Source organism: Acyrthosiphon pisum, chromosome A1 (assembly GCF_005508785.2).
Source record: "Acyrthosiphon pisum isolate AL4f chromosome A1, pea_aphid_22Mar2018_4r6ur, whole genome shotgun sequence".
Lineage (NCBI taxonomy): Eukaryota > Metazoa > Arthropoda > Insecta > Hemiptera > Aphididae > Acyrthosiphon > Acyrthosiphon pisum.
In genome coordinates this window covers 79,065,170-79,334,056 of record NC_042494.1, presented here as the reverse complement: position 1 = coordinate 79,334,056, position 268,887 = coordinate 79,065,170, and the positions used below count along the sequence as shown (strand labels likewise).

The 268,887-nt window shown below is 29.2% G+C and overlaps 3 protein-coding genes across 3 annotated transcripts; 1 reads left to right on the top strand and 2 right to left on the bottom strand.

Annotated features, from left to right (window-relative positions):
* Positions 1-58,345: 58,345 nt before the first annotated feature.
* Positions 58,346-215,316, top strand: LOC100163336. The gene is made up of 6 exons (XM_001951968.5): positions 58,346-59,458; positions 170,120-170,328; positions 171,752-171,887; positions 173,437-173,570; positions 211,017-211,257; positions 214,493-215,316. Exons 1-6 carry the CDS (start codon positions 59,386-59,388, stop codon positions 214,564-214,566), a joined length of 867 nt encoding a protein of 288 aa, XP_001952003.2. The 5' UTR covers positions 58,346-59,385; the 3' UTR covers positions 214,567-215,316.
* LOC100167427 (uncharacterized) lies at positions 69,398-71,014 on the bottom strand. Its single transcript, NM_001162275.2, is given in 2 exon segments — positions 69,398-70,336; positions 70,922-71,014. Coding segments are annotated over 2 exon segments (465 nt in total). The 5' UTR covers positions 70,961-71,014; the 3' UTR covers positions 69,398-69,910.
* Positions 75,128-76,432, bottom strand: LOC100165393 (uncharacterized). The gene is given in 2 exon segments (NM_001162187.2): positions 75,128-75,913; positions 76,342-76,432. Coding segments are annotated over 2 exon segments (426 nt in total). The 5' UTR covers positions 76,378-76,432; the 3' UTR covers positions 75,128-75,523.
* Positions 215,317-268,887: the final 53,571 nt, after the last annotated feature.

Below are 268,887 nucleotides of genomic sequence, written 5' to 3'. Positions count from 1 at the left end.
CGATGCCCGGTCACCTGTGTGAAACTGCAGGATACAATAATGGCTGCAGTAATGACTGCAATAATGGACCGGGTGGTAACCATGGTCAAACCATGAATATAAGAAACGATAATTTTGGAAACGTACTAAAAAAATTCTTCTGGCGATTATTGTGCTGCGCGTAGTTCCGAACAATTGCTGTTGTGCCATTGTAGATTCTGCTATATGTATAGTTTATATACCGTATAGGTACAATCTACAATAATTATTTCTATGTATGATATGTATGATATGTATAAAATGTATACAATTTTTAAAATAATTGTAAACAATTTCGAAGTAAAATTAAATATTCAAATAATAATTTGTATCACCTACACATTATTAATGTTAGAGGTATATTATTATGTATAAGTTACACTTTTGAAAAATATTTCTGCATATGTAAAAATATTTGAAATAATTATAAGTACCTACTGTAAATTTTATTAATTTAGCACAAATATATATTTTCGTTGAATAATTCAATTGGTTTCTTTTTTATATATATTATAAGTATATGCCAAAACGCTATGCAAAATTAATTTATTGATATAAGATATTGTTGAAGAAAATCCAAGCACTTTTACTGTCCTAAAAGGTGATGACAGACACAAAAAAAAACACACATCATTGTAAAATCAATGCATTCATCGTTCCACTCAGAATCTAAAATCGAACCGGTTCCGAGAAAACATATTCCTGTAACTTTAACTAGGTACACAATAACAAGTAAAAAACATAGCTAAAATTGTGTCACATCATGCGTTGTGGTTTGAGACTTCAATGATGAATATAACGTAGGTAGGTACTTCACGTTTCACCATAGAAAAAATAAAATCAAGACAAATTTATTTTTTATTTTTTAAATAATATGTAGGTATCAGATAAAACAGCCATTGAACCCAAATGCATAGTTACTTCATATCTTATGGCATTGATTGACATTTTATTAGTTTTCTCTAATTTTATTATTTGGCTAAGTTGATAAATAAAAAAGTAAGTGAACTTCTTTGAGATTTTTATCTTATACAAATAAATCACATATAAAACGTTAAAATGTACCACTGTCTATTAATTTCTATACTTCTATATGTTTACATAAGTAATGACAAATGTTTTCTAATTAAAATACGATGATCCATAAAATATGGAAAAGTGTACCTACTTCATTTTGGATATCAAGATATTAATTTTAAATTATTATTTAATAATTATTTGTTAATTTATTCATTTTGTCAAAAATTACTGAAATATGATGTTGACATATTGACATATAATGTAAATAAATTAACGAATACAGGTTATTTATAAAAAAAAAATAATAATATAGAAATAAAATAAAATAAAATAGAAGTAGAACCACAAATTAAAAACACGAAAAAAATAGATACATTTTATTAAATTATTATTTGGTTTTCTGCATGTCAGTTAGCACTTTTCAATATAAATATACACATTTAATAATAATGATATTAAATTTGTTCCTTTTGACTATTCAAAAGTACTAAAGATTTAAATATAAAATACAAACTGTAATATTATATCAACGTGATTCTTGTAACTCTTAATGTGTATAATATTATGTGATGTAAAAGATACTTTTAAAAAGTAAATATTCAATAGTTAAAAATAAATTATTTAAGAGTTATTGTAAAATGCATTAAGTACACAAGTTTGATTTTTTTTCCAAATGTTGATTTTTCGTTACATTTTATGAACTAAATTTTTTAAATGTACATCCATAAGACCAGTTCTGTTATTGTCATAAGCCCCATCCTCGCCTTTGCATTACAAATACGTTCAATGGAAACACTTCATGGTGACTGAGTGTTAAACATTATAATTAACTATGAAAATATAAATATTTATCATCGGTTTTTTTATTATATTATTCATTTTCAACTAATTCTTCTTGAAATACTATTTCACAATTTCTGATTCAAAGAATTGCTGTACAATCAACTGATTTTTTTATTTTTTTTATCAATATCTTTCTTAAGTCTACGCAGTTTTGAATATTGGGTTACTAATAAATGCAATACTTTAGCAATATTATTAGATTTCATTTTATACAATAATGTCTCGACTATAGTATAAGTTATATTATATTATATGGAAAAAAATATGATAAAATTAAAAGTTTTTAATACAAACAAAGTATTTTAATAAATATTCAATATGATAAAAAAAAAAACTTAATATCGATACTCAAATACGTATATTAAAGACTCTACAAAACTAGATATTAATACTTTAACAAAAATATAGTATTATAAATTTTATTATGTGTAATGAAAAATATCAAACAAATTTAATAATAGTAATTATATTATGTTATTGCAATAAGTCATACTATATTCTTGTTTTTAGATGATATACGTACAACGCAATGACGACGCAATGATGACTCAATTGTACCCTCCCATTAATTATATAAAGACAGTTTATTTTTTCTTTCAATTCACCCTTCAAATACTCTTTATTATTATTATTAAAATGCACTTATAACCCGTGCTTCTCTTAGAACAAAAGTAAATTAAATGGCTTTTAAAATAATATTTACAATTTAACAAATGTTCGAGTCCAATAACAGAATTTTACAACTGAAAAACGTATATATTTAATACTGTTAAATTAAGTTGATAAAAATCATTATAATATTATATTTTATTACATATTCTAATAATAACTGTACTTATTTTGATAGATTCCCCGTAATTATAATTTATGTCGGAATTGTAAACTGTTTTTATTATTTTGTGAAACAATTAAAGATAATTGCTTGTGCCTTATAGTACAGAGCTTGAAGATAGTAAATTGTTATTATACTATAGTATTATAATGACCAAAATGAGTCGAGTGACAAACTACACAATCATTGTGATTTTTGTAATTTGGGCGTATTAACTTAAACATTTAACTATATTATAAAAAAACACAGAGATTTGGAAAAATAAATACTAAAACGAAAATAGAATTTAATGAAATTATATTTAAAATACACAGTATTCATAACAGTCGAATAAATAATTAAATACTTGTATTGAATACATTAAGTGTGTATTTTATTAAAATACAAATAATAGGGCTAAAAGTTACTTGATTGTAAATATTTTTTCTAAATAACGGTCAATATTATTGAAATTAATTAAAGTTTTTGAGATGGCCTCTTAGTAGAAAGTGTTCATCGTTCTCACCGGTGGTTAAAGTTTTAAGTACCTAGTGTACTAGTAGATACTTCAACATCCACTGTATTTCGCCTCGACCATTGAATAATAATTCAGGGGTTCAATACTTTGAACTAAATAAAATAATATATACTGAATATTGATAACAGCTTGCACAATTATAAGCAATAATATTATTGACAAATGAAGTACGACAAGAACATACCACTGAATAGGTTTCGACATAATTACAATATTATTTAATTCAATGTAGAAACATTGTATTTCGAATATACCTATATATAATAGGTATATTGTTAGCAACATAATAATATTACCGTACTTAGAACATCAAAAATAAAAACACAGACTGAAATAAAATGTATGATTACATATTATTATACTTTCAAAATAGCATAGTTTAACAATATTATATATTTCAAATAAATTATTTGGGTTTCGATTAAAACTCTCAATATTTTTTTTTTACCAATTCAGTAAAAACGTACGTACATATATTTCATGTAACCTGCTAATTTTAGTGATCAAGGCTTTTCGTATTTATTACGTGGAACGTGGTGTGGTTTTTTGTTTTAGGTTCTGTGGAAATGGGAGTTGTAGAACGTTGGGAGTTAGTAAATTACTCAGAGTGACTATTATACGTCTAGACTCAATGAAGGAGATCACTTGAAAAACCATCTCGAATCGTCTAGCGATTCTTGTTATAAATGATGAGTGGAAAATTAACTGTTTACGATGATTAAACATAAAGTTTTCAACAATCAATCTGCTGCTGATTGTTCATTGTAAAACTTTCAAAAATATTCTATTTCTCAGAAGTTTACGGGTTTAAAGCGTTCTGTTTTTTTTTTTTTTTACTAAACTTTTACAATATCAATTACTTAGATATTAGCCCCTTGTATACAATCGTGGTCAGTCGTAATTATTTGTGGTCATCGATCAAACGCTGGATGTAAACTTTGGTCTAGAATTTTACATGCAAATAATATCATCTCATCGCATCGTATCAATACAATACATATTGTGACTATTTTTCCCGCGAATACTATTGTACAATATTATTATAACACTTTCAATAATCTATAATATCAATTAATCTCGAAACAATTAAATCGTATTCGACAATAAGTATAAGATGATATTACAATATTATTATTTAAACTTTATTATACCAATATAATAAAGTGCTATACATTAAAATAGCTCATCTGTATAATATTTTTTCAGTGAAATACAATTTTAATGTATTTGAAATACTGCAAAATCATTAATATTCATAAGACTCAACATAAATATTAAAGAATATTATTTACAGTTTATTTTGCTGGCTAACTTCATGCTGTTTATTTTACTACAATAATATACATATAATAGTGTATTTATATAATGATACAAATATACAATAGAATTTTTTTTATACTAAAATTATGTTATTGTTTCATATTAATATATTATATTTGGCAGAGCAATAAAATTCCATAGAAATAAATTGTATCAAACAATTATACCTGTTGAACTGATGTTTGACCTTTTTATGTAGACGACGGAGTATAAAATATTGATTATTGTTATTATTTGCTTATAATTTTTAAGTTATTAAACTATTTTAATTAATTACTTTCTTAATTATGTTCTTCTTGAAATCCGTGAAACATCTCAGTCTCACAATATCAGACCGTTGTTTCTATTCAATGGTTCTCTGGAAAAGACGTATTCCGTGAATGCATCAGAATAAAAGGTATTAGGTATATGAAATTATATTTAAGATTTTCAATGAAGGAAGGAATATCTCGGTTTTATGATGATATTTACTATTTAGCAATATATTTTTTATAATATGTTTTTATAGTCTACTCGACTACTCTATACACTTTTTAGTAAGACACCATTCTTCAAAAGTTTCAAGTAGCGCTAAATTTCGATTTTGAATCTCGTTGGAACTTTCCAAGGCTGATATTTAAAATATAACCTCTGTATCTTGGCTCTTAGCATACTAAAAACAAAATTACAAAAATTGTTAAGCAGATGAACTTGTTTCGTTCATGTTCAATGAGTTATTCAACGCGAAATATGTTCAAGTTTTGTATTTAACAAATCACTGCAGTATCTAAATATGTATTTGAATTTGTGTGTAATTTTTTTTATGATATTAACATTTATAGTTTCACCACCAAATGATTTCAGTATGTAATTAAAAATTCTAGTGATTTTTGTTCATTCTACCTTTTTGTTTTCTATCTTTACGTCATTAATTTATTATGATTTTGTTTCATTACTTCGTGCACACATGAATTTGCGGAATAATTTAACTCGATAATTTGTTCATTGAAATACATTTCTCTTGTTTTCTAAACTCATTGTTATTTATAACATGACTCGCACACGTACAGGCTACAGAACAATCAACAGGTAACCCCGAACGAATAACAATACAGTGTTAATGCGTTATCTCTTTGACCGGTTTCATAATAAGGTTTAATTATGGTTTTTATTACCTAAGTATTCGTTTTGTTTTTTTATTTTTGAACAAAAATTAACTTTGTCAAAAATATTTATGAATGTCACATTTCATATGAACCGCAAAGCATACCTGACAAGGCACACGTACCTTCTCGGACACTGAGACACAGAACAGATTTTGGTTAAAAGTCAATTTATTGTTGTTATTGCACGCACATTGAACTCAATGTTCAATTTTCACACGGCACACTATTGGTATTGTTCAATACAGTTATTATAATACAGTGTCAAAGAGAATCACATGAACTCAATATACCTATCATAGAATTTCGAACTTTTTCAAAATGCACTGTGAACTTTGCAAATTTAAAAAGTATACATACCATAAATTTCCAGTTTCCCAGATTTATGCAAACTTATATTGTGTTAGCTTATTACTTACAACGCATTATACCGTATTAAATTATTATTAAAATGTTAGTTACTTGTTTAATTTAATTCTATGGATTCAGATTGCAGTACAATATCTTGATATTACATAATCCAAGCTCAGAAAAAAAGAACTCACTAATGATCTCGATGCGCAGTGCCTAACATATGGTATTTATATTTAGTCAGTGTCAACGAATATATAATACTTTATGGCAATAAATTCAAATAGTATGCGATAAATAATATGATTACCGGGTAGGTAAAGTAAATATTATGAAAAAAATTGCTTGTGTGTTTATTATTAATATTATAGTGTGTACCAAATACAAATACCTGTATAATAAAATAAATACAAAATATTTTATACATTTATCATTATTTTACTGTTGAAACTTCAAATACATAAGCGAATGTTGTTACATCTTTATAATTTTTAATGAATATTTGTATGGATGTATCATGTACATAATATAATTATACCTATACATTTTAATGGTTAGTAAATGAGTTGTAGGAGATACTCCCCTTTTTGGAACACTCTTCCTTATTTATCAAGTCATTTTAAATAATAATTGGCTATTGGCAGTCTTGGATGATGTGTCGGAGGGTTAAATCTTATTTGTATTTATTGCACATGGGTGTTGGATCTTTACTAGGTAATTAAGAATCCGAGGATTAGAAAAAAATATCCGATTCTCGCTATGGTTACAGTGAATTCTTACTGTCTGCTTAAGTTTTGAAGAATGTACCACTTTTTGGTGAATTTTTTAATTTTTTTTTTTTTTAATTTGTTGGAAGGTGATACAGAATCCAAATAATTCTGCCATGCTATGTTTTATAGATAATTTAATATAAAACACGGGGTTATTTCTTCAAGTATACTAGTGAACGTTCTCAGTTTGCTTGGTACCAAACCAGGTGTATTGTCTTAAATATTTTAAACGGAAAATATTTGATGTCGGATAATATAGGTATGCCGTATATGAGTGGCTTGTTTTTAACTTTTCCCATTATGCTGTTGGTATTGCTTTATCCCCACATATCAGATGGTGCAATGTTTTAAAGCACTAGTAATCGCTGAATTTGAGTTCCTTGTAAGGTCGCTGATTTATTTTGGATCGTTTTATGAACTCGATATAGTTTTTACAGTGAGCACTTCAAGCTTAGATCAGTAGTATTCAGCAGCACTATACACAAGAGTCGAAGCAGAGGTGTGGTGTGTGGCCAGCCAGTTCGTCTATTATATTGTTTCTAGTATTAATTTAGTTCTTAACGTCTTCAGTATGTTTCTTGAAGGTTAAGGGCCCAAATTATTTAATCCTGGGTTACTGGGCACCTTGCCGTTACGTACCTATGTACGTGCAATGTTTACCTACAGGTTTCTCTTGGTTTCCTTACTGTTAAAGTTAAAATCATTATCCATGAACTCATTATTTAGTGTTAAGTACCAATTTGTGAAGTATCTGACAAGACATGAAAAATCCTCATGACCTCAGCATGGTATCTATAATAGAGTGAGATATCTGCTTGTGCCACAGGCCTATATCATCAGAGTACATATACTTAATAGATTTCATCAGTCTGTGATGTCAGAAGTGTAGATTTCAAAAAAGACTGGCAAATAATTATACATATAATATACTAGAGGTGGCAAAACCACGTCTTAACATTTTTATTAATTTAATAATAGGTATTATTCCTTTTCCTGATCTCCATATCATTTACCATAATATTGTGCGGCTCGCGACTCTTTTGGCCAACCTTGTAATACACCATTAACATATTAATTTGATGTTTAATACTAGTTTACCTAATATTTGATATTTTGATAAATATATCTATATACTATACCATAATTCATACATAATATTATATGTATTAACAATTATTTGTAATTTATGTAACTATTGTAACTTACAGTATAATTTTAAATATCATTAAATAATTATCATTGATGGTGTAATAACTTAATTCTCAACAACTTTAATATTATAAAAAGTTTTTTTTAAGTTTATATTTTATAGTAAGTTTTAAAGTTGTTCAATTATTCAAATTTATATTGTTTCTTGGTTTATTTGAGACGACATTCCAAGTTCAGTTTATATAAAATAGGAAGTATTATAATATTATAAAAAATAAGAAATAATACGAATTATGGTCTAGATACAATACATGAGAAATAAATTTGAATAAGTGATCCGATTTCATTAATGACTCGTACAGTCGTACCTATTATTTGCTTTTACTTAAAATACCAAATAAATTAAACAAATATTTTATTATTTGTTAGCAAATAAAATAATACTAGAGAGTAAAATAAAAATAATAAAAATAGACTAAAAATAATCATTATAGGTATTAGTATGTTTTTATATAATATCATTGATTTTCATTGATCGTAGATAATTATAATTAAATTATTTAAAAACTAATATTATTATTGTTGTTGATATTATAAAATTAAAAAATAGCAGTTTGTGGCTTAAAAAATAAAAATTGTTATAGGTAGGTACGTATTTAAAATAAATTGAGTTCGCCAATAAGTGGGATGCTCTTATATTATAATTTAACGTAAAAATATGGTAATATGGTCTTAGTTTTTATTGCTTATTTATTTACATTGGTTATAGGGACATTAAAAAAACGCTTTATCACCTACCTAGCTAGGTACAGACGTACCTACAGCACTACAGGGTCTGAACATGGAAACAAAATTGAAACGTTATCGAAGCATTGTTTTATTTTTGTGGAATATTTTCACATGTTTACTATCGTAATATGATGAAAGGTTAGTTTTTTCTAGTATTGAACCAAATATTGTTTAATTTATTTGTCTCTATTCAAAACGATAATATTATTAAATCATCTGTGCAAACGAATTACTTTATATTCAAATTAATATATCCATTATTTTCATATGTTCTGATATACCTGTACTTACAGTATGTGTTTATAAATCTAGTTTAAATTTTTGAGAATGTATATATGTATTTAGTAAAATGTTCTGTGACGTTTTTAATTTTAAATTTGAGTCGTATTTTTTTGGCGCCTTTATACTAGAATTTGCTAATAAATTTCGAAAACTATGAAGCTGCAAAGACGATAATATAATGTATATTCTGAAGTGCACTATTAACTTCCACCGTGTGAAATATGAAACCCTAAGTACCTACAATATTATTGGTGTTGTTTTACTCGTCACCAAAAACTCCGGCTTGAATCGTACACAAAATATATGAGATTATACAACGATATCGTATGATACCATACCATACCATAAGAGTTTTCTGGCTTATATAGTTCCCGGAGCAGTTAATTGTCACTAAATCTTTGAAATATACTCCCACAGACCTTTAATTAAGAAATTAGCTGTGGTTGGAAGATATTCATACAATTTCTTGAGGCTTCTCTAGTTTTGACAAAACCACAAGGTACTGCAACAGTCTAAGCCTCGGTAAAACATATTTTGTTCTAGGAGGATCAAAAAACCCCACCGGCAATGTATAAAATATGTATTGTTATTTATACATGGAATAATTATTTATAAACTTATTTTACGTTTTTCACGTATTAAAATATAGGTAGGTAGGTATATTATTATATTATGTTAAATTACATTTCTATTAATAATCATACTTGGTATAATATTATAATAATAGGTATATTATGTTGTTATAATAGTAATTGAGAAATAATAATAATAAAAAAAAATGTCTCATAAATTATTATACGAAAGTTATTATCTAATATATATATCATACGTAAAACTATTTAAGTTTAAGGTATTATTTTAATTGCATTTAAAAATAAGTAAATAAAAGTTTTAATTTTCAAATCTAATAAAAAGAAAAGAAAAATTGCCATTCCGTTGTTTAATTGAGTGGAAAATGGAAATGATTTTATTATATAATTTATTTATGTAGGTACAATAATTAAATCATGAATAAATTATGATTTTTCACTATACATATATTATATAAAAAAAATTTAGTATGCCATGCTTTTAAATGGGATTACAAGGAAAAATTATATTGTACTATAATATAATTACAAATTGTATAATATATTTCACAAATGATTTGTTGATATTTTTTCAATGTTGCAACTCTTAATATTATTTTATTCTAAAAGGTTGCATACCTCGTCGGCTTAATAATCAGTATTATGTCTATTATATTATATGGCATAAACACAATTCATCACTGTGCTACCAACATTTCTAGTTTGTGTGTGTGTGTGTGTGTGTGTGTGTGTGTGTGTGTGTGTGTGTGTGTGTGTGTGTATGTGATCCGAGGGGAAGGGAAATTACATTTATTCCTTGTATTAATTATACTACTTATATTGTATTATTTAAAAACGTGTTAATTGTCAAATATTATTATACTATTATTTTTATCGTTATTCTATATTGTAAATTGAGCATTGTCCGTATAAATATTAATAAACAAATAAATAAATATCAGTTGGTAAAATAAAAACAACAGAGTACCTACAATGCTGCGATGGCTAACCTAACCACTTCTGGACCTGGACTCCAACTCACTTTGCTTTAAGTGCGACATTTGTGCGTATCATACAGCAAAATAATCGATTGTTCATAATTATCAACATGTTCCATACAATATAGGTACTTATTAATGAATTATCTCCACAGAATTCCATAAAATGTGTAATGTTTTGATTAGACAAGAACTCTTGAGTGTTATTGGGTTCAAAACGTCTTACCATAATATTAATCTCAGTTTAAGAGATACAGTAGTATAAATTATTTTTATTTTTATATTTTTATTGAGGTTAAGGCTTCGAAAACTGAGGCCATTAGCCTAGGATTCTGTGTGGGAGGGTACTGTAGTTTTTTAACACGTGTGTGTATGTGTGGATTTGTCACTAAAAATCCCGGGCGGTCACCCATCCGGGAGCTAGTGACACCGGCCAGTGCATACACTCAGAACGGGTTTCGTATCTGAATGCACACACTGCGCCACACCGAGTCACTTAAATTATTTTGAAAGCATTTTGTATAACATAAATACGATATTATATAATAAACAATATTATTATTTTTTTTTTTATTAATTGTTTATGGCATCAACTACATGGTTATTAGCCGGCATTACATATTTAAATTAACATTAATTACTTACATACTAGCTTAATTTCTACTTGTTAACCTATATTTACAATTTATTTTAACTGGAGTACAAAACAATATTATTATAACTACCTAAACGTAATTATTAACACGTGTCTTTGTATGATTCCCCTACTTCAATAATTACTACAATTATACGTCAATAACAAAATGTAAAATAATCATCAAATTTTTTCTTGTTTTGACTTAGAACATCGTCTAATCGTATTAAAAATCATTAAATACTGCACTTCAAATTTTTAATTAACTTTGTATTTCAATAAAATATTTTTAAGTATAATATATTCGAGAGGCACTTAAGCCCGTAGTCGTATAACACAAGAATATTATTTTAGTTATTTATAAAATTCTTTACGATTTTGTTTGAGTATACTGATGCCTTCGCGTCTGCAACCCTTAAAATGTGATATAGCAAAAACATATTTGAACGATACTTCAGTCTGTGTTTTCTTTGCAAGCACTTATATTGAATTGAGTATAATACAAAATCAAGGCTTACTCGTATATATAAAAAAAGAATCATGGAGGAAATGTAGAAAAATATAACTTTAATAATTATTATTATTTACTACCTAGTAGAAAATATGATATTTCTCTTGATGTTGAAATTATGTGATTTGTATTTACTATAATATATATTATACTATTATCATACATCGTTGGCCTAAATCGCAAAGGGCGTATGTCAAAAATTACAAATTTTTCATGAGTTGGTACATAAACGCTTCGAACATATTTCGTCGGTCTAATTCCATAATTCGCAAAATTCGTATCTCCATCATTTTTACAATGATAATATGGAGATACGACTTTTTTTGGGTCTAAAATCATTACTTCGGAGATACGACGATTTCTAACCATCAATTTCATGGAGGATAAAATTATACAATTTCAAAAACGGCCTTATCAAATGATGTGGTTTTTTTTCTTAATTTTAATCACTAATAATCCTAAAATCCAAAAAAATGGAGTTACGACCTTTGCGATTTAGGCCGACGACATGCATAAAAAAAACCAAATTATTTTTGACCGAACTAGCTCAGTTTTTAACTTTTATAATACAGCACCGTATTAATTGAAAATGGAAAACCATATTTTTACTTCTACAAATTAATTTGCATTATTCCTATTCATATTTGTATTTTTCCGTAAATTAAAATATTAAAATAATACTATATTATGTTGTAATATATAATATTAGACATTTCGACTGAAGAGTGAAAAATAATGTGCAGATAATATTGTGCAAGGTAAATATTATGTGATATTTTTGTCTAGAGGTTTTTTTTTTACAAGCACTATTTTCTTTCTTGTTTTTATATGCTTAGAATTCTTTTCGCCATAGTTGACAATTCGGTTCCTTAACCTATTATCTACATGCTTTTTACAGTAAGTCGAGTGAAATTTTCTGTTTGTGACGTGATCACACGCAACCCTAATATTCTTTGAATGTTATTATGTCGACAATGTTCAACAATTATTGTTAAGGACCAAAACTCACTGCACACATCCAACAACGACTGGGCCTCCATTATCCACCTGAAAAACACATTATTAGAATAATTTTTAGCCATGCGTAATTTTTTGCATTCAAGTCAAACGTTTTAAATTATATTTTTATATTTTTACCGACGTTTATAAGGAAGTACAAGTGATATTTTCATCACACCGAAAATTATGTTAAAAAGCTGATGCACTGTTTTGTAAAAAGACTTTCCGTCCATTTTAAATAAGAAAATTGTATACAATGTTCTTTAAACTTTTCTGTGTACCCAACTAACGAGTATAATATATTATTAACTTTGATGTATTTTTTTATTTTTATTGCGTCGAAAAGTGTTCTAATTTCCACCAGAGCGTTTTTGTTTGTGTCGTTCCTTTTGCTGATTATAACCGGAAGTCTTAAAAACCAATGAGAACCATTTATACCTATATATCTATAATGTTATTCTAGACTCTTTGGAGCATTTTGCTTATCGTAAACAAAAAAAAAAAACAAACAAAAACGGAAGTGCGGTTTCTCGACTTTCATCATTTTTGAAGATAGTATAAATCTATTAACTTGTTTATTTCACGTCGCCATTTGTTGTTTTTTACATTGGTTTTCTTTGTGTTAGGTATAAAGTAACTTACAAACAGTACTCAAAAAAGGCTTTGATGTTGTGAAAAATTATGTTGCTTGAGACATTTAGTATAGAATATGCGGCTAAATTATCATCTGTTTGTGTGTGTTGGAGATATAAATTTATTAAAATGCCAGTTAAAGTTAGACATATTTTTTAAAATTTGAGAATACATTTTGTTATTTTTTTAATTTCCAGTCATACGTTTATAAGCCTATGCATATACGTGGGGTTGCTAATAAAAGGGTTATTTCGTAGTGGTTCTAATATTCTGTATATTGCTTACATAATTACGAGACGAATCACGTTCACAAGGGACCAGTGTTGGGAATAGATAAATAAAAAATTATCTAGATAAGATAATTTTAAGTTGTAACAAAATATTATCTAGATGAAAATAAAGATAACATAATTGGAATTCATCTAGATAAAGATAAATATAACAATGTTGAGTTACCCGCCATAGCGCCATCGGTCGCGCACTTGGTCAACGCTTTGCCGTCATCAGGCTCAGTGTGGACAGTATTATAATAATATTACAACTGGATTCAAGACTATCACATAAAATCACACTGACTTAAAAACGTATTTTTTAAATTGTAATACCGACCAAAATTGAGCGTATGCAAATACTAAAAATATAAACAAAACATTTCGTTTTGTTTTTGATTTTAATATGATGCGTTTGCATTCATTTTACCTATGTACTCGCGGCTTACGATCAGTGTTCGGATTAGATAAGTATTTTTTTTTATCTAGAAAAAGATAAAGATAAAAAGTTTTTTATCCAGATAAAAAAGATACAATTTTTTTTTTTATTTAAGTATATTTTAGTTGGGCACTTGGTACATAATAATAATAATGATATAAATAAAAATAACTGCATTATTTATAAACCATAAACTTGGTTTGAGAGTCTGCATAAATATTTAAAATGCGTTTGTACAATTTTTATCAACAAAAAATGTATCTAGATGAATTTATTTAGATTAGTAAAAAAATTATCTAAGATAAACGTTTAGATACCTCGTAACTATTTATCTAGATAAAATAAAAGATGAAAAAATAATTATCTAGATAAGTCCGAACACTGCTTACAATATCACATTAACATATTTGGTGGAGTCGTAGGTTCTACGAGTCATTTGACATAATATATGACATACGCGCCAAAGGTATAAAAATTACATATTAATTACGCCAAAATATGTAGGACTTAAGCACCAATCTAATATTATATACTTGTTATACCCAAAATATGACAGAATCGCCAAAGGTGCAAAAATTACATATAATTTGTGCCAAAATTAATATTTTATATAAGTAAGTAGGTTGTTATTTAAAAACGTCGATATTATAAAAAATGTTCAAGAAATATTATAGAAATTAATCATTATTATTAAATTATAATTTTAATAAAACGGTTGAACTTTACGATCTTATAAAAAATTTTCAATAATAAATTGTTAAAATACAATAATATATAGTTCTAAATTTAATATCCATTAACAGTGGCACACGTGTGTCTAGGATTTTGGCTTTTTCTTATACGATACGATTTTGGTGCTTTCATACGATACAACTTTTTCTTTTCTGATCTCAATTTGGCGCGCTTATGTCTTCCACCGGAACGAACGAGCGTTGTCTTAGCGTTATGAGTTTATAATATGACCAACGGAATGTTTTAATAATAATATTATAATAAACGTTTTGGTCGGGAATGGCTCTTTACACACCCGCCATCTGTCATCGTGGTCGACGTCGCGGCAATAAAATAAAATGCATACCGCGTATAATATACCACTAAACGAAACGCATATGCGATGTGCTCTACAACATATAATAGTAATGCAATATTCTGTATCGTTCGTGCGTCGTAATTGTTTACAACACGTCGTATCGATTCGGTCAGATCTAATGTAATTGAGTCATTATAATACTATTATTATTATTATCATTGTGTATTGCAGTGTATTGTGCTATAATATTATATAGTGTCGTTCGTATTATATATAGACGCCCCCGAGTATAATAATGTACATCATAAACTCGTCTGTTGACTATATTCAGTATATTATATTATTATTATTATTATTATTATTATTATTATTATTATACAGCGGAATATTGCGTTATTAACTTAATGACTGTGTAACTACCACTAAACCGTGGTAGACGGTACCGCGACATTACGAGCCGTAAAAATCGCGAGGCCCTCGTACACAATCTTCGATCTACCGGTGCCCGTTTAATGCGTACGATATTATATTATTATTGTGGCAGACGGCACGCCCAGCACTCAAAAGGGTCGTCGATTACATAATTATTTAATAAGCAGATAAAAAAAAAAAATACGCCAACGACGCCACACGATATTTTCAGACGTACATCTCGGGACATAACGTCAAATGAGTGGACATTAAATATTAGGACTCCGTTTAATTTCCATAATGTGTTATTATATTTTTTATTCCCGTTTCCATTGTGCCATCACATATTGCCGCAAGAATGAAATAATTATTATTCCGGTAGTCCCGAAAATTACTTACCGAGCAGTTTTTTATTATTATTATTTATTTTTTTAATGTTTACGATTTTAAGTACTACTATAGGAAAGACGCGTGTAACTTTTCCTCCGACAACTATTTTTTCGGTATCGTACAAATGGCTGATGTCATGTGGAACTTACACTATAGCCGTATAACCGTATTACGCGTCATCTGTGCAGGTCACGGGTCATCAATCCGAGGATTATGATAATGAGGATGTTTTTTTTTCTTATGACGAACATTTTGACTTCATACTTAAGGCCTATTCGTCCTACGCGGATGTGAAGTGGGGTGGTTGTTCTCTCGGAAATGGCAATTTTTCAACCCTCCCCGCACCGTTTGATTGTTCGAGGTTTTTATCTGCTACGATTGACTGAGAGCTGTTTTGATTCGAATATATTTCTTCGTCAGAAACACGCAAGACGTTTACGAATCACTAATACGGTTTCAGTATCGAAATAAATTTCTTTCGGGCGACTTTCTCGTACAGTCATAGTTTTTCTCCGGTTTTGTTTTTTTTTTCTCGCTGAATTGTGTCTCGATAATGATTAAGTGGCTAAACCATGTTTTCCCATTTCTGCTAAATCCTACACGATTTGATTTTTTTTTTTTTTATTCAGAACAATAATGCCAACTACTTATTTCTTTGCTCGGGAACGCGTTCACTGCCATTCGACAGGAACAATGTAAAACATTCATCGGCTTATACTCAACAATTGCTTCTTATTTGTTAAGTTTGAAAAATAAATACAAAAACATTTTTTCCCGTCGATCAGAATAAAACCTATCGAATATTTTAAACTATGCAGAGTGGCACAAAATCAAACGTATTCGAAGTGTGTAATGTTAAAAGCCGTTCTCACAGTTGTCGTATGCAATTATTTATATCCCTAAAAGGATTTACTGATTTAATTGAAGAAAATTGATTGTTTTATGGACTAAAATGTTTTTAGAATCGTACTTCACAGCTTTGATAACAGTAGTAAGTTGTAAGCTACGAATAACATTATAGTCTATATTATAGATTTATTTTTGTAAATTTTTAATTAAAAGTAGTTGTATTAATTTATTTATGAGTAGGTATTTTATTTTGAGGACCAGCCAAATATAATACAACTATATAAACCGACAATTTTATATTTTTATAAAAAATTCCACTTTAATTGTTAGACTATATAGCATAATTTTATTCCATCATTATTTTATTTCTCATATATATTATTTAAAATTAAATTATTTTGTAATACACATAATGGTAGTTCGATAAGTACATATTGGCTAAATGCCAAAAGTTTACCTATGTCGGAACATGTATTGTTTCATATGCTACAAACACGTATTTATTGTATAAATTATAAAACGATTTTTACTTTATTTTATACTCAACAGACAACAAGTCATGTTAAAGTTACAACATACTTCGTCAATGTTATTTATACATTATGTTTGGGACGTTTTGATACCTCAAGGAAAACCCTCAAATTGGTTATTTGGTTTTACAGATATACACTGTTCTACTCTTAGTAAATAATTTAGTAGCAACATTTCCACCATACACTTTTTTCAGGAATCACGACTTTCTATTCTGAATACTACATTTTGATCTGATTAATGGATACCTATAATTAATTATAAATTCTATATTCTATAATTGCATACTATATTTTCCAGGAATATCATATTATCTCAAATTGAGTTCATATACCATCACCACACTTGAATATTATCTTACATTAAAAAAAAAGTAAAGTACCAAAGTGAAAAGTTATATAACCAGAAAGCTATCTCATTTGTATCAGATTAGTATTATTTATTTATCATACAATATTTAAGCTTAGAACAAAAAAATAAAAATACATTAATTATATCATATTTGTGATATCTATTTTCTTAAAGCGCAAGCTTGTGGCCAAAAAAACATAGGAACCTTATTTTACTTTTTTTCAAAATTTAGTGCAGCTGCCATAATAATATGTTGTTTTCAAATTAGTTAGTTTTATGCATGAGTAAGTAATTATTAATACATTAAACGAAAATAAATTATATGTTGTCTTTTTTTCGGAGGACAATATACATCCTTATAATATTATGTACACAATATATTAATATAATATTAGTATTATGTATAATAGGTAATAACTAATAACAAATGAAAAAAATATTTAAATAATTTATTAGTTATTTATAATATAATATCTATTAAAAACATAGCTTTAAAAAAACAGCATATTTTACTAATTTACAAATAATAAAGTATCTTGATATAGTCAAATTCGGATTTGTAATTGAGTCTATTGCATAACATTAAAAACTAAACATAAAACACTAGGTATACAAAGTAAACTTAACAACATAATAATTTTCAGTAACTTAAATAACATAAGACTATACTGCGATTTTACTATTACTGATTTAATTAATAGTACAACAATCATTATCTTCGGCATAAAAAGAATCTTCAGTTGATTATTTTTTGAATTTTCAACAATACTTCTTTTTTCATTTTTCATAAAATTATTTAGCCTAATCGGAAATTTGAAAACAGTTTAAAGATTTTTACATGGGTTTGTGGCAATATTTCAAGATAATTTCTTTAACATTTCAAATTGACTTCGTATAGGTACCATACGTTTTTAAATTCCTAATGCAGTTTCTTACATGGCATTTGACATAATATGTGAAATAGACTCATCTTTACTAGAACTTATGCCTACACTCAGAAAATATATTAACATGGCCCTCCTATATACAATGTCGGTTCATTTGATATGAACGGCGCGTGGACTTGCAGGTGTCTTTGGGTGTCTTTGGATCGTTTGAAAGTGGTTGTTTTCGTAGAGATGAAATCAATTTAGCTACTGTCGCTTTTTATGATAATTTTTTTATGTTCGCCGTATTATTAGAAGGGAAACTGGTTTGCCAAAATGTCAACTATGAATGGGATTACAGTTTATACATTGTGCAAGGTCTGTATAGACGTATAGTATCCATTACTGCCTTTAGTGGTTCGTTACAAGGTTAAATTAGAGTGGTCTAGTTAGTCTATAAATTATAATATAATATTAGTCCGTAGAGTCATGACACTCTATAATACACCAGTAAAATAAATACCTAGTTAATATAATTTAATTTTGAAGTTAACATTAATGTTTTTTTTGTTATGTTGCATATTTTCCAGGGCTTGAAACCGATTTCAAAACCAAAACTGTAATCAAAAACGAAACCGAAAAAAATTGGATACCTGTATTAAAGTCAAAACCAAAACCGAAAAAAAGGATACCGGTATTAAATTCAAAATCGAAACCGTAAAAAATTGGAAACCGGTATTAAATTCAAAACCAAAATCTAAAAAAATTGGAAACCGTTATTTTTTTTTTATTAATGTACATGTTTTTAAATACGTAAATTCCATTAATACGCATAATTAATACGCATAATAAAATTGAGATCATGATTAAAATGTTGATAACCATTTCATTATTCGCAAAATTATTAGTTGCTTTATTAATAGTAATGATATAAATTATAGTTACTACAAATACTATATATTATGACAATACGGCCAATATGGGACAAACAATGATAATTTATAGACGACATATACCCCTGAAAATACTTTAGAAACTGGTATAGGTACAAAACCGAAACCGAAACCGAAATTTCCTAATACCGGTATCGCTAAGTTGAAACCGAAAAATTTAGAAATCGGTATTCAAAACCGAAACCGAAACCAAAATATCTTAATACCGGTATTTCTAAGTTGAAAACAAAATCGTAAAATTTCAAAACTGGTTAAAAAATTGAAACCGAAACCGAAATTTCCTAATATCTGTATTGAAAAATTGAAACTGAAATCGAAAAAATTAAAACCGGTATACAAAATCGAAACCAAAACCGAAATTATTTCAATCGGTTTCAAGCCCTGATAATTTCATTGATAGAATAACCTATATTCGTCAATATGATATTGGATCAACCATCTTTAATTTTAGTGACATTTTTCAACATAAATAAAACTTTTTTCATTACATATGTAAATTGTAATTTACAAATTATACCTTTAGCCATTCCGTTATAATTCTACATGATTTGTCAATCCTTTTATCATCCATTTGATTACCTAGCTATAATAGTAGTAATAGTTATAATAATAGTCTGTATGATATTTTGTTTGTTCGAGGTTATCAAGTGTATATTATTTTTGTACCTACCTAATAAAAATTTCACAATATCGATAAAATAACATAAAATACTGTGACTTGATATGGCGCAGTGCGTGTACTCAACTGTAGAGTGAGTGTACGTAACGGCCGGTGTTGCTAGTTCTCGGATGGGTGACCACCCGAGATTTTTAGTTACGTATCCTTGCCACACTTACAAAAACGTGTTTTCAACCGTTCCTCCTCATACTAACAACCTACAAACAAACAAAAAACAGCTAATGACCTAAGTTTCCGGGCACAATCTCAATAAAATAAAAGTATTATTAACCTTTAACGCAAAATCTATACTTTACTAAAGAATATACTCAATATTGAATATAGTACCTGTTTTAATACTTATAATACATTATGCAAACATTATGATGTATTAACAAAATAATAACATTTATGTTTACATTTAAAATTACTATATTTAAACGATTGTAGATACTTATTTCCTGTTTTGCTTGACGCACAAGGCTTGAGTTCTAGTTTTATACATGTTTAAGTTTTACCGTATACATTTTTCAAAGGTTTTCGAGATAAATAATATTAGTATAATACGTGATATCACTGCGACCATACACTTTTTGTGAAATTTACTATCAGTAACCAGAATGCTGTGTAGGTATAATAATTACGTTTTTATTCTTCAGTAAAAAAAAATATACGTAAATAAATCATACAAAATAATTTGCTCGGTTAATTTGTATAAATTAATTAATTATTAAAAATATACAAAAAAGTTTATGTCTAAATCACTGGAAATATTACATTTTTCGTTAACTTTAATTTAGTTTACCATGCTTATTATATTTTATATAACATAATAAGTTTTGAAGTGATATTGAAATAGTTCGTAGCCACAATTAAAAATATCTATTTATCACGGGAAATACAACTTTTGATGAAATTTGTAAACTATAGTTAATTTTGGCCTAATAATGGACACGAAACAAGTGCGTTATGTCACAATAACCGATTATTAAATTCAACTTAACATGGTAAATAGTACATTTTGACTCAACTAGACCACGTTCTCCAATACTCATCGTCTATTTTTTCATAAGAAATGATTTACAACTCGATTTATAATATTTTGGAATTAGTACTAATTTGAAATGTCGCCTTTATTATTTCTGGTCTAGTGTAGGCATTGTTTCATGATACTATTATTATATAACAAGCATAGTACAAGCTTTGTTCATTAAATGCCACCTCAATACTTTGAGTTGTTGAAACAGTTTTAAGGTCTTAAACAAATCATCTTATTGGTATATACTATATACGGTATGGTGTTTAAATTATGTATTTGAACATTTTAAAACAATTCTGCACAAAACTGTCCAAGCGAGCGTATCAACGAATAGACCCATACCGGTCTTTAGGCTCCAACAAAACAATTGATTTTCTACCAAATTACTAACCCAAGATGGTTTTGCATAACAAGTCGAAAGATGTTTTCGATTTAAACGAAGTTATACGTAAGTTTCTGAAAAAAATGATAGAAGAAAACATTTATGGGGGTGCTGTACTGGATTTGTTTCCAGAGTGTCTCGCAAAAAATAATTATAACATTTATAATATTATTTAAGACAAGTAAAAGTGTCGGTTGGTTCATCAAAAAAAGAAAAATGTAGCGTATATGTATATTGCACCACAGAATATATTACACCAATACATTTTTATTTTTAAAATATACAAATTAACTTAATATATAGAATAAGCGTGTAATAATGTTATGTTACAATTATTTTAAAAGACTTAATTTTGACGGGGTTATTGTCGTTGGATATTCGTCTCTATACTTTTTTCTATTTCTTCATAAAAATAATTTGTGGGACGCTTTAGGGATGTCTAAGTATACTGCGTGGAATTCATCTTATCGGTAAATGTTACGATATTATAATCTTTATCACACCACTGACATTAAATAACCAAATATAATATACTGAGAGTTTTATATTTTATTTCTATAGTAAGTACCTCCTACGTGATACCTGTATTATAATATTATTAATGGTCATATTATTATAATGGTCGACTGTACAGAGTTTATTGCGGGATGCTGGTTGTCGACCACGGCTATATGAGTACCTATATTTAAAACATTTCATATGTGGTACACGCACGTTGATTATAATTATAAATGACATAGATTTTATACTAGTAAAGTTGTCTACCTACTGGTATCCCTCGGGTGTTTATGTAAACATTTTCAGACAGTTTTCAGTGTACACATTATTTTCCTCTAACTCGTGCAGAGCATGAGTACAAAGGAATGTATATAAATAATGTAATATAATACTGTTATTAAAAACAAATACATTTAACAGAAAAAAAATATAAAATCGTTCATGAAAATGAAAAAAATGTGATTTAAAAATTGTTTACAGACATTTTTTTTTAAAATAAAATATATTCTCATTTAAATTAAATTAAATTCATACTTTATATTTTTTTGATCAGTTTCTGTTTTCAACAAACGCATTTAATATTTTATGTAAAGCAGTAAAATAACAAAAACAGATGAAAATTCAAAAGACAAATGAATAAGTGCTCAAGTAAATAAAAATTAATATATTTAATTAATCGATACTTAAATGTATCATAATAATTGTAATGTATACTATATTGACAGTTGAAATGACAGTTGAGTACTACCCATAATTCTAAAGTCCTTAGTAAAGTTTTCAGTGTAAACATAATATTGAATTAAAGTGATTAAACTTACGCCATAGTCATTATAATTTACAATACAAAAACATATTATTAATTAAACTTGAAATAGGTAACTATTGTTTATATTATACGTCATATATTAATTTAAATCCAATTGAAAAAATTAACATTTCTCGTTGTAAAGTTAATTAAAACAAATATACTTTTAGATTCTGAGTTGAGCGATGAATGTATTGAAGACAATGATGTATGTATATTTTTTTTTTGTGTGTATATGTCTGAAGAAAAATTGTATACTAGAAAAAAATGCTTTAAATTTTTGTGAATGGTTTCTGGTAGAAAATTGGATTTAGTTGGTAGGGGCTTTGCAATCGAGAATAACTGATAAAATATGGAAAACCAGAAAAAATATTGATTTTTTTTTAAATTTCAAAAATGAATAAGCGCAGAATACTTGACATTTTCACCAGTTATTTATATTTACATACATACATTTTGGCACTTTCTGATGCCTATAAAATAAAAATGTTTAATTAATTAATTTTTTTTTACAAATATTGATGATTAAGTATGTTTTAAATTTAAATGTATAAGTTGTACATATAGTTATAAATATAATATCAAACATTTTTATGAAGTTCGTAAAAATCATGAAAAATTAAAAAATTATTTTAAAACAAATACTATTTTTTATAAAGTACCTACTCAACATAACCATTTATGGGCAAGTAATTTAATAGCCTTATATGATACATTAAGCATACTCACCCGCATTTTCCCTCTAATAATGATTTTTGGAAGTTTCAAGTTTAACTACTCAAAGACCATAATATTTTCAAATACCTACTTACATTTTTTTAAAATTATCTGAAGAATTTACTGAAAAGAAAACAATTTATTTTGAAAATGAGAAATACGGGCGAGACCGTTTTCGACCAAAAACGTACCCTTCCCTATTCGGCCAATTCACTTTTCGACCAAATTTAAAAAAAGGTAAAATAAATAAAATAATTGGTATATAATTTCTGTACAATTATAGCAATTATAATTTTAAAAATTATTTAAAGTATAAGTTGCATAAAATGTTGTAAAATAAAATATAAAAAAAATTTTAAATATAAGAATACCTATATATTATTAACATTAGTTTTGTGTTAATATGTCACACTGTGTATGATATTTTATAAAAAGAATGACATAATATACAATTGTTGTCAATAATTATTAAGTATAATAGTAATGTGTATAATATAATATTAAGACATAAACTAATAAGTATATAGTTGTTGTTATATAATAGCAAATATTATTGATAATAATTACTATTATATACTTTAGAGTTTAGGTTATACTTACAGAAAATTATTAAACGTATAAGTTGTATAAAATGTGTAAAATATATAAATAAATATTTATAATATTTTAATAATTTAAAGTTTTTGTCAATAATCATTAAGTACAATAGTAATATGTATAATATATATAAAATAATAAACTGTAAGGTATATTATAATTTTTGTAAAATTATGGTAATTATAATTTTAAAAATTATTTAAAGTATAAGTTTCATAAAATGTTGTAAAATAAAATATAAAAAAAATTTTAAATATAAGAATACCTATTATTATTATTAGGTTATTAACACTAGTTTTGCGTTAATATATGTCACACTGTGCATAATATTTTATAAAAAGAATAACATATTAAAATATTTTGGTATGTTATCATAATTTGGTATGTTTTTACATATCATATTACAAAACTTTTTGTTTTGGTCGAAAAGTGAATCGGCCGAAAAGGGAAGTGTACGATTTTGGTCGAAAAGGGAATCGACGTATTTTTTAAATTTGGTCGAAAAGTGAATCAGCCGAAAAGGGAAGGGTACGTTTTTGGTTGAAAACGGCTATGCCCAGAAATACCCTTTTTTTTTAAAAAAAATATTAAAGGGATGATTGTCTTGAACATTTTTTATGCATATAAATCAAAGTTGAAAAAGTTGTTTTTTAGTTATTTCATTTAAAGTACCAAAGATAAAATAATAAGGAAGGAACTAAATCTGAGTATTTAAAAATATAGTCTGTAGAGTTTAGACCTAATAGTTATAGTTACAAATTCCAAATATCGAAATTGTAATAAATAGAGGATACAAATTCAGGTAAAATTATACAATAATACCTCAGTTTGTTAACTATTTGGCGGATAATTTACTGTAAAAATGGAGGTTTTCATTTGAGAAATATAAATTTAAATCATTACAGGAGACTTCTTGAGTAGAATAGACAATTTGAAAATATGGTCTCTAAGTATATATTTAAAAATTTCAAAAATCAGAATTTTAATAAATTCATTACTAAAGGAAAACATGGGTATGAAGTAGACTGTTTCAAAATATTGCTTTAGTTATGAATGTATGTGTTCTTTCATAAATTATACCATACATTTTAAACAGAAAACAATTGATAAACGTGAAGATGAATAGAATTCGAATATAATGTAAAATAAAAAAAGTAAGTACAATAATTCTAATACCTTTCGCAGTTTTTACATTGTATTTATTTGCTAGTTATATCTAATTGTATTTTAGATAAACAAAAGATTCAATATAATAGTATTTTTAGATGAATACTACCAAAACGAGCGTGAGTGTAAAATATTCAAGAGGCGTCCCAGGAAAATTGTGATAAACTAAAGCTATATGCACGCAATCCTTAGTGTCCCGAGACACTATTTACAACGAATCAAAATAATGCCAAGTATCAGTTTATATTATTATAAACGTGTGCAGGTTTGTTCCTTGTTTGCCGTGACGATATAATGAGAAAATCGCATTTAGTGCAAGTGCGGATTCCCGGAGGAACGGAACACACAACCCGGCCGGCACGCTGCCATTGTAATACAATTTGAACGTTTTAATTTGAAAATTCTGTGTCGTTTTATCGCGTGTTTTCGTTTATCTGCGTCTGCGGTATTATTTATCAACACGACGTTGAGCGATCATCATCATCATCATCATCATCATTATCATCGTTGTCTTCGTCGTCGTTGTCGTAGTATAGTGTCGCAATGCAAATGCGAAGAGCGATGCAGGTACTTTTATACCTACCCCCCGCAAAACCAACAGCCAATAGTATACTATAGTTATCTCGATGGCGACGCATCTCGAAAAATGATAACTGAAAAAGTGGGAGGGGCAATAAACAAAACATAAGAGTATATAATGATATTATATACTCACCCTGGAGAGCTATTATATGCGTCGAGTAACCGATTTGCCACGGATGAAAGTGCAAGGGGATTATTTGTAATGGAAAATAATTTACTCCCGGTGGATAGTGACAGTGTTTGCGCAACGGCAACTGCACCAGGCCTCGATTTCGAATTCAGAACACGCGTTGTTTTTTTTTACTCGGTTTTTTTCCCCCGTGCTTTTAATCCATATAAAAAACATTCCGTCCGGGTTCAAAGTGTCAACTTTTTCTCTCGCAAACCGTGTGAAAACAACACCACCAGAAATCTACCCCCCCCCCCCCCAACCGTGCCCGCGTAAACAACAAACCGAATGCGTTATGACGGGCACAACATGAATAATACACGTAGGCGCACAGTTGAGTAAATAATAATATGTTTCCGCGTGTATTGGATTTGGTATACGATTTCAGGTTTTCGTTGATTTTCTCGTCGGCATTAATTTTGGGCGCGGGTGCCTTTGTCGCGTCCGATAAACGCTGCTGACATCCGAACACGGTACGACCGGTATTAATAATAATAATTAATCGATGGCGTTTCACTCCGCACGAATATTATTATTGTTAACGGTCGGCGTAATAATAATATTATATCAAAACATCCAAAACAATAAATAATATTATTGTTATGACGCATTTGCAGGCAATAAGGCGGCTTAACGCCATCGATCGATGCAATGCACTCGATTGTAATATTCATTCTCTTGATCTGTATAATATCTGGAAAAAAAATATTATAATTTATGTATGGGTAGCAGTATAATGTAAAATATATTATGCTAAATTTGTTTCAATTGAACAAGTTTTTTCACAGTACTTGAAAGATTAAAATGCAGAGCACAATATTACGGTATGATTATACAATATTTTACATACATGTATTCTTAATTACTATTAATTTATTATAATAGAGTAATTAATAGGTTTTGCAAGTTATGGAAGTTAGAATAAATATAATATGCAAAAAAGTTAAGGTAGGAACTCAAAATTAAAAAAATAAAATATATTTAAATATCATTAGAATTTTAATAATTAATTAATTATTAAAGTTTTCGAATACAAATTAAAAATTGTTACTATATTTAATTATTGATTAATGTATCAATAAATAATTGGCAAGGCCTAGGTATATTGTAAAAAGTTATTTTTATTGAAAATATACTAATATGATATTAATTAAATGTGATAGAAAATTGCAGTTTCACATACAAATTTATAATACGTCTTTGTGTCGTGTACCATCAAGCCATAATAAAAACATGGCACTATCAAAAAGTTTTGCTAAAGTATAATATAGTGGAAAAATTGGATTTTACCTAGTTTCCACAAATCTTTAGGAAAATAAAAAACCCAAGTTGAATAATTGGGTATAAAAGAGTAGAGAATAATATATTATATAATAATTAACAATTATGATATAAAAGGAGATAATTAATAAGACAAAAAATGTTTAAAATTAAATTAATTAAAAAAAAGTATTAATTATGTATTTAAATAAATAAAATTTAGAAATATGCAGTTTTTATCTAGAATTATTAAAATAGGTAAGGAAAATTTACATTTAAAATTAAAATGTTTAAACTTTTAAAAGAATAGAATGGATTTCTATCTTGGTCTACTATATAAATCGAAAATATGCAGCTACTAAATGTTTCTATCTCTACCTATAGTTATTATATGTTTCTAATAAAAATAATATTAGATGTCACAATTTAAAATGGTATTTCATATTGAATTACGATTAATAGCGTTAAACCAATAAATTGGTTTTTATGCATTGAAATAAATATTTTATGTCTTAGTCCGTGATTACATAAATACAATCGAGTTGTCACGATGACGAACAATAAAAACAAATTCGATTTAAAATGCATATTAATGATTTGATGTTCATTGTTCTTTAAATTACTCGTTCTACTGATTTATATTTCAAATAATAGGTATATAAAGTTTAAAAAGCTGATTAGTTATATTGAAATAAACTTTGTTTTACAATGAATGAGGAGTTTAATTTTATGGATACTATAGTTTAGTTAGAAATAATAATTAGTATTTAATATACGATTAAAAAGCTCGAATAGTGAAGTATTTAAATTATGTTTTTATATTTTAGTATTTTTTGAGTTGTTTGGAAAATAACGTGTTTCGTCACCCATATATGTACAAATATATATAACATAATATTATGTTTGATGCATAATTACTATACTACGAATAAATCGTCTGTAAAAAATAAATGTTGAAAATTTAAAATATTTTTAGATAAAGAGATGGATTCCGTTAAAAAAAAATTTACATTTCCATGTATGTATATGTAACTTTATGCAGGTGTCAGGCTAACACCAGCGCAACGCGCGTGATCGAGACGAGTACCTACTTACGACGACCCACATCGTTGTATAACTGAATTTTTGTTTCGTTTTCGGAACCGAATGCGTGGAAAAATTCTGATTTAGATTTTTGCACAAAATCCCTAATGGTCGTCGCGTTGCGCTTGTTTTTTCCGTCGTAGCAGTCTTCGTCCCTAAAACACATATCAGTTTTTATTCGCACTCCGGGGACATCGGGCGAGTGATCTATGCCACTGGGATGGTACCGGGTCACGCGGCCATTTCCCTTTCTAACAATTGTCGGGACATGGAATAAAAAACAAAAAAAACCCAAAAACGAAATGAAACGAAAAACAAAAAAATAAAAATAAAAAAAACCCTCGGTACGGAATTTGCCGTGCGACACGGCGCTGGAAATGGGTCCCACTGGGAGTATATTGACCAGCTCTTTCGCGGCGCGGTGGCATCGTCGTCGTCGTCGTAGTAGTAGTCGGAGTCCTCGTCGTTTTTATACATCCCGAAAAATCCTTGGACGACGTGATATACAGCCGTACTACTCGCGTTTTTCTGGGTTCAGTGTACCTACACGCGAGTTGTAGCTGTGATAACAATAATATATATACAATACTACCTCGCTATACCTACGCGATATAATAATAATAATAATAATAATACTGTAACATATAAGCTCACACACGTGTACCCATACAATTTGACGATAAACGTACCCCGTCGAGTCGCGCGCATTAAATATTCAAGGGCGCGTGCGAAGTCGTAATTTTTTTCAGTCCCGTGGCACGCGCGTACGGTTTAACTCGCGGAGGGTAAGTACCTACACGACGGACTACCTGCAATAGGTATATTATAATTTATACATATAATATAATATATATATATATAGACACTGTTATAAGACGCGATGAGGTTCAACGCGAGAATACGTCATTCATCCCATAAAAACGCGTACGTGTATAAATTAATATTTAGATAGGTGTATGATTTAGATACATTGTATTATGTCATACCTATTGTCTCGCCTACACGGGCGCAATAGTATATCGGTAGACTGTTTTTCCTTTTCTATTTTATTATTCAAGTCCCCCAAGGTTTCCACTATAAAATATAATATAATTATTATATTAGATGACATTTCTTGATTGGTAAATCAGCTCTTTTGTAATTTATTGATTACGTTACAGGTGAGTTTGGTAGATCGGGTCGGCGTTGCTTAAAAACATTAATACTATTATACCTATAATGTATTAGACGACGTGTTCGTCATCCACCGTGGCCGACGTCCTATGCGATCGGTGGTGGGGTAGTTTCGATCAGGTATCATCTAGTCATCTATAGAATCTAGTCTCTAGATCACCTTGGCACTCGGCAACTGTTGAAAAAATATATTCTTCGAATCACCATATAACAGTTGTTTAGTGCCAAGATTAACTGGGCAGGTCAGTTGTCATTTCAGGCGTAGGACGTTGCGCTGGACACTTCACAGTAGGTAACATATTTTATAGTACGTGATGCACATAGGTTGTAGTTCATTGTTAACACACATGTTCGTTGTTTTTTTTGCTACCGCGTTTCTGTTACCTACCTCACCGTACTCACGCCAAATGACTGCAAATCTGCAGAATGGGGTTGTTCGTTTCTCATAACCGAACAGCAACCATCCGACCGGTAACCGAAACGTCTTATCGTGTAGTACTAACGCAATACCACGATATTTTACTATATAATATAATATCGATATTGTATCATGCACAACAGCATCCGCTCGAATTGAAAATATATAATAATATATATTATATTATAGCTTATATAGGTACATGTAATAGGTAGCAATAATAATACGCATTTTATGTACTATAAATAAGAGGTGGAGTGGTTTGTGCACTGCCAAACACCGTAACCTCCGTATATAATACACCCGACGGCATATAAGTTACATTATAATAATATATGGTCTACGATATTAATAATACATACTCCCGCATTATGGTAGTACCTACTGGTGGACATATTATTATAATAGGTACCTTTGCATGTATACATTTCGGTTTTCACGTCATTATATCAATGTTATTCAACCCTATTCAAAAGTTTTTCATTACCTGCGTCTTATTTGTATTATAATGATTTTTATAATATTTACGTACCGATGTCACGACGGATATTATTTCGTTTACAAATTATTTTCTCCGATAACAACGGTCCTTCAAGGGTTATGCATTTAACGCTGTGAAGTTGTGTTTTCACCCGGACAAAAAATGTGATCCAAAATGCAGAGCACTCAGTATCGTTTGGTCGAATTGAAAATTCAACATCACATTTGCATTACGTGTTTGTCAAAATTCCTATGTATCAATCGTAGTTAAACATTCTATGGTCATTGAATTTAAATACGAATGATAGAACTTTGAATTTCTGATAATAGGATTACTGTGTAATTGGTTATCACTTATCATATTATTATATAAATATTTCATTATTTCAATGGCCATTGCTGAATGATAAAAAAAAATACTTTAACTAATTGCATTGGATTTCAAAATATATATACCAGTATTTATTAATATATCTGAGTATTTTTAAATTCAGAAAAAAACTAATTAATAATTAAAGTATTGTAAATTTTGAAAATAATCAATATTTTTGATATCTGAAATAATATTAATCGAGTAAAATATTTAAATAATTAATAAATCATTATAATATTATGTAAGTGACTAAAAATTAACATACAAAGATAGTTCTTAAAAATGTATTATGATGCACTTTACTATTATATAGTGTTTAAAAAAAAACTAAGAAAAATAGGTAAATAGTTATAAATATTAAATTAACAATTATATGAAAATATTTTCGAAATTAAAATTTCTATTTTATATACTCTTTAACTAGATTAAATATATAATAATTGATAATAGTTTTATATAGGTAATTTTATTATTATTATGAAATAGTATATGATACGCATATACGTGATGGATTATGACATAGTAGATACCTACAGATACAATTTGTATTATATTATCACCCACTAAGTTTTGCACATAACAATATTAAGAATTCTGATTGGTTTTCATGTACTGGTTATCATTCAAAAATAAAATATATTAATTTAAATAGTGAAATATTTGATAGCAAACAGTTTCTGATTAGTCATTATAATAATATTCTCACTCAAATATTTAACATTGATTGATCACTTTGAAATATTGTTTATAATAGTATAAAATAAAGTAGCACAATTTATACATTTTTGCCCCCTTGCATTAAGATATATGATATATGATATATATTATTATAATAGTCGGAAAATCTAGACTTATCGAATATCTGTTAAACGAACCAAGTATCTAAACAGAAGTATAAGAAATTGTAACATAATTATGTAATTACCTTATCCAGGAAAGTTTTTGATAATAATTTATGTATATAAATTGAGGTGAATATTTTACAATCACAGTACGAGTACTTACTTAATAACAAAAAATAAAACTTATTTTCGAATAGTCCAAGTTTACAAGTGTTTATTTGAGTTGTTCTAATAAAAAACTCAAATGTTACGTCTTTTTGTAAACAAGCTCTATTATAATAAGCTTAAGTTAGCTAACAAATCTAAGTCATCGTATAACACGACAATGATGATGACAAAATTATTGAATTACATTATTACTTATAAATTATTTAAAAATAAGTGTATTTTTAACTGAAATTTATTCCATGTTAATATAAATTTATAATTGCACATGGGTAGTTAAAAACCATCACACCTCCTGGCTACTTGTAACATGTTTAAAAAAAAACGATCTTAATTTACTTTATTTTAAAATAATTAATAATTATTATTAATTATACCTGTGACTTGTAATTATAAAAAATATAAATTATTAAATAAAAAAAAAATCCATTTTCTACCATTCAAATGTTGGTAAATTGAAGAACTGAGGGTAACAACATGACATCTCCATATTTTGGCCAAAATCAATTTTTGAATGCACATTATCAAGACAAAAAAACTGCGTCGTTTAGTGCAAGAACCAGACAAATCTGACTGTTAAATACAATGATATCATATAAATGGAGATGTCTGGTTTTATTCTGGTGCAACAACAAGACATCTCCTCATTTTCCTATTATAATGGAGAAGTCTGGTTTTGATTTTAGTCAACAAGACATCTCCAAGTATTTAATTATGATGCAACAACAAGATATGTCCAAACAAGTTTTTATTGCTTCCTTAACTTATTATTAAAATTTTAGCAGTATCTATAAGTTCATATATTGTAGGTATGTACCCTAAAACTAAATTTTAAAATTTTTCAAAAAATGTTTAGATTTTTTTTAGATTTTTTTTTGGAATTTACAATGTGTTTTGTGTCTGTTGAACAAATTTCAAAAAAAGGATATATGGGGTTGTTGCCACCAGGTCTTCAATTTAGGTTTTGCTCGTTAAATTAATTAGTTTAATAATATTGTAATCTACCCGTAGTATTATTTGTGACAGATTCACAATACATAAAATATATAACAATGTATATTATAGACCTACAAGAAAATTTTGTAGTACCTATTGTACATTTTCTTTTTTGTCGTATCTGTATTTATCGTAGATACATGAAATATTATATCAGCTCTGAAACAATCACACGGGAAACATGTCCCTCATAATAATATACGACTTGCCTACAATACCACTGAATATATTTCCACCGCGTCAATAGTAATATCATAATGTTCTATGGAGGTATCTATAAAGATACAGATATGCGCTGCAGATGCGTAAATGGTCATATGACGTATAATGTTTAATGTTTATGACGCATAACCATATTTAATCACCATAAATTCAAACATTATGCGCCGGTTAACAATGATTTTAACTACGTGTTGGCGGGTATCCCAATTAAATTTTTTTTTGTTATTCGTTATAATTAAGAACATTGCAGGAACAACGAAAAATATTATTTGCTTATTTCACTCGGGAACGAGAAATGTACTTTTTATTATGCATTTTTATCATTATTATTGTTATAGCAAGTAAATGCGGTAAGTAGGTATAGATTATTTTTTCATCGAATATTATTATCAACGACAGTTTTATATTATGTGATTTATACGTGGAAATATTTATATTTTTGAGACGGCAAAAGAAAAATAACATAAAATACTCGATATGAATATAAGAGAAGAATTATTAATATGTATAGAACCAGTAATTTTCATTCAACAAAATAAAAACATTTCAAGGGTGTATTCAATAGTATAATTTTTTATTGAAACTAAGTATATATAAGCCGACTTAAAATATATCAGAATAATAAGAAAAAATAACTAAAACTCAATTTATACATTAAAATAAAGTAATTTATATACTAGAGGTAAAAGTAGTACAATACACATTTTATATATTATTATGTATTCATGACATTTTAAATTTTGGTAATATTTTCGAAGTTTTGATGTTACCAGATTATTTATTTTTTTGTACATCTTTATCTAACGAATAATCATTATTACAATCTATTCAAAATGTAATACATTATGTAAATTAGTGAACAATATTATTATAACACAATAACGTTAGTTGTAGTGAATTGCTTGAGTGGAAAGTTGCACGATTGTGACACTATCCCCGGACCAGTTCTGTTATAATCGCCTTTCAGGATTACGAAGTAGTGCGTACTTGATACCAGTTGAGTAATGAGAAGGGTTTCGCGAGAAATTAGTTTAGAGTAGGTATAGTCTATAGACTATTGATGTAGTTTCGGCAAATGTGTTTATATTGAGCTTTGAATGAAGTTAGATGTTTGCGATATGGTATAGAGGCTTTGTAATTATTTCCATGTATTGAAACGTTTCAATGGCCTGAGATACAGAAGGTATAGACATTTGTAAAGCAGCATTTAGTCATGTATTTTTAGGAGAAGCTGTGTTTTCAACATACTTATTATGAAACTTGAGTTTTTTATGTCTGTCTTTCAAACATGTGCAGACAAAGAATGAAGACTTGAAAAAATGTTTACCAAATATAAAGCCTAAGTATTTTATTTAAAATCATTAGGAAACTTAAACATTGTTCAATGAAACAGCAGTAGATTCCTATAATATACAGATCAGAAAACAGTATAAATTTATTGTCGGATGATTTTGATTCGTTCATTTTTCGTATTAAGTAAATAAATTATATTTGTAGTATATTTTTACTGAGTGGATTTTCATAAATTGTCAGAACATAGCTTTCGTCTGCTTATATTGTAATATGAAAATCAAATATGGACAAATATATTTTGAGTTTTTAACTAGTAGGAAATTTAGACGATAAAGCAAAAAAATTAAGTTGGAAATTGCTAGTTAGTACATTAAGTGCCTACCGGCTACCTCAAATTAGATGGTTTGCTGATTTTAATATAGGAAATATATATCAAATTTCGGAGGAAATATATATTCTAGATAAGATATCTAATTAATAGTTTAACAACCGACATAACAATTATTAATATTAAAAATGGAATTGTAATTTTCAGGAAAATTTTGGAAACTTTGTGTATGAAAAATCAAAAATCAAAATGTTATTTAACAGTGATAGTGGATACAGGATATTATATAATATTGTAATTAATATTAAAACTAAAATACACCGTTTTAATAATTAATATAATATTATATAATATACATAATATATTTTTAATATATATTAATAACTTCAAATTATAATCATTTTTAAAAATAAATTATTGATTCTTTGAATACTTTTGGATACATTATTTAAAATATTCAAAATTTCTACCTTTTTTCTTTAATTTTTATATAAAAAAATTAAATCAGAAAAATATTATAATTTTCAACAAATTATTGTATTGCAAATGGTATAGGTACCTGAAAAACTACAATCTGAATATAATTATGCATCTTGTTGGATGATGTTTTAGTAATTTTGTACAATAAGTCTCGAAGAAAAAAGTTTTTTATTTAGGTTCTGTTTGAAAAGTAATTTAACTTTTGGACATTCGAAATTCATATTTTAACAAACATATTTTTTAAAACGCCCTGAGCCAGATCGTATTTCAATTCGGAAAATATTTTTCCTCTATTCTTCGAATGTCGTATTAAAAAATAATAAATAATATATATCTACCTGTACAAGTTATATTTTTTAGTTTGAATCATTGTGATATAAATTCCATTGACGTAAAACATTAAATTCACACTTCTCAAAACAATATATTTACAAGTCTTAACATAACATTATAACGACATTTCAACTGTTATAATGAACAATAAAAAAGCTTAATTTTAGTAAAATCATTGTATTTTAGCAAAACTTGAGCAAACAAATATTCGTCTTTGTAAGTATGGTTTTTAATTTTTTTTTTTTTTTACTTATGTTACTATATTATATGAAGCTTACATACTTTATCGTTAAAAAAATAACGCATTTTATTATAATTTCCTGCACGATGCTCATAACATAATTTTAACGTTACAATATCGAAACGCTATTTATCTCAAGTGCGTAAATATTTCAAATTTGCAACTATACAGAGTTGTAAAAATAAGTTTGATTTACTAATTGTAATTGTGATGTTATTATGTAATTATTATGCTAATGTCGTTGGATGTCTAAACTTAATTATTAGAGAATTTTAGATGACTTTTTTTCTGTGAGGGAGAGGGGTGGGAAAAAATTTACCACATGCGTGAAAAATAACTACTCAGTACAACGTGTGTTACCGAAGGTTAATAAGACAATGTCAACAGATTTGAACAGAAGAATATTATAACTATCCTCTATAAAGTATTATATATAATCAAAAGTACACAGAATTTTACATTTTCTCACATTATACTGCTGTAATCTCTTTGTTAAATAATATTATCTTAAAAAAGAAATTTATTAGTAAAATATTGAATGTAGTTATAGGCCACTTAAACTCTTGTATTAAAACTAAACTTGACGTCAGATTTTTTGCAGAATAATAGATTTTCCTGAACTACCCGTAAGACTCAGTCCGATTCAGTTTATACGTCGTGGGTGTGACGAACCTAACATAAAATTCCTTAATAAATCAGCTAATATCATTGAACGTAAATCTAAACTACATACATAGAGAGCCGTATACGTTTGGTTTTAGGGGTTTTTGATTTTGTCAACCGACAGAGGCGTACACGTGACTTTAAGCACCGTGACGATAATCTTGCGCGGAAATAGCAGCCCAGATACCATCGTAGACAATCGGCGACGGCAGCCGTATATATAATATTAATATAGTCTTACCGGCGGCTCGCAATAGTTTCGACGTTTTAATTTCCGATGCACACGCGTGCCCCCTCCACGGTCGGGTGCGCTTCTTTCCGATCGATTTTATGGCGTGCGCGCCAAAACCTGTCCGCTGCCACCCCCGGATTATTATCACACGTGACTGCCGTTTTTGCACACCGCTAGTCACCCCCCCCCCCCCGCTGGGGACAAAATAGCTAATTAATTCTCCCAAACGCAATGTGCCAGAGGTAGATGTGCGTGTAGACGGAAAGTGACGAGAGGCCCGCGCTTGTATCACCCCATCTGCCTACCTGCACTGACACCCACACCAACAGCCGCTGACTCCGCCAAGGATTGCGAGTTTTTACAATAAACTACTCTGAATAGAATTGTCACCGCAAGGTTGATAAATGACACCGGATGCGTCTGAGGTCCTCGCGCGTGCCTGAATGTCGTAGTCTTCCACGCGCCACCATGCAGGCGTTTATAATACGACCGCGTAAAATATCGTTTAATCGTGGTAAACAAACCTGCAGTGCTCGAGCGGGGTGTAAAGAAAAAAAACGATATTAAAAATGAATTCAACACCCCTGCAGCTTAAAAAGTTCACCATAATATAATTATTTATTATGCGTATAAACTTATATAATAATATTATGTAATTATATTATGTGGACTCGTGGGAGAAAATTAATCTCCCTCCCCAACCTATCCAATATAATATTATGCTCGGTGATAATTGGATTTCATAAAATGCATAGTGTGCGACGACCAATCCCGTATAGAATTTAGATTTTCACTTTTTGCGACGATGTCACGTTATTTTTACGCCCCGTACGACGATGAAGACGTGTATAGGGGTGTACACCGACCCGAATCTGCCGGCTCTAGAGATCGGATACAGACGACTTCGACGAGTTTTGGACGGCTGTTTTTGCGAACCGCCCTTGATCTCCTGAAGGTGGCAGGTGAATCTTAAGGAATTGCCGCAAAAACTAAATATTATCGTGTTATTGTTCCTTAGTCCACTGACTGGTGATGGATTTAAGGGTCTGTGGTCCTAACCTACCACAGCCGTCACCGTTTATGGTGAAATACATCGCATTACGACACGACGAACCGCATTAAAAAATTAGTATAGTATCAGTTTTAGCTTGTACTCAAATATTATAGAAATATTATGTTTTAAATTATCTGATGTAGGTAAGATACTAAATTACGTACATTTATGATTTATATAACCCTGTCTGCAAAGTTCGGAATTGTGTTTACTATTTATACCAAAACTATAGTAACATATTATTATTGTTATGATGTTGTACATGACGTAGTCAAGCAACAAATTAATGTGCTCTCCTATTAATTGAATAAAATGTTTACCTAGTTATACCTATCAATATTCCTAAATCCTAACGGATTATTTTATTTCTATTAATGAACAATTAATAAAAAAATAATTTAATTTAATTTATAGCGAAAATATATCTTTTATAGAAAATAAACAACGTAAGCAACAAATATAAACATACTTTAGATATTTATGTATCTCAGAATATAAGCATCCATTTTTTTTTATTATTAGTTAAATGCAAAATATTGTTTATTCTAGTCTTGTTACCAATGAAATAAAATATTAGGATAACAAGATATAACGAACTTCGGTGTATAAAGGTATACACTCAGTGTGCGTTTTTGACTTCGATTTTCCCTATTTTTTTTCCCCGAAACCTTTACCACCACCATTGGATAAATTTCCCCTGTATCTCAAAAGTTTGATATTATATTTTGTTTAGAGCATTAATTCAATAGAATAATATTATGACCACACGGCGACTTGTATAGGCAATTCAGCTACACTTGTGTTTCATGAAAAAAAAAAATAAACGCATCTGTGACCTATTATTGACGGAATACTGTGTTCATGAAACAGACGCATACAACAAATTTTGAATTCTAAAACATCAGTTCGACGCGTTGTGATGCTCTGTTCTAAATGAGCGACAGGTGGCGTTTTCGGGGTGGTTATTCTTGGTATGACATGCTATTGGCATCTCTTGTATGGTATAATATTATATCATAATAAATATTATAGTAGTTCGTCGTAAATTTACGTCGATATATTGGTCGAGTAATGGACACTTCTGGTACACCATATTATCATAGAAATTCACGTACTATCCTAAGTCCCAAGATTCGATAACGTCACGCCATTTCAACTTCAGTCGCCGGTATGAAAGTTTTAATTTTCCAAGAATACGCGACTGTTAGCGGTGGCGTTGAAGGACGAAATCATCAGCGCCGTCGGGTGAAGATTCCGACCGTAGTGATCCGTGGGTAAATATTCAGGGGAGACTAAAAATGTAAGCTCTTAATAGCCACCAAAACAAAAATATCAAACGAGAAACACCCTAATTATTTTTTATTTATTGATTAACAACAACAACTGAACTTCGAGTATACCTTTAGCAGACACTTTTGTTCGTACATAATTAATAGATTAAACTTATTTAATAATAAATAGTCAAAGACCTCATATTTTTAAAAATTTAAAAATATAATTCAATAACATATAAAGTAAATATAAAGTACCTAAATATGGTATAATACAGTGACGTGATAATGAGCTGGCACAGCGTACAGTAATCAATAAGTCCAATTTTAATACCGCCTATAATACGCGGGGCTTAGTTTCCCCGACCAGCATCGCCAAACGGCAAACTGTCCGATATATGCCCCCTCCCCCTTTAAAAGTCTGTGTCACGTATTTATTTATATAATAATTATTAATTCATATGTCTTAATATTTGTACATTTAAAATATAAATAAAATTGTTAATTTTGTTATCAAATCATATCTCTATTTTGTACTACAACTATAATAGTTGTATTTTTTCAAAAAAAAAAAAAAAATTAGGCTCTCTCAAATTTCTAAATCTATGCCTGAGCCGTTAACAAAACACGCTATGATTGAAACTGTCGAGGAATGTCAGTCAGAATAACGGTTTACAGATTCTACAGCATACAATAATGAAAAAATACACGATTCATTTTTCAATGCGGATAAAAAATATACATTTAAATTGTTATTTTTAGTATAATTATTTATTGGTATCTAGCTAATAAGATTTTTTCTTGGGAAAAATTAGTTAATGTCTTTGCTGACGTCTCACCACTACATTTCGATTGAATCCAGACAATTTTTCTGATTTCAATCACGGCCGCTATTATACCAACGGATGTCGACAGCTTGAAATGTATCCGCCATCGAGACGGTTTCTACAGAGTATCGTCAGATAACACAATCACGTCAAATTAACGAGAATGAGACTTGCCCGGCCTCGATTAATTAATTTTCCGAGTCATTATATGGTACCCCATTATGGGTTATAATATAAATGATAATATTATAACATTTGTAGGTACATATGTAAGCGGTCTTCGTATCCACGCCTCGTCGCATAAATTTAATACTTATTATTATATAGGTACCTATACTAGGTAGTATTAGTATAATAGTAATAATAGGCATATACGTATATGCTACGTGTAAACGTTAAAATCGCTAACGGCAGTGAAATTATAATACTATATAATATAATTTAGGGTTTATATTGGGTCGGTAAACCGCTTGGCCCGCAGACAAGATATACTCTCGTGATTTCCACCTGTCTACAAGCGACTATACCTATACATAATATTATAATAATATCACTCGACCGTATTGCGTTCCTTGTCAGTCATCGCAGCCACTCGATGTCTCCCGATAGGCTTACATACGATTATTATTATTACGTGCTGTCGTGCTGCAACATCACTAATATTGTTCAAATTCATCAAACAAATAATATGACAATTTTCTTGTTTTTTAAGTCAGCTGATAATATACTAACCGAAAGAATGATTTTACATATTATAAACACAATACAATGTACTGCTGTATAATATCATTGTTGCAATAATAAAAAAAAACCCGAGCATGTATATATAGGGTGGTAAAGGTAATAAAAAATTATTACGGGTTAAATTAATTTACCAACGTTATATTTTGCGAGTTTAAAAACATAGTAGGCTAGTCATATTATATTATATTTTGTGAGTATTATACGATTTACAATTGTCGAGTTATTTACTCAAAAGAAATACAACGTCATTATAATACGTACCTCCTACCTGCAATTATTGTAACTATCTGCCTCAGATAATCCACCGTGCCCCAGATCGGCGGTGTTTATGAAACAAGCTGCAAGTGTAAAATCCAACGACAGCAGCTTCAACGTTTCCGGTCAGTGTTTATTCTGGTGGTTTTTTTTTGTTTACAGTCACTGTAGAAATAAATAATTATATTATAATATAATATATATTTTTTTTCCTTTGTTAATCACTACATGGGAGCTGTACTGTTTACACATTGCTTGGCTCCCATGTAGCATCGTTTATTTAATAAAATGTACATACATCTCTGTTTTGGGCTCGCGTGGGGCGGGGTACACTTTCCTCAGCAGTTGCTGTGTGATAGTGTAGCCTCAGTCCCTTGATGCCTAATAAACATTTTTACGACACGGCCTAAGCTGCAAGGGGATAGTCGGGATGGACATTCTGTGAAGTCCCCTTCATGGACCGGTGGAAGCTTGTCGTCCTGGAACTCTCGTGATTTATCCTCCTCTTCGTGAGCTGGCTGAAGCCCGCCGCTTTTAATACTCGTTCTGTGGTTCACCCATCCTCAGCGCCATCCGCTGCTTGTCGATCCCTCTCCTCCATTTCCTTCAGTGTCAGGATGTCTTCACAAAGTTTGTCTTTGCAAAAGTCTGAAAGTCTCTTCAGCATTCTTTAGGGCAGCAGCCTTCTCCTGATGGTCCGCTAGTAGATCCTCGAAGACAGGACCACACAAGATATCCGGCGCATCAGCCGCTTCAGAAGGTCGACCAAGGCGTTCCTAGAGCTCGGCTCGGTAGCCTTCCCAGTTGACACAATGAAAGATAGTGTGCTCCACTGTGTCCGATCCGCAACATAATATGTATATTTTTTTTATTATGTACATAAACATAATATATATATTTATCTACACAATACATAACACAACTATACTGTAATATGTATTACTACTCGTACTCTGATATATTCTTTGTGCGAGCATTGCGTTTTAGATATACCTACTTAAATACCGATAACGAAAGGCGTATATAGTGGGCGGCTGGCTTAACGGTCTGATGCGTTCGACCGTTTTACGACGTCACGAAATCGATTCCGACGTACGTACACGAATTCGTATGTATGTGTGTGCGCGAGCAACGACCGTTATATTATTATTATGTGCCATTAAATGTACATATATCTAGTCATCATCGTGGAGAGCAATCAACAGACTATTTTGTATGCTGTTTAACTGCTGCAGAAGTGACCCGGGGAGGGTCTAATGAAACAGGCGACTATGATACGGATGTACCGTCCGACTATCTGTATTATTATAGTGATGGTCTTGGGGTTTTGCCGGGGAGAAGGGGGGCGTGTGTCCGACCGATCGAACGATGTAATGCCGAAAACAAAAATTTAATAATAATAATAAGGAAACATTTGAAAAAGTTCCGTTTAATTTTATTTCGTTTCATGTTTCTCCGGAGAACAATAATATAATATAACGCGAAACGCACGAAAAAAGAACACGCGCCGTAGAAACAATTATTGCATTTCCGTCTTATTATTTATATCGTGTATAATGCAAGTTGTATATCTTATATTGCTTTTCCCGTGGGACCAATTTTCTCGTTATATTTTCGAAACCCTTAACGCGTCCAATAAAAACTCGTCGCATCGTCTAACGCATTTATCTTTCGGTGAGGAAAATGTAAAAAAAAAGGGGGAAACATTTTATTGTGTCAGATTATGACGAAAAACATGTAGTGTTGACAAGCAGATATAAAATGAAAATTTTCAGGAATAATTTTAGCTGTTGAGTATTCTCAATACATCGAACTTTCACAAAAGTCAATGAATATTGACGACACCAGTTTGCAGGTTTAATACTACAATAATGCGGGAGTTATTAAACTTGTTTGGTATGTTCCTTTTTGTTGAATATAAAATTGATCAAAGCATAATTTGTTTTGTTCAAGACGCGTTTTGTCATTGTGGTCACTGCTGTTTTATATAATATTATTATATACATATATTTTTTAAGATAAATCTGCAGCCCATACTTTTTTCTTGTTGTTTTTCTGGTGTAATTATACGTAAACATATATTTATTGTTCGCTTGCATTTAATACATTTAAATGTATGCATATTTTATCAACACATTACATGGTTATATTATTTATATAGGTAAATAAAGGTAAAATAGTTTTGGCGCATCAAAGCCCAGTGGTTTTATGTATTGTTGACTATCATGGTAATCTGTGTAAAATATAAAACAATAAAATATAACGAAGACAATAAAACACAAAACGCCGTAGCCGAATAGAATTTATATTTAATATACATATTTTGACAGCAGTTGATTTAGCCTTAAATTTCATATTTAATTTGAAACCACTAAATTACTTTCATACCTGAGATCAAGTTTGTAAAAAATATAGTGAATGTGGAACTTCACATCATTATTTTCATAATGATGAATTATTTACAATTTAATTTATTGTTTTCAGCATACCATTTCGTTTTCATAATTCAATTTCAAATAAACCGATGAAAATATTAAAGTAAAAGTTTAAACCGAGAAATATATTAGTTCAAACAACTTGTATCCAAATTGAAATGGCTTATTTATGATGCGGGTTATAATAAATTATGGCGATGCAAGTAAGTAACTAATTAATGTTTGGTATAAATAACTATTTAACTCATTCGTTCATACAGCCTCATTTTGATTAATTCATCAACTTTCAGATCTTAATAATTTTCTAACGAATACCAATTAGCCAAACATATTGTATACGTGTACAACAGTTTTATTATTTACGATTATAACAATGAATTCACATCGGTGTCAAAGATTCTCTAAAAATTATGATTCGAAATTTTTAGTCTACTGGTTGGGTACATCTCCCAAGAACTGGTCAATATTTCTTAAAATGTTATGACTGATCGAATATTATAATATTATATTATATTATTAGAAATAAAGATACAATGCAATGCCCAAAACTTCTAAGGCCATGCATTCGCTGCATTGGATTATCAATAGTAAACATGTTTAATGGACTAATATTTGATTTATAATATTATTTTAATAATAACTAAACAATGAATTGGTGATAAAGCAATCGCATATAAATCATTATAAATTAAACGAGTCTTAAAAATTTGTTATTTTTTTCAATATCAGCATTTGGTTAAAAAATATAATCGATATTTCATGAAGTTCAAACAAAGAAATATTTCACAAAGTAAATGATAACTACTTTAAATACAATTTTTTTACAATTATAGAATTTTCTTGTTAAAATTATAGTGTAACAAAATTAAATTTATCCAAGAGTAAATATTATAAAATTCTCATGTACACTTATTACTGATTATTAAGTCATAATTGAAGATAATAGTACCTGACTAACAAACTGAAAAGTATAATTATTTGCGAAGCCTGAATAAAAAAGTTGGAATATATCAATACAACTTATTAAGTACGATTATTTAAAGAGTACTTAACCACTATGAAACATCGTTATTCAGTTAATTTTACTTGTTGTTATTTTTTAAGAGTTTAACTTTAACATTTTAATTATATAAATAAAAAAATATTGTAATACGATTTTCATAAAATGTCAAAACCATGATGTGTAATGTAAATGATTTTATATTCATAGTTACCTATATTTATCATGAAAAACAACATTGTTCAATACAATCCTCTAAATGACTAACTGTTTTTCTAATCATAAAGAATAAAGATACACTGAAACGTTTAAGAATGATTTAAAATAATTATACTCTATATAATATTATTCATAACAATTACTTATATATTAAAATCAATATATAAAATTTAAATAATATTTAGAAACACCTGGTTATTTTATTATTGTGTGCATGTATTAAGATAAAAAGCAAAATGGATAAAACTATAATAATGGTTCGATTTTGTGTACCTAATATTTTGTGTACTGATCTGATCTGATTAAACCATGTAATAGGCTTGATAAAGAAAAACCTGGACACATCATGAGATGTGACTACAATGCATATATATAGATGAAAACATTGTACGTGTTGGTTTACGAACGTCCTGAATGCAAGGTCTTTGGAGGATCTCTTGACACGTCACTGCAGGGCTACGCCGAGACCCCTCGATGTCAGCTTTTGTCATCCTGACAACTATAAGATATTTTTTTCAAAAATGGTAAAATGTGAATATCTAATAAGAATATTATATTTTTACTTAAATATATATTTAGATATGTATATTTTTTTGTTTATTACATAATATTATTATAATAGTTAATACATTTTATACATATTTTATAAATCAATAATAATTATTAAAACAAAATAGGTACAAAAGTGGCTTAAAAATTATGATATTTGAATTTGAATTTATTTATAAAATGATAGTATGGTGGTAATCTAATTCTTCTAGGATTTTGATAAAATGTATTTTGTATATTGTTATAAGTCAATTTTTATAGTTACGGAGGTTGTTTTGCATTCTCTTTGCAACAAATTGGCTTTGTCAAATACATTTTCTAGGCACATTTTTACATGTTATCCATATGCATGATGGATGGGCTTGGTTAGCGAGCTTAGAAATCTTATGGTTGCATCTTTCTGTTTAGTTGATTATCTGTATAATTTATGGTCGAAAAATTAACAATACTATACTAACTTATCATAGGTACATACACTACAATTTTAGGCACTAAGAATACAGTACCCACTACCTTTGCTCTAAAAATATTACTTTTTTTGATATGATTTTCCCGGGTAACATTTCCTTGTATATTTTTGATTTTCGGTAATACTTCTACAGGTAATTTTTCTTTTGGTTATTAATTCCACGGGTTTATTTTCTACCGTGTATTATTTCCGTGGGTGTTATGTTTTTTGGGCATTATTTCCAAATGTACTCTTTCTACCTGGTATTTACTCCGTGGATATTTTTCTTCGGGTATTTTTATCGGTACCCGTTTATACAAGCATACAGGGTGATACATCTAAGTGTCTGCAACTCAAAATGTTCAGACACCACTCCAGTCTACTAGACTTTAAATAGTAATAAACAATTTAATATATAATTTTGTTCGTAATTTGATATCAAAGATTGTATGTATCAAAGAACTCCAAAAAATATTCTGGATAGGAATATGTAATATTAAACGTGTATGCTGATTGCTGACAGTCAAAAATTAAAAACTTAAAATATTGTAAAAAGTTCAATTATAATCTAGAACAATGTCGTTATGGAATGACATAAAACTATGTAAAATAATATTAATAATTATCAGACTCTGGATCATTTTGTATATGTCTACGAGTATAATATTATTACTGATTCCAATATATTATGAGAATTGATCTTTAATTATTTACCCGGACATATTATGGTTTATCCAGTTGTTCGTTTGACGTACATTTCGAGTTCTGATTAATATGCTATCCCTCTCAAGTTTACGATTTACCAAGTAACTGCTGCGAATGACAGTCACCATAATAATATAATATAAATTACCCGTGTACATAAAATAATATAATAATTATATAAGTGTTACAATATTATAAATTAGCTTGAATTATGTAGTATTAGTTTACTTATATATTAATATTATAAACGCAAAGGTTGTTTATGCGCAAAACTATCTAATGCCTACGTGTCTGTTGGATGAATTGATTTTTGTTGACATGCACCTGTCAACAACAACCAAAGAAAAATACATATATAGTAGGGAATTCACGAACGGTTAATGTTAATGAATAAATTCTTATCATATTTAGGTGTTTTAAAAAAAATAGTGTTTTAGATGCAAAAATCTAATATTGATACATAATATTAATATGTTGTTGTACACGTTTTTCCACTTATATCAAATACATAATGTTGCGATGAATTTATTCTCCCTTTATTTCCTTTTAAATATAAATGATTGTGTTTATAAATTAATTTTCAATGATCATAATACTTCAGGGTCTATTGAAACATTAGTTGTGTTTTTCATTAATTTGAATAAATGTATACATGAAGTATATTATTATGATTTATGGTATACTAAACAGAAATAATACATATTTTAGGTACCTAGTGGCACACGACATCCTTAATTTAATAAATGTCTGTATATCCTCGTTTATAGAAGAAAAAAATGTTACACATTCCATCGACGAAAATAATATTTAAATTTGAAGTAATAGTAGGTACATACTATTAATTGGTATTTAATTGGTATATGATTTCATTATACAAATATATGACTTTTGTGAATATTGGACGTCTTTTATCTTTAATGTTCATCAATGATTATGCATTGAACTTTTAAGTAAATTAGATTTCTGTTTTTGTTTTTATCAACTTTTATATTGAAATTGGCAGGTATCTTATCATTTTTGCCGTTAATACTTATCGCATATGTTTTCATTGATTTAATGGTAATAAAAGTCGTGTGTAGGCTTAAGCTTTAAAAATGTATCCATTTCATTAACGGATGAAAATTTAATTTACTACCTATTCATTTGCAAATATGTTTCAGAATTGTTTTATTCAATCAATTAAAACGTGGAAACCTGTAGTTACTCTTTTTCTTAATTGACATTTTTGATACTGGACCATACAATAGATAATTGAAAGTTTAAATTTAATTCCACCTAATTGATCTAAAATGTAATGGATTCACTTTATCAATTATAATTTATAAAGAATGTAAAACGAAATGTATACATTTGAAATTTTAATCAATTTCTTTTTTTTTTTTTTTTGTGGTTATTGATCACTGATATTTTAGAACTAATAGTTATTTTTAACCCCAAATTTTTAAGCATATTATATTATGTGAATTATTTGATATAATATTATTACAATTATTATTTTATTTTCGAGAATTTAATTCTTAGAATTATTTTGTATACCTAGTATACAATACTAATACACAATACTAACAGAAAGTCGTCAGTCCGTTGTATAACGGAAAAAAAGGAATATATCCGACCAACTGTACGAAATCTATCACCAAAATAATTGAAATCAGAAACCAAAAAACTGATTTGTACAAATTAATCTAGATATTTAGAAACATTGTAAAAAAAAAATAGTAAACGTAACGGAAAACACATATGGTTTTGAACTTATAAATAATAATGAAAAAAAAAATGTATAAACGTACTTGCTAATATTTGCTATGGTGAAACAATTATATTAAGTCATCAGATACTAGAGTAATCTTATAAACAATTTGATTACGAAAAGAAAAAAATTTAACCAGATTTTGTGGATCCATGTGTATTTTAGTTACTTAGGTTAAGTAATTGTATTTATTGTCCGTTGCTTATAGCAACCTATAGGTACTTTAACGTAAAATTATATTGTTTTAACTCTATAACAAAAAAATTATCATGATTACAAAAAAAAAAAATAGACATTTAGAAGATATCCAGCTAAATAAATATTTATGTAAAAAAAAAAATTAACCAATAAAATGTAAATACCTATTAATAGGACGTGATACGGGTAAATTGTTTATACATCTTAAAATACTCATAACTCACGTTAAAATTAAAATATACTAAAAAGCATATGAGGTTACTGAGATAATAATCTTATCTTTAGATTTTATAAGAGGTCAATTCACTATAATTTTTAAATTAACGGAGCTACACGTGTTCTGCTGAGCGTAAAATTTGCTATGTTACGCACTTGTAAGACGGAGACAACACATGCGGGTATCACGTCCTCTTAAATATAACTAATAACCAATTTGTAGTTGAAGCTAAAAAAATTAATAAAACATAGAAATGAGAAAGTAGGTAACTTTTCTGCAGTTGTACAGTTGTAGGTGCCGAGTGTACCTCGCCATTGAACAAGTCACATTAATGTATGGATTTGATTTGAATTCAGTTATAAATCATATGAAGAACGGGTTGAGCGAAGACTGCAGTCTGTCAGTGTATATTACTAAGTATGTTTTAATATTTTATGATATATTTATTATTTATTTTTATATGACAGTAATTTATTTTGATATTATTCATATGATAAATTGCATTAATCTTTACTGAAAACATTACCCATTATATTATTTCAATTAAATTATTATAATTTATAGCATAATTTATTTTTATTTTATTTATAAATTATCATAAACAATTGTTAGGCGTTAGCTGGTATTAACTTTGGAATCAATACCGAGTTACCGTAGACTGTTACCTATGAATTATAGATTTGTATAAATAAGTAATAGCTTAAAAATAATCTAAATATTTTAAAAACTTGTTTCGATATTTTATATTAATATATGTAATCGTATTCAATCACAAAAAATAACTAAAACCATTATCCTTCAATTAAATATCTAATATCTTCAGGACATAAGCTTTAATTTTTTATTAAAACAATGATAATATACTTTTTAAATTTCTAGTTTTATAAACTGTTAATATGAACTGCTTATGAGAAACATTTCATTATTTTTTCAAGCTTTAGCTACCTATAAAAATTGAACATTAATTAATTTTCTTTTTTAATCCAAATAAAAAAATGTTTAAATACATTTGAAATTAAATTGCTTATAAAAAAATGCAATCTTTTTCAAAGCTTTATTAACAGCTTACGAGAAACCTTTTGTTAAATGTTCAACATATTTTTACCAGGTGAACATTTTTGAATCGGCGTTTATAGAAAAAAAGTAAATGTATAAAATATGTTTAAATAACCCAAAAAGCGTCAACATATTTTGAAAGTTAACCCATGTATAGAAAATTCTAATATAAATATTTGGTGAAATTGTATGTATATATTTATAGCTATTTGTTTTTTGAATTATAAAAATATATGAAAATCGATTTTTATTATATTTTTGACAAGAAAACTAATTTTAAGAAAAAATTTCTGTATTTATCAATTAATCTCAATTAATAAGATAATTATTGAACATTTTTTACAACACTTTAATTTTAATGGAATCACTTTCCTATTGGAAAATATGCTGAAATTGAAAATCAAAACATTTTTTCTATTGCATTATTATATCGTGGATACAGGAAAAAAAAGACGTATAATTGTATAAACAATACACATCGCTCCGTTCAGAATCTAAAAGCTTTAATAATATAATTTCTTTTTAATTTCAATAATGGTATAAATTTCTAATGTGTAATAATTATTATGTCGTGTTTAAATAATTACTAATCATTATCTTTTTATGACAATATCCATCTATAATAATATATTCTTGTTATCCAATAATGGTATTGCAGGTATATTAAAATTGTTCATAGAATATTATAGTTACACGTGTATGTATTTAAAATTAATAGTCACTTTTACATAAAAAAACAACTTTTACGGAAAAATTGTATTTGATATTATAATAAAAAAATATTCTCTCTATAAATTCAATCAACTCAAATTTTTTAAAGAAAAATATTTTTTTAGGATAAACAAACAAGATAATTTCCCCATATTATTCTATAATAATTTATATTCCTACTGATTTAGATATTCATTACATATTATATAAAATTCGAAATGACTATGGTAATAAAATGGTATCAATCATATTACCTACTATGAAGACTGACATTTTCAAATTATATTAATTACGGTATTTGTACTTGAATATTATATATATTGAATACTTACTATAATTTGACATATGGATACAGATAGTGAAATTATATAAACTTTGCACTGTAGTACTTACCTCCTTGAATTGATAAATGATAGACATTAGACATATTAATTTCAATATATCTACCATAATATATGTTATAGGTAAGTATCAGGGCACTAATATAAATTATTAGTACATTCAATTTAGTACATATAGACTATAGTTATAATTATTATATATTTCATGTCCGTAGGTTAAAGTGCGTATTATATTGTTTATCGAGGACATGCCAACTAATTGTTAGGTATTTAATAATTGTTGTTTATTAATTGTTTATTTTAGTATTTAAGTGGTTTAATATTAATTTATGTTTTGATAAGAATAAAATATAATAGGTACCTATACATACAACATATATCAAAATCATACAATAGTATAAAAACTCATACTAATCGCTCAATTATGTAATTATTATACGAGAATTAATAATGAAAACAATACTATACAATCTGTAACATATTTATTAGTTATTACTTATATTAGTACATTACTGTAAGCAAATTACGAAGAGTGTGTCATAATAAAATTATACACGCTCTTAGATCCTTTCGCCTTAATATTTGATTATCTCTTTCAAAATTAACGTAAACCTTATAATATAATACCATTATCATACTAAATTTCAAATACTATAATATAATAGCTACTCGTGAAGAGATAAACCTCGCTTGCACATAATCCTTTCTTTCTACTAAACGATTCTGTTGGTTCAACGGTGGTCCGAAACGTTAGTTTAGTAAGCGTCGGTTAAGCTTTTTATTGAAGGACAGAGGTACCTGTAACATTTCTGGAAATCCAATGGAATATCATACGATATTCAAAAGACATTATATAAGTGCATAATTTGGGTTCCATGCCAAATTTCCGTATGCAATTTTAATATATCGAACAATGTTTAAGCAAATTTTGTTTTTAAGTTTTTGTTGTTTAGCTATTGTATGTTATTATTATACCCGTTTAAGGTTTGACAATCAGTCATCCGCTGATTTATCGTGAAATTTGCTACCATTGTTACCACTTACTAATAATGTTATCATTGTAGATTTAATAAGAATATGATCCAACTATTTTTTGCCATTGATTACTTTAACATAAACTAACTATAGGCAGAACAAAATGTATAACAATTATATTTAACTTATAAATTATGTGTTTATTCTAAATCAAAGTACATGCTTAATATTATCTATGGGTGTGTATTCTATTATATAAGAATTAACTTGATTTTGGGGACGAAGGAAACCGGTTTGTTTGTTTATTTATTATTGTTATTATTATTATTATTATTATTATTATTAATTATTTATTTATTTGTTTGCACTGGCATTTTTTCATTTGAAATATATATTATTAAGTGAACAAATAATGTATTGTTACTTTTTTTTGTACCTAATCTCTATTCTATAATAAAAAGAATAAAATTTACCACTCCAGTGGTTGAATTCAAAATGTAGGATATATAATTTTCAGAAATTAGCAATAATAATAACTACAATATGTAATTATATTATATTATTTGTACAGCCAAAAAATAGTCATATGTTTTTAAATTAAATTATAAAAAAATAATTTCTTCCGGAGGAAGGTCGGGCAGCTAGTATATTATATTATATCTTGTTGTAGCGTTTAAAACAGGTATATGTTGAAAGGATGTAGTAATAAGAAATGTTAGTACATAAAAACTAGGTTAAGAAAACAACTATAGGTAATAAGTAGAATACCACAACAATTCAAATTCTATAAACATTAAACATACCTATTACATGTAACTAGGACACTAGGTTAAGACAACAATAATGTAATATAATAACTATTAAGTATGATTTAATCATAGGACAATCAATATTATTCGATAGTTATTCGATTTTAAGTTTAAGATACCTATAAGGAAAAGGGGCCAGTGAGTGGTGATCATGTGACTCAATCGCCACTGGACGTCAACGTTTTAATAAAAGTGCTTATTGTAATTAAAAGGTTCATTTATTTGTGTACGTCTGTGTTCGGCGTATACGACAATCTATACGAAATTATTTTGAGTATTATAAAATGTAAACTGTACATTTTATTTTTTTTATACCGAATAACCGCGGCTTCTATGGCTATTTTTTAGAGTTTTGATACTTTTACTGCATAACATTTTTTAAAACTATTTTTTATTAAATATAAGATAAAATTAAATATTTTCAATAAACCTACATCATATGTAATAATACTAAAATTATTGTTTAACAAGTATTATAAATGTATAGCTGATATATAACTATTTTATGCTACCATCGATATAAAAGTATTGACAACAAATACTGGAAATCGATCTGTTTTAAAAAAATAATGTAAGTAGGTACATCAAATCTATTATATACTTCTTCTATTTTTTACTCGTGGATACCGTATATTGTACATATTATAATAATGTGTTCAACGTCTATTACTCAGAAACAATAGAATACATAATTAATATTACGGTAAAAATGCATATAATAATATATTTATAGTTATAAATTATCAGACACGGATAGACAATTTATAATACATAATGATGTTTTAAATTGTGTGTAGAGCAAGAGCAACGTATTGGTCTTATAAAATACTAGCTGCCCGACCTTCCTCCGAAAGAAAGTATTTTTTTAAATTTAACTAAAAAACATATGACTATTTTTTGGCTATACAAATAATATAATAAAACTAGCTGATCCCGTGCACTTCGTTACCCATTAAATGTACAAACTGTATATGACTCAAACTTTGTTCAATGCGTTATTTAATATTTGGTGTGTGATGTTCTAGATTTATCTTAACTTTTCTGTTGCCCAGGATAAAAATTCTGATTCACAGCGGTCCTGCGGCAGATCGCGGACCCCGTGCTGTTGTACATAAGTGTATGATTTAACTCTAATAAAGTATCAAAGTTATACTAAGTTTGACATAATACGGTGGATTAATATAATCAATTAATACATAATCCTAACCTAACCGTACTAAAATCCAACGAATAAAAAAACCAAATTTTGTATTAATTTTAATTTTAATCTTGTATTTTGTTTTTTTCTAGATAAACTTGTATTACGGATCAAGTTAGCCCCTTTGCGTTTTCTTGGCATTGAAATATGTGCAAAACAAACATAAATAGGATTAATTGAATTACTATAGTGATAATGTATTTTATGTATTTTATTATGTATCTTTGATTGAATACAAATACATATACATTTAAATATTAGACTGTTTTACGAAAGCAATACATTTTATTTTTCTTAATTATATCGAAAATATATTGTTAGAAACGTGGAAAAAAAATCTGTGTAAGTTAGACCTCTTATAAGTGAAATCAAAAAAATATACTTTGTCGTAAAACGTAATTTGTAATGCAATAGACGCGCGTGCCACGGAAACAAATAACAAAAAATAACCACATAAAGTATATGTTGCTACGTGTCAACGATACACTACTGTGTGATTAGTATTGTGCACTTAAGATGCCATAACTCAGTAATTATACTTATACCACAGCATACAAACTTAGATAATAGCAGATTCTCAGACATATATATTGATAAAAATAATAATACTAATCAACAAACATGCCTAATTAACCAATAGCAACTAATATATAATACACTATTATTATTATTTTTTATATATATAGCCAATAGCAATCATTTATAAACAAATATTTCTACCGTAAATTATCAAAATCCCTGTTTGAGCACTTCTATTATTTTTTTCTGGACAACCTTTATCACTTAGGGGTATGAAAAATAGATGTTAGCCGATTCTCATACCTATTGAATATGCATAAAAAATTTCATAAAAATCGGTCAAGCCGTTTCGGAGGAGTATCGAGACTAACACTGTGACACGAGAATTTTATAAATAAGATGTATTACATATTGTAGTTATTGTTATTGCTAATTTCTGAAAATTATATATCCTACATTTTGAATTCAATCACTGGAGTGGTAAATTTTATTCTTTTTATTATATAATAGAGATAAGGTAGAAAAAAATGTAACAATAAATTATTTGTTTAATGAATAATATATATTTCAAATGGAAAAATGCAAGTGTAAACAAATAAATAAATAACAATAATAATAATAAATAAACAAACAAACCGGTTTCCTTCGTCTCCAAAATCAAGTTAGATTCTTATATGTATAGATGATGAATGATTATTTTTTGAGATCTAGCAGGGATAATCAATAACTAGCACATTTCTAAATAATTGGGTAAGACAAACGAAAACCGACAGGAAACTGGAATTTTCTCGAATCTTTAGTTTTTGAATTTAAAATCAGTTTGGTTTTCTTGTTATACTTCAATAATTAGAAATAATTTATAACCATCAATACCTACTTGAAATTACTATATTATCCAGCATTAAAATTAGCATTTTATAGAAATGGTGCAGTTTTAAAAAAGTGTTTGTCATTATCAAGCTAGTTATAAATACTTAATAATTTCGAATTTTCAAAGTTTTTTTCTAAGTTCAAAATCTTGATAGTTTAATAAAAGGTTCCTCATAAGATTTTCTTACATTCTTAATTAAAATATATCGAAAATACTCTGTCACAATTTTACTTTATAAACGTTTGAAGTTCAAAAAATGACAGCATTTGTCAAAACCATGAACATCTGGACATTATTTTGTAGTTAAAAACTAATTTTAAAACATTTTTAACTGTAATACATATTAAATTAAGTACCTTATAGTTTTCAAATTTACTCAATACAACCTATAATATAAAATAGTTATTATTTTGTATTATAAGTTTATCAAACATTGGATTAAACATTTTGTTTTAAAAAAGTTTGAATTTTAGATAAAATTGTATAATCGTATCAATTTAAATAACGTAATACTGAAAATGAAATGCAAGCTGTAGGATAATTAGTTATCTGCATGTTAAAACAGTATAACAATACAGAAACAAAATTAGTTCAAATTATTACTTATAGTGATGGAAAAATATCCTTAGAACATTTGAAACAGATATAAATTGTTTTTCGCATACAATTAATACTCATAATTGAGATCAAATATAACTAATAATTTCAAGTATCATGTGACCTACTCAATGACAAGTTTCACTTCAAACCTACACAGCAAACTAAGTATTTAATTATTTTGTATTAAATAAATTATGTTTGCAGCAGAATATTTTTTATATGTTTATATATTTAAATATACAAATGTAGGTTAAGTAAACAACAAATTATCATCAAAATATTAATATATGACGTTTAATGCATACTTTGTATTAATTTCTTTTTCTAAGAGATAAATAAATAAATTAATTAAATATATAAATTCTACATATTCTATAACCTAACCTATATTATTTTAGTATTTTTTTTTTATTTACCTATTTAAGTGAAATAATTTGTTTTTATATTAGTTATTGCTCAGATGGTATGGCAATATGTATAAAATATCTTAGAAGGCTTTAAAATAGAGTTTCGATTATTAAAAAATGGAAAAGTGTACCTACCGATTTCAAAGAAAAAATTTTATACAGCAATTTAGTCCATTTTTCCCTATTACAGTTCAACTGTTCAATTGTTCAACAGTTCAACTATTACATTGTAATTATTACTAGTCTATATAATTTATAGCCATGTCCAATACTACATTGATCTTTCATTTTATATATATACGTTGTAGGTACACTTATAGTGATGTAAATTTTCATGATTTTAAAATTTTATAATTAATCATATTAATTTCTTATCAAATAGATCTTTTGATATTATATATTTGTAGTATATTTAACCTTCATAATTATATTTAAAAATACGTACTTTTATTACCATTTACGAATTTTAATATACTGTTGGTATTATTCTAATGAACATAATATAGTAAATTCAAAATACAAATCATTAAATATATATAATATATACCTATATCAATATATAATAGGTATATAACTCGGTAATAAATTTGCATTTTTATCTTTTATTAAAAATGTTGTATTTTTACTTCAGTATTAATTATGAGTGGATAATCGTTTTGTTACAATTATTGATTTTTCAATTTTTAACGGAGGTACTTTTTTTTATTTTAAGTATTTTGTTTTACTCTGACGTTACAATGTAAATAAAAATGAAACATTCATTTTATAATGTATTTAAATATATTTAAACTTAAAAATTAATTAATTTAAGAAAAGTACAAAAAAAAAGCAAATTTTCAAAATGTTCAAGTTTTCAAAGAAAGTTGTAAATTTTCAGAAATTTTCAATGAAAAAAAAAATTTTCAAGCTTACATCTCTAGGTACACTGTATACCACCAGTCTATTTAAAACATTATTAACCATTTGATTGCGCCTCTATACCAGTGCATGTATAATAATAGTCAGTTCAAGCTCTATGGACAGGTATTACACGATTACATAATATATATTAGGTTACAATTTTAGGTATGTGATATTTATTGTTAGTGACTTTCCTTCGAATCTCTTACGTTAACTTAATTCTGAATCTGTTCCTATTTAGTAATGCATTTTTGTTCATTTCTATTATCGATCATCTAATCGTATCATCAATTCTATTATTTAACCAAGGTGGTTTACAGGGAAAAAATATCTGACTTTGCGTTCGATGTTTCTTCAACTCGGATCAGAAATAAGAGTAAACTTATATAATACCCGTTTATATTATTACAAAGTCTTCAGGTCAATATTATTTTAATTACAAATGTATAACAGAAATATTACAATCTAACATACAATATTAAAATTCATTATTTGTTATGTTTGTAAATAGCATATTAATTATATTACAGTTAACTGCACCCCATGCAAATCAGTACGTTGAAAATATCTAAATTAAATTTTCACTACCAGGACAAGAAATCTGGTTAAAACGGTATATAATACTTTCATTGAAGCGCCAATTATAGTGTGTACCTACACATATTATTATTATATTTCTCTTGTACAATTTACTTTGTAAATACTAACAGAATATTTGAATACTATACCTATTATATTATAGTAGTCTTAAGCTGAAACGAATAATACCAAATGTTTTTAATTTTTTCAAAATGATCTTTGAGTGAACACGTTTATTGTGGATAATTGATCAAATTAAGTACATTTTTTATACGTTTTTGAAAGCTTTGCCGTTTTTATCAATCATCAGTTATAGTTTATTTTACAAAGCTATTTTTACGTATTATAATATAATATATTATGTATAATATGTATAATATGATACAATGGTCCATGATACAATATTACTCTTTACAAATAAAGTAATATAATGAAAATTTACTATACTGTCTAAAATGGATTATACGGTGTTGCTACACGTTAACTAAAAAAGATAAATCAATTTTTAAAAATAAGTTTTGTGCTATCACATATATTAGGTATATAATACTATAGGTATAAAGTATTTATATAATATGCAATAGTAGTTATATCATGGTTGAAATATACAGGTTATTGCATATCGACTTGAATTGTTATCATAAGAAACAAAATGGCTGCATAACGGGATATCACAAATATCAATTTTTCTTATCATCAAAAATACGCCGAAAAAAACTAACAAATTCAAAATCCCGCGCTTACATACTTGATTATTATTGGTTCCCTTTACGGTGCCATTTTTGTTTTTATCATCAAATATTTGATTGAGGAGGGGTATGTTATATGCAATAGCCTTGTATATTTCAACCATGAGTTATACATATTATATCATATGTACGCGTGGCAGACAAGTAATGGAAGGTATAGGTATGACATAAACAAGTGTTCGATTCCAAGACTATTACTCCAAATTCCGAAGAAATCTGCAAATGTACTTCGTATTAATATAGGTATATGAAAAAGTCAAAAACTGAGAACGAAAAAGTAATCTCAGAGTCGTGTTGGAAACGAATTATTATTATACGTTTGATGGTGGCGCGGGGCGAATTAAGTTGAAGTAAAACGAAAATATCATTTTCGTTTGCTGGATCCCGAATTACTTTAATACTGCTTTGTGTGTGGGTGATATACTAATTTTTTTTAAAATTATATTGGATACAATTTGTTTTTTTCGTCATTGTCGTCGTATTCAGGTAGTTAGGTATACTATGTTTTACCGGGGAAGGGGGAGGGAATGAGGCGTCTACTGGCAGAAAATCGCATTACGTCCACCGGAGGCTAATCGATATTTTTCTTGCGCTCACGGGTCAGCTAATATTTAAGCGTAATTGATGGAAAAAAAAAATAATAATAATGACAATAACTATACATCGATAATAATTCGGTTAGGAGATGGGAAAAAAAATAAATACAAACAAAAACAAATAAAACAAACCGCGGCGCGTACAACAAGGTCGCCGCCGCACGTAACGTTCGGCCGCCGCCGGCCGTCAGATGGCGGTTTCTGCTGTCGTCGCCGGTCCCGTCGGCCGCCGTCCCTAGAAACGCGTGCGAGTTCCAAGTGCGCCGCCTTTCCGCCCGGACCCTCCGAGCACGTTTTTTTTCTCTCTCTCACTCTCTGTGTCTCTCGTCCGACCGTCCGTTTTCCGACTGGTTGACTTTTCTTCGGCGTGTGTGCGTTTCCACTAATTTTCAGCCTCTGTTTACGCGATGTGCACAACTACGCAGCGAATCGCTCACCGCCGGTGGCTGTAATAATAATATTATCGTTAATATTACCGTTTTATCGCGTACCTACGACCGCAGTAATAACTAAGATAATTGGGCTCGTCGTTTGCAAGCAGCGGAAATGAGCTTCTTTCGTGAAAACCCCGAACGATAATACGAAACGAACCACCAGAAAATATAATATAACGTTATTAACCGAACAATAGTGTTACACCACAACCGCCGTCGTTACAACGCTGTTTGGACGACGAAATTCCGTTCCAGAAGAAAACTCGTCGAATCCGCAGATATCCGCTCGATTTTCTCCGGTCCCCCATGGCGGACCAGCGAGTGACGTGGTACGTGGCCACGCTGTCAGCAATTATAATTTCCGTCGCTGCTGGAATAGGTGAGTGATAATTACTTGTGGCGTAGAGACTAGAGACCACTCGACGACGTTAGTGCAGTGTGTAGGAAAAACTAAAAAGTTAAAAACCCACCCCATATATTATAACGATAGAAAAATAAAAAATGGTCCCCACAAAGTGCACGGAAAACAACAGAGGGCACTCCTCGTCACGGAATTCGTTAAAATTAATTTCGGACGAAAAATAATAATACTTTTGTTTTATTTCCTTGGTCTGTACGAAGCACGTCTAACATAACGTGCCCGCCTAACCACGCGCGGACGTAGTTTCAAAGTTTGAATTGTATTCGAAAATTCCGTTTTAATCGTCCGGCTGTAGAACAGTTTATTTTTCGATAAGCTGAACCAATAACCATAACGATATTATGACATTTCGAACTGTTTAATAACAAACATTCGATTTATTTTAGCTGTGTTTGTACAACATACCTACCACCAATTATTTAAATTAATCATCGTTGGTAAATATGAGTCTTTATTTCGTTACATAGTTCGACTTATTAAACACGCATAATAATATAGCTTCGCGAGAAAAAGAAAGAAATATGAGTTATTGTTTAATAATGTTCTGCTATTCGGTCTCTATAAGTTCGACGCGTTATTCCATTGTGATGCCGGTAGTTGAAATATTCACAGAGTTGAAAGTTTCAATTATTCTTATGAAATATAATTTTGTTTCCACGCAGTTTTTATCTACAAAAAGAAATTCTTTGAAACTAATTTCAACTAGAATTTGAGTCAATTAGCATTTTAATTAATATTTCCTTTGTTTAATTTATTTATTCATCATAGTAATGTAATTAGTTTTCTAAATCATGATATTAGTCGACGAAAATAATAATATCATAATAATAAGTTAATGATGTGTTTATAGTTATTAACCCAGTTTTTTACGTTTATTTGCTTTTCTTTTTATTATATCAAACGATTTTGTTAATTACATGTAACTTTTTTTAACTTTTGTTTTTCTTCTGATATGTAGGAAATACGTGTCGAAACAGATAAAATTAGTTTAGTAATGATGCTTATCTGGTAAATTGTACGTAAGAAACAAATTAAAAACAATAGATTAAATTGGCATTAAACATTAAACTTTAAATCGAGAAAGAAATTGCATTCGTGTTAAATCTGATCTTATCTTTTTTTCTATTTTTCCCAAGACTCCAGGGACTATTTTCTCAACTGGAATTCAGAGATGTAAACGATTTGCGATTTAGAACCACTTTTATTTGAAATGTCTTTTATATCAATCGTTTCTTCGCACCCTTTTACTTCAAACATTCGGGTTTTACTAACCGGAATTTATTATTGGTCTAATTTAACCAAAGTACTATGGGAAATTCGGTATATAAGAAAATCAATAGCTATGGGGGTTTTTTTCTTTACATCGTACAGTTTTTTTTCATATATTATAATGTCTTAAACATGTCATAGCTACGAATAATGCTTACGATGTGACATAATATACTTATTAATTTACCGATTATTAAGAGTGAATAATTATAAAAATAATTACCGTTGCGACCTTCAACAGAATATTACAATGTTATAGCTTAATGCTACGTAGTGACAGCATTTGACAAGCCATGTAGATCGTAGAGGTTTTAATCATAACGAGTTTAGAATTGTAAAGCCGTTCAAAAAGGATTTAAGAAGAAAAACCCGATTACATCGGTCGTAAGCCCAATAAATACGGCGTATAATACATAAGTAGAAACCAACACCTACATAATATATACCTAGGTATAGATGTGACCGAGATTATTGCAGAAATCGATAGTTAGTTTTGATCGAACGAATAGGTATCTCGTGTTGCACGTTTTTCTAACTGTGCGTGGAAGGGTGTTCCTACAACTGTAAACAAATTAAAATCAAATCAAAACGAATTTGACGTACGATCCACGGTGCATATACATATACGTACGTACGAAATACATCATAATAAAACGATAACTATATTATGTTATTAAAATCTCGTGAAAATCTAATGTCCGTTAATAACTAGCTATCGTAATACTTATATAATATTATACCGCGGTATAATAACGTACACATACCGACGGCCGCAGTCCAGCACGGGGTGATATAAGGACAATGTGATCATGTGACTCGTCGGCTTGCCGAGATGGCGTATTATGAATACGTGTGCTGTGTGTCGCATGATAATAATAATATTATATTACATTGTATAGTGGTAACAATGATTAACTCCTCGGCGCGTGTACATAATATATATCTATATATATATATATATTAATTATAAAGACGAGAAACACACGTAGTATACCAGCAGAGTTTGTGAAATCCGTGAGTAGGTACACAAATACTACAACTAGTAACAGTGTATTTATTATTTTTTGCGATGTGCTTGGTGTTATATTTTATTCCGTCGAGTCCGTCTGCTGTGGATGACAAGACGTGTGTGTCAAAATGTATATGGGCCGCTGCAACGGCATAAAGCCGTCATCGCGCGAAGAGTTTCGTAGTCTCAAGAAACTTTCACGAAACATTGTTCTACGTTCGAACGAACGAACGAACGAATGAATAAACGAATGGTAATATTATAATAATGGCATCTCGTGTAATGAAAGCCTTTTGTTCTCGAGGGCCGGCTGCTGCAGTCGTCGTCACACCGTTGTCGGCAAAACTGCCGAAGAATATTATTACATAATATATAGGTATGTATAGTTATTGTGAGCACATATTTTTGTTCCGGCGTGTGATAACTTATAATATACGTTTACGTTACCTATTTAGTTCGAACATTCGTTACGGATAAATAGACGATAGGACGTTGGGAGTCCAGGACGGGTGGCGGGGGAACCGTGGGTTTACCAAGTTTTGAGATAAATATTTTTTTTTTTTTTTTTACCGACATAAATATAAAATAACGTACGATAAACATGTGCTGGGTATATGTCGTTTTCACGTGCGCGCACGGGAAACAGCCGAGTGATTTAGGAGACGCGCTCGCGCACCCCGGCTCGCACATTGGCTAGCAGTCGACGGAATCGGAAAACTTGTTACCTAGGCCACGGCCTTGTACGACGACGGCGGCGATGGCAACCGTGCACATTATAATATATCATTATAATAGTGTACGTATAAACATTGATTCAATCAATGGTATAAGGTATAAGGCACTTCGAACGGTTGTGCTACCATACGGTGTCAGTTATCACGTGTTCTATTGAGATAAAAATCCCACCCGATGTGACACGTTGTAACATTACAATCAGGTGTAATATTATTGCGTGTAGGTAATTATTATTATTCCTGTCGAAGTCAAACGGCCACAAGTCGTTTGCTAATTGAAACGATGCGTTTACGACCGTCATTGGTCCGTGGGAGGGGGGGCGGGTCGGAAATGCACGCGAATACACGACTACAATAATAATAATAACAGACGAAAAAAAACAACCTCGTATGTATAATATTATAATATGCGAACCTCGAGTGCGCACTCATTTAATCCGTCCGTCCGCGTATTATGGTGGTATAGCGATGGTGGTCGTGGCGTGACGGTGGAAGTATAGAGCTGTGCGATGGATGGAGGTGGAGGTGACGGTGGCGGTGGACATTGCCATTTCTTGTTTATAAGGGAATTATACCCGAATTATCGTGCCGGTCGATCTTTAATTACATCAACCAAAATTATTTCATTTCATTTATTTTTTTTTTATTTTTTACTGTTATTATTTTTATCTCCAACTCTGCGCTGACCCATATACGTCGGTTTTTAGTGTAAACAGCTGTCATCCGCATAATTAAAATAATTGAATGCGACGGGTTTTAAAAAAGTACGCTTTATTTTTGTTTGATGTTCAATTACAATAAATTAAAAATAACTATTTTGATAAAGTATAAAAAATATATGTATACATATTAATTATACTTAATATATTATGTACCTATGTGGTATACCGACGACGTGTACACATTTTAGTTCAACGTTTTTTTTGTCAGTCTAACATTCGCGGAATATTAAGTTAATGCGATTCGCTGGTCGGGCGTATTAAGTTAGCTCTTCTGTTCTTAGAAATCAATAAAAAAATAACTGTTTATTTTAAATTAAAACATCCATAAAAAAAATACACATGATTTCTGAAAATGTTACAAAGGTACATTGTAGGGAGTTATTTATCAAATTAAGCTAAAATATATTTATAAGTGATATAGCGAGTAATACCATTGAGTATAGATAGTGGTAATACACATAATATAACCATGGTATAGATATCTGGGAACTAGAGTTTGAACTTAATCAGTTATCACGCATGGTGAAAAAAAATATGATAAAGCGCACTGACACGTATAAATGGAGTCCCCGAGGAGCTTTAAATATTGTTGTTGTCTACATAAAATACATCTTACACGGAGAGTCGTCATTACGACGTGCGCAATACAATCGTTTCACTCCGTAATAATAATAATTTATAATAGCCAATACAATAATGCTATATAATAAAACGTGATATTCAAATGTAAATCATGACGACGAACACTGAATAATAAAGAAAACAGACAAATGAGTATTATATATCACGAAAACCATCGAAAATATTATGTCTAAATATAATATCTGCTAAGGTCGTGTTAAAATATTATGTTTATAATAATATTGTCATGACCACACGCGTGTGTGATATCTGAACGACTGTAGCTTATATTATATGTTATTTTGTATTAACACGTGGCGATAAAATGGGTCCAATGCAATATTGATAGTAATAATTACATGGGGTTCACAGAGGTCTGCCGACCGGGACTTTAAACGATAATGATTTGTCTCCTTAATAAGTATGTATGAAGAACAAGTGGTCGTAAACATAATATTAATATGAAAATGCGACCAAAATATGTCCAACACAACAAAAAACTAAAAATCCATTATCGCACAGCCGAATACGGTCGCAACGCGTTCTTTACTAATCGCTAAAAACCAAATGAAACACTCCGTATTATCATCCTATAGGTACTTAATAAATAATAGCATTATATTGAAAGTTTTACGCACGAATATTAATATAATATTATGTGCATACCTATACTTTAGTGTTTGCCAGTATATAATAATACGCTAATGAAAGATAAATTTGAAGAGACTATGCGTGCAAAATATTCTGCTAATGCGTCTCCTGCACAGTGTCAATATCATACCAAAATCAAGGACATAATAATATAATAATATAAAATTGTATCAACAGTAGGTATAATAGAATAATAGAATGTCGTGTGATAAAAATAACGCTCCAATAATGCCAATATGCCATATACGTCATATTGGTAATTTATATCACTCACGCAAAAATATTACGTTCAATTTGATCAATTACTATGAACTTATACTTACAAGTTACAACTAGTATAACTACATCATAATATTTTATATTACCTACCAATGATAGTTCCCTTTTTATTTGTGTTAAACACTTACAGAAACTCTCTCTGGTGTCTCATACTGTTGGCGTATTTGTTAAAATGACAATAGAGTTATTAAATCAATAATAATATGCATCAATATGGGAAGTTTTCTTGATTTGTTCAGTTAGCTTTTTTAATTAAGTTGTACACAGCATTAATAATCGATTTGAAAAGGCTTCATACAAAAGAATCATTATAAATTACATTGTTTCTTAAAAATAATGTTAAACTTTTGTTCGCAGAAAAATATATTTTGTTGCACATTCACTAGTACGTAGATAGTTATAATAAATTTGTCATAACCCAACTGCATTTTTACTTGTCTTATAAAACAATGGTAGGTATTTATAAATATGACGAAGATAATTACGAGAAAAAAAAACGAAGATAAAACTTGTAACAAAGAAATGTTCAAAATATGAGTATACGTGAAAAGTAACACATATTTATATTCTAGACACATTATTTACTCAGTTTGTATCACAAGTCCGGAAATTGAAGAATATTAACATATATAAGGGATGAATATATATTCTGACAACTTTTGTCGTCTCCACCGTAGACTCTACCTATGACAGTTTCTAAAATGTATCACGTGGACACTAAAAATGCGTTCAATCATTTCTACATGAAATCGGATTCAAAATAAAATACATAGTTTAATGTTTATAATATGCAACCGTGATCCTAGTATAAACTTGATATATTTTTTTAATGTTATTGCTGTATTATACCTACTTCTTTTTATTCTTTGTTATTTCTATAGCATTGTTTACCATTAATTAAAACTACGTTTTGTATATTAAGCTGTACCTTTTCATGCGTTTGTTTTTCTAACAAATAAGGAGCGTATTTATAATGCTAATTCAATATTTATACTTAGGTAGTAGAAAATATTTTAAAATTACAACAAATAGTGATAACATAACACATGTCATTAGTCTGAACATAATTTATCCAATTATCAGTTTCAATCGTAATAATATTGCAATAGCAACCGGGATTTTATCATTTGTACTAGTGCATTAACATACTTATATAATGTACTCGTTATTTATTTAGATGTATACACTGTAATTGGTTTTGAATATTAAATACTAAGCATTATTAGTACCATCTACACGTGCTCAACGGTAAAATGTTAATTGTATGCAACGTATGGCATATATACAATCCTATTGGAATTAAAATATTATGGACAAGACTAACAATTTTACTTATTGTGTTAAGAATTTCATAAAAAAAGAAAACTTTTTTTATAATAGTATAGTCATTACCATTTACACTTGACGATTATCGGTTTATATTTTTCAGACGTTTTCTCGTTTAGATAATCAAAAAGTTTGAAGTTTTCAACTAACTATAATATAAAAAAAAAGTTTTTACTGAACAATTTTAAATGTTTGAATATAATACGACTTATTATTGCGAATCAGTATCATAAAAAAAAATAATACTAATAATAGTAGGTAATTAATAATTTATTGTTACCGATAAGAAGTTAAAAATTCGAGTGATTTGTTTTATTGGATCAATCATTTCAGTCATAATTATATTGGACAATTTTCTTTTATCGTAATTTAGTCATTACTATTTGCACTTGATGATTATTAGATTACATTTTTCAAGCGTTTTTTCGTTTAGATTATCAAAAAGTTTGAAGTTTTTATGTAACTGTATAAAAAATGTTTTAAATATTTGAATATAATACGACTTATTATTGAGAATCAGTATAATAATAATAATAATATTATTAATTAATACATTTTACCGATAAAAATTTAAAAAAAAGTGATTCATATGTACAATATTTTAAAAATATGTAATTTTTAATCAAGAATATTGGTTTTTGCTCGTAAATGGGGACAGTTTTCCCCGTATGATGGCATTGGTCGCCGTCCGTCCTTAGTTGTACAAACAGTAGCTTAAATTCTGTGTGTCCAATTAGTTTTAAAATTGTTTTTAGATTCTGAGCCGAGCGATGAATGTATTAATTTTACGATGTTGTGTATCATTTAATTTAATTTTAATTTTTGTGTCTGTCATCACGGTTTGGGGCAGAAAAACTGCTTCGATTATATTCAACACCTATATTTAGTATCTTGTTCAATCGAAAAGTAAATCTAGTAGGTGCATTCGGGAGGTCAACATTTAAAATTCACAATAGTCTTTGTGCAAATTATTTTTAGCTAGAAATTCATATAAAAAAATTGTTTAAGTCTTAGATTTGAAAATGAAATATAAGATTCTTCATAAGTTTGTCTACCTTTATAAAAATAAAAATGTCTACAAAAATGTCAAATTAAATTTTTATGAACGTTTGATGTTCATATTTTTACATTCATTCGATTTCTCATGTAGCGATTTTCTTAATTTGTTGTAATTTAATAGCAAATAATTGTAAATACATGAAAGTATCACTGAATGTTTATATTTCCATTTTCTATACACTATACAATTTTGAAAAAAATTTGACTCATTTTGTGTTTACGGACAATTTCAAATTTCAATTTTATTGGTTTTTTTTTCTCTATTAATATCATCAATAAAGTTTTATTTGTGAGGCCGATAAGCGTGAAAATTTAATGCAAGGCTCTTGATATATTATTACAATATCAGTTTAAAAATATTAAAAATACAGGCTCAATTATAGTTATAAGCATTTTAAGTTTGATTTTTGACAAAATTTATCATATTTAAAATTTACTAATTATTTTGTAGTTAAACATTTATAAAATGTTCAACTTTTATAGCTAAGGATTGAAAATTTAAAACAAGGTTCCACGTAAATAGGTTATAATAATATATAAATTAATTTATTCACAATAATATCATCAAATACCTAGTTAGTAATATCATGGACTGACTGACCATTTTCGCTCTGAATCATTTTTCTTATGCAATATGATATTATATTATCATTGAATTGGAATTTAACGCCATCCATTATACCCACTTATAACTTACTGTACAACAGAGTGAAACCCACTTGGCCATTTTTTTTTTTAATTATAAATATAGCGAAATACATAGTCATTGTAGTTGTTAAGCTATGGTGTAAGGTTCTATGAAAATATTCAACAATTCGATTTCCATCACGATGTTTCTGATGCCGTTTTCGCTTATTATTTATTTATTACATTTGTGTTTTAAATTCGAATACTTAACGCCGAAATATACATTTTATATTCACAGTGCGTATAAATCGCGTCATAACGTGTGGACAAGGCGACATGTAAAAAAAAAACAACAACCATATCGAACTTTTTCAAGTCACTGTAATATGGGTACAATATCGGCGTCCGACTGCGCAGAAATACCCTTCGGCGTGCGTCCGGTATACGTGGTTATAAACGGCTACGACCTCGGTCACGCGTACACGCACACACCGCATAATATAGCATACAATACCGTACTCTCGGGTTTCGCGTATACCTAATTAAATGTAAATACGGCGGCGACAAGCAGAAAGTTAGATCGCAAACGCAAACATCTTAGCCGGATATGCTCTGGGCGAGAGACCCGCAGTCAATAGAAGTCAATTGACTGCCGACAATATAATGCCACCGCTGTATTAGAATGAATTGTGTATGACAATGCACATGTATGTTGTGCGATATATAATATTATTGTATTATTATGTCGTGTCCGGCGTGTGTGGTTTTTATTGCCCTAAAAAAATAAAAATAAAAATAAAAAACGGAAATGGGGTTGCAGGTGCCCGAAACGACGGTGGAAAATACAAGAAAAGATTATTTTGTAAACTTGTTTGTGGATGAATGTTACATAATAATAAAATATATTGCATTATAAATATAATATAAAATAATATATTATACTTATTCGCATTGTAATGTCCACATTAAATCTGCGCAGTAAATGTTATATTTTTGATATAATATGTGCCTGTTGGGTGGCTTACGATTTAGCTACAATTTGATCATTGGAACCACTGTGGTTTATGGGAACTTTCGACAAAACTCAATAGTGAATAATAATATTCATTCTCGACAATTGATTTAGATAGATTATATTTGTTAGTTTATTTAAAATTTTTTATTATATTATACATAATTTATATGTTCTGCGTTTTTATGATCACCCAATGGAAGTTAATAGCCTGTAGGTAAGTCCTTGCATTTTTCGGTGATACCCAAAAGCGCAATTTTTTTTTTTATAGCCCATTCCAAAAGTGCAAAATTAATTTGGCCTTTTGTACCTTAGTAGTGGGATAAAAGCGCAAAAATAAATTGTATTATCTGTTAACATATTGTACCAGTTGCACTGTATAAGTTTCAGTTTAACATTTTACGATCCTTGTCTAAATTTTCACTCAAATAGGTATACTGAATTTTTCTATTTCAAAAAACAACAGTGATTGAGTTCAGTTCAAATTTAATTGAAAATCATTTACGATAAATATGCAATATTGAATATAAATTATAATTTACAGTATAAACAGTATAAGCTCAAATGAAATAAGACTTTTTAAAACTATTGCTACCTAGGTATATAATTTTATTGAAAACGGCAAGAAATATTCATTACACCTCTGGGCTGAGCCACCCTCGAATGAACCAACGACTATCAAAAGCCCAGAATAATAACACCGTCACATGAAAGACTAATTTTACAATTCACACACATCAAATTTATAATATAGAAAACATATCATATAAGTATCAATAAATAATAATTTATTTTTAATATACTAAAACTTCACTAAAATATTTTATTAATGAAATAGGTTACCTATTCCTATAATAGGTATTCATTATTATACAGTTTGTTTGATCCTCTAAATTCTAAAGGAATATATAATAATCATAAAATACTTATCTTTTCTGTAGGGATTTCAAAGGAATATAATATTAATTTATAACAAAATATTTTCGGATACTTAACGATGATTCATTTGTTTTATTAAAATTGTAATCGGTTACGTTTGATTAATAGAAAAACAATAACATACATCAGAGTCAAAAATAAAACATAAAATTACAATAAGTATTATGCTCCAACGACTGTTGGTTGAAGAGTAGGGGACATTGAGTTAAGAAGATCGGCATGCATCTCATCTTTGTAATTTTCCAAGTCGTCCATGGCTTTGTAAAGCTTTTGGGGATCTGCGGTTTGATAATTGACTGTAGGCTCAAATTCATTTGTTGCCCAAATATATTTTATAAGTTTTAGGAACAGCTTATTTTTGGTCTGGTTAAGTTCATTTCTTGCTCTTTCCACGGCAGAATAATCGACTTTTCCAGCGAAATATTCCCTTTGCATGTCGTTCAATGTCTGCGAATCGTCCATCAAGTTCATCCCAATTTCTCCCAAATCATACAATGAGGCTTTTACTTTACAGTAATCTTGGTCTATTAATGGTTTTATTGATTGTGCATTGCCTTCTAGTACATTGTAACTTATAATGGTGACCACCTAAAATTATAAAAATATTTGACATTTTGTTTATACATAAAGTAATTAAGGGTACCTAGTTATAATTATTGCTAAGTGAATTATAACTAAAACGTAGTGTAAATCTCTACGATAATAATGTCAATTAAAGATTGAAAAAAAATCCCAATTAGCTAGTAAAAACACATGGGTATTTATTTGTATAGTTGATAACTATTAATTATTTATGTTGTGTTGTTGTGTAGTGGTAATGTATCTATCTAGGTGCCTAACTATTTTAAAATAATATGTGAAGCAAAATCTATTATATATTAATACTAAGATGGGCATAGATAGTAAATATCCAACGTAAAACTATAGTATTGAATTAAATTCTGTTAATTACATGGTCCCACTAAGTAAAATTGTTTTAACAATTTTAATCTATTTCATTATATAAGTGCAATAATCAAATTCAGTAAGTAGTGTTTCTTCTGGTTTTTTTTTTTAAATTTTAAAATGGTAGATTTTATTCTTATTTCTATAACTTGTAATTTAATTGTTGCCTAATTTATATTAACTAAAGGTTTGTTATTTTAATTTTTATACTCTACAAAAAATACATACCACCAAACTGGAAAACATTGCAATTTCCTTGAAAGCCATAATATTTGGTCGGAGTTTCCGCAAGCGTATGAAATATTTATGTCAATTTTAAATGAATAAAATATCTAAATTCTGACCAATATATATACGATTTGTTTTATGTTTGATCTCTTAAATTTGTTGACACAAGTGAAATTCGTGTTATTTTACGAATGAAAAAATAAAAATATTCATATTTATATAATATGTAGGTATAGTAAATATTATTATGACGTTGGTATTCATTTCATTGTTTATACAGGGCCGGTATATATCACAATAATTCAAAACGATAACATATTTTGAATGCACTTTTTACATTTTTTTATTTCGTAAAATATTTAATTGTTACCTAGAATTATTATGTTATTTTAAAATATAGAGGTAAAACCTATTACAATAAAATTACAGTACCTACCTACATCAATAGAGAGATATTGTTGTAAAATGCTTAGTTATAGTTTTAAAGTAAACATCATTTAAATATTAATAATTTGGAATAATTTTTCTAATATTATGTACTTGTGAAATTGAACATCCTATATAGTATTTTTTGATTTGAATGTAATGTAGTGACGGTTGATTGAATGTTTTTCTATGAATTTTAAAGTCTATGTTTACTAGGTAGTGACATATTTAATGTTAGTAAACAAAAACGTCAATGCAGATATTTTTTAATACACATAATAATACAATGTGAGCAATATGGTATTATAGCTATGGCATGATATTCATGATAATTGAAATTATATAAAAATGTATGACAGTTAAATCAGTTATTTATTTATATTTTAGTTTATCAGAAATTTGGATACAGTTTTACTGTATTTGAAACAAAAAACATATTTAATTTTCCAATAAGTCTTTAAATAGTTTTCAAAAAAACAAATTAAAAGTTCTTTTAAATATTCCTTTCAGCTTAGATAAATGCTTTTGAAATTAATAATAAAACGTTATGTTCAACATACATTTAGGTTGAGAGTGGCATAAACCGAGAAAGCTATTAGTTTCACGATTATGTGTTATTTGTTTCAGAGGGCACTTTTTTTTTTTTTGGAGGAGTGGAAGTGTTTAAAAAGACCAAAATCCGGCTTAAAACTGTTTTATGTCCAATTTATAATTATTATAAATTCAACTTTTGCAAATTTAAAACTTTCTAATAAAATGGGAATATTCAGTTAAACTATATACATTTTACTGACCGATTGGTCAAAATAATATTATCCCAGGAATAAATTTTTCTTTTTTTAAATATATTGTATAGCTCTAAATTATCTAACCCTTCATTAGCTTTATTGGGTTTACCCCACACGATATGGTTATTATTTATTTTTAATACGATTAGCTGATAATATGTACATAATATTATTTTGTTATATGTATTAGTCATTGGAAAAGATTACGTTGATTTATAATTTATAATTCGTTGACTGGTTATAAATTTCCGAATTCAATGTTATCGTAACTTTGCTATTTCACGCCCCAACTCACATTCCTAGATGGTTAGATTTATATTATGTATGGAACGCTTTATATGGATACAATATTATTGCAGATTGTAAATAGTACACTGGGAAATACTCTTTAAGTAAAAATGAAATAATAATAATAATAATAATAATAATAATAAGTAGGTAATAATACATTTATTTGTCTACTAGTTTGAATTATGAATTGGTTTAAACCTCAAAGTGATTTATTTTTATGTAACATGTAACAAGTCACTGGACGGTTTCTTTAAGAAAATGAAGGTTTCCTTTTATTATTCGTTTAACACTTCTGCTTATTGACTATTTTACCACCAATGTATTGGACCGAATGAATAATAAAAATGATTTAATTAAAATATACATTTTTTTTACTCAATTTTTTGTATTGAAATGTTAGATTAATTGTTTATTGATAATTATAAAGTAAACCATTCAATATGTTTTATGAATTGTGATTAACTGAGTCATCGATTGAGTCATTGGTTTTTAAATATACGACGTGCAATAAATCAATTTATCACATTAAAAACGAAAAATATACATAAATATTTGAAGTGCAGACAGTTATGAAGATCCGTTTATTTGTGTCTTTTACTAACATAACCTAAAAAAAGGTTTCAAATAAACATTTATATGGGTTATTACTTATCGAACACCAATTTCTTTTTACCCAATGGTAATTCATGTTATACCTATATCTTAAAATCAAAATTATCATCACATTTTAAAAACCGTATATGAAAAATTATGCATTGTTTAAATTTCAAAAAATAAACTCGATAATTTAATATCATTATTCAGACAATTTCTATTACATTTGGAACTCAACTCGCAGACTAAAGTTATGCATTGGACAAAATAATTTATTTTTATTTTTTATAATATTCATACAATAAATATATATGACCAATTAGAATGGAGATTTTAGGGATACGGTAACAGATTATATTTATTCATTCGTTAGAAGAAGTGATGGGAAAATATTACTTACAAGTTATAACAGTCAAATTTCATTAGGAAATATGAGTATAGGTTCTTGCAGTCGTTCTAATAAGCATTTGATTAAATACATACAATGTATATACTAAATGTTGCCCTTATGCTTCTTCTGGGTACTGTTATTAAAATCGTACGAATTAATTTACACCACCATTTGTACGTTGGAAAATATTTTAATGAAATATAATAATATTGGTTATTTTTTAGTTTATAATAGTCAATCGAGTTCTGATCGAGTTTTAATACGATGATTATTCACTAGTATCTATAACTATCAATGATGACTCGTTTAATTGTGTTGATGAAAAATAAAAAATATGAAATTATCGATGTAAATTATTAGCATTGTATTATTGAAGTAGGTATGATTATATTTTATTTTCAATCGTATTCGACAATGATTTAGATGGAACATCAAATGTACGTTCTTTACAAAACCAATTACTTACAATTATTATTTTTACACACAAATTACATTGTCACATTTGTGACGGTTCACACGTAACCCATCGTTGTTGCGTAGTATTACAATTATATTATACCATCTTGGGTCTTAAGACCTCATTATAATAATTTCCACAACGTCAGTTAAATGCTGTATTCAAATGCATGTACTACAGCGGTAACTGGCCCACTTTTAAGCGATTATAATTTTTTTCATTCGTGACTGAACGTCAACTTAATTTTTTTTGTCTGTATTGATTACACGCCACTTTGGTGCCTTATGTTTGATACATATCAATATTATAATCACGTGTTTTGGGTTTTATTTCTAACTGAGTTAATTAATATTATCTGTTACAATTATAATATATAAACGTTTACTGACATTGTTTTATAATGATAATATCGTTTGTTTCTAATATCGTTCATTACTACCTATCTGAGCAATTTACATGCTAGTTTTGAATTTATTATATCGAATATAATAAAAATAATAAAATGTATATAGATTTAATGAACAGATTGAACATATGAAACCGGAATTATCATTAGTTAGTTAAAAAAAATTCCAATTAATATTCTGGTCCTGCAGTTAATGAGTTATATGAGTAGGTATATGATTTTTGATTCATGACAGTCAGTGGTGTAGTCAGACTAGATGATATAACCTTCCAATCCAATTAAAATATTTTTTTTAAGCCCATTGATCCGGGTCGAGACTACTTCGCCAACTTTTAAGTAGTATTCAACAACTAATTTTAAATGTTTAAATATGCAGATTACGGTTAACACTTAAATGATCAATAATGTACAAAGTAAATTAGGATGGTAAAACATATTCCGAAATGCGTTTTTTTTTTTAAATAAAATAATATAGTTATATCAATTTGTCGTGAATTATTATTTTCCTTAAAACAGTAAAGTATATTTTAATATACATATTATATATATAGCGTACATAATATAGCATATTTTTATATATATTTTACAGTTGTTTATTTATTTTAAGTGAAAAAGTCAAATATCATTAAAGAAGAACTGATTTATTGAAGAAGAAAATTGAAATGATGTGGACACAAAATAAAAAATCCTTCTTTAGATTATGTTCCATCCCTCTTATTACGACGATGGTGGTAAATAAGAACGGGAAAAAAAAAATATTTGTTGCTTATTTCATTTAAATCCTTGAAATAAAGCTGAGCGACCGTCTTCTAGAAAATATCAAAATAGTTCTCTGCCACAATAATTTTAAAAATATCAACATTTGAAACATCTTTAATTATTGTAAATTATTTATCACATACATTTTATAATTCAGTATCGCTACAATAACATTAGTGTTATGCGAGTTATGACATAGGCATATTCAAACATTAAATGTTTTTAAGATAATAATAATAATTTGGTTAACTCTTAAATTATTATGTACCTAATATTTTCATAAATCTTATACAATATGTTAAAGAATAATAAGATGAATAATATGTGTATGATATGCCACGTACATTGATAAAAGTAAAGGGTTCCAAATAAGAAATTAGAAGATTATCGTTCAGGATTATTTGAAAATAAGTACAATAGTTGTTATGTTTGACAAAATGTTGTAAATTAATTTATTAACAAACTACTAAAATTATGTAATATTTAAAAGTTACAATAATTCACGATCGATGGGAATGTCGTCGTCTACTGTTATGACTGGAGAATTGTTACTATACTCTAATAACGCTTTGTAGTTGATCAACGCTTGGCGGTATTTAAGCAACTTATTTTCAAAGAAGTTTAGAGCTTTATCGAAAATTTCTTTTTTTTCATTTATTTCCATATTGAGGCCAGGCTGGTTTTTGTATAACGTATGGTAGTTGTAGACACTTCTAGCAGCGGCAATTATATTGGCTAAAGCTTGGTTCAATGTGTATACACTTTTCTTGAATTCATTGAAGGACGGACAATCGACTGGATAGTTGGGCATATACGGCATGCTCATTGATAATGTGGGCGGCGGCGGCTGGTAGAGACTAGCGCGGACACAAGTCACAATCTGCGAAATAAAATAATCAAATGTTTCAGTATTTGGTGATTGATTGGGAATGTACACACTATTATACAACAATAATGTAATATATTTCAATTTTTCAATAGACCCTTTGAAAAATGTATCTTTTATATTAATTTTTTTTACACAAAAAATATATATTAAAAACCGTATTATTATTATTTTTAAGATATATATAATATCAATATATTATACTATACAATGTTCAGGTGCAGAGTTTATTTTAGATGTTGACGTGAATGTGAACATTTTAAATATTTCAATTTTACAATTTATATTCTGAAAACAAATAACTGACTGTATTGAATTATCGTCCTTACATATTATAAAATACAATAGTAAGAACGTTAAATGATTTAATACAATATTATAAGTTATTTCGTGAACGATAGTTATTATTAAAATATACGTACCAGAACGACAGCAAAAACAGAAATTTTAACCGTCATTTTGATTGTTTGTAACAGTGTTATTTACTGCTGACAATACAGAATTTCCAAAATTGATGTCTAGCGCAGAGACTATGGGTTTTATACGATTTTTCAAACAGCGTCATTTCGATGATGTTATTTCAGGTGTTTTCCGACGTGATTGTTACCTGTCATCTGCAGAACAGTATAACAAAACAAATATGGATTATGTTACTCATTTTAAACCACTGTACAGGTTATATTTGGAAAACCTCTGTGGAACCGAGAGCAAACACGTTATTAAAACTATGACAGTCAAACATTATAGTGAATGGATATAGTCAAGATGATCTGATGACGTTACAGTGGGATTCTTTATTTATTTATCAAAAACAATTTCATACACTTGCAATACATTATGACATATAAGTTAAAAATTAGCGACCCTGTACATATTAATGCAATATATGGTTCAAATGCGGTTTGACTTAGATGACTTTGCCTTTCCGTGAAATGTAAATACATTTTGTTATTGGTATCAACATAATATGTACTCTCTTAAATAAACACACGTATTATTCTATGGGAGTTATCACACAATTATTGCGTAGAAGTAATGATGGTTATTGGTTTGATAGCTCAAATGTTTGGCGTCAATAATATTTATATCAATTAACTCCTGAATATATGAACCAAACAAAAATGAAGAAATTTAATAATTATTATAAACATAAAAAATAAAAATTATTCAGATACATTTTTATTGATATTATAATTCATCCCTAGTTACCTATAGAATTATTATTTTTAAATTAATATATCGTATTAATTTTAACATAACATACTAATAGGCAATAGATATAATAATATAATGTCATTACGAGTTGTATATTAAAATATTACAATATGCATCGACAATTATTACAGTCATCAAAATATTTTCTAAATTATAAGCGTAATGATAAAATGCATTAGATTTAAAATTCCATATGGTGTTTTTGTCTGTAATAAATAATAACGTTTTAAAACAGCAACTATACGTCTATACTGCATGTGGTTTCTGATAGAAAATAAGATCTAGTTCAAAATTTAGGGATCTATTACTATAGGTAGTTAAATTATGAGTAGTTTGAGAGAACAGGAATATTTTAGCATTACAATCCATTTTAATTTTTGCGATAGTATTTCACAAAATAATAACCATAAGGGCTGGCAATTATTATGATCACTAAATATTGACATTTAAAGTATTTTCTAAAAATGTTATAATTTTCTAAATATTTTGGCTCTTTTAGACATAGTCTATTTTCTATGTTAATAAATATTTATTTTAATTTACGTTGATATCATATCTAATAAACTAAATAAGTCAAAATGTATAAACATATAGTACCTTAATAACCTTTACGATGAGCGTGAATAATTCAAAAATAATTTATAAAAGTAATAAGATCGGGTGACCCGATTCATGGCAGCTTCTCTTTGACTTTCTCATCTCATTTTGAAGTGTGGACTTCAACATTTTCTATATATTTTATTCCTATCGCAGCTTCTACCAATGTTCTCCATCATTCACGATCTCCTAAATCTTCAGTTATCACTTCTCTTCTTAATCCTTTTAAATCGTTCGTCACTTGGTCTATCCAACGTTTGTGTTATCTTCCTACCTGTGTTTTTTTTTATTTTGTTTCCGGTAAGTACTCGTTTTATCAACTTCCTCTATGCGTGCTATATAATACGTATGTCCAACCTATTCCAATCTATTTGATTCTAGAAAATCTCGTAAGCTGTTTATAACCTATTAATGTCCACTACCTTTTTCTGCTCGTATTCATCAGTGTTAGAGCTTAGAAATGATATATTTATTTATAACTATATTATTTTCTTTTCAGAAGTCACCAGTATAGTCACCTGGCGTCATAGACCACGTAATACATGAGAACCCGTACATGAGAATTCCGCACAGATGGACTATGTCTGGTTTTTTTTAAAAATTGGTGTCTATTTAAAGAAGTTTCAATGTTTGATACCGCTATTTCCTCGGTTTGATACACTTATTTTAAGAATTGTTTTGTAACGCGTGTCGTTTTTATATTTTATATTAACACTTGGATTATTTTAAATTATCATATTTTTTAAAAACCCACCGATAATCAAGTTTTGTAACAACACAGGACGTTTACACATAGCATATCAGTATGAATTTAGTTTTATCTTAATATTTTATTTGAAAGCACATATTTTGAATTATCACGGTAAGTTTTCTTATACTACTTTCTATTTATTTTTTTATCTTCTCCAGGTAATACTATATCAGTATGTCATCCATTTAATATTCTAAAAGCGCTATATCTCCAAATACTTTCTTTTCACGAGTTTCCTGCATAAGTCTTATACATTTTTCAAGAAATTAAAATACCGAAGACAAGAGACACTGTTATTACAGTTCAGAAATAACTTTAAATTTATTTGATGTTTCTTCTGAGAAACTATCTTTACATACTGTGTTTGTATTGTACCACTTTATTAGGTTGAGTAATTTGATCCTAATTTGCAAAATGTATAGGTGGTGACATTAATTGGTTTCTATCTGATATCTTTGTTTATGTGAACTAATTTTAAGCATTTAGGTACTAGATTTACTAATCTAAACCATATTGAGATATTTCTATGTGTATTTATTTAAATCGTGCAACATTTAAAATTATACTTAAAGCTAATAATTGAGTCTTTAACACAGTACCTATTATACTAAGGTGAAGGCATTATATTTATTTCATAACTATTTTAATAGTTTTCACTATCTCAAAAGTTGAAAACTTGTGTGTGTATCTTGATTAATAAAAATATGAAGTTTTTGCATTCAATTTGAATATTTTCACATTTCTAATGTTGAAAATTACATGTAAATTCAAACATTTAGCGTTAAAATCTACGTTAATTTTGTGGTTAAATAGATTAACTATCAGGAAAATATTTTGCATTTCTTTCTTGTATGAAAATCATAATTACAATACTGAGAACTTTGAGCCTAAAACTATATATTTTATACTATTATAATTATATTTACCCTGCTTTTAATCATCGACATTATTAAAATTGCATTTATATATTATTTATACAATTTAGGTAGGTAGTTGAACCTACTAAACATGACCTACTAACACAGGCTACCTACATTAATAATAAATTAAACCCTACATTATATAGATATAGGGTGGTCCATAAAGATAAAGATAAAGATGTTTTAATCTAAACTATAGATTAATGGAATTCATATTATTATTCTACCACTTAATAGTTTAAATGTTCGTTCTTCATAATATAATTTGTAAGTATAAATATAAAATACCTATAGTAAAACTAATAATAATAATAAAAAAAAAAAGACAATATGTTATTAATATTGTCGTCATGGTTGAACTTAAAATCATGTTTATTTACGATATCACATGTATTTGAAATAAATATTACACACAATGGTCATGTGACTATTATACGAGTCAAATGTCTTAAACTATATATTATAATATCGTGCAGAAGAAGTTTGGTTTCTTTGTTTAATAATCTAAATTTATAATGATCACATATAAAAAATTTTAAATGTTCATCTATTATTTAATTGCCATTAGCCATTAATTAATGATTTTTCAATTTAAACACATAAATTAGTATTAATCCTAATCAAAATCAAACAAAGTGTGTAATATAACTTGACAATATTATATTATGAGAATGATAAGTTATATACATTTTAATTTATTCGATTAAAAATGTAAATCATTCCACATTGTAAACACAATAGGTAGGTACATTACACATTTTAATATTTTATATTGGATGTTTAATGATTAATAGGTTAATAATTTGTTAGATACTTATTTAAATACGTTATAAGTTAAGCTAAAAAAATGTTTGAACCATTTATTTTCTAATATAACATTTTGTTATAGCAAAAAAAAAGCCCCACCCATAGCTTTTGTATAATGGGTTCTAAGAAAATTATTTAGAAAGTTTTAAGTTTAAATATATAATCTTATTTTTTCTACATTTTTAATAACGTGTTTTCATATTATTATATGTAATTTTAAAGCTCAAATTAAATTATCGTTTAAAGTTGTTATGAATAACGTATTGTTTTTACCCATCTAGTTTAAAGGAAATGTCATATCACATGTCGTGTAATATTGATGTATTTAAATACGTTTCAGATATTATTTTTATTTGGTTTTCAATAACATGAAAATTCAAAATTATTATTCTTTATACAAAATCACATATTAAAAAATACTTAGTTAAATTACAAATATATACATTTATATTGTCTAGGTACATTATGTTAGTAGATTAAGATCTGATTTATAATTGGTTGGAAGAAACTTCCTATAAAAAAAAAAAAATAATTGGATTTTATTTTAGACAAATTTACAAAACTTGCACAATACACATTATACATTTTTTTTTTTTTTGATTTGAATGACAGTTAAATTTCCCTCGTTTTCCCGTATTTGTTGTATCACAAAATAACATCATTATAATTTATAATATTATACATTTGTTATCGGTTTAAAATAAGCTTTTTTTTTTGATTTTTCGTTTACCTACTTGGTATACCCATGCAATCAGTTTTATCTAATAGTAAACGTCTTTCTGCATAAATATGATTATTTCTATCCATACATAAGGTACTAGTTATTTAAATAATTAAACATCAATCACAACAATCAAAATCATACTATATGTGTAATGTAGATTACGCTATTTTGACAGCATATGTAATATACTAATATGTATATAACATTCAATCCGTTTGTGACGAATTTAGGCTTGTAAACATATAATGTATAACACATAATAATATCTAGTTCAAAAACGTTACACTTAAATTCTTTTTTATATTAATATCATTGCTGGGTTTAGTTATTATCAGAATTTTGTTTATAATAAGACGATTGTGTCACTGCAGGTATACAAAAGTCGGTGTTTGGAAATTAATTTTAAAACGGTTTTTTTTTTTTTCTAAACGCGAAATTGGTGCAATCAATCATTAAATCGGAAATAGACAAATAGTGTTATTACCGGTGTGTGTTAAGACGTTAAAGAACAAATACGATATTACGATATCCATGAAATATAACGTGGCCATTTGTGAGACAAATCGTTCTTGTGACATAAACCACCGATATCAGTATATATTCATTGCGTTCCATTGGTTTTACGTTGATATGCCCGTAAGATTGCACAATGTTTCCCAAAGTGCATAAATAACAAACCGCAGTGAGATGCTGGTTTCATCAATAATCACATAATTTAAATAATTTGTAACGACAAGTAATGTATACTCTGATTTAATTGTTTCTTTATTTTAGAGCATATTTTATTATGCACCAAATAATACGGATCGACGTAGGTGTATGCAACGATTGATTATTGTAAATTAGCTTATAATTATTTTAAGAAGCGAGCAATGTTAAGTCAATTAATTTAACATAAAATATAATCAGGGTGATTTATTCCCAGGAGGTGAGTCATAATACTGTGAAGGCAGTCTATACCAAGAGTATTATTAGGAACAATAAAACGTGTAGATCTCTTGCATGAATAATGACGACTACCTATTAAAAAGTATGCCAAAAACATAGAAATCTGTTTAGTTGGAATGCAAGTATTGAAGAAAGGATTTCGATGGTTGTCGAAAAGAGTGAACATTGGAAGAATATTTTGAACGTACGTATGCAATTCATAGATAATATAAGAATGGACAGGACTTATAAGAACTTATTATCACTAGAAAATGTAGTGATACGTTTTTAATGTTAAATAGGGCAAATATTGATACGATAATTGATAAATGATAATAAATAACATTGATGAGTAATTAGTAATAATTAACTATCTATATTATTCTATATTCTAATTACATTTAATTATGTACGCAAAGTTTAGAGTGATTTGAGTATTCCGATAGGCATGTCCTATCCATTCATATATTATCTATTATGCGATTATGTCGTTTTGCTTAAAAACAATACTGACATTTTGATAATAAGAAGGAATTATCGGGAACAAATTTAAAATACCTGCAGCTTATACAAAGAGATAAGACGTTAATGTGCATTAAATAATCGATAAGACGTGTAATGCGGAATGTAATATTACATGGCGGTGGGTACTGGTACCTACCTGCTTGAATAGAGTAGAAACGGAATTTTAAATCATTTCTGAATGCTTTTTCGTGAATGGGATTACGTAAATTACGCGAAATTATGATAATATCCCGCCATTTTGGTGATCAATGTACCTATATATATTATATTGTATACACCTAATGTATATATTATTATTATGATGTCGGTTTCATTGCTAAATACTCTGCCAACAATATTGTTGTTAAATCAATAGCGAAGGGAATTGAATACCAAACAGAGTATGTTTAATGGGATTTCATTCCAATATAGACATACCTGCGGCGGCGTGCGAGAAATCGAAAACCCTGGGGTTTCCCTGGGGTTTAACGTCGCCCACCGGTACACGTCATCGGCGTACGGTCCACGCGGGACACGTCGAAAATAAAATCATAATATTATATTTCGTTTATCGACAATATTTATATAACCATCCTCGATGGCTAGGAATAAAATCCCATGTATCATGATAACGGATTAGTCGGAGGAAACATACGACGAAACAGTTCACAGCTCACATCTGTCACGGAATTCGGGGTGAGGGGGTGAACACAAACAGTATATGATAAAATAATAAATATTATTATTATTATTATTATACGTACCTACGACAGAAAATATATTCCTCTCTGTGTACCTACGGGGACGTTTTAGGGGGCGCAAATCAAACGCACCGGCATCCGGTCTAACTGGCCGCAAACGCATTGCACTGTTTCGTAAACAAATAGGACGTGGGCGAAATAAATGTTCACGGCGTGGCGTGCGGGTGTGGTGTGCGGGAGGTGCACCGGCACGTGGAATACCGACGACCGGAAAGATCGCATTGCAGTGTAATGCAAAAAGGATTGCACGAAAAAGGGAAACCGCATTTAAAACAACAATCTCGGACGTGACGTTTTTCTGGCCGGAAAAACGGAAAAATGTTTAGTGGGTATAACGAGACTACACAAACGGCATCGCGTCGAAACAGCTATTTATACCCACCTTACACAATGGTATTCACTGCAATTTAGTTCAAGAAAGCAGATTTTCAAATTAGGATTATAGAAAAATTCCTCGCGTTCGTACGATTTTACATACTATACCTAGGTATAAAATCGAAACGATGAATTGAACAAATACATTTTTTTAACAACATTAACAACAACGCGTAAATCCGATTTGTTTATAATATTTTCATGCGTATAAATACGATACTTAATAATACCTGTACCTGTAGATATATACCATGTAAATATTATTTAATAATAGTGAAAAAATACAAATTTTAATACTTATCGAGCGAAGAGGCGGCGTTCGTTTGTAATTAATTTTAAAGCCGAGCGTGGTTTCCGATTAGTTTTAAGCTGATTTGTAGCTCGCTGCAGCTACAAAACAGTGTCACGACAAAATGTAATATTCAGCCGGTAATTATTATTATTATTGCGAATCTCAGATGTGTCATCGTCGTCTCTGAAAACAGGTATTATACTATTATTATTATTATCTTTGTGCAAGCCGCACGTGTACATTATTCGTCTACAATAACCGAAATATGCGATCGACCCCTATATTAAAATAACACACTAAAACGCAATCTAGTCACGATCTCGCTGCAGGGGTCGTGTTTGTTCGGTGTTTGCGCACTTTTACCTGGTAAAAAATACAACTCAGTTAGGTACGCACCGACCGGAAAAAAAAAGTGAGCTCACGATATTTTCCTATCCGATAATTGAAATTTGGAAAAACGTTTAACATACTAAAAATATTATCGAGCGAGTTTATTTTATAGTATATAGTACTCGCGACTACCAGATAACGAACTGTGGAGGTAAAATATGTGAAAACTATAATATCATGGTTAGGAATATATATTATGCTAAGAATAGGTACTTATTACACCTGTTATTATTTTAATAATTACGGATACAAATGTATTTGGGAGAAGATCAAATATGTTTGTCGACCATCATAAATATAATAATATTGTATATTATATTTTACCTAATATTCATAGCGCATGGAAAAAAATCTAATTTATTTTTATTATTTATATCCTAATAAGTAGCATTATTATATTTTAGTATTTACGGATTGTGATAGGACCGGGAAAAATAAATAAGAATTTTCAACTCCAAATAAAATATTTCTGTACCGGTGGAATATTCTGAATACAACACTGTTCGGTTTTGTGATTTTGTACATGTAAAAAAAGCGAAAGTGCGCGCCTGTGTGGGTTTACATGACGCATTGAGTGTTTCGACACGCATCGTTGATAAACACAGTTGTAGTCGGTCACTTCGGGATTCGAAGTATTTATTGTAATTATTCTGGTACGATGCAATTTCACACACGGACCGCCATGTTGCTGTCATCCCGGGTGAAATTATTGGGTCACGTATGCAGTAAATCCCAGTCATCAGCAGGTTGCTGCCGACAAACTAGCGCCCGGCGAGTGTCCGAAGATTGTTCCCAGAAAGTGCCAGAAGAGTGACTGTCAAATTTCCAAAGGGTGTCCAAAGAGTGTATCTGGACCACGTCTTTGTCGTCATCGATACAGCAGCGTCACGGAGGAAACATCCATACAATAATAGTTAAACTCTGGAATTATACTTTGGAGACTGGCCTCGCGGTTTTTCTCGCCGCCGCTGTGAATTTCTCCGGGCACTCGAGTAATCTTCTCGTGTTGCCACGGTAGGGCCGTTGGAATTGCTCGGCCCGAATATGCAGTCCCGCGGGATCAAGAGATTTAACGCGAAACCGCTCTCCTGCAAAACGGGTTTCGCCGGATACCGCGGTTTAAAAACCGTATCCCGACGGCACATTAAATCCAAGCTTTTCTCGGTCGAGAATCGATTTGTAGGGGAATCATTTTTTTTATTAAAAACACACATATATATAATAATAATATAATGGAATAAAATCAATGCATTTTTTCATCTTTAATATCGTTTGGATTTATAACCTGTTCACGTACCGCCGAATCCTAATACTATTATTTCGTATTTCAATAACATATATAACATGAGTGTTTGAACCGTTTAAATAATATAATAACGTCTACTCGTCGACCGAGTTATATGATGTACTTGAAAATGAACTGTTGTACGCATTCATTTGAGAGGGTTGACAAAAACCATTTTTAGTCGTAAAAACTTCTTTATACGTAGGTACATTCGGGGTAAGTCGCCGACTTTATTACTATTAAATAACGGGCTGACAATTATTTTTGGACATTTTATTAAGTTTATTAGGTTTTATTGTTCTAATCTTAATAGATTTTCTTTAATATAAAATAATTTAAAAATATTATACTCTAATAGTATATTATATTTAAAAGGCATTTGAATGATCTAAGTTTCTAAACACAGTATAATATTCAGATTTGTAAATAATTGTTGTTATATAAAATTTAAAAAAAAATCAATATGAAAATTAAATGAGCATAATACTATAAAAATGGTTAATATGGGCGATATACGCCATTGATAAATATAAATAAGTATCTATATAAATGAGATTCGCATTTAAAGAAAAACGTTCGTAAATAACTAAAACAAGAATTTTTAAAAATATCATAAAACATATTTTTAATGGTAATAAATTGTTTTCTTGTGACAATAAAGATCAAGGAATTATCGCGCAATGGACTATAAAGTGACTTATGGAGTTATAAGAAAAAGATCTAAAGTAAAAGATAGATAGGTAAAGTAGACGTGTCTCGTATGTCAAAGTTATTGTGAGCACTTTCACGTTAGTGAATTTGGATTGTGTTTTTAATTAAATTGGAATTAAATTATTTTCAGAGTATTATCAGAACTTACAAAACATTAAATCAAAACTGAAAATAAATATGATACGTCCTATTTGAAAGTAAAACCATTAAATCTGAAACTGTTCAATTGATTAATAATATATTACAGATATCCTGATAGGTATACAAAAGTTAAAAATTACTTATAAAAATACCAAACTGTAAAAAAAAAAAACGCGACACGTTCACGGTGGTGGTCAATTGATTTTGTCAAGCGAGGGATATGGCTGTTTTTTAACATGTACTATTTGATTATTAAAAACATAATTTATGGTTATTAGCTCTTAAACATTGAAAAAAGGTCACGGTGGGTGATCTATCCCTCTCATCACCCCAGTTTGATCACCACTGCGTACATTTCTAGAGTTTGTGTGTTTGTTTGTTTCTTTATTTGTTATGGCTGTCATCACGTTTTATGGTAGAAATATTCAACTTTGAGATTGGTTTCTGGTGGAAAATTCCATTTATAGTTATTTAGTACTTTGGGGGTCAAAGCAGACAATTTCTAGTATTTATCGAAATAATCCGAGAGTATAAAAATTAAATTACGGTAAAACGAATTATGTAAAACTAGTTTGTTATGATATTTTCATTTTTTGTTGTTATTCAAAAATGAATAACAGTAGAAAGAATTACATTTTAATGGAAAATATTAGCATTTTTTAACACAATATAATTTTCAAAATATTTTAGTTTTTTTTTTTTTATATAGAGTCTATATTATAGACATTTGAATTGTATGACTTTAGATGTTTGTCAATTTATATATTATAGTACATTTTTGTTTTTAAGTCAATTTAATGCAAAAGTTTTTCAAAAGTAGGTCTTACAGAATTCTAAAAACATTAGAAGTATATGGGAAACATATTTTTTTTATGTAGGTACATTAATTGAACTTTAGAGTTCTAATATTGACGAAATTGTTTTACCTATGAAAATATCAGTTTTCCTCTTGTGATTTTAACTATTATGCTGCAAAATATATTAATTCTAGGTACTTAAGACGAGAGCATTACATATATTAATATAATTTTCTACGCACAATGATATTTTTTATACAATTTATTTAGACTAATTTCAATTTACTGACATATTCACACAATAATATAATAATAAATAATGATTTAATTTACCTAATTAATAAAATAGTTATCCCTATTATGAGTTGTTTTTTTGCAAGAATTAGTTCAACATGCAGTAGGTACTTATAATAGGAAACTTAACTACTAATAACAATATTTTAATTAATTTATTATTATTAACGCCATATTGGCTCAAGAACGGTAACAAGATAATTAAAATATTTCAACAATTTAATGTTATACAACGGACATTATGTAAGATATTTTTCATAAATAGTAAAATGTATATTAAACTTAATTAGTTAAATATTAAATTTGTAACATAACCTAAAGACCGATGGTTTTTGTTAATAATCAATATCCATTATATTATAAAGTTTTTATGATAGTAAAGATATCGTAAAAATATTACATTATTTTCGATTCATACTATTTTTAATTGCAATATTTTCAGAAATAATCAAGTTTTGTGGATATTTGACGATATATCATAATATTATATGTACAGTATACCTACCCTGTACATATTATAGAAACATTTATACGACATACCTACCTGTTCTGATTTCGCTGTTAACATTTCAGTTCACACACTAAAATCTCGTACTAACAATTAATGGAATACTCAGAGAAATAATCGATTTGGTTGTTCGTCGCTCTTTTGCGTACATATTATATTGATCAATCGGGTGAATAAGGTTATATTATGGTTACACCGTAAACAGCATAACTAAAATTGTTGTATTGATAGATATGTCTGTAAACGACCCTATCGCCTGTATACAATGACCCAGAAACAAAGAAACCCTCTGGTTCGCTGTTAATCACTCTGAATTCCGGAATATCAAATGTTTCAGGGGGGTCTTAGCGACATTTTGGTTATGTCGAAACTGTCTAAATTGGAAGCACTCTGTTAAACGATTCAAGAATTATCTTATCAAGCCGGCCTAGCGAACAGTGTCTGTAAGCTCATATTATAATAGTGGCCGTCAATTAATTCAAAACAGCGGTAATAAACTCGAATTCGTCAGTTTTATCGATCAATATTATACATAATTACACCATGTCACATTTTTGTGGTGAATTATACTTAAAGTTAAAATAAATAAATGATTAATAACGTCTATGATGGAAATCAATGATATGAAGACATATACAATTTTTACCGGTGAAAACTAAGTATTTTTTTTTTTTTTTCGTATAAGTACTCCATTGAGCAGAAAGATGAATGTATTTATTTTTTTGCAACCATTTCAATCATCATTGCATTATTCTTTTTAAAAACGTAAAAACTGTTAACCTAGGACTAACGTTGACTTGGGCAATGCTTTTTATAGTATTTACAATCACTTGTACATTTGTATCTATTCATTTTTTCGGTACAAATAAAAATAAAAACATTTACACAAAGGACTTATCCAAGGTTTTAGTTGTCAAAATATTGTAAGGTATTTTTAACATATTAATATTTTTAGATCTGGCTAAGATAAATTGTAATTGTACATAAATCTAATTTTAATAATGAATTGAGACTACTGAACATTGTATAATCAAACAACATACTTAACAATAATTAAATAATGACAAAACAACATAATATTCTTATGTCTTCTGTTTATTAATTTTTCTTAAAAATTCTATAGTAAATAAAAAATTCCGTTTTCTTTAAATGTTTAACAAAACTATGAAATATCGTTCTATAATTTTATATAAATAATTTGTTTTTTAAATATAATACCATAGTTAAACAATTTCAGTAGGTACCTACCTATATAATAATTACATAATACACCAACATCAAATTATAATTAAACATAAACCATGTTTTTAATAATATGTATATCCAATACAGTGTTTACCTTACAATGCTTTTGGTAATATCAAAAACAAAAATATTTAGTCTTATAATAATAATAAAAAATAGTAACAATATATACCTACATATTATGAATAGTTTGTTTGTTATAATTTTTATTTATAACTTATAAATTATTGATTTGCTTTTTGTACATTTGTTTTAATGTTATTTGAATACAAATAAACATTTATATTTCTAAGTGTTGTCAAATTTTGCAGCTTAATGTTAATTAATACTAAACCTACTACCTACTCAATTGAATATATATTATGTTTTTCACTTTCATTTTATAAGAGTTAAATATTGATATTTCAGTCTCATTACCTACGTAACTATATTTGTTTTGAATTTTTGATATACATTTCCATACACAAAAATAATATTGGTCTACCTAAAAGTAAATGAGGGTAAATAAAATAAATATTCTAATAAATACTAGTGGTGATTGTGAATGTATGAGAAATATTGAACTCCAATAAACTCTACAGACTTGGTGATTGTGCAAGACGTAGTCTCGTTCCATTTTCCGGATGGTGACTGATTGATTGCGGCTACGCAGGCATGACCTTTTCAGTGTCCCTCTTTGCATTGATGGGGTTTATGCGACGATGAGGGGTTTCCGTTGCTAATTGTTGCCCGGTGGATTAATGGAGAAATAATACATTTCGCTCTGGCCTCAGTCTTAATAATAAATTGCCATGTTTTTGTTTTTGAAACAGAAAAAAAACGCAACTAAATAATAGTAAAAATAATAAAAACTGTACAATAGAAAAAAGGTTGTTTTTATGCTACGAATAAAAACTAAAAAAAAAAATCAGAAAGGATAAAAGAAACTTAAAGAACCTATTAACCATCCAAGTCCTTAGTGACAATTTTCTGTTCCTTTTCCGGTATTGCCCCTGGTCGCTTAATGAGTTTCAGGGCTAATTAATTTGCTGCGGTCGGGTGGAAGGGTTGTTGGTTTATTATTGTTCACTATGTACAAAGATCTATTACACATTTTTAAAAACAATTTTAAATGCTTACCTGAGGTGTTGTATTATTTTTATTCGATTGTTTTGCACTGGGATTAATTCAAAGAAATTCGCATCATTACAAAAACAAAAATAAGGCTCCCATTAACGTATTATGTTCTACTTGGCGTTTTTAACAGTATTTGGATATGTGTTGGTGTAAAATAAATCAAACACAATGCCTTTTTCTAAATACATTGCAGAGCGTATTATATCATTTATGAAAATAACGAGCTTTTAAACTATTTATATAGGTAGGTACCTAGTACAAAATATTATGTGTTTAATAAGTAGCGGTAAGAGTGAAATAAGGGTAAAAAATATGTAAGTACCAATTCAAATTTTAATTTCTAACGATTTAACTTTCTGAATACATTTTCTAAATGTGAATCTTTGCAAATGTATTTTTATTATATTTGAATTATTATACGTATTATTTTTCCCATAAGCGGTCTTGGAAAAATAGAAACTGCAATCGTTAAGTAAAGAAAATAATATCATACTAGTTTTGTTATTTTCATTAAAAGCTTCAAACAAACATAATAAGTATACGCAGTACTGTTCATGTGAATGTGCTCAATATATTCAACAGCAGTAAAGTTACATTAAGTAAGTACATGAATATGCATTAGGTATACGTGTATGAATAATAATATCCACTGTTCTGATTGAACAGAGTTAATTCCTTTTTATACATTGCAAACGCTGTTTCGTTTTCATTTTCGTAGTTACCTACTCTTATATTTCAATAATCTTGAATACGATGTATTATCCAATATGAAGAATAAGGATCTTATCTCTAAAATGTAGAGGTAAATATAGGTACTAAAGAAAAGAAGAAATACACGAATCACCACTATAAAAAAAACAACCGATACTGATATAATACAACACATGCGTCCGGTAAAAATTATTTTAGCAGATTGGGTGGGATATGTAGCCAGTGAGTGTCTGCAGTAAACGAGACGAATAAAAATGAGACGAAAAAATAAATTTGATTGCATCGCTTTCGAGCAATCACCTGAGAATTATTACGGGACAATGTGTTGAACACATTGCAACGGTGAAATACTCGTACATGACTATAGGTACGTGAGTAAAGATATTTTATATTTCTTGTAAGTGATGTGGGTCAATGAATAACACCTTAGCTCCTTATTTTTATTACACATTTTCCTCGAAAACTTCATTGTTTTGATATAGGTATACGTTTCACGGGAATGGATATTAATATTTTAAACTAAATTTTTTAAGTGTTCTACTATTACAGACATAAAAACTTATTTAGACGCTTTTAAAACGTATTTTATTTTCGTTAAAATTATTACTGTCTTAAGACATCCCAAACATTATGCGAGTATATTTTAACTTTTGATAGATATCATGTTTAAAACTCTAAATTATTTGTAAGCGCACTATTTAAATAATTCTATGATATTAACTGGTGCATTAAAATAAAAAATGAGATTAAATATGACTTTATATAATACATGCAAATATACAAAACGTATTACAATAGGCTTATTCACTGAAAAATAGTTTTATTTATGATTGCAAAAACAGTGAAACTAATATTAAAAACAAGTCCCATAGATAAAAAAAAACTTAAACAAAATATTTAAAATAACTGACATGGCAGTTATGTTGTTTTGGTTCTGCAAGAGTGGTACACTCCAGGAATTTCTACTAAACTTTTCAAACGACAGTTGTGCTGTGAATTTGAGATCCCATTAATTAATATTTTAACTTTTCACCACCTCGGATGTAACACAATTAAAATCCATGGTAGATTGAGAGGTGCTTTTTGGTATTGTTGTGCTTTTTCCATATACTTACAATCAAAAACCGTTTGAAATCTCAAATTTCTTATATTTTTTTAAAACTATTGTTTGAAATATGCTATAACCCTCTCCGTGGGTAAATTAAATTGGTCATTAAGAATATATAATAATATATTTCATAACATAATATTATAATGTAATTTGACATGCATAAAAACACGAATGGAAAATATCAAATAGTATTAAAAGTTCAGCCAACGTGTGTAATGCGTATAGGTACATTCAGACCAATTTAAACATTCATTTTTTCTGCATTTTAATATAATATAATTATAATAACGACAAATTTTTTGTCGGACTCAATTTTTTAACTGCGTGTAAGCTGCAAATAATGGTCGCAGATTTTCTTGGCAGAACCCTTATATTGGTTTTTAGGTGACGGATATTCAGCTAGAGAAGGTTGGCGTACGGGTGAGGGTAGATTTAAGTGACGGGGTTAAAGCGAAAAAAGAAAGTGGTTAATTTTTAGGGTTCACGAACGCGGAAAAACGGGAAATTGCCGTAGGACAGGATATTGGGGAGATTTTTCCGTCTTCTATCCGCTTTTCTGGGACGTAAAGCGAACGTGACGAGAATATCCAACGGACAGCTTCCTTTTACTATGAAAAACGAAGGAGAAGGGTAGTTAGGTTCAAAATAAAGGATCGTCCGGTTTGGTGGTGGTAGTGGCGTGCGGTGTGGATTGGGGTCAAATTGTCCTCCCTTCCTCACAAACTATCGCTGAATGGGTGTGTTAGTAAATAGACGTATGCCTGTGTGTGTGTGTGTGTGTGTGTGTGTGTGTGTGTGTGTGCGCGCGTGTGAATGTTGCAATTGGATTTTTGGAAATTAACATGAATAAAAATACGTGATCAATTTTCTTTGGTATGAAAACATATGTCACTGTCACAGTGTAATTGTTTGAGGCCTTGTGGTTAAAGTGCTCTATATACTTGGAAGTACTAACTATACTTATTTAATGTAATGGTTTTTTTTTTAAATTTTTAATAATATTCTTTCTTACGATTGTTGTGCACATTTATTTTACTTTATTTTACTACAACGTTTACTTCATACCTAATTTTGATAAATCAACTATTATATTAAAGTGTTAGACTAATTAAGAATTATTATAGCATTATAATTTTTATTATGTTACGAATCTGAAACGAAAGACCCTGGTATGAAATTTGAGGTATGTATTAAAGAAAAAAATTTACCCTAGTGATAATGAATATATTCAGTTATACTTAAAATATGTTTCAAATAAATATTTTTATTAAATATTAACTTAAAATAACATAATAATGATAAATTATTATCTGAGGCATAATATATTAATATACCAATTATACAGACATGTGTATTATATATTAATTAATTTTAACTTTTTAATTACTATATATTAATTATGTACCATTCACTGCTGTAAAAAAAAAAATGCTGCATAATATCTTTATTCAGATAACAAAAACAAATCAATTTTCAAATATATTTCTATAATCTGTGTTTATATTTACAAGGGTTTCGATAAAATCCGATACAACTATCTATGTTATAAAATACGATCACCAATCACCAATCACCAATCAGTTTAAAATAACTACTTCTCGTATATACATCAATAATCTCTGTCCATAAATAAAATATTCCAATATTAGTTGCACACCATAAACTGAAACAAAATATACATGTATGATAAGAAAACCATATTTTATTGCGTAATAATATTTTATAGTGATAAATTATAATTGTCGTAACAGTATTTCAAACACTTTTATTTTTTTTCTTGGACCAATTAAATACCTATTTGATAAGGTATCTCTAGAGTTTATAAAGGTATAATATGTCATTAATGTATTATTTCAATTAAATCATTATGAATATAATATTATTATATTATATGAGTACCATTTAAATAATTGTGTAAACTTATCAGTAAAAAAATATAATAACTGCTGCGGTGATAAATTACAATTTTTATTTTACTCTTTTTCAGTTGGATTCAGGTAGAACAACGCAAATTGTAACTTGAACAAAAGATTCATGTTTTATCTTATGTCTAATTTGTTTGAGGTCAAGTTTACTATTGTTTTAATTATAATACTTTTTTCAATTATTTATATATTATTATGGTGATTTTCATCTTATTAGTAAAAGTGCATATTACATTTTAAAGAAAAAACTTTTAAAATTTATATTTTGAGTTTTTATTTTGCTTGAAGGTTTTGTAACTGAAGGTACAATAATTTATTTATTATATGTGTGTAATAAACTCGTAGTGTACTCTGTGCAGTATACATTTGAACATAGTTTTTATCTGTTATAAAAATGTATTTTTGAAAATGTGTGTGTATGTATGGATATTAGTGAAAACCCGAGGAAATTATTTGATCTTGGTATCACGGAGAGTTAAAATTGTTGGTCCGTTACCACGGGCAACGTTGAAAAGTGTTTCTTTTTTGTTTTGTTGGTAAAAGAAAAATCGTTAGTGGTTATAGACTATTTCATTCCTAAATCATTAGGGTCCCTGAAGGGAAACTCTCATAATAATGTTTAAGTGCATCACAACATTATTTAGAGGTATTTCAGAAGCCATCGTACTAACTACTAATAAAAGTTTGTTTTGACTTAAGTTACGTTTTTCACAACAACGTCATCGCGGGAAATGTTATTCACTAAATAATGTTCGAAGAAACCATTCTATTCACATAGATTTTTATAATATCAATTTTTGATTAATAATTTATTGTTTTTACGGCATTTACAAAAATAATATCTTTGAATTTATATTCTATTTATTTTCGGTGTTGGCAAAAATAAAATACTTTGTATTTTATGACCATATTTTCCTAGTATTGGTTTATAAACATAAAAGTTTAGATTCTATACATAGAAGTTAAAAACAAAAGAGCTAAGATTTGGAAAAATAACTCAACACTATAGTATTATATACTAAATGGAGGCTTTTAAAATATTATATTGTGTATGTTTGATTTGTTTGTGTTTATAATATCAATAGTGCATTTTAAGTTCAATCGAACTTTAAGTAAATAACTTTTACATATTTTTTCTTAAAGTTCATAAAAGCTTGAATATGTCTGTAAATAATAAAATACTATTATTAATTAATAATTTATAATACAACAAACTATATTTAGGTACACATGAAAAAAGGTGAATTTAAATTAAGAAATTAAAATATACACACATTTGTGCATTACAAAATGTAAATAATTATTGTTCACTGAACACATAACGATAAGAAGGGTCAATGTTTTTTTTTCATATTTTGTGATATTTTTTTAGTGATTAGGCTATAAATTACATGTAATATTAAGTTACTGATTTAAATTTTGAATACAAATATATTATATACACGTATTTTAATATAATAATTAATAATTATTGGTTATTAATTATTTTTATATTTTTGTCTGTTTCAGGTAAAGTATTGTTCAATCTAGGAGATGAATTAACTTTCGACGATTATCACTAGTTATAATATACATATTATACATATATTAGTGTATTATATAATGTAGCTATAAACAATTCACAAATTATTAGATCAATTTATCATTGAAAACAATGTACTTAATTGTATTTCATGTATTGTAAATCATAAAAATAAATAAATGAACTTTTGTACAACAAACTTAAATCACAGGACCAAAAGATTTTTAGTAGGCATATACTTATAATTTTCAAATTAATACATTTATACAATTTTATATTTTATACTAGAATAGTGGAGTTCTATAATATTACGACGGATACAATGTGTTTTATGGATTATTATTGTTTGGTATAAATTGATGAGAATATTGTAAAATTCTAAAATCAACAGTTGTCAATCGTTAACTCAGAAGTTCGTACCTAATTAATCAAAAAGTGCAATACATGCAGTTATACTATGATAATATGTTATTACGCAGGTCGACCAAATTTAGATACAATATCATTATATTGTCGATGGATCGATAAATGTTTTATAATAATTATGATTTTATATTGATAGGTAGTAAATTTAGGATAGTAAAAGGTTGATGTATTATATAATATGTCAACAAACTTGAGTAATGAACTGCCGAAAGAAATTATCGTTATCGTGTGATACCGTCATAAAAATTTAAATTAACGCCAACACGCAGGTTGGGCATATTTCACTTTGACGAATGTATATTGTAAGAAAAACGACCTGGTGTAGTGTGTTCCTGTTTGCACGCGATCGGAAACCCTCGTAATAAGCTTAAGTACTGCTTTCAAATTTCCTGTTATGTACCTATAGATTTGAGTCTAGTGATGTAGGTACTACGCTGCACAATATCGATGAGAATTTCATACAAATATCAAACAAAATATATATTATTATATACGTACCTACTGATGGAAAGAAAAAGCCATTTTAGATTTACATTTCAAAAAAAAAATATATATGTTCAAAAAGTTGAAAATATAATCATTAAACGGATAAATGCTTTTACATGTCTAACTTTATACATACATATTTATGTTTGAAACTATTAGTATACTTTTTTTTTTTTCACAAAACTATCAACTAAAAAATGACAAATGTAGATGATGTTCGGAAAAGTTTTAACATATTTCAAAAAGAAAAGTTCACATATTAACGTAATCACATTTTCCTTCCTGATAAAAAAAAAAAAAAACTTGTTTGAAAGATATTTAGCGTGAAATTTAAAGCGCTGAAAATGTGTACCTTTTATGGAATACATTTCATTCAAAGTTTTAAATTTTTACCTTTCTATTAAAGTTAAAATTTAATTAATATTAATTGTATTTTAACTTTGGTCCATTGATTTAATTAAGGCATGATTATTTTGTTTTTGTGATAGAATATTTCTTCAAATAAGTATACCTTAATAATCAACAACATATTGAATTAATTGTTATTGTATCAGTACAATATTATTTATCTTAAGTAGAAAGTATTCAGTTACGTGATTTCTATGATAAGTAAACACCGTGAAATATACAAAATACATAATTAACTTGCTCATCAAATAATTCTAAATAATATTTTGTCATAGTTCTATAATCGTCATATATAACGGTTATTAATATGTTATTATATTGAAAAATCTTTATCATTGATGTTGATGTTATCATTTCAAAACGATTAATAACTATTTAAAGATAATTTTTAACAATATTTTACTACAATTTATTGTAATAAGAGATGATTAGAACTCTAATGTTATCTATCTCCCTAAATAAAAAAGGGGGAAAGTAGGTAACGGCTTCGCTATACAAATTTAACACTTTATAAATTTGAAATACAATATAATAGTTTAAAAATTTCCTGAATATCATGCTTATGTATTTCTTATGTTTTTAAATACCTATAATAATAACAACTTATATGGAACCTTGTATTACAAAGTTAACTGGAAACTTTTTGAACTAAAAATAATTAAAAATGTAAATTGTCTATAAACAGCTCAAAAAGCATCAAAATATTTTTAAAACAATACTTTATATAGATGATTCTAAAATACACATTTGGTGAAAATTAAAGTATCTACTGGTGTTGTTTTTTTAATTTCAATACATTTTATAAGAAAACTGGTTTTGCGTAAAAATTTCTGTTTTTTGATTATTTTAATTTATTTTTTTCCTAATAAATTTGAAAAGTATTGAACATTTTACTGTTGCTCCCCCCCCACCAAAGTACCAACTTTCCACCCAAAAATTATACAATTTTAAAGTTGAAAATTTAATAATTTTTGTCCACAGTAAAAAAGGTCTATAGGTAAATAAAAGAAAACATACACAACCATCAATCCGCTCAGAATCTAAAACATAATAATATATACATTTATTATTTTTACTGAATTCTATGCACTTGTGAATATTTTTAATTCGCAATATAATACGTAATTATTTTTGAGATATTATTTTATATTGTACAATATATTACCTATAGATACGGCTATAATTATATAGTTGACGATATCGTTCCTATAACGAGAATTTAAAATAGGGTTAAACGTCACTAGGATGAGCTGGTAAATAGCATAACGGACATCTGTACCATGTAAAAACCTGAGGGAATAACTTTTTGTGTGCAAGTCGGCTATTTTTCGCGGCCATTTTTATTTTCTTAAGAACTAGTCGTGAATCACTCCGCGTAATCTAGTGCATCGCATTTTACCATCTCAGATTCAGTAAAACGAACTATTATTTATGCCAGTCCCGGGCGTGTTTTTAGTATAATAAGGACGTTGTGGAAAACACAAACATTTTCGTTTTGTTTTTTTTTTTTTTTTAAGAAAAAATATTTCACATGCCATCATGACAATTTGAAATTTTTTTCGAGAAATACCTACCCGAAGAAAAAGCGACACATTTTTGCGATTAGTTAGACACTTCGGAAAGTACTCCGAAGACAACAACCTATTAAAGGAAAAAAATACCTCACGCACGTAATACCTAAGTACCTAAAGAATCTGTACCTACGTGAAGTGTACATGTCCAACGCATGGTCCACAGCCGTTAGTTATAAAGTTTAAAATACGAAATACATGTATATTATAATATAATACGTTAAGCCAATATTGTAATTTCCAGTGCACATGACAGGATGAAATAACGCGTGGTATCAGAATATTACCGAAAAATGTGGTAGGAAAAAACAAAATATTAATTTATATGCTTTTGACGTCAGAGACCTGTGCAATAGTTTTTGTCAGATATTGTTTGAATACAAAAAAAAAAGACAGGGTACGGTGTGAGACGACCGAGAGAGAAACAGTACGAACATTGTCAAACCCGAATAAAGGTTTACCAATAAAAAAAGTAATTATGTCAGGTCAGTCGCCTCGGTCATCGTCAATTCTCACATTTTGCGTTGCACGTTTTTTTCACAATTTATGGTATGCAATTATCCCTCTTCATATTATAATCTAGTCGATCTATTTTGGGGTTTTGATTTTCCTTCAAATCCTTTCACACCAATTTCCTGAATAATAATATCACCTTTTGTTTGTCTATTATATTCAAAACTCCGCCTTATAACCCATTCCAATCTATTTTATTGTTATTATCGTATATTTTTTTTCGATGACAATACTGAACTTAAATCGAAAACTTATAATATAGTTTGAAAATTGGTCGATTCATTATACATATTATTATTATTTCGTAACATAAAATATATTAAACAAAATAAATGAAATACTAGGTACAGAAACAAATTAAAAAAAAAAAACAAAAAACAAAAGTTTATAACTATATTACATTTGAATCTCTGCAGTAGTAACTCGAAACTTGATAACTCAAAAGTCTCGATGTTTTGGGGAAAACAAGATATATTTAAACTTTTTATAACAATTACGTATTTCATCAATTCGATATTATCGATAGATTGAGTTTCACCATTCCTCTAAATTTCAATCCACTGACATTATTATTGAACCAAATTCAATTAAGTCACAATCGGCTGCATAATATGTTCGCATAATGCAACTACACAATAGACTTCTTGTCAAATCATCTGATTCGACGCCCGTGTATTAATGATTATATTCATTAACTTAAAGTTTAATAACACTATAAAATTAACATAATATTTCAAAGTATTGATTCGTTACGACCGCGACGTCAGACGTAGTGTAATACGCTTGTCGTGGTATCGAACGCGTATTCGTGAACGTATCATATTATATTCCAATTCATTCACTAATAGGTCATATATTATTACCTGTGTATAATATTATCTGCATAATAAAAATAAACAAATAAATAATACAACGCTATCGGATAACGCCCCCGAGCGTGTGCATTATATATGTTTTTCATATACCTTTTTTTTTCGGTAAACTTTTTTACGCAGAACTGTTAAAATAATTTAAATCGAGGGGTATACCATAATAATACATCCCATGTGGAATATAGCATCCGAAACTGAATCACGCCCACCAATAATATCCACACACGTCTGTTTAATGGACTTCGGGTACGAAATTTATTAATTTTTGTATATTCGCTCGCAAAAACGCACAGGCTCCATCGAGCGCGATGAAATATAATATTAGGCATTTGAATAATGAATATGTGCGCCGATTGTTTTCGTTTGTTTAGTGACACGCACAAAAACGACGATACATAAAGTTCGAATGTCGTCACGTGAACAAAATATATTCGATTGCTACATTGATTTTCAAAATTGTTTTTTATTACACCTAGGGTCAGAGATCATCCGAATACTTAATATATAATATGATATTGTGGTCCTTCGTGCAATGCGTAATTTATCAGGAAATTGGAAATGGTTGTTATGATATAAAAACATATTCGATTGTGACTTACCATCGAAATTCTATTCGGTTACGTATTAAATATATGCCAAACATATATTTTATACAAATGCGATTTTTCAATGAATTTTAATATAACGAATTGTCACTTTGACATAACCTTTTTATTTCCAAAAACGACGTTCAACAAATAATACTGCAGTCTACAACGGTAAGTGCGTCTAGAAATGTGTAAAATCTTGTAACCACAAAAGCATATACATTACATTCTCATTTCCTGTTATTGTTTTTAGTTTTTTAGTTGTTTTTTTTTTTTACAGTACTCTAGAGGAGATTTTTCACTGTTCCTTTCACTGACTACTATAAACTTTTACTAGGTCCAATGAAAGCTTATACGTGCTGTTTTATTATGTGTTAAAAAATATTGCTTGTCTCATAAACGTTAAATTCTTTACAAATATGTTAATTGATTTTCAGAAGCAATCAGTTTCTTTTTTCTTTAAATTAAAAAAAAAAAAAAGTAGATAAATAAATGTAAAGGATTAATTTTGCTTAGTGTATACAACACAATAATGCATCTCGTATAAATTAAACCCATTTTGTATTGTTTGCATTCCATTTAAATCACAAACGTATTTGAACAGTATCCTATGTGAAAAATTGAAATACCACATTTTGTTCTATTTACCAGTTTGTTCGTAAACAAAACAAAATATAATTAATTCACAGTAAAATCTATTAAAATAATTACTGGATAATGGTTTCTTTAAATACGATTGAAATTTGAACATGGATTCAACTCGATTTGCATTTATAGTGGTAATTTCCAATAAAAAATTATGTCTGTGGACTGTGAATAATTTTATCATTGAAAATGTCTGAGAAACATTGTTTACATGAGAGGACAATAATATTATTTTTAATTTATAGAATACCATATAAGTTATTATAATAATATTACACCTTTAATTAATATTCAATACATTTTATGTAGGTGAACAATATTATTACCTACTAAGGGATGTATATAGTAGTTTATTTTTTAAATGGTGCCTGAATATAAATATTAAATTTTAAAATTGAATGATTCTTACTGGCATAGATTGTTAAAAAAAACAACAATCTCCACAACTATTTACCACATTTAACTTTAATTTGTGAAACAACGATAATATCTGTCAGTGTAAGACACATGAAAATTATTACTTAATTCAATTTTAAAATAAATGTCGATCAATAATAGCGAAGCAATGTAACTATAAGATTAATAAGATGTACAAAATATATAAACAATGACAGCGATTTTACTTCATTGCTAAATAGGTGTAATTTATAAAGCATTCTAGATTATTTAAATATTAATGGTTATTCTGTAAAATATGAATAATTCAAGACAATAATAAAAAAAAAAAAAATACGAAATGTTTTTATTTTTCAAATTTATAAAAGCAATGGAAATGTATATTAGTGATAAATCATTCATCCAAAAACGAATAATAAATTAAAGTTAACAATACAAAATTAAACATCTTTAATGACTGGTTTCTATTCTAACTTTATGGAAAATCATAGAAGTAATTATATACTAAAAATATCTTCAAACTAATTTCTTTCGTAAATCATAATGTTTTTAGGTAATAGGTACTTGGTTAAAATATAGTCATATTCTATCATTATCTACATTCTTACGAATTTAAAAAAAATATTGAGTTGTGGGTAATGGGTATGATGTTTATAGTAATATTATATTCAATATTATACCCATATAGTATTATCATATATGTTGTACGAAATATTTTTCACAGTTCAAAATAATATTTATAAACACTTAAAAATCATCATTATTTCTTTTTTTAATTAATAATATTGTACAACATTGTTTCACGACATATACTATATAGCAAACTATTGAACATTATTTTTAGTTTTCATTTTGTAGAATACAATTTTTTGTCATGTTAAGCCACATTTATGAAGTAAATATTTAAACGCAACTATTATAGACACAAACATAATATTTTGAATTTGTTGTAGTAATAGAAATATTTCTGGAGCTAAGACATATTTTATTTTGCCATTAAAATAAACAAAATATGTTTGATATAAATTATCAATTAAACACAGACCGCATTTTCTGACAAACTACTTTTTGAGAAATTAAATATTGCTTATAGATACGACTATTTAAAAATATTAACAGATAAAAAAAACCAAAAATGACCATTATAAAACCATTAAATTCTAATCGTTCAAACCAACATAAGTATGATGAGTTCTGTTAAAGTATCAACACATTTAGAACCTTTCAAAACCAACTTCTATTATTATTATAACATTATTATTATTATTGATGTCCGTGTTAATATCGTTGAATGGTTCAAAAATATAAAAATTATTCCTGTGTTTTTTTTTTTTAATCCGAATGAAGTACAACGGTTGAGAATACAAAAGGTTAATATGAGTTGTATTGATCTGCGAAATATTGAATTGAATACTTCTTTAAAGCTTAACTTCAGGTATGAAATTAAATCATTAAAGTTTACTATACATTATTTTTACTCAAGTAAAATGAAAAATTACACGTAATAAAAATATAGGTACTGGCAGTAATATTTTGCTAATGTTTCTGACTAGTAATTCATGCAAGTGTTTTTAATGAGATTTAATTAGTTTTAATTAATTGTTTAATGTTTATATTAATAAACCGTAATTAATTATCAAATATAAATAAGCGAGATACTTTAACTCAATTACACTTTTAATATGCAGAAAAATAATTATTATTTAATATTTTTGTACGTATATTGTATTTTATAATTTAATACATAGTTTTAGGTAATGTATTAATTGTTATTCTTAGTAATAAATATTAAAAACGAAAAAATTTTTAAAAAATAAACAAAATATAGGTACATTTTAAGTATTTATAAACCTATTAAATTCACTATTTAAAATTAAATAATTAATTATACATATAACCTCTGTAATGTAAATTAAAAACAAAAGACAATTCAACAATATTATAAATTAGCTACTTTATTTATACCAATGAAAGTAATAAACTATAAAGTGCTGTACTAGTAACTACCTACCACATTTTTTTTGCATAAAATCGATATAAATAGTTATATTATTATACATTAATTTTCAAATTTAAATACACTATTATAGTCCCGCATTGTCGGCCGGCTGCGCTTTATTATAATAATATACTGTTCTGCATATAGTACTGATTATCTTAAGTTGAACATGCTAATTTTTATTTCCATTTAAAACTAAAAAAAATTTCTAAACACCAAAAAAACTTGTCACTACAGCATCTACTAAAATCGATAAATTGACAACAATTTAATTTAATTATAATTTAGGTTGCGGAACACCTAGAGGTGCCGCTTTCTAATCATAGCTATATCTCTATTCACAAAGTTTACTCCAAAAGTCATATCGCGTCATCGCAAAGCCCCTCAACTCTTGAACAGTATTTCATCTGATTATTCAGAAAATAATGTCTTACAGAGTGGTCAAAATAGTAATAATAATTCCCCAACCAAGTGAACTAAGAAAACTAACTCTAGTACAAAAAAATAACATTCACCGTTACTATACGGTCTCTTCTATGGGTCTGCCCAAACAACAAAAACATTCTCCTTACCAATTATTATGCTATATCCAATTAGCTAACTACTGAAACAGAAACTATGGAAGGTGAACCATTATAGGAAACTAATACATTCGATCCTATCAAAGTACACAACCATCACCACCTATACCTTTACCTCTACCAACTTTTATTAATTATACATGTAACTTAAACTTTCTTTGTAAGAGATTTCAAGAAATACTTAAATGATCAATTTTATTTATCTGCAAATTCTCTTTAAATGGTATAAAGCTAACCACTAATTCGCCAAATTCCTACTGCAGACTATTTATTAAATTCTTACAATATTGTAAAGCCATATTCCATACATATTTAATTAAACAGTAAAGAGCATTTAGAGCCTTTAACAGGATCCCCCTACCACTAGCATTCTACAAATACAAAATATAAAAAATTAACTAGACAATTTCGGCATAATAACCAAGAACATAAATAATGTAAGTATATTAAAAACATACCAAACAAAAACGACCTCTCTCTTTGTATACACTGAAAGTGCCTTCAATAATCGCAATATATTAAAGATCAATTAATATTAGCTTCACAAAAATTAAAATAGAAGAATTGTATGTCCGGAGTGAATTAGTGCAATTTATATGAATGAAACAAAAAATATTACAACCATCCACCCGAATGTTTCAAATGTGGTAACAACCATTTAAGCGAAAATTGAAATAAACCTCTAACTCAACAACGTAGTTGCTTTCTCTCACACCAAAAGTTGTTCTAAACACAACTCCAGAAATAAATTATTTCCAAAAAATAAAATTCAACATTGATCCGATTTCTTTCAACAAATTAACACAATGTGTCAACAAACAATGTCTTTAGTCAAAACCTGAATTCAGGTATACCTACAATCTATTTAAATAAATCATATGCACGGACTCCTAAAAATACTTCCTAAAATATAAGCAATTTTCTACCAATATCTACAAAGCCACTTCATAAAATGTAGTTTTCTTTCTAGATGTGCTAAGTGTATAAACTCTTATTAATACATTAACCTAATTTTAACTAAGTATTTACTTATCAACAAGTTAATCCTTGAAAAACGACTATAAATATCATACCCGAGTTTCCCCATCTACTTTGCATACTTTGCAAAAACACGAAACTCATATTATAGATAAATTACTAAAATAGTAAAATTACTGTTTGTATAGTATTATACATTGTAATATTATATACTACTATTATATATTTAAAGATTAATATCAGTGAATATTTTATCTGAATATATGCACCTTAAGTTGTTTATTTTCTTCTCTGGTCATTAAGAAAATGTGATTAATATCGGTAAGCTTTTTTATACGTTATAATATATTATAACATCGTATTGTATAGACAATTTGTATTTCAATTGAATACTTTGGTAGTTAATAAAATAAAAAGATACTCGATAGTCGATATACGATGTTATAAAAACTATAACAACACAATGTTTATTCTTCTGATAAAAAATTAGTGTTCGATCAATTGTGTACCATATGGTATTTATTGCACAAAGTCTGACTTCGATTATGGTGTTCGTTTAATCTTCCTGTATATAAATATAAAAATATTTTAGGTCGTACATTATCATAAAAAAAATGGTTTGGCGTGTTTAATGTTTTTGATTGAATTACAATGGAAATTGTTATATACATTAAAAAAAAAGAATAAAACAGTGACTCACTTGATATAATGTCCGGAAAGTAATTATCTTTGCAGGTATGATTTCGTCGTGAAAATGTCTCTCTTATACAATGTATTTGTTTCTTAGTCAGTTTGTTATAGTTTATTTATATCTTTGTAAATGAAAATTTAAAGGCTAGCCATTTAATATTAAACGACAGCTTATGTTTTATTAACATTAAGAACAGATAAGACACGTTTATAATTTAGTGTTTTGTATAAACTCATTACCTAGTGGTAATATAATATATTATTTAATCAAAGCTTCTTGAACTAAAGTATATCAAGTTCATACTCAAAATGAAGTGTTGTGCTACGTTTAACGTTATATAGTCTCGTATCTCCATTATGTTTCGTTGTATCCACTGATGTCTATGGAGGGCACCACAAATATATAATTTAATTGTTTTATATTGTTTTCAACTGCATGTAAGTAAATGGGGGGGGGGGGGTTATTTTAAATAAAGATAATATAAAACTATTGTACCTACACAGTCATAATGATTACGTCACATTTCAAAATCCAATCCCATTCAATTTCAAAGATTTTAACGTGCCGGATATGTGTCTTACAATGAATTATAATTTATAACCACCACGTAATTCAATAGCATTCGGTGAAGTTCTTTGAACGTATCTTTAAAGAAAACGTTTTAATAGACCTACGAAATTGGAAAAAAATATTAGATCATACCCTAATTTCCTGTTTGATATTCTAATTAGAAATTATCGCAAATAAGAGAACTAGAAAATGTTTGTTATTTGGCATTGCTATTTGCTATTATAAAATAATATATTTTTACATTTAGAGTGTGTTTTAAATTTAAATAATGTGAAATATAATAAATAAAAAAAGTCGATCGTGTACGATATTATTATCTTCTTCTATTTTTAAAAATAGTAACACAAAATAGTAACATAAAAAAAGGTACTTACAACGTTAAATGTGTTTTTAACTAAGGTCAGAATTATGAGTTGGCAACATTTTTTGTGCCACAAAATCTATACTGGAACACCTTTTTTGTTCCGTTTATATATTTTGTATGATTGAAGATATATATAATCATAGTTTAAGAATAATTTGAAGGTTATGTTTTGGTTGTTGAACAGGCATGCGCGGTATGTATTGCCTATTCACATCGGGATGTAAAAACACTTTGGTTGCGATTTATTTTTAGTGCACCGAATCGATCGAGTCTAATGAAAACGAATAGCCTTTCGTCAGTTATTGAAATTGATAATATTATCAAATGTGCCGCATTCGGTGGCTCCAGTTTTATATTTTATTTATGGCCGTCTCGTTATTTATGCAGCGGTCGTAATAACGTCTGGGCATAAATATCTCGTTGATGGTGACGTGAGTTGTACTGCAGTCGTACACACATAATAATATTGACGCGATACAAACTTAAAATTCCACCGAATGGTGATATAAAAATTGATTCGTTACCGAAGGTACCGCCTGGGCATCATAAAGACGACACGCAAATTATTCTGGTATCGTTGGTGTAGTGAAATTGCGTACTTTGAACGCCGAGTGATCTTTTTATTTTCGTTTTTCTACCCTAATGAAATCAAACGGCCCTTAAAATGATAATAATAAAAACAAACTCACATTGTGTTTCTAAATAAATTTCAACTGCAGGATTAAATTACTTTTTTTTAGGATGGAAAACGCATTAAAAATTAAACGCAATTTAACTTCGATTTTATCCATCGTGCAAATTGTTCAGTGTATCCAGGAGATATCCACTACATAATAGAATAGGTCCACATTACCCAATCCGTAACGCTAAAAAGTCGATCAGAAAGAGTTTGATTTATCGTTTTTTACTTTTGTATTTAGTGTCTCGTCCTAATAATATTTGTAACAGCAATCCAGTTTTGATACTCTGTCCCACATACCTCAACTGTTCACACTTTCTTTATCTTTTTTTTATTTTTCCAACGATATTATGTAAAATACATTACGCGTACATTGTATACTGTGAATCGCGTATGCCGTCTGAAACTATGTTTAATTTTGTCAACTGTTAGTTTTTCTTCGTGGTTTATTGGTTAGGTGCCTGTCTCAGACGCAAAAGCAATCACCGGACGAAAATTTGACATTGAGCCGGTGCTGTGTCGTCGGAGTATCAATATTATTGACGTTCAATCAGAAATCTGTCCTGCGCGGCGACGTCCAAGTCTTCTGAAAACGGCGTATATCGTCGCAAATGTTTCGACAACATTTTGCCGTACGCAGTTTATCCAAAAAAGAACAAAACCGATATCGATCACAGTCGGACGTGTGACGTGGATGAAAAGCAGGACTGTAAAAAATAAAATAAAAATCACAACACACACCCACACACACTCACTGGCCAACTGCTGATACGATGGCGTGAAATTCTCCGCCGACGATGACGGTGACTATGACGTGGAAATAGAGGGAAAAGCGTGCGAAAAGCTGTGCGGGCAGAGTGACGATTTTACGAGCTCGGGTCGAGGCGGACGGCAGCAGTGGAACGTGTGGCCATCAATATCAGATGAAACCCGTGATATTGAACACCGCCGGAGGGCGTATGATTTGTTTTAATGACCCGGCCGGCGCGGATCGCGTTGGATACTCTGTTTTTATTATTTATTTTTTTTCCCCGACGTTTTTGTTTTATTAATAATATAATAATACAGTACAAGGGTCGTGGGGGACTGCGCGAGGGTGTGTCATCGGCGGTGTAATGAATTTCGACCGTGGCTTCCGCGTGCGGGTGGTTACACACGGCCAATATTTTTATCACCACCGACTACGATTTCGCTGTCATTTTACGCGTGGACGACGAACGGACAAAAACGATAATGTGCGCTTTCCGATCCCGATAAACTCGGGTGGGACCCGTGACGCGAGTAATAATCGTACGACGTAAAAACAAAACCGAATTATTTCGCCATAATAATGATACTTCACGCGAACAATCGGCTGCAGTGATATATGCTGTTGTTTTAGCATAGTATAGGCTTATAATTGTTGGACACGCCGTGACGGTGGAGGCCTGTCGTTGTATTATCGTATATTGGATCGTCTGGTAGAGCAACACGTTCGACGCCGCAGCGAAAAAGTAAACATTTTACAATATTATCATCGTTATTGTTCGAGTACCTACCGCCTATATACAAAAGCAGTGCCTATCCGTCGACAAAGAGCAACGCACGCGTTTTAACGGTGAGAATTAATAATATTTGCCCGAACTGAACTACAGCAGTGCTGCAGATTTGTAGTATTATACTATGGCTGGAAACGAAAATCGTGCGATAGTAAGCACCCTTAGCGAATTGAATCATGACACCGTGACATTATGGCCGCGTGCGGTATCAGAAAACTCATTACTTATTACACTTGACACTGTCTCTCGGTTCGCGTATCTGAGCGCATTATATAATACGCGGCGATGAATAATGATTTCCCAGCGTATATTCGATATTGTCAAATGCACGTTAATTAATGTCTTTTTTTTCGCTCTCTCTCCATTAATTCGTTCGTACCTACGTTATTATATTATTATACCTGCGTACCTACGATTTTTGTTGTTTCCCGTGAACGATTCATTCACCCCCTCCCCCCTCCCCGAAATCCGTGATACCGCAGCACGCCGTTCGCGATATTTTGTTTAAAACAACTCCGGTCCAAAACGAATTGATACCAGCTGAGCTACCACAGCTCCCCACGAAATCGACGATTTTATTTTCCTTTCGACGAATATTGACGAACACGCACTCAGCAATATACAACAAAGGCTGACAAATGAACGATTACGCGTATAGTATAATAATATGCGATACGCACTACTACAGAAGAGCGATACGACGGCTGTTAATGACGACATTAGTCGAAACGCGTTTACGGTGGTGGCGGAGGTGATATAACTACGGCCCTGTGAATCTTTCAGGGTGGAGAACCCACGTCCTACGTACTTGCCCCGCGTAGGGTTGTAAAAACACTTGGGCTTACAATTTATTTTTAGTTGATCGAAGAATCGATCGAGTCTAATGAAAACGAATAGCGTTTCGTCAGTTATTGAAATTGATAATATTATTATCGGATGCGCTTGCATCCCTTGGCTCGAGCTTTATTTATTTGTGCCCGTCTCGGACGCCGCCACCACGGTCGTGTATTAACAACGGGACTTTAATAATACGTTGATAGTGGCTTGAGTCAAACCACTCGTATTGCAAGTAATATCATATGTGATTACAACTAAAAACTCGGTTGAGCGATTATAATATAATAATATTGATTCATTATCCGAAGGACCGATGACACAAAATAATAAATTATTATTATTATTCTTCGACATAGGTGTAGTGAAATTGCCTACTTCGAACGCCGTGCAACCTTTTTACTCTAGTTTTTCCACCCTAATGAAATCAGATGGTTTTTAAAATGATTAGATTAAATTACTTTTTTAGATAGAAAATTTACTAAATATTCAACGTGATTCTAACTCTGATTTAATATCACCTATTTATTTCAAAGAAAAATCTGCTGATTGAATAAAATCTGTAATATCTACAAAAAATTGAAAAATTCGAACAAAAAGGTCAAGATTTTTTGCTTGGTACTATATTATTATGTTGGGGACTAGTCCTAATGAATAACATTTATCGAATTTTGTTACTCCATCTTAAATACCACGTCCGTTAACTCATTATTTATCAACTCTTTTCTCAGACCGGGAGGTTTGTTGCTTGATGATCCATATAATTAAATTAATTAATGATATTAAAATAAAAAATATACAATCCACTTAACAGTATGATAAGTTCATTATTAAAATAATTCATCAGAATAAAATATTACAACAAAATAACCATGATATTGTAATCATATAAAATTATAAAATCAAATATAAAACATTTCCTAAATCTTCAGTTTTAACGTAATGAGACCTAAAAAAACCCCAATTAAATCCCATGCGATCTATTCAATAGAACCCATTATGTAAGAAATTATAAAATAAATAACTGTGTAGGGTTTTCATCACTATTCACATCACATCTGGCCATCTGGCCATTTTTGAATAGTAGGATGGTACACAATACGCAAGCAAGTAATTTGAAAACTCGTACATATCTAAATGTAGTTGTTTTAATATTATGTACCTAAAATAATATTTTTACTGAATTTAAATTTAATGTAATTAAATAAATATTCAGTCTTGCAATGATATTTTAGAATTTCCATAACAATCGAGTTTTTAATAAATATTCAAATGTGGAGTGTATCATGCTTATAATATACAATTTATTGTATAATTATTAATTATTACTCATTTTGAGCCATAAACCATCTGAAAAAATGTCAATAAATTACCATCCCGTTATAATTTACTGGGTTTTTAATTATTATTTGTTTTAAAAAATAGCAATATATTAATTATACATTTTTATTTTAAGAAAAGTTTTATTAGAAAACAAATTGTAAACAGAAGAAAAGCAGTGCATTTTTCGAAAAGTTTTAAAGTTTTCATCTAACTTTATCGTGTTTTCTAGACAGTTCAAACCATGCTCCCTCATAGAATAATATTGAAAAAAATCATATACATTTATTTGTTACACACCGTTGGATTGTTTCACTTCTGGCCTTGAGTCAAAAACTTATGCCAAGCGTATCATAATTTTATATTTGATATTACTCATAAATACAAAGACTAGTTTATGTATCAGTTGTATGATATTAAAAGAGTGCATGTGATTATTATTTTTCTAATACTTTGCATGTCCGTAATTTATTGAAATAAATTACATAACATTTATTTGGAATGTTGATTCATTAAACTGAGAAGTTTCAATATATTTTATTATTTCACTAATACATTTTACTGAAAATGTGCAGAAACATGAAGTTTGGATACAAATAATAAATATTAATATATTCATTAAAATGTTCTTAACAACATCAATCAATGAGTCATAATTTTATTTTCAGACGGCTGACTATTTATATAGTTTATTATAAAAATTACTCAATCGATTGGTTTAATTGAATTATAATATTATGCAATTATAAAATGTCTTGATTAGATATATTGGATTTAGATAATAAAACTTAATATACAAAAGTATAAACTAATTAAGATGTAACCTAAATGTTTGTTATCAAATATGTCTTATATTAACATATGAAAACTACCTATATATTATTATTAGAAAATCTATCTACGTAAATATTATTAATTTTAACTTCCACTTTTGCCATGCCCCTGATAGTGTGGTAAAGACGTACTTAAGAATATAGTATGATTTATATTATCAATTTAAAATATAATTTCGATGTTTCATTAGTTAGCATGAATTCATTTAAATAAAACACATTTTTTGAAAACTGATTGCAAAACAAACAGTTTTATAGATATATATTAACATACTGTGTGCATAATGTTTAGTAGCTGTTCAAGTGTTGAACTAATGAATCAAACGTACCTACTTAATAAAACGCTTTGAATTCATGGAATTGTAGTAACAACAAAAAATTATTTTTCTCAAGAGTTAAAAAAAAAATCACAAACACCAATATGAACGCGGAGCTGGTGTATAGGTACCTATGTTAGTGAAATCGCTGAACTCTGTGAAATTGCCTACTGTAGTATAACGAATTGCGCTTGAAAACCGCAGTGATGTTCAAAGAGAGAGAGAATAAAAAAAAGCACGAAAAGTAGGGCACAATATTTTACTTCACGAACGAATATATTATATCGATCAACTGCTATAAGTGCGGCGTATTTCAATTTTTATTCAGAACACTTGTAATAATATTATTTAAATTTAAAAACAATTCCGATATCATGATTCCGTTGCTTTGCGCCATATCATTATGTAAAGTCAATAACGTTGCAGAAATTTAAACCGTCACGATTTGATCGTAATGTGCGTTTATATAACTAGCTACGTCCAATTGTGTTTGTTCGACAATAGCGCAGCTATATATTAAGATGTAAATACAACAAAGCTACTCTACATCGGCGTTTTAACGATTTTATCCGAGCATATCTTAATTGGGACGACTAATTGTCATCGTATTATAATAATATTATACCCAGCAGTGAATTAATTCATCCGATTTACGTGCACCGTTTGCGTGCAGTGCATCTCCTTCGACAGCGGTGCAGCTATTACAAACTATAGCTTGTAACAGGGAGACTTGAAACAAAAAAAATGATGCTACTTAAACGTATGCCAAAAATAATTGTGAAAATAATGTAGTTAGTAAATAATTTAAGAAATATTATACTGATGTCAGGTATTCCCCAAAAATAATATTTTAAAACATGTTATCACGTTCTAAATTAATATACTCGTAAAAAGATTGTTGACTTGGATAAAAGTTTTTACCATCAAAGATGTTCTTTTCATTAGATTTACAAGTTGACTATTTTGAATTTCTCCAAAAAATTTAAATCAAATTTAATAATTTTAATTTTCAGTGATAAAAAAAATTCAAAAATATTGAGTAGGTACAGCAAAACTCATCTGTCAGGTCTTCCTACATATAACCGTATTACGTCAATAATAATAATATTGTTAAAAATAAAATAACACTTTTCCAATATACCTTCCAAATGTTTAGTATGTTTTTATGTCTTCGCGGGGAAAAATTACGCTATTGGCATGTGTGGGGTGGGGGAGGCAGTGAGAGAACACCGTTCGGAAACGTAGCCATATATACACGATGATCGGTAAAATTGTGTACAGTATTCGTCGACGACCTTATACGACCTTATAGTACGACCACCGACGCAGCGTCTCGGTTGTTTTTATCGCCATTTTTCCATCATTCTTCCTCGTCGACGGACGGACGGGCGGGCGGGCGGGTGGACGACGACACAAATCATGCGCCATTCTTCTTCTCGCCATCTAGAGCGTCGGGTTAGGTTTTCTTTTTTTTTCTTCTTCTTCTTCTTCTTCTTCATGCAAAGCGATAAAACACATTTGTGCGCGGGGGAGGGTGCGCGCACGGTCATTTACCGTGTGATGTGTCTATTCGGCGGCGGGGCCACGCCGTTTGCCATGTTTTATTCATATTATAAAAGAAAAAGATAGAACGCACACGCGTGTAGGAGAATCGAACAAATATTTACCCGAGGAGGCGGCGGCTGCACACTCGCGCGTCGACCGTACAAGTGTAGAACGGCGGCAGTGGCGGTCTCGCAACAGTGGCAGTGGCAGTGGCAGACGCCGTGCTGAAAGACACCGCACACGCGAGCGTAATCCCCGCCGCCGCCGCCCGCACGTAGCGTGTCGTCTCATTTTTCCGTTGCTCTTGCACGTCCACACGCGCTTTTCCGAGTCGTACGTGTATATTGGCCGGGAAATTCGCCGGTCTTATAATAATAATATATCCACGACGCGCTTGCCCCGCAGAAGAAACACATACAATATTATATGTCACCCGTACACATATTTTATTACACATACGCCGTGCGTGTTCGGGTGGTTTGTAAGCGCGGCGCACACGCGTGCATATACATATATTATTATAATACACACCCGCACACACACACAAACAAACTTGTAGCCGACCGGCCGCGAGGCGAATGATTTATAATAATCGTATAAATATATATAAATGACGTATATACTAGCAAGAGTATATATTATAATAATATGTGATATATCCCATCGCGCGCGCTGAGCCGGGGCGGCGAGTATCGGCCGCGGGGTCCGGCGCGGAACGGTAGAATATAGTATAGTTGTACTGTATTATATATATATATACATATAAATATTGTATATGTAGTGATCGGTGTGGCGGTCGTGAGGGATCGAGGGGGGGGGGGTAAAGGATTTAAACGGTCCGGAAAAACCGACCTCCGGGCTACGATCGGAGCGGCGGCGGCGCATATTATAATAATAATATCGCGTTATACTTAGGTACGCGTGTGCGTGTGAGCGCGCACGCCGCGCGATTTTTCGGTGTCGCCAAACGGCGAAGAAAATATGTGGCTCCGAAAACAGCGGGGAGGTTTATGAAACGTTGTCGGGGCGGTGGCCGTTCGAAAGAGGGGGAAGAGGTGGCCGCGCGTAATACCACTCGTGTAGTCGTGTGTGTATATTATAAACACGCTGATAAATTTACAACTTTTGCATTCGGATCCACAGCCGTTCCCGAACCCCTCCCCCTCACACCCGCCGGCACACTCAAACTCGTGTTGTAATACAGCTGCTGCTATAGCCTCTACCGTCTCGGCCCGCACTGGGTTTCTACCTATGCCTATGCCGCCGCACTAATCCCGCACACGCGAGCGTGTTAGGTTTATTATTATAATATAAGCGCCACTGCAGACACCGGAACACGACGGGACAGGACGCGGCGAACGGTCGCAATAATATAATTTCTGGCGCACAGTGAGTTAACGGTCCGTATGAAACGAATCGGTCGGTCGGACGACGACGGAGGCGGTGAGTAATTTTTTTACGATATTTTGTTCTCTTATAAAAGCTGATACGACGGCGACAATATAATATAATAATATAATAATGGAGAAACGTCATCGGACTCGGCAACACTATACGAGTACGATTTTATTATAACGTCATTATAAAATATACGAACACCGGAACGGTGGCGGCGGCGGTCGGTGGTAGACCAAAGACCCTGCAGGCCGTTTGATTTCGGCTACAACTGCGAATTAATGTATTATATTCGAATATTACAATAATTATTATAATGCACATTATATACGCGTGTATCATCGCAACGTGCCGCTACGCATCCAACTGAAACGGATACTACATAAATTACGCAATAAAATAACAATAATTTAATTTTAATTTTACGTCGCTCATTGTTTCCGCTTTTATGACTACGGTGACGTGTATTCTCTCAAATGCGTACACATAATATAGTATAATATGATTTAATAATTTGTCGTCATTGAATATTGATGTTTCGTGTTATATTACAACTATAATTACAACATAGATATCGATATCAAACAATTACTTAAATAATCGTCAACTCGAGGTAAAAGCTTAGTAGTTATTCCTTTCAGATGTCACGGTGAAACAAACCCAATCATTTTACATTATAATAATAATATAAATAATTACAAACTTATATTTTTTTAGTGTAAACTATATTAAAATTATACATTCTTTTATTTAAATATTTACAAACTCATTTAATAGTAAGTTATATAATATCATTATAACCTCGAGTTTCTATATAATACATTAACTGTTGTTTTTACGGTATATTCTTTGTAAAGTTATAACAAATGTTCAATTTAGTTTTTACTACCTACCTACAAGATTTTAAGAATATCTATCACAATTCCTGAATAAAATTTTTAGTACTGTTAAACTTAAAATTATGTTGTCTAATATTTTATTCAAATAAGCGCAAAGTATTAAAAGTGTTATATCATTATAGCTCACATAAATCGCATGTTGTATTATAGTGATCGCTGGCGTTAAATTTGCGAATTATTTTGAATTGTAAATTATTTTAAGCGTATGGTTTATAGTATAAACTTTATACAACAATAAACCTTTTATTTCTGAATTCAAATTATCAATAAAAGGTCATCATAACAATCAACATTTAGTCTCTTAAAAATTGCGAATAAAATAAAATACAGAAGGTATTTGCTATGGTAAAAAAAAGATAAATATTCGCAACACTACAGGCTAGCCATAGAATTATTATTTCTACTGAATAATAAAACGACTTCTACTTGAATTGTTTGAGAACTAAGATTTACATTGTGATAAATACAATAAGCTATGAATTAATATATATAATATATTTCACATGCATTGAATTGTATTAATACTCTTCTTAAAGAGTATCTTAAATATGTTTACAATAACGACACAATATATGACTATGCAATGTTTTATTTCTTAGAAGGGGCTACATATTTTTTTTAATGTTTAGTTTTTTCTACAATATTTTTAGAATATAGCAATCATCACAATATTATCTCTGAATGTAATTCTTAATACAAATTTAAAACTATATAATAATATAGTCTAATATTTGATTGAAATAAGTGCAAAGTATCAAAATTATTATATCATTATTGTTACGGCATACCCAGTCTAAAATAATTTTAGCTTTTTAAAAAACTATATTTTAGAGGTGTAAAAATTGAGGTTTTCGAGTTTTAACGCATCAGGAATTTCAATATTTCCGTTAAAAAAAAAAAAAAAACTAAGAGTATCTACACTACATACAGACACATCGGTACATGTATATGTCTTGTTTCTACTGAATATAGTTGACATAAAAATTGACATTAGATACGAGGAGACGAGGATTAAACTGTAGGTAACTTTTTAATACGTGTTAAAAATAAACAAGTTTCAAAGACCACAATTATTTATTGAGTGTAAATTTTTTTAATTTTTAATTTAAACGACAGAATCGTCATTTGCAACACTTTTAGTGATGAATAATAAAGGACGGTGTGTACTGAAATATGAAACGTACTCAAGAGTTTCAAGAACTATGACCAATATACAATAAGGCACGAGACCACTTTTTTGGATAATGTGTTTTTACCGTAATATTAATCTTATAATTAGAATAACAAACAATACAAAAAAAAGGTGGGTAAGTGGATGTCGCTCTGCTGTACAGTAGGTTACAAGTGGGTCACTGTATAATGGATAGTATTAAATTTGAATTCAATGATATTATATCATTGTATAAGAAAAAAGATTCTGAGCGGAGACGGTATGTCAGTCTAGGTATAAGATATATTACATACTTATCTATGGTATTAAAAAAAGATTGACCAATAATAGATATTATGGTATCTATAATAAATTCCAAATTAATCATTTCACAATATCCATTAGGTACTTATAACGCGTTATACATCAACAACAAACCGTGATACTATCATAGATATATAATAGTATACTTTAGAAGTTTCAAGTACCCACAAATAATATTATACAATTACAACAAAATAACTAAAATAGTTATTCTAGGTTTTCAATATGTAGTTTCGTCCAAATTTGAACTTAAAATGACTACAAAAATAAACTGTGCTTATATATTTTTTAGATTTTTTGGTAACAGAATTAACTACCTACGTGGAATCTTGTTTTAAATTTTCAATTCTTAGATATAAAAGTTGAACATTTTATAAATGTTTAACTACAAAATATTTATTCAAATTTAAATTTGATAAATTTTGTCAAAATTCGATCTTTAAATGCTTATAAAAAAAAAATGTTGCCTATGTATTTTTAATATTTTTCAACTGCTATTGTAACAATATATCAGGAGCCTTTCATTAAATGTTCACGCTTTTTTACCCAACAAACAAAATCTTATTGATATTTATAGAACAAAAAACTAAAAAAATTGGAGACTGAAGATGTTCCTTAACAGCTCAAAATAAGTCAAAATATTTTATAGTGTATAGAAAAGGCAAATATAAACATTCAGTGAAATTTTCAAGTATCTACAGTTATTGGTTTTTTAATTACAACAAAATAAGAAAATCGTTATACGAGAATTCGAGTGAATATCAAATGTTGTAAAAATATGAATTTCAAACGCACATAAAAATTTAATTTTAACTTCTTGTAGATATTTTTTTTTTTTGAAAAGGGTAGACAAACATAATATGAGGAATCTTTTATTACATTTTCAAATCTTAGATTCAAAAATAAAATTTTTCATGAATTTCTAACTCAAAATAATTTGCAAATTTTCGTCATTTTTACGTATTTTGTCAATATTTGAATTTAAATGCTTATAAAAAAAAATTGTGACCATGGATTTTTAATTTTTTTCATCTGCCTTTGAAACAATATAATAGGAACCTTCTATTAAATTTTCAAGCTTTTTTAACCAACAAATAATATTTTATTGATATTTATAGAAAAAAATAAAAAAAAAATAGAAATTTAAAATGTCCGTAAACAGCTCAAAATAAATCAAAATATTTGGAAAATATTATGGTGTATAGAAAATACTGATATAAACATTCAGTAAAAATTTCATGTACCTACGGGCATTTTTATAAGAGTTGCACCAAAAACCAAAATCGATATTTTCGAATACAGATTTTGTGTAAAAATTCCCGTTTTTCCTTAATTTGTCTTTCGTTTTTCACGGCGCTTTTGAAAACTACTTGAAAATTTTCACTTTTGACTCCCCAAAGTACCAACTAGATTCACTAGATTCACTTTCCTATCAGAAAAGATACTGTTGAAGAAAATCCAAGCACTTTTACTATCCTAAAAGATGATGACAGACACAAAAAAAACAAAAAAAAAAATTAAAAATTAAAAAAAAAAATTTAAATCAATACATTCATCGTTCCGCTCAGAATCTAAAAGGGAGTGTTGTGAGTATGTACGGATAAAGTGAAACTTTTTTACAGAGGGTACGATAAAAAACCATCACGACACACGTTTCTATGACATCGTTGAACAATATTAACCAATATTAGTTATATTTATATAATTTATAATGAGTTATTTTTATTGTCAATACATTTATTATACAATGGACTACACCTAATGTTACTAATAGATCATACGCCACCGCGATTCCGATAACGTTTATTTAATCGCTAATTTCCGGGAACCGGTCGACGCACACACACACGCACACACATTACATGAAACGCTAATGACGTCATGGTAATATTATCGGTGTCGCACAAATTAACAGAATGACCCTCAGCCATAAGACATATACATGTCAAAAAAGAGAGACGGTCAAATTGGTTGAGAAACCATTAGCACTAGTATTTCACGGTAGTTTCACGCCACTTGGAGTGAGTTAGTGTAGAAGCCCATCCCATTGACTATATTCACGTTAGATCTGGGTGAAATATTGCCTGGGAAATGATTCGTAGTTGTACATTGTAGGTTATTTATAACCAAAGAAAAAGTAGAAACGAAATATCTATACGCTGTATGCACACGAATATATGTATTTATCTATAAGTATATGGATATATGTAATATATATTCATTTCTGTAACGTCCCTTTTTCCGGCCTCATACACGCACAAAAGGCAGATATTTGAGACCCGAACAAAAGCGGAACACCTCAGACGGTACACGATAATTGGAACTCGTGTCTCCTTCGGCGGAAGTTCCACCTTAACATTATCTTCTTGTTCAATAAATTTCCTTCCCGCCATGTCGGCGGTTGGTAGCTAAAAGAGGTTTTCGCCTTTTAAAACTTCTTTTACCTCCAGCTTTAAATCCGATTTTGTCGTCGTTCCATAAAGTATAATATACATATATATATTTGCATTCATCGTTGATAGTCTCGCCCCAACGCCAAACATGATAATATTTTCAGCCCTAGATCTTGCCTTTAAATTATATTAAAAACTTTCAAGTCTTCATTTCTTTTGTAGTTCATTTATTTATTACATTTGTTATTATTAGTTACTTTCAAAGATGTGCATTATTATTAGTGTATATTATTATAATTTTCTCGAAATATGAGTTTTGAGCTGGGCATCAGTTAACACTATATTAATGAGTTTTCGGAATTAAGTCTTTAATAGTACTCACGTTATGTTCTATTGTATAAGCAGAAAACTAAGTTTAAAATAATATAATAGCATCACCTATTTTACAGACATATCCATATTCATTAAAAAAAGATACATTTACAAAAAGTATCTCATTGTATATAAAAATGAATAACTTATATTTGTAATTGTTCGTATATTACGCATTCATAATATATTATATTTCCAATAATACATGAAATTTATAATCTTTCTAAATTTATTAAATATTTGAGATTATCGTTGTTTGAAAAGGATATAATATTATCATTATGATGCGTATATTATTATTGTAAAAATAATGCTAAAGAAAAGAATATACTTCTTTAAAAGATATAATTCATCATTCTGTATTATGCATAAAATAATAATATCTCATATATTCTACATTTTACACAGGTCACATCAGATGCCTGGATTTAGGTACTCGCTTCGTTTACTTTGGTACATATGTCATATGTTATAACATTTATAAGGAATGATCGCTTTTAAATAACGATATTGAGTGTAGCACAGTCAAAACAGAGCTTGTTGATTTTTCTACAAACATTTTAAAATGTTGCTGTCTGTGTTTTTTCTCATGCTTCGAGAAACTACAAAGAAAATCAGAAAATTACCTCTTCAAAGCGCCATATAGATAAGATTTACGATCTATAAAGCTCCAATGTTAAACTTTTGAAGCACTCTTTTGGCTCCAAAAAAGTGTTTGCTGTAAAAGATAAAAAATAAAACATCATTGTAAGACCTTTACATAATTCGTTTCACATAAAGAATTTAAAATGTAATAATTCTAATGCCAGTCATAACATTTATATTGTTTATCAGATAGGTATCGATAATTTGTAGTTATCAATACTGAGTCTCACAATATGATAAAAATTATACGATGCACGAACAATATCATCTCGAAATAAATAATATGTCACGTCACTCATAACGCGCGGTTAAGTATGAAAAACTCAATTTGTCTATCGGCTGTAGGACCGTTCAATTAGTGTACAACAATAATGTTTTAAAATTAATTGAATAACTTTAACAGCTTGACACTGCAGCAGCTCTTGTTACTGGATTCGATATTCAACTCGAAATCAGACCATCTAAGCGTGTCCCATTAAAATTCAAATATAACTACATCCGTGTAATATACCTTGTTAGAACGTTGTATGCAAAATAACAGAGGGTCATGCGGTGCGTTGTAGAACAATCGCTGTTAAAATGGGCGAAAACAACGGTGGGGCCAAAGGGCTGCGGAAAATAATATCGTCCTGAAAAAAGCCTTACGCCACGCTATATGATAGGAAGTGGCTAAAATTAAAATCATATTCGAGCGCCTTCGGTAGGACGGTGTAGGTATAAGAAAGAAAAAAAAATCGCGTTTCACCGTGAATCCTCGTTATCGTGGCATCTATGGGGGGAAGGGGGAGAGCAGGATGTATATGTATATAGGTGTGGTATACGCAATATGCGAACACGGCGGCGTGTGGAGGTAAAGTAGAGAAAATACGAAAAAGGTGGAAAAAAATCGAGGAATAAAAATACCAAGGCCGAGGACAAACTCGCTAGATGGATGTGATAATATTAAAACGTAATCTACGCCGTCGTGTACAGTGCAGTTTTCTTGCCAAGTGTTACACCGGTGGCGTTGGTGGCAGCACCCGCGCAGGAGGTGGGGGCGATAGATATAAGTAAATAAATATATATATTATATAATATAATATTATATATGGGATGTATCTGATGCTGAGACGGACTCTCTCCTTAACAAGTTTTTACATCGGATGGGATTATGATGTCGGGTGGTGTGTTGGCGGGGGGTGGGATGAAAACTAAAAGGAAAACGACAACAACGGGCCTGCGAGTTAACAAGGGGAATAAAAACTTAGCGCGAACATTGACCAAAGCATCTTAACTTTTTTTGACGTTTATTGTTTACTGATTCTTTAAGACCGCAATTTAAACCAAGCTAGGATTTTGGTTCTCGTCCGTCAACTTTCATTAATCGTACTAATCCACTGTACGGCAATGTATATATGAGTCATTCTTATATATATATATATATATATTATTATTATAACTTAATGTTTTTTTGTTTTTCGTCATACCAGAAACAATGTTTTTTGTTTGGCATTTTTCCTGATCTTGGACATTCAATCAGTAATAAAATAATTAAAACTTCCAATGTACCAAGTCACCCACCTAAAAATTTAATATCAACTTCGACTGCGTTATTGCGCCATTCCATTTAACAGCACATTGTAATTTTTTTTACAAGTATTCAGCACTAGAATATTATAATATGCTTCAATTTTATATTGTTTTCTCTTTGTTCTATTTTTATTTTTATTTTTACGTAACTATGCAAAGATAAACCCGAACGTAATTTAATATATCAAAATTACAAAAATAATTTGAAAGAAAGTATCAAAAAAAAAAATTGTATTTTTTAACGTTAGCTAATAGAAAAAAAATACTTTGAAGACGGTACTTATTATTTGTTTATTTCATTTATTTTTACAGAAATCCCAACGAATTTATCAACTATCTATCGTTTCGCGTTTTCTTTTTCTTAATTTTTGTTTCTTATCAGTGCATTTCACAGAACTTTCATTTCATGTTCACTTAAAATATCGCGTCATTCGTTAAATTCATAAAGTATTTATATTAATTTAATAACACAAGACGCCTGTTCGTAACACTCAATTTACCCTCCCAGGAATAAAATTGCAAATACGAACATCCAAACAGACGATTATACATATGAGGGTGTTTTTTTTTACGCGGATTATATATACAATTTTATGTACGGTTATTATGTATGATAGGGTCGTTTCCACCTACTCGAAACGCGCTATAATGTGATCCTCGAAAATTGGGTACTTTTGATCCAATACAGAGCAATATTATGTTGTATATGCATCCCTTAATGCCGATATTTCGCAGATATTACATTTTTCCTGAAGTATATAGTCGTCCCCATAGTCGTTCATTCGTTGTATTACGTATATTAGTATTATTACGCACCGGTGAGATGCTAGTGAGACCGTATACGCAATTAACCCTTGTTGAGTGTGCTTTAGTGAATTAAAAACTAAAAGACCATTCCTAGAAAATGTTTAATGTTCAGATAAAATAAGTTATTGTCTAAGTTTTGCGTGTTGTTTAATTTACCAACAACTTAATGGCCGCGTTATAAATGAAATGAACAATATTTTGCATGCGCTTTTTCCATGCGCTAATTAATACAATAACACAAGCGACTTATCCATTAAGTTAGAACACACGTTCTATGACACACCGTGTGCGTTATTATTACATTATGTGTTTGTATACGGAGAACATAATACGTTGAATGTATATTGTTTTTATAAAACAAATGACGCGTACAAAGTATTAAGCTGTACAATAAATTACATATTAAAAACGGAAGAATAATAATTAAACAAAGATTGTTTCAATATTTTTAATATGACGTTAATAAAAGAAAAAAAATACCTATTACTAATAATAATTTATCTCAAAGACTAAAAGCTTGATTTTTAGATTTTGCTTTTATTATATCGTTTTTAGATAAATTAAATAAAATGTAAAATTAATAGTTCTAGTGATAATAGTTTCTAAAAAATACTCATAATATGTAAATAGTATATTAATTAATCTCATTTTTTTTTCACAGGTAAGAATAATTATATCCATGAAGATGGATTTTGAAGAAAAGTTATTTCAAACAAATTGCAAGTAATAATTAGAAACTTTTATACTGGTACAATAATATATAATATTATTTGTATTTGATATTTAAATTCAAATTTTGTATAATATCAAAAATATAATCTATATGATTTTTTAACGTTATATAGGTTCAAATTATTTAGGAGAACTTCTAATTATTTTTGCATCGAAAATATATACTTTATATTTCGAACATGGGTATCAATTTCGTATTTGAAAAAAAGGCTTATTCTTTAAAACTTTATTGAATTGCAGCCAATATTTATTTATATATATTTCTAGTTGTGTAATTGCATGTACATTTTGATAAACATGATTATCAAATCAATAACTTATCTGATATGAGTGTCAAAAGTTTAAATTAATTGACTAGGTATTTTGCGTACGATATAGTTTGGTAGGTAATGTCATAATAATAGTAATAATAATAATAATAATAATAATAATAATAATAATATATTCTAGTGTTTTTCTTTTAAAAGACATTTCGCGTGTGTTACGGATTCGGCAAACTTTAAATCTCCTTATATACGTATAATAAGACTCGCGAGTGTGTAATAGAAGAAAACGCTCTGTAAAACTGTCCTTCGAAACTTCAGTGGATTATTTTAAGTCACCTCATAGGACGCGCATAGACAGGAAGGGACGGTGGCGAGACTATACAATATAAACTATATACTCTGCATGCAGTTGTGCACGGTTCGAAGGACTTTTTATATTTCGTTTTTCACATATTTACAAGTATATACGTACATTGTACACGTCTCCGTCGTCGTATTATGGGTAGGTTAGGTACCTCTGTATAGTGTATAGTAAGTCGTAGTCTAACGCCGCCGCCCGGGAATCTCTTCGATCGCGACCCCTCGGAGCACTGAACGCTCGCTCGACGCTGCCGCCACCGCCATCGTTAGCGGGAACCGTGTGGAATTTTGCATAGAGATTACCGCTGCAGTTCACCCGGTGACAATACGCCGTGACTAGAAGAAAAAGTTTCCACACACACACACACACACACACACACACACACACGCACGCGCACAGCCACCACTTCAGCACCCACGAGACAAACCAGTGCACATGGTCAAACGTGTTTATAACCACGTATTATAATATTATTATTATTATTATTATTATTATTATTATTATTCTTCTTCTTCTTCTTCTTCTTCTTCTTCTGGTTATTATTATTCTATATTATTATTGTAATGTCATACTATACCCTCAACACTGTATGTGCGTGGTGCATCCTCTGCAAGATATGAATATGTATATTATTATGGGGTAGGTATTGAACTTTTAAAATCCGTTTGTTAACATAATAACATCTAATATTTACATAATATTTTCAACGCACCGTAGACACACCTACCTATATATAATACGCTATATATGCACTGTATATGTTAATATATTATTTAACTGCGTATTATTGCGCACAACACGCGTTTAATGGTATATAATGTCTGCCCACGAAATTATTAACATCCCGGTTGACGTACGAATATAACATAATAATAATATATGCACTGTCGTATTCGAATAAATACGATTTCGGAGCTCCTATATATATTATCATATCATTTACAACGTTATTTCGAATTTAACGAGGTTGAAAATTGGCAATGACTTTATTTTATATTCAGAAGAACGTTAAATTCTATTTAGATCATAAAAATCCAATAAAACATTTGTCATTGAAAAAGGGGATTATTTACACCGTTACAAAAACGTGCCCGGTTTCGCTAACTACAAGCGCCTAAACAGTTGAGTTATTTTTTAAATTTCCACGAATGTATAAAGTCGGTTTAATTAAATCGAATTAAATTACAGAAAATTGCAGTCATTATTGGTATTCGATCATGTGTAATGTAAATTGTGAGCGTCGAAATGTTTAATGCAATTACGCCCATTAGTTATTTTTTTTTCGTTCTACAGCGTAATGATTTTATATTTAATATAATATAATTTTTAACAACATTTATATGCATTTGCATAGTATTATATTCTATAAAGTACGATAAAATATTTTTTACGAATTTCGTATTGAAATCTCAATTACTATGAGTACTTACGTAAAAATGCAGTTTGTACACAATGATATTAATATTATTTACATTTACTGGTACGCGTGTACATATTTATATAGTTCAACAAATACAATGTGTAGTAAATATATACTGTACAATGTTGTATAGGAAAAATTATTTGTACACGTCATATATACGAAATACTGTTACATAATTAAAATACAAAGTTATGTAGCCATTTTACTTTGTACTAAAAAATGAGTATCCAAGGAAGTTGCCCAAATTAAAATCTAAGGAATTATCTATTTTCATATTTAAAAATGCTTTTATATATTGAAAATATCTTTTATCTAATTCAAATGCTATATAAAAAAAAAAAAATATTTATTTAAAAAATCAACATTACCATTGTACCATGGCATCGAATTTTTTATAGAATAAATTCAGATATTGAAAGATATTTTTTATCAGATACTAATAATCAAAGACATTTTTCTTCACTACAGTTATTAATATATATTCTTTAAATGTTTATAAGTTATGACTACACGTTGAATAACGTAACACTCATGCAGTTATTTTATCTTTTTATTTGAAGTAATTAAACATCTTTGCGTTCAAAAAATAATTTAATACTGTCTTTCATAATTTGTACGAACATAATAAATGGGAATTTTAAAAAGTTTAAAATTATCTTTTGGAAAACGTGAACAACAATACGACGGCGCTCAATATATGCAATTTTACTACACAATTGTGTAGGTGGTCATTTTTTCATTTAATTTCACAATTAAGTATTCAACATAATTTAAAAATATCGTAAACAGTACCATGGTCATAACAATTCTAATTTGTTCGAAACTCACTAAGAAATATAAGTGTTTCAAGAAAAGAAATATTAGTTCTTCAAAAACATTGATTTCTAAATGAATATAAATTTCCGGAATAATAAATATCTTGATGAATATTTCAAATATCAAAAAAGACAAATTATTATATATAGGTACTTAGGTTTAATTTTAAATTATAATTACTATTATTTAAAAAATTATGTGGGAAATAGTGGCAATGACCGCTGTTTAGTATCAATCACGTTGCGTGATTGATTTCAGACACTGCGTGGCCCGAGCCATAATTATAATTACATAGTTTGTACTTCATTTTTAAATAAAATGTTTAAAGATATAATAGTTTCACAGAAATATTATGGTATTATAATATGATATAATAAATTATTAAAATTACTTATTTAGTAACAGGCAAAATAATGTTCTATATAATATTTTAAAAATATGGAGGTTTTACATTTGTTTATTATATCGAATAAGAAATATATGGCATTTAATAATACGCATTTTTTTTAGGTATTTGAATTTGGTATACTATTACTTGATGGAATAAATTTGTATTAGAATTTTAAATTATTAATCTTACTAACATTAAAATTGTTATACTTAACATTAACCTACCTTATGTGTACCTAATAGTGGCTATCTCGAAATGACTCGAATACTAGCATTATATTATATTAAAAATTGTGTAATTTTTGGTATTTAATCTATTATTTGATAAGAAAATCTGAGTTTTAACATTATTTTTAAATCAAAACTTTTTTTTTATTAATGCCTTTATAATACATTTCCAAATAATTTATGATGTGATCTCCATAGTTATTTTTACTGAGAAAAAAATAAATGTAAAATTACATAAATATTGATATTGTTCAGGAAATAATATTATGTAATATGCCTCATGTGATCCATAAAAGTGATATTTTATTTTACTATCAATGAATTTAACAGTCATTGTTCTTAAAACTTTTTTCCGCTTTCGAAATTGCCAGTATTTCCACCAGGTCGGACGGGTACATTCCACTTTTATGGACGTGCGACCAATGGCCCGTAACGACCGTACCCCTGTCGAAATACCCTATCCAGGAACAAATATAATCCTAGGGTAAAACGTCTCCTATGGGCCTAGTACCACTATAGTGCACCTTGAGAGTGTGAAACATTTTCGACAACAGCAAAAGGTCAGTCGATTCATACAATGAAGAATTTTCTTGACGTCAGAATCTCGATCAACGCGAGAATAAAGTCAAAAGGATAGAAAAACACACTCAAAACCTAACTTTATTGAAAAGCGTTATAAGGTTTTTGTTATTTATTTATTTTTTTTTATTTGATAAGATTATATTCATTGAAAAATCGACAGAGATTATAGATAGAAAGTTTTACGTTGACTTTTAATTAATTTCTTCGTCTGTCCCGAAGCACATTCATTGTAGTGGACAATAAGATATTTGTATTTTACATTATGACGAGTTTTAAAATATAATTCAAAGTTTTAAGTAGGTTAAATGCACAAAAATGTCTTAATATTCAATAACATAACTATGTCTATATATATAAAAATTATCTTCCCTTATTGTATTGTTTAAACTTTAGTTTAAAACCAACCAGAAAGACTTAATATTCAAATTTTCAATTAAATGATTAATCAGTACAATAAACACATTAGTTTAATACAACTATTAAATGTGATATTATACTTAATTTTATACAAAAATAAAAATGTACATTACATTATGTACATATAATGTATATAATTATATGCATTTATATTTTTTTTTATTACCTATTGAACAATTTTATTATTTATTTATATGAATAAAGTGAAGTGTAAATATTTGTATTCTTGACATTCTTAGTATATTTTATTTGAAGTTTGGTTACATAGTACAACAATATTTTTTTTATTTTGTTTTCTTCAAATTATTATGGTTTAAACATAACAACTGCTGTACATGTACAAAACAAAAAAAAACGAATAACTATTCATAGACAATATATTATTAGAATAATATATTAGATTTGTGTAACACATTTTCACATAAATACAAACAAACGATATTATTCTCCATTACACAATATGATATTAGGGCTGGGAAAAACTTTATACAATGCATACATTTTACGCGATACCAATGTCATATTGTTTTTAACTGCTATAACCCCATAATCAGTTTTATATAATTCAAAACGTTTTCTGTAATAATTTGTTTAAAATACACCTAAATAACTATTAATATTATTTTCAACGACAATAAACTGCGGACTAGGACTGTTGGTCTGTTTACTGATATCTCAACAAACTTCCTGTGATGCTGATCCGTGTACCATTGCTCGCGCCCGACAACCTTAAATTATGTGGAATCCATAATAATAAGTCGTGACGTTAGGTAGAAATTTAATAATATAATTTATTCAACTTCAAATGCATTCAAACAAACGAATTAGAGTGTAATACTAAAACGTGTGATTGGTGGATAAAAAAAAAAGAAAAAAAAATGTCAAAACTTGAAACGCGGATAGTTCCAAACCGACCTATGTATTTTATAGGGTTTGTTAGACGCAAATACATACATACTTATGCGATTGTGTGTACGTATATTATGTGTTATGATAACGATGCGATGACATAGTTTTCGGTTCATTTTGTTTTCTGACTGTATGCCACGAATACACACTACATGGTATATGGAAGTCTGCAGTCATACAATCGCCACCTATATATTATCGTTCTCTAGTAGAATATTCAATAAAATACTCCCCGAGCGATGACCAATTTATTTTTATTATATCACCTCACCTAATCTAATCTCGACTACACATCAACTCCCTCTTTGATCGAAACGTTTCTCGTGTATAAATTATCATGTATCTACGTGATCTCAAGGTTTATGCCTAGCACACTTTCGAGTCTTTGCCGTATGACCCGTTTCTTGTCCCAGAAGTCAGTCTTCGGTATAGAGTTTTTTGGTTCGACAAAGACTCTTGTGGAAACGAGAGTACCGGATGCAATTCAATTTGTGCTAATAAAAACGGCACTCAGTGACTTTTGAATGATTAATTTGGCTGTTTTCCTTCAAGGTTTTCCGACACGTTCCGATAATCATGACTTCAAAAAATTTTATTAACGTTAAATATGAGTACGCCACTTATGCGAGTTATAATATAATTACAGATTTTGCATATATGTATCATGATATATTATATATTTATCTATTATAATTAAAATCTTCAATATATGATATATAGAATTACTATGTTTAATAGATTTATCTCATTCAACGAGTTGTAGTTATTCGTAAAATATTTAAGTGATTTTTTTTTTTAATTCCAATGCATACAATCGATGTACAATGTAATCATATTATTATGCTTTTCGAGTTAATAATAATATTTTTATTTTACATCAAGTAGGTACTTGTTAATACATTTTCAACCATACAACAATGTAACAGTCAAACAATTTTAATTTTATGCCATTTTAGTATGTATAGCTATGATAATAAATTTAAGCCTATGTTATTTCTAGTTTACAGAAAATGTATACATTTTTAAATAATATATAATATATTTTTTATTTTTTTAACAAAATGTAAAATTTATGCATTGTACATAATATAAAAAATATAATAACATGTATACATATTATATTTGGTTTCATGTCATGGATTTGGAGTGTTGAATCTTTTATACAAAAACATAACTTATATTTTATTCAAAATGACCAACATTTAAATTTGGTATACAGTAGTTAAGTTGATTCTTAAAATTACTTTCATCCTGTATTATACAGTTTTGATTTATTGTAAAGTTTTTAATATGTAATATAAACTCATAATGTATTTTAAACGGTATTATATATATGACAAAGACCATTGTTAAATAAGTTAGTAAACAAAATATAATGCTCAGGTAGGTATTATTACTATTAAACAGCAAAAATTCGATTAAACATATTATAGATCTACAATTTAATAATATTTACCTTTGGTATACCATGTATCTATAGATACATTGTTTTTATAACCATTTACATTAACTATAGTTATTCACTCAATGAAATTATCATGTTTAAATTCGAACCACGTAATACGTCTTTGTTGTACATTTTAATTATTGTACCTGCAGGAAAATATTGAAAAAAATTATCCAGCAAACAATTAAAAGTAGGGCACATAGTCCACTCAAATCTTGAAATTTGATTTTATTTTTGAAACACTGCTGTTAGCATTTGTTAATTTAAACATTTAAAATAATCTACAACACTGTAATAATTACTCACACATGCAAGTGAACCCAAATTGCGTCTCTCAAACTTCGCGTTAGTTATACTTTATTTATTTCCCTTTGATCAATTAAAAATAAAATATTTATTCTTACTTTAATTAAAAACTTAAAGCTCAAAAGTTTTAGAATATAATTCAAAAATGTAAATATATTCCCTTTAAACATTTTAATAGAATTGAAATTCATTTATTCTTCAAATAAGCAAAGCAAATGTACGTCTACTTACGTACATTATCTAAATTTTGAAAAATATTTGCAATTAAATGAGATGATAATTATTGCGTATTAAGTTCATTTTATACATTCTCGAGCGTGTTTAAAACAATTTATAATACGCATAGATTTAAACTTTTTTAATTAGAGCGATTATGCGCGCGCTTTTGCTTTGATACCGTTCATTTGCATCAGCTTCGACGCATATATAGTGTTGTACATAGTGTCACTTCAGTTTTCGGCCAAAAGAATAGTAAACACTTTCAATCGACCATGCAAATCAGTAAAAGTGCAAAATAAAAATAATTTATTCCATCAAAGACAGTCAGCGGACTCTTTTTGAGTGCCGAACAGAGTGACTAAATCATATTACCGTATACTATTATCTATTATGCGAACGCGGCGTGTGTTGTCTAAATGAATTGAAAATGAAAAACTTACTGAAACTAAAACGTTTCGAAAGTCGTCTGGTGTCGGTTTCAATAATTTAATAGCTCGTTGTAGGGTTGTACCCACCCCGTAAAAGTTTATAATATGCACACGACGAAAGTGTAGTGCGTTGCGACGGGCCAAATCGAGACACACTGCGAACACACGCGAGCTCGATGACGGTAACCACGGTTAGGGGTTGCCGTTAAAAATCGTACCCCTCCCCCAGCCCCAAATGGGGAATATAGCCACGGACGTATATAGGAGCGTGCGCGATGAACCTATAATATTATAGTGGTGGCGAGGAACATACCTATGCGCGCATTGGCGTCGTGTGTGGGGAGGAGAGGACGCCCAAAGTCGTTTATTTGCCATTATAGGCATTTTCACGGTCTATGAAACGGCCGACTGGTATAATATAATATCGTTATAACACACATATAAATATACACCCACCAAGACCCACCCCGTCCGTCCCGACATTGTAATAATAATAATAATATCATACGTTATTCAGTCCGCACCCTGCAGTCGCGCGTAATCTTGTCGGGTGTAGTTTACATAGGTTTTATTTCATTGTTACACGTTGCAGTATGTGTGCGCGCGCACAGGTTTCAACGTGAAAAAAAAAACAGTATGTACCCCGCCCGTTTTACACGGTCCAACAACGATCGGCACGAGAAATTATCGCGTGCTCCGGTTATTGGTGGTACGCATCGGCTATTTGTATGGAAAAAATAAACCACCGCACATACACACACACACACAATACGTACGGTATATTGGCTTGGTGAAGACGAGACGGAGGTCCAAGGGACCGTATTATTGTTGTGTACACCGCGAAATTTGGCGGTCGACCAAGTCGAAGAGGCCGCCATGCGTGACGCTGAAACACGACGCGTGTAGTCCGTCCGCCCTCCGTCAAGCGATTTCCTCGACCCGGGGGTAGGGGGGGTGCACGTGACGGGGATGGCGGCGGACCGAGAGTTGCGCTTCTGTGGCGACTGGGTGGAATCATCGTAAGGGAGGGGAGGATTCGAAATTCGAAGTTTCCGCATCTAATGACGTGTGTATTATATAAGGTCAGAAACGCGTAACCCCTCGCCACTCGGCCAGAGTCTAGTATAGTCAATATTATTATATTATATCATCGAAACGACCGACGACGACGGCCGTTTGAGTGTGCGCGATTTGGTGACATGGTGCGACCGCAGAACTTTGTGAAATTAATACAAAAAAACCGTTCGATTTGTTGTAAATACACTCACGAAACAATAATGTACAACGACGCAGCATCATCAGCTGTAATAAAATAAAATAATATTAATATTATAAAATAATTCAGAAAGAAGATATTTTTAAATAAAATATAATACTGATCAGAAAAAATCAAATATGTATATATATTTTAATCATTCCTTATATATTTTCATGATGACATTGGTTTTGTAACGCTTATTATCAGATATCGCAATATTCGCATTGATTATAATATTTTCTTAATAAAACTAATTAGTGCGATCACGCTGAAATATTGATTCACGTGCTCCTCGTAACCAAGGTGTTACGTTTAAAATTAATTTGCACTTTGTCTTTTTTTCACTTTTCATTTCATAGTATTTTAATAAATGTTGTAATGGAAAATAATATAAAAAGGAACAACTATAGTCTTCGAGTCATCTCTTGCCTAATAATGTCTGATGTTATAATATTCAGTTCAAACCGTTGTTGTTACAAAATGTTATTATTCTTTTTTTTTTCATATTTTACTTATTCTTTTGGTTATTTTAATAAGTTTTTCCTTTTCCTTTCGGCACCGGTCTCACGGATATAATTTTTTTTGGCAACCGCAATAAAAACTGTAGGATGGAACGGCGTTGGGGGATTTATGGTCGGTTGATTGAGTTTGACGACAGAATGTACTCAAGAATTGCGCGCTTTATTACGCTATACGTTTTGTTCATCTGTCTTGTTGTTATTAAATTGGGTGGTTTTAAAGGCTACAGTTTGCGAGAATGCAATGGGACGCAGAAAAATGAACGTATACACGAGAACCGCTCTCGCACCACCACCCACCCCTCGAAGACTCGCGAATTACGTTCCTTGGTAACATTTTCCAGGAAAACATTTCGCCCGGTCCCACTCAACTGAATATCATAACTGTCGTTCACATTTCTCACGTTATGTTGACATTTTTATTGGTTTTAACGTTCCCGGAGCATCGTCTGTGTTTTGTATCAAAACGATTTTATAGAAAAAGATGAACCTGGTTTTTTTATGGTATTTAAATACATAGAACCGTGTGGAACACGTTTTATGTGTTATTAATAAAAAAAGTCACTTTTATTTTACCGGATTAAAATACGCGGTATTTTTTTAATTACATTTGTTCACTGTGCCAAGGATTAAAAAGTAAATAATTAGTTTTCAAATTTCACTTTGTACAATATTATATAACAGTCTACAAGGTTAGAGTTCGGATGTAAAATTAAAATAATACATTTCTGCTATTGGTGCACATAGTTTTTGTATGTGAATTAAAATATACAATATCGTGATTAATTAATCATTAGCTTAGTCGAGGTGGTAATGTTAATCGGATGAAAATACAAAGCCCGTCTTATCCGTGAAATAATATTGATGGTTTAAATTTTGGCCAACGTCAACGCATTGATATTTTAATTTTCCATGAGGATAACCACGATCGTTTGAGCTTAACTAATTCATTTTGCATTTATTATAAGTAAAAATAATAACATTATCAACGAAACAAAAAAAAAAAAAAAACGTTTCATACTGTAAACCGTGAATCCAAAAAATGACGATAATGTTGTCGTGTTTATTATGATTATATTATACATAACGGAAATACTGTACCTCATGAAATTTTTACACTATCATAATATTATATTACACCACGGACCACAGTGTGCGATATAATAATATGTTATGGGATTTAAAGTCTAGGTCGGCCATATTAAAAAAAATTAAAAAGGGACTAATATTTTTACCCCCCTATAACCCGAATAAAACAATACACTAAGTTTTTTATCTGGTTTTTACTATTCAACGGAATAATAAATTAGAAAATTATACTATACACTTATTAGATTTTGACTTTCGCATTACTTCAAAACATATTTTTTTAGAACACATTTTTGTTCAAACATTTTTTTTTGTTTTTTTGTGATGTTTGTGTTATATTTTGTTATCCAAACTACCACAATTATTTTGAATAGAGAATAACCATTCAGCACTGTTAAAAAATGTATTAATTTTATCTCATTTGAATCTTTTAAAATCCAAAAACTATTTTTTCAAATAGCGCTTATGAAAAACCAAAAAAAAATTAATAACTAATACATAATATTATAATAATCTGAATAGTAGGTAATTTGTTGTACATAATAACATGGTAAATTTAATTTTTCAGTGACCGTTAATTACACACAAGAATACTAGATCCTACAATTTCGTTTTGTATTAAAACGCAGCATACATAAATAATCTAATGGAACTCTACTCCTACGTGCACACAAACAAGAGTAAATGTTATGCTTGATGTGAAAATGTGAAATTATACATTTTTAGCTTACTTGCTTTAACGGTGTTATTAAAAAATAAAAACTTTTAAAACGAAGTATGAATTATATATTTTTAATCTTATAAACTACTTATTTTCCATGTTAATTTAATTTTGGAAATATACTACAAGGCACAAGCTTGAAGCTATACACTATACCTATCATTATATGTAAGTGGACCATTTCCAAATTCTAAAAAAAAAATGACATTATTAAAATATTATTTGTGTTCATATATAATAGGCTGGTCATATGACACGTAAACTATCCAACTTTTAAAAGTTTATTATAATATGACTTATCGTAAAAATGTATAAATTATTTATGATTTCAAAATTAATCATTTTAAAAATAATAATGCGTATATGACGTAAGTATAAAACGTTATTTTAACTATATTAAAATAAACATTTTTCTTAACTTTTTTATCATCTTATGAACTTGACGTTTTTATACTCAAACCTTAAAAATATATTACTGTCTAAGAATTTCAGAAACTTCACGACACCAAGCGGAGAATAGTTTACATAAAACGGGTTTGTTGTAAATTTTGTTAATTGGTTTTTAATTTTCTATGGTTTTTTTTTTAAATTTTCTCTAGAATTAATTTTCAATACAATTCCAAATAAAATTTATATAGTACACTTTAAATCTAAATCAAAAAAATAATGGGGAACTTGGTATTAAGTCTGCTGTATAACACAATTCTAGTATGCCTACGTAAATTATCAATGCCTATTATTATTTTTCTGAAACGGTATACATAAGACTCTATTTCTAAGAATATTTTATAATTTATTTTAGAGTGGAACGATGAATGTATTGATTTTACAATGATGTGTGTGTTTTTTTTTTATTTATATTTTTGTGTCTGTGTACACGATAAGTAGTCGAAATAATGCTACGATTTTCAACTTCAGTATCTTGTTCGATCAGAAAGTGAATATCGTTAGTGCATTGGGGAGGTCAAAATTTAAATTTCCCAGTAGTTTTCAAAAGCGCCGGGAAAAACAAAAGAAAAATTAAGGAAAAACGGGAATTTTTACGCAAAATCGAAATTTCACAAAATTGAATTTGGTTTTTGGTGTAACTTTTTTTTTTTTCTATAAATATCAATAAAGTTTTATCTGTTGGGCCAAAAAGTGTATAAATTTAATACAAAGCTCCTGATATATTGTTATAATATCAGTTGAAAAATATTAAAAATACATTGGCACAATTTTTTTTTATAAGCATTTAAATATTGACAAAATTTATCAAATTTTAATTTGAAAAATTATTTTGTAGTTAAAAATTTATTAAATGTTCAATTTTTTTATCTAAGAATTGAAAATTTAAAACAAGATTCCACGTAGGTAGTTAATTCTGTTACCAAAAAATCTAAAAAATATATAAGCACAGTCTATTTTTGTAGTCATTTTAAGTTCAAATTTGTACGAAATTACATATTAAAAACCTAGAATAACTATTTTAGTTATTTTGTTGTGATTGTATAATATTATTCGTGGGTACTTGAAACTTCTAAAGTATTCTATTATATATCTATGATAGTACCACGGTTTTTTGTTGATGTATAACGTGTTATAAGTACCTAATAGATATTGTGGTATGATTAATTTGGAATTTATTATAGGTACATTTTTTTTTAATACCATAGACTATATTATAATATTATGTCTTATACCTAGACTGACATAACATCTCCGCTCAGAATCGTTTTTCTTATACAATGATATTATATCATTGAATTCAAATTTAATACCATCCATTATACAGTGACCCACTTGTAACCTACTGTACAGCAGAGCGAAATCCACTTACCCACCTTTTTTTATTTTTATACAGTATTTTTTACTATTTTGTATCCGAATTTATTGTATTTTTTGCATTGTGTGTTCAATAACAATAATTATAAGACATATATTAATAATTATATATAAATTAATTTCAAGTTATAAGTAATACTGATATGGTGTGAATAGGATCGTGGTATAAATAGTTTGAAATGTACAGTCTAAAAATGTTGTACATGTTAAAATTGTTGTGTAAACATAAAAATAGTATACGTAAATCTAAAGAGTTTAAATTCCCACAAAATAAATATAAATTGTTATTTTTCGTTTAATTATCATATCGTTAATTTTATCAAAAATTGAACTTCAGACGTTTATAAAAAATAACGTTGGTCATGTACAAGAAGCCTTTTCTTAAAATTAGATGATTTTTGAACGAAAATATTTTTTTATCAAAATTTATGAATAAAATCTAAAAATGTATACATTTTAAATGTCTATTAATGTACACTAAATAATATTACATTTTTATGTAGAATTCTGTGTTACATCTTAAAGTTTTTGAAAAAAAAAATTTCATTTTATCGAAACGTCATGAAAAAAATTAAAAGTATTTAATTTCAAATGTCCATGAATGACTGAATAATAGTCTTAATAGTTTTTAATTTATTCGACGTCTAGAAAAGAGTTATATAAATATTTGGTGAAAACCCTAAGTACCTACGGACTATAGTTATTTCTTTTTGAATCATTATGAAAAATAAAATCGATTTTGGTGTTTTGTCAATATTCCTGTTATTCCAAACGTATTTTTTTTTTTAGTTAAAGTACTACTTCCAAAGGTGACGCAACAAAAAAAATAAGAATGGAAAAAAGACACATTATTGTAAAACCAATGCATTCGTTCTCCGCTTAAAATCTAAAACTACAAATGTACAAATACAATATCTTAAAGTTTATTTATTTTCAGTCTTACGTTTGAGTGAATTATGTTTGTTTTTTTCTTATATTAGTAATAGTTATTACGACGATGCCTTGATTCTATATTTATCGTATATAGGTATGTGAATATAATGTTGAAATACTTAATTATATAATACGGAAACCGGAAACATTATTTTATAAAGAGTTATCCACATATTGTTATAGGCAATAAAAATGTTTTTATCTCGAATGCATTTAATTTGTGATTGGACATTCGAAGAAACATATTTTAAAATTCTTTACATATTATATAGATATATCAAATATATATTCTCTTAAAAATCCTTATCATGTAATAAATATTACTAGGTAGTTATATTACAATACGGAATCATAGGGAAATTACATGTGCATGCGGCCTACACTTGGATTTTGGAAAACAGATGGATTTTGAAACGTCGATGAAAAATCAACATGGGTTCAGATAACTGTGTTATCGAATCCATAATATCAAGACCATACATTTGAATAATTTTACTGTCTAAATTGTCAAATTTTTATCAATAACTCATAAAAAAATTACGTTGTTTTTACTCTACCGGAATCATGCACATACACCAATCACCATCAAAGCAATATAATGTAACCCCTTTGTCATCGATTCTTCTATACCTCACCACATTCACCACTCTCGTAAAAATACGTCAACAGGTGTGACCGATGTTGTCTCTAAGACCGTAGTCATTTATATTAACCACCGTTCGTTTAGGGTGCAGTTTCAATGCCGTTTGCGTGTAGTTCTCGTGTATGTTGAAAGGAACGTGTAAAGAATGGCGTCGATGACATTATTAAATTATTTTCATCACGAAAAGTCTATTTCGATTAGAAAGTGGTAATTTCAACGGAGTTTCGGTGAAGACGCGGGCGCCGGTCAGGCTAGGTTTCAGTCGATTGACGACGTTAAATAATTAAGGTGACTTCTACCGATGGCTGTTGGTGGTGGCGTCAACCACGTCACCGGTGACGGAGTGATCATTGGCCGCAGTGCTGAGTGTAGGCGAACAGGGGAGAGGATATCCGATTATAATTCTGATGGAATCAAAATAGGTCCATCGGCAAGAGAGGACGCTCATCAATCCATCAGAGTAGCTGCTGCAAGCCACACCGTCGCTACTGCCGGAGAGTATCAAGGCCGCTTCCTTCCGCCAGCGGTGACGTCGGCAGCCAATCATCAATCTTCTTCGCTTTCGGCTCCGACTTTGGCGGCGGCGATGGCACATTTATACCCGTCAGCGAAGTTTTCCACCCTCTTTCCGCCACCCACACCTACACCCCACCACCGCTGTCGATGACGTCGTCGCCGTCGCCGTCGTCGTCGTCTTCGTCAATGTATCCGTTGACGGCGGTCGAAAGCACTGTAGAAGACTGAACGGGTGGGGGGTGGCAGCTCTCCGACGAGGACGGTGGCGACGGCCCAAAGTTAAAATATCGGAAATATCAATCGTCCGGTCGTACGATTTTGTTTTTTCCAACACATGCACGCACGCACGCACGTCGATTACAGCCGAAATACCATGTGTGTGTGTGTGTGTGTGTGTGTGTGTATGTGTGTGTATATATATATATATATTTGTACATTATATAAGCGTATTACACGTGCACAGGCGGTTATTGCGCCGTATTTAATCAATCTACGAGAAGCTGATAACTTTTAGATACGGCGCCCACGCGAGAATGCATATGTGTCCTTGACGGGAAATGTGGGTGGCGGGTCTGTCATGTCTGGTATGGTGTGCGGGTCATATTTCAAAACGAAAGCCGTTAACCAGGTCTCCGTATATACTGCCGCCACGTTCCCTTAAAATTAGCTATGGTCAGGAGGAACGGGGCAGGGAAAAAAGGATCGACGATTAACATCGGGTCGTAACTGCCCACCCCCGATTCCTCCCCTGCCCTGTCACCGCGCTCTTGACGTCGTTTTCTCTGCCAAAATTATTACACCTCGGGAAATCGTTTTCGTTTAAACGGAAATCGACTACAATTTATGCGGCTAACGGTTCGGCATTACAATTTTAAATCAATTCCCAGGGAAAATTTAAAAATAAAAATGCATTATACTACAGTCATAATTTAAGTTTTAAATGCATATTGAAATTAATTATTGTTATTAAATTTAAAAATTAAAATTGTTTCATGTAATAAATGCAATTATAATAAATAAATGTATTTTAAAAGAAACTGTCTGCAACAAATTATTAGTTACCTATAATCTATACATACAATACAAATACACACAATTAAAAATTACTTATATGTTATTAATATGAAAATCTATTTTATTGACGACACAATAGAACCAAATTTACTAAAGATTAGATAATATTAATGTAATTTAAGAGTTTTATACTTAACGACATTACAATACACCTCTTATTTTGTACTGTTCAATGAAATTGTTGGCTATTAAATGTTTAATTTTTAAGTTATATAATAGGGATATCTACAAGGAAACTGAAAACTTCTAAACCAGAATATTATTTTAAAAATACGTAGGAGAACCGTATTATTTATGCTGGGAAATGAAAATTATCTTAGAGCAGAGGGAAGAAACAATTTTGAACTTGTAATATTCACAAACATATTATTTTAAAGCAATGATGAATGTAAGCTTATAAATGGCTTTGATAAAATTTTAATAAGCCATTTCTCATGAATACAAAAGAGTTATTCAGCATGTTTAATGGTAATCCTATTGTTTATACTTTATAGTTTATAGTATAGAAACTAAATTAAAAAACTTTGTTGTATAAAATAGTAACACAATAGAATCATTAGGATATAAAAGTAGCCAATGAAAATACTTAAGGAGCAGATTGAAAATTATATAAAATAAATAAATGCAGAAACACTTTCATATCTGCAAGTCGAAAAACCATACTAGTTGAACCTAAAAAGTGGAAGAATGACTGAAAGAGATAAACATTTGTAAAATACTGAGATTATGAACCTTATATCTGGTATGTATATCAATTAAATAGTCAATAATCTTAATATATTATGTTGAACAAACTTAAGTTTTTTTAATACCTAAATAACTAATGGCATTCCCTTATTTACTATGATTTGAAAAAAATCTTGTTTAATCCGTCAATTAAATCTAATATAGATACATTTTCAATAAATTAATACACTGTATATTATAGAATAATATACAGTGTATTAATTACAAGCTTATGGGTTAAAGTTACCCATTGGAAATAAAAACACAACTGTTGAAACGGAATTCAAATTAAAACTACTAGGTACCTATACCTGCGCGTAATTTCAAAAACAAACAAATCGTTATACAACTATCCCAGCAGCTGTAGTAAAAAAAAAAAAAATTATAAAATTGCCATATATCAAGACATTAAAAACGCATAAACGATTATTAGATAGGTACTGTCATATTTTACTCGTTAGAACAGTACACTGACTTAATAATAATGTGTTTCCTTATGTTCAATATTATTCAATGTTTGTGTATTTTTACCTCGATGTGTAAAATACGTACACAAAGAGCAATATATTTTGTATTACCTACGGCTGTATGATTTATATAATAATAAAACATCGTTACGGAATAATGTTAAAAAATATTTAAATTATTAAAATATTCGATCTTTTAATGTTATTCAAATGGCTATTCAAATAGGTTCTATATTAATTAATTGAAATGCAGACTTTTTTTTATGTGATAATAATAATAAATCTAAAATATAATATTATAATATACGTTTTTCAAAAAACATTTGAAATCAAAATCATGAAATCACACCATGAAACAATCGTTTTTTACCTGATTTTGTTTTATAAATGTCTGTGTTGGAATTTTTGTATTCCTAAAAAAAACCAAAAAGTATTTACCGTAGAAGTGGGCCTCAATAAATTAAAATTAAAATTTTAAATTAAGTTTTTTAATTATCTATAATCTCTCGATTGAATAACTGTACCTACTTTTGGGTTTATTCTTTTATTTATCTAGCTTTAAATTAAGACATAAATCAGTTTAAAATAATAAAAAAAAATATCGCATAAATAATTATTTACCTATCTTGTATAACTTTTTGTATTATTTTTTTTTTAATGTATAAACATTTATCGGCTGACATGATAAAAATGTTGAAAATACCTCATCCTAAAAAACCAACCATGCGCCAACAATTCTATGCAAACATTTATGGTAAGGTAAGAAAAAACTACAGAAACGACAGCTTTTTGTAAAACTTGTAGTCGCTTAAATGAAAACGTTCGATAGGTATTTCACACCCTTTTTTTCACTCCAATCTAGTTCGGCCAACCTATATTGGACGTCCAAAAGTTTTTATGCAGCCAGGAAATTCATTAAACTTTTACGGTCAGTGAATCTTGAAGTTGGAATTTCAACCTCGTTCTACTGTATTTTATTTATAGTATTTTTTTTTCGTGCATAGTCAATCGAAAATGAACATTTAATGAAGACCGCCGAATAGAACTTCTTACAATTATTATTGACGATAAACGGGAGTAGGAGACGTCATGTATTATAGTTTTATTTTGACCCTAGTGAAAACTTCTCGCACGGCCTTCCATTCTTTATAATTATATAAGCAATAGCAGTTCTGATGAGAAACTCCGTTAATTGAATAACCACCTAAACAAAAATCAATAATCTCAGTTAAATGAAAAATGGCAAGCATTTTGACAAAGCGCAGATTTGAGAAAGAGAAACAATTAAATAAAGCTTTTTTTTAAAACTCATAATACAATAATTCTCGATTATAAAAGTTCAATAACCATCCAACAAAAACAAAAAAAATACAATAAATGATTCCGATTTTTTTTTTTTTTTTTTTTTTTTTTAATAATGTAATATAAGAGAATTCAAACCTACGTCATAAGGATAATATTATTACTTATCTTTTGAATATATTAAAATTGTATTAATACGATACATTTTGAATTGTACGGCCGTTACTTGTGTAATATATTTTATAAGTAACCAACAATTTTTTTTGTTCTTGAAATATTGGGAATAATTTTTGTAAATAACACTAAAATTCTAGTGAATCCGAAACTGCTAACAAAATCTAAAATCTAGTCGATATGTAAAGTAGCTAATAGGTATGTAATTTTATTTCAATCCAATAAAATAAATATCTAAATAAATAATAATATTTTTCAAAAGCGTTTTCTATCATTAACATCCTATTGTATAACACTGTAAATTTATCATTCATGTTAGGTACACTATTGATATTTTAATATTTTTCTAAACATCGGAAACGATAGTTAGTTATCGCTTCATAATATTTTCGCCAAAAGTATACTCAACATTATTATAACATAGAACAATTGCTTTGTTTTAATAATATCGTTTGCTGTTTGTTTGTTTTTAATTTTAATATTAATTTGATCCTTAATGTAGAGCATCATACTTTGTTCAATTCAATTTTCAGACATTATTATTTTTTAATTTGTCAATTAATTGAATATTAGTATATTTATCTATAAATTCTGAACTATTTTATATGTTCCCGTTATCATTACAGGTTTCTTTCGACTATGAATATACTTTAAATATTTAGAACACATTAGTTCTCTAACACAAATCTTTTTTCATGACTTCAAAGGTTATGAAAAACTATACACTATTCTCATTAAATGGTTTGATAATCTACGGTTTGAGTTGTCACTTAACAGTCAACAATTATACAAAAATCTGACATTGTAATGAACAAAATGTTATAAATAAATATAGAAATAATCGTAACCATAAAAAATTTACTCTGAACATTTCAATCTTATATCTAATCATTCTGAGTAAAAAATGATTTATTTAATATCTTAAAAATTGTTTATAACTTAGTATAATAATATTTTCTTCCTTTGATGAAACTATGACGATTTAATAATTCATAATTAATGTGGTTTTATGTGTTTATTACTATTGACATCCAAGCATTGGAACTATTTAAATTAAAAATTAAATATTTTCTAATGGATTTTTTTCTTTTTTTTAGGAATTTATATTTCTATTGATTTAACTAATTGAACTGTAAATAATCATTTTTTTTTTCATTCTAAGGTAAAATATTTTATTCAATAATAATCAATTGAGAACTGTTTATGAACGGCTGTCTCGTTGAAAAAATACAGTAAAATGTAATAAACAGTATATATCTATTGCTATATATATTTTAAAAAAATATATATTATAATTTCTGAGTAAGTATTTTATAAGTAGGTACAAAGATTTCGAGCATATTGACATTATGAAATAAATTAAATTATCTGAACTAGACATATTATTTGATCAATTCTATGGCATACTTGTATAGTCATATATTATTATAATATATTTATATAATGCTGATATTATTTAATCTCTTTTTATATTAATTCTTAGAACGCCAGGTATGTCAACATTTGGTAATTTTGATTGAAGCGTTCCGTTTTTATACAAATAAGATGAGTATAAACACCGTAAGTGAATACTTAAATCATGTGTCAGATTTTGACATTTTAGTACACTTAGGTATTTAATATTTCAAGACATACGTATTAGCGATAGGTACCATGTTACATTTTAAACAAAGGTATTGTAAAAAATGCTATAAAACATTGTAAGACAAGCAAATCACTTTATATTATAATTTAATATTTATTATTAATATAAACATGAAAATATCTTATTTGTCAAAAATGTTACTATAAAATAATATACCTATGATATTTTGAAAAAAATAATTATTCAGTATTATTTTCCAATTTTTTGAACAGTTAAATATTATTTATTAAACGTAATTAAAAAGTATCTTGATAAACATAATATCTACTGCTATTTTGTATATTTTATTATTTTTTGGCATATTTTAGTAAAATACATTCTTATTATAGTCATGAATGTATTGAATACAATTCTACATTGGAAATGTTAAAAAAATAATTAGTAATACACCATTGATATACGCATTTAGCACAAGTTCTCATGAGAAACCATAAATTACTATTACTCGATATTGAAATTGTACAACATCACGCATTTTGAAAATATTTAGTTAGCAAGTTAAAAAAAAAAAATCAGCATCGTGTGTGAAACATATTAATTTAATTTTTAAATAACAATATTATCATAATGCATTGAAGGGAGTGAATAATATCACTGAGTGCTGTCCTCGTTGGAGCTTATGGTAAATATTTCTCATTGGTTTATCCTAGTTTAATGCTGAACGAATTAGTTTTGAAGAGTAATCTTCGTTCGTTGGTCACGTGATTATATTAAGATAGAATACCATTTGTGGTGTTTGAGAAACAAATGGATAGTCAGTGGATGGGTTCTCTGAATCGGTTGATAACCGAAAAGCTTTCATGTCGCACACGGGAGTTGCGGAACCTCGGGATTTACTTCGGCACATAAAGTAGACAGATTTGTTGTCCAAAACGCAAATTAGAAACTTAGTTCAAAACGCAGTGGACTAATAATAAACTCCTTGTCCAGAAACGAAGAAAGTTTTCTAAATTAGATGTCATGCACAGGCGAAAGCCACTCTATTCTAGTATTATAGGCAACCTATACTGACATGCAGATAATATACCATATATTTTGAACAATGATAACCATCCTCCATAATTTCCCGAAGTATATATTATTGTATATATATATACAAAAACATTGAATATTATCGATTATAAATAATACTGATTTGGAAACAGTAGAATAGCTTCAACTTTCGAGAATTTGACATGGAAATTGAAGTTCGGATATACTATTACTTATGCAATCAAAGTCGATTAATTATACAAAATATCTAAAAACGTTCAATACGTCATAAGAGCACTGTTAGATACTTACAATTTTTACCTCAGTAAGTCGGTACCCAGTAACTATGGTATTAAAATAAATTACACTTAACTGATTGTTTTTATATTTTTAATTTCTCATAACATTGTTATGGCGATATTCCCTTTTCAATTTGCATCGCTAAAGTTAAGATTTTTTCGATAGGTCCCATTGGAGTTTAATACCATAATAATATAATATATATTATTTATAGAACAAGAATGAAGTTAATTATTTTATTTTTACAGTATTGTATGCATATTACCCATACTGAAATAGTTTTTTTTAAGTGTCTTAACTGTTGTGAAATAAATTACAAATTATAATATATTTTACACCCTACCCTTAATCAATATACCAACGCTGGTTTCAATCTCAAATACAGTGTTTTAGCGGAATTTACTAATATTTTCCCATTAAATGCATGCAGTGAAACATTTTAATAGGAAAAAAAACAGTAGATACAAATTATCATGTTTGAACATTACTGCCGATGTAATAAATTCAACGCTATTTGAGTTTCTCTTTCCGTTTGCCATTTCTCTACCTGTGTTTAACTATTTATATCAATTTTCGGCCAAGATATAGAGTGAACATCTATTCAACGTCAAGAAATGCACGTGGATAAAGTTCAGACTCAGACATCATGAAGACCATTGTGTGGTGAATCTATACACGACAACGTATAGGTACACGAAAAAAAAATTTCAAAATACTCGATCTCCGGGGATTTTGTTATTTTTGTAGTGATTCGCATTTGCAGCGTCAGATTATCTGAAAGGTTACGGAACAATAATTGGACACCATATCACGCAATATACATATATTGTATACATATACGTATTTGACTAAATTAATTTTATGAAAAGAATAATGCTGGTAAAAACTAAAAATATACCTTCGAATTTTTATTCATCCGTTTAATCTGATTTGAATCTTGCCAAATTGAAAATTCCTACACCGAGAACCAATTATATCGTCATAAATTTAAAAATGTCATAAAAAACGCGGTTATCGTACAATTTTTTTAAATATTAATATATATTTATCGATGTTTTGATACTTTGTTTTTTCGTATTGTTTTGATTTATGACAATATTACAATATGTACCTACCTATATAATAATAGTGAATTAATAAATCGTCATCGATACCTGCTGTGGTTATATTTTAATAAAATTTGGCGAGATAATCGAGGAGTTATCTCGGTACGATTTTAATTGAGTTTTCTACCTTTTAATGCGATTTCATATTGTTTACTCCGTTGACCTTTTGTCATCACATATATATTCTAATTTATTATTTTAACCTTTATAATCGATATTTGGATGAGATAATACAATCGTTTTGCTTTAATACTCAAATTAAAAAAAATAATAATAATAGTAAACCAAAATTTAAAGAAAGAACTTTTTTGTGGCAGAATCCGTTACAATATGCATTTGGCACAGTCGTTTAATGTTCGTAATTATCATTCGTAATGTTTATAGTATATATATATATATATATAAACATTATACGCATATAATTTTATTTCATTCTATTTGGCATACATCCAAAGTCATTTACCATCAACTTTTAGCAATTTTTCACGGCCAACTTTTTTTTAACTCGTGATGGCGGTGGTATGGAGTCATTATTATTTAGAACCCTTTGAAACTTTGCAATAATTATTAATCCTTTCATGAGTATTTCAGCGGAATCGCATTAAACTTTTATTACAACCGTAGTTTTATTTTTTTTTATTAAAGTCTCGACTTTTGGTTGAAACCACCCGGCTAATTTGACTGTGTGGCAGAGTATGGTCTTTGAAAATTTGAGAACACAATGCCTAAATGTTCGGATGCTGCGGTGTTCATTCGACGAACACAACCAAATGCCAGAGCCTTAATGCCCATAAAAACTTCTGCACCGTCGCGGTGACTCTATATACAGAATGTGGCAGAGCCGACTGACGAGTTTTGAAGGGCTATACATTACGAACAGTTTAACTTAGAGAAAAACAGTATGTTTTATTGAAACAGGTAGGAAATTCCATTTTTGAAAATTATATCTTCAAGATATAATATTGTTGTAGACGATCTCACAGATTCGGTTTTAGTGTGCGGCAGAGCCAACTGACGAGGTTATGGGGGTCATTAGTCTAAAATAAGATAAATGCATATGACTTTATTAGTGGTATATTTTAAATTCCACATTTAGGTATACCGTTTTTAGTCGTAATCAAGGTCTGAACAGTTGTACATCGAGGGTTCGTCGTGCGTGCGTATTACATCCCCTTAAAAACTAGTCAGTTGGCTCTGCCCGCACTCTGTATATTTTATACGCGCACGCGCGCATGCGCTCTAGCTTTCAAACCGGTCTGTGTCGAATTTCAACAACTCATTTTTATCGTAAGATCATTAATTCGCTTACGCGATTTGAATACATTACGCGATATCGTTGTCGAGCGGTTGGAACATGGCCAACATGGCCCTAGGTTGTACGTTTATGTACCGGAGTGTCAGCCCATAGGTACAATCGACCCTTCTTACAAAAGCTCATTTTTCAAGATTACGTGACAGTGTGCGTGTGCGAGTGTGTTGGTATTATGTGTACATTCGGATTACGACAATTCCGCCACGGATAGCTGATATACGTATATATACGAGCACCTTAAAAATACGTCGGCTGTAAATCAAATCTTTATTAAGAGATCAGACCGTTATGGTCATGAAATCGTCGCAAAATAAATAAAATATTCATGTACATATAAGATTGAAACTGTAGCGCTCGTGTAGTTTATTTCTCTCCAAATTTACTCTGTGGTACGCTTTTAGGCCGTACGAGAAAATACGATGATTGGACCGGGTATATAAAGCTATAAATAATAAATTCGAAAGTCGAAAACTTTAACAAACATCATCGATTATTTTACGATTTTTTAAAACACCGAAAAAACGACGATATATCTTCCAAATTTTCAACACTATTGGTTCTCACGTATAAATGTAAAAAAAGAAAATCAGAGTCCTAACTACTAACATAATATAACGTACAAATCGAAAATGTTGAAATAAATTATTATATATTCCTCTAAATGAATTTTAATTTATCAACCTGTTTAAAAAAAACTACAGTTTTAAAACTATAGTCTCATAAAATAAAACAAATACACGCCACGTTTTTTTAGAAATATGAACTGTAGATTTGCAATAATTTCCTTAATGTTTTCAAAATATTTATGATATTATAAATTCTTAAATGTGAACGTATCGTGTTAAAGATATCCATATAATATAATAATAATAATTTACTGTCGCACCGTTTGAAGATGTGTGAACAAGATTCTTGACAATAATCCACAACGGAAATTAGTGCATACGTTGTTAGTGTAATAAATTATTATTTTACTAGCTTAACAATTGGATATATAGTTTCAGAAATTTATCCTTCGCACTAACAGGCCACTTCTAATACTGCTCCTACGGCCATCTTATTTACCATTCATGCATTACACTATAGACCAATATAAGCATGTATGGAATTCATAATTTCACTTTGATCATCACACCGAGAATATCACTTTGCATACATTTTGGTTACAATCTAAGCCATAGTAAACTTTGTAGTTGAATAAATTTAAATGCAGTGATAAGTTAATATAGAGTAGTTATAAATTTATTGTTCTTAAGAAAAGTTTCACACGGTGTTGTATTTTTATTTAAATAATAATTAATATTTTTTCCACGTTTTCACGCTAGAAATTACGCTTTATACGTAATTTTATATTATATTCAATAATACATAAATACTTAATATAATGAATTATAGTTTATGTGTATACAGTAGGTAATGTGAAAAAAAAATTGAAATACAAAATAATTATAATACCGTTTATACAACGTTAGTTCATATTACGCGTCGTTAATAAATTAAACGTATTATTTATATTTCAAGTGCAACACTCGTTTTCTGAAATAATGATGTTATTTTTTTTAACATGACATACATTTAATTATACCGAATAAAATTCATGTTCGCAATCAATGTTAGTTTTGATTTTTCCGAGACGGAGGCGAAAAAAGGTCAGATAATTGGAAAAAAACCAAACGGTTTTTTTTATTTTTACCTCCTCGACGTTCGTCCCTGTCGTCGAATGTCCAATATTATTCCATTTCATAATGACATCCTGGGGTGAAAAAAAACCGTTCACGCCTGGAAAGGGGAAAAATAATGCGGACACAATTATAGCCGATGATTGCGTTCTATTGTCGTGGCTGTCCGAAATCGATAGAGTTTGACTTTCCATTAGCATCACTTTCTATGGCCCTTGTATTGTATAACATTTAATGCGTATTTAGTTTTAGTCTGTGTGTGCATGTGCATTGTGCATGTGTGTGTGTGTGTGTGTGTGTGTGTGTGTGTGTGATGGTGTGTGTTCTGCTATAATAATAATAATTATAATTATTAATGTTGCACATTATTCACGGTGGTTCTCTATGCTATACCATGTATATTTACATACGTAACGAGCCGACGCATACCGGAAGTAGCTTCCTGCCACCCGTCCTCTAGTCGTGGTGGTGACTGACCGGAGGGAGCTTTTAGCTGGACCGGATTTATTTGGTAGTTGTAGCGCACCGTGTGTCTAGGACCGGAAACTTCATTTCCGAATGCACGTAGAAAAAAGAAGAAAAGCGACAAGACATGAAATCAACAGCAACGTTACATTATTTCTGTGCTGCGTCATGTTATTCATTCTGTGCGTAGTGCGAGAAAAAACGTTATAATATATAGTGTAGTTGTATTATAAGTATAGATAACAAAAATAGTAAAGCGTGAGAAAATTATTTTGATAACAATAAAATTCACGTCCAGTCTCAATGCACGTCGAATAAAAAATATATAATCAAAGTTAACCGATAAAAAAATTATTGTTACAAATCGATAAGAAAAATTATTGTTTAATTAATAATATTCATTATTATTTTTATAACATATTTCACATCATTTATTCATTTGGTTATCCGAGTTATGATAATATTATATTCTACTTTGAAATAAACGCGATTATAAAATTATAAATATTGCAAATATTATAAAATATGTACAGAAAACATAAAATGATAATTATAAACGATATAGAATGATTGTTGAATATTGACATATTGTTAACTGTTATTGGTATAAGACGGCTACACGACGGTGACAATGCAATCTTGATCATAATATTGTTATACTTTATTGAGTATTGGTATTCAGTTAAAAGTTTGTTAGTTTTTTATTTGTGGTGAACGTGAATAGCTATTGAGACAACAATACGGTTTGAAAACCCGACAGTTCCATGAAATAAAATAAAAAACAAATATTATTCAGAGGTGTTTAAAATGTAACGTGATTAAATTGGGGAGGTTTCTGTTCGAAATTAGGTCGCATTTATTTTCCTCTACGGCTTTTGTTGGTAACGAAGTAGAATCATTCTATATCAGTATTCGTTTACACTGAAAAATTACGATAGCTCTAATTTTAAATTATACATTAGATTGATTCGTTATTTACATTCAAGACACATCTTTTTTGATGATGGTAGTATAAATAATATGTTTACTTTATAATCCATTCATCATTTGTTAATTGATTGCTCGACAAATATGCTTATATAATAATGACATTTGTCATGGTATTTGATTTAATTTTTGGTACTAATTATTATACATAAATAAATTAACTAAAAATAAATATAATATAAAATTAATTGGAATACAATTATCAGAAAATAAAATATAAATAGAAGAAAATATTTTTGATTAAAAATTATTGCTTCATTCATTTTTATTTTTAAATATAATATAGTGTTATAGAATATTTTGTATGAAATAAGGAACTTATAAACAATTAGATCACCTCCTTAAAAACCATGATGTCACTCTGCTGCAGTGTAAAATGTAAATAGTAGGTAATATTCATTGAGTAGGTAACTGCAATGTCAAATTTGACATCATTGATTAATCATTGCATTCGAAAAAACATTCTGTGTATTTAACTCCATTTCTAATGATATTTTATAATTTATGTTTTTACCTAACTATAAGTATACAAAATATGACTTATTTTATTTACAACACAACACAGTGAAAAACTGTTTCTCAATTCGAATCAGTTTAGAACTTAATTTAATTATTATATATAGAAGAACTATCAGTATCAGATTTTAAATCGATTGCACACCGTATAAGTAACTTTTCAATAACTTTAAAGTTTCAATAATTGAATCTAACTTCTAGATAGATAATAAAATACAGTTTTCCGAGTAGAAAAAAAGAAAATGGAGTAGGTTATTGTACTTCTAATACCTTTACTGTTTCGTTTAAAATCGAAATTTAGACATGACAAACGATATGTTCAAAACATTCCCAAAAATGTAAAAAAAATTGCAAAGATTCCTTTTATTAATTTCCATATGCGTCCTTTAATTTATTTTAAACTTTAGAATGGTTTACCGTTTTTTTTAACACAAAACCAACAATTTTTGGTCTGTTGAATTTTTTAATTATTCTGAAATAATGTTATTATGTGTTCCATTGTTTTTAATTTTTAAAGTTTCGAAAATAATAATTTTGAACGAACAGTTTGTAACTCATAGTATAATTGAATTAAACGTTTGTTATTTGGTTGCGACCTAAATTAATATTCAAACATAATAATATTTTTAAAAAAAATGGTTTTTATAATGTTTGATTCGTTTATTTTTTTATACCGATTATTCGAATAATATTGTTTTAAATGCTTCTGTAGTGTATGTATCAAAACATAATTGATTGCTTTTGAATGTTTTGAAAATGATAGAGGTTAAAAAAAACAACATCCAAATATCATGACGTGCCTAAACAGCAGTGCAATTTGTGAGTATTGATCGGAACTTACGAAAACACTTCCACAATCTTCATGCGGAAATATAGTGAACAATAAACGTTATATACGTAATACGCGATGGTATTATATAATGTAACTCGTGGATTATGCAAATGACTATTCGTTTTTTACAAAGCAGAAAGAATAGTATCATAATATATTAGTGGTGGTAGTAATAATAATAATAGCAATAATGAGATTATAATCATCCACCGCGTACGGTTGCGATCGTAAGTCGTAACCGTCGCACACGCACGTCATAAAATTTGTTTTTTTTCTCCGGAACTCGCCCCGTCCATTCGCATTTTAAGACGTGTTCACGCACAGCATTGTTAGCTCGGCATTATCGCGAGCGTAATAATAATAATAATAATAATAATAATAATAATAATAATAATAATAATATCATCGCAGTGTAAAACATAATATATATATATGGTAGGTACGCGGACGGCCATCCAAAACCATTTCGGACCGAACACATCCGTTCGGTTTTTTCCGCCCTCAATTTTGTGCGCGTCTTATGTATAATAATAATATTATACGGTACATTTCCTCCATACCTCCACCCCCTCCCCCATCGTCTCGTACCGTCGCCGCAGCGCCGTATGAAAGCAAATGGCTAACAATCGTCCGGGCGCGGCGACAGCTGAAAATTCTTATCACGATTTCCCATTCCCAGTGCGCTTATTATTTCTGAGGTACCATATATATATACAGAGCGTCTATAGCATCACTTGGTATATATATATATATATTATTATATGGCGCAGTGGATGTGTATATACGCGTAGTTGAAAAGAAACAACGTCGTCGCGCACCCGCGTGGGCAATCGTGGAGATGTAATAAAATTTCCGCACACCAACTCGTCGTACACGCATCGGTCCCGTAGGAAGATACGATCGCAGAGATATGCCCCTTACCAACCCCACCCACTCTTAACTATGGGTCCCATCGGATCCATTCGCGTGTATATATATATATATATATATATATTATATGTATATATTATAATATTATGTACTCACACGAGCACCGCGCACAACCACCGTGCAGCTCTCCGTTAACCCTCTGACGCACGCACACCGGTCCGTCTAGTACAGCAGCCGTAGTCATCGTCGTCGTCGTCATCGTCATCGTCATCGTCGTCGTAGTCGTAGTCGTAGTCGTTTGGCGGTTTATTGTTATTCCGGTCGCGAGCCTCTCAAAGATCGTATAAAAGCCAGCGGCCCTTCCACCCACCCCCCTCGGTGCCCGTCTCTCCACATTTGGTGCACCCCTACGACCAGCCCGCGTCTCTCTCCTGCAAGCGCGCACGCACAGACACGACTAACGAACGAACGACGAGTAGTCGACTTTGTAGGGCATATACCGGTGGCGAGGGGTCGGGATTTGGCCTCCAGCTAATAAACACGTTTTCATCCCATATATATATATATATGCATGTATGTATGTGTATAATATGATATATGTATGTATATAGTGTATACTATATATCGTGTGCGACGGCGTTAAACCCGTCACGCGTTTACAACTGCACCCTAGAACACCTACTTCTACATTTCGTGCACCACCATGAGAAACCAAGAGAAGAATACTATAACGTGTGTGTGGGTGTGTTTGACGCCGTCGATTGGTAGGTCGGGTTACTACTCGCTGTATCCGAGCAAACTGTTCTTGAGCTACGCAGTAGGTGCACACTCAGTACTCACTATGCAGATTGGTACTACAGTCACTACACGCATGTGTTCATACGTAGGTAATATAATATCACATGCGTGAATGCGAGTAATATAATAATATTATATATTTTTCTCATCTTTATATTTCTATATATAGATATTGTTCTTTAAAAGTATCGTATCCCTAAAACGGGGTTTTTAACCCACGGTCCGGAATAATATACAATTTGTATAAATTTATGAATGACGCCAATAGTTTCCCAGCACAAAATAAAATCGTGGAGTTTAGACTGGGCACGTGTTAAGTGTCCGATAAGCTCAACAGTATTTGCAACCCATTTGTTCGAGTTGGCGCAGTAATTCAGCATAGTTTTCAGCACACGAAAGCCATGTTACTTGCGGTGACATTAATTACACCTACTCATTTAACCTATTTTGAATGCGAAACATCTACGACCCATTGCGATGTAATGTATTTCTTTAGATTGCACTAAATGTATAAATTGTTCACATTCACAAAAGGCGTCATTAATGTCTCGAGTAAATTGGTTATCTTTACAATACATACAATTGAACACTAATATAATAAAATTAACATAATACCTACCACGTGCGCATTATAATTATTATTATAGTGTAACTTCACCCCACATTCGTATTTGCCAAATTGTATTTTAAGTATTAAAATACCACATTACACAATGGTAAAATAGGGACATGGCATGACATGGCTCATGGAAGGGTGCACACCAGTTGCTGTCTGGCAGTAGTGTTAAGCCGCCTCTTCAGTGAATTGTTTTCCGATTGGTGGCAACCCAATTATTTAATTTAAAATTTTAAGCAACTTAACTTCACGCCTTAAAAAAAAAAAAAATGATTTTTTAGTTAATAATCAACAAGATAAAATAATATGTTAATTATGAAATATATAACAATTTAAAAAAAAAAAAATGAGCCACCAACAATAGTATTGTTATTCATGAATATATTTTCTTTATATTATAATGGGAATTAATAGTATAAGGTTTTGGTTAACCTTATTGTTATTTATTAATTTTGAATTAATACGGTACTTATCATTTTGAAATATAATTTTAACTGTTCATTTAACAAAAAACGTATTATATTACTTGACATAATATTCATTTAAAATCAAAATGGAAAGAATATTAAAAATAAGTGTATTTAAAATAATGCATTTTAAGTTTCGTCATCTTTTTAATGTAAAAACCATTAGTTAAATTACTAATAAAGATTTTTTTAATATTTCGATTAAAACGAAACATTAATACATTTTAATGGTATACAAATATTATAAATTTCAAAAATAACAATTTAATTTAATCTAAAAGTAAAAACTGGGAGTCTGACTGTGTGGTATCTAGTGAACAATCTCATTGTCCATTGAGTAGGTTAGTAAAATATAATAAGCAAATAAAAATAGGTCATGTAATAACTGTAATCAATTTGAGTTCAATAATAAACCATTAAATATAAAAATGATTCTGGACGGTCTACACATTATGACGTGATGTCTGCTGTTCTAAAATTCCTCCCCCTGCTCAAAACCTAAAAATAAATAATAATATGTTATTTTTACATTGTTATGTGAATAAATATATTGGAATGACATAGTGGAATATCACTGATTAGAATATTATATAACATGATATTATGCATATTGGTAAGAACTATGAATAGGGTACCTAAGTTAACGTTTTAATTTAATTTAAAACTATAACGTATAAATTGCTCATATCTAAAGCAATTTTGAACAGAAATTATTCATCATTAAAATGAACTAACAATATTTAGTATATTTCTGACATTCTCAGTATAATTTAATTAATTTTCCTAGTTTCGATTTGAAAATTATATTCTTATAATATTGAAAATAAATTAAAATAAATACAATTTTATTTTAATTTGTAAAATAAGCTTTTCCAATTTATATAAAAAAAATAATTTGCTAAAAACAATATTAAATTATAATAAATAATAAAGAATGGTTTTTGGCACACCGGAAGATGCCAACCAAAAGTCGTATAATGTCATTATAGTTTTAGGCGTATTATAATTGTCTCGATGTTTTATGATTTCCTCAGGATATAACGAAAAATTGTAAACTCGGGAAATCCTAAATTACAAAAATCTATATAAATTTCTAATTGATATGCATGTTATGCAATATTTTTAAAGTATAAAAACGGTAAAACTGTTTTACGAACGATTATAAAATAATGTGAAATCAAATTATTATTATTATTATTATTATTATTATTATTATTATTATTATTGCATCCTCTATCCCTTGCACCTTAAATTTAAGATTAAAATTGTTTATTGAAAATATTTAACAATATATTGCTACCTATGAAAACGAAAAACATACAAAGCTCGTGTTGCCTTTATAAAATCCATACAAACAAAAATATCAAAAAATATTGTAAAAAAAAAAAAAAAAACCATTGGGCTTTAAAACGAACACTACCTATACTTGGGGCTACCTATCATTATTATTATAGATGTTTGTTCGTACTTGGATTAGTATCCAATCCCAATCAATTATTATTAGTAACAAATACGTTATGAACAACCGAACTGTAATTCGAAAGAGCAGCCCCAACGGTTGCAGATCGGCTGTTCTTAATTTGGCTTTTTTTTTTTTAAGCTCAGTTTTTTCGACTGATTTAAATAAGCGAGGCATTTAAAGGTCAAATCCATTCGGATTATCATGAAACATTGGTAAACCGAGGAGCGGACAAACTGTTAATGTGTTTATAGTGTCGAGCAGGGACAACAACAATATTTACCTGATAACCCCTGTGAAAAGTTAATACAACGGTATTAATTAAACGAGCTCGCGATACCGTATACGGAAAATACCTGTCTACCGTAATTCTGCTGCGGCGTGGGGATCGTATGGTTTACCGTGGGGCAGTGAATGCAGTTTAGTGGCGTATAAAACTATAGGTGTGTCGGTGTCACGTTCATATATGAAGCTATATTCACTCGTACGGTGCTGCAAATGGACGCGTGCGCTATGCCTATACTATACTTTGCAACTACTCATTAGTCATTACTATTATCATATTAATATAGTGATATCGTAACACGATATTTTCGAGACTTGAGGAAAAAAATTATCAAATCAAATGTAATATAATAGTAGGGAGCAATAAATTTTGATCTCTTCTCCCTCCCGCTCGCCGCTCGGCACTTTTGACTCACAACTACTATACCTAATACTGTTAATACATATTACTGTGATTATTATTTCTATGGGACTGAATTGCTTATATATTTTAGTTGCATAGGATTCTCATAACAAATATAGGTTTTGCATCGAAATGTATAACAAAATAATTAATATTCCAATATTTGTTTTCTGTAACTTCTACACAGTGAGTCATATTTTACGGACCATATAATATAATACATATAGTGTATGTAATTTAATTCGAATCCATAAAAAGTCGATGATTCTATTTTTCATAAATTAACAATATGTATAACGGTTTAAATTTTAATAAAATATAAAAATGTTTTAGATTATTTATTTAAACTTTAAATATTTGACATTATACTTTTACGCAGTCAAATGTCAAAATCGGTCAAGATCATTTTATGAAACATATTATCTACACACATATACGTAAATATAATATTATAATATGTATATACATATTATTATCAATATATCATAACATTATAATATGGCGAACCATATATTTTGGGTTTCTGTCGCATTTCTCCCAAAGCTTTTCACAATACCGTGTCATCGAAACTGGACGTCGGTCGGTCGTGTACACTTTCATGCGTATCAATATAATACGATCAATACGTATCATATTATTGCATTGTATACCGTCAGTAACTCGAAACATTAATCGCTTAGGTTTTACTGTATATATATTTTCGAATAGTAACATGTCCTGCTGTATAAATTACAACGAATTAATCATTATCGCGTCCTGGTTCACTTTAAACGCGTAATATTTATTAAACATAAATCGGAATATTTCACCGCCACGAAATTAATTTGCCGCTGACAATTTTATAATAATAAAATGTAATTAATTACCCGTTAGGTCATTAATGGTTATTATTTTTGCATGAACCACAACCGCAATATTATAGTAATATGAAGAATATTTTACGTATTAAACGGCACACTTAATATTATATTATTATTTTAACGATATTATTTATAATATTGAAAAGTATACAAATATTTCCCAATTCTGACGACGAGATTGTTTTTTATCAATTGTTGGCACGTGTTTAATTCCACATAAATTACCTACAAAAAAAATGTTGAACTAAAATAAAAACACTAATTTTGTTTTCATAAACTATAAAGCAATTAACCGAATATCATAGAGTTTAAAGTTCCAACTATGATCATACGATATGCACGATAATTATAATATATAGATAGTCGATTTCTTGTTTATTTGACACTAACTATTTTTTATCTAAATTATATGGCATATTACGTTAAATGTGCCATAGGTTTAGTGGCAAATGACGGTGTTCAGAGGAAATAAACATTTTACTTCGTACCATATACCTACTGTGAGTTATATTTTATTATTCGTTTTTTATTGACCGTTCACAAAAGGTCGTTGTAATTTGGTGATACAGTTCGCTAATAGTTTTCGCTCACAAATTAACTCTCGTAGAATTCCAACGAAGCCGAAGGTGAAATCATCTCCTACGGTGTCAATCGAAAATAATTTAACGTCCTGCGAGGTCAATACCATATAATAATCGCATTCCTATGAAATCGTATCAAAACATTGAGCAAGCAAGCGCTTATAGAGACCCATCGTATTACCGGCTAGGATAATATTATTATCTGCCGTTGCTTTTGGACTTGAATTCGAAATATTTCTCCCTATATTTTTGGTTCCTTGTGCGTGTCAAAAAATGTCAATAGCTATTGTAGTATGTCGACGGAACAACGGGTTGACATAACTTTAATATATTCCCGTGACGCATGCGATAATTTCCTCTAAATGATTTGTGGCTCTTTCCCCTTCCCGTCGTTTATCTATAAATCAGGGGTCAAAAAGTAATTATAAAATAGTGGGGGCGTGCAATAAATGTTTACCTATGGAAAAAAAAAGAATTTAGTTTATTTTTATTACCCATTATGAACGATTCTATTTTCATTTGAAATCGATTTATTATATTAACATTGACACTTAAACGATTTAAAATTCCTCGATTTACAACGCTTAATCAAGCGTTTCGAAAAAATGATCAATTTTCTGATACTCAAAATACTAACAGAGCAACATTTATATTTCCTTCTTCGTCATGTGCCGGATAACAGTTTTATTTCACGATTAAAATGCTGACTACAATAAATCAAATGGTTTTAGTTATTGGCTGTCGTCCAAAACGCTACCTATCGCTATTTTGATATCCACGAAAATAATTCAAATATTTGGTATACTGTCTCTGCCTCAGTTATTATTAATGTTTCAGAGAAGATGGAAACGATGCGCGATGGCTGCACGATGAAACCTTAATTTGGAAATAGTAATAAAAAGCAATAATACCTTAGAAACCATTAGAAAACTAAGCAGTTGTAAATATATCAAGTACGCGAAAAGTAGATACCGATGACACGCTAAAAAAATATTGTAAATGATAAATGAAGTCCATTGGTTAAACAAACGTTAATGTAAAAATTAAAAATGGAGTTTTTTTTTTATTGTTTGTAACAAATCTCGATAAAGTTTTGAAGTTATTAAAAACACGAGATAAAAAAAACCTGTTCATTTAAATGATGAAAACTTTTAATAATTAAGAAGAAATGTTTAAGGAAACACCAATAGAAATAAAAACAATAAAAAACATAAAGTTTTGATTTGTTTGAAAAACAACTCATCAAATAACGGTTTCAATAAATAACTGCCTTTGATACTTTATTACACAAATAATTAACGGCAAAAATGCATAATGAAATACTAATTGAAAAAATAATACTGCATTATAGAATATAATTTTTGTATCCTATTTTATTTTATTTTTTTATTGATTTAAAGCATCTGCAACTATGGACATTAGCATTGTTTTTGGTGGGTGTTACTGTTGGTTGTGGAATACGTGTATGCGGTGCGAAGATTCGTCTCTAAAAACTCGTATCAATCAAGGAGCTATAGTGACGTCGGCCAATAACACACTAGTGGCTGAGGCTATAACCACTGAGCCACACCAGGCCTCATTACTATTTTTATATAATATTGTTAATTATAATAAATTCAAAACAATGAAAATAAACTGATAACCAATGAATGTAGTGCACCGATACTAGTTTCTGAAATACCATGAACATTTTTCATTATTTTCTTTGATTATAATGCTTATAAATTATATGAGGATGGTTTTCAAATATATATTACAATTTCAACCCAAATAATGGTTGACATAACTTAGTTATTTTACTTAATATAGAATTAATTTAATTTAAATTTAAAAAAAAAGATTTAGGTACATGAAATATTTATTCTGTAAGCGCAAACATTAGTATCATACATATTATATTTACTCAGAAAATAAAGGAATTCAATTAAGTCTGCAAAAATATATAGGTACTATTTATAGAATATTATAAATTAGTACAAGGAAGAAAAAAAAAATGCCTATATACTCTTCATTGGACCGTGTGACCTTTTCAAGGGTACCTATAATTTGTATACGTACCTATAACCGACTATACACAATTACTTGTATTTAAATGTGGATTTTTCGATTTCCACTATAATATATTATATTTTCTTATCACTCATAGCCCTGCCGTTGCTATTATACAGAACAACTGTGTCGACACTTATGACTCATTGCCGAGAAGTAACTATCATGAATAAATGCTGTCTTAATACCCTACGAATATCCTTTTCAAAATTTCAAAATTGATCGTCGCCCGAAACACGCTCGAATTCATAGTAATAATAACAATAATTAAAATAATAATAATAATCATGATCGGACGACAATCGACAAAGAGACGTGCGAGAAAAAAAAAAAATAATAATTGGGAAACAAAAGGGTTGTAAAAACTCTGGCACGTATTACCTCGCTCGATCAATCCAGGGTTGCACACAGATTACACGCGCCGGTGCACGGTGGCGGCGGTTGACCGCTTTTCATACTCAACACGTCGCCGGATGTCGTTTATTATTTCGGCTGTGTGTTCGGTCGTACACCCACGACGACGGGGAAGTCGACGAAATTTGGCGTGGGTTGGTTAGTGTGTGTGTGTGTGTGTGTGTGTGTGTGTGTGTGTGTGTGTGTGTGTGTGTGTATAGGGGTCCTAGCTGACTGATGAAAAACTACCACCTCCGTCGGTCAGCGGACTTAGCATTGATATTACAATATCATCATTTTTAATGGTAGGTAAAATTAGTTACCTAGGTCATTTTAACATTTTCGTTTTAATAACTCATAAAGTCATTCGAATAGAAATGTTTTTTTTTTAAAAAAACCTTTGAGCCATATTGTAGTACTTGGTTGAATTATTTTATTTTTTAAATGTATACTTTTCGGTATTGGATTTTTTTTACATAAACCCACGATTTACTGTACGATAGAAGTTATGCTACTTGAGGATAAATAATTGATGTAAAACACTTATCCCATTTCACACAATAAAACTTCTAGAATTTTTATATTAACTTTGTCAGAAATTTACATTTTACCATGAACGATGTGCGCAGTGAACGAATTTGTATCCAATAATGCTTATCCTTGTACTCGAAAAAGATAATATGCAAATCCGGTGATCCCTGCCATGGTTGAATATTGATAGCACACTTACTAAAAGGTCTATCTTTTTAGTCGACCAGTTTAAGGTTAAAATAATTTCTGTTATACCACTTTAGGATTCTACTAGCATTTTCATTAACCCTCTTCATACACCAGTGACTACTCGGTTAAAATGTATAACCAAACATTTATCTGATAAGACATTTTTTTGGACCCCACAATAATTATAAGTAGGTAAATCACTACTGGGATATCAGTTATATAAATAATTTTACAAGAAATATAAAAATTAAATTACGACGATCCAGCATTATTTCAATTGCAGTTATTTTACTGTTGTAATAAAATACAAATTCTTATCTATGTCAAATCATATTTATTTAATAGATCAATAAGCGTATGTTCAGCCTCATTATAAAAAATATAAAGATACATTTAGTGAAAAAATATGAACATTTTGTGCTTGAACATAATTTGTTCAAACATCATTTCTGCTAGTTATAACTAAAAATCGAAATTAACCCTAACTATTACATTAATATAATAGTCAATATTACATTATTTACAATATCCCCTTACTGTGTTTTGCTTATGCATTATTTGATTTTCTACTGTATAACTATAATGGTATTATCTTTATAATATTAAATAATAAGTCAGGCATTGTTTCAAGAATCACGTTTTGTATTAGCTCTGATCTCGAATTATTGAAGTGGTTGTGCACACAAACTAGGTAAATTGATTAATAATTAAATAAATATTTTGTTTTAATTATTACGATACTATAAAGGTTGACGTAGCCTCTATACAATCTGTAAAAAAAACCATTGTAAACAAGAACGAAGTTTGTTTTTTAGTTTAATGGTTTTATATCGGAACACTAAGTAACATTGTGACGAAGTTATAATTGTATATTATTTAAATGCATTTAAACTTTAATACACGAGCACACATGAAAATAATACTATGTAGTGAAACTGCTTTAAATGAACAAAACCTATATGGTAAATTTAGATATAATATATACACGTATTTAAAAGTATTATGCTTAATTAACGTACTATATGATTTAAATCTACATAATATAATAGGTACTACAACGTCTACGAAGTTAACTTGTAATGCAAAGTTGTAATTTACTGAAATGATTAATCGCGTAAGTTAATAAAAAAAAATACTGAAATATGAACTGGAAATTGAACACACAAGATTGTAGTCGAAACCGAAATTATTAATCTTACACTTAAACGTAGATAGAGTAGGAATTTCGAAAGTGTTCAAAAATGTGTATAAAAATAAATATAAATGTAATGAACAAAAATATGTGATAATTGGATTTCGTATTGTCTTTGATATACTTATACCTACACTTAGACAACCACTGCGATGAGCAAAAACATATTTTTATATTATTAAAAATAACTTAAGTTTATTTAATTTTCACTTGAAGTAAAAATAATTTTTTTTTTGTAATTCCGTAGAAACAAAATTAAATACAGGGTTTTGTGAAAAATAATCTTATTTATGTGGTATTTATTAAAGAAGTTTTCCAAAGAAAACTAAAATATATTACGCCAGCGGTGAAAAAAAATAACACGAATGATATTTTAATGTAGGTAAAATAACTGTGATTTTTTAGAAAAAATAAAGCTCATCTATTTTGTTATGCATATTACACACAAATCAAAACTATTCGATAAAAAAAAAATCTTAGATTTTATGTTTTCTCAAAATAATGTCATAAAAAAGAATCATAAGTTGTTAATAGTAATGATTAATTTGAGTATATATTATTTTGGTATGTTTAAAATCTTACTTGAGTATATTCAAATGTTGAATGTTAATATAGTAAATAATATTTTAGGTAATATAAATTATCGAATATCAAAATAACAACATATTAATTTACCTAAATTGTTAAACATATAAATCACTGAAAAATAATAATTCAAATGTACCAAAACCAGCAAAATTATTATTCAATTCATTATTCTACTGTTTAAGTCCTTCAACAAGTCTTAAAGCTTATATTAATAATACATTAAAATATTATATCAAGGAGAAGTTAGGTAACCAAATAATTTTGCAAATACTTCACAATATAATATAATTTATGATAGCTACAGTAAATTATAAAAAATACCGTAATAATATTATTATGTACCTATCACAAATTGAATGATAATATTAATATGTATACACTTTATTTCTTGGAATATTATTTCATAGTCGATATAAAAAAATAAAAAATAAAGTATCACAGTAAATACAGATTTATATTTTTAAGATATTAGTCTTCATTATTTAAATATTTTTATGTAAAAGAGCGACAGGAAACATAATTTTTAAAAATGTCCATTCTGATTAAAGTTCCTTTAAATGATTTTTTTTTTTAATATTATTATTAAAAAAATATTTACAATATTTACATTAGAAAAAGTATAATGAGTGAATTTAATAATTAATGGTTATTGACAGGAGGTTAGCATTTATGGCCAGGCACTCAGCAGTGCCACCCGACTAAATTATAATATTTAAATTAAATATTTAAAAAATTAAAACACTGCAGGGAAATCATAATAATATATTACTATACCTATACCTATATCTAAATATCTTTATTCTCTCATTTAAACTCAATTTAGTAGAAATAATTTTTATTTTAAAGCTTTCAGGAAAAAAAGGATTTATATAAAAAAAAAAAAAATCCAAATTTGGTGATATTATATAATATTAAAACTCCAATAATTTCTTCCTCACATTTCTAAGAACCTTTGATCAATAAACAATATACTACAGTATTTCAGTCAGATGTTTGATAGTGTACATTATTCAATAGTTTTAATTATTTCTATGAGCCATTCACTTGTGCATATTGTTTCCAATCGGCCTTAGCTGTTCTATTAATACATTAAGTATATTAGCTGAGACTTACTATTAGCAACAGTTGTCGATGATTTGGTACGATATAAGCATACCAGCTTAGCGAGGCCAAACAAAACCATTCGTTTCGGAGGTTCCCTTTTGACTTCCGACTTGAAACTTACCTGACAAAGTTTATCTGTCCTTTCTAATTTTAGAAACCATTAAGCTTTAATAATATATCCGTTCATTGTCAGGCGCTTGGAGGCCCTGGCCGGTAATTAATGTGGCCGAGTTAATACTGAAGCAGCTGGATCATCAGTTTTAACTAGCTAATTGCAGACCTGACTATAGAAAGTGGTAAGTTTAATGGGATATATCGGTGTTAGTAAACCCGTATATCCACTCTCTCTGTCGAAAGTTTAAACGCACCCACTTCCAGTCCCTGGCTTTTGTGCCAACTAATCTGGCGTTGTAAACTATTATTAATTCAATCAAACCCCGTGCATCAGTTGACCGTTTAGAAATTGAGTCTCGACGCGGGACCAAAATGTGCTTTCACACAGTTGTAGTATAACAATTAACAACTCAAATCGTATAAATATAGTCATCAGCAAAGTCACTTAGAGTACTGCAATCACAAGGTCTTTAGTGTGAAAACGAAGGACTCCGTAAACCATAAACGAACAATAATTTAGTGATCTCACCTTTAATTGGCTCACCACCGATGACTTATTGTTTTATTTTAAAAGATTGCAATCCATTTAAAAGTAGCGTAAGAGCCTGCTGTGGTTAAGGCAATAAAACGTAAAAGGATTTCTCTGACAAAGAATAATAACGCGAAAGGCACTGAAATGTTCCTTTGCAACCGCAGGACAACGGGATAACGTTCCCACGAGGGTCCTTATGAAACTTTTATTTTTCCCAAGTCGATATAATCTTTTTGATTTAGTTTTATCGGCGAGACTGTATCGTCTATGGTAGCGATGCAGTATGGGGTAAAAAAAACACAAAAAAAAGAGTTAGTCGATTTTTCTTACACAGCTGTTTTACGAAGCTCGGAGCACACGTCGTTGCTCGGGGGGGGGGGGGGGAGTGCACACGGGGAAGGTTTTTTTTCTATCTTTCTCGTCCAACATTCCTCCAAGTGCACAGTATTGTATATTGTACAGTGTCCCACGGGTTTCCACATACTCGCGTTTGAGCAATAAACATTTCGTATGTGCTTTGAATTTCAATATAGTCCCTTTTTTTTCTACGTCGCGCATTATTCCGTCGTAATTACAAAGGGTAACTTAAGTGCACTTGAGCGTTTTTAATAGGCTAACAGAGTTTATTGGTCACAATGTTTCCTACCATTGAAACGCATAGAAACGACCGTCACGGTATCATTAAATCCATTATTTCTATTATAGCCGCTGCTGACCTGATGTAAATTGCGCTGAGTAATTTCAATTTGATTTTACCACTATTCAAATCAAAATCAACGTCACTTAGAGGCAATCCTAAAAAAATACATAAATGGATTGAATTCGAACACGGTATACTATATTTACATTTTTGAAAATGCCAACGACCTCAAAACGACGTACGATGCGTTATATGCATATGAAGGAAAAACCGGCCAAACGCATTACGTTCGTACTTAAACGCAATATTTTCCGAATCGTGGTCGAACAGCTTACAGCTATACGTAGGTACAATACATAACCGCACATTCTATTCAATTTTCAACAGTAATATGGGTACATATAGATATTTATATATAATGCGAGTGGTGGACGATTCGTTTGGTACGAGCGTCGGGAACTACCTACGGACAATTGTCAGTGAGATTGGAAGTGGTGGAACGGCGACGAAGAGAGCCAACAAAGCCATTTCCTATCCGAAAGTCCTCTTAATTAGCGTATGGGTTGGCTTATCCCGTATAGGGTGGTGGTAGGAGTTTCGCGTGGATTTTCGCGGTGGTACAGACGTTTCAAGGTTATCTCGTTCGGACCAGACGAAAAATCCACAGAAGGGTTTTGACGGGTGACGCTGTCGGCGCGTGTCGAGAGATGCAGTTCGAAACTTTGTCGACAGCCTGAACAGAAAATATAACCAACTCGTGACACACTGCTTATAGTTTTAGTATTATTATTGTTATTATAATTTTATTTTTGTTTAACGTTAAATTGTTTATCATTTGCGTTGCTTGGTTGATATTTTGTTCTTACCTCGGTTGGTACTAAAATATAATATTACGGCGTACATCTGTACTACCAAAAGCGGTTCATTTTCATGTACATAAAATGTAATTACGCCTAATTTGTATTTTTGGTCAGAATTCACCAACCTTTCTAATCGTAAAAAAAAGGTATGCCTAAAAAAAATATGTTAGTTGATGTTTTTCCATTTGTCGCCGATCGCTTGCTATAAAATCGGTCCGATATTACAGTATGTTAGTCTGTCTTCTAGGTAATAACACATGCATATTACTTAAAATCAATCAGAATAATATGTACGTACATCGATTATTAAAACTAATTTATTCATAGTACATTAAAATATTCATGTTATATGTTAATAATTTGTTGAACTTCCACCAATCAATAATGTGACTTAAATAGATTTTGTTTCTCATTAATTTTAACCAGAGAGGATAACATAGTAGGTATAATGCTTTTCACTGCTTACGATCGTAATTCAACTTGTTTCAATATCATAATACACCGAAAGCATCAAACATCCTTTATCCTTTTCACTGTCTATATAACTTTTGTATTCTATCTTAATGGATTTCGGTTAATTCAAAATTATTTTAAATTATTAATGGCTCGTATACGCAATCGCGAAATATAATAAAATAAGAAACTTTAAGAACCTGCATTTTTTTTCTTAAATAAATATAATTCAAGCTAACAGATACTTCGTGCTTTTAGATTAATTTTAATTTGTAATTCATGAGTTTGTGCTGATGCACAAGTTTTTGAAATGACTCAGTATATCGGTACTTAGATTAGAGTAAAAAGTATTTGAATATTTTGGACATCACAAGGAAGTTGTTCTAAATTCTTTGGTGTACATTAAACAGTAGTTTTGAGTCAAAAACATACTAACTTTAAGTGTAAACTATATTACCGTGGATCATGAAGTTCGTTTTACATTCATTATTTAATGAATATAAAAAGAAAATTTTATTAATTTCGAACAATTTCTCATTTGTTTATTAAAATTAACAATTATTTATTTCATGTGAATTATAACGATTTTATTTTTATGAAGGTACCTTTTATTTACATATTTTTCAAGCAAAGCCCCGTTCCCATCCTTAATTAATATGTTTTAAACTAATATAACCACTACTTTAGTATTTTAAAACTACATGAGGTACAATAATATCCACAGTCAAGTTACATTATGTTTAATATATTATTATGATATTATTAAATATTTTTTGTTTTATAAGGTTTTTAAATAGTTATGACGATTTAAATATGTGGATTTTTATGATTGTATAATAAATAATAATAATACTATGACCAATTTAATCTTATTATTAAATTAAATTTTTATAAATTCTATCATAGGTTTCATGGTATACTATAATCGAGATTTACTAATACTATTTAGTGTTCACCAATACTTATTTATTAAAATTACTAATTGACAAAAAAAAAAAATTAAAAAATTAATGTTTAACACGAAAATATGAGCTTAAGGCTCTAACTTTCACATAATATTTTACTATTTTATCCATTGAACAGTTTTACATTATTATCTTTATAATATATTTTTTTAAATGTTATAAATTGTTTAATCCAGAAAAAGTTAAAGCTTTAATAGTAGCTTACTATTAGGGTATGTAATAATAGGTACAACTTTTAGTGACACAATCGAAAGAAAAATAAAAATGTATAAAATATTTAACTTAAATGTAACATAAAAGGTTATAGAGGATTTGCCTATATTGTCCGTAATCCTTTAATTCAGCACTTCGTCATGAATAATTAATATATGAATGGGTTATTCGCAGGCCACAGCTCAGTTAAAAATATTGCAAAACTAATAACAAAAAACGGTTAAATACGATCATAAAGTATGCGACACGTATGCAAATTGTAAATATAATTTCATCATGGCCACTGCAATATACGAGTTACGATTCTTAACTGTTTAATCAATTCTATATCGGGTTTGTACCTACTCGTTTTACACCCATTATTTTCAATGTTTTTATCACAATAGTATAATAGTTGAAACAATTTAATTCAAGTTCAATGTGATAGTTTACTGAAATACAAATAATGTATAATATTATATTTATTATAATATATTTGGTATTCGGAAAAAGTAGCAATAATAAAAAAAAAAAAAAACCCGTAAACAAATGAACAAAAGGTTACTGGTAGAGTGAAATTCAGATAATAAATTTAATATAAACCGAAAAAACGACTAATTGGCATTTGACTTTATGGAAACAAACAATAACAATATTGAAGACCCTTTATAAAACAATGATCGTCGAATTAATAACATTAGCCCGCGAACTTTTTGATTATGAACGTGGTACCTTCACGCGAACTCGTGTCGGATTTTCATTGTGACCGTCGTGTATTATGTGTATAGAAAACGTTTATTGTAGGTACAATACAATAATATAATATGTGTTGTACAAAAACATAAAATACTCGTTACAGCTGTACCTCACATCATAACAGTTATAGAGGATCACTGGACGCAGACACTTTTTGACTGTGACATATTTTTACGTAGTCCTGAACCAGAACGTGGTCGTCCATCTAGTTGTAGTTAAATCATTCCTATTAAATTGTTATTATACTGTTACTATATTTTTATTATATAATATTATGTATAATATATCATCTTTTAAGAGAAAAGATTTATCATATTTTAATAATTAATTCATTTGACTATTGATATTTTTAATTTCACGATATCCGTTTGTATATTTTCGCAGGTAGTAAAGGCGGTCTCATTTTGACCAAACTGATCATACCCCAATGGGCGGACTTGAGGAGTTCGGTGACGCTGTACTGCCAGTTCGACACGGGCGGCGACAGTCTGTACTCGGTGAAATGGTACAAGGACGATCACGAATTCTTCCGATACACTCCCGGATTGTCTCCGCAGACGCTCGTGTTCGATTTGGACGGAGTAAACGTAGACGTGAGTAGAACAAAATATTAGTCTGTCGCGTCGACGTTTTCGGTCAGTTTTCGTTTTTTTTTTCATTTATTTTCGGTCGGTAAATTATTTTATCGCACGTCGCGCCGTGTACTCCGCGCGGGACGACGGCAGCGGTGGCTTAAAAATTACGGCCAAAACTTTCTTAGGCCACGGGGTCGCGGTGGAGAGTTTTTGCGCCGCGGAGAGTTTGTCACCACCGCCGCCGCTGAAAGGAACGCCGCGGTTAAGTTAGGTTAGGTGCACTCGAGAGATAGGGACGATGCGATGGTGCTGTGCAGGTGGTGGATGGAGACGGTTAGACGCCGAGATGAAACAACGAAACGCTGTGTAATCCTGCCGCGAATATCATGTTGTTCGTATATATAATATATTTTCGTGGAAATTTGTGGTGAAAGTTTTCGACTCATTGACCTACATAGGAACCGCGAAAACATTATCACATACCCTGGTGCATTTGTACGTCTCGTACTTTATATCGGCCCGGCAGCCGTTTTTACACCGAACATCCGAATAAAAACCTAACGAAATAAACGACGACGCCCGTCTGCCATGTATTCTATGCCACACCCCCCCCCCCCCCCCCCCATGAGCGTACGCAATAAAATATATAAACGTCACTGTGGCACTGTCGTACAATATCGTCGTTTATTTCGTATTCATATGAGCGCCTTCAGACCCCCTCCCGAGGTGGAGCAATTTACCGTGCCTATATAATATATACGCCGCCACAGTCGTCGTCGCCAGCACAGTTGTTTTACAACTTCATATAACGATACGGCGTCGTTTTACCGTATTATTTTTGAGTTATGTTTGATATATTATTATAGTATGTTTGATTCTCGCAATGAGAAGACTTGGGAATTTAATACGCTCGTTGCTGCCCTTATATAATATTAAAGGCAAACATCATATATAGATATTTTTCAATTTTTTTAAACCAAATACGCATGGTTTATTATACATCAAACCGTCAATTTAAAGTTAAATATTGTTATAGTATTAAATAGCTTGTAAGCTAAAACCTAAAACCTAAAACAAACATATTTTATTTTAAAAAGCGTCTCCTATATTGAAGTTCCATAAAACTACATACGATGGATTTTATTATTACCTGCATATAATATGGTGCATGTAAGAGAACCAATATATATAGATATCATAGACTGATAACGTATAAATGCAACATTTTGAAAACAAACAATTTTAAGACAAAAATATATTGTATTGAAAAACCTAGGTATTTATTACTTGCATTCGTAATTAGAAATTTACTTCTTTGCGTTCACAATCATTGACTATAATACCACGCTTTACCTAATCTCAGTAGTACGCAATTTAATGTACATCGCATCCACGTTTCTCAGGTATTATGGATTTAATTATTGTTGTTGTTATCCACCAGGAGAGTAAGTCGTCCGCTAGTGAAGTGACGCTGTATCCGCTGACCAGGACGAGCAACGGAAATTACAAGTGTGAAGTATCTACGGATGCTCCGAATTTCCCGACAGTCGTCGAAGACGCCAATATGTCAGTCATTGGTAAGAAACGATTGTAGTATTATTTACACGCCGTACTCATATTGTTGTACACTTTCCAAAAATAAGTAATATGTACAAAATATCGGGTCTCACAAAACTAAAATACTATATATTTAATAATATATTGTCTAATAAATTATAATATTAAATAATAGTACAGGTATAACAAATTTTATTTTTATTTACATAATTGATATTCAAAGACAATACGAACTAAATATTGAATGTTGAAATTCATATTTCCCTTGAGTAAACTTCAAAAGTTGTTCGTGATATGAATTCATTGAATTCGATGCATACAAATGTTGGATAAAAAACTTACACTTTACGTCACAACTATCCTAAAATAAATCAATGTAGATTGTACATATATCGCCCTATATAATATGTTATGTATTGTAAGTTATAATAGAAATTAAATATAATATTGTTAATATGTATATATATTTAAATGTGTTACCTATTTTATTTTAATGTTTCTAAAAAAAATATATTTTTTATTTCTGAGTAGGTATTTACTATTAATACTGATTTATCCTAATATTATGCTCAGACTAAGTTTCAAGCATAAATGTTTTAACGATTATCAACTCAGCTTTGTCACTATATGTGGCTGACAATAGTGTAGGTACTAAGCCATTTACGTGGTTTTACTGATATCTATAGTAAGTTATTGTCACCGGAACTGTAGAAACCCTGCATTCTATGCAATCCGGTTCTTCCAGTCAATGCATTATTATTTTACTAATATTTTCTCCATCAACTGTATTATTATTGTCGTCATATATCTAGGTATATGTGCTGAAGTGTATTATACATAAGCTACCAAACATTACTTGTTTCCAATTATTTTCTTTGATTACTGCACCCACCAGATATTTTCAATCCCTTCAATAACTTTGTTAATTAACAAGAACCATTCTGTTATTATTCACTGGAAGTTTACCCTAATCACTAATCAGGTAGAATCGTTAATCAACGATTTTTTAATACACTCATAGTTATACTATACAATTATAATAATAAGGGTAGTAATATTATCTACACAGTGCCAAAATAATCATTAAACATAATATCTCAAGTATAGTTTTGACCTATAAATTATAAAGATTTATATATATCATAAATACGGCATACACTATTATATTTTATGCACTATATTTTAGGTTTTATATTATATTATTTAATACGTGATCATAATTTAAATCCTAATAATAAATAATATTTGTGTAACCATTCTCGAGTCATTCAATAGTTCGATTTTTAACATAATTGTTATTGTCAATATAAATGTCAATGCCCGCAGTCATTATTATTGATTGCATAAACATAAATATAATACAATGAATAATAGTGAATTATTATACACACACTTGAATCAATGTATTGCTGGGACAAAAATCAAATTATTAATTCATTGTATCGGATAGTATAGGTACCTAATAATTTATTTCAATCTTACATATTCTTATCACTTAAAACAATAATATTACTATAACTGATATGTTGCAACAATTTTAATTTATCGTCTATTATATGTTTCATGTAGCGTTTCCCGACGATGGTCCGAGGATAGAAGGACTCCGACCATTGTACTCCGTAGGTGAATTCTTAGAAGCCAACTGTACAGCCAAAATGACATTTCCCCTAGCACAGGTCACTTGGTTCATCAACAACTTAGAGGTGAGTACAGTTTTTAGCATAATACCCACCCACCTTTGTGATATAAAAAAAACCATCGGACACCGACGACTGACGGACCGATTAATGTGTTATATAATTTATTTTTTCCGCGGAGTAGAAATAAAAACGTATAAAATCGCAGTGTAGTGTACGACGTGTACGCTCTGGTGATTACTTTTACTCCGGTTGTATGTCCGAAAGTTTTCGCGTTATAAGCTCAATAAAACGCATTGGGAAGTGCCCTGCGAGTTTTAATAACAGTTTAAAACTCGTTTGGACACACACACACACACGCACATCACCCCCCCCCCCGCCGCAACCCCCTCCCCCACCCCTTCCACCGGACATGTTTTACTGACCGTTCGTCGTTTATAATAGAAAAAGTTCATCGATCAAGCGCCGCTTTTAAAACGAGGGCACAACTTTTATACACCAGCGCCCACCTCGTGTCGGTGTCAGTGTGCTCCGACAACAACTACGAAAGTGCAAACGGACTCGCGCGAACGGCCGTGTGATTATCTGTCGCGCCGGATGGTTAGTCACGCGCTTAAACCGTTTATTATACATAGGTCGTACCCTAACCCGTACGTGACATGTTAGATCGTATGCTATATATCTGTATACGTATTAAAAAGGCGTCCAGACGAATCGGCCACTTGGGGACCGGTAAACTGGTTGAAAAATGTCCGGCGGCTAAACGGTCCACTAAAACGACCAAATCGGAAAAAACTGTTCGACCGAGTGTTCGTGTGCACGTGCGCGTGTGTGTGTGTTTGTGTGTGTGTGTCTCTCTCTCTCGATCTCTGCTTCTGTGTTTCTCCATCTCTGTCTCCGTTTCTCAAAGCATGTTTTTTTTAAAAATCTTGTCGTGTGCTGAAACGGATAAGCTATACAAGCGCGTAACACCTATTATATGACCATGCACATCTTCTTCGTTCCACCGGAACACCGTCCCCGCCGCGGGCACGCCACGCTATCGTTACAACTGCTGCTGCTTCCGCCGCCGTCCAATGTCCCAAGAATTATTTCATTTTTAACTTAAAAAAAAAAAATCTTATCAGACAACTTTTATAATACACCAGCGCCCACCTCTTGATGGTGTGCTGCTGCTCCAACAACAACTACGAAAGTGCAAACGGACTCGCGTGAACGGCCATGCGATTATCTGTCACGCCGGATGGTTAGTCACACGCGTTAGTCTAACCTAACCCGTACGTCGCATGATCAATGTAAGATCGTATGCTATATATATATATATTATCTTTATACGTATTAAAAAGGCGACCAAACGAATCGGACACTTGGGGACTGGTGGTAAACTGGTTAAAAATGTCCAGTGGCTAAACGGCCCGCTAAAACTACCGAAAAAACTATTCGACCGAGTGTTTGTGTGCGTGCGTGTGTGTGTGTGTGTGTGTCTCTCTCTCTCTCGCTCTGCTTATATATGTTTCTCTATCTCTGTATCCGTGTCTCATAGTATATTTTTTTAAACTCTCGTCTTGTGCTGAAACGGATAAGCTATACACGCGTGTAATACCTATTATATGACCATGCACATCTTCGTTCCACCGGAACACCGTTACCGCCGCGGGCACGCCGCGCCGTCGCTACAACTACTGCTGCTTCCGCCACCGACCGATGTCCCGAGAATTATGTTATTTTTAAAAAAAAAATAATGATAAAAATAAAGTTTCAGCTCGTTATTTTCACAAATTTCCCCCGAGAACGTGTTCCATAGTTGTTTGTATAGTAAATTAATATAAATGAAAAAGAAAACTGTAAGAAGAAAAATGCCACTTCACGACACGCGACTACCTATGAATAGTCGAACTTTTTTTCTTCAAATTGTAATATGTGAAAAACGTTTTTTGGTCGAGTACAAAACAATTGCCGTTGGTATCTAAAAGTAAAACGCAAATAATTGTTTTTAATAATTATTATTTTCTCCGCATCATTCTATAATGAGTTTAATGTATACCTACATTATAAAAATATGCTTTAATTTTTAATAAACAAATTCATATATTACAATATTCCCAGTTTTTTAAATGAAAAATGAAATTAATATAATATGTTTTTAAAGTTTGTAATGTACAAAATATTTCACGTTATTGTCATATTATGTAGTTAAGATCATCAACAATAATTTATAGTCATTGCTCCGTTTTATATATTTAATAATAATATTACATTTCAAAAAATATACTATATGATTTAATGTTATTAAAATATAAATGTACAATGTATTTGATTTATTTAAATTGTAAATTTATAATTTAAAACGGTTGCTATAATAATGTCTGAAATTGAGTATAATAAAAAAAATATAGTATCGTTAAACATATTTTTTATAGTGTTTTTGAAGTAAATAGAAGATAAAATGTAAATTTTCTTGTAAAAATGTAATGTATTTTAATATGAGGTGAAAAATGAGTACATCTTTAAGTCAAAAAATACATTTATTTTATTATATATTTTTCTTAATATACTTGTAATACAGCTATTGTGAATAAAAAGTCAAGAGCAATATACATTAAAATGTTATCATAGGTAAAGTTTGATCAAATCGTAAAACCATAGTAAAAGATTGATTAAATTACAAAACAGTTACCTAACAATATTCCTTTGAAAATTAAACCATCTAAGATATGATGGGTCCGGTGCTTTCTAACACCAGCATGTCACTTAATTTTGAATGTCGTTTACGATTTACGTGAATATTAAACTTAGTAAATCATTTCTCGAAACTCGGGAGTTTGCAGTTCGTACTAAATGTACCGAGCGATAGTTCTCAAAATGTTCATATCAACTCGAGACCAATTCTCTCGAGACCGTATAAATACCTTTACGACGTTTGAGCGACTTATGGGCACACTCGGTCGTTTACGGAGCTTTTTATATTTTTTTTTACTAAGGAGTGCTTAATCACACAGTCGTATACCGATCTCGAAGTCTATAGCAGACGCAATGCTATATTGGTCGTCTCGCAATAATTGCACTCGAAATCCATTTTAATCAGCATTTCACGGCTGAAACTGTTCTCTTCTTTATCCTATACATTTCAGTTTAAATGGTTAGTTTCTATTGATTATGTTTAACTTTAATTTATATGAACCTGTCTTCGTTCGGATCCGTATCGTCGAGTCGATATAGGATTCACAGGTATCACACTAAACTCTGAAAAAAAACCAACTTTATACTAGATTCCATTAGAGTATAATTTATATAACATATATTTTAATCGAATTCAATATAATTATTGTTCCCTCGAAAAGTCATTTATCGATTTTTATTTCCTAAATTGAGCAAAAATAGTGCTTTCTCGAGAAAAATATAAATTATAATAATTGTGAATACAATAAATTTTATCATGGAACACTTCACATATCATTATAATTTGGGGTAAACTTTTTTCTATAAGAATGGAATAGAAGAATATATTATGAATGGTTTAGTTCTCTCCGGAAATGTGTCAAACAAACGAATTAATCGAAAATGGTTTGCATAACCGAAAAAGTGTTTTATTTCGTTTCCTCGTTCCCCTCGCACGCCATAGGTTTCTAATATCGGCCAGTCGGATACATTTTTAAGCTAAAAAGGTCTTATTTACAAAAGGAAGCCTCTTTGCATATCAATTCGTTGAGAATAGAGTAAAGAAAAAAAATCCCGTGAAGAAGAAAATCGGTTAACCCACGATTTATTTCTGAATTATTTAGTCCCTCTTCCTTCGTGGTTAAGAGCTGGAGTTGACTTGGTACCTAAACTTAGTGATTTATCGGAGACGAAAGATAGAGACAATTTCTACTCAAATGAATATGTGACTAACGGAAGACAGAGAGAGAAAATGGAACTGCATTTTATGGGCTCTGATTTCACGTTTTTGTTTTGACCAATGCCACACTGTAACCATAATGTGTCCAAAAATAACAAGTATAGTACCTACCTACCTACTTATCGAAGTTGTATAATAATAAAATACGTTGTACTAGGGTAATAAGTTAATACAAAACTAAAATTTAATTTTTTATATACATAAGGACCAATGTAATTGTTTAATGAAAAACAAAAAATGTCAAGTATATTTCTATTTAAAAAAACTTGTTACAATCATTTTAATGTATTTATAACAATAATCATATTTTTGAAACGATCACTTTTCATATTATTTACCATACCTAGATGTTTATGATGTATATGGATTTTTTTTCAGTATTTCATTATTTAAATTATGTTTGATACTTTTTATCGAATAATAGTAAACCAATATTATTATAAATTTTTTTTTATAGTTAACTTCGGGGAAATAAATAAAACTATAGAAGTAAAACACATTGGTACAAAAAAAAAAATCGTTTGAGTCTATTGTATTCATATAAATTCTGAAAATTGTATAATTACATTTTATTACATTTTAGTTTTTAAAATATGAAAACTGACATATTAAATATCATATTGATAGATTTTTGTGTTTCATGATGGAATATTATTATAAGCAAGTTAATTTTATATGTTTTTGATCATACATAATAGTATAATCTAGAGACCGTAAAAATTAAATATCAAAGTGCTCACTGTGCTTTTAGCTACGTTTAGTTCTGTGAAATGTAAATTATTTAGTATAGTAGTTATAGTGCTATTGACAGATCTTATAAATTCTGAGCTGTGAATGCATTGATTTTACAATGATGTGTTTTTTTTTTTTTTAGTTTCTCTCATTACCATTTTGGGTAGTAAAACTGCTTCGATTCAACAGTTTCTTGTTTGATGGGAAAGTGAATATTGTTGGTGCATTCGAGAATTCAAAATTTCAAATTCCCAGTAGTTTTCTTAAGTGCCGAGCAAAACCCCCAAAAAATTGTTGAAAAACGAGAATTTTTACGCAAAATCAGTTTTCAACAAAATTGATTTTGGTTTTTCATGCAACACTAAATTGCTGTAGGTATATGAATTAAGTATTACACTGAATGTTTATATTTATCAATTTTTATAAACCATAATATTTTTAAATTATTTTGACATGTTTTAAACCGTTTAAGTCATTTTCAATTTTAGATTCTGAGTGAAACGAAGAATGTATTGATTTTAAAATGATATGATGATTTTTTTTTTTGTGTGAGTCTGTCATCACCTTTTAGGACAATAAAAATGCTTGAATTTTCTTCAACAGTATCTTTTCTGATAGGAAAGTGAATCTAGTTTGAAGGGGTCAAAAGTAAAAATTTTCCAGTAGTTTTCAAAAGCGCCGTGAAAAACAAACGAAAAAATTAGGAAAAATGGGAATTTTTACGCAAAATCGATTTTGGTTTTAGTGTAACTCTAAAACATATGACCATAGATACGTGAAATTTTAACTAAATGTTTGTTTCAGCATTTTCTATACACCATGCCTTTTTAAAAATATTTTGACTTATTTTGAGCTGTTAAGGAACATCTTCAGTTTCCAATTTTTTTAGTTTTTTATTCTATAAATATCAATAAGATTTTGTTTGTTGGGTAAAAAAGCGTGAAAATTTAATGAAAGGCTCCTGATATATTGTTACAATAGCAGTTGAAAAATATTAAAAATACATAGGCAACGTTTTTTTTTATAAGCATTTAAAGATCGAATTTTGACAAAATTTATCAAATTTAAGATTCAATAATTATTTTGTAGTTAAAAATTTATAAAATGGTCAACTTTTATATCTAAGGATTGAAAATTTAAAACAAGATTCCACGTAAGTAGTTAATTCTGTTACCAAAAAATCTAAAAACACATAAGTACAGTTTATTTTTGTTGTCATATTAAGTTCAAATTTGGACGAAATTACATATTAAAATACCTAGAATTACTATTTTAGTTATTTTGTTGCGATTGTATAATATTATTCGTGGGTACATGAAACTTCTAAAGTATACTATTATATATCTATGATTGTATCACGGTTTGTTGTTGATGTATAACGCGTTATAAGTACCTAATGAATATTGTGATATGATTAATTTGGAATTTATTATAGGTACCTATTATAGGTCAATTTTTTTTTAATACCATAGATAAGTATATAATATGTCTTATACCTAGACTGACATACCGTCTCCACTCAGAATCGTTTTTCTTATACAATAATATTATATCATTGAATTCAAATTTAATATCATCCATTATAAAGTCGTAAAAGTTGTAATCTACTGTACAGCAGAGCGACATCCACTTACTCACCTTTTTTTTTCTATGAATATCAATAACATTTTATTTGATGGGTAAAAAAAGTGTCAAAATTCAATGCAAGACTCCTGATATACTGTTACAACAGCAGTTGAAAAATATTAAAAATAAATAGGCACAATATTTTTTTATAAGCATTTAAAGTTCGAATTTCAACAAAATTTAATAATTATTTTTTAGTTAAAAATTTATAAAATGTTCAACTTTTATAGCTAAGGATTGAAAATTTAAAACAAGGTTCCACGTAAATAGGTTATACATAAATTACTTTGTTCACAATAATATCATCAAATATACTTATAGTAATATCATATGCTGACAAACCGTTTCCGCTCAGAATCGTTTTTCGTCTACAATGATATAATATCATTGAATTCAAATTGAACACCATCCATTACAGTGACCTACTTGTAACCTACTGTACAGCAGAGCGACACCAACTTACCCACCTTTTTTTAGTTTTTTTTCTATACATGTCAATACAATTTTATTTATTGGGTTAAAAAGCATGAAAATTTAATATAAGGCACCTGATATATTGTTAGAAAAACATTTGAAAAATATTAAAAATACACATGCATATTTTTTTATAAGCTTTTAAAGTTAGAATTTTAACATAATTTATCAAATTGAAAAATTACACAAATTATTTTGCTGTTAAAAATGTATAAAATGTTCCTCTTTTTATTATAGCTAAGAATTGAAAACTAAAAATAAGGTTGTTGCGCGGAACAGTACTTAATTCTGTAACCAAAAAAATTAAGAAATATATTATATAAACACAGATTTTATAGTTATATATATATATATTGACAAAAAATAATAATACAAATCAACAAAAATGCCCGACTAACCAATAGCAACCAATATATAATACACTATTATTTTTTTAATAATAATATTATTAATTTTTATTTATATAACCAATAGCAACCATTTATAAACAAATATTTCTATCGTAAATAATAATATTTTTATTTTATTTTTTCTGGACAACCCTTATCACTTAGGGGTATGAAAAATAGATGTTGGCCGATTGTCATACCTACTGAATATGCATAATAATTTTCATAAAAATCGGTCAAGCCGTTTCGGAGGAGTATCGAGACTAACATTGTGACATGAGAATTTTATATATTAAATTATCCTAGACTGACAAACCATCTCGATACCATAATGATATATTTTATTATCATTGAATTCAAATTCAATACCATCAATGACCCACTTAGCCACTTGTAACTTACTATACAGTAGAGTGACATCCACTTAAGCGTTTTTTTTTTTATTGTTATTCATATCGACACAATATTAAAATTAACTATAGGTACCAATTTATTTGCATTATTTTTATTATTATTATTATTTTTTAATAAAAACGGCGCACACTTGTGTGAATATAAAAATGAACCTCGACGACTTTCGGATCCATCTCGACGCGTTTAATGAAAAACTGTAAATGTATCACACCGGTATAAAAAATTACCATAAGAAATGACTGTAGGGAAATAAATGGATTTCGAGCGACGTATGCGTATCATTCGTCATACTCATCGAATTACCCACGGAAAACCTTTCAGCCCCGAGGAACGTTGAATTTTCCGTATGCACACATACACACCTCCACCAGTATAATATTATGTATGTGTGTGGGCAAGAGTATTCATGCGTGCGTGCGTGTGCGTGCGAAAACGTCTTTTTAGTTTTGTCTTAAAGCCACGCCATATCGCTGTGTTATTTTAACGTGGCGGGAAAAACATACTATATACGTAATGTACATCTAAATCAACACGCTTTAAGCGCGCCTGGGAATTTATTTTCAAAGCGGTCGTGTCCCGTAAGAAGTTGGCCTTTCTGTCTCCGGTACAGACGCGCTTCAACCCTCCGAAATTAATTATATCGGTCGCCAAGTGCAGTCGAGACGGAACTGCCGACTAACACCCTTGGGTCCTATATCCAATCAATATAATTTATATAGAATATATATATATAAGTATGCACTTGATTTGAACCTGAACGTTGTGGTTGAGTAGACAAGGGACACGACCCACGGCGCCTTCTAATATTGTTGAAGCAGAAAATACTTCAAGACTAAAGACTGCCAACATAAAAATTATTCTTATTACATTGTGTGCTATGTACCGTTTCTTCGCCGTTACCGTATTTTAAACAACGTACAGTTTGACGCAGTCGTCATTCGATAGTGATTTTTTTTTTAACTCAATAGTTAACCGTTTATAGGAATTCACACTATCTGCAACCGAAAAACATACACCAAATATTTAGGTGTTTGATTTACTGACACGATTACGACTACTTTCGAAGTTGAAATCTATAGCGTTGAAATAATAGAAGTACTTTCCATAAACATTACATGGGTATAATTATTTTAATATGTAATAATTACATGTTCAGTATAATGACGCATCATGATACTGAATATTTCATTATTTTTCAAAAATACTGCATAGGAACTCTCGCTTTACTTAGGATTTCTTAGGGATAGTGGCACATATTGAAAATATAACCAATTACTGATGGTAATAAGTGATTTTATGGTCCACTATAACTCGTTTAAAACAGCCTCAAATTTTATACACCACATTATGACCGCCAAAACTGGAGTGACAAATTATCATAAAATAAATCCCATTTACAGGTATGACGTGTATTATACATACCCTGCAAAGTTCTGGCGGTAAAAACGGTAATTTCAGTTAATCTAAAATAATTCGAACACCGGATCGGAAATGGCTTATTAACCAGAGATGAAATAAACATCTTATTCAAAGGACGTACATTTTTTAATAATAATAACCTAACCTAACATCCACGTCATATTAGAGTATTACGGGTACCGAGTAACGATTCAACTCATAAGTTTCATACCTGTTTAATTATACCTATCCTCGGAATATTATTTTTATAATTTATTCATAATACTTTTGTAAAAATCAGTGAATGATTTAACCATTTCCATTTTCAAGACCCCGGAAAGCTTCAATCATATGGAGTATGGTAGTACACATTCATGGTTTATCTAACATATTATAGTATAATATGCTAACACTAATAATAATTGCACTTATTATTTTTAGGAAGTATTCTTTTTGATTTTTACATTATTATACATGTATACAGGAGACAATATAATATGAGTTAATTACTGCAGTATAGTGCCCGTTATACTCGGCTACTGAGACCTAAAATTAAAATATGAAAAAAGAATCTCATTGAAATACCCAAGTTGATGGAAGTTGACATTGGTCAAATGATTAAATACAACATTATTACTGTAGAAGTTTATTTCTGTGTTTATCAGAAAATATTACTAAACTTGCAGAAGTGTTTTAAATATTTTACATTATTCGAAGTGATATTATTAAAATATGTGTAGTCGCTCGGAGCAGTTATTCTTGTTCGTGTTTACTATTATAATATATACCCGTTTATAAAGTACATAATAATTACTATTTATTTTAGATATTATACTGTCGGCGTGGTCTCTCATTGGCGTATGCGTCTGAAAGCAATTATGATTAAGTGTGCATACTGAATATCGAGTAAAATTCGAATGCCGTCAGTGGTGGAATTAATATGTTTTATATAAATGAAAATTAATTTAGATATAAGAACAATGTGAACTTTTCTTTTTTTTTATCTTGTTACAAATATAAACTGAAACAGATTTATATTAAAATATTTTTGCTATACAATATTAAGCGAAGTTCCACCTTAATTTATTTATTCATCTGTATATCAATCGGCAATCGCTAGTTGTTGTCTTAAAATATACGCAGAGTATAATTAACTGGTAAAAAAAATTTCATACATTTCTAAGTTACAAGTGTTGTCATGTTTAGTGTTCCAGTTCATTAGTCATATTAATATCGCAATATAATAATCATTATTTCAATTCTCGTTTACTTTAAAATTTAAAAATAATAACTAAAATTAACTAGCTAGTGGTAATTTTTTTAAATAGATAATAATAGGCTGATTTTCGCTTATATTATATATTATATGTTATGGTTATGTATTTTTCTTTCAAATTAATATATATACTATAGCGTGATGGTCCTTATAGTAGGTAGTATTATTATTAGAAAAAAATATTATCGTGAAAAATATAATAGATGCATATATTACAAAATATATACGCATACGTTTGTTTATATACACACAAAGGATCTTGAATTTTTATGAGCAGAATGAAATCGCAGCAAACGCAATTGCGTTTCTTTGGAATAATAATAATATAACCCAATAAAACTTTATATGGCTACCGAGGTCTTTCTTTTGCTCCACGCAAATTTATGGTCGATACAATAACATTAACTCGATTATATGTATAAAAAAAATGAAGATTTAGAAGCACCATATGGAAAAAAATCCCATTATGACTGAACGAAATGCAACCGTAAGTTATAGTGAGTGTGTGTGTGTGTGTGTGTGTGTGTGTGTGTGAGCGTGAATATCTAGCAATTGTTGTTATTATTATGGGGTACAATACGTGTCACGAAAAATGTGATCAGGAAAATTGCTAGTAACATCTTTACTGCGGCCTTTGAGATAAAAGCGTTTTGGATGGTTCGATTGTATAAAATATAAATGTGAGTGCTTAGAACTGTATAAACGTTTAATAACGTTTCAATTTGTTCGACTTTCCTAAAATTTGCTGTTTAAAATTATTACATTTATTTAAATATCAAAATATCAAAATAATTAGTACCTGGCTCCAGCCTTTTTTTCTGCATTATGTTCCCTGAGGGAGAGAGGGAAGATCAAATATTTTCAGTACCCAAAATAAATACGATACAAAAAGTTCTGATATACAAATATCAGAGTATTCCTGGCTAATGGGATATTCATTTTTCTCCGGAGCTGGTAGGGGAGGTAATACCCCTCTAAAATAATCACTTTTTAGATGTATTAACTTCAACTACATAAAAAAAAAAATAATATGATATAAAATAATGAACTAATAGAAACTATGAAACGGACTCCTTCAAAGATGTGTACCTACTCAGCGTTACATTTTTATCTAGTAGCCATAAACGATAATTACAAAAAAGCTACCCAATCGTATTATCTTCGTTTATGATTTCAATGTCTATTGTTACGGTTCACAAATTTTAACTACTATTCAATTTGTCCAACAATACAGCAATACACAAAAAAACAAAAAAAGACACTGATGTAGTAATTGACTTCCCACCAAGTGGTCACCCATCCGGGAACTAGCAACACCGGCCGATACGTACACTCAGAGTATTTCCGCAGTTGAGTGTACGGACCGTACCACACCAAGCCACCACGTATTTATTTAATCGATTTGGGGACATAAATTAAAATTAAGTGAAAAAAAAAATACTCAATACTTTAAATTCCATTTATAATCAAGGTGGATAATAAATAAGTTTAGCAGCACAGCTTACTAGTCAAGAAAAACCTTGAATTATATTTTGCGATGAATGAGAATTTCCTCTTGATCTAAAGGTATTCGCATGCATATAATTAGATTTATAACTAAAATTTTAAAATATACCTGATAATATTATTATTACGAATAATTTGATTAACATAATCATCAGCTAACGTAAAATTTAAAAAAACAAGTGACTATGTTGGTTTCCAATTACAATCATCAAACTCAAAACAGCATAAACATTATAAGATTAAAAAAACAAAATAAACTATTAAAACTCACACTATTAAATTCTTAGATCGGTATGTAATATAAAATTAAGAACATATGTTTAATTATAATTATATTATTATTCGCTGATAGTGCATTATTAATAAGAGTGTGGTTGATACCAAGGGTGGAATACATTTTTTGAATTGAGTTACATGGTAGGAGAGATATGGAAAACTAAGAACCAAATTTTGAAAATCGAAATATGGCCCTCCACAAAATATTCATATTAGTTATTAATATAGGCTAAAGACCACGCCCCACTCACAATTGTTGTACCAATACAAATTTAACACATCCACAATAGTCACTGTAATTAACCTGACCTATTCAATAACGAGGTTCACTCGAGGTTACAGCAGAATAAGTTTCTTGTTTTGTGTTATTAAACAACTATATCTACGTCACTAGAACTTTATTAATCGTTATAAATTTAAAAATATATCAACTAAATGTTGTGATAACTTATAATATTAATACTATGTTACTACAATATTTCTCATCCGATATTTCTAGAATGATACTCATAATGTGTAGTTATCTGCAGTAGTGTCATTATAAATAAATAAGAGATACACAGACAGTTATATACAATATACCAATAATACTATACAAGTTGGGTAAAATGTATAGTATATAAAATTATTATAAAGAGTTTGTGAGTGCTTAATACCTATATTAATAATATAACCTTTATTTTGATTTGATATATTACGAGCAGGTATGTAATATTATTACCAAACACAGCATAATAATATAATATCATTGTTATTTGATCGCGAGCACAACTTATAAGTTGGAGTTTTCTGAAATATGACATATTTTTATCGTTTGCCTTACATGTTATATTTGATTTAGTCTGAATAAATTATATTAATGTTTGTACAACATTGACTATCGTTTTATTATAATTTGATGTAGTCTGTAGAATATGTATTTTATACCGTATCTGGATTTTATACGTGACTTTAATGTAGCAGAATCACTCACATCAAAATGTAATTTTGTTTGTTTCATACCATAAATACACATGGCCTGGGGTCATTCAAATTATATGTCACGATAGAACAAAGAATCGCCATGCATTGTAATTGCTCGTCATTTTATTAACATCGAATTCAAACAACACCATATTATTATACAGCCAAAGTAGATGAAATATGCTCTTAATGTAATTAGTGAATGCATAATATCCAAATATAATTAAGACTGGAAAATTGACATTGAAATGAAAATGAAAAATAGAATTATAATATACCGACATAATTTTATTGTTTATTTTAGTGTTTTAAGCAGAGACTGGAACCTTTATGTTTTTATTGGTTCGGGTTTAGGTTTCGGTTCTCAAAAACCAAAAATTTCGGTTTCGGTTCTGGTTTCGGTTTTTAAAAATATCGAATTTCGGTTACGGTTTCGGTTTCGGTTAATACCGGTTTTAACCCTTAATATTTGACTTTTTTTTTATCAATTAAGTATTATATAAAAAAATGAACATAATATTAATAACCTCTTTTTAGTGACAGGTATTTGTAATTAAGTGTAACTATTTCAGAATTTAGGTAATATTATAAAAAATGAATTATTATAAAAAAATAAATTAAAATAAATAAATCATTTTAATATTTAAAATAAATAAAAAATTATTCTTAAACAAAAAATAAGAATGAATTTTTAACACACTTGGGTGACCCATGTTTCTGTTTGATATAATAGTTTTTAACTTATATATAAAAATATAAATTTAAACAATATATACCGCGCTAATGAAGACGGAAGAACAGTTAAGTAGAATTGTCGTACAGAGCATAGTATAAAGAAAAGAGTTAACGATACCCGCATTAGGTTTAGGTATTTATATTATCAATGCAGGCATATTAGCAAGGTAACAATTATAATTTATAATTTATATGACAACTTACTCTGAATTCTGAATCACTTATAAACGTCCAAATTGCTATTATTTTCAGAAATTCTACATCAGCTATTGCGAATTGCGATTCAATAATAATATTGATATCGATTACATGGAAATTAAAATTTGGATTTTTGGTATTTCTTTTATGACAATTCTGTTGTACTTGTACACATAATAATATTCTTATTTCTTAACATTGATAAACTTTTATAGGTCTACAATTCTATAATTATTTATTATTACTAATAATTAGTTATTACCTACTTACACCATAGATAAAATATCTATTGGATTTTGGAACTAAAAAAACCGAAAAAACCGTAAAAACCTCTACATCAAAATATAGGTTTCGGTTTCGGTTCCTAGAAAAATGTATTTAAGGGTTCCGGTCCGGTTTCGGTTCCAAGATTTTCAAAAGGTTTCGGTTCAAAACCGGTCAATTTCGGTACGGTTCCAGTCCCTGGTTTTAAGTATATTGTTGATAAACAATACGCGAATAAATCGACATTCATAATATTTCGTAATTTAAGTACCTATATAATTGAATATCTATTGAAATACTCTGAACGTAATAAAAGCATTTTAAAAGAACAAAAAATAAATAAATATTTTAATAGAGAAAGTTCATAATATTTGCACACTTACTTTCTAAAGCTTACAGTTTGTTTTTATTTTCTTATATTTTTGTTACTTTATTGTATTAAAGAGCATTTTTACGGAGTCTTGAAAGGTTTTCATTTCTATAAGTTTTATATTGAAATATAAAGTATTATATTATGAAAAATATTATTAATAAATTGTCTATAATCCAATTTATGATAATAAAAGGTTTTGCCTTTGTGGTTTAAATCGAGTCACAAGCAGTTTATATATTATTTTCTTTGCATTCGTATTGCATCATGTTTGCTGTCAATTTATTATGATTGAATTAATAAACAGAAAATAAAAGTATAAGAAAGAACGTCTGTGATGGTTTTTCAAACAATAATAATTATTAAAAGGAGAAGTGTGTTTTTCTATTTTAATTGTATACAACTGTGTGTAAGAAATAATGTGTAATAAACATTTATTTCGTTTTACTTAACATTTACAGATTAAAATCGAATAAATTGCTACTATGTAGCTTGTGCTCTATTATCGGGTAAAGTTCGACAGTATGTGCTTGAGTATATTTTTTTTTAATAAGCTCACATAATATTATTATCTTATTTTATAATCAGCTAATTGAAAGCAATATGCAGTATCATGTCCATAATGTACGCAGTGTTAATCATATTCACGTATTAAATATACGAGTGTTTGTAATTAATTTTGTATTCATATTTCTCGAATTCACGTGAGCACTAATACCTACGGATTTTAACGAATAGGCGAAAAGTGACGTTCAATATTACGATATTATATACCAACAAATAATTTCGGATAATGGTCACGTTGTTTAATTTGCATAAAAATAGTCGTCAATTGACAAAATTAATTAAATATAATTTATATATTGGTACGTGTACGCGTATACCATATCCCATTGTTGTTGTCGTTACATTAAAAATGATTATTGCGTAGAAACATTTTGAGTAAATGTATAGATGTATCCGTTGGTGTGTGTGTGTGTGCGTGTATCCGCATTTTATACTTTCAATGATTATTCAGCGGATACATTTCTGAAAATGTTGACGTATTTACATAAAAATAAAAATTCAAACGAGTATAGTTTTTGAGTTATTCAACTTTATGTATATTATGAATAATAGGTCCATGATAATGAGGTTGAGAGATATGGGAATATGTTGATTTGAATTTTTTTGTAATAAAACAAGTAGAAAAAAGGTAGATTAGAATATTCTAATATATTACTATAGCTATAAAGTATGTACCTCAGTTCACGATCAAATCAGTATACCTAGCTTTGTGAACTAATTCTTCAGAGATTGAAACTTCTCATGTGTTGTATTGGGTAAGTACCTATAGCACATGGTATATTTTTTGCTCTCTAAATTTCAGGGATCGAAACCTGTTTAACCGGTATTCCAAAAAACCGCTTAAGACCGCGGTTTTCTCATTTCTAAACACCGGAACTGGAACCGGAACCAAAAGCTTTAAATCACCGATTAAAAAACCGTAACCGAAACCTAAGACTTTAAAAAACCGTTTTCAAAACCCAAACCGAAACAATAGAATTGAAAAACCGTTCTTGTACCGTTTTTGAAACCGGCCCTTATAATAGTTAGGTAATAGATAATAAAAATCGAGTCTACAATAATTAGATAGGAAAATAAAATGGAAATTTTTAAAAACCATTCCAAAAACCAAAACCGAACATTTTCTAAAACCATTCTTTAAACCGATAAAATATTTGAAAAACCTTTTTTGAAACCGAAACCAAAACCAAAAAAATTTAAAAACCGATTTTAATACCTAAACCAAAAGCAGAAAATTTAGAAAACCGTTCTCAAAAACTAAAACCGTAACCGTTAAAATTTTAAACGGTTTCGATCCCTGCAGTAAATTTTATAGTTAATTCTAAAATCAATTTGAAATTTTTGTCAAAATCGGTCGAGTTGTTTTTGAACATTAAATAAGCGTTAACCGTGTTATGTCATATACGCAAGGCTAGCTTGGTCGGTAGAACACCTAACTGAAAGTAAGAGTCTTACCATCGGTATCGTGTGTTAGAGCCCCACGTTGTGCCCTACTTTGTCGTGTAATATGTCATTCACTTCAGACGTAAACAAAAAAAAAACAAACCGTATTAAAAACACTTTTATTCATAACTTGCATCTAGTAGCAATCACGTCACGCGATCACCGCCACTGACCACCTTTCTGTTTTTTTCATATAATATTCTTTATACATTAATTGTACCATCTATTACCTAGTTTCAATTTTGCAACATCTACTAAAACTTACAGACTATAAAACTATTAATACTAAATGTTGTTACCCATTGCATAGTACATGTTTACTTAACCTAGTTAATAGTTTTAATACTAACAATGTTTATATATTATGCAAGATACAACACATACATTCATTCATAATATACCATGTGTCCACAAAAACTGAGTATACGCTATAACTCAGTAGCCCACATTACTCAGTACCCCGTACATATTTAAGAATTCTTTCTGCGGGAGGTTGATGATTCAACAGTCTTGTTTCATGTCCCGCAAAATGAATTCAAAAATGCGTATAGGGTACCGAGTAATATAGGTAGTTTAATTGTACAGTGTACCATGTTTTCGAGGACACATTGTGTAATATTATATTGATTATAATAAAAAAGACTCTTTCGTTGCTGTCGGAACCAATGTCAACCGTATTATAATAATATAAACGAAAAAATATTCGATTTTCGCGAGAAAAAACGAAATTAATGTGTGAACCACTCTACTATGGCACTCTATGGCTAATAGTAATATTAAAATAGTATATTATACATCACATATTATATGTATTTCATGTATGAAAATCTTTATTAGAACACTCAACTGTGGAAACGTCCCAACATTGTATTCCTGCCTGATTTCGTGATCTCGTTATTTTGGGATACATAACAGCGTCCGGGGCTTAACCACTCAACAGCTGACAGCCGTGTGAATGGTAAATTTTATTAACGAGTGTAGTGGAGTTGAGCTTTTATACATAGGATTTCCACGCACCTCTATGACGGTCGTTTTAATTACCACATGCTGCCAGAAGAAAAATCGATACGAGGGCAAACAGTTAAATCACAAATGTGATTCTAATAACTACTTGAAACTTTATTCGCTTACTAAAGTTACGTATATACGAACGTTATACCACACTTGGAACGGCGAGTGGGAAAAAAATAACGTTGATTTTTTCGTTTTGTATTTTTTAAATTCTCATTGTGTAAACTAAATTGTATAAATACCTACGTATGCGTTATTCATAAATAAGTTTTGAAAAATGTGCATACTAAAAAACTTTAAAGTTAAATAACATCCTATTATTAATACTGAAATTTATATTTGTATGTATATTTTTAATATTAATTCTAAAGTACCTAATTGAGTGGATGTATTTACCTGAATAAATTACTAAATATGATGTATAAATATTATGTTTAAATTGTTTTTAAATAAAAGCTATATAATGTATTAGAAAATAAATTTAAATGGCGTAAACATCATTTTAAACGAATAACCTATTTTATTGGAAAATATTTCGCTATTATTTTTTTAATTTAAATTTTAAACCATTACAAAATTGTTCTATAGTGACTATTTTATATTTTTTGCTATCGTGATATTATTTTATGACACTGTAATTATAAAATATAGTGACGACAATTCAAAAAAAAAAAAAAAAACGAATTTTGTATTATACCTTATTATAATATTTATATTATTATAATGTCAAATGATATCGATACCAAAAAAATAAATAAATTAAGTAATTAAATACTTAAAATTACAGAAATATTTAATTTTAAATATAATAAAAACAACTACCGACAATGACTCGGTCATCAACAAAATAATATATTACGTAAAATTATAAAAAATGTTGACGTTACAAAAACAACTAACTCACTCGATTTTATAAGTAGTATAATAACACATTCGAGGTGCTTGCTGTGGATGGACATCCGTGGAACTAATAATATAGATACATCATACATGTATAACGGAAAAGTAAACCTTACATTGATTATAATTCAATATTATTATTTCATTAACAGTATCAATGTACGATTTAAAAATAACTATTGAACGTACAGATACGACAACGTAAATCACACACAATCAAACGTTAATGTGTTTCCAACCGATAATATTCAGGCAAATTGCGACTTTATTTTATCGGTTTAAACATGAAATGCATTTGAAAACTACAAGACAACGGCACGTAAATTATATGAACAATTTTTATACGGTTTAAGCTTGCCTGTATATTTAATTCAAAATTCAAATACACGTATCTATATGTACCTCGACAATATTCTTTTTATTTATATTTATGTTTGTATTATTGATATATGTTCAACAGTCAACATAATATTACATATTATGATGATAAGTACTATTGATCATATTATAAAAATTACATTTCAAGCTTTGTTGTCGTTCAAAAAATAATTTATTGATGATTAAATGTTAGTGCTTAAAATATTTTTATTGTGGGTATCTCGATTAAATCACATTTAAACGAACATACATGTAGACTGAGATCTTAATATCTATATTATATGTGATTTCATTACATAACTAATTTACTAATCTATCGGTTGCCTACAAAGAATTAAACAAAAGTTTTTATTTTCTTCACTTCAGACAAATTAGCGCACTTACAAGTCGAATATCAATCGGTTGTATTATCGACTAATATTTATGGTACACGTTATTATGGTAGAATTAGTTATTTAATCAATTATTTTTAATGAAATACGTAATTTATTTTTAATTGATTTGATTTTAAGTTCTTGCTATCTATTAATAAATAATATAAACATATTATTCAAATTATGACTATTTAATATATAAAACAATGAATTACCGTAATATTTTAATTATATGACATTATACATATTTAAATTTGGAACTTATAAAAATGTGAGAATACAATTCCTATGGACTATAATCATATTTTAATTCACTGTTGCAAAATATATATTTCAGATATTTTAAATTTTTTTCAGATTTATTTCAAGTTATTTTATTACATATTTATAATAAAAAAACGAACAAGGGTTTGTAATCAAAGTAGATTAATATCTATAAATAATACGAATGACAAACTATTATTTTTTTAAACATAAAATCGCATAGTTTTATTTAAGAACTATTTGAGTATAAAATGTATAGAGCATTATTTTAGTCAATAGTAAATAAATAATACCGCACCACACTTTTTATGATTATTGATAATACATTATATTGAATTATCATTATAGACAAGTCATTGTTGTCGATAGATAATTAAACGAATCGTAAAAAAAAGGTCCAATGTATTTAATGTTTTCCTAGTGGAAATTACGCTTTAAATTCTATTTTGGAAAAAATTTTCTCATGAAACTTTAATGGTCATATCATTCAATTTCCAAAAACTATAAAATTAAAAAAATACAAAAATGATTGCAAGACATAGTGGGCCTTGGTAGAATAATATTATTTATAAATGAAGTGAGAGAAGTTTGTGACAGTGCCGGTAGACTGATGTGTCAAACAAATAAAGACACGAAAAATGATGCCCATTTGGAAAAATTATAAATTCAAAAGAACAATCCTGACTTATAAACTCAAACGGAAAATGAAATTATAATATCTCAACTTGAAAACGACAATTTGTAATCCTGATGGAAAATAAACAATACCATTTCTTATATTAAAATTAAAAACGCTAACTTGGATCAATACATTTTATGAATTAATACCTTTTAAGCTGTTTAAAACAAATAATTTTAAATAATTATAAGATAATATTAATATTGAAATTAAATGCATATTCTACATACTATTAATATTTATTTTAATTTTGATTTATTATAATTTATAATCTATACTTAAGAGTCATTAAAAATATTAAAATTAATTTCATTTATGTTTTAAAAATGTAAAACGGCGCAATGTATAGGCAATATTGATACATCATACATGAAGACAATAGTTCTATAATGGTTTATGTTTACATAAAATAAAATAAGAGTGATTTAAACATAGTATTATATTCTACATAGAATGAAAATTCACAGTTTATTAAAATATTTATTTTATTAACAACCACCAACCGAGTTTATAATTTGTATTACAATGATTTGAGTAATATTGAATACTAAATTTCATCGAGTATTTTTATATTTAAACTAGCTGTCCGACCTTCCTCCGTAAAGAAATTATTTTTTTATAATTTAATTTAAAAACATATGACTATTTTTTGGCTATACAAATAATATAATATAATTACATATGGGGTGGTAAATTTTATTCTTTTTATTATAGAATAGAGATAAGGTAGAAAAAAATGTAACAATAAATTATTTGTTCAATGAATAATATATATTTCAATTGCAAAAATACAAGTGCAAACAAATAAATAAATAATTAATAATAATAATAATAATAATAATAAACAAACAAACCGGTTTCCTTTGTCTCTAAAATCAAGTTAGATTCTTATATATATATATATATGAATACCATTTTAAATGTTTATAATATATTAAAACATATTATTATATTAATCATACGATTTAAGCAAAACATAGTATGACTGTATCATATTTTAATGTAAAATTAGATATAAATTAAAAGTGTCAAATGCAGTAATAGGTATTTGATTTTACTTATTTATTTTATATTTTCATGTTTCTAACTCAATTATTCTTATATAAATAGCTTTATTGGACAGATATATCATACCTTAAGAGCGAATCGATAATACATATACATCGTTCGTATATTTCACTATAAATTTAATGGAAAATGACCTTGTGTATGTTTATGATAAACTACGTGATTTCCGTGACATGTGTAACCTTATCAAAAGGGTCGTGGTGGTGACACGATCCATCGCTTTAATCATTTATTTTCCGATAACGAATAGTAATATACCTACTCAACTTAGATTTATGGACACGAAATAACAGGCTAATAAACTAAACGGAATATATATGGGAACCACAGTTATTTATGGATGATTAACAAATACAACAAATAACAATTCTGTTACAGATTTTCTTACTATTTCTATGAATACATTTTTATCAGATAATTGAATGCATTCATCCAACTACATAGTACATATCAATGCAATATCATCTTTTTTGATGTGAAGTTGTAGGTTAGAATAATATGATTAAAACAAATAAAATATAAATAATACTAAATATACATGCATATATATTATATATAATATATTAATAAATAAATAAAAACAATGCACTTATTATATCTTTGCAATATCTAAATTATATTTATAGTTTAATACAAAGTATTTAAAGTTATATCGAGGTTCAACCCAAAGCATATTTTGTTTCTAGTAACTTTAAATGAAAAACAAAAATTCAACACAGACTTTAAGTATAACTGAACTAACAAAATGCATTGGTGCATTTGACTGCACTCTTATTAAAATCTGAAAAGTTGTGTATAAACAAAAGAACGCAGTTATTCCCCATTAATGCATTGTATAGGATTAATGAAATGAAGTTTACTTTCATGAAAATAATTGGACTTTTTAATTATATAAATATTTAAACTATTATGAATAAACCACTTATACAGTGATATTTGTAAAACCCAATGTTATTAAATTTTTTTTTTTTACTATTGAACAATTTGTCACAGCTTAAATATTTACGAAAAAACAATTAAAAACATTAAACGAGTAGGTAATAAAATATAAAATACTTTGTATGTAACCAGTGGGTACATATACTACATGCCATGAACCCATTTTTAACGACGGTTGGTTTCTTGTTCGTAATAAATCATTTAGAAAATGATTAAAAACAAGACATTTGACTCTATTTATGTTTGGTGAAGTTAGGTGAACATTCTACACACTGACAAGTTTTACCAATACTTTGAAGACATTTTCAATGTTACCCAATTGTCTGCCAGGTATTTTAAACCATTTAGTTGTATACTTGTATCCCTCTATCTCACAATACATATATTTAAGAATTAATGTGATCACAGAACCTAAATATTTTTGAATTGTTAATGTATGACTGAAGTTAATAGTATTATAATGTCAATGATGATATTTTATTTTAAATTAATGTGAAATCTTTACATACTATGAAATATCAAATCTGGGCGTGTATGTTGAATTATTGCATATTTGGTTGTATATTATAGTCTTAGATTTGATAAAAATAAAATATTATATATATATCTAATGTTATAAACATTATAATATGCTTATAAAACTTTGAATCCAATAATAAATATTTTCTTTAATATTATATTGTACAATTTTTTATGCATAGTACTTAAAAACTGTTATACTGTTTTTTTAGTTATGTATTCTTGTTATTAGGAAATATTATGCTATTCCAGAAATATTCAAAGAATATTTAATCAAACTTGATTTAATCAGAATAATAGATCACTTTATAAAGTATTAATACTATTTCTGAATTTCTCATTTAACATTCAGCGAGCACTATACCTTACCTACTTTTTATTAATACATTAATATTAATTTGGATGTATTTAATAGTACACCTAATATGCAAATATTATATCAATATTTGCACACAGTACATTTTGGTTATGATTTAAATTTGGAATAAGGAAGAATAAATACCCCTAAAATAAGGAATACGCTGTTTGTTTGATATAAAATATTGTTTTTAAGCAATATATAAGTAACAGAAAAAAGGTAATTTTTGTTCTAGTTGATCGATAACAATATTAAACACTCTGACATCGTAATAATTGTTTAAATATTCTGAAAATATATTTAATTACTTGTAAACGAACCTGTCGCTACAATTAACAGAAATATTGCATTATTTACACTCAATAATATCCATAATATAATAATCTAAGTATATACCTAAGGTAGTATATTAAGTATATAAGAAGGTACGTATTTTATGAGACGTATATTATACGAAAGTAATCGAAAACAGCAAAGTGCACACTGCACGCACGCCACCTTGGTATCGTAATGTTATATCCTGCAGTGTATAAGACGACGGGCAATAACTTATTTCGAAAGAGACGATTGGAGTCGTCGATTGTCGGGGTAACAGTATATGAAGAGATATCTCGGGTTGTGAAAAACGTATAGGTATACGTATATACATATTATTTAAAGATGAACTTTCCGTAGTGCGGCGTCCCCCCGCCGAAGGGGCGGGATGTGTGACGAAGGAGTGGCGACGACAAAGAAAGCAAAAGAAATTTTCACAATTTCTCAATATACCTATTGCGACAAAACGACGTGTCTGAAACGCGATGAAAACAGCGGGAGAGTGTCGTAGACGGTCTGCGAGGTGTGGGCGGGGGTGTGGGATGTTGATCCCGGTCGACAGATAGTGAAGAACCGCTCTGCCTCTGTCCAACGTTATATATATAATATTACACACATGCACATGCACATACACTATCGAAATCGGTGCCACCTGATCCATTAGCCCCAAGAAATCACGGCCACGAGACCTTTTTTTCGACTGCAGTTGGTAAAAGCCCGGCAAAACGTATATAAACTCACTGGCTTTTTCCGGCGTAGTTGCTCTACCGCCGAACAACACTATATATTAAGCGTACCATAGCCATAGCTGTTTGCGATCCGGAGCTACTCAGATGTGTGTAAATGCGTGTTTGCGAATAACCACACGGACCAGATGTTTGTGTCGAAAACTTCAGAGTTGTGAACTTAACAATTTCGCTCGGTATGATTACATCCACCACCTCCGAAGCCGCCACGATGTGGTGGTGACTAAAGGCGACTCTACGTGAATAAGAGACACACTTCCGGCCGTGCAAACGGAAATGTATATATACTTATATACTGCTCGAGCCGGGCCACTTCCTGGCTATAAGACGGCATCCGTCGACAGAGCACTGACCGTACTATTATACTGGTCTGTATGGCTCGACGGACCGGTGAAAAAACACCAAGTACCGGTCAAAAAGCGTACAATACAAAGGGCAATTCGTTTAAGATTAAACACCCTAATTATAATAAAATATATTTTTTTACACGGTTTAAAGTCATCTATAATATAATAATGAATCTCAAAATGTGTTGGTAAGCGCATAACTCGAATACTGGATCCAACAACGCCTGTACCAATTTGGTCAATTATTTTTTTTAATGTTTGTTGAAGTCCAAGGATGTTTACAGCGAGAAAAATTCGAATAATTGCTGGGAAGACCCTAAAAACAGCCCTTTTCTTTTTAAAACAGCCCTTACTATAATATGGATACTATAATATTGATCGTCTCCATGGCAATGTAATCACTGATCAAGAACATCATCTATGGTGGTCGATTATTTGTGAGTTCTCTGTTAATGAATAATTAAAATTATAATGATTTGGTAGATGAACAATTTACAATACCATTACATTTTTTATTCATTATTCGTGTATGTATATTATTTAAAGACGTACATTTTTACTAAAAAAGTTGAACATTGAAACATCAACAAAATGTCAATGTCGTAAGTGTTGTTTTTCTTGGATTTTCTGTTACCTACTCTACTAAGCGCAATAATTCTACTGTACGTGTGTTGTGACTGAACTCCTAAATGGTTAGACCTATTTGAATGAATTTTTTTGTATGCGTTTGCGTTTATTCATCTGATTTTAGTACGGTTAGGTTAGGTTAGGATTTTGTATTAATTGATTATATCAATCCACCATTGGTAGAATACGACAAACTTGGTATAACTTTGATACTTTAGAGTTAAATTATACACTGACGTACATACAGCACAGGGTCCACGATCTACCGCAGGTAGATTGCCTACCTGATAATGTACTGCTGCGAATCAGAATTTTTATTCCGGGCAACGGAAAAGTTAAGATTAATTTTGAAACCATACATCGAATATTAAATAACGAATTGAACAAAGTTTGAGTCACGTATAGTTGGTACACTTAATGGGCAACGAAGTGCACGGGTTCAGCTAGTATTAAATACAATAATTTTGAAAAAAATATTTTTTCTAATTTTTTTTTTTTTTTTTATTGACCCAAATGCAATGATTTTGATTTCATATTATAGGACAAAATATTTTTCTAACAATAGCAACATACATAAATCTAATTTCAAACGCGTATTTAATCAGTTATAAGTTGTAGGTAGGTATTTAAAGTTTACTTAAGAAGTCCGCGGCCGCAACGCTCCGACCAACATTTTATGGATTACCTTTGTGCTGCTACACTTCGTTCATATAGACTTTAAGTAATATTATAAATATGTCCAAAAGAGTTTATAATTTTCGAAATAACGAGTGTTCACCTTATATAGAATCACATTGTTTATAAAGATATTATAACATAAAGCTATTAACACCCAAGGTGACTATGTTATAATATATATATATATATTATATACATAATATGGGTATGTATACTTTTATGTGGCACTATTAATTACAATATTTCAATGAACTTTAATGTAAGTGAGTACTTACGTAAATTAATAATAAAAGGGCCTAAAACAATATAGCTCTCGACCTTGGTTGCGTGACATTTGGACGATCATTTGTCCTTTGTTATAAGACTAACCTTATCAATTATTACAGGGCGTGGTTGATTAAACCGAAAAAACGTCTTTTTTTCGTGATTTCCGAAACACTTAATTCGCTGGTATCGGGTCACCCAGAACTTTTAATTTAATTTTCCTTCGATAAAAGAATTTCATTACGTATTACCTCTACTACTCGGTTGGCGAATAAAACTTCAGTCCAGCGTTACCGCTATGAGATTGTATCTGCTTTATACTTTAATGTCCGTTACGCGAATTTTTTTTTTTTTAGTAACAATATACGTTTACAACGATGTTATTGCCCCGTTAAAGGATTAGGTGTATTTTTATGAGATTACTAAATCTCGTTGTAAAATATATTTATGTTTTTCGTGGAATAAATTTACTTAAAAAATAATAAATGTTTCAAAAAGTTTTCCAATAAAACATGTACGGCGCAAATACGAGCGAATTTGAATTACATAACGCAATATTTATATAAAAATAAATAAATAACACTTTAATATGATTTCAATTGATGACATGGTTTATATTAAACAACATACTATACAATATTGTATTTTCGCCGTTTTTGGAAATTTATGTCGCTATTAGATTATTGTTATTGCCGTCAATATACTATAAACCAGTGTTTTTCTCGCTCGTTTCCATCTAGCTAGGTCGTTCGCCGTCCCGCGTAACGTGTAACGGTTGTAAAAATAATTCCGAACGCCATTGCACTACCGTACATTTCCCTAAAACAATATCGACGAATAGTCAGATAAATTACATCAACCGTGCAATTTCAAATTCGGTGCTTCCGCTTTGATAATATCCACGTACTGTAATTTATTACATTACCTTGTGCCGCCGACAATTAAGACGGTGAACGTCCTTAACGTAATTACTGTCCCGGAAGTTTTAGTGGGGACGTGGAAACTTTGCGGTCGGTCCTGTCCATTACGAGGCTGCTGAATGTGTGTAATATTATAAACCGAACAGCGCGAGTTTACCACCACGAGAACACACTGAACTTAATTTTAACAGTCAATATATTTCAACATAATAACGGTACTTAATGTATTGATAGAAATAATAATAATGTACCCGGAGCGAGTAAAAAAAAAAAAAATTCGGAAACGAAAATTTGTTCATAGTAGCTAGACGGTCTTTATCTCACGCGAGATAGCGAAAGACAAATAATATGCATGGTACCTATAATAACAATAATAATAATATTTTGATATTAATAATAAAAATAATATCTAATAATAACAACAGCAGAGTGTAAATGGGAAGACAAAAGGCAGCGTGCAACAAAGTATACGTCATGTATGTAAGTATGTGTGTGTACGTGTATGTATAATGTATATGTATGTGTGAGAGTGTATGTAGGTGTGCGTGTGAGAGAATGAAGAGATAAAACCCCATCAGCAACTCAATAAAATCGAATGACCAGTGTGTAAACTCAGTGTGGCATGTAGAACCTGAACTGTAGTGAATAGAGGTGAATATACGTACTTAGAAGACACGGTGGCGTTTCCATTAAATTTAAAAGGCCTACAGTCGGTCTGTGTATGTGTGTGTGTGTGTGTGCATGTGTGTGTATTAAACATGGCTGAGGAAAGGGGTGTAGAGATGAGTGTATTTTTTTTTCTTTAGTCCTACGCTTCGAAAATAACCAATACATACATTTACTAAAAATCGTTGATGGACTGATGAAATGAAATGCATAGAAAAAAAAAAGGATCGTATAAATTAACAGTATTGGACGTGTTTCTGCGTGGTTGGCTCTGAACTGGAAATAAAGTAGGTAGTCCCGGAACGCGATTATAATGTTTTTTCAACAAACATAGACGTTCGTTGCGAATATTTCCGACCGTTTCTTCTTTTTTGTTTTTAACAATAATTTACAAAAATTAAAACGGTCAACTATATATTATTATGGACTAACGCATTGTAATAATGACCACGATATGGAGTTCTTTATTAACTATATTATATAGATAACTCTACGTAAATATAAAATTGTGTGGTGGTTTCATAATTTATGACAAGCCCACAGTCACATAAACCTCAAAATAAATCAAACAAAGCATTGAGAAACTAACAATTTTTAGAGGGAAAATATACGATAGAAACGTATAGTGCAAACACGGCCTGTTTGTATTATTTATTTGTAGTTTTACATTGTCTTGTAGTCATGCTAGAGCTTTTAACAACTTTCAGTGCAAAACAGCTGACATAACATTGGGTCCTTCAAGTTTGATTTTTTTTCAATACTTAATTTTGTTTTTTTTAGATCAAACACATAATACATAATTGGACTTATCGATATTAAAATTCCTTTCACTAATTTGTTTGGTTAAATTGTATCTAATTTTTTTTTCTAATATTCAAAACGGTAGACATTCTTGAAAACTACCAATATATTTATCATAACTAAATCTATTAAAATATTAATAGCTAATGAGTTTAATAAGACTACCAGATATATGTATAATTCATTGTTTATGTTGTAAACGTCACGTATAAAACATAATTATATAATATTATCGTCAAATCATTTTAATAATTAGTAATAATTTATTCATTTATAGTATTTTATTCAAATTGTATAGATAAAATAACAGAAATGGGTACAAAAACTTGTCAACTTAAAATTCGTTATAGTTATGGTGATATAAAATATGCATTTGTCATTTTTTTTCACTTAAAAAAATATATATATATATATATATAAATTTGATTAAAAGTGTGATGGCGTTATGACTGTAGCAGTAAATTCTATTTGGGTGGAATTTAACTCCTGGCTTAATACAATTTCACATTGTAATTTAAAGCACAAAAAAAGTATAAACTACCAATGAGAGAGCGCATATTTTAATAATAAACATTTTCGATGTGTGAATGTCTCGCGGCTAACAACGAAATTTTCATTTCAGCAAACGTGTAAGTACTACGCACTATGCAATATTGTTAGAAAACGTTCATTTTCGATACTTTTCGAATGCAAGTTTCATATTATATATTATAATTCATTATGATTGCGTTATAAGTACTTTCGTTATTAATTGCTTTATCGAAAAATAAATAGTAGAATGAAATTATTTTTAGGTCAATACAAATTCCATCTGTACGACAGTTACTTAAAAACGATTTAAGAAATTCAACTTTTTTTTATAAATCGATATAAACTAAACAGATTGACAAAAGTTCTTTCCTTTACTTATTAGTCGGCATAGCTATATTCCGAGTAAAAATAATAATATTATTGGAGGTGTATATACCGTTATGTTTATTTTAAACTTAATGATTTCGTTTCAGTGAAATTTTGTTCATGAAGAATTGTTATAAAACGTAAATTCTACCTTATAAAGCCATATTTAATAATACCTCATTTGACAGGTTCAATATAGAAGTTTTTTGATAAACGTTTTTTTTCTTTCACGAACGTTTGGAGTAAAATAATATAGGATAAGAATAATATACCTTCAATTCGTAATTTATTGTTAACCAAAAAAACTTTCATTACCCTCACACGCAACTCGCCGTTCGATCGAAGTAACTTTTTTTTCATTTACCCATAAATGGGGTTGCCGCAGGTAGTCGTATCCTACTCTACTTTTTGCACCAGAATATAAAAACATTAGATGGATAAATACCAATAGTATTATTTGTCTACATTTCTTTTCACTTTTTTGTTAGGTGCTTATAGTTTTTATTTCAATATACATATATATATGTATATATGTATATAAACAGAACGATTAACCAAGAATGCTCAACATCATAATATATTCCTAAAATTATAATTATTCTAAATTATATAAAAAAAAAAAATTGTCACCGTCAATTTAGAACAACTTTTTGAAATTTTAGATGTGCCAATCATTAATCATGAATCGCAAATCATTCAATACCTACAAAAAATATAGTACAGTTTCAAGTTGAAAATAGTTTAAAATGACTCTCCTGAACAATTTGATATTTTGAGATAGCACCATATGTTTTTAACACAGTTCTGGTCCAGCATTATCTTTACCACTAAACTTATGATGACTTGAAACGGTGATAACCATTGGACTTCATGATGTTTCTCAATTAAAACCCTTAACAGTTAACCTTTTCACAACAATTATCACCATTCAACAATCAAAAGGTAATTAAGAACTGCCAAATTATATTTAACTACACAACTCTTTTTTCTAATTACGTCCACTTTTAAAACCTTGGACGGTCAGTGTCACAGGAACTCCAAACTGCCATCAACCAAACACACCATTCTTTGTACAGGTCTTAGTCACAATAACTATAATTTAACTTTCCAAATTGAAACAGCTACAACTAGTCGTAGCCTGACACGATTCTATAAGTTTCAAACCCACCCAAACAATGAAATACTTCCCAGAAGAGTCCCAACTTCTTCTTAAAATTCAATCAATACTCTTCAAAACACACGAAGAAACAGAAGAACAGATGCAAATAATGATACAAAGCGACAGAAGTGCGCCCAGCTGTAGTAGAACTACATCGTAAATTACCGTAAAGACTTCGGCAGACCTGGCAGTGAAGCAGCTACGTTCAATTGATTATGTACCCTCACCATCGAGAAGACACAAATTATCACCGATGACGGTTTGATCTGGTGGAGCGAATAACGAGACCAACAGGAATTCAAACAATTGGGCACAAAAGAATTTAGGCAACACCGATGAAGACGTGTCATTTTACTCCAAGACCGACCAAAAAACGGCTGTTATCGTGTTATCACTCACTTCCCAACCTACGACCTTATTTAACATACCTCCTCAAGCCATCGTCGTATCCCGACTTGCTCTGTAGTTACTTGAGCGGGCTTTAAAACGACGTAACCTCACCTACATTGTACAATAATCCGTATAATATATTCACCACAAATTGTAATTAGCGATGGGCCTGCATGATGATCCTGTATGGTCGACGATAAGGGATAATTACCCATACAGGCCATATCCTTGGGTCCAATCAGCCGGTATAGGCTTCTCTCTCTCCATATTTTATATAAATATAATATTATATTCCCATAGAAATAAAGGACAACGTATTTACCATTAAAACCTGTAGTCACGTTATATACGAAGTGCACCGATTTTGCAGATGTTTCAATACTAAGGAATGCTAAAAGTGCTGCCGGTTTCAAAAACTAATGTTTTAAATATTTGTTATATTTAATCTATTACTAATTATACACAAACGATTTGTAAAAATTATAAAATGTTAATTAATCAATATTATTGAGTTATAAGTTTAAACTATTATTATTTTAAAATTGTCATAGCCCCCATATCATTCATGAAAAATCATTATTTTTAATACATGAGGTTAAGTAACTCATAACCTACCCACTCGTTAGAATTTCAATTTAGTATACATCAACATTTTCAAAAGAGTCATTGAATACGGTTTTAACATAATAACGACTATGCAGCAGTTTATCAGACACCAGACATAAATTTTGTTCGCATTTCCTTGTTTTTATTATTGTATTTCTTTATTTTTTTTCGACCTTCTGTACAATTTGACAAATAACCGCAACTTTCAACGGCTGCCTCCTTACCCCGATACGAAACTTTTTTTCTTTAGTCATTTACTAGCTATGTAATTTGATGCTCGAAATGTGTTCATTTAACCATTCTCACGGGACCATAAACAGGTGTCCAACAATTTGATTTCTCTTAGACAAAAAAAAACATTAAGTGTTTTCGGAGAAAAAAAATATTTTTAGTAAGTTTTATTTGGAAACTTTTACTAAACTTAACTCATACTCCGAGAAACTGATGATATTTCATATTTGACTAATGTGCTCTATATTTCGAATTTCATTTTAAATGAAATGGTTTTTGGTATCCAACATCTCGATTTGTTCAAATAATAAAAGCCACTTTTAATATACCTTAGCTTATAGTATTATCTAAATATGTAAATTAAACACGAGAATCGATTTCAAAATTCTTCTTTGAAAATATTGGCTGTTTTTGGATGTCATAATAAATGCAGTTGTCTTAAGTTAAATCATAAGATTTTATTTCAAAACAAACGTAGGTACTACATTTAAAATTATAAAATTATAACTAAAAATATTATTTTCAATTTGCATTAATTATTTTATTTACTTGTGTTATATACTATGTTTTCCCCGAAAAAAATCTGTTATGGCTATATAATATTTATATATAGTTATATGCACGGTTTGTACATTGTTTCATCAAATATGCTGTAAAATATTTTATTTAGATGTATTTAATTAATATTTTGCAGAGAAACCATAATTAGTATTTATTTTTTTTTTTTACATACCTAATAATCAAGTACATCATCGTCTAGTAGATACGTGTAGATACTCTAACAGTTGTATTAAAAAAACATAGCATCAGACATTATTTTCATGGTATTTAATCCAAGGTTTTTCAGTCAATGTTTACTTTTAAAATACTATTTTCTGTAAATAACATCATTTAATTGTTTTATTATTATTATTGATCTTTTTTAATCATCAACAACTAGTTGCTTATTTTTAAAATAATATGAAAACACTTGATAAATTATTATTGATCACAGTTCTAAATAAATTATACTTTATTGTTTTTTATGACACAAATAATTTTAAAAATTGGGTTTGAATGCAGACATATCAATAGTGTAAGTTATCATTAATAATATTATAACGTTTATTGTTGTTTTAATTGAAATCTAATATTATTCATTAAAATATGATTATTATTTTTTTTTTAATTCTAATAAACGAATAAGAAGGTATTTTCACCAAAAACATATATAATTATAATAAATTTAAATTTTAAATTTTAGTATGTATAGATTCAATACTATCTAAATGAATACCTACTCCCTGTAAAAATATAAAAGTACGTATATATGACAACGTTTTAGTGTTTTTATCAATAACCACTATACTACTCCGCCGTTTATATGGAACATTAGTTTGAAGTTCCTATGGACTATGGAGTTGAGATGGTATACGCAATGCGCGTAGGTAAATATTACAAGACAAATAACAATTCAAATAACATACAAACTAGATTTCACTATAATTTCGAATATCTACGAAAACTTCTTTTGTATAACTATAATTAATAACATTTGGATAACAAACCTACGGAACATTTTTAAGTTGTAACTTCTTACTCGGTAAACTCTGGGAAACCATTTTTTTTTATACAGAAAACTCTATGCGATTGCTGCTGTTCGTAAATATTCTGCAATGTAATCTACTTGAATCGATCTGAAATCAACCCAAACTATGCTAACGCATAATGCCATCAGAATTATACGACAATGAGTGTTTTTAACCGTCTGCGGTGGAAGCACAGAAAATTGATTATATTGAAATTGTTATTATAGTAAAAGATGATAATTATATCATATGGGTGATTTCAAAAGAGCAAAGCTATAGTTGTAAAATGCTAAAATTACACATTTTAATAATATTATACCTACGTCAAAATAAAATACTATAGGGCTAAATTATAATACGCAACAAAATCAGAGTAGTTTCTCTTCCGAATGTATATAATACGTATTATAAGATTTTAATTGAGCACTATATTGGAAAATGTGTCTTAGCCCTTAGGTGTGAATAGGGCAACATCCTGTTATAGCTTATATTTTATAACAAACATAATTTAATTTACACTTTCTGAGCTAATGAAGTATGGGAGTCTGAAAGTACCTGTGAATCTATGATACAATATACCTATTCAATGAAAACATAAATAGCAAAATACCTACCAATCTGTTGAAAATTAATTTTTGTTATCCAGATATCATAATTATTAAAGACGAAAAGCCCTATACCTAATTGTGTATGACATAATAACGGTTTTAGTATACAAATACTATGTGAAACTGTAAGAGATTCGTAGGTATCCAAAAACATTACATAAATAGTACCAACCTGTCATAAATGTATTTACTTAAACTAAAAGTAGGCTAATAATCCTTGATGTTGAAGCCTAACAGCTAATAAAAGAAAATTTTTAAAACAGTACCTATAGCATATAAATTAGGGTTCCAGACATGTGCTAAAAACAAACGCTCGCACTATTTAATTGCAACTAGGTACTTCATATTATACTTATTACCCCATATTATTATATTCTGTGGTACTATTTACATTTTACTTATAGTACACTGTACACACCATATTTATTACACTACATCTATATATACAGCCATAATAGTAGGTAGTTTGTTAGGTATAATATTAAATATTGCTTTATAATAATTGTATAAAGCCTATTGGTAATTAAATAATTAATTTACTTACCTACGTTGGAAATTCACTGTGGCAGACGCTGGTAAAATGGTGAATGCAGGATGACAATTGAAAATGACGTTTGACGACAATAACATATATTTTCTATTTCTATGTATCTTCATGGATGAAATAATTAAAAACAGTCAAGATTTGCTAAGAAATACCCAATAACAATAACCAGTAATCAAACACTGAAATACCGAGTCCATAGTCCGGCTATCGTTCGTTATTAATACTTATACCCCACTCCCCGCTTCGGCTTCAAGACATAACCGACACCATCATAACATTTATAAATAAATATTATTAACAATTACTATTATAATAGGTACCTACTTCCCGTCTACTGATCAAGTATCAACACAATATAATAATTGTTGGTACTTAGTTAATGGTAGATAGTTGTAGACACTAGATAGTAGATATTAATATTATTATAGAATATACTTGTTTAATGTTTTAAAAGAGATTATACCGCTTTCGTGATTGGTCACTCTGCTGTGCATTCGGCAGCGCGCATCTCCCACTGAGCACCGCCGGTAAAAGACGAGCTTGCGTATACCGCCGCCAGTTCCTTGTGAACCATAATATACAGCCGGTTCCAATAAATTAATACCGCTATAATGTACAATAATAATATGTAAACTACTACACTTTCGCGCTATCAGTTGTACAAAATGTATTAGAAATCGGTGTATATTAATCGTCGGACAGTCTTGTCGGTGACTGTCGTGCACAATCTAGCGCGATAATGGGAGGCCGTTAGCCGTCAGTCGCGATGCGCAAAAGCAGTATCATCTCTTTTGAAAAAGAAAAATCTCCCTAAAATTATGTTAACTGCAAATATTATGATTTTAAATATTCAATATACTTGCCTAAAATATATTATATGTGATATATTGTCCGTCAATTTAGGTTGGAAAAAGTTAAATTTATGCAGTTAAGTTTTTTTATAGTTGATCATTTAACAATGAATATAATGTATATATATATAATATATATTTATATATATCTCCCATTGGATATTCAGAATAATAGTACATATTATACTCTAATATATAAATATATATTATAGATTATTTGTTAATTGTTCTCATAATTTTTTTTAATAAACATTAAATATACTAAATTTAATCATTTGAAAACATGACCAAAATATTCTAAACAAAATATTATAAAAAGTTAATAACTTGATGTTATTGTAATATTATTACGTAATTTAATCTTTAATATTATGAAAAAAACTTATTGAACACATTGAAGAAATATTATAAAATATGTAACATTATATATTTTAACTGTAGATAATGTTATAATTCGCGGAAAGCATTGCGGAAGCAGTTCCCGCGACGTCGTCGGTTCTAAACTGAAAAAAAAAAAAAAAGAAGATAATGTTATAATAACGCCAAAATTATTATATTCGCTATTTAACAAAACATTGACGTTATTATAATATTGATGTTACACAATTGCTGTCTGGGACCGTAATGAAAATTATTAGGCCAGTCGTGTGTAGTAAGTGCTAACCTTTGTGATTTGGGTTTTTCGGTCCGTAGCGGTGCGTATAATAATAATATATAGTTTATTCAATTTAAAGAGCATCGCATCGCTATATTATATTCGTAGGCGGAACGTATTATAAATAACAATACCTACGCGCCTATTATAATAATACAATGTGCAATAATTATAATAAACGAATTCGATAATAACACTGTTCCACAGAATTATATATTATTTTAATACGTGCAATCAAATTACCCGGGTTCATGTACCTATACATCGGCCGTATTCCGAAATAACAATATGTGATATTATACGGCTTACCTATCGTTATTGTTGTGCGCGTACATTAATAAACAACGACAAGGTAAAGTTTTGTTATCGCCGTGCCGACCTTTGATGTCATGTCCTCCTCGCCCGTTTAAACACACATGGTATGCCAAAATCCAAAGTGTGTAACCCCCTATGTTCTGGTACGATCCGCCGAACTGCAATTTGGTGTAATGCAGTAAACATGTAACAAAACTAAACCGAGGGTGGCGCCCCCGTCGTTAATACGTTTTTAATTGAACGTCGTCGCCGGGCGTACATTTTAAAATGTTTATGTTCGAGTAATGCATAATAATAATTATTATTATTATACCTATCAGGTTATAATATTATAATATCGTGTACACGAGTGTGCGTTAATGTACACGAATTTTAAAAATTACGAAAACTTGTTCCGAAATAATCGTAATAATTTTTTGACCATAGAACATAATGTGCGAGTTATATGATAATATTATGCCATGATAATAATATGACGTGTCAAAACAAATATACGTATTATGTATGCCTCTAATAATATATAATACTACACAACATTTAAATATTAACACGTGATGTTTATAAATGAAAATTTATTTCCGTACTTGTATAATATTAATATTAATATGTTAACATGAATATGATAAATAACATAATCATAATATTAGTTCATACCATTGAGCTGGCTAACCTGAAAAAAAAATGTATACAAAAATATTTATTATTATTGATTTTATCGATATTCGTATAATATCTATTACCTCAATATCAAATAACACGATGGTAGTATAATATATTTAGTATAATCGTATCTTGTAATTTGTTACTGTACACAATTTCAAGACATTCGTGACATCAAAGAACACGGTTTTTTTTCCTTAAAGTTTCATTATTTTACCGTCAAAAACGCAATTGGATTATCCAATCGTCAATATATTTTCTTTTAGTAATAATCGTTATAATATATATCGTGCACATAAGACGCAATAGGTAGTTACATACAATTTGTCCACATAACGTTGTCACGCGTTCCATCGAATGCTATTATGATAACATAACAACACACGTTCGCTCTAAATAACTATTATAATAATAACGAGGATACACTTTTCTAATTTTAGCAATTATAAATTTTAACATAAAACGATTGGCTTTACGAATTTATATCGATATAAAACCTTACTCGTGGTGAGTATTATTTTCACGTGATTTGTGTTCATACATTTATACAATGGTACCAACTTACATGATAATAATATACTAAAATTGTCATTCAATCACAATAATTTATTATTATTCAAACGAAATCTCATTCCGTTTCAGGTGGACAGTTACCTGCTCGAGCGTTACACTCCCGAAATATCCGAAGGGCCGTTCTACAACTCCACGTTGGGCCTGCGGTTTCCACTCAAAAAGGAATGGGTGGACATGAACAAAAAACTTATGTACGTCAAATGCATTGCAAAGGTAGCCGGAGCTGAGCCCAAGACGGACGAGACGAGTGTACGGCTGCGACTCATACCCGATCAGACACTATCGCAGGAGAGGCACATTCTTAATGCTGGTAAATAAATACAATTATTTTGTTTGTAGTTTTCGTTCGCAACCACACACGCGTAGGTACCTAATTGATTTTATTTCGAGAACCGTTTTTGAAGTCAATTGATACAAACAATTACGGATTCCAAAACTACCGACATTGATTAAAACAAGAAATAAAAATCACATTATATAATTGTTCTCGCACAATATAAAATTAATTAGGTATACTTATAGTGTTATGTGCATAGAACTTCAATGGGTATACCTAGTCAGTTTCTGTAATAATAACTATTAAACCTGTATCATTATAATAGATAACTAATAACCATTATTGCCATTAATCATTATTATTGCAAGCATGAAATATATTAATATGATAATAGGTACGCTGTACAGATTTTCATTCAATTAAATATATTTGAGTATTCCTTTGACGTACATTTTGTAATAGTACACTGTACAGTGAATTTAAATATAATATAATCATTTATCAAGTAATTATTAGGTACCTAATATGCATTTTATACTATTACACCACATGGCTAAAATGCATACGTTTATTAATCATTATTGATTGTTGTTTGATTAACAATAGCAAACAACTAGCACTCGTTTTATTATATTCACTGCAAGAAGAAAATCTAAACTAGTTTAATTATTAATAAAACTAAATAAAAAATTGCATAAAATATGTAGGTACCTACTTACCTATTTAGTATGGGAAATATTTTCAAGTGTAATATTTTGAATAATACACAAATAATGAAGGTACCTACCTATAAACCTAAATTAATATATATTATATATATATATATATATATATATATTTTTTTTTTATCAAATCATAACTTCAGCTTCTTCATAGCTCAAAGGTCATTCATTTTTTTTCAATTATTCATTCCATTTTTTACAGTATTCTTTTTTTATTATTAAATACATCAAACAATTCATTTTTTTATGATATTTTAATTTTTTGGTTGTTTTCCGCATTTGGACACAGCACCATATCCAATATATTTGGTGCGTTAATTTTTTGTTGAAATCATCTGTATGTTAACATAAATCTATCGGTGTAATATATTTAACCGTCAGGGTTTCTATAAAGGTATCTTATTTTTCCACTAAAAAAAAATCAGTGTGCTATTCGGCTATATCAAATTCGTATAGTCTATATTGTATTTTTATTTTTTTATTTTTTTATTTTTTATTTTTATTCAGGGTACTGGCGTATTGCTATTGTTTATTGTGATTTAATTTCGCCCAGTTGAGGTATTATTCAATGATTAATGCAATAAAATTAAATTCTTTTCATGAATTTTAATTTTAATAAGTAATCTTTATACTAGGTAACTGAAGTACTTAAGTAGGAGTTGTGTATTTATAATTAGATAACTATTTAATTATTATAAACGAATGATCTCGATTTAAAAAAAAAAAAAAACATAAAAAATATAGGTAACCACAGACCAGTTATGGTAATGTTATTATTTTTTTTAACGATAATTTATTAACCACAACGAAACGAGTCGTTGATAATTTCATTATAATCGCATAATGTTTCATTTATCGACGCGAAGTAACCGCGGTAGTTCTCAGCGTATACCGAGTAATATTTTCTACGCAATACTACCTACGAATAATTGATATACACAATCAGAACATTTGCACACATTTATTATACACCACTCGTAATAATTATTTCATCGAAGAGATCGGATCGTGATACATGAAAATGATTTACGGTATACGTTTATAATTGTGCGGTTACACAAAACGAATTCGTTCTGATTTCGAACGCCAAACAGCGAGTCATTTTTCACAACCGATTATATTATAGTTTTTAATTAATATATTTTCGTAAATACTTTTTGTATTCTGTTAATTAAAAACATTATACTATTGTGTATGGTAAATATTATATATATATTTTTTTTTGTACCATCATACTTTTAAAATTAAATATTCGAAAAAAGAAAAAAAATCTGTCAGTTTGTTTTACCTACTTATCAATCCATATATTAAATTATAAACTCACATAATCCAGCTTGCTCCTGGGAAAAGTGTTAAATGATTTGTATTGATGTATTTGATTTAAATAAAGTTCATAGTTGTTATTATTTCTTGTAGTTTTCACTATAAATATATTTATATGGCAATTAAAATAAGTGCTTTAGAGAAATACTGGTGGCTATATGTATCGCGACCAATATCATTAGTTACTGTCTCTATACTTACTCGATCTATGCTCTGGTCTAGGAAACTTGGTAATTTGTTTCAATCCAAAAGTTTATATGTAATCATTAAAGTTGAATAAAATTTTAAATTTTTCTACGCATCGTAACATCTACTTTGTAAAATACAAAATCAAATTAAATTGTTTAAATTGAATTATTGTCACAATGCACTAATAGCAATGTCGAGTGTCAGAAAATATTATTTTTTCTGAAATTAAAGGCATCGTAAGTAAGTGATTTATTGTTGAATGGGTTTGATTTTTAATTATAAAAGATTGTTTCTATGAAAACTTTATTTACTTGGAACATTTTTATTTATTTAATATAATTATTATTTTAAATATAAATGTAATTGCTATAATATCACTAACTAATAATAAAAATATTTTTTATCTGTACACCAAAATCTTTTTTAATTGGTTTTATTTCTTTATTTAAAACAGAAGTATGTTAACAATATGAACATATTAAATTCTTATAGATACACTCAACTACTTACTCAAGTGTACTAAATCATTGATAAATAAATAAAAAAAAAACTTTAATCGAACATTTATTGATTTTATAATATTTTATTGTAACAGCAAATTGATTATAAATTAATTATCCATTTCATGCTTTAATAATAATGTAAATTTATCTTTAGATTTTATTATCATGTCTTGAGGTGAGTTGGAGTATTAATAAGTAAGAACCAAATGCATTACCCGTCACATCAATAGTATATTAGTATAAAATATTTGGTCAAAGTTTTTTTGTTGTTGATTTTCTGTTGGGTAAAAAAATAATCTACGACGCACGTTTTAATAAATTGTATAACTGTATGAGTTTCTTAAAAAAAATCACTTTTTTTAATATCTACCACAAAAACAGTTTTTTAATCAATTAATTAGGCACATACTACTATATTATTTTGTATAACATTTGTATCTGATATATAGTCATAAATTATGACTCATAAAATGTATCAAGCATATCGAGCGTAGAAGATGGTTTCATTAGTATGATCTTTTCTTTTTTTAGGTACTGCCATCAACAACCATTGTGCCATAATATTGATCATATCTGCTGTTTATTACTACGAAGTGTACAATTAAGTTGAAGATTTAAGTAAAACCTTTATTAAATACCAAAGATATAACACATTAAATGTATAATCAATAATGTGCAATTAGGATGAAAAACTTTTCCATTTTTTAAATTTTTTTTTGTAAAATGGCGTTTTTTTTCATTGTTGTCGCCTGGTTGTCTTGGACCCCACCGCATAATAATGGCCTGAACTTCAAACACAAAATGCCTCGTTCAAAGAGAAGTCGTGTACACAAACGTGGTATCCGCGGTATCAATTAGAGTGTTCATGCTATTTTTTCAAAGAGCTTTTTAAACCTTTAAACTTTTTATTGAAAGTTCATGCCTTTGTGTAGGACCGTTAAAAGACTCACCATCTTATTAACCTTTAAATAATAATAATTCGGTTGAAAGTTTTTTTTTTTTACCACCAACGCATAAGAAACAAAAACGTGTTTGATGTAAGTTGAGCGTTTTCTAAATAATTCCATATTTTTCCATTTTTTTGTCCACATTTTGTTTACATGTTTTGCAATGAGCAAATACGGTGGTGCTGATTAGCTCCGGCGCTTTTCTACCTTTCCCTATTTACCTCTATACTTTCATATTATAAATTAAGTCAGCATCCTAAAAGCTACGGGTTTGTGAGTACAAGTCAACAAGTATGACAAGTGTCTTGGTTGTCGTACATCTTTTGTGTAAATACTATTTATCGTTGTCCTGTACAACTAGATATTATATTATATTATATTTAATAATATATTACCTACCTATATAAATATATGTAATTTAATTCATAGTTAATTGTTGTTACCTATTACAAAGAAAAAAATAATTGATAAGGCATAATTATCTTATTTACCGATCAAGACTAGTCCATGTGCATTTTGTTAATTCGTATAATGCGTCATCGCATGATTTTTTTTTTTTTTTGTTCATACGATTTATTACACCCAAATTTCCCACCACTATTGGATTTATTGTAAGTAGTGTAATATTGATAAGCTAGAAAAAACAAAAATAAATATTTAATTTTTTTAATATATAATTTTCAACTTATCACACAAGGATAAAATAACACATTAATATAAACTATTTACAATAAATCATTAAAAGTAAGACGTATGCTAACATTAAAATATTATAATATTATATCGATTTATTTTACTCATTTTAAAATATATTCTCATGTAAAAACATCTGAAAACTATTTTATAACCTGCAACAATGAATGTCAAGTTTGTGTATAATTAATTAATATTCTCGAGAAAATGTACAGATTGTATTCATAAATAATGTAGAACACATATGGAAATTGAATAAAAGTTTTTAATGTTTTGTATATTATTTTTTTTTTTTTTGAAGTCAAGACGTGTGTCATAAACTCATAAAATATGTTTTATTTTAAGTTAATCGAAAACATTTCTAACGTTTACCTTTCAAATATGCATTTAATACAAACTGGCATTATTAACCGTGTACAAAATTACATTATTTATAGTCGTCAGACATAAATATCAAAATAGGTTCCTATAGTTTCATTGTCAGTGGTTTTTGTACTTCTGTATTGGACGTTTCGATAACTCGTCAGAGAGGCTCGACTCTGTCTCAATGTTAAAACATTTTATAGACAGTCTGCCATTTTGTTATTTCGGCTGAGTAATAATTTGTTTTAAAAACTTAAATCGACGGATATCAAATTGTATCGATGAAAATCATATTGCATTATTAGGTATGACATATAAAAAAAAAAATATTTGTAATATTGTATATTTTAATTATGCCCGCGATAATTATTAAAATCAACAGAATAAAACAGTTTAATAATATTATAATATGCAATATAAAATATGTGAACAATTTTATAAATACTATATTGACAAAAATCACGAAAATTATAACTATTGTATTATAAAATAAAATTAGTTTAAAACTGTAAATACAATATTGCATTTGAGTATATTATAGTAATTAAATTCATACTGATTGTTTATGACAAACTATTCGCATTGAAACATTTTAACTTAAGCTATCTTATTGTTTAACAGTATCTAAAAGTCGATCTACACGTCTTAGTCAATACAATTATTTGTTTCATGTTTTTTTTTTTTTTTTAGTAAACAATATTAATAAATTTTATACTGTACTATTGTAAAGTTGTATGTATCATTCCAAAGTTTTTGTTACCATAATATTATTTTATTAATGAAGCAATTATTATATATAATAAATTCATCTAATATTTGACGAGTCAGTTATAAGTTATATAACTTGTAATGTTGTATGGGATATAATCAATTTGATTATAATACATAGTAATTTATTATTTTCAGATTATAGTTAAATAGCTTTAACATTTCAAACCGTAATTTCTTACTGTTAGTGTAATACATTTATTTTGTAATCTATGGATATTTAAGTAAACCATAGGTACATAGTATAGTTTTTAAACGTGTCTCGTTTAGATTAATAAATTGTTTTTAACACCTCGATATTGTTGAGATGTATAATTTCTGTACAGAACTTTTGTTGTTTACAACACTTTACTATTCTTTAGTCTAATTATAATTTTAGCTAACACATTTCTAAAATTTACATTATTCATAAAATAAAAATAATAACATTTATCTTTATACTATAATCAACGTTATCTATTTAAATGTGAAAACTACTTACATTTTTTTGTTATAATATTATGTTACCTACTTGCAATATTGTCACCTAAAAATAACTGTATACTTTTAAATAAATAAATATATTTAAATATATATATTATATATATTTATTTATATATACCATTATTATATCCATGAAACATTTATGTAAAAATATAAAATGTAAATACACTTTTTAAAACGGATTTTATCTCTTGTTGTTTATCTTTTTTTTTATTACCTTCGATAATTTTAAGTTCCTTCCATATACACAATATAATACAGGTATCGATTAAGTAAACAGCCAGTGGAACGTGTATTAGTATCGAATACAACATTTTTCATCGACAGCGTTTAAAAAATACGGTTTAAAAATAGAGACAAGTAATATAAAACTCTACGAAACTGCACACGTACATGGTATATTACTGTTCTGAAGAGGCGGGTTACGAACAGAGAAATTGAAGTATATTGAAAATTAAGATCCCAAATATATAATATATAGTATATAGCTTTCTCTATTCTTTTATTCGTACCACTGAAAGAAAATACAAGTGTAATGTGTCTGAAATAAAAACGTTAAAGATAATATCGTGTTACATCGTGCCAAAAATAATTTATTTTTTCATTCCACTTGTAAAATAATACTAATATAATTTCCCTTGTAGGTAAGGAGTTATCTGAATAATAAATCGGAATAGATTGATACAGATATCTATATACATTTGAATGTATCAACATTTTACTACGTGTACAATTTTCATTTGCAAGTAAAAAATAAAATAAATTGTTAAAAAAAACAATTGTTACATTTTTAGAGGAATACAATATGTATATCATTTTAAATCGTCATTATGTATAGTGTACATTATTTTTTTTAAACACTGTCCAAGAGAAGTTGATTGCTATTTTTTATTTATATTTTAGCGTAAGTGTTAAAATATTAAACACACAATCTAAAAATGAGTTTTATCATTATGTTTATTTAAACCCACGAATTCATAAAAAAAAAAAAACATTTTATAACAATAATAATATTAATTACATTTTGGTTGGGAAAAAAATGTAAAAAATTGTTGTATTCACATTTGTTTAATATGCAATGATTTGTTAAAATTTTTCTCATTGCAAATTTGTTAGTTGTAACTGGTGTAGAAATGATTTTTTGTTAAGACTTAGCATACAACTATTAAAATTATTTTTAGTTTCAGTTCATAAACCCTGCAGATACATTTTAATTTATATAAAATATCACATATTATTATAATATATATTGCTAAGTATTTGTTACTTTTGAATTCTATATAGTTAACTCTTGGACTTTTATTACTAATAAAGCGTAATATTAACCCGTGTACAGTAAAACCTCCCCAATTAAACATCTCTGGATAGTGGACACATCCAACTAACAGACATTTTCTTTGGAGCTAATTTCAAACTTTCTGTAACCTGAACCCCCTGAATTTCGGACACTGGAGATCAGCGTCCGAGAGTTTTCTGGTAGCTAGATATTTAACTGTATATTATAATACCCACTTACAAAGCTGGAATAAACAATACGATATTATACCTAACCGGTTTTTATAATTTATAGTCTATTTCAGAATTATACAGGTAGAATGATTATTTTATTACAATGTTGTAGACAAGAACTGGTGAACCGCTGTTATTGTGTGCCGGAAAACAAAGTAGTTTTAGATTAAATATTCTAAAATATTTTCAGTTTTCTTCTTGATGACAAAAAAGAAAAAATAATATTAAATTGTTGAGTTTTCCCATCAATTGCATACAGATTTTTGCGACGTTTTCCTTAGCACCTTGTCACGCACCTTTCGAATTCGTAATCGTTCGGATATTGCTTTTCCATTGGCATTTCGGGGTAAAAATGAAAACGGAAAAAGAAATTACAGGTACAAGGTCGTATTTACCACAACTATGCTATACGCACTATCGGCAGAATATTTTGTATTTATGTCGTCGCCACGATAAATAATGGGATTTTGTATCTACCTCCAATTTATTTTAAGTGCGTATTATTTTTTTCGTCCTAACTTCCACTGAACCCGGCGTTTACACTTAATATAAGTATATATATATATACACGGGCCATATTATATAGCACTGTGTATTATGAGCGTACGAGCACATACACACTTACACTTACTGTATAATATTATAACGTCTTCGGTTCCCTGCTGAGAGGGCGTAGGATTGGGGGAGGGGTAGAAGGCGGTTAGAGGGGCTGTTTCGCCAGACGGTGCACTCGATGAATATAAAACAGGGGCGGAGGCGGCGGCGGCGGTTAATGTGCATAATTATGTTCGAAATTTTCAAATGGAATTGAAATTCAAGAACCGCTAGGATGTCGGGGAAAAGCCTCATCCGCTTCCCCACCCGCCATCGCTGCTGTGGTGGTAATGAAATACACTTATGCGTTCCGTGTATATACGTTCGCGAGTGCGTAATGAATGGGAAAATTTTCAGCAGGGAAAAAATTCAATAAAGTAGAAGAAAAAACCCGCAAAGGAAACAGAAAATATAAATGTACGAGGTCGGTGCAGGGAGGTGGGGGGAGGGGGCAGCGGCGTGAGTGAGCTGCGGCCACGGAACGGAGTGAGAGACGCGAAATTATTGAGGGTAACGGCGGCTTGGCTGGCTTCTATATATATATAACACTGCAGCAGTATATATTATAGGGCTGCTGTTGTTTCGTGCTCCGGTGTTATTTTCGGCGAGATGGTGTTTATTATAGCTCTGTGTGGTCGGTGGCAGCGGGCGGGGGTATCGTGGGGTGTGGGTGGGCGCCGTGGTGTTCGCTTGGTGGGGTGTTATGCTTCTGCAGGGGTGGCGGGCAGGGAGGATGTTGCCAACTTTTGATATAATAACAACGGACAGCGCGCGTGAACCGAGGGACTATAAAGATAATATCACCGCCGCCGGAGATCTTTTAGCCATAAATTTTACTTATATACACCACCGCGAGAAAATGTGCGCTTGTGCGAGCTTATGCGCGTGTGTGTGTGCGCGTGTGTGGGTGTGTGTGAGAGGGACCACGGTCTTTTTATCGTTAAAGCTTTTGCTCGAGCCGTGAAATGGGATCGACTTTTGTTTTTTTTTTTTTTTGTCGTTTTTATACCCCGCGTAACCAACTGCGCACGTCATGTACGGTTATTATACCGTATATGTATACCGACAAATTTTTAAAACGCATTTTACCATCCCTCTCGCGTATTCGTATACACCGACCGACCACTATCACAAGGTTAGTCTCACGAAATTATCCGTCGGAATGCACTCGCCGTGGAACGCCCGGAATGACACACACACGGACGGCGAACGCGTAGCTTCGCTTATTTGGTCCGATCCCAGAATTGTAAAACGGGGAACGACGATGTCCTTTGCAGTTCTATGAAACAAAAAAAAAACAGAAATCGTTGGTAAAGTATTGGACGTTTATGCTCTGTGAATTCCACCCAAAAATACAAACATTTAATAATACATTATTAAACTTTTAAAATCGAAAACGATGCATGCGAACTCATGCTAATATGGCGTTCCCAGACGAAATATGTCAACAGTACCTACTCATCATTAAAATGCCCTTGCACAGACCCCATTTTAATCCATTTAAAAACATAGCTATGTTTAAAAATGGAAATTTCCTATTTCCTTACAATAATTTATATTATATATTTCAATAATATATAATAAAAAGTTTGTGTTTTTCTTTTGTTTGGAATCTTGGATGAATTATAGTATCTAAAAGAAACGTTATTCTTTGATATTTATAAAACAACAATATTATTATCTAAATCAGATGGAAACTTCTGTGGTTTTATAATGACGGAACAACACCAGGTAGGTACGGATATCTATAATACGAATCCGGAACTATTTTACCGATAGACACTCTACAATATTACTATGGACACGCTACATAATCAGCAGGCGTCATTTCAGCTTTTGTTAGACTAGGAAAACTACTTACTGGTTTACCCACTTAATTTTTTTTACACGCAGATTTACATGGCATAGTCAACAGTCGTGCCATAGTGCCTCCTGCTATGATATAGTGCACTATGATAGTGGTTTCCGGAGGGTGAGAGGGGGTGGTAGATAATCAGGTATTTGAACTTCGCACGCTGGATTTTGAAGTACACATCTTGTACGCAGTACGTTGTACGTACCTTGCAGTGTGCCAGACGTAGTTGGGTCTAAAATCTAAATTTGTGAGCGCCCGCCAGGCACCGAGTAACTACAACTACTGCCACGTTCCGACACTGCGACTGGTCGGTTATCTAAAAGTCATTAAAAGATAAATAAATTACAAATTTATTTGTTTATCAAAATATATCAACAACATAATATGATAATGGCCTTGAAAGTTAAAGACTTCTTATAAGAATTTTCAAATGTGCTGACTTAAGGTCGATGTACAGACTAGACTGGGGTGGATTCCCCAGTTGTCCCCCCCCCCCCTTACACAAATTCGTGCCACTGTATAATATAATTATTAGGTATATTATACATACGAGTACACGCAGTTCCGACATTGGTGAGTTGAAATAAGTAGTGGCAATATAATTGAACATGACCGAAATCGGACGAAAACGTCAGAGTAACTATGATCGAATTGGCGTTATTTACCTAATTCTAGTTAGATCGCGTACAAGACGTCATCGCGGGCGACGGGTTTTCGTCACGCCGCGAGTATGTCGATCAGCGGCGCGACTGGCGTGAACGGTTGTGTTTGCGAAACGTAACGTATAATAATATAATGTATAATGCCCGTCGGTTTCGGCAACGGTTCCCTCCCTTCATATTTCTATGCGGATATTATATAAAACACAACACGGCGTTGATTATTCATGGTGCGGGGCACGGCGGAACGGTGGCCGCACGTATTTAACCGCACGCACAGACCCGAGCGGCGGCGTAGGGATCAAATTTAAATTCGGGACGCTCAGTCAATCCGGGCGTGCACGGATCGTTTAACTCGTCCCCCGCCGACGACTCCCGCCCCCCACGGCCCCGCAACCCCCCTGAACACGGGTTTCCCCCGCACCGCGTGCCCCCTACAAATTGGCATCGTCGGCGAAAGGGGTTAAGAATATTATTATCACGACGGTTTGCTCGTTAGCTGGCAAATCAACGGGGTCGGAGGCGGCGGTGTTGTTGGCCTATCGCCGCCGTCGTACGTATTTGAAATTCAACGACTACGACGACGGCGGCGTGATTCTCTCTCGTCATCGATGCGATAGTATGTGTGGGTGTGTGGGTGTGAGAGATACATCACGTGATTCGGTTATAGCTGTCTCTTTTACCCCGGAGGCGACGTCGTCGTATTATATACCTTACACGAGTATCGTACTAATAATACTATACCTTCACGTGTGTATACGCGCCCTGCACTTTGCTGGAATGAGTGAATGAAACTGAAGAGCGGCGGAAACACGTACACGCGAGAGGCACGTTTTATTGTTATTATTATTCTAATATCATCTGTATAATATATAAATATGTGTGTGTGTGTGTGTGTATTTATATATGATTATGCATATCATCGAGTTCGTTAACAAACGCGATAACGCAACGTCTCGGCTGCTGTCGGAGGACGCGGGAAAATATGCGCTCACGCATACCTACCACCCTAGCATCGCTCTTTATTTTTTTTTAAATTTTTACTCAGAGACACTCTCGCTGATTATCGAACGCGCGATACCAAAGTTGTCCCATCGACTACGCTATTAACGCGAGTCGAGACGCGATTTATGGATTCGGCACTTTGCATTCATCAAGCGTCAACATACTCGATCTTAAATCAAATAATCCGACGCATATAATAATATTGTTTAATATAAACCCGAGCGCTGTTCCATATAATATTATACTTGCGATTAATCAGAACAACAGAGCTCAGTGTACCTATAGTTATTACAATGTACTGTTAAATATTATTATATTGATCATTTATATGGGCACTATAATTAATGTTCGAATAATAATAATCATTGAGGTAGGTGGGAGGAACACAAGTCCCAAAAATTAAAATGTTTATAAACAATTTAAATCAATTTTATATATATTTATAAATTATTAATGTAAAAAACCTAATTTCCTTTAGCTAAATGTTACCACCAGTCATGTAAACCATTGTAGGCTAATAAACTTTTGTATTTGAAGCCTTAAATTTAATAAAAAAAAAAAAAAAAAAAATTTTATATATTACCTATTAGTTATTATACATTATGCAATTAATACAAGATATCACCTAATATCATTCGGAACGTCTTTTTAGTTTTTTTTCAAATTCAATAATTCTAATGTTGGTTTATTAAATATAAAATACATAAAACATAACATTTGGCCGTATCGTTTATTAGTTTCAACATTTTGTACTAAAATGAGGTATGAAAAATTTATATTTAAAAAAAAAAAAGATATATACCAAAATTATAGATATTTCAACCTAATATGCGTTTCAAAAAATTTTAGGCCTGTATATAGTTAATTACCGTACTTTATTTCTGGTAAAAAGAAACCAACGATTTAAGAACACCTTTTAGCATATTATTATAAATGTGTAAATAGTAAATACCACAAATAAAATAAATATAAATACCTATATTTCGTTTTGGAAATTAATCAGATGATTTATCTATACCTAATTAGTTTTGAAATATTGATTAATAATAAATAGTAGGATCCTTCAAATCAAAAGCGTATCATTTAAATAAAATGATTCGATTGTTAGGATTTGTAATTTTATAAATATTAATGATAATTTTCTTTATATTAATAGTATTTTAATTCACTTTATAACATAACAAATGCCAACCTTTGATGGATATTATTATTATTATTATTATTATTATTAATTGTATTCGTCTATTTTGCAGCCTATGGAAAAATATATATCTTATTGTCAATATATTATTTTAAACTTATTTAGAACAAAGTTTTATTTTTACAATAAAACTGAAAAAAATATACTCTTCTGTCAAACGATAGTATATGTAGGTACATTCACAAACTTAAAATACTATAGCTATAGTATGTTTCCTGCATATAGAATACGAGATCTTCTGGATTATTGGACTAAATTATGTGATTTACATAAACATGAAATGGGGTTGAAAATATCATTGTTACCGTAAAATATATTTTGTATTGAGCGTCGAACAACGCGTATTTTATAATATACCAGCATATTTGGTAAGTAAAGACAAATACTATATTATTCATGATGATAATATCTTTTTTTTTGTTCCAATACATAAATACTCCGTCGAATTATACAGATAAACATATAAACACATAAGTATACATTTTTATAGTATCCCAATATTGCTTAAAACTGTAGATACCTATATCATGTATTCATTATTTCAATACATATTGTACACAAATTTAACCAGTTCTATATGTACTGACCTAAATAATTACTAAACCTCCAGACGAAAAAAATATTGAAATTTCGCAGCTGAAAATGGTACAATAAACTATTTCCACGTAAAATGTATTAATAATATAGGGTTTATTTCCTGAAAGAGCTGGTTGTTTTTATTTGTATACATTTGTATGTAGATCTTTTTTGTGGTTTATTATTTGACTTTCAACAGTGTTGTTATTGATTTCGTGTAGGTATTCAAAAGTTTCCAAACATTCAGGCAACACGTGTCAATCGCATTGTGGAAATATATAGTGTTCTTATAATGGAAATTGTATTTATAGCTTACAAAATATTCATACACATAATTGCCCATTCATAAGTTAACTAATATGTAAATATATTTTACCCGTAACACAAATAGTAAAAAATTCAATTTGAAAATGGTATTATTATAACAATCTCGTTTTTAAGTCATTTATGTAACCACGAAAATTCAGGAATTCATAAGTAATAAAAATAAAAAATACTTAGTGAAATTAAAATATGCATCATGTAAACGCAAGTAAAAATACTTTATTATATTAAAACCCATACAGTATTAAAAAGATTTCTTAAAAAACTAGGTTTAAAAAATCATAACATTTTTTAAAATACTTCCTGTTACATATTTACTAATGTCAAGTAATCATTTGTGAAATCATATTTTCTGCGTACGGTTGTATATTATACTTTTCAATATTTTAGTGTATTAAATATTCAAAATCTCAACCCTAAAGGCAATTTCACTATTATGTTAAAATGAAATGACAAGAAGATAATAATTATTAAAGTACGTGGGATGTTCAATATTGGATTGTATTACCTTGTTAGTTAATTTTAGTTCCACACCATATGGTTCGCTCTCCACAGTGAAATTAGATAGTTGAACTGAAACAATGAATACAGGTTCCTAAATGCAAATGTATGAACTCCTTTTTACTACAATAATACAATTTTACTGGTGTTCCACTAGGCATTATACAATACTATTAAAATAATTATGTTTATATAATAATGAAACCCATATGTAGGTTGTAGGTATATTGTGTATAAATGAACATTTTGTTTAAAAAAATATTTTAACATTTTTTTATTTCATTCATCATGAAAAAACACTTATTTAATTAATTTTTTTTCATGATTGTTTTTTTGTTTAATGTTTTTTTTGTAAAATGTACACAATTTAAAATTTTTATCAAACTCCTTAAATAATACATAATATTTTGTATGGTAAAGTACACAATCTATAGATCAGTACTTTGGTATTTTTAATCCAAATATGTTTTTTAGAATTAAAATCGAATCACGTAAACCAATTTTAGTTTTGTCAACAGCTTAGGTTTTATAATCAAAAATGTTCAGGGCCCTTCAAGTTTTTTTAGAGTATAAAATATAAAATTATATTATATATTCTATACTAAAAACTTTATATTTCAAAATTATCAAATAACTTAAGAACTATTGACTACTATAATAATGATCAGTAATTAATTTATAAATCATCAAATGCTATTAACGTGCAACCCGTGGTATCGGGTTATCGGTTAACCCAAAAAATAAAAATAAAATGGGTTCTCATTTAATTTTCCTTAAATACTACATATTATATAACATTACAAGATTTACATAATTATAGTTTTTTAATATTTTAATAATTTTATTTTTGTTTCAATTTTAATTTAGTGGATTTTTCGCAGAATTCGCTTATCCGTGGATGTCAAGCCACCCTATTACCCGGATAATCGAGAGTGCATTGCACAAACATCGTCAAAATATTCGAGACCATATGTTTGAAATAAAATATTTTTTTAATTGTATTATTTTAAGTCGAAATCTACAGTTAAATCGGATGACATAATAAGTACATAATAATAAAAAACAGATGACACGAGAGTACAAAAAAAGTGAGTAAAGAAGCCACCTAATTATGATATTTGATTGTTGATTTTGAAAAGTTATAAAATAAATTTATTTATTTAGATTTTAGACATGTTTTTTTTTTGTGAAAATTGTAATAGGTCTCTGCATCATTTGAGTTTTAGGCGTCTAGGAGAGCTGCCTGGGGTTATGAGGGAGTAAAGGTTTCTAATTACCTAAAGGGTTTATGTGGGAGAAAAGACGGTTGTGGAATCTTTTATAAAAGTGTTTGGCTGAAATAAAATATAAACAGAATATTTTCAAAACGTATAGTATACTATCATGTATAGAACTTATGTTATAATATTTATAAATATAATATATAGGTACACATTGTGAAAATCTTAAATTTGTGTTTATTATTATTTTTTTTTTAATTATAATATAATTGGTTTATCCAAGACTTTTATTGTTTGAATATTCGGGTTTTTTTTCAATTCTCCAATAAAACAACTAGATCCAGAAATTACATCCAAAGCTGAATATTGACGCTTTTTTACTTTGTCAAAAGGTGACGTTAGAGTGTTAGATACAAAAAAAATGCACACGCATATTATTGTAAGCCACTCAGACTCTAATTAATTACACAAGAATAATAATTAGGTACTAATACGCAGGTTTAATGGATAACGGATGAAGGCAGACAAATATTAAATTAACGTAATAAGTAATAAGTCTTTGGGAAGTGATTACTCATAAGAATGTACCAACTACCAACGATAGAAAATGGATGTGTAATCGGGATTAATTTTTTAAATCCATATCAACACGAATTTGTTTAATAATATTTACGAATATTCTATGCTTGAAACGAAATATAGCTATACATTTTATGGAAAGTTAAGGAATGACGTTTTAATATTTTATACTTTGCGTATTATTTTATTAATTTTTAACATGGGCACCTACTTAACGTACATTTGTGTATAAGGTTTACATCCTGTTTCTCTGATATGTTGAAGCTTATTTAATGAATTTGTATATGAAAATATAGCTTCATAGAATTATTATAATAATAAATAAATATTTATCAATATATATAAACTTGTAATATATACACGAGACACGTACTGCAGTGTACGATGCACATAGTTTATTTTAGGTTTATAAATTGATTTTATCTTATAGAATATAGACATATTATAATGATTTGATTTAATATTAATTAATGACATTTCGAACAATGGAATGCATATTTTAACTTTTTAACACTTTCACTTCAATCCTCACGTTAATTACCATACTGTAAAGTACCTACCTATATAAATGAAATAATCAGCGCTACAATATTTAACAAAGTTGATCACCGTTTTTAAATACCTACTAGCCTCTATGTTTGATTTAGGCATTTTTAGGACGTATAAATGTACTGATAAAAAAAATCAATATTTTAATACTTTTAAAATACATTAGCAAACATTTAAATAAAATTAATAATCATTGATAATAGGTTACTAAACATTGATTATTATTTGTTTATTTTCTATTCAATTAATTTATTATACAACATTTTACACTTATTAACTTTCAAAGTTTATACTGGGATACGTAATGCTGTTCTTACTCTGCTAAAACATTTTTTTTAAATATTTATTTCATCTTCTTTAGACACGCAGGTTTATTGAGCTAGGAATGTTTGCAACATAATATTTGAGCAGGTACGTTCAATGTTCATACATATCTTACTAATTTGGTGTGTCTCCATTATGCAAGATATTGCAATATTTAATTTATAAAAACTTATTTTCTTCTGTTTTATATAAATTCAAACATTGTTATGATGTATTTTATTTGTTCGTAATATTTACTGCTTGGATTTCCGTTTCACTATTGAATAATATAATTTATATTTTTTAACATAATTGTAATATAATAATACATTTTTTTTTTTCTTAATATTTTGTTCTTATAATTTTACTATAAATAATATTAGGTTTTGCATTGCTAAAGTTGAGTAGATATATAAAGTTTCCAATCATTCGTATTTCTGATTGAAACATTGCATACAATTTCTAATGAAAAGATTCGAAGATTTTTCTCGTGTCTAAAAATGTATGCCATGCCTACAATTTGAGATCTTATTATTATATTAAATCATCTACAGTACAATCGTTGAGAAGTGGTTATGATACAAAACATATTATAAAAAATATTTAAAAAAAACAAACATATACAAACATTATAATATTGACACTTTATTATTAATATGTTGTTAAGTCACATATGTTCACCATAAATTGGTCAAATTAGCTACCTGTTCAAACAATGTGGGGCATTGATTCCAAAGTACAAAATTTAATTTTTAGTTGATTTCATCAAAATGACGGTTTTACTCTGTTAATTAATAGTTACTTTATAATATAAAGATATTATATGTCTATTACAGACTATTAAACTATACAAAATAATAGTTCAGTAGATATAACTAGAACTATATAATATATTATTATTAGATGATACCCATAATATGTTTCACATATAATATTCGCATTGTACTGTTTGTTCTGATGAATAGACCGCGCAAAATGATTGGATTTCACTAACCAATAGTTATGTAAACTTATGTTAATAAAGATCAGTGATATATTATTGTTGTAGCATTATTAATTCAAATTCCGTTTTGAGTATACTGCATGATGGGAGTGTCGCGGGTTTTGCGTATTATAATCTTCATTGTTTTATACGATTCACCAGAGATCGACAGCTATTCGCCACGCACAATATATATATATTATATATAGCATACGATTTATAAACGGTTGTTTTGCGCGCGTAATGAATAAAACAATTCGGTAATTTGCATAATAATTATAATAAAAGTAAAAAAAAAAAGAACTCATACCGAGAACGCACGCGAATTCATATACAATACGTTATTATGTACACTTGACACTTTACATTGTATAGGCACTCGCACTCGGTCGTCGTAAGATTTTTATCGATTTGTGAAATTTGCATAACAATATAATATAATATGTGACAATAGTGTACAAATGTGTTCAGACGTCAACCACCGACGACACATCGACACAGGACGATGTATATTTTTATTGTTGTTGTTTATTTCTGCACGATGAGCGGCATATTCAGCTATACACGTGTAAATATATATTATAGTCTGTGTAGCCGTTGGCCTAGGGGAGGGAAAAAAAGAGATCGGCGTTTTACCGGCAGCCTAGGACGAAGGGTGAAACGGAAACACCGGTTTGCAAAACACGCTTCGCCGGCACCCAATCAGTCGGAATTTGTCGGATAACCGTTTTCGTTCAGTCCGTTGGTGGCGGTGGCGGCGGCGGCCGCTGGCGCGGTGGTCGAGTGGAAATCAAAGGAAAATTCTATTATCGCTGGTAATTTTTCGTATATACAGCGCAGAGTGTGTTGTGCACACAAAAACAAACGCAAAAGACCGGGCGTAATAAGCGGCGTTGTACTCTGGGCGGAGGGGTATGGTGGTATATAGGGGCGGGAGAGTAAGAGAGTCGTCGTCCGTGTTACGTAAGTCCGTTGGAAAAAAAGAGGACAAACGTCCAGTGATTTGTTAGGGTTAGACCGTGCTGCGCGATCGTGTATAGTACGGCGGCGTGTTATGGTGTGGGTGGAGTGTGGCGGCAAATCGGAGGGGGGTGATTTTTAGGGGCGGAGGTTGGGGAGGGTCTGGGACTAGACGGACGTTTGTACGTGATCAAACTCGAGAAAAACACAGAGCAAAAATTAAAAGAAATTCTCCTCGGCGTCGGCCGACGAAAATGACGACGGCCGCTGTGTTGTGGCGTATTCTCCGTTTATTAGTTTCGTAAAATGAGATTTGATATTATTATTAAATCCTTGTCGTCCCCGGGCCGCAGTTTATACTCAGCTCCTAAGTCCTATTTAATATTTCCACGGTGTTTTACACGGGACCGGGGGGTTATTTTTTTCTTTCTTTTCACCTCCTAACGCCGACACGTCTGATACGCCGTTCGTTGATATGCCACCTCCATACAATAGCTATATACTCCACTGCTTTCCACCATTTCAAATATTGAGTCTTAAAACGTATGTGCATCAGCGTACTATTTTAACGCGGCATGCTTTTTATGCATTTTGAAATTGTATAAACACAATTTATTTTTAATACTATACAATTTGAATGTCTGATGTCTGTTGTAAATGTAATTGACACAAATAAAGACGTTGAACAACATAAAGCTGTTATTTTTAAAATCAAACATTAATAATAAATAATTTATTATTATTTTATGTGAACTGAATCACCGCTGTATGAACCTCGAATTTCCCATTGTTATGAATCAAAATTCAAACTATTTTATTAAAAATATGAAAAAATGAGAGATTACGGAGGGCTTTCTATAATGTAGTCAGATGAATACCTAAATCAAAATATTGTAATATCTTTAAAATAAATAGAACTTGTCAAACATGATAAACGCTCTATACAACTATTTTAACTCAGGTTAAAGCATTTTGGCTAAAAGCCAAAACCTCTTTGTTATCCGTCTTGTTCTTTTTGGCAATAAGAGTAAATTGATATTGAACATTTTTGTTGGACCAATACAAAATATAGGAGTTTGTTTGTAATTTCTCATATAATGTTTTCACAGATACAACATAAGTCAATATTTCACAGAATGAATCACAGTGTTTCTCCGGATAATATAGTTAAATATAATGTCTACCTAACATAACAGAAGAAGTCCTCCAACTATATATTATGTTATAATATTATAAGACAATTTACTAATTTCTTACATGTGTTTCATAAACTTTGTATACATATTAAGAAAATAATAATTATTATTTAATTTATATAATCTAAGAATACGAAACTTACTTGATCAATATTATTTAAATCATTACGAAGCATTATTATTTTTTTTATACGTTTTTATTGTATCGATAATCAAATGTATAGAAAAGTAACTACAGTAAAATAAATCTATATCACATCAAAACAAACGACAATTAATATTAAATAGATAATTATCAGTTAAGTTCATGTGAATTATAAAATTTCGCACTAGTTTTTCATTGCTACAGTGGAACTAGAATAAGGAAATAATTTTTACATTAAAGATTGTATTATAATTTTAGAATTAACTTTATTATTTCAATGTATTTGAACAAAATTAATATATTTATTTAATATTGAAAAAAAATAGAATGAAAAGACTTGGCGTCAAAATCAATCATTTTAAATTTATTAAATAAAGTATATTATATATTTTTTTGTTAGGTAGGTATAAATATTGAGAAAGTCCGAACTCGTTTATATTGGGAAAAATCGCTATTCCCGTATTACTACCACGTGCTAAATAAAAATTACGTGGGATTCACTAGAGAATAGTAAGACAAATAAGAACAACATGGTGACTAAAGCATAAGAATTTCAGGACGTCCACTTTATGCCTAGATTAACACTACAAAAGTGTAATTTTTTTATTTTTTTATCGTTTATGAACCAACTTATTCCGTATTCGTCAAAATAAATTAAATACCTGCATATACTTTAACAAATTAACGCAAGTGGATAAAAATACAATTTTATCATTAAAAACAATAATATTAAATCCTTGGATTACAACTAATGTATAACAGGTACCAAATAGTAAATTGTGTGTAATATATAAAGTACATTTATATAATATTTTATTTATTTTATTTTAAAACACAAAAATTGTTCCTTGTAATGTATTTTTAATGCCTTTAAAATATTATTTATCGTTACATTTCACCGGGAATCACTAATATGTATTTAATTGTTTCTACAATAAATAATTTAACTAAAATCTTCTATAAAAATATTTAAATAGGATTCAGCACTATGACATAGATACCTACGATAAATAATGACATGATGTATACATTCATCAAGTATACTAAGAATGATTTGCTTGAATGAAAGATAATATAAATGCGTTTCTCAAAATTATCTTATAATATTATTTGGTTCATAAGTATAACAAAAGATACTGATTTTCATATTATTATGATGATGAAATATTGTTCTGATAAGTATTATTTTTTAGGTGCAGTTGCCCCAAGACAATATTGTATTACAATCGATAAATTTTGATTAAAGTCGTTATTGATGTACATACTTGAATAATTACTATAATAATCTTTATATTATAATAGGTACTTGACGTATTATAATTGACCCAAACGCCATAAATTATATTGCAAGTTAATCAATATGGAGGTTTTTGATGAGTTTCTTAATGAAACGAAGAATGCATTTATGTTATAATGATATTATTATTATTATTATAGTTATTGTTATTTTGTTTATGCAAACAGTTTTAATTTTTGGTTGAAAATTTTCACACCAGGAGATGCAGTGTGAAAGAGGCATTTTATTGATATCAAAATTAATATGTAACATGCTTACCTGCGCCGATGTGATACTATAATATAATATAGATTCTTTTGGTAGTGTGAATAAATAGTTGCTGAACCTTATTCAGATTTTTATTATTATAATCAAGTTTAAAAGAATGTAAGCATTTGATACATCGTGATAAGCATTATCAAAATATTTCAAGATTTATACTTCCGAAAAAAACATGCACTAGGTACTATAAATAGATGTGAGTTATAATAGTATCAAGATTTATGTGTTTATTATAACAATTTAATCACTAATAAACATATATATCAAACACGTTTTATTAGTTCTACTAATTAACGTACAAAAAAAGGGTTATAGGTTAGATTACGGTATTTGCTTAAGCATAATAAAACATTACATATTTTAAGCTTATAACTAGGTTAATTATAGGCATATTTTATTAAATCCATTCAGAACTTAAAATACTTCTTTAAAAAAAATTATTCAACTTGATGTTTAAAAATCGTTTAGGCATCAATAGAAAAACTATTAAGAAAAGCTTTCTAAAAAAAATTATACCAAGGTATACGAAACATATTATTAGGTACAAACATATTATGTTTTAAACATTAGTGCATATCAAGGAAAAGTCAGGTAGATATAAAAATTCAAACTTAAGTTAGTATATACCGAATAAGTAGATAAATTCACATGCATTTATTTTTTATATGGACATTTTACAGTTTTTACTTAAAATATTTAAGCCCAAACTATAGTATACTATATAACAAAAACTATATTGTTTTGTAGAATTTTGGATCCTTAAATTATGTCAGTAAAATTATGTCAAAAATAGTTTTTGGAAAAAAAACACATTACAATAATATTAAACTTACAAGTTTCTTGGTAATTTTCAAACAAAGCATTAACATAAAATACATTTATAATTTTTACGAAAAAAAAACTTACCTGTCCGGAAATTATTTAATAACTAGTATTCTATATTTATCAGTGAGTTTTGGTTGTAAACACTATGGTATTTTAAGAATGAAATTAATTAATTAAGTTATATTTTTTTATATAATGTAAATAATAAATACTTGCAGCTGTTTATTGAAGTTTTTTATCGTATACTATATCCCACCCAAAACACTCCGCCATATTCCGTGTAAAAAAACGGTAAGTATAAAAAAAAGACGGCTCTAAAAGTTGTGATATCATTTTCTAGGTAGCTTAGTCATTTGAACTATAGACATAATTTATGTTAAAATAATCTGCTTAAAAATTTAACTTACCTTGGCGAATTTAAAACACTTGATTACACTACCTATTTCAATGATAATAGACTATATTATTATTTATTATTATGTACTCATTATGCTATAGTATTTTTAATTTTTTAATTTAATTCACCAACCTAAGTTTAAATTTTTTAGAAAATTATTTTAACATGAATGTTATCCATAGTTCAAAGGCTTAGCTACTGATAAAATTATATCACAACTTTTAGAGTTTTAGGCCCGTCTTTTTTTTACAAGGAGTATTTGGTGGAGTGTTTCTGGTGGAATATCACTCATTTTTTGTTCATACCTTTTATTTCGGAACATATTGGTTTTACAATGATGTTTTTTTTTCCATTTTTTTTTTAAACGTACTTAATAAAATAAGTTTATATTATGTTTATAAATAGCTGCCATTGGATGCAGATTAAAATAGTAATAGTAGAAATTAGTATTATATTTATTTTATTTTTTTTGTATTTTGGTTAACATTAATAAACCAATTGGTTGCCATTGACATAAGGTGTTGGATAGTGCATTGTAATGCAGGCCACAGGGAATATTATCTAATACAATTTTGACAATACGCTACAATAATTTCTAGTTAAATTAGCTATAACTCTGTTGATATTGTTCAAAATGATTTAAAAACTATACCATGCTCTTCAACGTAAAATTTCCAATTGAAATATTTTATTTTCAAACTTCATTATTAAACTGCAAATTGTTTATGGTTTCTCGAGAAATTTTTTTCGTGAATCATGTTGCTTGCTGTAATTATAGTCCAGCAGTTTAGCGTGTGTTTTGCCTATGTCTGTATTTTAATGAGCTCTTTTCTTTTTATACTTAGCGCGACGGTTGTTGAATATTTGTTTTATATATTTAATATATTTTGTTTTTATTATTTGTTCCTAATTCGTTTTTATAATTATTTATAATTATAGTTACCATTAAAATTAGTACCTATACAGCAAGTAAGCTCCATCATAAGTGTGTTTTCAACAATGTATATTATATAGTATACAATGAAATAAATAATTATTGTTTCTTATAACAAAACCACAAAATTATTACATTTATCAAAATAATAATTATTTATAACAGTTATTGCAAAAATAAAAAACCAATATAAAATCTAAGATCTTAAGTGCATTGTTATGGTTAGACCTAGGTATTAAATTTAATACCAGCAGATAATCAACATCAACATTCGACGTTTGATTCAGTGTATGTACCGTTTGAACCTATTAATTAAAAACCATTATTGATATATATTACATATTTTATTTAGTGTAAAATGTAAATTTTTTGAAATTTTTTGTAGAATTTACGATTTTACTTTTAATTTCCAGGCTATAAAACGACAGTTAATCATTTTAAACATTAAAACAAACGTGTTTATACCTGAATAGAAATAAAAAAATTACATTGCATTTTTTTTTAAATTCATCATTTTGAATTAGTTTAAACCATACATCAAAACGTCTGCTCAACAGATTTAAAATGTGTTGTTTTAAACTACCTAGGGTTTTACTAACAGCTCGGATGCGCTGCATTCGACTAAAAAAATAAATAAATAAATAAAAACGCTTTTAATAATAACGTTTAACACTGCAAAAAAACATCTCGTTTAATAAAGAAGAAACATGTACACGTCCGTCACGCTGACGTACGTGATGGATGCGAATGAACCTTGAATAAAACCTTATGGTAAAAACTGGTGAGGGGTATCAGTGTCTCTTGAGGAAAACTTAGGCACCCTCGTGAAGGGTAGAAGTTGTGACTTCCTAAATAATTGTATTTATGATACAGAAGAAAGTTCAAATAAAACTTTATTTTATGACGTTGAACGAGGCGGGTGCAACAGTGTGGTTTATACGTAGCCAAAGTGGAAAACAATATTCATATATCAACATTTAATAATAATAAAATATAAATAAATTTGTGAATGAATCACTTATTAATTACAATAATTATTGAACCAATTTAACGTAGCATCTATAAATATTATATTATTCTTGGAAAAATAAAATAGGTTCTAATGATCACATTAAACATGCTAAAATTATCAATTTTGACAATCACTTACCCATTAACAATATTTTTTTTAAGTATTTTATATCTCAATATCTTGAAGCATACGCATATTTAATTAACCTTTTTAACTTATATGAAACAAAGGTACAACATCCGATTACAATTAAAAATGTTTGATCAATATCATATTATTATCTTACGCAGTAGGTACCTACATTGTTGTGCTATAATTATATTATAATTTATTATAATACTTACGAAATATATTCGAATCAATGGTTGTTGTTATACACTTATATATACCTAAACAATCTAATTAGGTAGTATAAATTAATTTGGTGTGTCTGGGCATAATTTTATAGGGACGTGGAAAGAGTTAAAGTAGAAATATTCCGCTTACACACAATCAATATTAATGTGATTTCTAGAGAAATCATAAACGGTTGGTCGGTAGTTCTACAACACAGTAAAATATGTGCTTTTATATTTTTATGAAATTATATTAGATAATACACAAATTTCTAAGATCAATAAATAAAAATTTTTTTTAACAATAAATTATTATAAATTATAAAAAAGACGTTATTAGTTTATAATTCAAAGTTAAAAGTTCAAACATTTAGTCAAATTCTAATAAATCGTTCTTTAACTAAGTTGTGTTTTAGGTTGTCAATTATTCTTGAAAATTATAGGGAGATTGGTTATGGGAATATATCCCATTCAAGATTATGCTTTTTTTCATTTTCCTATAAAAATGAAGCCAGGAACTAGGTACTAATATTATTACCATTTGCTTAAAATTAACGATTGTTGATATTAATCATTACAGATAAGTTGTGAAATCAAATGAATTTACCTATCTGTGGGTAATAAAATATATTGTAACACAATTATTTTGTTAAATTATTTTACGTAGTCATTCAAAATCTCAATATTTTATGTCCTGCTCAGTACCTATCATATTGTACAAATGTATAATGAATACTATTTGAACGATCACCATTCATAGATGTTTACTAAGTTACTGTTGATTATATTAAGACACAAGTACATAATATTCGTACACAAAGGATTAAACAGTTAAATTAAATATACAAAAATAAAAAAAAAACAATTATAATTATTTTGTTCTATAACGTAGTATTTAAACTATTATTTATTACTCGTACTTTGAACTGACTTAGACTTGGCCTTAACTCCTAACAAGTATCTCAAATAATATTAGACAAAGTTTGTCGGACCTTCCGTAATGAAAGAATCTCTGCCAAAAAAATGTGATATTTTGGACTTCTTAGAAACCGAAAACGATAGAGTTAACGCCTACGTATAAACTAATTACTATTTTCATTATGATTTCAGTTAAGTATAATTATTATTTTATTATCTAATTAGGCATTGGTAAAAGCCGTGTGACATTCTGGGTCTGTCATTATCTACTGTACGTTTGTAGGTAAACGGTGTGATCAACCATTTGTGATATTGGCTATAATCGTTTAACTATTTCAATCATTTTGGACATTTCGTGAGTCCTGTGAATACACAATCAATACAATTTTAATGGATAATATTAAAATTCAAAGAATGATTATTAATCCTAAAAGCAGAGAGGTCAATCGGGTGCAAAACCACGGATAACTGGAAACAAATTGATACCAGTTAAACGTAAAGTCAATAAGGGCCGGTCTTACAATGTCCGGTAAAGTGTCGATTAACGCTAACCGATTTGATAACAGATTATATTACCAGTTAAGTGTCCGGTAATTTTAACCAGACATTGTAAGAACGATCCTAAGTGTACTTATATAAAACCTAGTTGATTTTTACTAGTGTACCGAAATTCGAACAGAAAAAGTATCAGTTGACATGATATTATGTGTGTAGGCTTATCAGTATATACAAATAATTGTGAAATAAATGTCTTCTATTTTTCGGAAATCGGCGTTGGTGGGCGAAACATTGTGTTTTTGAGATAGAAAATGAGACTGCAATTCACCATTTTATTTTCTATTATATTGCAGAAATTATTGAGTAATGATATAGGGTGGAAGCCTTTGGTGGTAGTGTATTGTATTGATTGTTTTTTGATATTAGAACAACTAATGACTGTTTCCCATTGTTACATACAAACATTCTTTGTTTCAGTAACTTATTATACATCTAAGTATTAGAAAACTTTTGGTTTAAATGATAAATGTTGATAAAAACTATAGGAATATCGTCTAGGCTACAGCTTTTGTATTTATTTTGACTCAAAGTCTCAAACTGTTATTTTATTCGGATAATATAATAAGTAGCTCATTAGCACAATACAATCATTTTTTTTATTGCTGCTAGGTTCATATTATCAATATTATCATATTCACTTTTCCATATTTGTTTTTGAATGTTAAAAATTTTTCACCTGGTTCTACTATTCAATTGGAACTTCATTCGAATCATATGAGATATTTGTAATGATATTGGTACTATGTTTTCGTCATTCGTCAAAATATTAAATTGTTTGTTCGATAAGCAGTTGAATCTTTTTATTTTGTATCATAACTCATTGGTGCTTGACTGTGCAGTATGAGCGAGTCGGTGAAATTTCGCCATGAATTTATTCTACTTGTTCTATGTATATACAGACCTTTAGTTTTGGGCTTTTATAGTACTGTTAGATTGGCTGTAAATTTCTTGTTAATTTGTTGAATGCCTTTTCTTTTACTACGCAACCACATTTGGAATTCCTCCGTGGAACAGGAATATTTTCTCTTTGAACTGAGCCTTTGCAATTACCAAGTTTGAGGTGGAAATTTTATAGCAGTGTGTTGTGTAAGATACATCGATACTATCATTAACATATATAATATTTTAATTATTTATTCAATGATTTAAAATAAATTATAGGCTGTTCGAATTTTCGAGTTTCATATTTTGTTTTTTGTATTGAATATATCTGAAATATTTACGAGTTCGATTTCTATAATTCTATCGTTGTGGCCTTTTAAGGTCAATGCTCACGTCTTAACTATTTGAAGGTATATTTTAATTTTAATTTTTACTGCGGCAATAATGCATTATTTTTCTATGAGTAGGTGATTATATTATATGTTTGGTACAGTTTTCTCAACTATACGAGATTCTTTTGAAGAAAGGCAGCTACGGAGAATCGTTCATTGTGATTCATGCGGTGGATAGACATCATAATTTTGTTCATGTTTAAGCATTGATATGATAACGACTGCGACGGAGCGATAAGTATTTTCATAACGTAAATTAAATTTTGCCGAGTCATTATCTCGAAGAGCCCCGCGAGTCCATCGAATTTTTACGGATTTTGGTCCAAAACCTATACCCAAACATACAAATTTATTATCGAAGTAACTATGTACTAGGTATCTACGACAATGAAAAAGTGAACAAAAACAAAAAAATCAATATAAAAAATATAACAAAAAAAAATTTTAAATACTGCTTTCGACTCTCTGAACAACAGCTGACTCTCACTACTTTTGTTATATTCTGTGGTTGGATGGAATGAAATCGGGTTCGCAGAAATGTATTGATATGGTATATAATGCGACGGTGCTCATATCCATGGCGTGTCCGTTGTCCGACTGACGGAGGGTGATCACCGGGTATTATAATGCGTGCATTAATGATTTACACGGTGCTGAACATGTAGAGATTTGAACATAATAATATCTCTCACGTTGACTCAACGTGCACATTCGCTAAAAAAATCGGTCTGTCTGGGCCGGTCCCCTCGACAACGGTTTGTTGGTCGCACCCGTCGGGGGTGAACGTGTGATGAAGCGTCCTCGCGTATATTATCAAACTTCATAATATTATTATGTACGCGCATAATAGCTGTGTTGTACAACAACGGGTGTATAAGTACTCGTGGTACGGAGGCTCCACGGCACACAAAAGGGTGAACGAGCGCGGCTCTTCACAATATGATAATATTTTACGCTGAAAATGTCTTAACATTTTTCTGGCCGTGCGTACATTATCACCGTTTTAGCCCTAAATAAAAAAACCGGCCACGGCGCTTTTAGGTGGCAAAGATGATGTCGGAATTGGGCTAACGTATTATAATTATTATTGTACGCATTATATTATAAATTGCACTACAATAATAAAGACTTATGTGGCTTGGCGCGGCGCGTTGGCTGCTATCAGTCACGTAACACGGCTGAGATTTAGTAACAGCCTATGCCAATAGTTGCGGGATGGGTGACCACCCGGGTCCATAGTGGCCAAAACCTTGCCACGCATACAACACGTGTTACCAACTAACTGTACCAACCAACCCAACAGTTCCAACCCTAATGGTCGTAGTTGCCGGGCTCCAGATCAAAAAAAATAAAAACTAATTATTAACTGATGATAAATATTGTATTTAAAACATTTACATAATAGTAATTATAATTTATAATTAAACGTAAGTAAGCACACATAATAATTTGTCTTATTTGATTTTTAAAACATTCATCAAGATATTCATAATACTGGAAATTTAAATTTATTTAGAAATCAATCATTTTGAATCGCTAATATTTGTTTTTTTGAAACAATAATATTTATTAGAGAATTTCGAAAAAATTAGAATTATTATGACCATGGTACTGTTTACGATATTTTTAGTTATATTGGATACTAAACAAATGATCACTTACACTATTGTGTAGTAAAATTGCATATGTTGAGCGCCGTCGTACGTTCCATTTCAATGTTCACTTTTTCCGAAAGATAATTTTCAACTTTTAAAATATCAATATTTTCCCCCCATAATATGTTCGTTTACAACCGTACCAGCCGTTCCAACCTTACCGTACCAACCCTACCAACCTTACAGGCTAATGACCTCAGTCGTTGAAGCCTTAATCCAATAAATAAAATAATAATAATTATTATTATTATAAGTGTATCTATTCAAGCTGCAAACTGCAATCGGCTCTTGCGAATTCACGGAAAATTAATCCGTTGGCAGTGTCTTTAAATGCAAAATGATCGAAATGGAATGATCATGTCATGGTATGACGACAGAGTATCGGCATTGTAATTTGTTGAGAGGCGGAAACTGTGGTAGACGGACGAGAAAACTTTGTCCTCTTTGGCGAAAGACTTTGTCTTGCGCCCTTATCGCTTACGTGTATACGCAGTATTGCACTGTTACTGTATTTTATAGTTAGGTATATTATATCATTATTGTTGTTGTCGTTTGACCATGGATTCCCGAGTTAACACGTTTCTTATTGATTCATTAATTTTTTTATTGATTTCTTCATTCTTTTTATGCTTTTTCATCTCCATTGAATCCCGCGTCGATCGCTTTTCCATCGAAATATTTATAATATACTATTGTAAATTTATAACGATTATTACGATACATAGTTAAAACTAACGTCTGACACGATCAAACAAATATATTACATAATAATATTATCTATTAAAATAACTCATATAATATTATATAATATAATATACGTCTTATACCGGTTTGCAATTTATATACATACCTATATACAGTATTAAGATTAAGTATAAACTACTTTTTATTCTACCGTATTAAAAGTAATAATAATTCTCAGTAACTCTCAGTAATTCTCTGATTAAATCTACACACAACGTTGAAAAAATTGTTTATGATACTTTAAGCCATTGTGAAACACGGAAAATATAATATTATTACACTACGACTGCACTCAAGACGTACACAAATAATATAATACCTATATGGCTTTATGTTTTAACTAGAGACTGGATTTGTATGTACTGAAAATGATAAGATTAAAATATTTTTATGCTCTAAAAATCATTTAAAATGTTCTGTCATATAAAGATGCATATAATCATTTATTTTATTTTTAAAGAAGATAAATCATACAATTAAAAAAGACCACGAAAAAATTAATAAAATGAACAGTGTTTTTGAAATGAAGAAAAATAATTATTTATTTTTATGTTTAACATAATTAATTAAAATAGGTTAATAGAATGTAATGCTAATCGATAACAAAATAAAAGAATCATTAGTTCAGTATTATGAAAGAAAAAATATAACAGTTACGATTTAAACAATATTTAACATTGTTTAAATAATAATAACGTATATAATGTATAATGTATGTAAATAATATTTTGTATATTAGAAAATAAAATATATTATGTAAAGAAATTCAATACATTATTATGTATTAGACTTATTGTATAATTTTAATCTAATGTGATATTTTCTTTCAAATAATTTAACAAATTATTATTCAAAATAATACCATATTATATTTAAACTATTCAATCATTGTATTTCACTGCTTCATATATTATAATAATATATTAATATCTCATGGCTTTATAAATTTCAGAGAATTTAATAAGTACCTAGATATGCTTAATAATTTAAAGCAATTAAGCTAGGTTTCTTCATTATGATTCTCATTATTTTAATCGTGTACAAATTATTTATTTTAATTACTTTTCTCATTTCAACATTATACTATGTAATTTATTAGAAAAAATAAACACGCATTTTTTATTAAACTGTGTTGTTAATTTCTAAATATTTTTATTATTTTTATTTTTTATATGCATAGGTACATATGACACAACTTAATTGAATAAAATAATTGAACTATAAATTATTGATCTCAAACTAACTATTGAAACTAAGTAACTATTTTACGTTATGTGCAAAATTTGTTTTTTTTTATTAAAACGTTATATATATTTTTTTTGTCATATTTTATTCCTCGTATTATATTTTTAAATTGTGTTATTATGACTTTTTACATTATAATATCCAATTTTCTTTGTTCATATGTATTATGAAGCTATTTTAATTCTTCTTTATATTTGTGTGATTCATTTTAAACAGTCACCAAGTTTTTAAACATAATATGTACCAAATAATAACCAACATTTTATACTGAATATATAAATTAAATAAACACATATTATTTATTACCATAAATTCTGCTATATAATAACAACGGATTTTGGAATATAATACGTTCGTATCACTGGATAACGAGAAAAGGCATTGTTGTTGCTTACAGTACCAGCTACTTATCAGCATAATATTATACTGAGTGGCCCTTTACTTTAAATATATTTTAGTTAATTTCAATAAAATTGAATACGAATAGGTACGGACGTACATTTTAAAAACCGTCCACAACAATTTATTATAATTCATATTGTATGAGTGTGGATAAACCAATGGTCTTTACAAAAATTATAAAGATACCTACGTAAATGTGTGGTGCTGACCTCGAGCCCGTTTCAAACTGTTTAAACGGACCGACAATTGGTTTCCTTCTAATCGGTATTCGATGTGTCGTGGACATTTTTTTCCACTGTACTTGCAAACTTTTAAATCAAACGCAGTATCCCCTTGTGTTGCAGTTTGTTATCCACGTCTGGCTTATCTACTAAAGTTTTCCCAGCGGTACGAAATGTAAAAAAAATAAAGGATGAAATCGTTTAGCGAGTTCCCCAAACTTGCCATCGCATCTATTGGACACGGTCCAATACGATGTATGTATCGCGTGTACCTGTGTGTTGACCATCTAACTTGCGATGTTAGCCTGGATTTTCTAAAAGCCAGGGCCATATTTCTCCTCCTTACCAGATATACGCGGACGGAAAAAAAACATTTTACTGGTTTTCTTTTTACTTTTCCTTTAAAAGTATTATAATATAATAAAGGTAGGCACACCAGTGAATATTTTTATTTTCCTATATTGTTATTATTTTACGACACCAACCCATCAAAAATATGTTGTAACCTGATTTCGGGTCACTACCCATAAGTTAGAAAACACTGCTGATAATGTAAATTATATGAATATTAAAATAATATTATATACAATTATATTACATAAATGAACATTTTATTATACACAATGTTTAATATGCGCACATGAGTTTGTTCTAGAAATACATTATTAACTTAGGAATAAAATTAAAGCGTTTTCTTATTTCGGATTGCCGAATAATATTAGTAAATATTTGTACAACGCTCCGTGCCTTAAATACGGTTTTTTTTTCTAAACGTAAACCTGCACTGGTTTTTAATTAAAATGAAATTCAGTAGGACTGTAGAAGTTTTTCTGGTTGATTCATAAATATGAATTTATTACGGTACAAAACGAATCAATGGGGGTTTTGTTGGAACTTGGAAATGTACTTGAACAAGACTTATTTTATCAGTTTTAATTTACGTAAATACACTAATAAGGCTTAACCGTATCTTGATTACAAGAAATGCCTAAGACACGCAGGTAAAACCAGTATAAAACTGTAACTGTATGTTTAAATTGTTTGTAACAGTCTAATACTCAGCACATTTTCATATCGCATTTTCGTACTATCAATACATGTAGGTACCTACTCTTAGACTTAAATGGATGTCAGCTATTTGTTTTCTCTCTAGACCTTATCAGCGGAACCAATCTAGAAGTATAGTAAGCTTTAATATTAAAGTGAATTGACCTATCATCAAACTCAAAAACATAAAAACTCAGCCACAACGTCATATTAATCTTAATTTTTCTGTAATGTATGAACATTTTTAAATCGCAATATTAATTTACATATGTAACATTCGTAAGTATTGCATACCTACAAAAATTTATTTTTTGAAATAAAAAAATAAAAAATCAACGTACAAACACAGCTGATACCTAATTATTAATATTCTTGACTCGGTAAATTTGCACTCCAACAATTCGCAAACACAATACTTCAGGTTCAGCCGAACGCAAATGTACAGGCGGGTCACAGAGAGTAAAACATAACGAATAACAGTCCACCGACAGGCTCTCAATCGAGTACCCAAGTCCGGTATCTACTTATACCAGTGTGTGACACGATAGTGTATGTACATATTACTCGTGGATATCGTTGTCGAATTCTCGTCGTCGTAGAGGTGTCTCTAGTTGATCGTTTTATGACCCAAAAGTTAACTATAGCCACTATACAAGTGTCGACGGGCGGCGGGGGATGACCGTCAAACACGAGTAAATTTATGCGGCAGTCAGCCTTTAAAATGTCCGGTGTCATTAAAAGGCGCAAACAACGCTCTGGTATCTCTCCGCTGCGGCGGCGGCGATCCGCCCACGGTCTCGCGAGCGTGCCATAACAATAATGACGACATGAATATTCACGATTCTCGAAAGGGAGCGACCTTTGGTGGTGTTGCGTCGGTGGTGGTGGTGGCGATTAATCTCCGTGAGCAATCGATGCCGAATGTCCGCCGCGATGACTCTTGGTGGTCGACGCCAAATTTCAAGCGCGAAAATCCACCAAACTCATCGTTGTTGTATCGATTTTCAATCGCAAACACGACGTAAGTATTGTAATAACTATCGTATAACGGAGATGTTATAATAATATATGTTGTCCGCCATCAATATATAAACTCGACACGATAGAATCACAATACGATGATAATATAACACATCGTACCCATATTATTATTATTATTATTATTATTATTATCATAATATAGTGTGACAAACAATATCGTAATGATTTACAAGTGACGAAAAAAAACTATACTTATTTTACGAGCCACTGTCGGCTTAAGACGTGACACGTGCCACGCTGGACATATAATAATAATATAATATATTTATGTCAGTTTTTTTTTCGCCACCGATATCAATTTCTTGACAAATAGACTTGCGTAAAAATTGGTCGGGCTCCTTGACTTCATATTGAAATTTCATATTATTACGACATAGTAAACGAATTAAAAGTTAAATGTTGTGTATTATTTACATTCGGTTTTGTTTGCATTTCACTGCGTCTTACGGGGTTAGTGATGATTATAACTACGCACGTCTTGTACAATATTAATAATTCATAATTTATTCATATCGTGCAAGCTGTCACCCGTTAATATTTACCAATCAAATTATTTAGCGGCGATCTAAAATTCACATCAAACGGCCGGCTGAAGTAAGTAAATATCTTTGCTCTGAGCGACGCATTATACGACTCAATGTTTATCGCGTTGAATCTGAGAATTAGGAAGACGTTCAACATCTGAGACTATATTATTTTTCTATTGATTTTTTAGCGATATTTTAGATTTGAATAATAACCTAACTTTTGAGGTTTTGTTACGATATGATATATTTGATTGATATATGGTATTCAATAGCTTAGCTATTTTATAAACAACAAATTTAAAGGGGTGAACTAGTTCTACTATTCAATTATGTCACACAAAGTATATTGCATTATTGCACTTTGAAGTGATTAATAATTATTGCGATATTATAGATAGCTGCGCGTTTAGATATTTTGATTTATATCGTTTGGGTCTGTATAGGGTTGGTTGCGACAAATGGCTAAAATTCAAAGGTCGACGGAATATTTGGCTTAAAGCCAAATCACTGTCATGTAAATCCGGGCGATGAATAAAGTGACCCACGCTACTATTATATAATAGGGAGCCGAATAAAAAAGCAACAATACATAATTGGTTGAAAACATAATAATATGCACGATTCAAATTTTACAATAAAATATGACTATTATATATTTTGTAAACGTTTAAAATACGTCAAACCATTTTACATACGACAATTGTAACGATACGAATTTATTTAAATGTTGTTTTCTTCAATACAGAGCTTAGCATAAAACACAATTTTAACTATTTTAAAATAAATTGTATGTTATTTAAGTAATGGTTTTAAAATTGTACAAATTGAAAAAACTTCGCTGGTGAGAACTGATGAGGGTAAGCACTAAGTGGATCGAGAACTTTGACACGTTGTATTACAGTGTTAAGCCGCTCTTTAAACACTGATAAATCTTAAAACGCTAACCAACCATCCAAATATGTATTCAACGTGCCTTATCTTTTCTTATCGACACCAAAACTATGCTTAAAATAGAAGACTAATGTTAAAAATAATATAATAATAATAAATGACGGACCAATCTATTTAATTACATAAAAAATACAAATAAAAGTCTAAAAATGGTTTAGATTGATTTAGAATTGTTGATACAATGATATTAGAATTAATGTTTTATATAAAAGTGTTAATTGAAAAAAAAAAATCACTGTAGACAATACCAATGAAGTTATTAGATTTATAAAAATAAACAATAAGGTGCACTAGGTACCTTTATAGTTTATTCACTTGAAAACTACGAAGAAAATAATATTACTGTTAATATGAGTTAGGTTCATATGTCCAATGTTTTTTAAAAAAAATAATTGAAACACTCGAAATTAATGCCAGGAAATTACATGGTGTAGCAATAATTTGTGAATTAATGGGTACTTATGCTCATGATTCATGAATATTAAAAATAGGAATATAATCGAATATCTGTCATAAATTATTACGAAACGCGTTGATAAAACTTAGAAAAAAAGTTGAAAATATTAAGATAAATGTTTCTTAAATTCATATTTATGATTTCGGGAAAACGTCAAACTTTCTAAAAAATGAATTATTTTTATTTTAATTTTGGAAATTTCTTAACTGATCAAATCGTTAAGAATTATTGAACACAGTCATAAAATAAACATGTTTCCGAAAACCTTGAACAAAAACAAATATTAAATAATATATTATAAATGTATCCATAATAATTATGAGGTATGTATTATGAGTACAAAGTTTTTTTCCTCCACGTGGTAGGGTTATAATTTGATCAACATTTTTTTATCATTACTCCTGCGAGTGCATTTTTGAAAATCTATTTCGTATGCTTTTAAGTATTTGTGGGGGTGTTTGAGCATAACATAAAAACGTTTTTTAGTAATCGTTTTAATGTGTCGTGGGTTTTTTTTGCATACATTATTTATTAATAATTACAAACCATATAAATGTAAATAAATAAAAGGCTATTAAACGACGACGTGCGCATTATCAATAATGATATTTAAAAGCATCTTTTTCGTATTTAAATATTTTATGCGGGACATATTGACAAAAGTTTTAGGTGTATTATATATTATGTCGGCGTAGCATAATATAATTATTGGCTACTACATCAAACTTCCGAAAAGTTATATGTATTTGTGACCCGCTTATGGGAAAATACACAATATGTTGACAGTGTGGGGCGGGTCGTATCACAAACGACGCGTGACGTCCGAATGACGTGACCTTAGAGAAAATTCAGGAGCGGAAAACGTTGCAAACGTTTGATAACGGAGAAATTCGGAACGTCCGGTTGCTAAACGAAGCTGTAAACGTTTGCAAACATTGCAAACGCAATGTTCCAGAGTTTGGTCTGTTTCGTTCTAGTAACCAGAACCGTGGTTAGTTTTGTTTATACTATTGCCGCTATCGTTATCACAATTCACGAATAAAGCCTTGTTCACACTACACCGTGTCGTGTGAACCCGGCTTAATCGTGATTCATTTTTTTTTATGTCTTACACCACGACCACGGTTAAACAAAGTACCGCACTAAACCAAGCGCTCGCGAATTTCTACGTTTTCAACGTTTCAAACGTTGGCGTTCGTTCTGCAAAACGTTTGCCGCTCCAGAATTTCCTCTTAATACCGGCGAGCTATACCGCGTATGGTGCACGCCTTAACCACGGTAATGGTTTCGTTGACAAAGCCGTAAAAGCGAACCAACAGCCACCGCGGGGTTGATGGCTGGAAACTTGGATACCTAGCTGCATATTTACGAGTGAAATCTATCAAAAACATAAAAAATAATATTATTATGATTGTGGTAATAATAATAATTACTACGAGACATACACATAATAAAGAAATCGTTTGTTGTGAATAAAAGGTAGGTAATAAGTATATTGTTATCAGTGAGCTCTGGGAGTATATCAGTTTGACGTGGAAATTTTTTTTATTTATTTGTACATTTTTGTTTGATTTAAGATTTCCAGTTAGACGGATTTAATACTGCACGGAAACTAAAAATTCGATTTAAATATTTAAAATTCTATGATTTTAGTCATGATAACTTTATTTCTCTTTTACAATATTATTTTTACGAAGCACTACTGCGTGTGTTGGACCTTTGATAGTTTATTTATAAATGTCAAAAATATTGAACAATATTGTTCTAAACATATTTTATACGGAATTATCATATGTTGTTATTATTATTATTTTATTCTATATTATTATAGAGGACATAAAAATGACCACCTATATAATATTATGTTTGATACACTTTAAAAAATGTACCTTATAATATATTATAATATGTTTAATATTGAATTCGTGTTTTATGTTAATATACATTATATTCATGAGTTCCAAAATATTAAAATTATTTTCTAAAAATAAAAATAGTAATTTTCTCATGTGTGGTATACATAATAATATTTATTGACAACGTTCATCGTGTATAACTTATAAACAACAATAAATTACTATAGTGAATTTTAAATTGAAATCATAAATTGTGATTTTTTTTAAACGTCATACCAGGTTAGGTTTATGTATTGCGTACCTATGTAATATACTACGTAATTGCTTTAAAACATACATGACACCTAATGAAATATTATTTAGTACTATGGTTTAATATTTGTTGGATAAAAAACATAAAAAACAGTTTGCAATTTTTTAGCACAAGGTGTATTTTAAAATCTTATTTTAAGAGATATTCAAATGACGCTGGATGCGGATATTGTCTTTCTCGGGTTTTGTAAATGTAAGTATCACCGAGTCTAATCAGTTATCTTCTTCTAGAAGATGGATTAGAGAAGACTTGAAAAATACAATTCTAAATCCAAATGTCATTAGGTTAAAGCATACCATACAAAAATTGTCTTGTAAAAAAAAATGTAATGCTGATAATGCAACTATATTAAATTGGTAATTTATTGAATAATATATAAGAAAATTATTAAAATTATATATTTATATATATTGTCATTGCGATAACGTGAATGGTGATAAAATAGTAAGTATTATAAGTTATGATCATCACTTTTTCTTCATTATTATCGTACCTATAGCCTATAGGTACAATAATATTATAATTTCAAAAAAATACCAATAAAAAACAAATAATGGTGAGATTATTTATTTTATTGACTGGTATATTATAATTATTATTTATGGATATAACTATATCGTATATTGATGGTTTTTAATTCAATTTTCAACAGATGTATTAATGATTTTAATGGTTAATTGAAATTAAAATATAAGTTGTATGCCTTCAGTAAAAATACCGGTCATGTTTTTTGTATTATAATAATATCACCATCTAAACAGTGATTTATTTTTAATAGTTTTAATGCTAGATATACGCCTTGACAATTGCTAAATTTCGATAACATCATTTAAATTTATGTTGTATCTTTTTTTCATTGTGAATATTGTTCTTTCCATTTCTGGTATTATCTCAGATCACAGAACATTTTTAAGCGTAAGAATTGAATAAATAATAATTCTCAAAACACGTTAGGTATAGTAAAAATAATATTATAAAGGTAATTAAAATAATATAAACTTGAAAGAAATGTATGAAATTGTATTGTTTTCTTAGTAAAATTAAAATAATATTTATTCACACTTAATAATATAGTAGTGGTTATGATAACTTTTTTTCAACAACATGGTACGAAAATCTAAATTTCATTATGCGTAAAAAATATTTGTTGACGTTTCAAAAGAAAACTTTTGTAAACCTTCATTTAGATTTTGATAAAAAACAAGGAATGCATTAGTTTTCCATATTTTTTTTATATTTTCTGTGAATACTATTTCAGGTAGAAAAGGTGCTCAAAGGGTATTCTGTGTTAAACAACTGGTGATCAAATATCTAGTAGGGAGATATAATAGAGAGTACAATACACAGGTAATGTTTCAGTTGTTGTATCATTAGTTCCACCAAGGTGAATACAAAATTACTGACAATCATAATAATTGTTTGAATCAGTAATTAAATGTGATAATGTATCATTGTTTTAAAATGTAATGTCAGAATTGACGGCATTAGCAAAATCATCGAAACGACGAATACATCATTAAATCCTATTTTTTTTTTTATCTATTTCAGTTTAACACAACCTTATTGTGGCATACTTATATATAGTATAATATCAGTTTAATTGAAATGATTTTAAGGTTATTAAATTTAAAAAAAAAATAGCTATATAATAAACAGTACATAATTAGTTAATAATATACTTTATATATTTTGTATTTAAAATTCTATTGCTTATAATTATTTCATTTTCATACTAAAAATAATTGATATCACTTAATTTACCTACTTAAAATTATGAACCATACAAACGTTATTTTTATATTCAAAAAAAAAATTAACCTTGTGAATTTTTAGATCATGTTTACTCAAATCATCATTTGAGTAAGCAGTTTTCCAACAGAAATCTCTATAGACTGACAATAGACTGCATTAATTGCTTAGTGTGTAAGACGTAAGTAAGTATTCGGTATTCAATGTAAGCGTTCATTGTTAAGATTAGAGATCCGTAAACGGTTAAACATTTGTACAGTTCACAATAACGATTAAGGCTGACAAAACGAATAGTAATTTACGCGTCTTAATGAATATGAATAAATTGTATTTATTTTTGTATAATGTTAAATAAATAAGTTTGAAAAAAAAATTACTTTAAAAACAAATTTGATTGCATTACATTATTTAGATAAAAAAAAAAATAATAATAATAATATAATAGTTAAGTATTTTTGGTATTAATAATTACTAATGAGTAATAGTAATGTACTGATATTAATATAACATAATATTATAACAAGCACTGGAGATAAGACTTTTCTGCCATGAATTCAAATCGCATTGCAGGTAAAACCGTTAATCTTTTCATAATCCACATACTACATTTTTCATCACAAGGAATAGTTAACCTCCGTGTCCCATAGCTAAACGCAATATTTCTTCCAAGTCTTTAATAAATATAAAGTAAAAGACTTTCAAATCTTTGAGTAGTTTTGATGTCCTTGAATTTGACAGGATGGAAGTAACTTTTAAATAATCCAAATGAGCAAACAATTTAACTAAAAATCCCACATTGCTACGACACACGACCATTCACATTTTGTAATTAATAAGATGACAAACTTATCCACACTTAGAAACCAACTTTCAAATATTTATCATGAAAAAACGCATTCAAAGTATTTTACAGACAACAATCTGTATACGAGTAATGTATTAGATAATCATTATTCAGTACATACTTTTTTTTATATTATAAGATTTTTAAATTCATATTTCGATAATTTTAATATGATATTCATAATATTTCATTATTTTTGAATTCATCACAAACAAATAAGCTACTCATCAATACACCTGTTTCGGAAAAATAAATCACAAAGCCTCTATTCAAACATTGACCAAGTCAATTCAGTTTTCCAACATGAATCATGAGAATACTGATAGATATTAATACTGATAAAATACTATCGCTTAATAATTTTTCTTTGAAAACATTTTCAAAAATAAATTGTATTTTACTACAGTGAAAATAAGAAAACATAATTTAACCTAATCTTTAAAATCGTTAAATAATCCACAGTTCCTTAAACATCTCCTTAAATTTAAGTATCCCAATAAATTAATCACTGATTATTTTAAATTGGTCATAAAACATATTTTGTTTTTTTTCCAAACTAAGATCCAAAATCCAAATAATACCCACCAAATCTCCACCCCGATCTCAACCTCATAAATATTCTTAATTTCTTTAATGTTATTGCTGTTAATTTAATTTAATAATATTATAATAATTCTGTATTTCTTTCATAACTAATAAATTGTTATGAACTTATAACATTAAAAAAATACTAATAAATATATACAAATTAGTAACAACCATTATTACGTATATTTTTGTATTGAATTTTTTTTTCACGATCCATAACTTCTCGTTTAAATATAAAATATGAGACAAAATAAAAATTATTAATAAGAACATAAATTTGCATTATAAGCTAAAACTCACGTTGAAAATACATTGCATATTATTTTTAATTTTAAAACAAGAGATCTTTTTTTGATTTACAAATTAAATTAAACTAAATAATTCAAGAAACAAAACTAATTTTGTCAGCATACGTTTTTGATTCATATGGTAACAAATATTAAATATATCTTAAAAATTATATATTCCAAGTAATTAAAATTGAACCTGATTTTTATCTAAATCAAAACTACAATAAACTTCTTTCACTACTACTTACTAATAGGTTTATATAATATATTTAACTAGAATATTTTTAGTAGGTATCTATTGAGTATTTTTAATTAGTTATTTATATTATTTTTAATTCATCGTGTTAGGTATGTGTAAAATTTAAAAAAGTGTTTAAGTACATTCATTGTACAAAAATTTACGATCTCGTTTTAAATGGATTTCACATAAATGTATTTGATTGAAAATAGAACATACAATTTGCATTGCATTAGTTCAAATAAGACAGATTGTGGTACATGCCATCTGGTACGAAATAAACCAACCACAAAATTAATCACTCCCTTTTACTATGAAAATGTAATCTTCCTTATACAATGACTTGACTATGCAGTTAACTAACAATGTAAATCGTACGTCGTTTAGTCTAGTTAAATCGTTAAATCAAAGCAATATTTAAATGAAACAGCGTAGGTATATTTTAAAAACTAATTCACATAATTTAAGTAACTAATTAGTAATTAGGAATTACGGAAGTTGACAACGTATGTTATGGTTTGTACTTTATAGTATAATATTATGTACTTTGTTTGTCCATAATAGTTCATTGGCTATTTTCAGAACCATTGTGTCTCCTATACAACATTTTTCAGTAAATTACAAAGTTGTACGAAAAACGCAAATTAAAAAAACATTGATTAAACAAATTAAGATTAATTTGATATGTTAAAATTTAAAATTTATCAATTCAAAAATCGCTCCACTCAAGATCGAAAATTAATTTGCTTAGTTTAATTCTCTATGACTTTGACCGAAACTTTTTAAATAATATATTTTCTGTTAACGCAGTTACCAAATAATAAAATGTTATCACCGCAAAATTGTATACAACGTTAGACGATAAAACCTTGGGATATTAAGCGCTTTACTTCCTATACTAATATTGTCAAAAAATAAATACGGTTTCAAAGTGTTAACATTTTTTATTTTATTACTTTAGTATGTTTAATTTTTACCAGGATAGGTCCAAGTCTAATTGTCCACACTTTATATGAATATAAAATGCACCTTGGAGTTTTGGTAAATATTTCACAGTCAACGTTCATATTAAATTTGAACTAAACTTTTTGTCCAAATAATGGTTTGGGTGCATGACAAAACACAGAAAACTCGGAAAAACTACCCAAAATAAATCATGTGGTTGAATTTCCTCTTGGCCCTTTCGCACTAATTACATTCAAAGTAATAGCTGTTGGAGACACACAATTTCCATAGTTCTTAATTACAATGACTGGGTACACTATTTTGCCTGCTTAGCACCATAGTTGCAGCTGTGCTCTTCAGATGGTAATCTTAATTAAAACGAATGTAGTAGGGACGCCCGTAGAGACATTATGATTACACGACTTGCTCCGGCGGCTATAAAAAATAACAGTAAAAAGGAGTGGCCCTAAAAACGCAACGATGACAAATTGAGATGAGTTTTGATTTTTTGTTTAGTACCTAAAATAAAATTGTCTGTAACCGTGTCAGTATAATATTATATTATTGCGATATCCAACTGTTGGTTGTAAATAACAGTGTAATAATTTCCATCGGCATAAAATACATAACAGTTATGCTTTTGTGACACGCGATAATCAAGTCCGTAAAATGTACGTTTTTGGTCACCGTAAAACTTTCCGTACAAACAATGTTTAATAAACATACATTTATTTTTATCGCAGTAAATTATGTTTACACGCATACCATATTATAATAGGAATTTTTTAGTATATTCAAGTAAAACAAAAAAAAAAAGTGAGAAACGATGACGCACAATAAAAAAGACTGACCAGTATCCAGATTCCAGGTATACGTCATATATTTTTTTACTATTATTTTATAACACTTATCTCATTAATCCAAACAAGAACTTTTCTGAGTATAATTTGATGCAATTTGTATAATATTATACGTATACGTTATATGAATTCAAAAAAATAACTTTCGGCAAAATCAAATATTTCGGTTGGTATACTATCAAATAATCCACTCAGAGCGCCCAAAACCAAACAAGTGTAAAAGTCAACTGTACGTTTAGAGAAAAGTCTGTATCTGACATAATATCAATTTTTCTACACTGCACATCTCGATTCGCATTTATTCATTATTGTAAATGTAAAATCCATTTTAATATTATATAATGCTTTTAGCTTTATAATATATGTTATTTTGTGTATCAAATTTAACTAAAATATGTACCTTATTATTCATTTTCAGTTTTATGATCAAACTATCTATTTCTCTAGAAAAATATTAACATAATACAATATTCAATACAATTTAATAAAAGAAGTATTGATAAATATTTGAAAAAATATGCAATGTTTAACGAATGGTTCACTTGCACACTTAAGGATAACATTAAATATTTTCAAAGATTTTATTTAATCTGCATTATATTATGGTTTAATCAATCTTAAAAGAATAAAGACTATTAAAAAGTTATTTGTATATGCGTATTAGTAACGTAAGGCTAGGTATAGCACATTTAATGGATATTGCTCAGAATTAAATTTAATATTCGCTTAATTGTAGTGTACAACAAAATATACTTTATTATACGATTATACAAAAAAAATTGACCATGTGACTCAATGAGTTTGACATGTGAGTTTGAAAAACTCATGCAACACATCATTAAAATAATATTATCATCATTAATTAAGTAATTATGTCATTTTAAATAATCATAAATTATGGGTATGTATCTGCAATGTAATGTTCAGGAGGTCAGCTGACCCACAGTTAATATTTGCTGATCAAATTGGCCTCTTTTCAGATCTTGGGTAGTTAGACACTTGGACCCTCCAGTTAACACATACAGTATAAATGATTTTTTTTGTTTTATATACCTAGTAGGTACACAAGTATAGATTTCTAATCTGGTTTTAATAAGCGGCCCCTTGAAATGTCCTGACCCACAGTTTCCTATATATGGATCCGCCCCTGCGTCAAACCTATCAAACTAATCGCCATTCACCGCGGTAATGTAAAATCAATTATTCGACGTAGGTGTTACGATTTCATGACGTAAATATTAACACAATCACACGACGGTTTATTGTGGTGTCAGTTTATGACGTATTATTGGTGTGGGACGAAAGTACGAATGGACGTACGGAGGATTTATCGAAAACCGATCGCAGCGCTTAGGCAAATCGCACGCGATCTCCACTATAGTTGTTAATTACATTGCAATCGATACATTATTATAAATCGACGTATATGATTGGTTGGTGATCATCGATTGTGCACTTCAGTTCCGTATTGAATTGTATAGGATTCTATTCGGATCATTGTTCGTTCGCGAACCGTCAGAGATATTTGATATGTCAGACAGTCGCCTTCACCGAAGCCACGCATGTGTACTATCGCGAAACGTAGTCCGACGAAAACAATTGTCAGCCCTTCGTACGGTTAATGGACCATGCCCGTCGGTGCGACAATAACTGCATTTAAACATAATACGTACAATGTTATTAACAATAATGACGGTTATGACAGTGGTGATGAAAATCGTGGTGGATAAATTGTACGCAGAGTTGATTGTAACGCGTGTGTATAAGCGAATATTTATTATTATTATTTATTATATTTATTTATAATTTTAAAATTTTAAAGAGCATAATCATTTGACAGCGAAACCAGAATGTCACGTTCATTATTGATGCAGAAGGTATAAAAAATATAATTAATTTTAAAATATATCATAATAATAATATAATATACGATATAATAGATGGCATAAATCATGTAGTTTGTATCTACGATAGCTCAGTTAATACGTACCTACATTTAGTTTTAATGATGCTGGTGATTGGTGAAACAAAAATGCTAAAACTTAAATCAAGTATGCATGTAAAATTGTATACCAGAATAGAGCAATGCATCATTCAGTACGGCAACTAGTTTTTTAATTTTTAAGTCCAGTGATAGAGCTGCTAAATTATAAAAACAATATGAAATGTATAATATTATTGTTGTCGTTGGCTTACTCACTTACTCGCGGTATTGATGATGACGTGACAGACTGCAGGCCTCGTATGATTAAAATAATAATAAAGAGAAGATATGAGAGTCGTGCGCTTCAGTGTTATTGCTATTATATGTAATATATACCCTAACTATATATTTTGACAGTGGAAATTTCGCGATAAACTCGGTTTTCCGTCTCTCGAGCCAATCAAAAGCAGGACTGTTTGATAGGCCGCATGTGTATACAACGACTTCTTCGCGTGTACATATTTCCTTTTTTACTACATTCATTTTTTTTTCGTATGCTAGCCGTGCGCCGTACGGATACAATAATACACACATAGACACGCACACACTTGTATATTATATTATTATTATTATGTCTGTGCACCGCGGCAGCGGAAACGCACATGGGTCGTGTGTGCGAAGCAATTCCAGTCTGGCGGAGTTGACAGCGAGTAATGGACGTGTATCTTTCTCTCTCTCTGTATTTTCCGCAATCCTTCTCTTTCTTATACCGCGGTTACCGTGTATAATGTTCAAGACTCGTTCTCGGATATGATCTAGTGCTCTATTTAAACCGAGACTCGCCTCCTCCACACCCTGTCCCCCGCCCCCACCAACACCGCCACCTACTCACGCGTGTCTCACCCTCCTCGGGTATATTCGCGAATGGGGTCCACCGTGTGATGAAAATGTCTTGATAAATGGAACCCTCTTTTGTGCCTGCTCGCGCGCGCCCGTGTGCGGACCCTCTTCTGCAAAATAATTCACCGTTTTGACGTTTCCATCGACTCTCTCCCGCGAAAACCTACGCCACCTTTACCCGTTTTCGACGATATACGCGTCCGTACGTCCGTCCGTCAACTCAAAATGTCCCGAGGCGACAATAAAAACACTCTTGGAGCAGCAGATTGCGCAGGCTTTTGGGCTGTATATGTCGGAAGTGTCGAGTATATAGGTAGGTACCGATACACTGCCACAGCAACTACGACACCACTCCACTCCTGACACTGGACATATAACAGCTAAAACAGTCATACCGATGCCGATGTCGTCGGTAAATCCACGATGCTGCGAAAAATCAAAATCAAATATCAACCTCCTGTCTCTAACGTCTTGGTTCGTCAATTTGTGGGGTTGAAGTTTGAAATGTCAAGTTCCATTGTATAGGTACTTTGTATACAATTATTATATTATATTACTATACGCTACAAGCATTTCTCGCTCGCCTATATAATATTTGTTCGGCAGTCGGTTTCCTATTTATTTGGGGAACGGAAATAAAAATACACTATAATTTATTATTAAAGGAAGTCCTAGTCCCAGTCCCACAGACTAACCCTACGTAAATGGTTTCGTAAACCATAAAGCTATATATTATAATATAATATCTACATGGTTTTATTCAGTTCGTAATATACGTAAAACTTGGTATCTACTGTATTATACATAATATATAATGCATATTATTATATACTCAGGAGAACGCTACAGCATCATATTGTGTTGTCTAAATCTTACAAAGTACAACACAGACATAATAATATATAGGTACCTAATATATATTATAATATAATATAGCTTAGAGAATATTATGAATCTATTATCAACTAAAAATTTCAGAATATTTACTATTGTCAAGGGCTTTTCACATTTCTTAATATTTTATTGATATTTAACTTGAAAGTTATATCCATGTAAAATATTACTATATTAAAAATATCATAACTCTTCTCAAAATGCATATATCAATAAGAACTTACGATATGCCTCAAATAATATTCTTACTTTTAAATTGTATAATAGCATCATATCAAAATCAAAGACACAAAAGAGATTCTACTGCAAACAAATTTGCTATGTTGTAGATTTATAAGACGGAGACAACTAATTATTATGTTGGTGTAATGTCATCTTAATAAGTTATACGGCATATTAAGTTCATAAGTTATAATAAATTTTTAGATTTCTGAGAAGTGTTTGAAAATTATGTTCAAAATCAAGTAACGAAATGAGTGTTAGATACTTAGATGAGTATTAAAGTAAGCTGATCGAAAATTAAAATTACATTATTTTATAAACATAATTTTATTTTTCATGTTGGAATAGTTTTATGGTTATTCAGATAATTAGTTATACAAATATTGGTTAACATTGTGTGTATAATATATATAATAAATTAGGTAACTACGACCAAATTAAATTATTATAGAACGTAAACGTATAAAATTTAAATTTAAAAACCCGGAAAGTTCGTTTCACTGTAAGCAAGAATGGAATGTAATTTGTCATTGAGTAATAAGTCACTGCAATAGATGATGTGTTAAATTTTAATTCAATGATTTCAGCTAACTTAATAATTAGTGTAGCCGAAAAACTAAAATAATTTATTAAACTGAACGTTCTGTGACGAGCATTCTGAAATTAAACAGTATTTAATGGTATTCCGTTTCATGTACTTGTGATTGTAAACTTTATTTCATCTTATACATTGTACGTCACTAAGTAGAAAATTATTAATTCTTATACATTTTACAACTTAGATAGGTATATTTTCTTTCGCCACATAGTAAAAAAAATATAAACATATTTACAATGCTATACAATGCTTCAAAATCGGTTTAGTCAAAAATTGGGATTGCGTACATAAGTAATCCCGATTTTTCGTAATTTCCTAAAAAAAATTCCATATAGATCCAATTTTCAACCAAAACCACCTTCAAAGTAGAAAATTGAAGCTGTCCATTATTCCGCTCCATACGTGTCCCACACTTCGCGTAACCGTGGGAAACAATACTCCCTGATAGCTGATTGGTGTATTCATATTATTGACCAATAAATTGATACCACTGGTTACCATAAAGTTGAAATATTCAACTTTGATTGACGTGTAGTTACAGCGTTTACCAAGTTTATACTAATACGCCATGTAAAACAACCATGATCAATATCAAACGTAATATACCATACTCAGATAACCAAAAATCAAAACCACGAAAAACGCCATTCACATCACCATGGTAGTGGATTAACGCCCTAAATGTAACGTACTAACGTCAGACACAAAAAATATATAAATACATACATTCGTTATAGTGAAAGCAATATATTTATTGATCTGCGCAGGGTCTAAGATGAATCATATCCTAAAATAGTGATTTTAATTAGTATTTGATTATAAATGTTTTGTATGCATTAAGTATTCCAAAGATAGACAGTAAGAGATAAGTGTTGGTGTATACGCTTTACTAGGTCAGAGTACTGCTACAAGTTCACTCATTTAGAATTTAAATGATTACAAATACAACAATAATTTTGGTTAAGTATCCCACGATTAAACATTGAAATTATTTTATATTGCAGAAAAAGAATTTTAAAATGGATCATCATCAATAAACAAAAGCAAAATACAAATAAACATTAAAAAAATAAACGAAGTTTGATTTTTTAGTTATTGAAATACTCAAATATTGTTATATACACACTTCAATTTGATTAAATAGGTATATAAAACTTTTAGATAGTGTTTAGTTAAAAAAATTACTTCGTAAAATATACAGATGGTATATAGATACTATTGTGTTTATAATTCTCTGATCATGTAATAAAGTTTGAGAACCTCAGTTATAATATGCTGCAACGTTATTCATTCATGTTGTAACTTTGAAGGTTACTTTAGAGGTTGAAGATTTGAATAAGTATTACAAACTTTGCAAAATAATATATTTATTCGAAGAAAATCAACTTTTTAAGTGTCCTTGCAAATACTTGAATAAAAAATCATGAATATAATATTGTTTAATGTCATTCGTAGAAATATAATACTACCTAGTATATTCCATACACTCAATGATAACATTTTTAAAATATTTTCACTATACTTTAAAAATGCTAATAAAAAAAATAAATACCTGCGTGTAAATTATTATTTTAAAACGATAAACTTAACTTTTTAATTATTTTCTTCAGATATTCCTATAAAAATAAAAATAAATAATAATAATTATATATTAGATGTATAAAAAAATAGTTTAGTTTCTTTTCAGAATTTCAAAGGTAAGTAAATAGTTCTTATTTTTATTGCATTAAATTTTATTTGAGTTTTCTCGAATAGGAATGAGAAATAATAGGACCATTAAACATTTATTTTTGTGGACTTTACAAGTTTAATAGTATGCTATTTTTTTTCATAACATTATAAACCTGTATATATATATAAGAATATGTTTTAACAAAAATAATTTTATTGATAATAATATTATTGAATTTGTAAAAATGGCACTATAAAACTTTAAAAAACATCCGTATTTGTATATCCTTATAAAACATTATTCAAATGCATATGAAACATATAATATTAATATTATAATTTAATTTAGCAAAATTTCTTATTTTTTATTAAAAATAATATTTCAGTAGCTTAACTTTTTCTATTTAAAAGTAAACATATTATCACATACTTTTAGAATTTCATTAAACCTAATAAACTTAAATTTATTTATACAATTTAAATGTGTAAACTGATAGTTTAATCATAAGTAGTAAGTACCCAGTGTTATAAGTGGAATTATACTTTTATTCAGAACATTTTTTCAACAATTTAGTAAAAATAGTCATTCAAATAATGAGATATGATAAAATTATATTTACTTTTTATAATAAATAATAATTTTGTAAGTTAATATCCATTGATGTCGAAGTTTTAACGAATAGTTTTTAAAAAAAAGTTTTTAATTAAATTTATTTTATAAAGTAACAATATTGTTATTTATTAGGTAGTTCAAACATAGCAAGCAACAATTAATTAAATAACAGCAAAATTTAAATTATTTAATAATATTTATGATTTAATATTATAGGTAGATATGGTACCTATTTAATTAATTTAAATGATAGTACTATTACTAAATATTATGTAATTATAAGTTATAATAAAATAAGAATAAAGTAAAAAATTCCAGCATAGTAAGAATTTTAAGTCTTTTAGTTCTATTAACACAGCTGCGTAATAGATGATATTTAGTCAGAACAAGAAAACTATAGCTAGAGTAAATTTTTAAGTATAAATAAACTTTGTTGGCGAGTAGGAGGGATTTAGCATAAGGAAAATTGAATTTATGAAAAATATGAAGAAGAGAGGGCTTAAGCAGCCTTGATGGACACCAGAAGCCACAACGGATAATATTGATATTGAGTCGTTAAGCTTGACAAATCACTTCCTAGATAATATATTAGGTCCGACTAAAGCCAAGAAAGGAGCGGATTACCGATACCAAATACCTATAGTTCGCTTAAAATAAGGCCATGATAGACAACGATATCGAAGACTTCTCTAAAATCTGTGTAGATTATATATTATCAACTTGACTTAAGTGTATTTATTTATTAATTTATTATTACACCTACGTTATAATTAAAACTATAGTTATTGTAAAAATAACTATTCCCTTGAACGTATATTGTGTTTATAAAAAAAATCCATGTAAACTTTTATTTTTGTTAACCCTTATTATCGTCGAAAAGGTTCGGGGTTATTGAAAGAACCGGTATTTCTGTTATATTATTATTGTATTACATATTTTACGGTCTCGTTAAATTTTACTGTGTTTTCAATCTTTCCCGCGTAACGCGTATATAAATTATGCTGCGAACTGAGCTTAATATGATCAATTCACAAAAGTCTCTTAGGGTAAGGGTCGTGTAATTGAAGGAAAGTATTTTTTTCTAATTCAGAAAAAATATATTTGTATATCAACATTTATCATGATATTTACCTAGGATAACGTTCGAATTTCGTATAGATTCACTGGCTATTATAATAGGTAAAATTATTTAAACATATTATTATGAATACCTTTACCGTGTCAATATATTTTGTTATTATATTATACTTCAACTACTTAATAAATAGGTATCATAAATCCATAAGATTTGGTACGTTTCTGAACATCTGAAGTTATTCATAAGTTATATTAAACGCTAATAAACAATTCTTAGAATATACATTTTATAATTATTATATTATTATGAATTATAATTATTATTATCGTATTATGTTCTCGACGTTTTTATAAAAGTTTCACCCTGTTTAATGTAAATCGCACAACCACATACTACATTATTATTACTATAATGTTACAATATCAGTATATAAAGTCGTTTATACAATAATTACCAAAAAGAGTTTTGTGGTTTCCGTCATACATAACGTCATTATGTATATATCCGTATATGATTACATACTTTAAAGTACGTGGTATATTATTAAAATATTTACCATGATAATGTGTAAAAAATATTTTTAATGATAAGTTTTTTGGTTTATTTTTTTTTTGAACACGAAGAACTCCCCACAGTAAAAACTCACTTGCGAAAAATCTGCATCATAAAAGAGTTTTACATATATTTATTTGGCGATAAAACTCAATAATAGTGTAACGACTGCCGATAACAAATTTAATTACACTATTAGAGGACCTGCATATTTGGGTTGAATTTAAAATTCAAAATCGAAATGTAATCCCTGCGCCCGCATCATATCCTTACGTACGCTACCCCATAGGTACGTATATGTAATATATATGCGTGTGCGTGTAGGTATATATATCCAATTTAACAGCTTTCACCGGCGTGTATTTAAATTCCCTCAAACCGTTTTGCATACGCAAATCAGACGCAACCGAAAAACCCGTACGCCATAAAATCTTGATCAACCGATCCCGTGTAAAAATGCACGTGTGGGCTTCTTTCCAGAAAAAAAAAAAGGAGAGACCGAAAGAGAGGAATGAAAAAAAACCTGGCTAGTATTCGAGCTCGTTCGACCGGCATTATGAGGATTAGCTGTAAAACCCAATCGACTGTAAAAAATATATATGTGTGTGTGTGTGTGTGTGTGTGTGTGTGTGTGTGTGTGTGTGTGTGTGTGTGTGTGTGCGGGTGCGTGTGTGCTGCGAGCACTAACCCTTGCGGCTTTATTCGTCCACCAATGTTTCTCTCGTCTTCTCTCCATACATTTCAAAAGAATTCGATATTAAAACCACCCAAAAAATCAACTCGACCATACGACGGTTTCCTCTATATTATTATTATTATTATTATCATCAGAAAGTCTAAATTTTTGTGATATTGATACATCTGTGTTTAGTGCTTTGTACGGTTTGTACGTTTTCCGTGTATGTATATGTATATTCTGCCTACGTTCCGCTGCAAACATAGTAAGCCTCGAAATTCAACCGATTTGCGATGTAATCCCGGAATATCTTAGGCCGCCGACATCGAAGATCTCGTGAACACTCGCGTCGCTGACCGTGATAGTTGTACGTCAAAAAAAGTTAGTTTCCCAATACTGGGATTTTGGTTTTTTAATCTTCTGTACTGACTGGAATTGCGGATCGTAAAATCAAAAATGTCAAATGTTTATCCTGCACTGTACCACGACATTCCACCTCACATATGACCTAATCCATGTCCAAATCATTCCTCCCGGACACAATATGTCATGATTTCAAAAAAGCTATAAATCGTCTTATAAAAGTGTAGAATACGTCGTATAAACGGGCAAAGTTGTTTATGAAGAAATACGTTACGTCTTTATAATGTTAAGAAATGTTTCGAAAAATAATTATTAAGAGGACGACACACCCGCGCGTTGTCTTCGTCTTACAAATGCACAACATAGCGAAAACTGTTTTGCACGGGACAACTATGCTCCCTCTGTATTTATAGTAGAATTACGAAAATTCCACAACGCACAGAGAAGAACTTTACCTGTGTCGTAGAGTTTTTATTATTTGGATAACATAAATAAAATTAAAGTTATAAGTTGAGAACATTTGGTTTTTTTCGTTTAATTATTAAACATTATTGGTAAGTGCTATCAAAAAAAAAAAAAATAATAAAAAAAAAAAACCGCTACGACACAGATAAAGTTCTTCCTTATGTGTTGTGGAATTTAGGTAATTCTACTATAAATATAGAGGAAGCATATAGTTGTCCCGCGCAAAACAGTTTTTTCACTAGGCTGTACATTTGTAAGACGGAGACAACGCATACGGGTGTATAGCACGTCCTCTTAAGTAATAGTAATAATACAACAGTAATTATTATTAATTTATATAATATCTGCATATCTGACTATTGAATCATATATTATTAGAAAATAGTATACTAATATATACCTAAGCTTGAATCACGCATACGGCATGCCATGTCCATCCAAACAATACAATAAAAATATTACCTATATAACGTATAGTATTGCACCAATTAATAATTATCGAATTTGAATCAATAGAATCAAAGTAGGTACTACCAAAGATTAAATATTTTAATTCACTCGTTTATAGAAAGTCAAGACATAAAAATATTGAATACATTTTAATTTTCTTGAACGCTGTATATATTTAAATGACTCAGTGATTTAAAATCTTTTTTTTAGTACCTATTCAGTTAAGCCACCTAGATAATTATGAAGTAGAGTAATTGGACCCCCCCCCTTCTTATATTATGCCACCCAGTTCTGCATACTTTTATCCCCTATATTACCAATTTTATAAATTGTATTACAGATTCTTATATTGTATATATAATATAATATATATATATATATTATATATTTTGTTTGTTCTAATAAAAAAAAAATTAAAAAAGCATTCACTAAATAAACCTTCAACGTAAAAAAAAACTAAACATAAATCACAATTTTTTTAATCTCATTATGGGTATAGATTTAATTATCAATATAAATAAATTTAACTATAGTTCGTTGAACAATAATTTAAAGTCGTAAAAATTACATTCTATAAAACAAATACAACTAAAAAGCATTGCAGACACGCATTGTATTTCTTACGAGTATACTGCAACTCTATGTATATATCGTATTTAATTTAACAGCGTTAGCGTAACACTTTTTATCAATGTAAATAAAAAATAAAAACAAACTCCTCGATAATCATTATTATTAATTTTTCTCAACGAAAAACAAACAATGACCATTTTCATATCTATTTTAGTTTAGAAATATTACTAATGAATATTAATAACAGTGTTTTCTATATTTTATTTTGTTTTATAATAATGCACACAGATACATACATCAATACATACACAAACACAAAAAAATATGATAAAATAGGAAAAATATGGGACCTATTATTATAGGACCTGTAGCAATATCTTAAAAAAGTAGTCCGATTCGTATACACACATTATATCGTTATCTTAAACACACACACATAAACACGTCTTATTATTATACCGTTAGCTGATGAGAGATAACTGCAACTCATACGACATAGACACATGTACGAAAAAAAATTAATAATAATAATGATAATAAAACGTGCCAAACTTTGTGTCGACCGACCCCCGTCGCAGACCCAACCAGGGTTTGCTGGCCGTCTGGTGGTATAATAATAAATCAAAACTTCTCCTCGGCGAGGCTTATTAATCCGGGCTCTTTTTCATCATCACCTTTCCCGGCCCCGGGGCTTTTGCACCCGCGCATTACACCAACGGCGACTCAGGCCCGCTCTTGCACTTCGGGAAGGCGCATTCCCCCGCCAGCCACCCATCATTGGCAGGATGTAATCATGACGACGACCCCTTACGCCCGTACAAATCCCGCCACCTCACGTATATTATTATAACGGAGACATAAATTATTTCTTTTATCATTACACACAGGGGCATTATTAATTAAACTCATTTCTCTCACAAAATTTCTCACTATACCATAGCCGTAGTAGTTATTTATCCACTAGGTCGCATGACGCGGGACATCGAGTGGAGAAAAATGGCAGAGTCTTGACCCGATTTTCGCCTTGGCCTCCAACGAACTGCAATGATGTGCATAAGACAAAGACAAAGTTTTGATAATGACACACGAGTTGCAGTCAACGATCTTCATAGTGCGTATAATAATTGGTCAACCGCGTGGACCGGCTCTCTCTCTTCCGACAAGGTTTTCCGCACGTACATAATATTTTGGTCGTAAGGCACTTTCGATGTGTATGATATAATGTCGTTCGATTTAAAAATGTTTTTTTTTTCGTTGGTGAAATTAAACTGATACAAGTTTTCCCCGGTTGTTTATTGAATATGCGTCAAGTAAAACAGAAAGAAATCAAAAGGATCTTCACAACCTACAGCAACCGAAAGTTTGATTTTTTAGTTTTAAGTGAATACGATTAGGTCATGTTTTTGTGGACGCCTTTATTTATACAATTTTACTGTAAATACCTTTTATGCATACAAAAAAATGCTTAAAGAATTTCATTTATCTATATAATCTATAATTTATATCAATTATACGAGCCAATCAATAATTAGTGTAAATAATACTTTAAATTGTAATTTTTTCAGTTTCATCATGTTACTATAATTGTCTTAGATTTGCAGTCCATATGGATAAATTATGTTCGCATTCTCCACGGAGTTTAAGTAAAATGTATATGACCGATCATAATAATTATATTATATAAATAAATGTTATGTGAGTTTTCAGTTGATCTTAATTAAATTACCTACCTAAATTTAAAAAAAAAAATTGGAGTATTTTCAAGTCAGATAATAATATGTCATACGTCAATCAGTATTAGTTATGATTATATAACCATTCAGAAACGTAAATAAAAGTTTAAAGACATGTTTATTTAAGTCGAGATGACAAGTCAATAATCTGTATTGAATAATATGAAATAAATTTGCAATTTCACACAAGTTTTTTTTTTTAATATTTCTAGTGTACTGATTGAATGTATTTTTATATTTTTCACATATAACGCAAAATACTATGACGTATCGAATGATTAATTTTTTAAGCCAAATGAGTTGTTGTAACTATATATAATATATGTTATACATATTATATCGTGCCGAACAAATATGTGATATACTAAATCAGCGAATTTCCACCGAACAATGAGTAACATATTATTATAATTAGCACCAGTCCAAATTCGCTATTTGTCCAAACGTTTAGTAACTGACAAACGGCAACGCTGGCCATTTTGGTCGACAAATGCACTGTACATTATCGTCGAAATGGGCGATTTCCACGCAAGGGTAAGTTTGCGCTGTCAGCTGAGCACTTTACCCCAACGGGATGGTGTTAGACGTCGTTGGCATGTGTATTCTGTTGTACAAATAGCGCCATTTTCAATATAAATTGTTATATGACGTTTGTGCACTTGATGAACTGCGCGCCGTTTTGATCGTAATATAATGTTTTATTACGTAATAATGTGTTCATTTCTTTCAAATTCTTACGGGTTTTCGTTTATTGGAAGTTACACGCAGTATGATAAGGACTATATTACTATAATAGATATATGAAAATTACGGGTGTGATCCAATTTTAGCAAAATTAAATTCCTGAAAAATTAAGCTACCTACACCAAATTGATTTTGTTCGAGTTAGGGGAGGGTGGGGATAGTTGTTACAAAATGTAAACATTTATTTGTAACTCATTCATTTTTCAATAAATATTTCTGAAAATTTAATGACATATTAATAACATAACAAGTGGTATTTTTGTATAAAAATCAA

Bases quoted from the DNA above. Each gene is read 5' to 3' on its own strand.
- LOC100163336 (XM_001951968.5), top strand. From the start codon at position 59,386: ATGGCGGACCAGCGAGTGACGTGGTACGTGGCCACGCTGTCAGCAATT. The intron at 171,888-173,436 runs GTAAGAAACGAT...TGTTTCATGTAG, and splicing joins CGCCAATATGTCAGTCATTG to CGTTTCCCGACGATGGTCCG. The intron at 173,571-211,016 runs GTGAGTACAGTT...ATTCCGTTTCAG, and splicing joins GGTTCATCAACAACTTAGAG to GTGGACAGTTACCTGCTCGA.